General features: G+C 42.0%; 3 protein-coding genes across 4 annotated transcripts; 1 reads left to right on the plus strand and 2 right to left on the minus strand.

The window, feature by feature from the left end:
* Positions 1–2,093: 2,093 nt before the first annotated feature.
* On the minus strand, positions 2,094–40,002 carry SNCG (synuclein gamma). The gene is made up of 5 exons (XM_061634324.1): positions 39,810–40,002; positions 23,129–23,170; positions 21,049–21,176; positions 6,367–6,459; positions 2,094–2,410 (listed from the first exon to the last, which is right to left on the minus strand). The coding sequence occupies exons 1-5, from the start codon at positions 39,928–39,930 to the stop codon at positions 2,390–2,392; spliced, it is 405 nt and encodes a 134-aa protein (XP_061490308.1). The 5' UTR covers positions 39,931–40,002; the 3' UTR covers positions 2,094–2,389.
* Positions 40,003–58,741: 18,739 nt separating this feature from the next.
* On the plus strand, positions 58,742–96,496 carry MMRN2 (multimerin 2). Its single transcript, XM_061635019.1, has 7 exons — positions 58,742–59,097; positions 75,708–75,830; positions 77,703–77,809; positions 80,704–80,778; positions 83,816–83,968; positions 86,599–88,485; positions 94,797–96,496. The coding sequence occupies exons 1-7, from the start codon at positions 58,844–58,846 to the stop codon at positions 95,174–95,176; spliced, it is 2,979 nt and encodes a 992-aa protein (XP_061491003.1). The 5' UTR covers positions 58,742–58,843; the 3' UTR covers positions 95,177–96,496.
* Positions 96,497–98,830: 2,334 nt separating this feature from the next.
* BMPR1A (bone morphogenetic protein receptor type 1A) lies at positions 98,831–200,957 on the minus strand. Of its 2 annotated transcripts, none has more exons than XM_061635020.1 (13): positions 200,094–200,957; positions 157,502–157,622; positions 134,167–134,380; positions 132,427–132,589; positions 125,092–125,194; positions 122,628–122,727; positions 119,857–119,956; positions 118,264–118,423; positions 109,935–110,127; positions 108,941–109,238; positions 107,305–107,480; positions 105,179–105,309; positions 98,831–104,569 (listed from the first exon to the last, which is right to left on the minus strand). In XM_061635020.1, exons 3-13 carry the CDS (start codon positions 134,231–134,233, stop codon positions 104,444–104,446), a joined length of 1,617 nt encoding a protein of 538 aa, XP_061491004.1. In that variant the 5' UTR covers positions 134,234–134,380; positions 157,502–157,622; positions 200,094–200,957; the 3' UTR covers positions 98,831–104,443. The 2 variants fall into 2 exon arrangements, with proteins under 2 accessions (XP_061491004.1, XP_061491005.1); XM_061635021.1 differs by having other exon boundaries at positions 118,264–118,408; positions 200,094–200,956.
* Between the last annotated feature and the right edge of the window lie 13,849 nt (positions 200,958–214,806).

Here is a 214,806-nt window from a genome sequence, read left to right on the forward strand (position 1 = left end):
TGCATAAGAAAAAAAAATGGATGTTAAGGATGGAATGAACAAGGGGATACCGAAAAGTGTAAAACAAACAAAATAGTTAATGCTGCAAGTAAGTGTGGAGCTTAGAATACTCTAACCATTCATATTTCCGGAACCATTCTGGTCAGAAATTATATCCTTCACTGTTCTGCAGGTATGAATGGAGTTTAATCTGTTGAATTATCTCACCCTTTTCTGAGAGATCCCCAGTAACACCAGACTTAAAAGCTTGACTTTGCCTATAGCTACAGCCCTCTTTCACCTGTGGTCTATCCCTGTACTGGTTCTTCATGAAATGAACTACTTTGGTAATGAGAATGAGTTCCTGAGCTTTGCTTTGATGCTGCATTAGGTATCTCAGTTTTAGATTGCACTTGAAAAACAAACTTGTTCATACTACAAATTTAAGGAAGAGAAAAAAATAAATACTTTAGGGTTTGTTTGTTAATTCCTCCTTGAGGGTCCCTCCTTGTAGTTTTGTTCCTGACTTTTAGATTTTCCTTCCTGTTGAAGATCAAGGGGACACTTTTTAACTGGTTGTTATATAAAGGACTAAGTAAGCAATTGGGAACTAATTGTGGAAAACAATTGCTTTTTTTAACTTGTTGCTGGGTTGATTTTTCTGCCCAGAAACCCTGAAAAGACCTCATGCTGACCTCTACATATTGGGAAAATAAAAAGTAGGTCTGAGTTACAGTCTAGGTGGCCAGCCAGCCAGCTAACTATTGTGTGCACATGTGTTTCTATTCATTTAGGGGTGTTTTAATCCTTTGCCATCAAGTACCCAAGAAAAAGAAGAAAAAACAGCCACTTTGATTGTGAATATAGTGAGTGCTTTAAAAGATTAAAGGGGAAATTAAGGAAAATATTTTTCTGATCACTTTAAGTTATCTCTTTATTTCACCCTTCAGCAATAACCACCAATCCTGCTCTACAGAGTAAACAAACACTTCTTACTGCATGCTTCTTTATTGCTGGCTGAGTAGGGAACACAACTGAAAATGAAAATGAAAAGCAGAGCAAAGGAAAGTCCAAGGGATGGAGTCTAACTCTAACCCGTAATACAAAGTTCTAATATTTAACTCTTCAAGGCTCATGTTATTGTACAGGCTGTTTTTTTCAGGATCACTTAAGTAATTGTTGTGCACTCGCCCTGCCTTAATCACTACATTTTTCAGAGGGTCCTCTTCTTAAACTGCTCCTGTTCTTAAAACAAGCTGCCATTCTTTAAATGGAGGCTGTCAATGTTTGTCATGTCATAAATTAAAAAGACTATTTTCCAGAAAAATCGGCGGGGGGGGGAGCACAGCTCGGGAAGGCGATACACCTATTTGCCCCACCCTGGCTGCAGGGCTGGGCCCTCCCCACCCCTCCATTAGGTCACAAGCAGGGCCAGTTGGAGGGGGGAAGGGAGGAGGGCCATTAGGCCTGGGCCTCAAAGGGGCCCTCAAATTTAGTCACAACTTGTTTTTATGTACATCACACCAAAACATGACAATGGTAGAGCAAGGAAAGGTCTCTGCATGAGGTCATGGAGAGCCACTGCCAGTCAGAGTAGACAATACTGGGTTAGATGGAGAAATAGTTCACCTTGGTGTAAGGCAGCTTCCTATGTTCTCTTTCCTCGCAGCTGGGAGAAAAGCTCCTTTGGGGAGGTGCAACCCCACATTTAGGCATGATTGGGCAGACCTGTGTTTGAAGGCACAGGTAGAGGAAGGGCTGTAGCACTGTGGTACAGCATCTGCCATACATGCTGAAGATTCCCATTTCAATCCTCGGCAACCCCAGATAGGGCTGGGAATGTCCCGTCTGACCCTGGAGAGCAGCTGCCAGTCAGTGTAAAGTTACTGGGCTAGATGGGATCAATGGCCTGACTCAGCATGAGACCGCTTCCTGTGTTCCCAAGACACTAACACAAAATGGTTATAACCAATGAAGCATGGGGTCAAAATGATGAAAGGGAAAACAAAGACTTAGTTGAAACAAGTTGTTTTATTCTATCTCTTTAAAAAAAAATACGTCCACCAATCCCAGGGATCTCGAGTGCTGATGGGCAGAAGACATTAAGCAGCAGTTCCAACCACGACTGCGCTAAATCACAGCTACCAAACCACACACTCGGAAGGCCTGAAGGTGGGTAAGGAAGGAAGCCACAAAGGAGATGAGAAGGAACAGGCACATGGTTGCCCTAAAACGGATGCTCAAGAGCCTGCCAGACATCTATGATATGTTGGTGTGAGGCAAGTGAAAGGCTGTAGTACTGCATGAAGTGAGCCTAGGGGATGGGTGTTTTCCCTGCTCTGGTGTCAGCTAACATTTCTGTATTTACTCCTGGAATTCTCATTTTTCATGCTAGAAGACCCGAGGAGGGTTAATTTCCTTCATTTTCACCCTGGGAAGAAGAAAAACAAGAAAACAGGTTAATTTGCCTGACACCAAAATCCAACCTTAAATTAGGGACTCCAAAATGGGTGGTAAGCGACATCTCTATATGCATGCCGGCAATTTTGAAATAGAGCGGTAACATGCCTTTGAAGATTTTTATCTGTCACCTAACATAACAAGCACATAATCAGACCACAGGACGTGTGTATGTGTGGTCTGAGTTACTATTTCTCTCCAAGATGTTGATATTTATGATCAGGCACCTAAGTGGCTATTTTAGTGCCCATCTTAGCAATGCCATAAAATCAATCAATAATACAATTGTAATGAGGAGGCATTCTCTAGCACAAAAGTGCTAACATCAGAAATGAGATCTTCAACTCCTTGCATCAATGAAAAACTACACATTTGTTTTGCAGAAAAACAAAAATTTAGAATGCTCCCAAGAACACTGTGTATTTTCTGATTTTACTGATGTATTTATTTGTAATTTCATTTTATGATACTATTATGTTTTTTGTAAACCACTTAGGGATTTAGCATATTAAGTGGTATATAAATATTAATGATAATGATATGTGTGTGTGTATCTGAAACCTGGTGGATGCTGACACATATGCCAAATGCACGTGCATGTTGTGTATGTCCAAAAACAGGTTATATATTTTCTTAGTGAATGATGGAAATCATATTCAAGCCACATGAAAATGTTTAGCAGAAAGCTAGGATGATGATCATCATCATCATGTGACTTCAACATTCACTGGTGAATCTGAGTTTTGAGACATTCACAAAAATTGTTTCGGATTGTCAGTCTTCAGATGCTGACATGTGAACTGCAAGCATGAAGCAGGTGAGATAAAGTTAGGGCTACAAGTAGCCATATGACAGGAGTGGTAGAGAAGAAGGCTTTACATTTGTGTTGGAAAAGAAAGATATGGCCTGGGACATACCTTAAGGCAGGATGGGGAACCTTTTACCGATTAAGGGCAGGGCTAGTTCTATCATTAGGCAGAGTGAAGCAACTGCCTCAGGCAGCAGATACTGGGGGCCAGCAGAAGCCCCTTGGCCATTCCTCCTGAACTCCTAGGCATTCCCCCTGTTGGATGATAGAGCTGTGTGATGCAGCCTGCCCAAAACTAGCTTGCTGCCCTCAGGTGTGCTGGAGAATGCTATTCTATTGCCAGTATTGAAGGAAGCTTCAAATGCTGTCAGTTTTATAGATAGACTGGGAAGCGGCGAGGGAGCCATCTTGTCCTTTGCTTCAGGCAGCAAAATGTCTTAGGCTTGTTCTAATGAAGGTTTGACTCACTTCATTCAGGAGGGAGAGCTAATGGTGGCTGGAGCCAGAGCCAACAGTGGGCGCTGCTTGCAGCACTGCAGGATTGCCTGCCTAACTTTCCCTGAAAAATTTGGAGCTGAATTTGGAGGTTCCTGCTCAGCTAAAATGTTTAAACGAATGACCAGGGAAGAATCACAGACTGTGAAATCACAAGCCCCTTTAACTACAATTCAGGGCATGCAACACCCTAGTAAACAATTCAAGTTGCAAATTAACCTCAGTTGAGGGTTCTGCACAGCTAGACTGGATTTGCCCCAGCAACAATGGTCCCTACTCCAGTGATTGGTTGTCTAGCGGGGGGCGGGGGGGGCGGCAGCATTGCCATCTTGTGCTCTTCCTCTCACTCACTCTCTTCTATAATAGTGGGAGGGGGGCTGCTGCATGGCTTCTCTGATGATCAGCTGGCTGGCAGGCAAAATACCTGCTTTGTCTCCCCCCTCCCATTTTTGATCTGTGTCCCTTCTTGCCCTAACGCATTTACACACAAAGAGTTGCACCAAAGTGGATTTGCACTTATGGGATTCTCTACTCTTCCTCTCTCTCCTCTTATTGGGGTGTGTGTCAAAGGAACCCCACCTCCTCTCTTCCTAGCCTGGAAGTCACCATGGCACCATCAGTGGTGTCTCCAGCTGCAGTTGGGCTGACGGTTAACCAGAGATGGTGCGAGCTATTGCCAAGCAAGCTCTGAGGAAGAAGGACACACACAGACACAGTAGCCTTAACTGACAGCCCAGGAGAAAAGGAGGCAGTACTGCTGGATCTAGAAATGGGATAGTGCGGCAAGACAATGGGGACTAGGGGCAGTGAGCACTGCAGACACCCGAGCTCACCCACCCTGTTCTCTGGTGAAAGGGGGAGAGCTACCACAGCAGCTGTGGGACAGATGACATTTGGCGGCAGGCAGGGAGTTCAGATGTCCTATCCTCCTTGACCACCAGTGGGAAGGCACCACATTGGCTACCCTGGTACATACCATTCCCCAAAGTGTGCTAAAGGAATGTTCTGAGCCTTACACTAGTGTAAGGTTCCTTTGGGTCATTCTAGGGAGTTTAAGAGCCTGTCATTTCTTCTTGCTTTATAGATTAAATGAAAATTAATGTAAGTCCCCCAAAGTTGACCTAGCAGCCCTAGTTTTTCCTGGACCTGGGAAAAGGTTGAATCTAACTAACTTTGGTCCACCAGAAGGTGAATCAGATCATTTTACAGGCTTTAATGCACCTAAATTGTAAATGTTACTTCCATGTCTTTCTTCTAACACCCTTTTTAGTATAAGCTATTGATTTGCTTTATTTGTGTGTGACCGAGAGATAGAAACTGGGAGATAGTTATGAATTGTAACTTGGGTTTATTGCCTGCTAATGGATGAATGTCTTATGTTCTGTGGTTATTATTTGAAAAAAAATGCAATCAAAACTTACTTAAAATTGTTAAAAATAATGAAATTATAAAAATGACAATAGAAACTGAGATTAAAAATATATGGATACAGAAATTCACCCAATGCTTTATCAAGAGGTTGCTTTATCTGGAAAAATGCTCCATACAAAGTCAGCTCTTGAGCTGCAAACTACTTACTCTAGAATAGTCCAAGTAAGCAGGATAGTAAACAAAGGTTGGAAACAGCCAACAACTCTTTTTTTAACACCCAGAGTTGAAGACAGTTTGTACTGTATACGCGTATCCACTTTTGCCAGTCTGATAAACAAGCTTTGTAGAGTTTTATATCATTTCAGCAACCTGTAAAACTCATTTGCCCATAGGCAAATGTGCACATGCGCAATGGGGAGCAAAACCAATCCACTCTCAACTATGGCCCCATCTGCACTATACATTTAAAGCATGGTATCCCCCAAAGCATCCTGAGAAGTGTAGTCTGTTAAGGCTGCTGAGAGTTGTTATGAAACCCCTATTCCCCTCACAGGGCTACAATTCCCAGAGTGGTTTAACAATCAATCCTTCTACCCAGGGAATTGGGTTATACCAGCCAGTGTGGTGTAATGGTTAGTGTGTTGGACTAGGACCTGGGAGACCAGGGTTCAAATCCCCACTCAGCCCTGAAGCTCACTGGGTGATCTTGGGCCAGTCACTGCCTCTCAGCCTAACCTACTTTACAGGGTTGTTGTGAGGACCTAATGGGGAGGAGAGAACCATGTACGCCACCTTGACCTTCTTGGAGGAAAGGTGGGATATAAATAAATAAAAATGATAATTTCTGGAAATTGTAGCTGTGTGAGGGGAATAGGAGTCTTGTAACAACTCTCAGCATCCTTAACAAACTATAGTTCCCAATATGCTTTGAGGGAAGCCAGGACTGTTTAAAGTGGTATGATACTACTGTAAATGTAGAGTGCAAGTAGGGCCACTGTTAACAAAGTCCGACTGTCTGCTTCTAGCCAAACACAGAACTGCCCAGGAGTGAGCTTGCAGCTGGAAAAAACAAACAAATTGGGAGTATTTTTGGCATTATGATCAGCAGAGAAAAGATCTAAAATCACCTGTATGCAGAAAAGAAATGGAAACCAGCTCAGCACAGAGAAAGTAAGGAAAGAACAATAGATGGCGAGAAATACCCCAGACCAGCCAAGGCTTCTGGGGTTAGCAGGGCTGTGGCTGTGCTTTACCTCTGCACTGATTTCTGTAGCTTCCACTGGGGCCTCTTTTTCAGCAGTGCTAGCAGGTAGCTCTTCAGGCTGCATTGGTTTCTGTACATCCTCCTGCAGAACATATACAACAAGACTCACCATCATTAGGGCAAAGCATATTGAGGAACTATCACTGAGGTGCCCGTTTCTGATTGTGACAAAAGGAAAGCTGGAAGTGAGACTTCACTGGATCCAGATTTCCAAGGTCCAGATCTGTGTCCACTCAGCTCTTGTTGATAGAATTATGATTGAATTCACTTCACAGTTACACAATGTTCTTCTCACAAAAAACAAAAAAAATATGTCTGGCAGCGTTTCAGTCAGCCACTATAGCTCACAACAGTCTGCTGTGCAGACTCATCCACCAGGCAAACAGTGCCTCTCTTTACACACAGTGAAAAGCTTCCCCTGCTGATTTCTGAGTATCAAACTGCTGCTAAATGTTCAAGAGCAGGCCATTCCAGGGGTTTGGGTGAGAGTTGGCAACCTTAAAGGAAAATTGTGCAGGTGATAGAAGGCATTGAATCAGTTCCCCGAGAGCAGACCCTAGATGGGACAGCAGCGGAGCTGGTTGGTTGAACTAATGCACCAATTTCCTTTTCCTAATTGGATGCATATTCATTGTTTTATCATGCACACAGGAACTCTTTGGTCTCTAACAACAACAGATGCTTTATTCAGTTTGGCCAGAAATAGGTCATCATAGCAACAGTGTTCTGAACTGTTCTACAAGGCCTCTGGTGGAGGGAATTCATACCTAAAAAGCAGAAGCTTGCAGTAGTGGATGCCAGAATACAATTCAACACTAAAGATTTCACATAATTAGCTCACAGCCCCTATAGATATTGTTGCTGTCCCCACAAAGCTTCCTCTTCCCTGAGCCAATCAGTCAGTCTATTTATTGTTTTGAGCATCGGTCACCACCAGTGGCTGAGCCACAAGGGAGAAGCTTCTTTGCTGTGCCTGCTTCCTTCTTCCTCCCCTGCTGCTGCTTCCTCCTCATCCTGGTCTGTTCCAGCTCCCATTTCAGGGCAATGTGGACTCAGTTATACATATAAAGACATGGGCAAGGCAGGCTACAAGTCACAGGGAGGGTCAAGGGGACCACTGACAATTGTATTCACATATCTCTTTTGCTTCTGAGATGCACCAGACATTATTGCCCACACACTATCGAGCAAATGAATCAGGAGTGGGGAACCTGTGGCCCTCCAGATGTTGCTAGACTACAACTCCCATCATCCCTGTCTATTGGTCATGATGGCTGGGACTGATGGAAGTTTGAGTCCAACCAACATCTGGAGGGACAGAAGTTCACTGTCCATGCAATAAGGCAGCCTTTCCCAACCAGTGTGCCTCCAGATGTTGTTGGACCACAACTCCCATCAGCCTCAGCCAGCATTGACAATGGTCAGGAAAGATGGGGATTGTGGTCCAACAACATCTGGAGGCACACTGGTTGGGAAAGGCTGCAATAAGGGCTAGAATATTTCTTTTTACAATTAAAACTGGGCTTCTCAGGAAGTTGAATCCCAGTATCCAACTCAATGCTTTTTCCAGTCCTTGTGTACATCCATGTATTATACACATACTTTCCCTTGATGATCTCTCTAGATGAAGACCATAGTGGTGGTACACCACTCTGTCTCTGGGTTTTGATTTTTGCTAAAGGTCATCAACGTCAGCTTTGCTTAGCCTTGAACTCTAAACACCGTATATTTATCATATATTCCACCCCCACCTTACTCCTTAATCAACTGAATTCTTGAAATATATTTTTTTTGGTCAGGTTGTATGCATGTGTGTGGTGGTGGTGGTGGTGATGATGTGCATTTGAGTTAAGAACTCCATATCAAGAAAGAAAACTTAAATATCCAAGTTCAGAAATAAAATATGCACACTGAGAAAAATGTGTCTGGACAATCTGGAACACCGTGAATAGGGCTGAAAATCAGTAAGAAATGTCACTTGCTCTCAGGGATAAACTAGGTATGTGGGCCAATTGTGTGTATCTTAAGCATGTGCTTGATCCATTCATGTACAAAGTGGAGGAGGAAAGTGCCCTCCTCTGTTTTCACCTCTTTTTAAGATGTTTTTCCCCAGCTCAGATAGCACAAATGAGCTAGGAAGAAGGGAAATTCCTTAGAGCTATGCAGTGATGAAACTGAGGTTATCGCACTTTGGACATATCATGAAAAGACATGATTCACTAGAAAAGACAATAATGCTGGGAAAAACAGAAGGGAGTAGAAAAAGAGGAAGGCCAAACAAGAGATGGATTGATTCCATAAAGGAAGCCACAGACCTGAACTTACAAGATCTGAACAGGATGGCTCACAACAGATGCTCTTGGAGGTCACTGATTCATAGGGTCACCATAAGTCATAATTGACTTGAGGGCACATAACAACAACAACATGCAGTGCAGCAACGTAAGGTATGGGAAGGACAGGGTTCACTCTCCCTTCATGCTCCTTTTCGTGTAATATGAGTACAACACACCCACGCACCAATCCCTGCTTTATATGTGAACGGTGCAAGCATGTACTTAAGATGTTCCATTGCTGGGTGAAACCCATCATGCAGTGGCATGAGATTGGGCCTTCTCTGTGATGGCACCCAGTCTATGGAACCCCCTTCCCTTGGATGTATGACTGGCACTGTTGCCATTTGACTTTTGTACCTCTCTTCATACAGGCTTTTGACTCAATAATTAACTGTAATTAACAGATGTCCATCTGCAGTTGTTTTTTTAAAATAGGTTTTACACTGGTTGTAGGCATTTTATTGTTTCAGTACTGTAAACTGCCCTTGGGGTCACAACTGATGGAGGGTGGTTCAAAAAATAAAATTAACAGATAATTAATTATTTAATAAGATGCATGCAATAGCTCTGCATGTTGAACCAATATCTAATTATAAGCGGCAGGCTTGAGAATCTCCTTCTGTTTGTTTCCCATGCGTCTCAGAATGTATTCCTCACACCATGACTTCACTTCTCTGACTCACCAATCTATTTTTAACCAGGCAGGAAACAAGCATCTTGAAATTTTCTCTCTCTGAACCGGAATGGCAGGAGCCAACACAATTACAGGATGAAGAAGAGTCAGCTTGGATAATATATTTTTTAAAAAATTAACTCCCCTCTCCCATAACTGGACAAGTTTGCCTGTCTAGAAAAACAAACTCTGGACAGGGTGGGGCAGTGCTTACATTTGTATCAAACAGTAAACTTTCCATCCTTGCTTGCATCTTCACATTCCCTCCAACATTTTGCACTGGGTGCCCCCCAGACTGCAGTATTGTGCAAGAGGGATTCAAGCGCAAACCAGAAGAATAGGGTATGTACACATGGCACTTTGAAGTGGATCCAAGGCATCTCACATGGGCACGTTTTTCATGTTAGCCACAGGACATTGTCTTCATCCAAGTGGCAGCCCACACTTTCCTCCCATTTAATTCAGATTTTTATGATCTGCAGATAATCCGGTAAGGAAAATAAAACCCAACATAAAACCGAATGTTATCCAACTGGGGATGCCCTGAAGCATATTGTGTGAGTGAGGGTTCTTTGTGTTTGTGATGAAGTTTTGCTGGGTGCCATCTATCACACCACACCTCTCTACTTCTGTTGGCGAGGTACTCCTTGGTGGGCTACTGCTGAAGCTGGGCATGGCACACAGTTTTCTTTTTTAACCCACTGATTGGTGCAAGTCTGGTATATTGGAAAACTTACATCTCAAAAATAATTTTAAAAAATTGGCAGACAATGAACCTTGGGTTTCTGGAGCCCACTATGGACCTCAGGTCTCCAGAACTAAATTGAGGGGAGGGGACAACAACGCACAGTGTGAATACATCCCACCAACCATTGCCTGCTAGTGTTGACAGAAAATATTGAGACAGAGTTCAATTGAAAGTGTTAATGTGTGGATAAATGTGTACAAAAGTATACACGGACAAATCAGATCTGTGTGACCCACATCCACATTAACACTCTGGTGTGTGCACAGTACAGGTTTGCACAGTTAAAGTGAATTAAAGGGTTATGTTGCCCTAGCAGTTAAACAAGAATTTTAACAAATCCACTTTAAAAAAAGAATTAGACTTTTTGCTGTTTGGAAAGTGGCAGGGAAATGCATTAAAAAATGTGGGATAACATTGATTAGCGGGAAGCTCTATAAACACCCTGCAAGCAAATCAGGATGAATGCCAGATGAATGCTCATTGCTGTATAACCACCCCAGAAACAAGTCAGAAGGAACGCTCACTAAAGACTAACTTCTATGTACACTCTGTGCAAGTGAATCAGAATGAATGCTCAACAAAGAGGTCATTTGGAGGGGCCCGCTATCACACACTGCTGAAGAGTTTACTCTCTCAGTTACTCTGCAGTAGCCTGACCTGCACTGGCTTTTGAAGCTGGTGTGTAAGCAAGCTGACCAGGATGGTCTCATTTAAACAACCACCACCATCTTATGAATGTCTCCCACAATGAATCTGGTTGTTGCAGAACACAGGGCTTGCATCAGCAGTCAGCATGGTGAGGCAAATGCTGGAGCCCAGAAACCCCACTTCTGCCAACACCAACCTCCTTAAACAAAAAAAGACATTTTAAAAACTTTTTTGAAAAATGGTCCTGCACCCTGAAGATTAGTGTTGGGTGAAGCAGCTGCAGTCACCACCACCTTCATTTCTCCAAAATGTTCCTGGGCCCCAACATAGGGCCCAGAGGCCTTCTGGGTAAATTAAAATGGCTGTGGCTACTGGAGCCACTTCACTCAGTGCTTTTCATGGCTGTGCCACATTGTCTGTCCCTGCTGTCGCCACTGCCAAGGGTAGTTCCACCTTTTAGGACAACCACCTGAAACTTCACTGCACACATCAAAGCCATGCCTCTTAACAAAGCTACTAGAGGAGCACCAAGGCAGGCATCAGGAATTGGAAGCCCGGAAGCCAAATGCACCTCCCTAGGCCTTTCTATCTGGCCCTCAGAACTCTCTCCAGGCCATACCCCTCACTGGCCCTGTTTCGCACCCCAAGTGTTTTTGCCTGGCTGGAATTTGCCCTTCAACTCCAATAATACCTGTTGCTTATCTAGATGGAAGATAGTGAGGGGTTTATGAATGTGCTGAAACCAGACTACTATACAAATGTAAAACTTACATTAATTGTCCCACCTCCTTTTGCCTCTGGCCCTGCCCACCATTGGCATGTGGCCCTCAGACGGCTGCCCAGAAGGAAAAGCAGCCCTCAGGCTGAAAATGGTTCCCTACCTCTGCATTAAGGTAACATCCCTGCGGAGACTTGGCTCCTTCCAAAACAGTTGGATTTTTGAAACAAAAACAGCATAGGAAAAATACAGAAAAACAACAATTTAATGATGACATCATGTAGATGCCCCAGAAAAAAAGGAATGAACAAAGAATGGCAAATTTGGAGATGGTGAGGATGTACTCCTTTGTCTCTTAAGTTGTTCTCCTTATTCAGGGATTAGAATAAGATGGTTGTCTTCTGTTTTGGACCACATTGGCTCCATGTCTACCATTGCCCACACCAAGTACTTTTTAAATTTACATGAAATGACCTTGGTAATTGCCAGATATTATGTAGCTTTATTTGCTCTGAGTGCATTTTATGATTTATATATAAAGATTATATGATTATATATATAAAAGACCAGAGCATCTCAAAGAGCACTGATGAAAATGTCACATACAAATATATATATATATATATATATATTTGTCGTATGTGACATTTTCATCAGTGCTCTTTGAGATGCTCTGGTCTTTTGTTTGAGTCTTAGCAAATCAGAATGGAACGGAAGCAAGATGACAAAACAAGGCAAAGCATTTTCTGCCTGGAGAATTTGTCCAGCCTCTGTGGCTCATTTACAAATAGAGCAGATATTGACTGGCAATCACATGACCAGTGCCTGCATTGCAGCAAGCAAGCTTTGTGCTGTGTCATCCAGATGGAAGGTGGATCCCTGTTCTGAGACAAGAACATTTAAATGGAAGTAGTTTAGTACTGAAATTCATGCAAGCTGGTGCAGGAAAGAAAAGATGTACATGTTGCCTGATGCAGACTCCTCATCTCTTTTTGTCAAGAAGATGCTAGGCAGAAAATGGACACTCTGAAAAAATGAGTCTGTAAGTACTGTGGAAATGCTGGTTCTGTCATATCACCTTTTGTTTAGGAAGGTGTATGGTACAGTCTTCCTTGGCCTGAGTAGACAAGTGCTCATTTTCTATACGTAGTCTAAATATAGTTCCCAGAGGGCTAACAATCTATACCAGCTTTCCTCACCCTGAGGTTTTTGACAGGATCTCCCATCATCCCTGACCATGGCCATGCTAGCTGGAGCTGATGGGAGCTGTGGTCCAAAATATCTGGAGGGGATGTGGAACATTTGGAGGGGATCCAGGTTGTGGATCTATGTATGGGCAAAGTAGATGTTAACAGAGATTGCCCCCAAAGCAACACCTCTGTCACTCCTTCCCATGCCTCCCTAGTAACATTCAGTAAAACAAGACACCTGACAGGACATCATTGTGCTCAGAGTTTCCCCACCCCTTACAAGTGGCAGCCAATGAAGATGAGTGTGATGATGATGTCACACTATATATCTTCTTTTAATAAACCTTCTGTAAGATATTCAAATGCTTTCCTTTTTAAGAAGGCTTTTGCGCCATAAAACGACGTTAAATTTTTGAAATGACGTTAAATTGTTTTTGATGGTTCCTGTATCTTTTTTTTCCTGCTGTTTTAGTGTTTTATGACTGCTCTCTTGTATTTATTGCTGGTATCAAATTAATTTTTAAATGGTTAAGCCGTGGTTTTAAGCTTCTGTTGTTATCTGGGCCTGCTGACAAATGACGGGATATAAATGCTCTAAATAAGAAACAAACAAATCAATACTTTACTGTGGAAATGCAGGGAAGGGATGCAGATCCACTCCATTGCTCTTAGCAGTAGCTTCATATGCATACCAAAATGATGAGTGACCAAGCATCTCATAATAAGCTGCAGATAGAGTATGTTGCCTAATCTTGCTATTCAAGCAAGGGGGTTCACAAGATGAAGGAGCAGGTTTAATGTCTCTGTTAGAACAGAAACTTACAGATATCAGTGAGTGTAATAGATAAAATGTGACTGAGAGCAATGGAGTGGGTAACCATACTCTTGAACTTATTTTGTGGACATTTTTTAGAATCTGGATTTAATAACGGTGAAAACACTGAAGATTGCTGGAAACACCAAGAACACAACAAAACAGCCAAACAGACTAAAAGGTCAGAACATTATTTCAGCAGTTTTCTTAAGAGCTCTGGGAGTCTCAAAAAGTTTATTGGGAGCTCCTTGGTGGAAAGATCAGAAGTAGAAGGCAAACAACCTGAAAGACAGTTTGCTTGACTTTACTCATCTTCCCATGCAATGGGCAGCTGCAACAAAGCATGACACACTTTCTCAGACAAGGGTGGGCAACTGGTGTCCCTTAACATATTGATGAACTACAACTCCCATCATCCCTCACCATTGACTCTCCAGATGTTGGTGAACTACAACTCCCATCATCCCTGACCTGGCTGGAAGGCCACAGGTTCACCACCACTGGGACATCCTGTCAGTTTGCATGAGACCAAACAGGGAGGCCAGTATCCTGAATGAACAGATAGTATATTTGCCTAGAAACCTGTGCATTGTACAGGGATTTGATGCAAGATAATCAGAGGTTTTTCACCAGACAAATTGGAGAGGAAAGGCATCCCTTGATAGTTGGAAGTTTGAAAACCACTGAGCTACAGGATTCAGTTAATGAAATAAGTTAACAATGATGTCCCCTCCCAAGTTAACAAGTAGGTGAGGTATATGCCGCCTTTAACAAGCAAAATATTAGATTTTTTGAGATGCACATGATAAGAATTGTACATTTTTAAATGAAAATTAATTCCAAGTAAGCTTGCAGAAGACTGCACCATTTCATTTCCTATTTAAAGCCAGAAGGGTGTGTTATTATAAGTAAAGGCAATGCTTCCAAAATCCTATACACCAGGCAATGGTGTTGTTGCGCAGGAACACTTGATGAAACATGATAAAATGTATTTCACCCCATCAGTCACCAGAGAAAATTTTCTTATTGGTGCTTGTAAACTTTAGGTTTACACTCTGTCATGGGTCTGGGACTAGTGTATACAATACTACACTCCTAGGATGCTTCCATACGGACCCGTTTATTGAGCATTCATCCTGATTTCTTTGCGGGGAGGTTAGATGGCATTGCATCAAAACAAATGTTATCCCACGCTTCCCAGTATATTTCCTTATCCCCAAAATTCTGATCGTTTGGGGAAGCGGGTGTCGTTGCACAACACCTCCTAATCAACCATCATTGTGCAACCTGAATTTGCTGGTATATGATTGAATCCCACCTGAAAATAGCGATATGCTAGAAGTGCCCCATGCTGAATTGCATGTTATCTCATCTCAGCCAGGAGTACAGAAAGAAGACTCTTCATATGTAAAGGTCTGGCCATTGTCATTCTTAAGGGCTACCTACTAGAAAACACATACCGTAGTTTCTGCTGTGGATAGAGCCAGAATCCAACATTTGCAACACTGAAGGATTATATAGCTCTCTCTTTCACTGGCCATCTACACTATACATTTAAAGCACTACTATACCACTTTAAATAGTCACAGTTTCCTGCAAAAAATCCTGGGAACTGTAGTTTGTTAAGGGTGCTGGGAGAAGACCCCTATTCTCCTCACAGAGCTGTAATTCCCTGAGTTCCCTGGCAAGAAAGACTGATTATTAAACCACTCTGGGAGATTGACTGTAGCTCTATGAGGGGTACAGGGGTCTTCTAACAACTCTCATCCTTAACAAACTACAGATCCCAAGATTCTTTGGGGGAAGACATGACTATTTAAAATAGTGTGACACTGTTACAAATATATACTGCAGATGGGGCCTCACTCTCTGTGCTACTCTATCTCTCTCTGTGTGCCACCTCATCTCTTCAGGCTGCATTAAATGATGGGCTGCATGAAATGAGGCATATACCGACTTCCGGGAAGGGTGACTTAGCCTGTGCCTGCTTTTGAGACGGGCTCCTGCCTCAAAAGAAGCTTATTCAGATATATCAGTCAGATTTTTTTTTTTTTTGACTGATTAAACTTCTCCCGGGTAGGGAGAAACGAAGAGATTAACCTCAAAGCCTATTTTTGTTGGGACGACCAGATCTCATTAATTTATGGGACGAGGTCCAGCCGACGAAGGTGGGACGGATTTTCAACAACAAGCTCTATCTGATAAAGCGAACGTTCATCTTATCTTCTAAGAGAGAACGCACTAACAGGCAAGCACCCTTCTTTCTATATTTTTCTTTTACTTGACTTAAATTGTTGCTGTTTAAAAGAGATTTGCCAGATTGATCGGTTTTTGACATCTCACTGGGGAGCCATAACTTCTCTCTGCTACTCACTAATTAATAGCTTATCTCTGTTTTTGTTGCAAAAAGCTGTCCTGGATTTGCATTCTAAAGATATACACAGAAGAGGGATTTCTATTCCAGATTTTTATTTTGAAGAATATTATATTGTCTGAGACTACTCTCTTTTTGGTCTATTTTATTTTGACGAATCTGTTTCCTGACGACCGCCATTAATTGTTTCGATCCTGGGAACTGCATTTTGTTTACTTAAGCATGGAGAGATAAGGCTGTCTGCTCTGTTTATACTGTGATGTCACCAAGTTTGGAGTATTAACCCAATTGTTGCTGAAATAAGAAGTGGTTTTCCTATATTTTTCTTTTAAAATGGCAATTAAGAAAGTGGCTGAGAATCTGGAAATAACTATGTTTCAGAAAATAATGGATGAGATTGAGATAACGAAACAAAACCTGCGACAGGGTTGTAAGGAGCTGAAAATTGAATTGAGTAAAATGAAGCAGGAGATTAAAGATATAGGGGTCCCTGTGAGAGAGGTGACCCTGGAAGGGGTCCCTGTGAGAGAGGAGACCCCGGAGATTGGAACAAACGTGGAACAGGAAAAAGATTTGGAGTCTATGGACTTTAGAAACAAAATCTATTGTTTGGAGACACAGGAGATTAAAGACATAGGGGTCCTTGTGAGAGAGGAGACCCTGGAGACTGGAACAGGGGTCCCTGTGAGAGAGGAGACCCTGGAGACTGGAACAGGGGTCCCTGTGAGAGAGGAGATCCCGGAGATTGGAACAAACGTGGAACAGGAACAAGATTTGGAGTCTATGGACTTTAGAAATAAAATCTATTGTTTGGAACTCAATGTTATCTCTGAAGAAATTAATGAAGATTCTAGAGATAAAGTTATCAATGGCATGGATAATCTTCTGGACTGGAATGATGTGATGGAGCCCAATATAGAGAAAATCTATGGAATTAACTGCAGCCATGTGACAATGGAAAAACTTTCAAGAGATGACCCAGTGTATTTTGAAAAAAAGAACAGAGATATGATTTTACAGCAGTATTTCAGCAACCTATTCAGAATGGATGGCAAGAAAATATTTGGGATAGAGGTAATTCCCATCAGACTCTTACTATATGACTATGGCTTTGACAGCAAGATTATTATGGAATACTGATAATGGAAGATTGGATACTGAAATTACTGGACTTAACAAGACTACTGAAGATGGAAGATGGAAAATGGAACTAATAGGGATAATAGAACAATGGCTACTGAAATTACTGAATCTAACAGATTCTGATGTGATGGATTAATTGAAATGTTTATTTTGACTATGGTTATGACAATAAGATTATCATAATTAGTAATGAGATGGATTAATCGATATGCTTATCTGGAAAAAAAAATTGATAGATATATTTCTTAAAGAATTGAAACCTCTCTTTGACTTTTTGTGGAAAGAATAAAGTAATGTTTATGAGATTTGATGATTAAGTAAGATAACTACTGGAGGAAAGTGATTTTATAATATGACTTAAGAGACAGGATTGTTATATATTATAGACTTATAACTGATTTGATCTTTGACAAATGGGAAGTCAATATTTTACTCTTTATTTTTTATTTTTGTTTTTTTTTTCTTTTTTTTTTTTTGTTTAACTATTTTTGATTTTGTTTTTTGTCTTTGAATGTTTTATGATTTCGTCTTGTATGTTTTATGAAAATCTGAATAAAAATTATTGAAAAAAAAAAAAAAAGAAAAAGAAATGAGGCATATACCATGGAAGACTCCTATCCAGAATGTTCCAGGGAAAGAATATGCTAGAATATGAGTCAGAGTCAGAAATGTAGTTGTATAACAAGGAAAAATCCTTTGTTAAGGGGGAAACGCATGGAGAGAAGGAATCAAGGGGACTCCAGAATATATTGAAGGATCTTGGGGGTACTTCTGGATACAGCTCTGTCACTAGAGGCTCAAGTGTCCTCTGTGGCTATGAGTGCCTTTCACCAGCTTTGTCTGATTCTCCAGCAATTCCTGGACAGGAATAGCCTGACCATTGTAGTTCATGTGTTGGCAAACTCAAGGCTGGATTACTGCAATGTGCTCTATATGGGGCTGCCCTTGGGCCTGGTTTGGAAGCTCTTGTTGGTGCAGAATGTGGCGGCCAGACTGCTGATGAGGGTACATGGCATGTGACACCATTGTTAAAACATCTGCACTGGCTGCCCACCTACTACTGAGCCACGTTCAAGGTTCATGCCTTATTTTACAAAGGTCTAAACAACTTAGGTCCAGAGTGCCTTAAGGACCACCTGAACCGTTACATCCCAGCTCAATCATTAAGATCATGTGAAGCAGCATCGTTAGTGTCCCTGGGGCTTGCAAGGCTCATTTGACAACAAGAAGAAATGGAGCCTTTTGTGTCATCAGCCCAGTCCTGTGGAATGCTCTGCCAATAGAGATTCTGCAGGCACCGTGGTATACCCCGGAGCTAAGAGCGATGAAGCAAGAGAGGAGGAGGCTTGAGTGCAGATGGAGACGGACTCCCGAAGGATGCAACCACGCCTTGGTAAGTGCTTCCACTAAACGGTATACAGAAGCGGTTAGGGCAGCAAAAAAGCGATATTTTGCTGCCACTATTAAATCATCTCTCAACCGCCCAGCGGAGTTGTTTAAAGTTGTCCGAGGGCTTCTTCATCCTAGCCCTCCGGATATCTTGGAACCATCTCAAACCCGCTGTAATGAGTTTGCTGGGCACTTCCAAGATAAGATCTCATGCATCCGCCGGGACTTAGATTCCAATATTATGGCAGTTGATCCTAATGGGGTATCTGGAGCACGGTCTTGTCCTCACTTATTGGATGAATTTCAGTTGGTACAGCTTGAGGACGTTGACAAGGTACTTGGACTGGTGCGTGCAACCACTTCCGTACTGGATCCTTGCCCTTCTTGGCTAGTGAAAGCTGCCAGGGTTGGAACTGCCGGCTGGGCCAGGGAAGTGATAAACGCCTCTTTGAGAGAGGGAGTGGTCCCCTACTGTCTGAAAGAGGCGGTGGTGAGACCACTCCTGAAGAAACCTTCCTTGGACCCAGATAATTTGAACAACTATAGACCGGTTGCGAACATCCCATTTTTGGGCAAGGTTCTAGAGCGTGTGGTTGCCAACCAGCTCCAGGTACTCTTGGATGAAACCGATTATCTTGATCCATTTCAATCCGGTTTTAGACCTGGTTTCGGCTCCGAAACAGCCTTGGTCGCCCTGTATGATGACCTATGTCGGGAGAGGGACGGGGGGAGTGTAACCCTGTTGATTCTACTTGACCTCTCAGCTGCTTTTGATACCATTGACCATGGTATCCTTCTGGAGAGACTCATGGAATTGGGAGTTGGGGGTACCGCTTGGCGGTGGCTCCGCTCCTACTTGCTGGATCGTCTCCAGAAGGTAGGGCTTGGGGAACACTACTCGATGCCCTGGACTCTCCATTGTGGAGTCCCACAGGGATCGGTCCTGTCCCCTATGCTCTTTAACATCTATATGAAGCCGCTGGGAGCGGTCATTAGGAGTTTTGGAGTGCGTTGTCATCAGTATGCTGATGACACGCAACTCTATTTCTCCTTTTCATCTTCGTCAGGTGAGGCTGTTAACGTGCTGAACCGTTGCCTGGCCGCGATAATGGATTGGATGAGAGCTAACAAACTGAAGCTCAATCCTGACAAGACTGAGATGCTGTTGGTGGGCGCCTTCTCGACCCAGGTGGTGGATGTTCAACCTGTTCTGGATGGGGTTACACTCCCCCTGAAGGAACAGGTTCATAGCTTGGGGGTCCTTTTCGATCCATTCCTGTCGCTTGAGGCTCAAGTGGCCTCGGTGGCATGGAATGCGTTCTACCATCTTCAGTTGGTAGCCCAGCTACGCCCCTATCTGGATAGTGATGACCTCGCCTCAGTCGTCCATGCTCTGGTAACCTCGAGATTGGACTACTGCAATGCACTCTACGTGGGGCTGCCTTTGAAGACAATTCGGAAACTACAGCTAGTGCAAAACGCAGCAGCCAGATTGCTGACAAGGACCAGACAGTCCGCACACATAACACCTGTTCTGGCGCGTTTGCACTGGCTACCTATTTGTTTCCGGGCTAGATTCAAAGTGCTAGTTTTGACTTATAAAGCCTTACACGGTGCGGGACCAAAATACCTTGCGGAACACCTCTCCCGCTATGAACCTACCCACTCACTACGTTCAACATCTAAGGCCCTCCTCTGAGTTCCGTCCCATAGGGAAGCTCAGAGGGCCGTTACTAGATCCAGGGCCTTTTCAGTGGTGGCCCCCGAATTATGGAACAGTTTCCCCGATGAGGTGCGCCTGGCGCCTACTCTTCTATCTTTTCGGCGCCAGGTGAAAACCTTTTTATTCTCTCAGGCATTTTAATGTTTACTGTTTATTGTTAAGTTATTCTATATTAAGTTGTTAAATGCTCAATGTTGTATGTTTTTAGTAATTTTATCTGATTTTTATTTTACTGTATTGTATTTTATTCCTTGCTGTGAACCGCCCAGAGAGCCATTGGCTAAGGGCGGTATAGAAATGGAATGAAATAAATAAATGAAATAAATAAATAAAACACCTGCTGAAAACTTTTCTATGTCACTAGGCTTATGCATATAATTGAGAAGATATCTTTCTGCAATAGTTAATGTTTTCTGATTTTATGTTTTTATATGGTTTTATCGTATATTTATATGTGTTGTAAACCGTTTTGATTTTTTTAATGAATAACAGAATAAAAATAGTTTAATAAATAAATAATACACACATTCCAGAGATTTTTAAGGTATAAACTTCCCACAAATTATTTGAGCCTACTCTTTCAAAACATATATAAAGGGTATAGATGCAGGGAGAGAAGGAGGCTTCATTATCTATTTTAATTTCTTCGTCTGCTCATGAGATTGTGAAATAGAAATGTTTACTGCTTTTATAATTTTAGAACTATATATATTCAGTAATTTTTTGTCTTTTTTTTAAGGAGGATTGGAGAGGTTGCAGGGAAAAAGTTAATCCTCCATTTCACCTGCTTATTTTCCCCTACAAATCTCCTCGCATTAGCTTTACCTGTCAAACAAAGTTTTGGAAACATGTATTTCTGGAGGTTAAGTGTAGTTCTGCCCTAAACATACAGCAATATTGGAGGGCCACACCTACCTTTTTTACAACTCCAGTGCTGGTAACAATGGTCTCTGCTCCTTCTACAGTTTGCTTTGCCACAGTGTTCACACTGGCCACTACAGATTCACCCACCATGCTGGCCTGTTCTTTGGTCTTCTCAGCAACTAAAAACAAAATAGAAATAAGTAGAGCTTATGAGCAATGATGCAAACCGTGGGGGGCGCTGACATAACTGCAGGTTGCCATAAACAATCTAATATTTCACTTGAGGCAACAGGTTAGTTTATGAAGAATGCAAGGCCTAGTTCTCACTGTAGGAAAAAGTCCACATCTGGGCTGTACCTCTTCAGGTGGAGACTCTCATGATTGAATACTTCTCCATAATATAATACATAACTAAGTTATACTCAGAGTAGGACCACTGCGATCAATGAGCTTAAAACCATTGATTTAATGGCTCTACCCTAGATATCACCTAATATAATATAAATCCTTGCGCTTGAAAAACTAGACGTTGCATAGAAGACTAGGATAGAACATACCCCTTTGACATGCCAGTGTTCAATGTGCAGGGATATAGATATAAATATTATTTAAAGGATGTAACAATCATGTGACCTCCCACCTGTAGGCTTATCACCTCTGTTTGGTCAAACTCTAGTCTTTATTCTCCACTATTCAATGATGAAATGTTCAGCTTCTGATTCTCACTTTTAACATTGCCTTTTTCTGTAGCCCAACCTTATCACCAGAAATACACCACTACAGCAGCCAAAAAAGACCTCAGCAAGCAGCCATTAGCTTGGCTCTACTGGTCCAAAGTGCTAAGGCAACTGTATTGCTGGGTATCAGGGTGAGCTCAAGACATGTTGCTGCCTGAGATGAAGAACAAGAACCACGGACAGAAGGCATCCTGAATGGCAGCTGAATCGTTCTTCAGCGCTGTCAACAGGGCAGTGTCCACCACCACACCAGACAGCAGCAGCCTAGCTTAGGGGATGTGCCACATACAGCTCTGTCTCCTCCCATACCTTGCCTCCATTCCCCACCCCCTGGCACGTGAGAAGGTTGCCTCATTCTGCCTAATGCTAGGGCCAATTCCTCTGAGGATGAGTAAACTGTAGGAGCTCTCTCCTTACCTCACGGTTGGGGCAAAAAAGCAGCTGGAAGGGGAATTGTAGCCTGCGGCTGCTTTGGAAACTAGTGCCCAGTATGGCTGTGGGGAGGCTTCTTCCCATAACCTTTTTGAGAGACAAAATAGGAGCCAAGGCAAAGCTTCACTATTCCTTCAGTGTGTTAAATTCTCCTGGGGCCTCTGGAGCATTTCTGTTACCATTGATACTTCACATTCAAGGCTGCATGCGCTACAAATTGTCCTACCAACTTCCGGAGACACATATTACAAACTGCATTGTAAAGCCTCTGAAGCAAAAGTGAAGCTCTTGTCCATATTGACCAATGTGCACGATGGATCGCTGTTGCTGCCTGTTTTCAGAAAAATGGCTGAAGCTCTCGCTTGGAAACAAATGAAGTCACACGCACACTTTCATGCCCTCACAAATATAACAGGAGTGGGGAAATTTTTGATCTGGGGGGCCCAGATCTTTATCTCCCTCTATCCAGGGGCCAACTTTGACAGGTGGGTGGGGTCACCCACCTATCAATCATCTGATGTAATGATGGTGTCAGGTGACTGATTGGTGGGTGGTCATGCCCACATGTGGAGGTTGACCCACAGGGGAGGGGGAGGGGTCTGCAATGCACTGGCAAAGTAGTACCCGGCAGAACTGAACCTTTTGCTCACCAGCTGATAAGAAGATACTTCAGTCTGCTCTCTGCAGGGGCCTGCTTTGCCAGTGCATTGCCAACAGGAACCCAGTAGGATCAATCCATGCTACCCCACCCATCAGTCGATGTCATCCACTGAATCAACTGATTGATAGGTGGGTGTGGTCTGTGGGAAATGGCCTTGCAGGCCAAATTGGACCCCCTGGCCAAGACTGGCCTACAGGCTAAAGGTTTCCTATTCCTGACTTATAAGATGTCACTCGAGGAAGTGAACCCAAGGCATAAAATGGAACCTGCTAACTTGACATGGGGATTCATGATCTCTTACCTGAAGTGACACCGTGCACTACACCCTCTTTGGTTTTGGTCCCTGTGAAAAGAAAAAGACTTATGAACCTTGTTTTCATAGATCCTTGTTATTGTTGGTTTTTCAAAAGCCATCCATTTCCATCAGCAGCATGACTGCACATTATACAGTATCTACAGCAAAGGCATACTTAAGCAAAGCACAGATGAGTCACACCACACAAAAGAAATGTGAGTTTCCTGCATCCAAAACAGTATGGCAGTTCAGATATATGGCACAGTAAGAGCACATGCAAATATACAAGACAAAAGAAAGCCTTTTAGATTATCTTTCCTGGGGCTGGGGGTAGGAGGAGAAGGACTTAGGGCACTTCTAGACTGTGCTATTTTGTGGGTTTCAGCTGCATACCAGCAAATTCAGGTTCCAGAATTTAAGTGGATTCGGCACTCTTCTTCTTCTTCTTCTTCTTCTTCTTGTTATTATTGTTATTATTGTTATTTCCATTTGTATGCCACTTTTCCACATAAACATGCTGAAAGTGGCTCACAGGACAAGACCAAAAAACACATATCAGTACATCATTACAGTTAAGTCTAACGTCATTCATTTCAAAACAGAATATGACAATCCAAATAAGTTCATTTTAACAATATGGACATTTATTATTTGAAATTCATTGTAAAATAAATTTATCATTAAAACACATCAATTTGTAAGAGTTGGTTAAAATATATAAAACCAGAGTCAGATGTATATGCCATTACAACCATCCAGAAACCTTATCTCGCCATGACAGCTGTGGTTGGGGATGTAAAGTTGTTCATATCTCCTAAGATGGAGGAGACATCTCTCTCTCTCTCACTCTCTCACTCTCTCACTCACTCTCACTCACTCACTCACTCACTCACTCACTCACTCACTCACTCACTCACTCACTCACTCACTCACTCACTCACAGACCTTGTACCCCACGTAGTCATCAGTGAATGTAAATCAAACCCAACACAACTCTTGCACAACACACCCGCCTCACCCCAAGCAGGACTTTTTGTGGTAGGAAAAGTGACAGGAAAAGGCACTGGCAAGTGTGGGATAACAATCGCTTGACATGACATATAGCCACCCTGCAAACAAACAGAACAAATGCTCAGTGAACAGCTGATGCTGTGTAACTTCCCTGCAAACATTGCGCAAACAAATCAGGGTAACTGCTCAACAAACAGGGTGCCTGGAAGCAATCTTACACTATCTCATGATCGACCTTATAGCCAGCCTTAATAACCAAACCCAACAAAAAAAATGTGGTACCTACGGTAGAAAACTCTACAACACTGACAAATTCAATAACTAAGAACTTGCTGCCCTTTCATGACCTTGGGCCAGTCGCTGTCTCTCAGCCTAACATACTTCACAGGATTGTTGGGAGGATAAAATCAGAAGGGGGGAAACCATATTTGTAGTGTACACCACCTTGAGCTCCTTGGAGGAAAGGTGGGATATAAATGTAAAACTTAATAATTAAATGACGCTCAAAACCAGTTTTTCTTTAATTAATTACAGGGGTGTGTGTGTGGGGGGTAATTATCAGGATTGCCTCACCAGATGAGCGGAGGTTTAATGAATCTCTTCCTTCCCCAGTCACAATCAGGTCTAAATCCTCCCCCCGCATCTACAAGAGTTAGAAAAATAACCTTCTAATTGGCAGCAGAAGGAAGTGTGATTTTAGTCCTGATTGCAGCCAAGGAGGGAAAGATAAACCTCTCCTCCCCATATGCTGTGATTCGGATACATGCAATTGTGCATGACCTACCAAAAAGCCAGAGATGGAGCTGCGTGCTGCACATTAAGCACAATGTATAGTTTGGCCGACAAGCAACTGCCTTGCTCTGCCCAATAGCAGGGTCGGCCCTGGATTGGCTTAGGCAGTAGAAGGTGTTGGTCAGTGACGCAGGCTGTGAGACTCACAGACAAGGTTTTTAGCAGAGAGAGAGAAACCTGAAGCAGAAGGGTTAAGCTGTGAGAACAGAGTGCCAGACTATCAAGGTCAGTGGCTGGCTGGGAGTGTGATAAGGTGGGAAACTTGCAGGAACTCAGTGTGGGGGAAGAAATGTCAATGGAGAGAGCTGTGTCTAATGTCTTTGCCTAGTAAAGACTCTTACAAGAAACTTGCCTGGCCTGTCTTATTCCTGTTCTATACGGCACTCGAATTCAAACCACGTTTGACCTATACACGCAATCGCCAACAGGGGTTATGGGCCCAGCTTATCAGACGTGGTAGCGGGTTCAAGAGCCGGTGAAGTGGCGTTGTTGCAGAGAGAAACAAAGCGCAAGTAAGAGGCAAGTAAGAGTGGGCAACATGGCTGTAAATCTGTCTTCCGGGATGCCGATGGAGAGGCTGAGTGCTGTAAATTACTCCAGCTGGAAGTGGAGAATGAGAGCAGTTCTGATTAAAGAGGATTTGAATGATGTCGTGGAAAAAACCCCTCCGGCAGCTCCTTCAGCAGTGTGGCTGAAGAAAGACGAGAAAGCGAAGGCTTTTATTACTCTGGGGCTATCAGATTCACAACTGTTGCTGGTGAGTAATGAGCCGACGGCTAATCAGATGTGGGAAAAGTTAAAAGCCGCTCATGTTCAACAAACTGCGGGGAGCAGGCTGTGTTTAGCACGGAAGCTGTATCAGATGCGTTTTACAGATGATGTGACTATGGAAGAGCATTTGGCTGAATTTCGTAGATTAAATGCTGAGCTGCAACATCGAGGCGTGCATCATAATGACTTGCAGATGGTTTATCTCCTGTTATCTTCATTGGATCAAAAATGGGACGTGCTGGTCTCTAGTCTTGAAACCCAACCTGATGGGAATCTGACTTTGGACTTTGTGGAACAGAAACTTCAACAAGAGTGGAATAGGAGACAAGAGAATAAGAAAACAGAATTAAAAGAGACTGTGACTGTGTCTGTACAACACCAAAATCAAAGAAGCAAGCAAGAGACTAAAATATGTTATTTTTGTGGATCACGTGGGCATATACAGAGACATTGTTTAAAGAAGAGGAAAAACAGGGACTTTGAAAGTCAGAGAGCAAGCGTGAACTTTGTTACTAAGGACAATAAACTCATTAACTCTAAATGGCTTCTTGACAGTGGAGCGTCTAATTGCCTAATCACAGACTCTAGTTTATTTTACACTTCAAAGCCGACGCAGGAGAAGCTTTATCTGGCTGACGGATCGACTCAGGACGCGATTGCGACAGGCACGCTGAAGATGGGTAATTTGGGAATTTTAACAGATGTATTATTGATTTCTGGTTTAAAATATAACATTCTATCAGTGAGAAAATTGGCTCAAATAGGTTGCAAAGTTACATTTGAAGGGGATAGATGTTTTGTGAGAAAAGATGGTGAAATATGCATGCAAGGGAAAATACAGAATCAAATGTTTATGGTTGAGTGCAAGCTTGATAAACACATGTGTGCTTGGATAGCAGTAAATAAAGATAAACATGATAATTGTATCCATGAATGGCACAGAAAACTGGCACACGCACATTTCCAAAAGATACAAAACACCCCAAAGCATAGTCAAGATTTGAAGTTAACACACTGTGAGCATGTGGATGAGTGTGAGGTATGCTATAAAACAAAAATGACAGTAACTCCAGTAAATAAGAGCTGTGAAAGCACGACTACTGAACCCTATCAGCTCATACATGTGGATTTGGTTGGACCTTTTCAGTGCTCAAAAGGTGGAGCAAGGTTTTATTTAGTGATTGTGGATGATTTCTCCAGATTTACACATGTGTTCTTATTGAAAAAGAAAAGTGATGCAGAAGAGAAATTAAAGGCATTCATACAGAGAACAGAAACACAACATGGGGTTGTTATCAAAAATATCAGATCAGATAGAGGTGGTGAATTTACCAGTAATTCATTTAAAACATATTTGGAAAAGAAGGGAGTATTACAAAGTCTCACCACTCCCTTCAGCCCATCCTCCAACGGAACGGCAGAGAGGAGGAACTGGTCATTGCAGGATTCATTGAGAGCAATGCTAGCAGATGCTGATATGAATAACACTTATTGGGGTGAATGTATTCTGTACACTGTTTATATTCAGAACCGCCTTATGCACAGAACAATAGGCATGTCTCCCTATGAGAAACTGACTGGAAGAAAACCCAGGGTGAAACACATAGAACGTTTTGGGGCAAAATGCTGGGTACATGTTGCAAAACAGTCAAAAGCGCAGGCAGGACGCATTTTGGGATTTCAGAATTCATATTATAGAGTTTGGTTGCCTGAGAAACAACAAGTGGTGTTAAGCAGAAACATAAAGGTGATAGATAAACCTTGGAGAGACAGTCAAACAGTTATCCTAGATAGTGCAAACAAACAGGAAGCTGCAGATGTTCCTTTCGGGCAGAAAATTCCATTAAAAACTGCATTAACAGATTTAATACATGGTGGCAAACGTACTGTTAAAAGGCTGAGAAGTGAAGACATGACAACACATGATACAGAAATGCCAAGTACTAGTGGTGCAGGTCCGAGTAAAATTGAGAGTGAAGAAGAAATGGAAATAGATAATGTCAGGAAATCAGAGAGAAAAACGAAAGGTCAACCTCCTCAGAGATTCACATTTAATGTTACACAACAGAATAATGAAACAGATGAATTTCCAGTAGAATGGGAAAAAGAAGGACCAATAGATAAAGAAACAATGGATCTAATGTGGAAGTTTTGTGTTGAGGAATGAAATAAATGTATCATCAAATAAAAGTGAACAAACATGAATCTGTGAAACTTGTGTAAATAAAGAATAAAGAAACTGAACTGAACTGAAAATGTAAATGTAAACTGTAAGAAAACAAAACATGTACTGAAATGTATTGTAATGAAAAGTTAATGTTGTAGAAATGTAATAATTGTAACATGAAGTTTTGTAGTCTGTAAGTCTCAGGTGGGGGCTGTTGGTCAGTGACGCAGGCTGTGAGACTCACAGACAAGGTTTTTAGCAGAGAGAGAGAAACCTGAAGCAGAAGGGTTAAGCTGTGAGAACAGAGTGCCAGACTATCAAGGTCAGTGGCTGGCTGGGAGTGTGATAAGGTGGGAAACTTGCAGGAACTCAGTGTGGGGGAAGAAATGTCAATGGAGAGAGCTGTGTCTAATGTCTTTGCCTAGTAAAGACTCTTACAAGAAACTTGCCTGGCCTGTCTTATTCCTGTTCTATACGGCACTCGAATTCAAACCACGTTTGACCTATACACGCAATCGCCAACAGAAGGTGTGGCATGCATAGAGATGCAGAAGGACCTATGAATGTGGCTATGGCATATAAACAGTGATTTTTAAGTCATGTTCTAGGGAAGCCAACAGGGGATCCTCAGGAGTGGCAGACAAGTTTGCATATTAAATAAAGTTGCCTTGTCTTCCCCTGCAATGTGAAAGGGGAGGGGACTGTGCTGGGTGTGTTCTGGGCTACCCTCTCATTTCATACCGAGGCCCAGCAGGACTGTTCAGTTTCCTGCACAAACTGAGCATGCACCCTAGAATGCCCTTCAGAACACACTGCAACATGCAGGGGTTTCTCAAATAATAACAATAATGGAGAAAAGGTTCCCTTTATTTAGAAAACCTGGACACTATAGCCATAGAGCCAGGCCTATATTCCTGCCCGCCTGCCTCTCTAGTGCTGCCTCTCTAGGGCCTTCTCAATAGGCAGTGAGAAAAGAACCACATCAAAACAGAGGGAGGAGAGGGGAAGGGGGAAGCGGCTCTTTGTGTAATGTAGTGCTCAATCTTGAGTTGAACTTGACATTCCAGTGGTTTAGCCTGCAAGGTTAATTCCTCCTAAATCAGCTCAGTCTGCTACTCTCTGCACTTGAAAGAGGCAGACTAAGGCCGCATTGGGCAGCAAATCATGGGACCAGGTCAAAAGTAAGGGAGCAACATGATGTCACCTTTCATCTATTTCATATGAACAAGGCCCAGGATCCACAGAAATGTACAACTAGATCTAAATACCACAAGGGAGTGTTGGATTTGCTTCTTTCAAAGAGCTGCCCCTCAGTGATACTTGCGGGGGGGGGAGGGTCTTTCAAATGTAGCATGTGATGTGGCATTAACAAGTTTTTTTTTAAAAAAACAAACAAATGCAAGACTACTGGCGACGTGCCTCAAACAGCTCATTTGATCTGGCCCCCAAATCTGTATGTTTTAAGAATGTTCAATTTATTAATTTATTGATTACATTTATATCCCACCCTTCCTCCCAAAGGAGCCCAACATTTATGATTTCCCAAATTCCACATATCTATTGATCTGATAGGTAGAAGCTAATATAGCTTGAAAATACTGTGTGAGCTAGAGCCTCCGCCCCTGCTCACTTTGTTTGCAAATCCTGCCTGCTGTTGCCAGTGCACTCGCTGCCACGGAGCATCAGTGCTCCCCTGCCCTGCCCCCCGTGGGTCACCAGCGCTCCCCTTCCTTACCCTGAAGACAGGCCACCAGTGCTCCCCCACAGAGGTCACCAGCACTTCCCCTCCCTCCACCCATGGGTTGCCAGCACTGCCACTTCCCTACTTGCACAGAGGTCATCAGTACTCCTACTCTGTCACCCACAGGTCGCCAGTGCTCCTTCTCCCCCCCATAGGTCACCAGCACTCCCCTTCCTCCCCTGCATATGTCACCAGTGCTCCCTCCCCCCAGCCACCATCCCTCCTCCCTAGGGGTCACCAGTGCTCCTCCTCCCCCCATGGGTTCCCCTCTGTCCCTTCCTCCCACAGGTCTCCCTCCCCCCATGGCCAACCAAGGGCCAGGGCCAGCCACCACTTTGCGCCTCGCTCACCTCTACTGCCACCCCACTCACCTGCTCACTTGTTTGCTGCAGGCGCCTCCACCACTGGGTGGCTGGCATGAGCAGCAGCACAATCACTGGCCCGCCTCACCTCACAGTGTCATGCTACGTGTGGACACTTACAAAAATATTATATATGTGAATATGTGTGCATGTGGAGGGATGATTTTCCTGGAGGAAGGAGATGGAAGAGTGGACTCTGGGTGTTTATCCATATACTGAATGAAAGGGGTCTTCAGAATGTATGAAGGTGATACAACACCACTTAAAAAAGAAAGTTACAAAGCATTATACTATCCACAGAGTGAAATTTTCCACTACACACATTTACTTGGTTGCCTGTATTAACAAAAGCATAGTGTGATTTTCCCACCACAATCCCACAGTGGTAGCCAACATGGTGCCTTCCAAATGTCATGGACTCCAACTCCCATCAGCCCCAGCCAGCACAGTCAGAGATGATGTCAGTTGCAGTCCACAACGTCTGGAGGGCACCATGTTGGCTACCTCTCATTTTATGAGGATGGGGGCCTTATCAAGAAGTAAGGTTTCCTAACTTAGACCACTTACTAAGTTGGTCAGCCTCATCAGTCACAGCTGAACTCAACCATAAGGTATACACAGTTTAAAAAAAAAAAAGCTGAGGAGGATAGGGGAACGGCCTTGCCGTTTGGCTTGATTCCAATTGACCCCAAAGCCAAAACTCTGGCCAGGCCATTTTTCTGATTAGTTGATAGACTGCAGCTGCAGAGGTGTCCATGTATATTGTAACCTGGCTTAGGATCATTAATTTGACGAAGGATGGGCTAGAAATTGACATAATAAAAATGGCAAGTGGTTGTGTGTGGATAAAGCCGGCTCCATCATCAAGGACAAATGAATCACTCACCACAGCCAGTGCTTTTTGTAAGCCTGGAAGGTAAAGGAAAGTACACTCAGGAATAGCAAAGAAACAAACCAAGCCCTTGCCTGTCTGATGGATTGACTGAAAACTATTGTGAATCTAAACACATGGATTCTCTCTGAATGTTTCAAAGATCATCTGCAAGTTAACACAGAGACACACACCACACCCTCAATTCACTGCCATCGCTTGATTAGTGACATGGCCAGTTAAACAGTATGTTCAGTCTTTTAAAGTGTTCAGGCCCAGGGATTATTTTACTGTACTGAAACAATATACATGTATCAATCACAGAGTTGCAAAATATGTGGAGAGTCATTGCACAAATGGCACAAGTGAAGTTAGAGATCTGGTATGTGAACCCAGCAATTGGCTGCCATGTTCTAATTATTTGACCTGTCTTAAACCATATTTATTCTCAATTTACTGTTTAAAGTGTTTCAAGCTCCTTTTATCCACTCATGATAAAAGAGTTTATTTTTAAACCTAAGTTCTGCTTTTGCATAACACTTTTCCTTTGCTGGAAGTGTTTAAATGACCCTGTCCCTGTGCTTTTAATATCTGGCCACTTTATTTTAAAGGCAACCTGTGGTAACAGTGACATTAAGCATGTGAACATACCTCTCTTTACTAATTTTCATGCCTGAATGCTGCCAAATAATGTTCATGTGTCAGACTGCAATTCATGCCACAGTTGCTGGGCCACTGAAAAAAGGGGGCTGTTATGCTACAGAGAAAACTTAATAAGAATTCCTTATTAATTGCAAACGGATGAGGGGATCAAGGGGAAGGTCTGCAGCTCAGTGGCAGAGCAACTGCTTTGCATGGAGAAGGTTCTAAGTTCGATCCCCAGCATCTTCAGGTAGGGCTGGGAATGTCGCCTGTCCGAAATCCCGGAGAGACAGTATTAAGCTAGATGGACTACTGGGTCTGACTCAGTACAAGGCAACCTCATATGTTCCTATGATGAGTGAGGGTGAACATTATAACAGTCGGGTCTATTCTCTGTTCAACCAAATAGGATTGCCACCTTTTTTCTGCTTGCCCTTCTCCTGTGCCCTCAACAGCAACCTGACATCTAAAAAATTTACCTCAATGGAGATAAGTGGTAGAAAAGCTTTAACTCCTGAACATCTCTGTATCGGGCTGCTGTTGGGGTTGTTAACTGTTTTTCCCTTGTGCCTTTATCAACTTCACGAACTGCTTTGTGACCCAGCTGAGGTGAAAAGTGGGGTATACTTTTTAAATCAATAAAATGAACATGCAACTTTTGTGTTTAAAGGTAAAAAGAACCTCATCAGAAAAAAAAAGTTGGGGACCCTAGCAGCTGCTAAAGACACAGGGGCAAGTGAAACAAAGAAATGCATTGGCAGCCTTACAGACACCATCCCGTACCAATGAACTGAAAGTAGTAATGGTGAATAAACAATCTCAAAATAGGGATGGGGGAGAAATTTGATTCAGTTTGCATTTTAAGCCAAATCAATCAAATTTGCACCTTTTGAAACAGTATGAGAACTGAAATTCAGCCAGCTTTCAAAATTTGCACTTATCTGAATTTTGCAATGCAGTTCTCAAACAAAACAATGTTTACAAAAATGCATATATTAGGGGAAATTGTGCATAAAAATATATTAGTGAAGATAACATTAAAAATGCATTATATTAAGCAAAATTGCTTGGAATACACACACGGAGAAATTGCTTACAAAAATGTGTACTTTTGTCAAAACTGCATACAAATGTGTTTATTAGGCGAAATTTGCACTAAAACACTGAAGAATTTTCATGAGGATTTGTTTTTAAAGCAAATTGCTGCAGAAACGTGGAGGGCTGAATTTACGATCGGAAAAACGAGAAACTGAGAGAACCAAAACTGACAGATCTTTCCATCCCTAAATAGTTTCTGAACTAAAAGACCTTGCAAAAGCCAGAAGTGTTGCTATTCCGAGCTTGTTTGGCCTTTTCTGTGTTCTTCAAGGACCACACCCAGTAACTCTGCCTTCATGCTTGCCTTATGCATGGCATGAAACTTGACCTGCCAGCACAAAGCTTTGCCAGCTAAGGACAGCTGTTGCCAACAAAAAGCAAACAAAATGGGATTGTTACAGCGGGTTAACCTTTGCCTGTAGCTCAGGTGTATAAGGTTACAAGTTCAACCTATCTGTGCCACAGTTGGCTATCGAAAATCATGCTCTCTCTTCTTTTTTGTAAACGGTCTGCATCATTAAATGAAACTGTGGCTGGGAATGTAAGAAATGACACACACAAACCGGGGCTATTCTGTGCAATAGGTCCGGCATCAGCATTCAGGTGCCAAGGCCCTAGTAGGACCCACCACTATGCTGATACCTGCATTAGGTAGCTGGATCTAGGAGCTGCCTGCCATTTAAATTTCTCACAGTGCCCCAGTGTAGCACCACTCTGGAGCATTTGGGAAATTTATATGGCAGCTTGAAGCTACCGCCAGTAGGTAAGCTCACAGCAGGGCCTCACTGATGTAGGAGGGCCTCCATCAGATGGACTTTGCAGATGTCTCCCTCAAACCCAAAAGCGATAACTGATGGAGAAAGGAGGTTGTGTTTGTTTTGAGGTGTAATTTCAGTTGTCTTCTTCAACTGTGTTATTTCTTGATCAGGGATTTCCAATTCCCTGCCAGCCCCTCTCTGTCAGAGATCTGTTCTGTGCATCTTACCTTCTCTGCGTATGTGCCCTGTGGCCAGAAATTCAGCACCTAACTCTGTCCACTGAGCAATCTGTCCATATATGTGTGCTATGCACGCGCATACCTGCCATGAGCCAAGATGGCAGCAGAGACTTCAGCCCCTTAGGGAAACCTTGGCTGCCATCTTGGTTGAGGGCAGTGCTCCGTATGCAACCGCACAACAGCCAAGAAAGGTAGGCTGAAGCAAAGGAATGGAGGGGGCCTCTGGAGCTCTTGGCGTACGATCTGTGGCACCGATCTTGCCACGAATCATGGAAGGGGAGCAGAGGGGCCCCTCAGGAGCCCCTGTAGCCCCAGGGGCCTTCAGCCAGGGCCCCACCTGGCCACCCTTTGGAGCCAGCCCTGGGGGCCAGAATAACTCCATCTCCCTTTCCGATTGTGATATCTCCCTTAGCTATTGTTTTTCAAAGGTGATGAGAGGCATAATTTGGCTAAAACTGGGGAGATTCTGGGGTTGAACCTGTGAATTTCCTTAAGGGACGATTCCACTATTTGAAATCTGCTACTTGTAGTAATTGCTTCACATTCATTCACCGTTTGCCTGAATTGCTATGAAAGATCTATGCAGGGGAACAAAGCTTTCCCCTTAGGTTCAGCTCAGGCTTCTCTCCCTTCTTAAAAGGTCAGGAGTTCCAGCCACTATGGATGAGAAGGGACTGGAGATTACAAGGAGGAGGGAGTTTGGATGGGAATTGAGCGCTACTATTTATTTGTCTCCTTGCTTGCTTGTTTATTATGTAGAGTTCTATCCCACTCTCCAAATACATTATTAAAATGGCTTACAATAAAATATTAAAAACACTATCTAACAATGAATAACATTAAAGCTAAAAACAGTAAGTGATAGCCAATGCTGGTCATCCTCAGAGCATTATGATCCTCAGTGGGCCTGCTCCAAGTACGACTAGTGCTGAATGTCAGCCAGTGAATCCATAAAAGCAGCATAAAAATCAAATCAAAATGTTAACCTGAATGACCCAATGCAATTTTGTCCCTCTCTTGTCGCATGGAAGCTGCCCAGATAGCGTTTGTTGGTTATAAAGCAAATAAATAGAATAATATAAGTGAAAACGGACCAAGAAAAGTTAAAGAATGTAAGTGGGAACCCGCTGATAAAAATATTTTGGTATTCTAAACAACCTGCTTTCCTAAGGTTGTTTTTAACTTTATGCTTTTGCTCTGTTGCAAGGGTGGGAAACCTTTTTCAGGCAGAGGGCCACGTTCCCTTCTGGGCAATCTTCTGGGAGTCACATGACAGTAGTGGGCGGGGCCAGAGTCAAAAGTGGGCAGAGTAACAAATGCGAATTTTATATCACTATAGGCTAGTTTCTGTACATACTCACGCACCCCACTCTATCTTCCACCCAGGAAAGCAAGAAGCATGAGCAGCCAGGCAAAAGAGCCCGAGGCAGCTGCAAAGGAGGGCTGGCGAGGGATGTGGGCTGCGAAGAGGGGAGGGGCTAGGGAGAGTCCTGGGGGCCAGATAGTGAGGCCTGGAGGGCCACCTTCAGCCTCCGGGTCTCCCTTGCTCTCTTGAAATTGCATATAACAACAGGTAGCATTCATACAGTGCTTTGGCGTGTTCATTATCTCACTAACCCATTACTAAGGCTGGTTAGTATTATTCTGTTACTGCAGATGAAGGTCCAGCTTGTGGGCTTCCCAGGGGCATCTGATTGGCCACTGTGAGAACTGCAGGTTAGATAGATGGGCCATTGGCCTGATCCAGCAGGGCTCTTCATATGTTCTTATGTTGAGGCTGGGGGAAGGGGGAAGAGCTTGCCTAGTGAGTGCATGGGTGAGGCATGATTTGAACCAGGGGCATGCCTCTTCATCACTACGCACCAACACATATGATGGTGTTCCCAGTTCTGCTGTTTCATTCTCTGCTTCTTGAACCTTAGTGACCCCTAGAAGGAGCATCTCTTATTTTGTTCTTTGTACTCTGTTTTCCACTCACTAGCTAGGAATACCGTTTGGCTCATTTGTCACTGATGGTTAAGGAACGACGACAAGTCCTGAGTGGAGATATTTATTGGCTGCTTTTTCTGAAAGCTTCCTACTGCAAATTGCAGTGAGCTGTTCCCCTCCTTTCTATCTGGTTATCTGCTTCTCATTGGTGGAAAGGCCCACTTGAATGACTCAGCAAAGGGGACAAGGCCTCCTAAACAGCACCAGACACCAAACCCAAGCTGCAGTGCAGTCAAATTTGCATTAACCAAGTGAAGCAAAAACAGTCCAGCTTAGTGCGTGCCCTAGTGGCAGAGTACGTAAATTAGAAAGAGAGCGGCTGTGTCCCTGCAGCAGCCTTTGCAAGACTAGCCGCTGCTCTCTATCTCTCTGCAGTGACTCATCAGTATTGCTTATTGTGCATAGTCAATAGGAATCCTGAGGGATATTCAAGAAATCCTCACAAATACAGTGAAAAGTTGGCTGCTAATAAACTGCATGATTCAATGCCAAGTCTGAAAATATCTCCAGACAAGGGACTAGTTTGCTAACATCCCAAGGCAAGGAAGAACCCTTCCAGCTGACTGGATCAAAGAGATTCATTAGGTCAGAAAGCAAGACCAGAGATGGACCAGGCCTGGCTGTCTTGTCTCCTCCTTTAGTGGGAGATCTAAAGGGCTATGGCCAGAAAACATGAACTATCTACCTCCACTGTCAGAGGCAGGTCTCTGAATACCAATTGCTGGGAATCACAAGTGGAGAGAGTGCTGTTGTTCTCAGGTCCTGCTTGTGGGCTTCCCATAGGGGCATCTGGTTGGCCACTGTGAGAACAGGATGCTAGTCTAGACGGGCCATTGGCCTGATCCAACAGGGCTCTTCTTGTGTTCTTAACTCTACTGGCCAGTGATATATGTGCTTGTGGTCTGACACTCAGCAGGAGGCTGCCCTGCCTTCCTTAAAAGATGCCCCAGGTGCAGATGTATGGTTTTTGTTGTGGTTGTTAAGAGATACTAGGACAGGGATAGGGAGGCGAGTCTTTGTCACCTCGGTAAGGTCCAGAAGCAGTCAAGGTTCTTCCTGTGCCTTTCAGAGCTGTGTAGAGGGGGGATTTGGGTAGGTCATTCAGGGCTAAGGAGAGCTTTCACACAGTTATGAATGATACAGAAGCCCTTTTGTCAACATAGGTGTGAGAAAGGGTCATGCATCTGGGTTAACCTTCCCAGGCACACAGTTAAGGAGAAAGGCAATACAGACCACAGTCTGGTGACCACTGCAGTTCTAAGAAGGTAGGAGCTATCCCAGGAACTGAATCTTAGTGCTTGTGTCTGGGCCTCCTTACCATTAGGTAGAGAGAGGCGATTATGGGGGTCATGCAAGGGCAACAAATTGTTCAGTTATTTCACTGATTTTTATTGTATTTTTACTCCCTGGAGGAGGTGCTTGTGGGAGTTTCTGCCTCAGGTGCCAAAATAGCTTGGTTGGCATTGCATGCTTGGGGGGGGGGGATTTGCTGCTCCACCTCAGGCCACAAAATGTCTTGGGCTGGTCCTGATTTTAGCCAATCATGGGAAGGACTCACTGCTGATCAAGTGCTATACCTTCCTTCAGAGGGATGCAATTATCCTGGCTGAGCAAGGAGAATCCAGACTGCCTGTAATCAGAAAAAGCAGCCTGCTGTTCGAGGGGGGGGTAGGAAATGCTTGATAATCTGCCATATGATACCAGCACTGCTGATCTTGTTTTAAGCTTCCTGATGTAGTTTCAACATCTCTCACAGCCCTTCAAACCTTCTTGTCCAGTAGCCCTGTTCTGGTACTTTTTGATTCTGAAAATTTTCAGTTATGTATTGTTGCTGCTTGTATGAAGAATGGGCCATGTTTTCTCGACAATGCATTACTCTAAAACAGCTTTTAGAATTTGCTGTAGAGCTCCCTCTCTAAAGGCCATTACAGATCAGAGAGGCAGGGATGCCAAACTTCAGAGGCAAAGAAAGCATTTCCAATCACTCATCATGAATTCTTGAGCCTGAGACTGCACAGCTCAATAGGGAAGGTGCGCTTGGGCGTTGGTTTGCAGCTGGTGCTTCTCGGCCTACACCACAATCATGACTACCACCTCCTGTTCTATGTGACTGTAACCAGTAAAAGTGTTTGCCAAGGTAATGTGTACTTGTACTCTAAGACAACCTTTCCCAACCAGTGTGCCTCCAGATGTTGTTGGACCACAACTCCCATCAGCCTCAGCCAGCATTGCCAATGGTCAGGAAAGATGGGAGTTGTGGTCCAACAACATCTGGAGGCACACCGGTTGGAAAAGGCTGCTCTAAGAGGATAAAGGTGGGGGAGGGGAGAGAGGGGGAGAAGAACAGAGAGAGAAGGATGCATGGGTGTCCACAGGGGGAGAGCCATAATATCCAGAACCCCTGCTTTTGTTTTTTTTTAAAAAGAAAAAGTATAGCATTTGTAGAAGCTGAGACATGAAGCAAAATGTACAAGCACCTTTCTTCTCATTTTGTGTGTGTGAGAAACTAGCCTGCTCTCCCCCTTATTGGGTTGAAGTCAACTGATGTTTATCCACAGTAGACCCATTGAAATCAATGCCGTTAAGTCCATTAACTTCAATGGGTCTTCTCTGAGCCAATGTTAGGCGAATACAACCCTTAGTGTTTTACTTTGCCCACCCCAGAAAAACTCCTGAGGGCACCCATGGACTAATATCTCAAAAATAAAAAAAAGGATCCTATTGCAGCCTGGGGTGAAAGGTAGGCCTGCATATGAAGTGATTGAAGACTACAGTAGCAGTAAAAGGGTAACCCCAAAATTTGAGAGCAGGATTGTGAAGTCTTCAAGGAGGATATTGCTGTCTTAACTTCTGTACTTTTGAGCCAAATGAGCTTGTTTTCTATTCTGCTTTGGCACGAAGGAGCTAGCTCCACTCTCTTATTGACTACGACCCGGGAGACCAGGGTTCGAATCCCCACATAGCCATGAAGCTCACTGGGTGACCTTGGGCCAGTCACTGCCTCTCAGCCTCATGAAAACCCTATTCATAGGGTCGCCATAAGTCGGAATCGACTTGAAGGCAGTACATTTCCCCCCCAGTTTTGGCACTTTATCCTGGTAAATCTGCTGCAAGCAGGATTGCTAGTGGCTCCAGCAGCTGAGTTTCAAAATGCTGGTTCATCTCAGTGGATGATGCAGTCCTAATGACAAGGAAGAGGGTGAACGCTTCTATAAAAAAGAAGTGCAGCTCGCACCCTGACAGACAGCAGAATTATAGCAACAATCCCCCTGCAGAATGGGAAATAATAAAGGACACGGAAGTACCATCTAGTCTACTCAGAAGGAAGTTCCATTGAGGTCAATATGGCTTCCTCCCACAGGTCAACAGGACCGTAGCCTTAAGCAGTTACAAACAAAGAAGTCTCTGCTGTAGCAATGTTAATAAATGCTTCTCCACCCATGCTTGGCTTCAAGGACAATTTGGCCATTTCCCCAGCAGGGCAGATAGAACGCAACTCCACTGTGTTTCTAGAAACAGCAAAAATTGAACCTCCTTTAGTATCTCTTGATTGATAATACAAGCTAATACTTGGTTGTTGGCCAATTACATGTGTTAGAGTAACATTTTTGCAAAACGTAAGACTAAAAAGCACTTTAAAAAAAAAAAAAAAACACCAAACCTTGTGAACTACTTGTTCCCCTGTTCCCTGATTGGTCCTTTCTAAAACTCTTTGGGAAGGTTAATGTGACTGGAAAAAGATGACTTACAGTGATTTAAATGCTCAATGCTGATCAAACTCAGGTTTGCCCCCTGTTTTCTACCACTGTTCCTAAAGACAAAACGTAGCAGGCGAAGCTTTTCCTGGCATGGAGCTTTGCATGCATACCCCTCAATCCTCTGCAGAGTTATCCAGAAACAGGTCCTGTTTAGTTCAACAAGATGCACTGCTAAGGAAATGCACGCAGAACTGCAGCCTTCATTTCCGTGGATTTCAAGGCTGTTACTAAAAAGGCAGGGCCGGAGGGGGTGGGTGGGGTGGAGTTTACCCCACCCTCATCATGCCAAATAGTTCCTATTTCCAAAAACAGTTCATCACAGGTTCTATAGGGGAGACCCTCTCTCTACTTTGTCCTCCTTGCAAATTGTCATTTCTGCCTCTAGAGTAGGGAAAGGCAGCATCATTCCCCAAGGTCACTCAGCAAATGTGGGTCCCCCCCCCTTGTATAGCAGGAGCAATTGCTCATTAAAGGAAGAGATCTCTTACCTACATACATCACCCCTTCTTTGGTCTTCTCTGCAGCTTCAGTCACTCCCTGCTTGGTCTTTTCGGCTGCTGCCACTACACCCTCTTTTGCAATGGAAAACCCTTTCTTAAAGACATCCATGCTGTTGGGTAGCTCTCGTGTGGTACCTGCCTAGAGGTTCTCTGTAGAAAGCTCCTTGAGAGAGAAAGAGATGGTGCTTCTTCTCTTTAGTCCCACCCTTCTGCTCTCTTTCTCTTCCCCAAATCTCTTGCTCTTATTCCTCTGCTAGATGAAAGCAGTGTCTGGTGGACTGTACCGTCCTTGCCAGCTCTTATTGATGAGATATGTTGCAGTGCAGCCAATGCCTGTGAGTGGCTGATGCTGAAATATTCATGATATGGATTTGCCTGGCAAGGTTTTAGAGAAAACAGGAGGGGTGAGAAAGGATGCCAAGGTAAGGGAGAGACTTTCTGGAAAAGATCTGCTGCAATGCTCACTCAAGGACGCTTGGTGGATACTTTCAGCTAGAGAGGGAGATTTCCTTTGCAGCCCTGGTCCAGGGAACTGGGCATTTTAAAAGCAAAGATCTCGGGGGCCATAGCGTGAGTAGCAAACAGGAGATGAAGTGAGTGCCTGGAATTGTAGCAAGTAATCTCCTCTTTTAGTCAGGGTTTTATTTGGGCCAGGACAGGGCAGGACTTTCAGCGGCAGAATCTATCATAATTCCTGAGGCTTGTAAAGTAATATAGTACCACATGTGCGGAGAGCCTTTGCATCACTACTATAAAAAGCCCCATAGTATGCCATCCCCCAGCTGGGATTAGGGGTGAGGATTTCCCAAGCACAGAGCAAGACTTCCAGGCAGGCCTGACCCCTTTCTCATTTTAGAAACTGAATGTTGCTGTTAACACTTATTGGGTCCCTTTGCCTCTCAAGCCTCTTCAGGTGTCATTCCCCCATCCTGGCCCCATGCCCAACATCCCCAGCTCATCCACAACCTTTGCATATTGAACAGATAGGTCAGAAGGGGAGCTCTTCATGCATTTGGCCGAATGCACTTAGAATCTTCCCTGCAGTCAAGAATGCGTTGTGATCAGGGTTCCCAATTGCACGGAGGATTCGAAATGCTTTCAGTTGAACATGCAAAGCACTTCCCTTTGGATCTTCTGCCCAATGTGTGAAGGTCTGAGGTTACAGAGTGGAACATCAGGGGCAGGGCTACCAGGTGAACATCTATCTGAATAGGGTTTCTGACACCATCTAAAACATGAGATGAAATGTAATATTCAAGTGTATTTTAAGCTGCTTAATATATAAAACAAGAAACAATTGAAGCCACATAATCTGGAAGACTTCGTCTTATTTGGAGCTCCTGTTGATCCTAGATGTAAGGGAACGGCAAGCTGTACACATTCAGAGGTAAATGCCAACTTAATGGGCCTCAGGACTTCTGGCTCTTGATGAAGATTCTGACTTCAGTGAGGCCAGTTTTGCTAAGCACCAAAAGAGATAGCATAAACATATTGTGGCCCACAGAACTACCTGGAGGACCATGTAATGCTATGGGTTTCTTTTCAGATTTCAGAAAGTTGGGAAATCTTTCAGAACTATTTCCGAAAGTGTGGCTTGCCCTGAGGGCAATACTTACCCTGGCCAGCCTCTTAGACTTCACAAAAAGACTGTGGATAGCTGCTCTGATGTTCCACTGATGTGTCTCCATGGGACCGAAGATCATCCAAGAAGGCTGGGTGATGGTGGTGAAGATAACTCATCTGGATCTCCGTTTTAGCCAGGGGAAGGGGACAAAGTGTTTGTGTGTGGAAAATAGACAGTTTGAGTCAGACTGAGAGACACAAGCCTGGTTTGCACAGAATGTTAAACCACAGTTTACAATAAACTATGGTTTAACACACACTAGTGCTTTGCTCTTCCCCTGCTTCTGCGCTTTGGGGTGGGGGGAGGAAACAAGCCAGAGTCTGCCTTCTCGGGATGTGTTAACCAGGGTTTCATTTTTCTTTCAAACAACTCCTTGGCAAGCCAAGAAGAAACCTTGGCTTCCACTTGTGGTTTGTTTGGAAAGAAACAAACCACGAACCTAGGTTCACACGTCACAACAAGCCGGACTCTGGCTTTCCTCCCATGCGTACTGAAAAGAGGGCTGAGTTACAACTGCAAACTGAGGCAACCCATTTATTGGCTATCTGGTCATTTGTAGAGCTCAGATGTTTGCCAGAGCAATCATCTCCAAATCAGGACTGCTGTCAGAGGTTGGCATCATTGGGCACTTGCCAATGCCCACTCTCCAAAAGGGGTCCACCTGCCAATATCTTGCTCCTTCTCCTGCCGTTGATGCCTCTTTACGTACCCTGTCTGAGCAAGGAATGAGAGGAGCAAGGAGGAGCGGAAACCTATGCATATCTTGTCCTCTCTCTGGAGGATGGTCCTTGAAATTCTTCAGATGTTATACTTGAAGAGGAACACCCTTCCTTAGGCAACTGCCAGGCCCCAGTGGGGCAGACTGCTGATGCCTGCCCTGTACCTAGGGAGGGTGAATCCCACAATTTAGGTTTCTCAGTTTTTCATTGTTTCAATTAAGTTCAATTGACATATTTCCTCATCAGTTTGTGATCTGTTTTAAAGTTCTCATGAAATTCATCAGAATTTTAGTGCAATTTGCTCTGAATATACACATTTTTGTATGCAGTTTTGCCTAATATTCACATGTTTGCAAAGCAATTTCCCCTAACTGAATGTATTTTTATATGTTATTTTCACTAACATATGCATTTCCAGGCACATTTTATCGAAGTATATGCATTTTTGTACACAGTACTTGGCTGGAGAACTGCATTGCGAATTTTGAAGGATGGCTGTGCTTCAGTTCATGCATTGTTTTGGAAAATGTGAATTAGGTAAGTTTGCCATTAAATGCTGACTGAATTGAATTTCTCCCCCATCCCTGCTGTACCTCCATTTTTTCAAAAAGTGTCTGGTTGCAGGAGCTGCCATTTCCTACAATGCCCTAGGGTGAAGTTACATGGCAGTCATTGTGGGAAATTAGAATGGTGGCTTCCGGGCCCGGTTGTTTGGTGCCACAAAGTAAGCTAGAGGAAGCCCAGCCTGTTCTTGTTTTTGGAGGTGGTCCACCAGAGAGCACTTTGGCCAGGGCCCACCTCTCAAGTGCCTTGCTGTATGAAAAAAACTGAACCTGCCAAAGAGCAGCCTGTTTGCTGGGTCCCAGACCAAGAAAAAGCACGAGGCAATGGGAGGCAATGAGAAGTAATTACTCTCTTTTTAAAAATTATACTTCCTTAGCAGCAAACTAAATAATTGGGTCCTTGAAAATGTGGTTTCCGGCTGGCATCTTTTCAGACATGGACAAATTGGAAGTGTTAACAGAGAGACCTGTTAAGGAAAAGGAAATATGCAGCAGTATCATGAAGAATAATGGCCCATAAATCACTTGCGCAATAAACACACAATACGAGTTTAACTTACTGGATAGTTGTGAATTCAGTCTTTCACTGCATCTTGACAGGAGTCTAAATGACAAATGACATGTATAGAGAGATGATTCTCACTATGCCTACAATGCATTAAGGATATTCCCCTCCCTCATATGAAGAGGTTGAGGAGGGTAACGTATTAATGGACAATGGTGTGTTATAGTGATGGATGGCTCACAGCTCTCTCCTTCTCTTGTGACCTGAAAGAATGTGAAAGCAAAAGTCACGGAAGGGGAATTGTGGGAAGAGGCTCACTTCTAAATTGCTCTTGAAAGGGCCGTAGCTCAGTGATAGAGCAACTGCTTTGCATGCAGAAGGTTCCAGGTTTAGTCCCAGCATCTGCAGGTAGGACTGAGAATGTCCTCTACCTGAAACCCTGGAAAGCTGTGACTAGCCAGTGTAGTCGATCTGAGCTAGATGGACCAGTGGTCTGCAGGAGTGGCTGATGGGTGGGGCTTTGTTGCTCTCCTGCCTTCCCAACACCGTGGGTCACTGCCCTAGACTGAAGGGGGAGGGGCAAGCTGTGAGGAGCTCTGCATGGTGCAGCGCACAGCAACAGAGCCACTCCAGTGCTCCTGCTCCCCACACCTGCCTCCCCTCTGTCGGGAAGCCAGGAGGGTGAGGGAGTCCTATCCGTGCCGCCCCACCACCCATTACTGACTTGGTATAAGGCAGCTTCTTCTGTTCCTAAAGGAAACTTTTTGCATAACTTAGGCTGGTTCATCATGGCCAGCAATGATTTTTGCTTGGTAGACTGAGTAGGCCCTCTCCCATGTAGATAATATAAAGTACAGGGCAGGCTCTCCATGTAGAGGCCTGACTGGTGTGGGGGTTTTCTCCTCAGAAATAATGTGAGAAATCACCCGCATTGGGCCTCTCCCCCCCCCACAGAAGTGTGTGTTCACAATAACGTTTTGTTAACTGTGGAGGGAGGTGGAGTGCGCCATTTCTCCACTGCAAAGAGGATCACTGGCCTAATAAGTATATGAACCAGGCCACAGACTAATGGGACAGTGCAAGTTGGGTGTGGTGCACTGAATTTTTACAGTGCTCAATTTTTATACTGAAAATTGGCCTTTTGAAGGAGATGGATCTCTTTCTTTTCTTTTTGCCAAAATAATAGAGATTTTTTTAAAAAAAACACATGGCATGCATTCTTGCAACACTTGCAACACTGCAAGTCATGCAGGTAGATCCAGACTAATAATGTGATGATGTCTGAGAGCACGTGCTATTTAAAAGAGTGTGTTCAGATACTTTCCTTTGGTTCTTTTCAAAGTTGGTTGCTTCTGGCTCCATTCTAGGTACCGTCTTCTTTCACAAGATGATAATGATGTAGTTCAACATAGCTGATAGGACTGTGCATAAGAATTGGAAAGTTGTTGCATGAGAATGAATGAGGAGCTTACATAAAGAGTGACCCCTGGGTCAGCACCCAGGGCCAGGCTCAGTTTCCAGGGGATATTCTTACTATTATTAAGTGCCGGCTCAAGCCCTGACCCAGGAAACGTGGGACTCCAATGTGAATGTCTGAGTAGTAGTCTTCCCTTAACACAAGCATTCCCAAGATATGTGCAAGCAAATATGTTTATTCATCTAACAACAGTAGTGTAGTGGCAAATTTAGAAGTGCAGGGTCCCTTCATGATAGTCATAGAATAGTAGAGTTGGAAGGGGCCTATAAGGCCATTAAGTCCAACTCCGTGCTCAATGCAGGAATCCAAATTAAAGCATACCCGACAGGTGACTGCCCAGCTGCCTCTCGAATGCCTCCAGTGTTGGAGAGCTCACCACCACCCTAGGTAATTGGTTCCATTGTCGTACAGCTCTAACAATTAGGAAGTTTTGTTCAGTCGAAATCTGGCTTCCTGCAACTTGAGCCCATTATTCCATGTCCTGCACTCTAGGATGATCGAGCAGAGATCACACCACGTCCCCTTCTAAGATTATACAATAAAAATAAACTTTCAGTCTCTGTGATTGATAAGTGAGTTGTTTGGACACCAGTAATCCCTGGGGTCCTATAGAGCTGCTGTTTCCCCCTCCCCTGCACTTGGCTAGTGGCTTCTGTCTCCTTGTAATCTCCATTTGAGATCAGGTACTCCTTGTAATTCATTTTCTGTAGATTCTACTGTATGATAAGTATGGGTGGTTATTAAAACATCCCATGGTATACATGTCTACTCAGAAGTAAGTCTCTTTGTATTTAATGGGGCTTACTTCCAGGTAAGTGGATAAGGATTATAGCCAAGGCTTTATTGTGAGGGAAAGGCAGAGAAGGGTTCATGGTGAGAGGGTTCCTTGTGCACATCAACACAGGAGTAAGCACACTTGAATACAATTGGGACTTATGCATGGAAACACACAGTAATCATTCCAGATTGGTTAAAGCCTGGAGGTATGGCTAAGGGGAGGATGGAGAAAAAAGCATGTCCCTTCCTTTAGAAAGATGCATCACTTTGATGAAAAAATAGGCAAAATTTTATGCCCAATTCCCCCTTTGCTAAATCCCCCTTCCATTTTGCATTGCTATATCTTCACAACACACCTGTGAGGTAGGTTAGATTAAGAGATAGCGACTGGCCCAAGGGCACCAAGTGAGCTTCATGGCTGAGTGGGGATTTCAAATCCTTTTTGCTCAAAATGAAAAAGAACAAGAACAAAATACTGGAATTATGACTAAGTAGCCACAACACATGAATACATTACTTGATTTTAAACTATTTAAATCTTGAATTTATCCCAGCATGAACAACTGGCCAGAACTGCTGTAAATCTTAAATCACTTTTGACCCTCTCCATCCGAAGTACAATGCCTGGTCTTGCACTGAATGTAGCATTTTCAGCCTAAGACCAGCAGGTGAAAGACCTACAATAACATAACTCCAACAGCCCCACAGAAACATCCAGCTACATTGAACTACACATCCACACACACATCCTTCCTTCCCCCCAACATATTTTCTCTATCATTCCCTCCCTAAATCCTGGCTTTGAGCTAGACAAGACACCACATCTCTCCCCCCCTTTTTTTTCTGCTGGGTTGGGATCCTGTTAACAAAGAGAAAGAGTGTGCTCTCTTATTTGCTCACTCTCACACACACATCCTTTGCAAGGTTGTCCTTGCAGGGCAGATCCCATTGGTCTGCTGCACCAAGTCCTGCTGGGAGTGAGTTCCTTTGAACTCAGTGGGACTTATTACTGAGTAGACATGTAAAAGATTGTGCTGCCAGTGATTGTAAGAATGTTTTAAAGGCTGGGAAGATATTAATTCATTTTTAAAAGAATGCTATTGAAAATCAAGAGCTGTGAACTGATGAGTGAATGTTGTACCCCACCATTATAGGAATGATTGCTCCAAGAGAGTAAGGTACCAATCTAAGGTCTCTGGTTATTGCCCCCCCTCCAAAAAAAAGAACAGTTGTATGTGACTTTGCTTGCATGCTCAGAGCTTTCTAATTTTCTTCTGATTGTTATTGAGATATACACTTACCTAGTAGTAAGCCCCACTGGACGCAGTGGGACTTACTTCCAAGCAGGGATGGGGGAGGATTTCAGTTCAGTTCACATTTCAAGCCAAATATATTGAATTCACACTTTCTGAAACGATATGAGAAATGTAACAGAGCCATCCTTCAAAATTCACACTTACTCCAATTTTGTGCTGCAGTTTACCAACCAAACATTGTTTACAAAAATTCATATGTTAGGGGAAAGTGTGCATAAAAATAAACATGAGTGAAAATCACATGCAAAAATGCATTACATGATGAGAAATGGCTTGCAAAAATGTGTACATTAGTCAAAACTGCCTACAAAAATGTGTTCATTAGGAGAAATTTGCACTAAAATGCTGGAGAATTTTCATGAGGATTTTTTTTTTAAAAAAATTGCAAATTGTTTCAGAAGTGTGAATTTAAGATTGGAACGGAGAGAACTGAAACTCTCCTTCCCTATTCCTTCCCTATTTTCACATCAGGATGCATAGTATGCACTGTAAGGCTGAAACCCAAGGCACATTTTCTTAGGAGTAAGCACCATTGAACCCAGTTGTGGAAAATGATTTTAATTTTGTTATAAGTAGTTTGTTAGGATGTTAAAAGAAACAGATGCCCACATCATTTTGAGAGAAATTCCTTGAAGTAGCTCTTGTAGAAAAGCCTGTAGCATCAGGGAAGATGTGTGTCAAGGTCGCTTAACTTCACTGCATTCCTATGTTAGAACAATGGCGCTTATACCCCCCCACCACCACCAATGCCTTAACTTGAAGAAGAAAAACAACATCATATGAGGCAAATGGAATGTAGATAAGGGTCTTCCATGAGGGAAAAACGAAACCACACGTAGGCTATTTCTTGTAAATCACGTGATTTCAGGGAAGGGGCATGTATTAGAATGATGCTTGATGATGCTTGTGTAATTAACATATTAGAGCTAATAAAAATGCTGGCTGCATCCAGACTGGCAGAACTAGCTTGCTGCTTCTCCATGTGCACGTGTTAGCAATAAATATACTCCATCCTCCATCTTGTTTCGTTCGTTCTTGAGCTCTATTGGCTGAGTATCTGGGAGCGGACCCCAGCTACTAGGACCCCGAAAAGGGGCTAGGGCGTTTTGTTTATAACACAGTGGGACTTATTTCGTAATAAGCATGCATAGGAATGGGCTGCAAGGCTACAATTCAAGGCACATTTGCTTAGGTGTAAGTACTTGTTGAACTCAGTGGGACTTGCTTCTGAGTAAGCATGCACAAGAATGGGCTGTAAGGCTGCAATCCAAGACACATTTACTTTGGATACCAGAGGAGAAAAATGCTGTTACGCAGCTTAGTCCTACCTGCCTCCTTTTCCACTTTCCCTCATCTTCCTGCTCTCTCATCTCTCCCACCTTCTCTCACAACAGGAGCCAATCAGCAAAAAAGGGAAGGTGTGCAGTCTTCTTAGTGGCTGCCTCACCCTCTTCCTCTTTGATTGGCTCCAGTAAGCATGAAAGGACAAGGAGCCAAGCGAGAAGACTGTTCTCAGTGGCTCTTGGCTAATATGTTCCCCTTTCATGCTGATTGGTTCATAGGAGATATTGGGCTCCAGCGGCCAAAAAGGTAATGGGACTTTATCCTGGCGCATCCTGGCATGACTACACCACTGGCTAACAAACAACAGTGAATCAAGAAAAGACTAAAAATATAAGGAATGGTACAAAAATATTTTTTCATCCAACATTTCCCACCTTCTCCAGAGGTCCAGCTATGCCATATGAAGCCTATGCCCTTAGGCCTTACTCACAGTCAGTTCAGGGAGGCAGCCAATGAATGGAGTTTTAGATGCAGGCATTGAGAGTATTGTAATATATTGTTCCAGCAGATGGCAGCAGAGATGTTTCAGCAGCAACTGGAGTGCATTGCAGTAAAGAACTCTAGCAGATGGCAGCCCAGAGGTTGCAGTAGGAACTGGGGTACACTGTAATCACAAACTCCAGCAGGTAGCAACAGAGATGTTTCTGTGGCCCTATAACTCTAAACCAATCGGAATTGCTAAACCAGGTCCTAGGGTAGCTCTAAACTTCCTTCCCCTCCTAGATATCATTTCAGCAAGTAGTAATTCAGCCAGTGAAGTTTAATAATTCCCCAATTCAGCTCTTCATCCCTCTTTACAAACATAAAATAGTTTCCCCTCTTTCTCCCCAGATTTGTGACCCCTGCATTTCCAGAGGTCACTTCTGTTCAGGGAGAACCAGCATCCAGCAGCACCATTACTGGAGGGTCGCTAGCTGGCAAGAAGGCACAAGTGACCTAGGCACCTTTCTGTCTGTTAACTTGTTCAACAGTTACAGTAAAACATAAAGTGCAACTCTATCCAATTTGCAAATGAGTGTGGGCATGCTGAGTTTGGATGCTAAGTTTCTTCCTGCAGTTTTTGTTTCCATCACTTGGTGGAGCGTGTTCTTTTCTCTACAGCAGTGGTTCCCACACTTTTCCCCCCATGGACCACTTGAAAACTGCTGATGGTCTTGGCGGACCACTTAACATTTTTTCTGCCTGTTGCAGCAATTGTAATGCACTGTGCTAGATGCTGTATGATTTTTAATTGTATTTTTATTGCTTCATTTATTTCTTATGTTTTATTTTATTGCATTACAATTTTCATTCCATGGAATTTAAATTGTAATACATTAAAATACAATATAGGAAATAAGAGAAGCAATAAAAATGCAATTAAAAATCCATATGGATGTTTACTGTGGTTACACTGTGGACCATGTGAATGAAGCCCATGTTTGGGAACCCCTGCTCTACAGCTTTACAACTGAGTGCCACTAAATAAAGGCACTCAGTAAGATGCCGAGACTAGCATTTCATGACATGAATTTGCAGTTATGTCACTTGAGTTCAGCAAAGGTCTCCATGATTCAGCATTGCAATGAACATGGACAAATATTTGAAGAAAGAAACTGAAAACAGGCTGGAACAGAAAGCCAGTTTCCACAAAGGATGAAATCACCAAACACACATTTGGGAATCCCTAACAGGATGAAAACAGCTGGAGGAGGAATTAAAATATAACTGAGGAGTAGAGAAAAGTTAAGTACCTCCATTCTCCCTCCACCATTTCTCCCCTCCCAGTCATGACTGGTCACACTTGCCTTGCAAATGTTCAGTGGAGAGACTCGGATCTAGCAACTCAGACTTTGCATTGAAGGCCTCTTTTGGCTCTAAGTAGGCAGTGAAGACTGGTGGCTCCGATGGCAGTGACTGATTGCTCAGAATTTTAGTCTGAACTTTCAAGTAGCTGTCCAAGGTGCTGAAATCTATGCCCCAAATAAGTCCAGCACCTTAGACAGGTCCTTGAAAGTTTAGACTAAAACCAGGAGTAGATTTCCTGCCCCACTGATACTGGAGCCACCACTCTCCACTGTAAGTAGGTTATTATCTGTAATGCAAGGTCATGCAAAGCAGTGGGAATGCTATAACGGGGTATTATCATTGGCTTGGATCCAAGTTAAATTAGGTGAACTTACAGTACAATCCTAACGATATATATCAGACATGAAGTCCTATTGAGTTCAGTAAGGCTCAATAAGTGAGATTAGGATTGCAGCCATAGTTCCCATTTTGAAGGCAACAGGATCTAATGTAAAACATGACAAACTTGTCCCTTTGTCCTCAATGGAACATATGCTGAAGTGACTTTGTCTGGCTCTAACTCATTGCCATTTTCAAATGTATGGACAAATTATTCCAAATAGGTCACATTCTGTGGTTTTCACCTTAAAAATATAATTTTGGACTTGAATATACAGTATGCATTTATGCATTTGAAAATCCCTGCTCATTAAGGCGGAAATGTACTGAACAGTATATTCTGGACGTAGAGCAAGGAGTCCTCTGTGATAAGCACGGAGATGAATAAATAAAATATTGATCCATGGTGAGATTAGAGCTGCAATCCAGTAATCGATGCATTGCTATTGACTCAATTAGTGTAAAAGGGTTTTCCTTTCCTTACATTCTCTTCTCCAGCTGACCTTTGCTGGAATCTCAGAAAAGTCATTTGGGTCTTCCAGCATAGTGCACAGTTTTCTCAGGAGCTATTTGAGAACCCAGTTTGAGTGTACAAGCAAAGTGAGGATTTCAGAAATCACTCCTGAAAGCCGTCCTTGAATTCTCACTGTCAATGTTATGCCCAAAGGAGAGACTCACAGGTGACTTCATAGGAATCGCTTCTGCTGCCATGTTGGGTTTGCACTGTAGGCTGCATTCCATGTCCACTGAGCATGCTCAGTTACTGGCCTGTTTTTGATTACATCCCCTCCGCCCGGTTTTCTCCCCCAATAAAAATTCATTGTTTTTCTGCAAACCTTGGGATTCCTCCAAGCCTAGCATTCAAAACAATTCCCATATGATGCTGCCTTATACTGAGTCAGATCACTGATTCCTCTAGCTCAGTATTGTCTACTCTTGTTGGTGGTAGAAGAATCCTGAGGTGTAGAGTGGTCTGCAGGGGGGAAATGGCATTTTGTTCTATGTCTTCCCTACATATTTTATGGCCATTGAAAAAGACACACAAGTCGAAACGCGTCTGGCCATAATATATGCATGTTGCTCCATTGTGATACAGATTTAAAGCCTACAAGCAAGAGTACCAGCAGTCTATATAATAAGCACTATAGCAGCAATGTATGTATTCATTTATGAGTATGGACTTAAGACTTAGGCACTTTTGATTCAGGAGATACTCTTCCTGTCTGTTAAAAAAATTATTTGTACGAATGTTGTGTTTGTTATTGTATGTATTAAAAAACTTTTTTTTAATTTTTTTTTTTAAAATTGTCTTGCATAAATTGGAATTGTAATGACCACATACCCTAACTTTCTGTAAGACACAGTTGCATCTGTTACGGTTGATCTTGAACTTCAGATTCTAACTTATGTGGATTGAACCTGAGATAATCTGCATGCAAAGGATGTGTTCTGTCACTGAGCTACGTATCTACTCCAGATTATACCCTAGACCAGCCTTTCCCAACCAGTGTGCCTCCAGATGTTGTTGGACCACAACTCCCATCAGCCTCAGCCAGCATTGCAAATGGGAGGCTGATGGGAGTTGTGGTCCAACAACATCTGGAGGCACACTGGTTGGGAAAGGCTGGTCTAGACCAATGGTGGTGAAACTGTAGCCCTCCAGATGTTGTTGGACTATAACTCCCATCATTCCTGATCATTGGCTACGCTAGCTGGGGCTGATGGAAGTTGGAGTCCAACAACTTTTTGAGGGCTGCAGGTTCCCCACCACTGCCCTAAACCATTTTGGGTCTGAAATGGATCCAGATCTTCAGGCAACAAAATAATGACATCCTCACAGGCATTACTTCTTCCTTTGCTTACTTTCCTAGAAACTTTGCAGACAACTTTTATTCATGTGCTGATGGCTACTACTAGGGCTCAACCCTTGGATGCTCCTGTGTATGCATGATTGATTTTTTAAGACGAGTGTAGGGGTATTCTTGCTAATGCAACTTACATTGGATGTGCTATAAAACCTAATTGCAGTTCTTTATGCTTGTATTTTTCTGTCATTTGATTGGTACGTAAAACAGCAAGAGCTTTTAAAGAGAACTTACCTTGTGCACTTAATACAGTGGCTCAGTTATTGAACTGAAGTTATAGACACTGCTTGGCTACTTAAATAAACACTCAGGAAATGAAATCATGCTCGTTAAGGAGAGGAAACAAACATGCCCTGCTCTAAAAATATTAAAATTCTGCACTTAGTCAATCCAAATTCTGCATCAAGAAAAGCTGAATTCTGTGAACAGCATACAATAATGGATATTGAGCAATTCTGCATAATGCAGATTTGGTACATCTTCTGGTTTTAGGGCCTCTTAGCTACTAGAAATGTTATATTCCTCCGGCTTTTGAGATTTCTCAACACTCTTTCAAGCACATCTCCACATCAAAAGGACTAGAACTTTTAAAAACAAATTATTATTCAATGGAAGCTCGGATTCTCAGGAAGCTGAATTCTGAACCAAATATTATACCCTGCTATGTGTGGCACTCTACTATGATTCGCAAATCATCCATCCCTTACTTTGATGGATCCCTTTCTAAAGGGCCCAGAATGTACTTTACAGTAGGGCTGTATACCAGATTCAGCCAAAGCTTGAACTGGGCACATTCAGGGGATCTGAGCTTCACCTGAGTTGGGTGGAGACAGCTCCAGATTGTCATGGGTCAGTTTGGGCTGCCTAGAGCACACTGGGGCTGTCAAGCATCAGGATGGCAGGCAGGAAAGAGAAGCAGGCATTGGATGGGAAACAAGAAAGATCAGGCAGGAAGCAGGAGAAGCAGTGAAAGGAAAGGTCTAGGAGATCAGGAGGGGCCTACCAAACTGACTGTGTCTTCCCAGGAGAAGGTTAGGGTGGTGGATGCAGAGTGTGGGTACAACTTTCCCACCAGGTGTCTCCTTTCCCCCACAATGCCTCCTGACTCTCCTTCCTGCCCAATGCCTCACCCCGTGAAGCAGCACCCTGCAGGATTGATGCCTCTGCTCAACAGTTGTTGAGCGAAGGATTCAATCCTGCAGGGTGCTTGTTCAGCACCCCACAGGATCAATAGCTCCACTCGACAGCTATTGTACCCAGGATTTGATCCTGCAGGGTGCCTTTCCCACAGGGAGCCTGCTTGCAAAGGAACATCCCGCAGAATTGAACACCCCCCCTTCCCCTTTCATGATCAGGGAAGGGCACAGAAGATGCAACGTCTCCTTCCCTCACCTCAATCCTGACTGTATAATTAGTGGTGTTAGTTGTTTTTTTTATTTAAAAAAAGCCTAATTAAACATTAGCCCTAACCTTCAAGCTCATTTGGGACTGGATCTAGGCTGGGTGCTCCAGAGATTGACCTGGGGCTGGTTCTCGGAAAATTATAATAGTAATATCTATTATTTATATAGCAGTTTGCTTAAATGCTCAGGGATCATCACATATACTACCTGAATTATCTTTACAATAATTCTGTAAACAGTATAATCATTCCCATATAACAGATGCAGGGCTAAAGCTGAGAGAGAGAATATGCTGCCTAGAGCCATCCAGAAACTTCATGCCAGAAGTGAGATTTGGACCTGGGGACATTAAATCACTACGCTTGGTAAGTGCTGTGCTGTTGGACAAGGTCTCAGCCAGCCGTCTTTCCCAGCCTTGCGACCTGAGATTCTTTTGGTTGGAAAAGCCCAGGATAGAACTTGACACATCTTTTGGATGTGAAGGATCTGCTCTACCACTGAAACTGTATTAGCATCTTTCCTGGTTATCCCGATTTCTTGTCTAGCAAAGCTTTGCACATAGATATACAGCCCAGCCTCAGTATTTGCTTTCCTTGTCCTCCTGCAAGGAACAAGTAGTGTGGCGATTACCAGGAGCCATGATTTCACCAAGAGTGCAAAATGGTGTGTGTGTGTGTGTGTGTGTGTGTGTGAGAGAGAGAGAGAGAGAGAGAGAGAGAGAGAGAGAGAGCGCAGAATGAGTCAGCGCTTTCTAAGTGGGGATGGGTAGGTGAGAAATCCGTACTAGATTCATATTTATTCCCTGAGAATAGAAGAATCATTAGTCCGGTTCTGTGAGGATAAAATCTCTTTAAATTATTCAAGCTATGTGCAGAGAACTTGTGATCCTGAGGCAATTGCCATAAAAACATTTACTAAAATGATTCTGGCTGGGTTTTTTTTAATTTTTTCCTCTCTGACCTGATTATCAACAGCAGTAATACTGTTTAACATTTGTATACAAAGCGCTTCACATGCATTATCTATTTTATTTATTTATTTTTATTTTGTTGCATTTATATACCGCCCATAGCAAGTAGCTCTCAGGGCGGGAAACAGAATAGGATAAAATACATACATCATAATAATAAAATCACAAAACATATAAGACACAATGAAAGCAAAATACAATTAAACAAAATATAAGATGATAAAAGGATTAGTATTACAAGATTAAAAAGATAAAAAGATTAAAATGATTAAAATGCCTGGGAGCATAAGAAGGTCTTTACCTGGCGCCGGAAATTATCTTGTTATAATCCTTACAACAACCCTGCAAGGTAAATAAGTATTATTCACACATACACACATTGCAGTCCAGGGTAGACTGAGGCTGAGAGAGAGACTTGCCTAAGACCATTGAACATTTTTTAAATGGTATTTTTGCATTGTTGGAACCCACCCTGCGACCTTATGTTAAAGGGTAGATAAGAAATCCTGTAAACAAACTGTTGGAAGTGTGGAATGCAACTCAAACTTCGTGGTTAATGTTGCATGGGGTTAAAACAGATATAGAGCAAGATTGCTGCCGCGGATTGCGGAAGGGGAGCGGAGGTACCCCTCAGGGGCCCCTGTAGCCCCAGGGGGCCTTGGGCCAGTGCCCCACCTGGCCACCCTTTAGAACCTGTCCTGATTATGGCATACCTAAAGTCTTCCAGGATCTCCTCCCTCATCCAGATTTTTTCGATGAGGTTATGAAGTTGTTGTGTAAGTTCAGGCCCACCTTCTTTAAAGACATCAGCAGGAATCCCATCAGGTCCACTAGCTTTGTTATTCTTCATTTGATTAATGGCTTTACTGACTTCATCCAAATTAGGGAATACTGCAAGCTTGTCTCTAGTTTGTTATTGTGGAATTTGCAAGAAGACGTCACCAGCCACAATAGAGTTACAATTAAGGAGGTCATGGTAATGCTCTTTCCAAAGCAGTGCAATAGACTCTTTATCCTTAAGAAGTTTGGTACCATCCATTGAACGTAAGGGATTTGTATTGTAATTTGTTGGTCCATAGATGGCCTTTGCGGCATTAAAAAAGCCCTGTGCATCATGAGCATCTGGAAAATGCTGGATTTCTTGAGCTTTCTTTATCCACCAGGCATTCTTGTCCTCTAGTTCTTCTTTGGACCTCAGCCTTTGCACTGGCATAGATTTTTTTCTTAGCAGCACAGTTAATGTCTTTCTGCCATATCTGGAAGGCTTTCCTTTTCTTGTCGATGATATGTTCAATCTCACTATCATTTTCATCAAACCAGTCCTGATGTTTCTTAGTTTGGTATCCAATAGTTTGTTCACATACTGCAATAATGGAAGTCTTCAGTTTAATCCAGTGTTCCTCAACATTTTCAGGGAGTCCCATAGGTAGATGTTTCTTGAGAGTTGTTTGAAAGCAGGCTCGCTTAATAGGATCTTGAAGTGCGTGGATGCTAATTTTACGCCTTGTTTTTCTTCCTTGGAGCCTACATTGAGGAACAGTATGAATGGCCATAGTGGATTGAATTAATTGGTTATTTGTCCAGCAGTCATTGGCACTCGTCATGGCCCTGGTGAGGAGTACATCACGACGATCTCTGGCATGGACAATTACGTAATCCAGGAGATGCCAGTGTTTCAACTGAGGGTGATTCCATGATGCTTTAAATTTATTTTTCTGGCAAAAGAGTGTGTTTGTAATAACAAGATTATGATCTGCACATTTAGTCAGAAGTAGAATTCCATTCAGGTTGCTATAGTCAACTCCTTCTTTCTCAATGGTTTCTGGCCATAAATCAAAATCACGCCCAACTCTTGCATTGAAATCGCCCAGGAGGATAATTTTATCCTCCTTAGGTATCTCTGATAAGATGGTGTCCAGCTGGGTATAAAAAATTTCCTTGATGTCTTCATCAGCATCTAATGTTGGTGCATAAGCACTTAGAATAGTTGCCTGCTGGTTTTTGGTGAGTTTTAACCAGAGAGTTGAGAGTCGTTCATTAATGCTGGTAGGAACGTCTGATAAGAGCTTCACAAGATTATTTTTAATAGCAAAGCCTACTCCATGTATTCGTCCTTGTTCAGGCAGTCCTTTCCAGAAGAAGGTATAACCTCCTTATTCTTCCTTCAGTTGTCCTTCTCCTGCTCTTGGAGTGCTGCTATGTCAATATTCAAACGTCTCAACTCCCTCGTGATGATGGCAGTCCTGCTTTCAGGATGTTCACTATTTGTATTGTCCAGCAATGTCCATATATTCCATGTTCCAAAATTCAATTGTCTTTTGCAACTGCTAAATAGTGACCCCACTGGATGTGGTAATCCAGTCAGGGAGAAAGATGAGGCAGATTATGTTTAGGGCTCCTTTTCTAGCCCCCCTCCCCATACGGGGTGAGCAGAGTAGAGCCTGAATAGGACTGCTCAGTCATGGATATAGTTGCTGAACTACTCAACTGCCTCGGTCCTTGAGCCAGGACGATTGAATTTGTATCCAATGCCCATGTGCCGGTCCATGACTAGGGGCTTCTGGATTTCACAGTCCTGCCCCCGTCGCCATTTGCCGATCACCATGGGACTTTTGTTTTAGTTTGGTTTGGTTGGAAGACGCCTGTGTGTGAATTCATTTTATGTGGGGAGATCGGTGCACAACAATCAACACACAGTCTTGACAGAAAAAGGCTTTGATCCAATGGCATGGATACCACGACAATTGGAAGTCTTCTATCTGTTGTAACCTTCATCTGCCTTCACAGCCGTTGTAACATACACATTGTTATCCTCCGCCTGTTCTGCCGTTGAGGACATTCTTGGATCGTTCTTTGTCTGGTTCCTCTCCCTTGACCTTACCGCCATGGGTGACCCTGCTGGGAGTACATGACTCCCAACGGCATCGCTCATAGGGTTCATTGGAACATGCAAGCCCACTCACCACTACAAGGTGACAATCCAGCGAGTAGTATATTAACAACTTAAAAACCCTAATTTCTCTTTAGCTTTTATATCCATGTGAGCCAGACTTCTTCAGAGTAAACGAATAGTGTAGCAGGCAGAGGAGAGATTTCAGCAGTGTGTGATAGTGTGGATGGAGGGCTCAGATCTTTGATCTTTGATCTTTGATGTGAGAATGCTGTGTTTCAACTACCCAAGATGGCCCCTGGTTCCATCTTTGAATTTTTGAAGGTTATGAGATGGTCCTGTAATAGTCCTTTTGCAATAGCCATCAACGTCTTGAATTAGCAAAAGCTTTTGAGAAGCTTTCTAACCATAATGAGGCCACTGTCTTGCTGGAGCTAAGCAACGCTGAGGCTACTCACTGCCTGGATGGGTGACAGCCTGGGAATTACATGTGTGTTGCCTTGGATTCCATGACAGAAAAAAGGAAGGAGGTAAATATATAGAGTTCAGAAAAGAAGCAGAATGTGGTGCTGACCACAAAATTCAGTTTCCTGAGAATTTCAGCTTTCCTTTGCAAAAAGAAAAACGGCGAGCCCTCATGTCTACAAATACATTGCTGTAAGCATGTAGGCAATGGCAGCCAAATGATTTTCAGTAGTTGGGATGGGATTCTAATGCCCTCCATACTAGCTCCTTGCTCCTCTCTGTGATAAGCAAAACCAGAATGCATTATGTAAGCCAGTATTATTGGCATTATTTGCATAATTCATACAACTTGCAGGATCCAGCTTTTCTTGGTGCAGACTTTGGATTGCATGGGCACAGATTTTTTTTTAATGCGAAGTACACATAGCCCTGCTTTTATGTCACAGTAATTGTCAGCATATTTTGTGGCTGTATCAAGCTGCTTAGTGTGTGGCACATAGCTTGAGAAACTGCTCCATCACTCAATATTTTCTTTTCCTTGCTTCCTCATTAAAACTAACATCCTTTTCCTGTACCCCAGCAAGAAGGCGGCTGATAAAAGATCCAGTTCTGCCTGTGATATGTTCAGAAGCTAGTAAAAAATCAGACATTTTCCCTCTTGAATCAGCCATGAACATCCCTCCCGCCCTCCCCCCCACAAACACACACACACACCATCTCTCCCACTGAGGTCTTTGCGGCCCCACACAGGAACCTGCTGCACATTGTCTGATGACCTTTAACATTTCCACTGTAGCTGGGTGGTTCAATGGCTTAGTTTCCGGTCTTTGTTGTCATTCCTCTTTCCAAAGTTTAGCTTAAGGAATGGTGCAAGGAGCATTATAGGACTAATTTGATGTGAAGTGCACGAAGGTGTAAGCGGTTGAAAGGAGCCCACAATGGTAGCTAAGATTTTACTCCTCTGTGGTACCATAGGGCTGGTGGAGGCAGACCTACATTCAAGATATCCTGGGTATCAGGACCACAAGCAAAGGCCTCAAGATCACAGGACACTGACATACCCACATCCATCTTCTCTGCCTGAGGAATACTGGGGAAGGGGGCTCATCAGAAAAGAAACCTTCAATCCAACTTCTGCCACTGATGATACGAAGGATTATTATGATGCTGAAAACCATCAAACTCGAAATGAGTAAGTTTTAGTGAAAAATGCATTTTACTGTGCATCAGCATCTATTTTGCACACCATTCATACAAGGCAATCTTATACGTGTCTATTCATAAGTCAGCTTCTACTCTTAAGTCAGCTTTGTCCAGGTAACTGTGTATAGAATTGTAACAATAAGGAAGTAATTTTGGATTTACTTTGAGAAAGATAGTTGGAGATTCTAGATGTGCACTCTAGGAAGGGATACAGCTTCCAGAACATTGCTGGACCATGCAGTCATAGAATAAGCACAGCAATACTGAACTATCCCTTAGTTTTTAATTATTCTTTTTATCTTGTAAGCCTATGAATAACCGAAAGCACACAAATGGGTAATGACTTATTTCTGCTCAGTAACTAGAACTAATTTGTGCAAACACATTAAGCCTTTATAGATATTCACATACTTTTTTTTTTAATCTGACGGCTTGAAGAGCTAGCTTTGGCTGTTGTTTGTAATATTTAGTGAGTTTGGAAATGTATTTATTTGCTATTTCTTGCCATAATTTCCATCCCACCTTTTACTCAAGTTGGCTCACCATTTGAAAATAAAAGCACCTAAATCAGAAATTAAGCAAACAATAAATGATTAAAGAGCGTCAGTGTGAAACAGTGAACAAGAGGTAATGTTTCAATTAAAAGTATGGTGAAATGTTGGGCATTATCCAGCCAGAATCAAGTACCATTATGTGCCTTTGATTTCAACGACTGCAATTAAAGTTCATGTTTATTTTTTCATCAAAATCAGTGGGATTTACAGTGTGATCCTCTACATGTCTGCTCAGAAGCAAGCACCATGGTATCCTAGATAAGTGTGTATATGATTGCATCCCTAAACATTTTTAAACTGTGGTTGGATTGTGTCCTTCTGGGTTTGGGAAAATGTTGGCATATACAGTGCTGGCTCCAGGTTTTACTAGGAAGCTGCCTTATATTGACAGAGGAGAAGGGACATTCCCGGCCCTACCTGGAGATGCCATGGATTGAACCTGGGACCTTCTGCATGCAAAGCAGATGCTCTACTACTGAGCTACTGCCCTTCCCTTGATCAGGGTGTCCTCAGTGGGTCTCTTTTCTCCTCTCTGCAGTTGTCCATTTGCATCCTCTCTCTGCCTCTGGGTCCAGTCCCTACCACTGCCCAGAGCAGAAGTGCAGGTGAGTGAGCACTGCAGGCATTGGCTGGCAGCTGATCTTCTGTCTTCTCACTTCCATTGCTTTCTGGCACTTTCTCTTTCCTGGGCCAGAGTGGATGTGCAGGCAGCAATGGCAAGAGTAGCAACAGGCTCAGAGAGCTCTAGTGGTAATGGCCTTGGTAGGTGCCCAGCAATATCAACCCCTGATCCCAGTTCTGCACTGGAGCACCAATGCCTCCAAGAAGTCATTTGATCACCCTGATAACAAAGTTGAGATACTGGATCATTGCTCGTTCCCATATACATTTTTACTTGTGGGACGGTGCCAGATTGATCTAGAATTTGGATGTGGGTTTCCAACTTCTGGGGATGTCATCACAAAAAGAGACAGTGGCTGACAAACTGTGGGAGCAATGAGAGAGAGAAAGAGAGAGAAGCATTGCATGAGAAAATGAAACTATATGCGTGTTTTCAAGGTTTTCAAAGACAATGCACTTCAGAGATGTCCAGGACATGTAAGCGGGTCCTGAACTGATAAAATATAAAGATCATGGTAGAAAGTGTAATAAATTTTGTATTGCAGTACCTCTTAGAGCAGAGCTATGCCTGTGATAGCAACAACTGCAGCAACCCAGTTCTTTATAGTTAGAGCCCTGTGGTCCTCATGTTTGGTTCTTTTCCTTTGAACATCTCAGTTCCCATGACTCAGCAGCACCTACCCACTCCCCAGCTGAGAAGTGTGGAAAGGGGTATGTGTGTCTCTCTTACCGTCTGAGATTGCTGGCCCTCCAAAACAAAACAAAGCAAATAAAAAACTGAGGATCATTGTCTCCCTATTGTGTTTGTTGTGAGGATCCCATTGTGCCTCCTGCCTTCTGAGCTGTGTTGAACATTATGTCCCCTTATGGGCTTGTCTAGGGTTTAAGTGTCCTTGAGGCACAGGATCATGGGAGGGGGCAGATATAAAGGTGTGATACACTGGCATGCAGAGAATAAGAGCATTAAATTCTGATTGCAGAAATACAGTGTGTGTATGCACAATGCGCACACACACAGGCTGTGTTCGCACATCACAATAAGCCATAAACTTTGCATGAGCAAACATGCCCACTTTGCTCCTTTCTGCTCATCCTGGAAGGAAACAAACCATGTTTCCTGGCTTAGCATTATGTTCAAACCAGGAATTGTGGTGTGTTTTGCTCTCAACAAACTACAGTCTGATCATGGTTTACTGGAGCAAAACAAACCATGATTGAAGCACCAGGCATAATGCTAAACCAGGGATCATGGTTTGTTTCCTTCTGGGGCAAGCAAGGAGGATCGAAGCAGGTACAGTTAGCTCATGTATGGTAAGCCATGATTTATCATTTATAGCTTACTGTGATGTGCGAACACAGCCACTCATATGCACACCCTTTCTATTTTTTCATATCTGGTGCGTAGGGAATACCAGCATCCATCCCAGCTAAGTGCGTCTGTGCTTTTTCAAACATGGTTGGTTTTTCAAACATGTTGGTCATTCTCTAGCTCAAAGCTGCAATCTATTTTTTTCCATGTCAACACATGGAGGAGGAAAATTTGGATCTCATCTCCAACAGTCACTTGGCCTTCTTGGGCCACCTTAGCTCTCATAGAAACCCATCAGGATAGCCACAGTCTTTTTTCAAGGTGGTTGGCCAGGTGGTGCCTCAGGACAACCTACACTGATTATCCTACTTAAAGAAATCTGATCAGAAATCCATAACAATATAAAACTGCCTATTGGTCCATCTTGCCAGAGCGCTATGTACTCCAAATGGCAGAACAGCTAAAAGCTTCCAAGACACTAGGTATTTCTAGTCCTGCTACCCTAGATCTCTTTTCTACTAGGGATGCTGGTAATGAAATCTGAAACTGTCTGCATGCAAAGCTCTATCACTGAGCTATAGTCCACTCTTCTGGAGCTGTAGCGTACAGATATACCCAACTCTGAATGTGATTACTCTGGCGATGTGTATGTTACATGCTGTAGTGGCATCAGTGCCTCAAACAGGAATTATTTGGGTAATATTTCACTTGTTCACACATATGATTAGTTGTAAATCATACTGGTTCATGGACCTTGTTTATCTTCACTGCATGATGAATGGGGCAGTTAGCTGTGTTGACATCTAAATTACAGTGACTGAGCATTCGAGCTAATCCCTTCTAAAGTGCATAGTGTCTGACACCTGAGCACTGCATGGCAAGATCACGTGGAGAGATCAGAATCTGTAAACCGCAACCATATGACCTGAGCTTCTTCCCTCAGCCCACACACCTATGCTAAAGAAGCCATATATTTAAAGAGACACCAGTGTCCAGTGTCATGGAACTAATACAGACTCAACCCTGAATGTGCATTGGTGGTCAAGGGCAAACACATGGTGAGATGTAACACGATTCAAAATATAACATTGTTATATTTGTAATGCTGTAATGTTTAGAGCTGTTTTTAATTGTTCTACGTTAAGTTTCATGGTATTATCACCCCCTTGATCAAAATGCCCAGGGTGATCATGAGATGAAGAATGAAATCAAGAAGGCATCCAAAGGAGGAAATGTTGTAGTAAGTAATGGGTGATTTATATTACCCTCACATAGACTGGGTACATGCACGCCCTGGTCACAACAAAGAAGTAATATTTCTCAATACTCTAAAACACTGTTCTTCAACCTTGGGTCTCCAGAAGTTGTTGGAATACAACTCCTATCATCCCTGGCCACTGGCCAGGCTGGCTGGGGGATGATGGAAGTTGTAGTCTAACAACATCTGGGGACCCAAGGTTGAAGAACACTGCTCTAAAAGACTGCCCTAGAACAGTTGATCATAGAAACAACCAAAGAGGAGGCAACCGTGGGTTTAATATTACCTGGTGGAACATGTACATATTGTTGAGCCAGTTGGGAACAGAGCCCACAGTGCTATCAGATTTGACATATATGTGTGTGGGCCATGGACAATTGCAAAAGAAGTCCAACACAGTCACATTTGACTTCAAAAGAGGAAGTTACTCGAAAATGAGGGGACTGGTAAAAAGGAAGTCAAAAGGCAAAGTCTGGAGGGTCAAATCTCTCCAAACTGCCTGGGGGTTATTTAAAGCCACTTTAATAGAAGCTCAGTTAGAATATATGCCACAGATCAGGAAAGGTACCACCAAGGCTAAGAGGATGCCAGTCTGGTTAATAAGCAGAGACAAGGTCATAGTGATTTAAACATGGTTTTCACACCTTTTCTAAGATGAAAGTGCTTTCCATATTGGAAATACGCAATATCTTAAAAGGCTCCAAGTGTGGCCATGAGAGGAAACAATTTCAGTTGCCAGATGGAGACATCAGTCGGCTATATATAAATACCAGCCTTAGGATGTTTTCCCATACACGATCATATACAATATTATGCTGGCTGCTGTTATTTCACAACAGGTGGTTCAATGTATGCCTGAAGGAGGACAGTCCATTATTTCAATATGTTTTCCTGCATTTTATGATGGTTTAGTCTAGTTGTAAGGAAGACTAAAAAAGGAACTTTGGTGATGTGACCGGATACAAGGAAGTTCAAAGAGCAGGAAATTGCAGAGTACTACCGGCCGCCCCCCATCCATTTAATGCTACATTAGAGGCATTTTTGTATATGAGTCTTGAACTGTTTCTTCATTGTTCAGTTGGTTTGTAATGTAAATGGAAGAACTACAATCACCATGTCATTCATTTATTCATACATGTTCATAAATCTTTTTTTTTACCCCTCTGCCACATGAGCCCATTGACATAAATTGTATAAGAGAGAATGGAAACAATTTAAGCCTCACATTTTTTAAAAAAAGCACATTCTGGGGCCATCTAGGGTGATGCATGCCTTGGTTACATCCCACTTAGACTACTGTAATGCGCTCTACGTGGGGCTGCCTTTGAAGACTGTTTGGAAACTTAAATTGGTACAAAGAGCTGCAGCCAGAGTGCTAACCGGGGCTGGTTACAGGGACCATACAAATCCCCTGTTACAACAGCTCCACTGGCTGCCAATTTGTTTCTGGTCACAATTCAAAGTGCTGGTTTTGACCTACAAAGCCCTATACGGCTCAGGTCCAGACTATTTGACAGATCGTATCTCCCTACATGAACATGTCCGGGATTTGAGATCTTCAGGTGAGGCCCTTCTTGTGTTCCCCACACCTTCGCAAGCACATATGACGCGGACATGAGATAGGGCCTTTTCAGTGGCCGCCCCTAGGCTGTGGAACTCCCTTCCGAGTGAGGTGCGATCAGCTCCCTCCTTGCCGTCTTTCCGGCGACAAGTAAAGACTGTTTTATTTCAAAGGGCGTTTGGGATAGAGAACGACCAAGATTAAGTGTCATAGGTTTGGTGATTACATTATATGATTTTATTATTTTAAATTGTCCACTGTTTTTAACCTATATTTTATGGTTTTAATTTTTCTCATAGGTTAATTCTTTTTTAATAATATACTCTGTATGTTTTAATGCTGTTGTTTTTAGTTGTAAGCCGCTCTGAGTCCTATTGGAAAAAAGGGCGGGGTAGAAATAAAGTTTATTATTATTATTATTATTATTATTATTATTATTATTATTATTATTATTATTATTATTATTATTATTATTATTATTATTATTATTATATTTGTATTACAGACCTAAACAGGACTGTGGAGGGTGAAGATAGGGATTTCCAACATAGAATTCTCAATACCTTCACCAGACTACAGTTCTCAGGATTCTCAGGGAAATGCCACGACAGTTAAAATGTATAAAACCAGTAGAAATCTGATTTGTAGAAATGTTCTCAGTTAGCACTCAAAACCATACATTCTCCTCACCAGGTCAGCTATGGTAGTAGCCCTCCTACCTGTCTCTCCTGCAAGTCCTCTAGAGGAGAAGGCTGGGTCTTGTTTCATTTTGCACAGGACTATTACAGAGGACTTGAGCAGAGAAAATGGAGGAAGGATCAGTGGTGATCACAGATCATGGCTGGCTAGTATGCCAAGCCAAAACGTGTAGGCCAGGGATGAAGAACCTGGGGTCCTCCAGATGTTTTTGGACTACATCAGCACCAGTCAGCATGCGCAATGGTCAGGAATTATGGGAGTTGTAGTCCAACAGGCTCTGGAGGACCATGGGTTCGCCATTCGAGATGTAGACTCTTCCTCAAAACAGCCAATGATTGGAATTGTGTTACTGTCTTGCAATGGCGTACTCTGTTAATGAGGCAATCTTATTTGTGTCTTGGGACTTATCATGATGTTCCATTTTTCAATTTTGGAAGCAGCATACGTCCTCAAACACAGTGCACAGTCCAGAATATTTTCTCACTGGACTGTTGCTGTTTCCGGTATGAGCAATTCTGACATAGTTTCACTATGCTACCTTATTTGGCCTAGCTCTTGTCATTAATTGAAACACGTACAAGTAAGCACAGGCTAGACTTGGATGGGGGGGGATATTTAAGCAGCTGAAAATCAGAATATTGACTTGAGAATCAAATCTGGTAGACATTTGGCCTATACCCTAGGGCTGCAGATGGGGAGGGATGGTGACATGGTGGTGTGTGGTGTCAAGAGAGGACCATCACTAAACGTTGGTTTATCATATACCTAAGTGCTTCATCAGTGGGTAATAATGGTTTGTGAAGATGTATTCTCAAAGGCCGAAGGCTACTAGATACCGGCTTACCTCGAATGCCCAGGTGGGGGCGGAAGAGAAACCATTTGGGAGCTGGAATTTAGTCACGGAAGGAGATAGGAGTCTGAATTTTTTGTAGGTGATGAGATATAATACTGCTTTATAAACTAGCATTTAAGGATGGGGGAGAAATTTGATTCAGTTTGTATGTAAAGATAAATTTATCAAATTTGCACTTTATGAAACAATATGAGGACAGAAACACAGCCATAAAAATGAATATATTAGTGGGAAAAAATACAAAATACATTATATAATAGAAAATTGCTTGCAAAATGTGTATATTAGAACTGAATATAAAAATGTGCTTTTAGGAGAAATTCATGCTAAAATGCTGATGAATTTTCTTGAGGATTTTTTTTAAATTGCAGATTGGAAAAACAAGAAACTGAGATAACTGAAATTGACAGATCCTTCCATCCTACTAGCATTGGCTGATTGGATGCCTGCCATCTTCTAAAGTTGTGAAGGCCGGGGGGGGCAGGATCATGTGAACAAATGTTTCGATTCCCCCTTTTTTCCCAGCTGAAAAAAAATCGGGGGGGGGGGAATATTTCAAAATGATAGTTTTTTGGGGTGGTGTTGGATTTTTCTGTTTGTCTGGTGTTGGATTTTTTCTTGGCCTACATGTCCTCACTCTTTCCCTGTTCCCTATTGGAATATTGAAACTTGCAGAGCTATTATAGAAATGCTTCAAGTCTTCAGTAATTTCACCTCATAAGGAAATGAACCTTGGAGTGACAGGCCCTGGAAATTTTTACTACTGAGGGAAGTAAGAAGCCATGAAACAAGATTGATGTCACTTGTGTTGTTATCACACAGTAGCACCCAGACTTCCCTGCTTTCGATAGGACAGCCAGATCAGTAACATAAACAGCCTCTCATTCCTGACTGTCATGCCTGGGTGATAAATGAAGGCTACAGGAACTCTCCTAAGTGTTGGAAGCAGATAAAAGCCATACAAAAATCCCCACTGCTCTTATTCTAGGGAAGTCAGAACAATGCGCAGCCTTAATTGCTTGTTTGCTTTGCTTGATTGCATCAGTAACCACTCACAGCTCTAATCAAGCCCCTTTTCCACACTGTCAAATTTGTGTCAAAAATGGAGGGGGGGTAGGCCATGGGCACTGTGACTGTCAAAAGGCCTCCATGTGCATTACTTGCATTCAATAATCTTTCTGTTTGTTTGTTACTATTTTTTTAAATCTTGCAACACTTATCAAAAGAAAAGCCACTTGGCGATGACTCTCTTGAACTTTAGATGGGAATGACTACAAGTGAGAACAAGGCCCAGCGCTGTGATTGGATGGAAGATTCATAGAGAAGTGGGCCACTTGAAATGGTTCTGGGGCCTGAGCTGGTTTGTAGGCTGTTGGTTTGTGAACCCTGGAATGGGCAAAAATCATGTCCAGCCATTAGGAAGGCTGGAGACAGACCAGGGTTTTTGAAGAGAATCAAATATGACTTGAAAGAAGCATCTCTTCTCATATACACTTTCTTGCGTCCTACTGGTTGTCTCTTGTCAAACTGATTTTTGAAGACCTGCCAGAATGAAAGTGACTCCTCTTTAAGGCAGAACTGGACAAGAAATGCAAGGCTGCTGCTGTCCTTTTCTCCTCTCTTCCTGACAACATATAGTACAGCCTTCTCCATTCTAATGTCTTCCAGATATTTTGGACTCCCAACTCCCATCATCCTGACCATTGGCTGCACTGGCTGGAGCTGATGGGAGTTGGATTCCAACAGCATCTGGGGAGCACCAAGCTGGCTGATGCAGTATAACACCATGCATGTTCATTTTCTCCCCATCCCCCACTTCCCATAGTTAGCTGCTGGTAGCAGAAGTGGGACAAATTCCACCACGTCTTGTTTGTATTTTACACTGCACCAGTCATGTCCAGCCTTTGCAGAACGGAGAGCCACCTTCAGCCCATACCTTTTGCAGCCCACATAGGGGTATTTGTTTTGTTTTTTTACCATGTATTTGCATGGAGGTAGTTTGGGCAGTGCAACCCCCCTTAGGTCAGGCTGTGACCATATACTCCTCCTGACCCGCCAACTGAAGACCAATGTGCTACACTAGGAATGGGAAACCTTTGCAGCCTGTGGTTCACATCCCCTTATGGGGAGGTGGAGTCATAAGCCAAAGTGGGCGGAGCCATGGATGCAACTCTTACTTTCATACAGTTGGCTATATTCCAGCCATGCAAAGGCCAGGGGTTTCTGCACACGCACCTCTCAGTCCCCTATTCCAGGCAAGCAAGAGGCATGGACCCAGTTCAAAGACGCATACAGGGAAGGCGCAGAGCAGGGACGGTGAGGTGTGTGGCCTAGAGATATGGACTGAGAAGAATCCTGAGGGCCTGACAGAGAGACCTGGAGGGCCCATGAGCTCCTCATCCCTGCACTACCCAGTAGCAATAAGTGAGAAGGAAGAAACACGGGGCAGACCCATCACTGATAGACAGTAACTATCAGTTCCACTCTCAAATGATCTTCAGCTCTCTGAAAACAAAACAAAACAAAACACTTGTCTGTCTCTGACCTGGAAACCTTCCCATTTATTTATTTATTGTATTTATATACCGCCCCATAGCCGGAGCTCTCTGGGAGATTTACAATAACTAAAAACATTAAAAACAAATATACAAATTTAAAGACACATCTTTTAAAAACAATTTAAAACACAATTTAGAACAATTCCATCTATTCAAGCTCCTGCCATATCTTGCCATTTACAGTTACTCCATTTTGCTAAATATTATTTTCTACCCACTTCTCTTTTGAAAACTTATCCCAGCTTTTATATTTTACTCCACTTGAAGTATTGTAATGGCCCATATTCTGGTTTATCTCCCCACCTTCTTTCTCTTTTTTTCTTGTGCTTTTAATTATGTAGCTCTTTGGTGTGTGTCCCCCCCATAATCATCCTCACATCTGTCCTCCTTTCTTTCTGCCCTTCCTTGGCTTCTTTCCCCCCCCCATCCATTTCAAATTCTTCCATTTTGCTTTGTTGCGCACACCCTAATCTCCAAGTGGTGAGAGACTTCCAGGGGTTTCAGCACTTACCCAGGCTTCGGTTTCCTTGGAGTGAAGGTGACTGGAGAATGTGGTGTCTTTATGATATATGGTTTTATTACAAATATATACAACCTGAGCATAAGATGGAAGGGGCTCACAGCATGAACAGCAAAATAGATCTTGCTTCCCCATTAGGTTTCTAGTGCAGTCCCCAACACCTTAGCTGGGGATTCAGTGCAGAGAACAAGTCAGGCCTCTCTGTGTCTTTCCAGCTCCAGTTCCACATCAGACTAACAAAAACACATACGGGCTCTAGGATGGGGGGGCAGCTATCCCAGTTGTTTCCTTGGCAACACATTCTGTTTTGACCAAGTCTTTAGACATGTAGATCAGGTACTTGACAGACCCATTAACTTAACAAAGAAACTGCCTTGACCAGTACAGCAGGTTTCTCTACCACAACTCCATCTCTACAGATTCAAAATCACAGGCTGGAAGGGGATCCAGAGACATCATTGAGACCATTCCCAATCCTACAACAGTATAATAGTCATTGAGCCCTTTAAATCTCTTGCCTTCTCTTCTATCTTCTGGTTCTCTCATGCTCTATAAACCATTTCCCCAAAAATCTGTGCTAATCTTTGTTGTTCTCTTTTTGTTCTGAAAAACCATTTCTTTGCAAAGCTCCATTATGCCCCAGATGATTATGATGATGATGATTTTATGAGTTGTCTTCCACATTAGTCTTAAGGCCAATTACCAAAAACCCAATTAAAGAGTGTTAAAAAAATACAGAATAAACATGTAAGGTAGAGACAGATGCTGGATGACTGCAGGAGGGTTAATGCTGCCCCTGTCTTCAAAAAGGAGGAACCTGGGAACTACAGACCAATCAGCTGACATCAATCCCTGGGAAAATTCTGGAGCAGATTATAAAGCAGTCACTCTATAAGCACCTTGAAAACAATGCAGTGATTACTAGAAGCCAACATGCATTTATCAAGAACAAATCCTGCCAGACTAATCTTATCTCATTTTTTGATTGGGTAACCTCCCTGGTAGACTGTGGGAATGCTGTGCACATAATATATCTCAACTTCAGCAAAGCCTTTGACAAAGTGCCGCATGATATTCTGATTAGCAAGTTAGCTGAATGTGAGCTGGATGGAACAACTATCAGCGGGATCCACAGTTGGCTACAGAATGATAGTCAAAGAGTGCTTATCAATGGTTCTTTCTCAAAGTGGGGGGAGGTAATGAGCGGGGTACAACAGGGCTTGATCCTGGGGCCAGTGCTCTTCAATGAGGATGATCAGGGGACTGGAAACAAAGAACTGGGAGTGTTTAGCCCTGAGAAGAGAAGACTGAGGGGAAATATGATAGCACTGTTCAAGTACTTCAAAGGTTGCAACTCAGAGGAGGGCCAGGATCTCTTCTCTACTCTGCCCTACTCTGAGTTGCAATCGAGCCAGCTTCTGATATTTTTGGGGATTTCAAGGAGAAACTCTCCTGTAGAATGCAGTGACCTATTGGTTATGTAAAGGCTGAGGTGGTTTCTCAAGTAACATTGTCCTGAGCTGGATAGGGCTGGATATATCAGTACCAGAACCTTGAACTTGATCCAGTATCATATTGGCAGTCAGTGCAGATCCTGTAGACAAGGTGTTACATGCTGGTAGTAGTTTGCCACCACAAGTAGCCTAGCTGCTGAGTTCTGTGCAGAACATCTTTAAACAGCTCCCGGACACTTTTTTTTTTAATTGTCTTCCAAAATTGTGATTATTTGGCCTCTGTGAGATCTGGGCTGATTTGGCAAAGAAAAAAACATTCACTGGTGTAATTTCTTTAGGGATGACTTCAGCCAAGTCACAGAAAGAACAAGTTCTGATGACTGTCACTTGATTTACAAGGAAACATCGTGTTTAATTAATGTAAACAATGGCTTTGGAGTTTCCTGCACATAGTAAATGTAAGGAAAATCTGAAATCTAAGCTGCAGCTACTCCAGTGGGCCATCCCACTGTGTAAAGATGAAACCAAAATGCAAACCACTTTCCAAATTGGCTGGATCTCTTCTATTGTGGTGGTGATCATGTGAATTAAGTAGGAACAAAAGATGCTTTCAGAAGAGAGAAAACATTTTATCATTGCATTAATCTAGTGCAGGGAAAGTCTTGGACTCATCTCAGAAAATCAAAAATCCAATTTCAGACTGCCATCTTGTGACTTGGCTTCCTGTAATGCTTTTGAATTGGTGCCTTTTGGCTTTAGTCTATTAAGAACGTTTCCCATTTGGAGACTGTTTTACATTAAGGGTGATCTCATCCCAGGCCTAGCCCAGGGCATATTGTTGCCTGAGGCAAGGACAAAATGGACCCCTTTGTCCCACATTCCACATACAATTTAAGGTTCTTACATATAAAGCCCTAAACAACCTGGAGCTCAAGTACTGAAAACAGCACCTTCTCCTGTATCAACCTGCCCATTTCCTTAGATCAGTAAATGAAGCTCTCCTAATGGTCCCTTCATTGGATGAGATATGAGGCGCAGGGAGCCTGGAGAAGGGCCTTTTCAGTGGTGGCTCTGAAGATATGGACTCCCTCCCCACCGAGGTATTTCTTGCCACTTCACTCCATTCTTTTACATAACAAATAAAGAGGCACCTCTTCCAGCAAGCTTTTGGAGGACGGTAGGAGGGTTTAGATGCATTTGATCAGTTTCCCTCTGTTGTAGTGTTGTTTTATTATGTTGCTTTGTATGTTGTTATAATTTTAATTTGGTCTCATTTTCTTTGAGTTTGTATTTGTTTTATTTCTGTACATCTGTAACCATATGGTGAAGGGGAGAATATAAATTTTTATATATAAGAAATAAATAAAGCAGGCGCCAGACAAACCTTCCTGGGGAGTGCATTCCACAAGCAGAGTGCCACCACTGAGAAGGCCCTTTTCTGCATCAGCAGCTGCCTCACTTGAAATGGCAGGGGCACACAAAGTTGGCCCACCAAAGAAGATCTAATGTGAAGGCAGGCTGATATGGCGGTAGGCAATCCGTCATGTACTCCAGTCCTATGTTTTATAGTGCAGAAATAGTCAACCTGGTGCCCTCCAGATGTTTTGGACTACAGCCCTGATGGTTGGCCGTGCTGGCTGGGGCAGATGGGAGTTGGTGCCCAAAACATCTGGGCAGTACTACATGGGTTACCCCTCTTCTACAGCTTTAAAAGTAAGGATTAGCACCTTGAATTAGGGCCAGAAACAGATGGAGAACCTGTGCAACTATTTGAGCCCTAGCAAGATGTGATCCCAACACTCAGTCCCAGTTGGATGCCTCATAGCTGCAACTGCAGTTTCCAGATACTCTTGAAGGACAGCCCCCATATACATTGCATTGAAGTAATCTAATGTTTGCTTGTAAAAAAAATGTTTTAAATGTCTATAGTTTTAACAAAGTGACTCCATTCTGCAATATGCAATGGTACAGTGCACTCCTACCATTGCAAAACTCAACCATATTTGGCTGGCGACTGTTCAAAACAGAACATTAGGCTAGATGGACCTTTGGTTCAACCCACAGGCCTTATTTTACTATATAACCTTTAACGTACAAAGCTATCGTGTTGAGTCAGACCATTAATTGATCTAGACCAGTCCTGTCTACTTTAGTCCCAGGCAGAGTCCTTCCCAGACTCGCTTGCCACCAGAGGCCAAATTCCACATTAAGTTAGCTATGTAGCTGTGTTCAGATTTTTAAAAAGACATTAATTGCTAGCATTGGATAATGGGAGCTTATTTTTTCCTTGGCAAATTGCAAGTGCCGGGTGGGTGGGAGCATCCTGATTGGGACAGCAGAGGGGAAAGTGTTAAAGTCTTTCAACACTAAAGTCCCAGATAGGGGTCCTCATGCTGGCAATTTGTGCAGAAAAACCGACCCTTCTCTTAAAGGCACAGCTGTATAGCTAACATCAAATCGACTTTGGCCCTGAAATCCTTTTAACTGGAACAGGGGTGGGGAACTTGCAGCCCTCCAGATGTTGCTGGTCTACAGCTTCCATCATCCCTGACATTTGGCCCTGCTGGCTGGGGATGATGGAAGCTGTAGTTCAACAACATCTGGAGGGCCACAGGTTGGCACATCCCGCAGTTGGAGTTACCAAGGAATGAGCCAGGGCCATTTTGCAGGCAAAACCTGTTGGGTTGTATTCAGCTAAATCCTACTTAGAGTAGACCCATTGAAATTAATGAACCTAACTTAGTCATGTCAATTAACTTCAGTGGGTCTACTCTGAGTAGGATTAGTGTTGGATAGCACCTGTTATCTGCCCCTGAGCAGCAACCCCTCCATGCTTGGGGCAGTAGCAAGTGCCTGGAGTTAAAGCTTTTTATTCCCCCGGGCATTTTCATTCTCAAGGTGGAGCTTTTCAGAGTGGCATTGTTTCTCTGTTCTGATGCCCGTTCTGTTTTATATTTGTTTTGTGAGTTTCCATTTCTGTATTTGCGTGTGTGTGTAGTGCATTCCTTTGAGTGTTTTATATAGAAATGAGATTACATAAAGCCTATAAAAATAAATATATATTATTTGGGTGGGCAGCAAGCTCACCTCTATAAACAGCAGGATTTAAAATGTGCTTAATTTTGGCTGGATTTTGCCCCTTGTATTTAGTGCTTTCTTTCACTAGTTTCCTGCCTTAGTATGGGTTGCTACGCCCCTCCCAACCTCCTGCAGGGATGACCTCATTCTCCACTCTAGTGTTTTACGCACTTTCCCATTGTTTCTGCTACTCAGTCCCCAAAGCTAAAATTTTCCCATGTATGGTGATTATCAGAGCTCTGTTCCCTCTGGAAGTTATAAAACTGCAACTAAGTCCAGCCATTCTTTAGTGGGTACAAGCTCTCTCCATGCCCAGACAAACACCACCCTATTGCAATGCAAATCTTACTAAAAATGGCAAAGGTCTCCTGACCTTTCTGAATGCCCTGCATGACGCTGGAGACATTGTGTGGAAATGTTATGTTTTGTGTGGCTGTTTACCCACCTGCCACCTTCTTATGAGAGAGGAGTATTTATATCAGCACAGTGTTGTGACTCAAGAGAACTCATTTGCCGTAGTGAGTGACCTGCTGTGTGCCATTGCCAACCGACACAATTCTATGCGGGACTAGATGAAGGGCCCCTTACCACAAAACATTTTGCAACATTGCACGGGCATCGGGGCTGCCTTTCTCATGCTTGCAAAAAACACGAAAGTATGCAGCGTATGGAGTTGCCAACTGTTTGTTTCTAACAGGTTCACTCTGGGACTGGAGCCAGTGCAGGTAGGTCGGAGGTGTTCTCCTAACACAGTCTTCACCAACCTGGTGCCCTCCAGATGATTTAGACTATTACTCCCTTCAGCCCCAGCCAGCACATTTTATTTATTTATTTATTATTGGATTCCATTTATGAAGCACTTCCCATAAAATATCTGGAAGTGATTTCACAGTAAAAATGCCAATAAAAAAAAACCAATTAAAACAATATCATGTGTAAAGAAAAACAATGCCATATATAAAAACAATTTCAAATCCAATACAGATACAGACTGGGATAAAGATCTCTACTTGGAAGACTTGTTGGAAAAGGCAAAATTTTCAACAGGTGCTGAAAAGACATTAGAGATGGTGACTGCCTGATATGTAATGGGAGAGAGTTCCAAAGGGTAGGTGCCACCAGCACTAAAGGCCTGAATCCTATAGCAAATGGAATGGACCTCCTGATGAGATGTTATCTGCAGCAGGCCACCTTCTGCAGAGCACAATGATTGGGTACATGAGGGGTGAGATGATCTGGCTGGGGTTGATGGAAGTTGCTGTCTAAAATATCTGAACGGTGAAGGTTCATGAAGGTTGTCATAACAGAACCTGCTTTATTGGGGCAGAGCCTGGGAGCAGCATGGAATCAGGAGGGTTAAGGGCAGAGTTAGTTAAGGGCAGAGTTAGTGCAGGCCAAGGGCAGAACCTGATCAGGTATGGGTAGCACAAAATCACTCAGATCAGGACAAAAGTTGGAATCAGTTGGCTTTTCGGATCTCAGTGCTGGTGTTATGACAGGAAATGATTTCAAGTGGGACCTGTAAAAATACTGTCTGGTTAATAATACCGATGTTGAGAAGGTGTTTATACATACATCTGGCTCACTGATAGCCTTTCCCAACTTGATGCCCTTCAGATGTTTTGAACTACAGCTCTCATCAGCCCTGACCATTGGGGCTGATAGAGGAGTGGGAGTCTAAATAGTCTGAAGAGCACCAGATGGGGGAAGGCTGGTCTGTGGAGAGATATGTAGGGCGACCAGAGGCAAAACAGGACAGAGTTCTTGTGCCTTTAATTGTGGCCTTGAAGAGGGGCTCTTGCCAAGATACACAGGAGACAGAAATCAACAGGGAAGGTATTTCCTTAGCATGTTGATGCAGTGATTGGAAAAACGTCCCCTGTGGATTTCTGCCTGCTGTGTTCTCATTAGAGGCACAGGGAGTTTGCCTGTAAAAATTATGTTCATCTAATACAGAGGTCAATGATGGCTAGTCTGTGTTTTAGAGTTTGTTTTTATGATGTTTTAAAGTTTTTAGTGCTTTTGTTTGCCGCCCTGGGCTGCTGCCTGGAGGAAGGGCGAGATATAAATCAAATAATAAATAAATAAATAATAGTCTCATATTTCCTTCCTGCATTTCCTTCTTCTTACCTAGGAACTGGTGCTCCTCTACACAGTCCCGGCTGGTCACGTATATCGCTGCTTGCAAGACAGAGAAATATGTAATTAAATCACAGCAACCATGTCCAAATGGGACCCCAGATTGTCAGAAGATCATGTAAGTATGACAGCTCTTCCTCTTTAATAAGGTTTCATGATAGCTTTAAGGCCTTGCCTACACTATGAATATTTTGGTTTAATGTATCGGCTTCAATGTCATGGCTTCGCTAAAAGACTCCCAGGGATTATATCTTGTAGGGTTTCCCCAGGGCAAAGAAATTACCTTTAAATTGGTATAAGCATAATGTAGATGTGCCCCTGCTTTGCAGATCACCACACTGCCCAGTGCATTGCAAATGCAGGGCCCGAAGAAACGTGAACTGCATGTCACAGCTATTAAAGTCAAATTTGGTTAAATTCATTATTCACACCATTGGATTAGCGGTAGCCACAATCAGAAGGTAAGTCTGGCAACACAGCCAGTTTGATTGAGACACTCTCAAATTTTGCTCAAAGCAGAGTTCAGCAGTGGAGTTGAGATTCTCTCTCAACTGAAACATGAAACGACATTTCCCCCCTTAAATTCACCAGGAATTCAGATACAAGGCACGGTGTTGTCCCTCAGCCTCCCTTTATCATTCAGGGAAGTTCCCCAGCCTTGGACAAAAGCAGCCTTATAGTCCTGGACTCTTGCCTCTAAAGCTTAGCTTAGCTTTGGTTCCAAGCAGCTGTACAGTCCACAAGTATAACTATAAATCCCAATCCAACCCAACTAAGCTAGCTTCTCTCTGTTTCACCCTCCTAAACTGCCCACTCCAGTAACTCAGGTGACCGAGCTTGCCATGTGATCAAGTCATGTTTGATTGCTTTGTCATGCAGGTGGATTAGGGCAGGACCTGGAGGCTCAGTTTGCAATCTGCTGCATTTATAGAGCCAGTTCTGTAATAGGCAGAGTGAGGCAGCTGTCTCAGGTGGCAGATGCTGGGGAGGTGGACCGTGATGAGAGGCTGGAGGACAGAGGTGTGTGTGCTCTGTGCCCTGTATGCTATCCTGCTGCCCCATGACCAGTGTTGAAGAAAGATTCTATTGCTACTCCAGCTGGCTTCTGGACGTGGAACTGGGTGGGTGGGGGCACCATCTTATCTTTTGCCAGTGTTTTGGCCAGGCCTGTGTATTGAAGATGTGTGCACTGAGGCCATGACTGAACCAACCCTGCATACGGCAATCTTGCAGCAAAGCAGCAAAGGGCCATAGCTCAATGGTCAAACACATGCTTTACACATAGAGGGTCCCAGGATTAATCCCAGGCATGTCCAATTAACAGGATACGGTAGCAGGTGATGAGAAGGACCATCTGCCTGAACTGCTGGAGAGCCACTGCCAGCCAAAGTAGACCAGGGGTCTCCAACCTTTTGGGGCCCATGGGCACACTTGAAACTTGGAGAAAGTGTTGCGGATGTCACCCTGATGGTCTATTTCAGGGAGGAAGGCACAGGACTTTATTGTGCTCATGCCTGCTTGTAGGCTTCCCAAAGGCACCTGGTTGGCCGCTGTGAGAACCTTTGGCCTGGTCCAGAAGGGCTCTTCTTATGTTCTTGGATAGTTGACATGTAATAGCATTTAATATCTGGCATTAAACGATAAGGTGGCATGCAATGGCATTTTGTATTTGTGACAGATTGTGAATGTTCATATCAAGAGTTGCCAGCAAGGCCACTGATGGTGCTGAACTCAATATTAAAAGTTTGTGTGGTAAAGTTTCACATTCAAAATGTGAATGTTTGTTTCAGCTCTTCAGGAGACTCCTAGAGGGCAGAGAAAGGGTAGGTTACAAGCCTGATTAGGTTCTTAGCCAAAGACTCCTGTACATCCCCTATAGACGAGGTTGGCATATTTCTTTATTAAGAAGTCAGGGTATCAAAATACCCATGTTGACATCTAAGATTTTGTCTGCCTGTTACCCCTCAAGTGTCTTTCCTCCCTTCTCTAGGTACAGAGCAGCTTTGAAGCCTATCTACCAGGTGAAACAAAAAGTCATAAACCCTTTGCAGTGGAAGTGTTGCCCTGGTTATTTTGGGAAGAATTGTGAATATCATGGTAAGAAATGTCATAAGCTAAATAAATGTAAAGGCTGGATACCTCTGTAGGGATATCCCACAGCATATTTTGGGGTACCTTATAGGATGCACACAGCTTGTGCTGGGCATGGACCAGGCTTGTTGGGTCTACCTATTTTTCCAATGCACTTTATGACATTACCTGTGTGGCATGGGAGTCACTGCAGCACAACCTGCCCGCTTACCGAGCTCCAAAGGTAACAGCAGAGAGCCTTGTTCATGTGGAACAGGGAAGGGTAAACCTCTCAATTTCATTATCTCTCCATTTCCCATTTTTTCCATACTGTAAATTCAGTTCTGCACATTTCTGCAGCAATTCGCAAAGTTTTTTAAACATTCTCATGAAAAGTCCTCAGCATTTTAGTGTGAATTTCTCCTGATAAACACATTTTTGTATGCAGATTTGACATGTACATGTTTTGGTGAGCAATGATTCCAAACATTTGTATGTTATTTTCACCAACATGTGCATTTTCATGCAACCTTTCCCCTAATATAAGCATGTTTGTACACATTGATTAGTTGGACAACTGCCAATTTTGATTTGGTTCACATATCATGATCAACATGGCAAGTTCTCTGGAAGATGATGGGACTTGTCTGAGCTACCGTGCATAAAATCATGAACCTGGTGTTTCCAGCTACCCCACTACCTCCGGCCTTTGGAGGGCTTGCGAGAAGTGGCTGCAGGAGTGAGACATCACGGGTGGGGTGTTTCTAGGAGCAAAGCTGAAACTGTCTTAATTTCCTTTTATTTTTGCCATATTGCCAAGAGGTGTAATGTGGCCTGCTAAAGAATGTAATGTTATACTTATAGTATTGAAAAGGTTTTTGTGTTTGCTGTGACATTTGTTATTGTTTTATTACTGCTGTTGTATTATTTTATTATGAAATTGTTTCTGTAATTGTTGTTTGCTTTTGTCATAAGCCACTTTGAGCACAATTTTTTGGGGGGTAATTCGCTTTGAGTTCCATTTTAGAAAAAAGTGACTAATAAATATCATAAATATATAAATAATAAATAAATATTGTTTCCAAAAATGCGGATTAGGTAGCTTTTCATTTAAATGCAAACAAAATTGAATTTCTCGCCATCTCTAGGACAGGGAGAAGTCCACCACAAGCTCCTTTCCATGTGAGACGTTGCCCAAGTTTACAGAAGGGGTGACACTGGCGTGAGAAAGAACAGGGCAGTGCAGTCCCCTCCTGTGCCCTGGGACTCTGATGTTTCATGTGAAGCACAGGAAGTAACCACGCCATGAAGATAAACTCATAGGTCAAAAGGAGCCTGTAGACTGGGGGTAGGAGACCTTTCTCAGACTGAGGGCCGTAATCCCTCATTGGCAGCCTTATGAGGGCCACATGCCAGTGGCGCCAGAGACAAAAGTGGGTGGCAGGGTACGTTCCAGCCATGCAAAAGCCAAACATTCCTACACCCAGCCCTCTCCCTCCTTCTTCCAGGCAAGTAAGACACATTCCAGCCAGCTGAAAGCTCTCAAGGAGGGTGCTAAGTAGGACCAGAGAAGGGTGTGGCCTGGGGAGGCGAGTCCCAAAGGCCAGAGAAGTCTATTGGGCTACATCTGACACCTGGGCCTGAGGTTTCCCGCTCCTGCTCTAGACTAAAGCATGCGTTTAAATATATATATATATGCATTGTTTTTCAGAGATTTTTCTTTAAGCAAGGAAGAGGTGATGTGATGGCGGTACTTTAGTGATTAAAAGGTAAAGGTGTCCCCACACTTACAGTGTGAGTCGTTTCCGACTCTTAGGGTGACGTCTTGCGACGTTTTACTAGGCAGACCGTATATATGGGGTGGGTTTGCCAGTTCCTTCCCTGGCCTTTCTTTACCCCCCAGCATATGCCGGGTACTCATTTTACCGACCACGGATGGATGGAAGGCTGAGTGGACCTCGACCCCTTTTACCGGAGATTCGACTTCCTCCTTCCGTTGGAATCGAACTCCGGCCATGAGCAGAGCTTTGGCTGCATTACCGCCGCTTACCTCTCTGCGCCACGGAGGGTCTTTAGTGATTAAGCAGGGTGTAAATCGTTGAAAGAAAAATGAAAGAAAGAAAGCACACTGAGAGCTAGTGTAGCAGTTGCTAAGATGCTGACCTGTGAAACAGGAAGTCCCCAGTTCAAATCTTGACTTTGCCATGCGCACACTGGATAGCTTTAGGCCACCTGCTACGGCTTGAATCCTGAGGACCATGACAGGAAGGAAGTTAATGGAAAGGAATTTTGCCATCCTCTCTTCCCCATTACAGCTGTGCCCCTAAAGTACTTCTCCAGAGTTTCGGGGCCCTACCAGGCGGCATGGACTGGGCCATGGGGTGCCGCTGAGAAAGGGGTGAATTGGCCCAGACTGAGTGGAGGTACCTTATGCGGTGGGGGGAACTCCACCCCAGTTTTTGGCAATTGCCATTCCCACTACAGCCCCCTCAACACAGTCCCACGCTGTTCAGGAGGGCCCCCCAATCTTCCAAGAGACTTGGGGGGTTCACAAGTGAGGGCAGGAGAAGCTGGCAAAGTCCCTTTCCATGAATTTCCTTCCATTCACAGCTGTCAGGACCCAAGCAGATGTCTCTGTTGCAATATGGGGCTAACATTGGCCAACCTTACAGGGCTGTTGTAAGGATTCGCAAGACAAATGTGAAATGCTTTGAGTGCTCACAAAGCACTATTCAAATGGTAATTATTATTATTTCTATATTAGGTGCTACAGTACTAATAAATCAGCATGTCTAGTAGGAAGTGATTAATATCAGGGATATCTTCCAAATCAAGATTGTACCTAAATGAAAATAATATATATTTTTCCCTCTGTTGAACCACAAAAGAACAATAACTGACTTACCAAACTTCATTTGCAGATCCTAATTTTCTCCTGGTATCCACCACTCAACCAGCAAGCTGGGAAGAAGAACAAGAAGCATTCTCAAGTCAGAGTATGTTTATATTCAATATATGGTCCCACAATTAGTATAATTAATATAATGTGTTCCTGTACTTGTGATTAAATCTGCTGCTTATTCTTCTGTATGGCATTTCTGTATACTGTTACTTGACATAATATTTTTGCAACGTACAATGTAGAAGACCTATTCATGCAAAGCATAGCTACCTTTAATAATAACGATAATAACAATAGTTATTGTTCCTATCATCATCATCATCATTATTTCATTATCTATTTATAAACTGCTTTCCTTATACGGCTCAGAGGAGTCAAAACCACAAAGTAATAACAATCTATTAAATGATACAAAGATCAGTAATACCAACAATATCAGCCTCTGCAAAGCTGTCAGTTACCCATTAAAAACTTTTCCAAAACCAGGGTTTTCACTTTCCTCCTAAATATGGATAAATCTAGACACCTTCAGCCATCTCTAAAATATTGGAAGTAATAGTTGTGTGTGAAATAGTTTAACAGTGCAGTCCTATGCATGTCTTACTTAGACATTAGTCCCATTGAGTTCAGCAGGATATACTCCCAGATAAGTCTAACAGATCTTTGCAAAAGGCTGGGACACATGCCCCAAATCCTGCTTAAGTTACTTTAATAATAAATCCTCATAGACTACTTTAGCATCTACTTCTATGCAATGTGTACTGTAGAGATGGCCACCTGGCAACCTACGGGCTCAATCCAGACCACAGGAGCTTGCCATCAGGCCCCCAAATTGCTCCTGAGCCTAGCCTTCCTCTTTATTCTGCAACTTCATATTATACAGTCTTTCTAGCACAAACCAAGACTCAGCCAAAGGACTGCTTAACCCTATCTTCTCCAGTCACAAATGCTTTGGCAGGGCTTCCTGCACTGCCTGTGCTCATCAGCCACTCATACTGATGGGTGAATGTATCAATTTCAGTTTTCCAATCTTAAATTCAGTTCTGCTCATTTCTCCGTAAATTTGCGGGTTTTTTTTAACTCCTCATCACAATTCATCAGTGAATTTCTCTTAACATTCATACGTTTGAATGCAATTCTGCTTCATATGCATATTTTTGCAAAGCAATTTTCCCTAATATTATGCATTTGTGTATGCTATTTTCACTCATTTGTGCATTTTTATGCACATACTATCTTAGTATATGCATTTTTGTATATATTATTTGGCTGGAGAACTGCATTGCAAAATTTGGATGATGGCTGTGTCAGACCTCTCTTGCGCTGGCCCCGGCACGGATCTCTCACGATCCCACCACTAGGTGTCACTACCTGACATACTGGACAGCAATGCTGCCCTGAGACTTTTCCTTAGTCTCCTCTAACAGATTGCTGCTGAGTGTCTAGGTACACTTTCAGGCCACAACCCCCCCCCTCCGTATCTTTCTGTCTTTAAAGACTATAGCCCTGGGTTGCCTTTGGATACCTGCTGCTGATACACTAACCATTCACCGCTGCCCCCATAGATACTGGTTCCAGCTTTGGTTTTTGCTCTGCCTGTCCTTCTGCTCTGTATGAACCCAGCCAAGAATCAAGCATGTTGTTAAACCAAACAGATTTATTAAATAACACTGGGAATAAACAAGATTACTTTGAATTCAGTTGTCATGCATGTGGTTACATATAAATGATCTTCAACTTATTATAGTTTCTCTTACTTCATATACTTTAGTCCTAAACCTGCCTCACCACCCATCTAAATACACATCCACCCCTTACCCTCTTTAACCCAAAAGCAGAATGAACCCTCTGACCAAGTGTCATTCTCCTATATATACATTCAACCACCCAGACACTCAACCAATCACAACACAGCATTCCTCAACATTGTATCATGTGTACTCCCCCCTCCCAACTCACTCTACTTACCATATTTAACCGACGAAACCAGCACTTACCATAAATATTATACAAACATTACAGGGGCATCACAGGCTGTGCTTTGGTTCATGCATTGTTTTGGAAAGTGTGAATTAAGTAGGTTTGCCTTCCAATGTGAGCTGGATCACCTTTCTCTCCCATCCCTAGCCATTCACACCCTCTGAGACATAGGCAAAGGGCTCTTTAAACCCGTCCTCCAGGGAAGGGGCTCCCTCATCTCTAGCAATGTCAATAATGTAGAAATTGGCCCTCAGTCAACAAAGGTGTGGAGGAAAATGGCTACCCTTATTACGCTGATCTCTTTGGATGCTGGGGGGCTGGGGTGGAGAGAAAGACAAGTTGAAACTCTGGCCTGATATGCTCAAAATCCGGTGGGATACGAGGAGATGCTTGTGACTCCCTAAAAGATGCTACCAAAATAACAAAACACCCATGTCTAAACAAAGTGTTCCTTTTCTGATCTGGACCCTTTCCTTGCTCATTCTGGAAAGTCAGTTCAACTGGTAAAGATGGTGGTGTGGAAATAAAAGGGGAGTGCCTTCTACTGACTCAGGCCCGTGGCATATCTAATCAGACAGATCTTCCCATACCTCAGACAGAGGTCTTCTCTAGCCCTGTTGCAATCTTGGATCCTTTTATTTGGAAGAGGCAGGGATTGTCAGAAGCAGCATGCCTCGGAAAAGCAGTTGCTGGGAATGACAGGTGGAGAGAGTGCTTGGTTTCTGCTGGCAGGCTTCCTGTGGGCTTCTGGTTGGGTGCTATGAACAGAATGTTGGACTCGATGGGCCTTAGTTGTGACCCAGCAGGGCCCTTTTTAGGTTCTCATGAACTTGGGAGCTTCTATGTGCAAAATCTGTGCTCTGCTGCTGCCTTGGTGTTGTGTGCCAAAAGAAATGGGAGAACTTGGCATGGTGCACTAATGGATCTCCCTGCCATCTCTCCTGGGTCTGCTGTACTGGTGTGGAGGGCAGAGTTGGGAGGCAACTGGAGCAGGAAGTGGGTGACCCTCCCTTCATTAGTTGTCTGCAAAGCTGCCCTGCAATGCTCTGTCATGGTTTCCTGATTTAGGGGACTACCTTCCCCACTCAGGAATACTAAAAATGCTTTTATTTGTTATTGTTTCTTTTCATTGCCTTCATTGCTGGAATCAGGAGATATCACAGAGGCCCATCAAAGCCATGAAGCACTCCTGGAAGATCTGCAGAACGATTTCCATCAGGCAACAAACAACTTGGGAGTCTTACAGAAGGTGCTTCATTATAACACCAGCAGCACCCAGGGGGAAATGAACCACAGCCAATCAGGTGAGAGCATAGCCACAAAAGGGTGGAGGCTGGCACAAATCGGTGACATGCAGGACACTGATGCACTGGAGCATAATCAAATAAGTGCGACAAGCATGGTGGGGAATCAGGAAACCAAGTCCTATGAGGAATGGTTGAAAGGGCAGGTGGGTTTAGCCCACAGAAGAGATGTGTACAAGGAGACATGATAGAGGTCTTCAAATATCTGAAGAGCTGCCATGCAGAAGATGGAACAGACTTGTTTGCTGTTGCTCAAGGGCAGAAACAGAGTCAGTGGTTGGAAATTACAGGGAACCACATTTCAGCTAAACATGTCCTGTGGTAGGAGCTGTTTGGCAGTGAAACAGCCTGCCTTGGGAGGTGGTGGGTTCTCCTTCACTGGAGGTTTTAAGCAGAGGCTGGACAGCCATCAGTCAGGGTGAGATGCTGCAGTTGGATCCTGCATCGCAGATCCTGCTTTGAGCAAGGGGGTGGATTAGGTGTCCTCTAAGGTCCCTTCCAACCCTATGATTATTTGAACCCTATGGAAACATCTACGAACCCTATGAAACTTTGATGTGAGTGATCCATGGATGGTCTATCTCATAGACATACCTGTGTTTATAAGTTTTGAAATCCCACGTGCACTCACAAAATTACTGGCCATACTAATCTGCTTCATGATCTCCTTCCCAGCTCAGATCACTGCATGATCTTGAGCCAGTCCCTGTTTTTCATGGGGTTGCTGTGATGATAAAATGTGTGCGTGAGAATATGTTGAGCATGTATGTTGTCACTCTGAGCTCATTGACAGAAGGGTTGGATTAAATTGTAAGAAGTAAATCATTCTATCCTGCTTGCCCTGCCCATGGTGTGCACTGCTGAAGACAGGATGCTGGACTTAGCCCTCTACTTTGATCCAACAGGGCTCTTCTGTTCCTATTTTGTCACAGTATATGTCTTCATTTTTTTGCTTACTTTATATCCCTGGGAAAGAGATGTGGGGAGCATCGGGGCACAAAACCATTACTGATTATTTTGGGGGGGGCATTGATCTTGGCTTTTGGGGGGAGGGAAAGTATTTTGAGAAAATTGTTGTAAGCCCAAGAAACAACTGAATACATACAAATCTGAGATTTTATTACACAGTAGCGGTTAAGGAAACGGGTCAAGTGCCAGGATGAGTCAATCAGGCCGTTAAGTCAAAAGGTGGCATTTGGCAAGCCATTGTCTCTTAACCTTAGCCCGCATCTCCTCATCTGCAATATGAGGGATGATCACCGACCTTCTTTATAGGCTGTTTTGTAGCAAGTAAGGAAATGTTTCATTAACTCTAGCAGATGCTGCAATGTGCTGTACTTGAACCCAATTCAGAAGCTTCAGTTGGTGCAGAATGCCATGTGACCTGCCTCCTCATGGGGATAAACTGCCATGAACAAATACTGTAATAACAATAACATTTCTTACCCACCCTTCACCAGAAGGTCACAGGATGGGTCACAAGAATATAAAAAACATTAAAAATAATTTGAAACAAATTGCTAGTCATCTGAAGTAGTCACCTGGCACTAGTCATTTAAACTTGCACCCTGTACTTTTCCAAGCACAAGTCAAGGTCCTGGTTATCATTTATGGCCCAACATATGTGAGGGACCACCTCTTCCTCTTTGTCCCATCTCATTCTCTGAGATCCACTGAGAGTGCCCCCTGAATGGTGTCATCTGTGCATCGGGTCCAGATAACAAGGGCATGATAAGGGCTGCCAGCATTTCAGCTAGCCCCAGTAGCTGTGCCTCTGAGAAGAACTTGATGTGCAGACGTTAATAGACAGTAATGTTCACTTCTGTGCCGTGAACGTTTCACCTGCTCACATGTGCCCTTCAAACAGCTGCTTTTAAAGGCACAGGCATACACCAGTCCAGCTCGTGCTCTGTGTGAAGAGAGATGTTCTCTGCAGATGCTTGCCCATCCTGGAGCAAGATGCTTGTAAATATCTCGAATGCATTTCGTTTTTAAATGCCCAGTGTGTTTTGGGCCCATACTTGATCTTTCCAAGGGAATGACAGAAATATGCACACCCATTTTACAAACAGTCATTGCTATGAAAATACTCCATGTTACCTAGAAATGGATTATAGATTGTTTTAAAATGATTGTGCATGTTTTGTAGTTTCCAGAAGTAATGTGGTGTGTATGGGTATGTTTTAACTGAAGACATTTTCTAGCACTTTGGGGGGGGGTCCCTTTGGGATTTGTTTGTGTGTGTGGCAGCCTTCTTTGTTTCTGTTGCCTGCTTCCATCTCAGTTTTGGCATTCTTTCTAGGCCTGAAGATGTGGTGTCAGCGTTATGAGACTTGCTGCTTGGGGTGGGCCATGGGAAGATCAAGGTTATGTTGGCAAAGGGTGAGAAAATTTTGGTTATGTTTACAGGCTTCCAATAGGCATCTGGTTGGCCATTGTAAGAGCAGGATGCTGGACTAGATGGGCACTGGCCTGATCCAACAGGCTGTTCTTGTGTTCTTATACTTTAATTTTATTCAGTTTAACTGGGGGAGTGTTTGAGCTGGCCTGAGCATTCAGGAATGGATGGGCTACAATCCTAATTAAGCAAATGCTCATATTATCTGGGATTGTTTTTATTTGCATTTCAGAAGTACATGAGCAGTTTCTCCAGCAAATGCTCTTTCCCCATGTGGAGAGTTTCTTAAGGGAGCATCTGAACCCTGTCTGGGCAAGTTTCAATAAAAGTCTACAGGATCTTTCTGCCACCCTGAAAAATCTTTCACAGAATGTTGAGGCCAATCGGAAACGTATAGAGGGATTCAAAGAAAACATTGTGCCCAAGAAAGATTTTCAAGAGTTGGGAACAAAATTTGAATCCAAGGTTCAAGCTAATGTTTTGAGGGTGGACCAGATGAAGCACGAAATAGATAGTCATTTACACCTCCAGCAGGCTGCCATACACTACAATCTCACCATGATCAAAGCAGATACTGATCTGAAGCTCAAGAGGCACCATAAGATACAACACTTATATTTGTTGGCCTTAAACAATAGCATAGCAGATCTGAGACAACAGCAAAACAAGCTTCAAGATGAGCTAGAGACCCTGAACAGAAACCTAGCACCGTCCCCTATCCAATTTGGCAGCCAAAATGAGGCATTTACTGAAAGGGACATTCAGATTCTCAATCAGAGCCTGGCAAGACATGCCCAGCAGCTTGCAAGACTTTATGATGAGGCTGAGGAGGACTACCAAATACTAACTGATTCTATTAAGAACCTGAAAGCCAACTCAAAGCGTGAAATAGAAGAATTCAGAGTCGAGCTAATGGAAATGAGTCTTACAATAGAGGACTACAGAGAAGACCTGGAAAGGAAGATTCTCGCTCTAAACAATACTCTGTCAAATATTCAAGAAGGCCATCGGGACCTGCAGAAGTCTCTGAAAGGATGTCATTGTGAAAAACTACCACCTTCAGGCACTGATATGGAAGATCAAGCGAACATCACTCAGATCAACAGAGAAGAAATGAAGCAACTTGAGGCACGCTTAAAAGATCTTGCTGCAGCTTTCCCCCTTATATATCAGTCTCTAGATTTCCAGCAAGAACAGAGCCGAAAGCTGGAAGGCGGCATGTCCCTTCTCAAGTCTCATACTGAAAGGTTGTCTGAAAATATTGGCATCCTGAACAAAAATGATGAGAAGATGCATGGACACATCAAATATCTCAACAGCTCTTTTCACTCTCTGCTAGTTGATGCAATGAGACATGAGATAGCACTAGAAGCCTTGCTTGGAGAAGAAATTATGGAAGTCTTATCGGAAGACTTAGAACCTAGTACCTTACTGTCCCCCATACAGCAACTTCAAGTGACTGTTAGAATAATCTCAGACAATCTCACGGAGCAAAATATTACCCTGGAATCTCTTATGAAGAGAATTCACTCTTTGGAGAGGCTGGATCGTGAGAACAACCCCAATGTCCACAAACCTCTTAAGCATCCTGTGGTTGAAAAGCAAATAGAGGACGCCATGCAAGAGGTCACCACCCAACGTAGCAGAGTGGAACACATGGAGCCAAACCATGAAGCTTCCGTGGAGGATGTCCTGGATAATCCGGCATATCATGATATCATGACTCTAAAGAAAGAGATTGGGCACCTCAGCAGGGAGATGAAGAAATATGAGTTGCAGAGGGATTATGCTGCTTTCTGCTGTAATCACACCATAGACAGCCTAGTGGAACCACTCAGTGTATCAGTGAAGAATTTGAGGGAAGACCTTGCATCAGCCCAACAAGGATTTGAAGAGCATCTACAGGTCTTTCAAATGCTGTTTGGAAGTAACAAAGAATTAGCTGCTGTAAATTTAAGTTTGGATGTGTCAAAGATTCAGTCACTGATGGGCAGAAGGATGAGGAAGCAGCTTCAAGTTCAGGAGGGGCAAAAACTGAGAGACAAGAAAGAGGCCAACAACCGTAGAGAAGGCACTTTAAATGGAAGAAACAAGATACATACAGAGATCCTGGAGACAGGTACCTTTCTTCCAACAACTCCCTATAATAATCTCATTGTGATTTTCTAAAGCAGCCTTGTCCAACCTTTGGGCCACAGATGTTGCTGGACTACAGTTCCCATAATTCCTGACCATTGGCCATCCTGGCTGGGGCTGATGGGAGTTGCAGTCCAGCAACATCTGTGGCCCAAAGGTTGGACAAGGCTGCTCTAAACAATCCTTCCCCAACCTCCAGATGCTTTGGACTACAACTCCATCAGCTCCAGCCAGGTTGGAGAAGGCTGTTCTACAGTTTATTTCATTAAAAAAAAATTCTTAACTGCCTTTCATCAAAAGGTTGTAGGGTGATGTACAAAAAGTGTGAATAGAATTAATTCGCACACAACATATAAACGAATAAGTGTAACAAAAGTGCAACATGACAAAAGCAAATTTTAAAAATTGTGAGTATCTCAATCACTCAAGCAGACTGAATTTCTGTTTGCTTAAATGCCTCCAGCAAAGGAGAGTTCACCACCTTTTAAGTTACGGTGGCTGCATCCTCTCACTCTAAACAAGCCAGAGTTCCAGACTGAGAGCTTGCAGCTCTGTGCCCCCATAAATAAAATGCTCTCTTGGCATTGGCCTATTCTGAAATCGCCCTACCATTTTTGTGTGTCAGGTTCTGTGTTTCCGTTGTGGCATTTGTTTTTTACTTATTAAGCCACTGGAAACAAATGTAAGTGTTCTTTACCTTAAGACATAGCACTAGCCTCTGCCACCCTTGCTGTTTGGAGAACTTGTCCTGTTGCCTACACACCGTGAAATGGATTTGCATGTAGGATTGTCAAGTTGTGGTAATCCAGAAAGGAAGTATTTCCATTCAAAAGCTATGGGGCTCAAAGGGGCAAACTGCATGCTGCAAGCCAAAGTGTCCAACAAAGACTCTTTAAAAAAGAAAAGAAAAGCAACTTCTGAAGGCTGAAGTGTTGACCAGAGGAGTAGGGTGGGGTGGGGAGAGAGAAAAGGAGTGCTTAACCCATTTGTTGCTGGGCATTTTTTTGCTAACAATTTTCCCCCATGCAAGCAGTTTCCCTTCCTCTCCCCCCTCCCCATACTCCTGTGCTGCAGGCTTCTGGAGACTTGTTTATCCTCACAGCTGCAGCTTCTTCTGCTCTGTTCCTTCATCTGTTCCCTCATCCACCTTCTTCTCCCACCCTACCTCTCCCACTGTGGAACTGGAAGTGAGGAGGGCAGTCAGGGGAACCAATGGAGGAAGGGGAAGCGCAGTGGTAAGGCACTTGCTTTGGATGCCAAAGGTTTCAGATTCAGCCCTCAGCATCTCTATTTAAAAGGAACAGGTAGCAAGTGATGTTAAAGGCCTCTGCTTGAGTGCAGCTGCCAGTCAGAATAGGCACTACTAGGCTAGACCAGGGATGGGAAACCTGTGGCCCTCTAGATGTTCTTGGGCTACATCTCTCATCAGACCTAGCCAGCATGGCCAGTGGTCAAGGATGATGGGAGTGGTCAGGCCTGCCCTTAGCATGTGTGGGGCCCGGGGCAGAAGCATAGTTGCCCCCCCACACATTCTCTCTCTCTCTCCGTATATATATATATAGAGAGAGAGAGAGAGAGAGAGAGAGAGAGAGAGAGAGAGAGAGAGAGAGAGAGAGAGAGAGATTGATTGATTTTATTTACAAATATATGTAAAGCTTCTCTTGGAAGAAAGGTATAGGTCTCAGCAATCGCCCGGTAGGTCTTCTTCTGCCCAGCATGTTTGGGTGCTTTGCCTGGCTCCACCGAGCTCTCCACATGCATTGAGTAGATGATGTCAAAGAAATCTTCCACCACAGTGATGCGCTTGAGAGTGATGCCCTTGGGCTCCAACAGGCCATCTGCCCCCGTTCCCATTTTCACCGGCACATAGACCACCACTTGGCCCATCTTCACCACCGTGGCTGGTGACTCCCGCGTGCCATTGCCCAGGAGGAAGCCCTTGGAGCGCACCCAGAACTGGAACTTGCCTTTCTCCCCGCCGCTGCCCCCGCCGGCACCACTGGCTCCCCCCTGCAGCACCTCAGCGATGCGCTGGTACTTGCTCTGGGTCACCGTCTTGGTCTTGGCCGAGTTGCCATAGGTGCGCAGGCACCAGTCCCGGGACTGCCGGTCCAGCTCGCTGTCCCCAGGGCGGCTACCACTCGCTGACCGCAGCAGGAGCGGTGGTGGCGGCTTTGGCATGGCGGGCGGGCAGGCGAGCGAGCCCCTGTCCTGGGTGGAGAGAAAGACAGCGAGCAAGAGCTGCGCCCTGCCTGGCGTGGCAAAGCCGAGCAGGCAGGGAGGGAAGAGCCGGCTGGTGAGCAGATTGCCAAGCGCGGGGCCCCCCAAAGCGTGGGGCCGGGGGCAACTGCCCCGCTTCCCTGCTTCCCGGTGCCTAGTGGCGGCTCTGGGAGTGGTAGTCCAGCAACATCTGGAGGCCACAGGTTCCCCATCCCTGGCAGACAGACAAATAGTATGATCTGGTATAAGGCTTATACAGTCCAATTGCATTAATACATATTATAGTGTTATGGCAAGAGAAGGGTTCTTAGGGTTACACATCACCTCTCTGCCTTGCAGTTAGACTAAGGGTGCCACTGTACATGTCCACATTTAATTAGAGATAGGATAGTAAAGCTTAGTCAATTTCAGGTGGACTTAATGCCCACAGAAATGACAGAACTGCAATTTCCCTCTCACATTTCATCTCCATGTACTTGCTCTTAGACTCATTTTGAACTATTGACTAGGGAGTTTCTAGACTCAAGTCAAGCCACATTCTGTCAATAAGTGCAAAAGAGAATACAGAGTTCATTGTGCTCTAAAGTTTTAAGGAACATGTCATTACAAAGGCACAAGGCCATTACAACGCCAGCAGTTTCAAAAGCTGGATCTTATCAACAAATGGGTACTTTCAATTTAAACTAGAATTTACCTGGAGAGTGACAGGTAGAACTGCCAACTCCTGCAGCTCTAACAATCAAGCTAATCCAATGCACAGAAAGAAAGAGAGGAGCCTGTCTTTAATAGTTGATGAAATTCCCTCTTCTGTAGGAGTGGAACAAGCCATGTGCGGAGCTCTGCTGCTGAAATCAATGGGATTTAGAAGTGGCTTACAGTGATGGGTTTGTGTCACCTGTGATGGGTGTAGAACAAAAGGACACAATGTATTCTAAGAAGTTTCACAAATAGCCCTCTATACTAGGTATAGAGGGGGGCAATGCAGAGTATATAAAAACCTTATCAGAAAAAATATCTAAATGAGCCTTAATTTAGTTTCCACTGCAGTGTTTGAACCTTCTTACTGAGAGAGAGGCAGAGGTGAATAGAGATACTCACTTATGTAAATATAGAGTGGCTAAAAACACAACTCACAGATGTTTGTTCTAAAGAGACATGAAGCTCAAAGTTGGTTTCTCTAAACTTGTTTTGCTTTGTTGAATTGCATTGTAGCGCCATCTCCTGGCAGAATAGCAGTTTTCAGTTATTGGTTCCAGAGTCGTAGTCTAGAACAGTGTTTAAAACTTTTCAGAGCTGGGACCGTGTTAGGGATGTGTGAAAACAACAATAGGCAGGCATCCCTCTTGCAACTATGAGGTAGTTGTGCTATAGCTCAGTGGTAGAACATCTGCTTTTGCATGCAGAAGGTCCCAGGTTCAATCCCTGGCATCTCTAGGTAGATACTCCTATCTACCTAGGAGATACTCCTGTCTGAACCCTGGACAGCCACTGCCAGTTAGTGTAGATGATACTGAGCAAGATGGACCTATGGACTGGACTCAGTATATGACAGCTTCCTATGTTTTTATACAATATAGTAGCTTCCAGCATCTCACCCTTCCCCTTGCCTAGCCAGTCACAGTTTAAGGATGGGTGATGAGGGCATGTGATACAGCCACCTTGCTAAAACTAATCAGATCTGGGTCTGTTGTGTGCCTGGATGAGAAACCACCTGACAGCTCTGTATAATCTGGGTTGAGTTTCATTGACAGAAGCTAAATAAATAGATTGGACAGTACCATTTCAGATTGCATGTGGGGAATGTACTTCTGAATGTGTCCTTATGTGGGGAAAAACCTTATAAGTAGAAACTAGCACAGTAAGAAGGGCTAGGCTACATTTCTTCTTGCTACTTGTAGGGAGATTTTATGTAGAGGAGACTTAAAATTGCAACACACACCCCTGTCTAGGTACACTGGTACAGTTTACTCTATCACCTGGGACTTCTACCATCTGATTGTGCCACATGTTCATTCCCTTGGGGCTGAAGAACCTGAGCCAAGGATGCTGAGAGAGGCAGAAAGAAACATAGAGAAGACTTTGAGGAACATGGCAGAGATGTCCCACTCCTTTGCCATGATGGAATATGAGGATCTCAGGGAAAGAGGACAAGGATATCCTTCCAGGTGTGGATAGATAGGGGTTCCTAACAATGGCTGATTCAATCAGGAATACCGGGGGGGGGGTAGGATGGGTGTGCTGAGCACATGGCAACTTCCCATATGGTGTGATGGTTGCAGAAATCACATGTAGTATAGAATGTAGTGTGGATGAGTCAATTATCTTAGTGCACATGACACTAATGACACTGAGAAATAGAGTTATACGGTACTGGAAGTAAAACTCCTAGGTAGGAAGTTTAATCCGGGAGCTTCAGGGTAGCATAGTCAAACTTCCGTTTCCATGTGCAGTGCAGGGCTAGCTGAGAGGTCTCAATGCATAGATGAAATATGTGCTGGGAAGAGAGATTCTGATCCATTTTTCATTTTTTAGCACTGGGAAGTATTTTGGGACATGACAAGCCTGTACAAAAGGCTCTTCTGGAACTCAGATGGAACCAGAATGCTGGCACTTAATTAGGATTAGAACCATACAGCAAGTCATTAACTAAATGTACATAAAGGATGTCCCACACACCAGACATTTGGCATGTAGGTTAGTTAACCCAGCCGGTCAAGAAATGTGAAAAGCCCAGTATATTCTATTTTACACTCTCCATTTTTTGTTATTCCTCTCCCATTGACCCATGCAATAGACTCTGTGCCCCACCTAGTCAAAATCTTTTTGCTCATGATATATAATGGCAGATAGTACACTGGATGGGATTTGTTTTTATCTATAAAAGCATTTCTGTACCACCATAAAAGATCAAGGTGGTGCAACATGTTAAAACATAATATACCATTAGAAAAATAAAAATAGATAGCCATTAAAGTGATTGGCTAATTAAAATGGAAAAACAGCTCCAAAGGCCTGTCTGCATAGAAAGGGATGCAAGAAAACTACAGAAACTGGACTTCTGTGCATTATTACTAGTGCCCTGCTTGTAGAGTGGAGTGTATTTCTTAATAATACATACATATTGAAATCTTCATGTGTATGTTCTAGATTAGCAAGAAGATACTTTTGAGTTTTAGATCTCACAGAGGGAGACTGAATCGAGAGCCCCATGCACAACACTGGGCTTCCAAGAAGCACTTCCCTACAGCACTTGACAAGTCATCCTGAATTCTGGAGGGCACCTCAAAATGGCCACCATATTAGCATGAGCATCTGTTGCTAAGCCTCAGTCTAGGGTATATGCCCACAAGGCCTGCAACTCTGTATCATCCATTTTGTTTGTCTTCCTGTATTTGAGATCCCTGCCTTACAAAGAAGTAGAGATAGGAAGGTCCTCTGAGGCTGTCCTCAGATTGGCGTCGGGTGGGCAGCTTGTTTTCTAGAAAACCCATGCATTTTTTAGTCAACCTGATTTGGTAAGGTGGCTTCACCACCCCACTGTCCCCAAGCAATGCACACACCATCTCTCTCCTCCATCCGATCCAACAGTGTAACACAGGGCCATGGATGACAGAAGATGTCATTCTTCCAGTTCCTGTAGACCTCAGAGCAACTACAGCTCCAATAACCCCTCAAGTACCCAGTCATGGAGGAGGAGGGGGAAAGCCTTCCTTTGCTCTCATGTGCCTCAGCCAGCCAGCCCCCAAAGCTACTTCCCTTTAACCTCATCTCAGTAGCAGGGGGGGATTTTGGGATTCGTGGGGCAGAGATGGTTTTGGAACCTGGGGAAAAGGCAGCAGGAACAGGCTGGGGTGAAGCCAGGAATTCTTCACCTGAAATCAATACCCAAGCAGTGAAGAATTTGGGGGACTGTAACACTCACCTCATTTTCGTGATGGACTTAACAAGCCCCTTAAACTGATTTCGAAGTCTGGCTTGGGAGAACTTTGGAGGCATCTCTACTGATAACTTAGAAACGTGGTAGGGATTTTGTGGAATCCTGTGTTGTATGCAATCTCTTCTTTCTCCATCCAGGTACAACTGTGGCATTTTATGTGAGATATTCAGAAGGAAGGGAAGCACCAAGCCTCAACGAAACATATCTCAATTATGGAGGAGGGTACTTTCCTGAACATGGTTACTTCAAGTCCCCTCACAGTGGTGTTTATATGGTTGCTATCAATGTAGAGCTGGTGCCAGGACCTGCCCTGGGGCAACTGGTTTTTAGCAGCAGGCAAAGAATGACGCTTATCAGCAATAAAAAGAAAAAGGCAACCGGAGGTTCTATGACTACTTTTGCACTCGTGGAGCTTAAGAAAGGGGAGCACATGTGGTTTGAACTGGTGCAGGGTGCTGGCACGAAGCAGAACCCTGCTGGATTGAGCCTGGCTGGATTTCTGATATTCAAAACTTGAAAAGAGACCAATAAATGATGCTTTGTCATACACATAGCTAACCTAACCTGCTAGTCTGATGACTCTGAGAGGTTTGCTGTGTGCACTTTTAAACATCGTCCTATCCTTGATTCATCTCAAGTGCTGCTTTCTAGAAATAGCTCAGTAGTTGCTTAGCAGTGCCACAAACATTAAGGGACAAGAAATTGAATTTTTATGCTGAAAAAGGTTTATGAAAGACTCTAGGACAAGGATGGGTAACTTGTGGCCCTCCACCTGTTCTTGGACTCCCAACTCCTGTCTGCCACAGCCAGTATGGTCAATGGTCAGGGATGATATAGTCCAACAGTATCTGGAGGACCACAGATCCCCCACCCCTGCTTTCATAGTTTATCACTTATTTGATTCTGTTTTCCCTTAGGCTCAAAACTGCTACCCCCTTCTTACATCCAGTGAAAAATGAGCAGCATTCATGTAAATAAGTTTTCAGTGGAAAAACAATCATTTCAAGTTTTTTCCCCACCATTGAGCAAGGGCCAGGGAGCCCTTACATGAGTGGCATGGTTGCCATTTCACCATCCTTTAACATGCTAGCAATATTAGAAATCACATGGGAAGGACTGGTGATGAACACTCCTTCCATTACTGTCTCCCACACTGGATGCAAGTGTTTGTTTTCAGATGAACAAAGCCCATACATTTCTGTTCCTAAAGTATTATGTAATTATGTCTATACTAAAGAGAAATGTATCAGTGTACTTCCATGATGAACACTACTCTTTGTGCACTAGGCTGTAGTTTGCTTTGCAAACTGTAGTATTTCAAGCAGAGGAATCAGAAAAACTTCCACTGATAAGCATTTAGCCCAGTTAAGAACGTAAGAACATAAGAAGAGCCTGCTGGATCAGGCCAGTGGCCCATCTGGTCCAGCATCTGTTTTCACAGTGGCCAACCAGGTGCCTGGGGGAAGCCCGCAAGCAGGACCCGAGTGCAAGAACACTCTCCCCTCCTGAGGGTTCCGGCAACTGGTTTTCAGAAGCATGCTGCCTCTGACTAGGGTGGCAGAGCACAGCCATCATGGCTAGTAGCCATTGATAGCCCTGTCCTCCATGAATTTGTCTAATCTTCTTTTAAAGCCATCCAAGCTGGTGGCCATTACTGCGTCTTGTGGGAGCAAATTCCATAGTTTAACTATGCGCTGAGTAAAGAAGTACTTCCTTTTGTCTGTCCTGAATCTTCCAACATTCAGCTTCTTTTCGGCCAGATTACTGTAATTATTAAAACTTTAAATTCTTTATAGGACAAGATTTCAGCTCATTTCCAGCAATGCATAAATATAAATGTGAATATCCATTTTTAAAATTATCAATATGTACTTTGATAAAAAATTAAACTATTCGTATGTTTTTTATAAATGCTGCTACTGAGCTTTGTATTTCGTCTCTCTGTTCTTGGCACTTGCTTTAGCAATTACCTTCAAATGGACTTTACACGTTGTCTTCAGTAGCCTAAGCAAAATGAACTCAAATTTAGATTATGACTCGTACATGTTATGGATCAAAATACACACACATACCCCACAGCCCTATACTGAAGAGTGGGCACATATATTTAAGGCAGGAAGCCATTCTACTTATACCTCTGGAAATAGAAATGGACAGCCTTCAAGTCGATCCCGACTTATGGCTACTCTATGAATAGGGATTTCATGGTAAGCGGTATTCAGAGGGGGTTTCCAATTGCCTCCCTCTGAGGATAGTCCTCCCCAGCTGGCTAGGGCCTGCTCAGCTTGCCACAGCTGCACAAGCCAGCCCCTTCCTTGTCCGCAACTGCCAGCTGGGGGGCAACTGGGCTCCTTGGGACTATGCAGCTTGCCCACGGCTGCACAGGCGGCAGAGCACGTAACCCCTGAGCCACTCACTGTGGGGGTGATCTTTAGCTGGCTCTTTACACCCAGGAGACACCAGCAGGGATTTGAACTCACAGACTCTGGACTCCCAGCCAGTCTTTCCTCCCCACTGTGCTATAGCAGCTGTACTTATACCTCTACCTGGGCATTAAAAAACCTAGATATTTGGGAAACATATTAAAATGTATATACACACATTCAGACATAAAACTTACATATTTTAGAAAGAGCAAACAGTTTGCATTAGCAGAAAGGTTCTGAACCTGAATTTATTGCGTTTTTGTGACAAAAATAGGAATTGAAAATAATTTTTTAAAAGCAAGGGATGGAATTTAGCATGTTCTTATGTATGCTTACCCAGAAATAAGTTCCATGGAGTTAAATAGGCCTTATTAGGGAAGAGTGACACATTAAAAATAATTCTGAGTGTTTTCACTGCATATTCATATGGTCCAGCAGTTAAAATGAATAAAAACAGCAATTCAAGAAAAGCTCAAAGACAGTGCTTATCAAATTAGGTAAAACTAAAGTTTAAGTCCTATTGCAACTAATGGACCATACCAATTGTTTACTAGTCTACAGGTTTCCTTTAAACTTTATCCAGCCAAGTTGTTAATGAGCATTTTACTTTCTAGAGCAAGGGTGGAGATCCTGTGGTCCTCCAGATGTTGCTGAACTACACCTCCCTTCACTTCTAAGCACTGGCCAGCTGCCTATGGCTGATAGGGAGCTGGATTCGAATAACATATGTAAAACAGGTTTCAGGTCATCTGTAGTGTACTTCTGTCCGTTTATTTAATCTCTGAACTGTAAATATTCTAGGTCTTGAATGCAAAACATTTTCTGTGCACAGAAGCATGGCTGCAGAAAGAGTAGTATGGCCTTTTCAGTTCAAACAGCCACTTACTCTACAAAAGAAAACTCAGGAATAAGCATTGTTCAGCTTTCCAAGGATAGAGCACTTTAGCTACCCTAACATGACACCAAGGTTGTGACACTCTGAGGGCCCACAGTTCATTCTTATTATTTGATTTATATCCCACTCTTCCCCCCAGCAGGAGCCCATTCTTGAGGGGCAATAGTGAGGCAGATGTAAAACTGAGTGCATAGCATAAAACATCCTATATGAAACTGTGGGTTCTTATGTTGCCAAACAAATCTCCATCAGCTCTCACGAGAAAGGTTCAGCAACTGCGGGAATCTTACGGTTTGCAGAAGTTCAAAAAGTGAGGATAAATATAGCATGAGAACACCCCCTTCCCAGCAAGGCATCCAAATGAGGATTAAGCATGCTCAGAAGCCACATAATGTTGACTGATGAGAAGAGGCCCTGAAAACCAATGGTGGGAAAATGGAATGGAGAGAGCATGGCTAGTTGAAACCCTCTCACCTACGGCCTAGAATGCTTTGTAATATTTTGAGTGTCTGTAGCAGATGGTCATGAGCTCTGGGGAAAGATTAATCAATAGGGAAAGTGTTCCTCATTTGAAAACTGCATTACAGCTTCAAGGTGTGATCTTCCATAATCAAAATCCAAAGCTGCAACACTTTGAGGAAAAAGGTATTCACTGTATGTAACACAGGACTGTTACCAAAAACTACATCCCCATGGAGTTCTTCTCTCCTTTATAAATGTAGGCCTACTTCCTCTGTGCCATAAACACGAGTTTCTGCTATTGGGATGTGCATGTGTGTTTGGGGCAAGTGATCCTACATGTAACGGGAGAGGAAACAAGAAGACAGAAAGAGGGACGTCATTTTTAATAGCAGCCACATGTCGTGTATGAAGTACAGTTCTGCACTGAGATTCAACAGATTTCTTTTTCTTGAATGAAATAGGGCAATTTCTCAAAAGATATTTTGGACTCTGTTTTGAACACTTGGGTGTGCATATTGCAGCAATTATAAAATGCATGTTTCAAACACAGCTTTTTACTTTAAAAATACACAGAAGCAGCAAGTGATAAATGACTGCGAGGCCTGCTTTGGTGCATCTGAGAAATCAAAGTCAAAGACTTTGAAACAAGCACGCACGGTATGGATGAAGAATGAATACAATTTTGTACTTGAGTTCAAATAACTTGAGATGAGGCAACTCACACACACTTTGGTGCTGATTTTAAAGCAAAGCATACTACCAAGGGTATAGATGTTTGAACACCAATATGGAATTGTTAACAAACAAATATATTACTAACGTTTTACTAAAATAAGGTTATTTACTTAAAAATGATACAATGACATAAATTTGTGTACAGGACAAAGCAATTCATGGTAAACTTAAGGCACCTTTTAAATCAGATGCTGTACAAAAAGACACTTAGCCTGTTACAATTAAAAAACATTCTAAACGTGTGGCATATATAACAAAAAGAGTATAATCATACTGCTTATTTCACCCTCTCCTTTTTATTTACATCTTCTACAGGTTAGCTACATTATTCTTTCTGTATACAATATAGTACACTTTTATACTGGGCATGGATAAGTCAGAGCACAAAACATGAATACAGTATGTGGGCATCTATATTGAATTCAGGTGTACTATAGCACAAAACAATTGTTCAATGAGATGATTGTTTGAAGAAGCATTGTTAATTCCACATTTGATACTAGAAATAAGCCTTTAATTTGGGGCACAATCCACCAGAAACTTTGATATCAGCTTGGAACGAATGGGAGTTGTGCAGGAACACTCTTGTTTACACAACAACCGCCCATACATTTCACTGAGGCTTGTACAAGTGACCTGTCCCCCGTCTTTTTACACACCTCTGCATTCTATCACAATGAGCTCTGAAGATATGATACGAGCAATAAGGATTCAGTATGAACAACTAGGCTAACATTATATGGAACTACTGTCACAAGCATAGGAAAATGAGCAAATAGATGATGATTTTTCTGAAGACCATGCAAATTAAAGACCTCTCACACTCAACTGGGCAGAAGACTCGCTACTGAAGTTAGTATGTAGTATGAAAATAATAAATTTGATTCTAATGTTTCAGATTACACTCTGAAGTCAGATGACATTACTGCAGAGGAGGGAACCTACATATTTCTAGAATATTAGTTTACTCTCTCTTTTTAATCAAAAAGTTACTAGTGCTCATGAATGTAGGAAAAATTGAACTTTCTTGTGTTCCACACACTACAAGGTGCAAATGCAACCACAGTAGTGTCATGAAGCCAATGACAAATAGCACTTGGACAAAAATATCCAACTGAGAATCATTTAGCAAAACAGACATGGGAAACTGAGCCTAATAGTGACACTAACAGAAGGCATTTTATGGGTTCATAAAGAAGCTAATTCTTGGAATATGAAGGTGTTACACCAAGGAACAGGTAACATCAGCCACCTGTGAAAGGTAGGCATTTATGGAGGTAGGCATTTTTATGGCATATGAAGCTATTATATATTTTTTAATGGCATCAAGTTAGAACTTCACTTCTGTTGGAGGACAGTTTTGCTATTGAAATGATGGCATTTTTTTGGAAGTGTGATACTCAAAATATATATCAGTATTCTTGGATTGATAACTATTCGGTAATTAGTAAGTTCTTTCTTACCATAATGGTTAAAGGGAGAAAAGATTATGCAGAGCAGAAAATGCTCTGATTACAATATTGGCTTTTAGGAAAATTGCCCAGTAAGCAAATAGAATTCCAAATGGAAATTTCCATTCATTCCCATTCTTCTTGTGTTCCTTACTGCAAAACAAATTCAGCATTTCACCATCCTTCCTAATGAAGTTTTCCACCTTTCAAACTCCCAAGGGTGGCACAACTCTGCAAAGTATTGAAGGTTACTTATAAAAGAGTGACTACTGAAAAGTGTATTTCAGAATAAATAAGGTAGCAATCAAACCATTATAAAATTCTCTCAAGGCACAAATCTGCTGTTCATGAAATATTCTGTGTGGTACACAAAGGAAGACATAAGCTAGCATGCATTTTAAATAATTAATACACACATACTACAGGCATTCCAATAAAAGATGACACCATCAGCATGAAAAAATCTCATATGATTTTACAAAGAAAGACTTCAGAAATGTGTTGGCATTAAAATAAGACAATAATATTGAAAAACACGATTCTGTTGACAAATGGTATAATTGAATTTTATCACATTTAAGGTCACTTTTCACTATTTGGCTGCAATGTCATGGCCACTTGAAAATGCCTCTGTGGATGGCCACATTATTCATGCTATGCTGGCTCAATAGGTGAATTGACTCCCAATATATGATTTGTCTCCATGATGCTGCAAAGCTGCCACCACAAATGTTTGATGCTGACATGGAGAAAAACCACACCAGTGGAGCTCACTTTGAGGCTGTTTGGCCATATGTATCAATCCTATCAAGTAACAAGGAAGGAAGGATTCTACCACACATCAGGTGCAAATGTGTGATAAAATGCTTCTCTTCATCTACTCACAACTGCAAATTAATGTACAATTATGAATTAGTTAGGCAACAACAGCTGCACAACTAGTAGTATTGCTTATGGCTGTGAGTACAACAAATGTCATCTGATCACTGCTTTGGTCATATCAATTAAGCAATCTGTAGAGCTGTTAGAAATGCCCTTCAAAAAAAACCCTATTATAGGTGATATAGTTGTATAACTAATGCCTAAGGAACTAGAAGAGACCTAGTGAGACATGATGAACTGCACACAGAATGATTAGTAGCATGGAGAAAACTGAACAAACTATTTTTCTCCAGCTCCTATGTAAAAGAAGCACACCCTAAAATTGGCAAGGGGTGGGGTGGAGAGATCCAAAATGAGATTTACTTTAGCAAAGGATAATTTGAATACTACTCCCAACAGATGTAACTCATAGCAACAATTAAGCAACACTTAAGACCCTTCATAGTTATGAAGTTAACAGTATTAAAGTTTGGAAAGGAAAATATTTCAAAACTCATGTAACAATCTCAAGATTATTCCAGGCAAATTTCACTTCTACAAATTGCATGGCTCTAAAGGATTTGGTGCTTCCAATAAGAAAATCAAATGCCAGAGTTGTGTTGCCTCTAAGACAGAATGCAGTTCATTCTGAAACAACAGGCTAGTCACTGTGATGTACAGTTAAGATGTCTCCTAAGGAAGTACCAGGGGCATGGAGTAGCCCACAGATATGATAAAATTACTGGACTCTAGGAATAATGGACTGAATCCAAACTAAGGTAGTTAGCTTTAAATTCCACTGAATTCAATGTGAAAAGTTAGCCTTTCTAAGCTACATCCCATTTTTTTCAATGATAACTAAGAGCAACTAACTTAGTATGGATCCAACCCAATGGCTCTGATCCAGTATTGGCATTTGTTTTGTTTTATTCTAAAATCTCAAGTCAACATTAAAATTAAATTTCAGCATATTATGCACTACTAATAAAACTACCCAATTTACATGGCACTTAAAACAAGAACACAGATATTCCATTATAGAAGATGGAAAACATACGCTTCACCAAATTTTCTGAAAATCTCAATATAATTGTAAACAGTTTTTGTTAAAATGGTATTTAATCAAAAGGAACTTAGCCTAGACCAGTGGTTTTCAATCTGCATTTCCAGGAATCTTGGGGTTCCTCATGAGTTTGTTATCAGAGGTTTCTCAAGATTATCAGTAAAAGCAGACAGGTTTTCCAAGACTGCTTGTCCACCACTACTGATCTTCCCCTGCTATGGATGGACATAGTGGATAGCTGATAATGTTCTAGGCTACCTATGAGAAGTTAACAGTGAGGCCCAACAGGCCTGGCCAGTGCTCCATGTGGATTGAGTACACCTTAGAACATTCTTGTATCTTCAAAATACTCTGAGAACAAATTGATGGTAGACTTGCAGAAGGCCAGTTTATGGTGAAACCACTGGTCTAGACTAATAATTTGGTGATTCATGGCAAATATTTACTAGCTACCTGTGCAAAATAAAAAGAGAAGTTTTAGAACATCAGCCTGATTACTTTCCTGTTAATGGAAGGAAAAATCATATACCTGTGTTCAAGAACTGTGGCACAATGTTGTCCATGACTTGCTGTGTTCAAAATAAATTAATCCATAGCTTATGTATCCCATGAACTGTTCAGATGAATATGTACTAATACTTAAAGGCATCGCTGAAAAAGCAATGACTTAAGGAAATGTTAAATAAAATTTGTACACCATGATATAAATAAAAAAAATACTGCAAGCCATCGCCTGACCATTTACTGTTTGTAGCCTATAGAACACATCCTCACATTTGTTTGTTATTTGAATTCACTCTAATATTGCATTAAGCATCTTCATGAATGCCTCTAAAGGGAAAATTTAATTATCTTTGTAGTATCCATGCACATACTTTGACAGACTATCCAACATTTCTATATCACATTCAGTATGTGCATTTCTGATCAAACTTGAACAGGATTACTTTTTTCATTCTTTTTAGATCTATGTACGGTATGTTTACACATATACAAAAGAGCACTTATTTAGCAAATAAAAGTACATTAAACACTATATAAATAACTTCCCTTTTTAAAGCTAGCTAGGATACAGTTTACAGTACAAGATTACAGGCACTTAAATTATCAGCGAGGTTTAGCTGTTCCATGTTGTGTGCTCAGTCTTCTGAAAATTCATAGCACTGGGAGTATGAACTGAATTTTGGTTTGTTCTTCACAACACACTTGAAGATGACTTTACTGCATAGGTTTATAGTAGCCATTTTGATTTTTGGTCATGATACGTATATAATTTTTCCATGCAGCACAAAGGAAGGCAGAAACTAATTTTCTTTGAAATCCAAGTAGGTTTCATACTCTTAGCCAAGGCATTGCAGAAGAAAACAGTGCTTTTGCATGAGATTAAATGGCTTCTTATGTACTCCAAATGGCAGCAGAAACATCCTGGTGCGCACACACAAAACCATAAAAGTGATAGGAATTATCAAATTATTTAGTACCCCAGACCCATAACCGCAGGCTAATCCACCAAGACTCGCTAAGATATCATCAGGTGGGCAAAAAGCTAATTTTCTTCCACTGCTGTTGAATTCATTTAATTTAAGGCTTTCACAGAAAGCACTATAATCTGAATATGCAATTCAGAACTCAAGAGTTTTATGGGAGTTTGAAAGTGTGATGAAAATCTCAATGCAGCTCAAAACAAAAAAGTAAAATGAGGCTATCCACATGTGTACCATATATTGTACACGGATACCATATTCTACAAAGTACTGTAAGATTTAACATTAGCAGCTTGTAAAAGTGGTGAGGAACTGGGCTGAGATCTAGCCCAGTCCCACCAGACCTATACTCGCTTGAGTGAAAAAATGTAGGAGTCCAAACTTCATTGCTCAGTGACATTTCTTTGTCAAATCTTAACATCTTGAGATTCCACCATCTTGCCAAGTGTCTTCTTAATCCTCAAAGCTGTAAGTCTAGAGGCAGGACTGTAGGCCCAGCATTCACACATTAATTTCAGTATTGCTCTTAAACACTGAAAATAGAAAAAGGAATTATTGCACAAAGAACTTATTTAACAGCATTTTTATACCACTTAATCATCAAAGCCTTTAAAGAGTTTACAAAAACAAAACATTAAAATGTGTATCAAAATCAGATGTTAAAAACAAGTTGACTTAAAAAGTATATATATATAAAATCAGCAGTTTAAAAAAAAGATACATAATAAAATACAATTATTCCTTAAAATACGAATCAAATTTACATGTCTGAGTAGGTTTGTCTAAACAAACAAGTTTTTAGTAGTGGTGTCAAAGCCAATACAGTGAAGACAGCTGCCTAATATCAAATACAAATGAAGTAACATTTTTGCTGCTCAGAGTTAATGTCTGATAACATGCACAACAGATAAGTAAACTTTTTTAATTAGAGGAAGATAAAACACTAGCTGCGTTCACACACAATTCTAAACCATAGTAAATTGTTTACCGTGAAGGTGCAGATGGGGTGGGGGGAGAAGCATTCCCAACCAGCACCCAAAGGAAACTTTCAAGCTAATTTTTCCCTCAAATCTAAAACTTTTTTTGCTAAGTAGGAAAAAAAGGAATCTTCAATTAGATTTTCCTTCTTTCAGCATTCTTACCTCATCACTATTCCATCGATTAGATACTATGGGGCGCAGGTGCTTAACACATACCACCTCTCTCATATCCTCATACGAAGGATCATTCGGCACCATATCATAATAGGGTAGTTGGTACTCTTCAACAATACCTGCAAGCAAGTGATATAAATGTAAGCATGCTAGTATAGTAAAAAATATTTTTAAATTAAAAACTTATACTGTGAGGTGCAGACATCAGACTATACTGAACCTGTTTCTTATTCAGGCCACTCACAAAACTTGGAGAGGCTCTTATTTCCCCATTTCAAAAGGGAATATTCTATCACATTTGTTTCCCACCATTCTTGCAAGGAGTTTAGTGTGGCATGCATAGGAGTTGACACAACTATACATAACAGCCAACTGGGAACAACGAACAAAGAAGAAACTAAAAGGGAACAGGCACTTAATCAGCAAGGTTTAACTGTTTCATGTCTTCACTGATGTCATGTTTGAAATAACTGGCCACAACAGAGAGTATAACCAAAATGCTGCTTTATCACAAAACCACATTGCCTTCCTTTGTCATCCATGCTGTGCTCCAAGCCCAGACCAAGTTGGGTGGTAGAGAAAGGGAACTCACAGAGAGTAGCAGAACTCTCTGCACAGAGCAGCACCATCTTTCTTCCTAAACGCACCTAGCATTGCTAACAGCAGCATTTCTTTACAAGCAATCTGAAAGCCACTGATTAGCATTTCTGGAAGCCATGTTGCCCGGTAAGAGAGATAGCATATGCAATGGTGCTTGCACTGATCAGGTATCTTCAGGCAAACAAGATACATTGCCTGGAGCATCCCCTAGACTGATTCGAGACCAGGAGGGAAAAATATCAGGGGAATCATGGAGAAAATGAAGAGTCGGGGTTAGAAGGAAGGAGTCAAACTGAAGAGAAAGACAACAGAACCCAGAACTTTCTCTCCCATGCCTCTGAAACTGAGAAGTTTTAATGGTGTCTGTTGTAATACATGGGAAAAACCAAGAAAGGAGATACAGCACTGAAAAAACATCTGCACATTAAATATGTATGGAGAAAAATATCTGACTAAAATTTTGACAAGGAAAAGGTTTAGCCTATTAGATTGCACATGGGTTGGCTTAGGGCATGCACATTATCATATTTGAATACAATTTGAATCCCCTGACCAGATGGATGTTCGACCTGTTCTGGATGAGGTTACACTCCCCCTGAAGGAGCAGGTGCGCAGCTTGGGAGTCCTTTTGGACCCATCCTTGTCACTTGAGGCACAGGTGGCCTCGGTGGCACAGAGTGCTTTTTACCAACTTAGGCTGGTAGCCCAGCTACGCCCGTATCTGGACAGGGAACATCTTGCTTCAGTTGTTCATGCTCTGGTAACCTCGAAATTGGACTACTGCAATGCACTATACGTGGGGCTGCCCTTGAAGACGGTTCGGAAACTGCAGCTTGTGCAGAATGCAGCGGCCAGATTAATAACTGGGACCAAGCGGTCAGAACATGTGACACCGATTCTGGCCCGCTTGCACTGGCTGCCTATATGTTTCCGGGCCCGATTCAAGGTGCTGGTTTTAACCTATAAAGCCTTACACGGCACGGGCCCGCAATACCTGATGGAACGTCTCTCCCGATATGAACCTACCCGTACACTGCGCTCAACATCGAAGGCCCTCCTCTGGGTGCCTACTCAGAAAGACGCCCGGAAGGTGACTACAAGAAAGAGGGCCTTCTCGGTAGCGGCCCCCGAACTATGGAACACCCTTCCTGACGAGGTACGCCTGGCGCCTACATTACTATCCTTTCGGCGCCAGGTGAAAACCTTCCTCTTTACCCAGGCGTTTTAGTATTTTTAATATTTTAATATTTTAGTATTTTGTATTTAATGTTGTAAAGATAGTTATATGTTCATCTTTTTCTAATTACTTTTTGACTTGTATTTAATGGGTTTAATTATGTTAATCTTAGTTTTTGCTGTATGTTTAAATTGTTGATTTGATGACCAGGTGGTTTTAAATTGAATGTAAAGTGTTTTTACTTGATGTACAACGCCCAGAGAGCTTTGCTATGGGCGGTATAAAAATTGAAATAAATAAATAAATAAATAAATAAATAAATAAATGTATGCTTTACCTCCTGTGACACAACGCCGAGCCATTTCCCAAATTATCAGACCAAAACTGTAGATGTCAGCCATGATGTATGGCTGGAAATGATTTTTATTCAGACTTTCATCTAGGACTTCTGGAGCCATGTAACGCTTTGTTCCCACTCTTGTATTCAAAGGAACATCAACTTCATTTGTATCACTACATTAACATAAATGTTGTATTTTTGAAACAATGTAAAAATAGCACGTAGCAAGAAGCAATAACCACAGCAATAACGACACTGATTAAACTGAATTTTTTTACAGTATAACCTAGCCTTGATTCTAAGCCCCCAGAATTTACCAGCTCACAAAGATTTTTTTTTAATGAGTAAAAAGCAGCTAGTAAAAACTTTTACAGGCTAGAAGCACTGCTCCTTATCCTACTTTCTCTTCTTCTGCCACTGCCCTGGCCACACCACTGTTGCCCTCCACCTTCTCAGGAGTAGCAAGGGAAAGAGGTCCTTTCTCTCTCTTTTTCCTTTAAACTGCCCAAGCTGGCTCCAGCCACACAGGCCACATGAGGCAAATGAAGCAGGTGGAGGCTGCACAAAAGCTGATTGGGCTAGCAAAGCAGAGTGTTCTGTCTCTACTTTGCCAACCCAATTGGCTTCCATATGGGACAGGGAGGAAGGGATGCCACTTATTCTGCAGCCAGCATATAAGCCAATTGGACTGGCAAAGAAGAGTGCTTTGTTGCTACTTCACCAGCCCAAACACTCCCTTCAAGGAAATTCCATGCCACCTGTGTGGAATTCCTGGCTGCCAATGGCCAACAGATGACTGGTGAAAGTCGAGACTAGCACACAGAACAGAGCCTTCTTTGTGGTAGTCCCGCAGCTGTGGCATTCCACAAAATCAGCAGACCCCATTCTTCAATACTTTTAAATGGACCCTGAAGATCCAACTTTTTTGACATGGTCTTCTGTAAACTGAGCTATAGAAATGGTGGTGTGGTCTGGGTTTTTTGCATGTTTAAATTTTGCTGGGCTGCTCATTTTTGTGCTGGCTTTTGATGTTTTAAAACATTTTATTAAATTATATTTATTGGTTATGTTTTGATGTGTACTTTGCAAGCTGCTTTGTGAAAAACATCTCTAAAAAAGTGAGTTATACATCTGTTAAATAAGCAAAGACTGGTATAGCCAAACTGTGCTAATGTAAACATCCAAAGAGTAATGACTATTTTAAGACGACTGCATGGAGAAATTTTATGAGGTAAACTATTTGCAGAGTTATGTATATTGGGTACAATTTACAGTTTTCAGTTCATTTTATTTCATACTGAATATTGAAGGTACTGAAATATTTGAAACTGTCAAAGAAGAACAGAATGCTAAATTAAAATATTGGTCGTCTTCTTTGAAGGCAGGAGAATTTATTTTTTTATGTGTGACATTCCTAGATCTCTAATCCAAGAATATTTTGTGGTTATGTCTTGACTCAATTATTCTTTCCCAAGCCCCCTTTGCAAAGAAAATATTTATTCTTTCAGGAACATTACTATTATACACAAAGATTCCACTGTTGTGAACTAGCCAAATGACTCTATCACACTTTTCAAACTATGCAAAAATAACTCTCCCATGAATATACAAAAGAGAGGATTGGATTATCTACCTGTTAGATTTGACAGCTAGGCCCAAATCAGCAATACAGCAAGTCCCATTTCTCTTTATCAATATATTTTTACTCTTCAGGTCTCTGTGTGCAATCGCAGGCTTTCCTTGTGTTCCATATATCTCTGTGTGTAAATGGCAAAGGCCACAAGCAGCAGAGTAAGCCAGTTTGAGCAAAGATCTGTTGTCCAGAGTGGTACACTTCAGGAAGTCGTACAGTGACCCATTTTCATGATAATCAGTAATCAAGTAAAGCTGGGTCCAGGAGCCTGTGCCTTTAATATCTGCTGCTATAAAACCTGTGGAATTTAGGAACATAATTAGTACTGAATGTTCCCCCAAATTATGAAATTAACACTGTCAGGCATGAATACCGAGTAGATGTTTTTGTGACAAGGAGTAGGGCCTTCTCCATCATTCCAACCCATCTGAGCAACTCCCTCCCAACAGAAGGCCAAACCAGTCATTGTGATCTTTTAGGAAGATGATTAACAGCTCTTAATCTATCAGGTTTTTCAGTACAATCTGACTGTGAAGAAGTGATTTGATTCTTTCTGGTTATTTATTTTGGCGGTTTGATTTTTTTAAAGTATTTGTTCTGCTGTTACATGTTTTAATTATTATAGTTCCAGCGCTGCCAGGTAAGTAGGGTATAAGTTTGAAAAATAAATAAATTACACAGACTACAAAACTCAAATTCCTTACACTGGAGTAGTTCTGCTGGGTATAAATGGAAATATTCAATTAAAAGTGGCACTTTCCCCCCTAATACGGTAACTAGGAATACTGCAGTGTTCAGTCTTCTGCCATTTAGATTAATAAACAACCACAACCCTAAAAAAAAACACTATCATCATCCCTTTCAAACTGACAGGGTTTTTTTTTTGCTTTGCAGAGGAACTACAAAATTTAGCTAATAATACATTTTTAAAAGGTTTGTCTTCCTTCTCAGAATGGCAATATATCCTCATTCAAATACAACATTCATTACTTACCAAGTATATTTTCATGGCGCATGAGAACAGTCTGGTAAATCTCAGTTTCTCGAAACCAGCTGGCTTCTTCGGTGGTGAAAAATACTTTCACTGCCACTTTTTCACCCCGCCATTTACCCAACCATACTTCACCATAGCGTCCTTTTCCAACTTGCCGTACCATTTGAATTTGTTTGGCAATTGTACGCTGGACCTGCAGAAGAAATCTGAAATCACTAAGTGATTCTAAGGTTGCTGATCAAGTGTTCAGAAACCCTTATTCTGACATTGTTTTTTTCACAGAAAATAATGGGAACTCTTCATTAAAACAGATCCCAGGTAGCATGCCATCACTTGGGTTATAGCGCCATCTAGCATCTGAAGGCAAGAATGCACAGGAGTCAAGACCTGGGCTGCTACTTCCAGCCCCACTCCAGTTCATTTGTGATAAGGTCAAAGTGAGACATCTGAACAGCAGTCATATACAGAACAGGCAGAACAGCAAAGAAAAGGGCAACTGCACAAACAAAGGAGTAGCAACAGCCAGAGTGCATATACAAAGGTCTTCTCATTAACACATTATAAATTTATTGAAGTAACCTTACCACTAAAAACATGTATGAAAAGATGATACAGTATATACACCCAGGCAGCCACCATCAGTGAGGACCGTGATGGCACAGTACCTGGGAAAACCACCTTTCAGGTGAGACCAACGGTCTGTTTTCCCCAGGCAGCATGCCATCACGTGGGATGTACCAAAGCCGCCCTAGTAGGGAGGGACTACCCGCTGCCTAAACATGAGAAACAACCTGTTGCAGAACATCCACTCCGAAATAAGTGTCAGCAGAGGCACAGCAGTCTATCTTATAGTGCCTGATGAATGAGTCTGGAGTAGATCATACCACCACCCTGCAAATATCTGCAAGAGGTGCATTTGTTACAAATGCAGCTGTGGTAGCTGCAGACCTGGTACAATGTGATGTGATACTGTGAGGCACCAGAAGCTTGAGTGACTCATAGACCAGGGCAATGCAGGTGCACAACCAACAAGATAAGGTGGTTAAGAAAATTGCCATTTTCTTCCCCCAAGTTCTAGGATGAAAAAATACAAATAAGAAATCCGTTAGCCGTATGTCTTGGGTACAGCAAAGGTAGACCTTGAGGGGTCAGTGGACATCTAGAGAGTGCCAGGCTTTCTCGAGTGGGTAAACAGGATTAGGACAAAAGGATGGGAGTACAATATCCTGGTTACAGTGAAGCACAGAGAATCCTTTGGGCTGGAAAGATGAGTCCGGATGTAAAACTACTGAATCCTTATGAAAAGTGTTGAGATGGCGGGCCAATGAGAGAGCTCCCAACTCTGACACCTGTCTAGCCAAAGGGATGGTAATTTGAAAGACAGCACCCGCAAGGACACAGTCCTGAGAGGCTTGAATGGAGGGTGCTGCAGTGCTTGCAGAACCTTCCATAACATTCCATAACCTCCAAGATAGAAAGCAGTGACATACTGCTGGAGCAAGCAAAGCAGCTCCCTTCAAAAAAGGTTTAACTGGAGGGTGAGAACCCACGGGGATACTTGTCAAATTAACAGCCAAGATTGAAGAGATAGTAGAAGCCTGACAACGCAAGGTGTTGGGCTTCAATCCCATCTTCAAACCTTTATGAAGGAACAGTAATACCTGTTGGACCGTGGCTTTAGAAAGTTATAGACCACGGGAGACACACCAGCTGGAGAACACCGGCCACATGCTCTGGTAAATTTGATTAGTCGATGGCCATCTAGAATCCAGGATGGTATCAATGACTTCCTCGATAGGCCAGTGTGGATCAACTGTGTCCGCTCAAATGCCAAGCTGTCAGACTCAGCCAGTTGGGACCCAGATGCCAGATCGTTCCCTGCGAGAGAAGATCCAGCCTCTCTGGCAACCTCCAAGGATCTGCTCATAAGGCAAGGAGATCTGAGAATGATGGGTGGCATGGCCAGTACCGGGCTAGTAAAACAATCAAGCCCATTGGCGCCAAAGTTTCCTCAGTGTTCTGCCTAGCAGGGGAACAGGTAGAAACTTGTATAGGATGTCGTCCGGCCAAGGAGTCCAAAGAATATCTACAGACTCTGCCTTTGTCTCTAGATACCTTGAGAAGAACCAGGGAAACTGAGAGTTGTTGCTTGAGGCAAACGGATCCACAGTCTACTCCCCCGGAATCACTTGCTGTCTGTTTAGGCAATCTGTAATGACATTCAGAACCGTGCTAAAGTGTTCTGCCCTCAAGAACAGTAGGTGTCTCTTGGCCCATTAGAATTATTAGAGTGGTGGACTTCCGGGAAGGGTGACTTAGCCTGTGCCTGCTTTTGAGACGGGCTCCTGCCTCAAAAGAAGCTTATTCAGATATATCAGTCAGTTTTTTCTTTTTTTTTTTGACTGATTAAACTTCTCCCGGGTAGGGAGAAACGAAGAGATTAACCTCAAAGCCTATTTTTGTTGGGACGACCAGATCTCATTAATTTATGGGACGAGGTCCAGCCGACGAAGGTGGGACGGATTTTCAACAGCAAGCTCTATCTGTTAAAGCGAACGTTCATCTTATCTTCTAAGAGAGAACGCACTAACAGGCAAGCACCCTTCTTTCTATATTTTTCTTTTACTTGACTTAAATTGTTGCTGTTTAAAAGAGATTTGCCAGATTGATCGGTTTTTGACATCTCACTGGGGAGCCGTAACTTCTCTCTGCTACGCACTAATTAATAGCTTATCTCTGTTTTTGTTGCAAAAAGCTGTCCTGGATTTGCATTCTAAAGATATACACAGAAGAGGGATTTCTATTCCAGATTTTTATTTTGAAAAATATTATACTGTTTTGAGACTACTCTCTTTTTGGTCTATTTCATTTTGACGAATCTGTTTCTTGACGATTGCCATTAATTGTTTCGATCCTGGGAACTGCATTTTGTTTACTTAACTATTGGAGAGATAAGGCTGTCTGCTCTGTTTATACTGTGATGTCACCAAGTTTGGAGTATTAACCCAATTGTTGCTGAAATAAGAAGTGGTTTTCCTATATTTTTCTTTTAAAATGGCAATTAAGAAAGTGGCTGAGAATCTGGAAATAACTATGTTTCAGAAAATAATGGATGAGATTGAGATAACGAAAATTGAATTGAGTAAAATGAAGCAGGAGATTAAAGATATAAGGGTCCCTGTGAGAGAGGTGACCCTGGAAGGGGTCCCTGTGAGAGAGGAGACCCCGGAGATTGGAACAGGGGTCCCTGTGAGAGAGGAGACCCTGGAGACTGGAATAGGGGTCCCTGTGAGAGAGGAGATCCCGGAGATTGGAACAAACGTGGAACAGGAACAAGATTTGGAGTCTATGGACTTTAGAAATAAAATCTATTGTTTGGAACTCAATGTTATCTCTGAAGAATTTAATGAAGATTCTAGAGATAAAGTTATCAATGGCATGGATTATCTTCTGGTCTGGAATGATGTGATGGAGCCCAATATAGAGAAAATCTATGGAATTAACTGCAGCCATGTGACAATGGAAAAACTTTTAAGAGATGACCCAGTGTATTTTGAAAAAAAGAACAGAGATATGATTTTACAGCAGTATTTCAGCAACCTATTCAGAATGGATGGCAAGAAAATATTTGGGATAGAGGTAATTCCCATCAGACTCTTACTATATGACTATGGCTTTGACAGCAAGATTATTATGGAATACTGATAATGGAAGATTGGATATTGAAATTACTGGACTTAACAAGACTACTGAAGATGGAAGATGGAAAATGGAACTAATAGAGATAATAGAACAATGGCTACTGAAATTACTGAACCTAACAGATTCTGATGTGATGGATTAATTGAAATGTTTATTTTGACTATGGTTATGACAATAAGATTATCATAATTAGTAATGAGATGGATTAATCGATATGCTTATCTGGAAAAAAAAATTGATAGATATATTTCTTAAAGAATTGAAACCTCTCTTTGACTTTTTGTGGAAAGAATAAAGTAATGTTTATGAGATTTGATGATTAAGTAAGATAACTACTGGAGGAAAGTGATTTTATAATATGACTTAAGAGACAGGATTGTTATATATTATAGACTTATAACTGATTTGATCTTTGACAAATGGGAAGTCAATATTTTACTCTTTATTTTTTATTTTTGTTTTTTTTTTTCTTTTTTTCTTTTTGTTTAACTATTTTTGATTTTGTTTTTTGTCTTTGAATGTTTTATGATTTTGTTTTGTATGTTTTATGAAAATCTGAATAAAAATTATTGAAAAAAAAAAAAAAAAAAAAAGAATTATTAGAGTGGTCTCCGCCTGAAGGGTTTGAGCCCTGTTGCTCCCTTCCTAGTTGAAATCCGGTTTCAAGCAGGTATTGTCTTGGCTGGAAGTGACAAAGGGCCTGATGGACTGCCCTCGACTCCAGCCAGTGAGCCTTGACTCCAGTTACACAAATTAAACAGTGAAGTGAGCCTTACCAAAGGCTAAATGTTTTGATAAATGTAATATGGAATTTTAAACAATTATAAGATGCCCAGGGACTTGCCGATGAAGGTCAGGACTTGACTGAACAAGCACCACTTTCCAAGAGAACTGCACCTCAGTGCATTTATGCCCCTGTGAGTAACCCTGAGTCTAGTTACTCAACTTGAAGCAGTGAAATAAGCCTTACCAAAGGCTACATGGAATTTGGAACTGTCTTAAGTCAAGACTTAACTGAGCAACCAGCTTAATTTACATTATCTTGCTAAGCAATGTTTACCCAGGAAAATATTCACGGGACCCTTATTGCTTTCAAGGAAGTCCCTGGATAAATCCAAAAAATTACTCAGACTGTTATGAAGAATTGCAAATGTTCAGAAAAGCGAACTGGAGCTTTGGATGCCCTAGAAGCAGATAGGGTAGAAAACCTCCTGTAATAGCCAAAGCTGTATTTGGCTGAATTTATTTACAGACAGCTATGAAGGGCTGCCAAAAATTTACACAGACAGCTATGAAAGGCTGCAACTGATCAGAGGAACAGACTGGAGCCTTGAACTGAAGCTCATGAGGCAATTCATATACCTTCACTACACTGAGGCCCCCTAGCGTAGTCACGGGATTATGAAGAGCTGCAAGAGTTTGCTCAGGCAGTTATGAAGGACTGCAAAAATTTTATACCAACAGTGTAAGGGCTGCAACTGTTCAGAGGGACAGACTAAAGCTCATGAGACAGTTTATATAACTTCAGTATGGTAGGACCCGGCTTTCCGGCGCTTTGCTTCTTGGCACTTCGCTAATGTGGCGGTTTTGAATTGTATCCATGTTCCATATGTTTGGCGCTTGTTCCATTTTTGAGGCGGAAAATTGCCAGAACACAGAGGGACGGTGAGTGCACAAACTGATGGCACCTGACGCCCTTCTCAGACTCAGCTACTGAGTGTGTTGTCAGAGCTTGGAAACGTTCCTTTTTTAAATTACAGTTGGGCTGATGGGAGTTTTAGCTCAAAAAGGAAACATTTCCAAGCTCTGACAACATGCTCAGCAGCTGAGTCCAAGAAGGGCATCCGGCGCCATTTTATTGTCGACGGAGGCAGCGGAGGGTGAGCGAGCACGTGAGTGAACAGGCAGGGGGGAGAGCGAGCGGGCAAGGGGGGGAATGAGCGAGGGAGGCGGTGGAGAGCGAGCGAGTGGGCAAGGGGGGGAATGAGCGAGGGAGGCGGTGGACAGCGAGTGAGCGAAGAGGCAGGGGGAGGGTGAGAGGGCACGGGGGGACGAGCGAGGGAGGTGGCGGGCAAGCATGCGCGCGAGCAAACAAATAGGGGGAGAGTGAGCGGACAAGTGGGGGACGAGTGAGGTAGTGGAGGGTGAGCGAGCAGGTGCAGGCGGGTAAGCAGCTCCCTCCCTGCGATCTGCAGCAAGGAGCCTGAGGCGCAAGGGGAGCACTACTCCCCCACCATAACAAGGGCGAGTGACTGAGCGAGCGGGGGGCAGAGGGCAATGCACGGAAAAGTGGGACACCGATCAGCTGTTGTGCAGGGAGGTTCAGGGGCTAAGCACTGTCAGCTGGAGTTCCCCACACTACAGCTGATCGATGTTCCGCTTTTCGGTGGTTTTCACTTTTTGGCAGGGTCTGGTTCCTAACCTGCCGTATAAGTGGGGTCCTACTGTATGCTCACACTGAGGCCCGCAAGAGGAGCCACCAGGTTATTCCACCGTTGCCTCTGGAAATGGCCTGCGGCTGTTCAGGCCTTGTGCTGTTTGTGAACTGAGGCTGCTTTCAAAAGGTAGCGCTTCTGTCCTGATTTCTGCTGTTCTGACTTTGGGAGAACTGGAGCTTTGAGCTGAAGCTCATGAGGCAATCATATGCCTGCTGTTCAGGCCTAGGGAAAAAAGGGAATCAGGTCTCTTAGAAATACTGAACTTGTTGCTCTAGTGCCTTCCCTGTGAAGGGGGAAGACTGACAGATCCTCCGGGGCCTCAGCCATGAGCCCAGCAAGGGAAAGCAGCCTGCTCTCTCTCTACTAGCAAGGGCAGCCAGCTCTCTCTGCTAGGAAGGGGGGGGGGTTGTGGGGCTGCAGCTGCAAGCCCCGTAAAGGTGGAAACCAGGGAAACTTCTCTCTGCCCTCTAACAAGGGGGGTCTGCGGGGTTGCAGCTGTAAGCCCAGTGAAGGAGGGAACCAGGAGGGAGGAGGGAAGGTGGAAAGGACTGAGATATCTGCTAGGGCTAAGTAAGACCCAAGGGGAAAGAAATCAGCCCCACATTGCAAAGCATTCTCACACCACTTACTCCCCCCCCCCACACACAAACAAACTCACTACATGAAGGTAAGGAGAACTGCCTTGGACAAAGGCCAGAATGAACTGGCGAGGGGCCAGAAGGAGCAGCCTGGGTCTTGACTCCTGTGCATTCTTGCCTTTGAATGCTAGATAGCACTATAACCCACATGATGGCATACTACCTGTATTTTTTTCTATTTAAATAATAAAAAAAACTAACTGAATTAACAGCCTAAATCACAGCAGGATATTGGATTTATATGAATTTATTCTGATTGTTGTCCATTAAATTAATCCAAATACTTGAAATATATTTGGTCTTGGACCAACACCACATAAAATGAATTTCATTGAAATGATAGCAAGACTTACTGTGTAGAAAAACGCAGTACTGACATGAAAATGTCTTCAACTGCCCAATGTTGATCCTTTAACCTAAGGTTAAATTGCTTTTTTAACCCCATAAAGAACTGGTTTACCCCCTTGGCCACAGCCTATATGCTAATAGTCTAGCTCCAGGAACCCTGCTTAGAATGAGCAGGGAGATACAGAGACACGAAATATTCACACTCGCCTCTGTAGTTTCCGCCTATAATTGTTCCAGTCAAAGTGTCAGGAGTATGCATGTGCTCCCCACATCTTGCTTGCTTTGCTCTATTTATATAAGGACCATCTTAGAGGCAATCCCTAAGACTCTCCACCTGACTGTAAATCTCTTTCACTGATTTCCCACAGTTAAGAGGCCAGAATCTCTGCCCTTCAGAAGCTGACTGGACAAGCCATTTCCACCTTTGCTCCTCTTTCCCCAAGCATCAGAACTGTAAAGTCTTTTTCTATATGGAGAAAGATGTCAGCTGATCCTTCCTGGAAAAAGGAACTGACGCATGCTTGTACTTTATGACTTGCCCAAATTTTCCAAATGTACAGAGATTATTATTCAACTTTATAATCACGCCTTTCTCTAATATTTTCTCCTGTTTTTCTACATATTCTAAATAATTTGAAGATTTGCTCCAACTGGTGGATCCTCTTCCCGGAAACCTTTCCCACTTGCCTCTCCTACACCATGGGGTTAAGCAGAAATTAGAAAAGACAAGTTGAAGTCTTACTTAGTGGGAACTGAGGGGACAGGATAGGCTCCCTGATCTCCCACAGAGTCCATCTTTCACCTAAATGGCTTCAACCTAGGAGACTGCAAGATCTGGGGACATGATGCACCTCTCCCTCACAAGTTCTTCACATTTATTTCCAAACTTGTTTAAAATTAGGTTTGCCCAAGACATGTATTTAAATTTGCTCCACAACTTATAAAAGTGCCTTCCAAACAAGTCCCTAATGTGCATTTTTTTTTTACTAAGAGGCCAAAAGCCTGCAGTGCCAAGCAGGAATGGAAGCAGGGAAGCAACCTCCTCTGCAGCTAGTATAGAAACGTGGCAGAAATGAGCAATCCATCCTGCCATACCAGCTGGCTCACTCAGCTACATAAAATTCCAGGTGAGTTGTTAAATACGTGGTTGCTGCAAAATAAAGAATTTTCACCTGACGAAGTACAGTTCAACTACTGGCTTACCAACAAAGGAAGTCCTGACCCACTGCCAGAGCTCTGCGATTGGTCAATAAGATCCTTTAGTGACTCGCCAGCTGGAATAAAGGCTTCATCCTGCTCCAGATCACGATTGTAACATCGCCTCTTTGCTACCCATTTGCAATAATGCCTGGAAAAAACACATCTTGATATAACATAGCATTATTGTAAGAATTTATGCAAAAATAGTTAGCACTAGTCATTTTATAAATTTGTGCATCACTAAGCAAAGGCTATCTATATAGCTTAATTTTCTAGTTTTCAATTTTGCCTAACAAATGTTACCCACTGCATTCAGACATGAACACCTGAACTGAGGAGTCCTATGTTACTGTAAGCTGTGATCTTCTTTATTATTTTTGGCTGTAGATATTAAGCCCGCATATGCAAATATGGAATTGGTGTTTAGTTGTATGCATGGTATGCATAGTAATAACAGCATAAGTTCAAGGTTCCCTTCTGAACTTACTGCGTACATAGTTAAAATCAAATCAAGCTGAACAATTCAAAACTAAATTAGGACTGTTGCATCCTAATCCTAAATATTTGTGACAATGAAATAGCTCACAATGCTTTTGTAGCATCACTGCAATGCTGGCACTAGGCAGCATTTCAGGACTGGTAGGTGAGTTGCATAGCTATTGCTATAATCCATCCTAAGCTCTTAAACGCTATGCAGCAAGTGACTGAGCCAGACTGCAACTTTACTGTAAAAAACAAAACTAAGATTTGTTATAAATGGCAAGCTTCAGAGAGAAAATACTAAATGTACTACAAAAATAGTTCCTGTTAATTGTAGAAATACTACAAGTTGCTTAATTATTACGTTTTAAAATGTCAAAATCCCATTTTGGTCAGACTGTTATCTTCAGAGTGTTTTAAACCAATAGTGCAATCCTATATATGTCTACTAAGTCCCATTGTTTTCAAAGGGACTTACTCTTAGCTCCGTGTCTATAGGATTGCAGCCGAAGGAGCAAGTCACACAGTTCTCTGGTATATACACATGGTAGGGCACAATTCTGAGTTTCCACTACTTTCTCATTCCCCTTTCCTGTATGTGGACCAACAGATGTGTCATGGTACGTATGCAAACACAACCATAAGTGCAATCTGACCGACATAAAAAAGGGGCAGACCCCAGATCACACGCAATATGTTCTAAATTGGCCTTCCCCATCCTGGTGTCATCCAGATGTTTTGGACCATTAACCGTGCTAGTTGGATCTGATGGGAGTTGTAGTCCAAAACATCTTCAGGGTGCTAGGCTGGAAGTTGTAGTCCAAAACACTTAGAGGGTGTTGGGCTGGGAAGGCAATTCTAGTAGCAGTGTGGGAACAGGGCCATATAAACTTAATACTTACTCCTATGCAGACCATACACAAAAGGGAACCTGTATTAATTGGCCCTGTGTGTCAACTTTCATGCCATATCAGTTTCCATAGCGATGCAAATCAAATTGTGTTATATTCTAGAATTCCTCCAGAGGTTCTTATGGACTTAATGACCCAGCAAGAAATCTGCAATACTTAGGCATCATGCATGAAAAACTGGAAAATATCCCAAACAAGATTTTACCTGTAGCAAAAACAGCTAAATAAGATGATCATAATTATTATACAGACTGCCATAGAAATAAGCACAGCCATCCAACGTATGCTGCCATCAAAGAAGCCATCTAAATAAAACAATACAATATTGATATAATCAAAATTAAAGGTAATTTTAAAAGATAAATGTATCTCTAGGAAATATTTAAAAACTTTCCATCACCACCTAGTTCTGTGCACCCAATGAAGTAGTTATATATACAGTGACTGTGTGGAGGGCTAGCAGATTGCCTCCATTCAATTAGCAGGCATGTGGGATGTCCAAGGTCACAGGGCTCCTGCACTCATGCACCAGAGACATGCGTTGGATTTTGTTAAGTCATGGTGATTTTCCTGTTCTATATTACAAAAATCCCAATTTTTGTAAGAATTCGATCATTCTTTTTAATAAAATTCAGCAAGACTTTGATGTATGATATCAAGGAAATTTCCCACTATTGCTCCTATACTACTCAACTTAGTTTAGCTTCCCCTGATTAAACACAATAACAACAGAAAAACAAGTTGGAGAGGCAAGAAAGAAAAGTTAAGGAACTGTTTGTGTATACTTGTGAAACATCTACTTTTTATTTATGTTCCATGAAATGCTCACTTTTTGGGGTGTGTGAACTAAAACGAAGTTGACACCTGTGAAAAATCACATAACAATTGGAAGACTGCAGAAGAGGGCAACGCTGGTGATGGTAATGATAGTTAACATAAGCACTTTCAAGTGGTCAAAGTATTTCCCATGCATTATCTGGAATCCTTATAACTAACTTGTAAGTCAAGTTAGTACTATTAACTCGCATATTGCAGACGGGAGGACAGATACCAAGAGTGAGTGACTTGCCTATTTAATGAGTTCATGACATAGGTGAAATTTGAACCGGGATTTCCTCATCCATAAATGAGCCCAAACACTTCTGATATCCTGGGGCAGGCCCTCACACAGATCTATAAAGCTGTTCAGCAAACAACATCTAGTAGCATCCCGAAATCTTAAATGACTTCCTCTCAGTATCTACCTGAGCTCTTTAAGAGGGCTGGATTGTTTTTTTGGTAGCCCAATGGGAATAGTGGTAGTGATCGTTTGACTGGCAATATGCCATAATCTGTCCTTTAAGGTGCTGTAGTCACTTTAGACCTTGGCTGGGGTGAGGTGCAAATGTGACATTCAATGCAAAATATCAGCATGGGCAGAACAGCAAAAACAACTAATTTGGTTCTATAGTACCCAAAGGAAAAAATGGCAATTTGTTCAGTACTGAGATCCCCATAGGAAATGGACTTGCATATTTAGTTGTAATATATTACATAAAATATACACCTGGAGGGCTGATTATAGAAGATGATGCAGAGGGACTACTGTTTGACTCTGCGGCATTTATGCTATGGGGTCCCAAAGGGTTCTATCCTGCCTCCACACTTGCCTACATGAAGGGTGGGGAACCCATTTTAGCTTAAGTACCAAATTTAAAAAACTGAGGAAAAAACACTATCCCCCAACAAAAATTAGAATCACAACATCAGGACAAAATACACAAAAAAAATGGCAAAAGACACAACGAAGGAAAAAGGGAGTTAGTTGTTTTATAGGTGTTAAGATTTGATGTAAGGTTTATTTTTAAAAAAAATCTCAGCATTGAAATTATTTGAGGTTGGGGGAAAATATGTGTAGGTTGTCCATAAATTGTGATGAGAAAAGGAAGCCAAAAAATACTCAGAGAATGGGACTGTTCCAATTGCCTGTGGTGTAAGAGCTCATGAAGAAAATTATTGTTAAATGTGAGTGCTAAATTTCTTCAAATCACATTTAGTGTTAAATAGTTAGTGGATAGCGTTCCATGCCCCCTAAAGGATCAGGACTTCCACTTTGGGGGCACTTACTGATTCAGTTCTGTCACTAGAAGCTGAAGTAATATCTGCAGCACAAAGCACCTTCCACCAGCTGAGGCTGGTGCACCATCTGCAGCTTTGTCACAGATATCCAAGCTCTGGTAACCTTCAGACTACACTACTGCAATGTACTGTATATGCACGGCTGCCTTTGAAGATGTCCTGGAAACGGCATTTGTTGCAGAGTACAGCTGTGAGCTAAATAACCGAGACAGGGAACTGGAAACATCTCTTGAGGGAATAAAGAATGCCACTGACTCTGGATCAGTTTCCAAATGCAATTTAAACCACTGAAAGCCTTCCATGGCTATGAACAAGGCACACAAATGAATGTCTACTCTCACATCAAGCAGTCATACATTTGTCACCTACAAAGGCTCTCCTGCAGGTAGCACCACTGTGTGAAGGGAGGCAGGTGACAGTTGAGGAGAGGGACTTATTGGCTGTGGCCGTCTTTGGAATGCCTTCACCAGGGAGATTCACCTGATGCCTACTTCCAACATTCTTTTGTTGACAAGCAAAGACAGTTTTATTTTCCCATGCTTTTTACTTCCTGTTATGTTTTATGCTCCTTGCTGCTAAATAAATATTTTATGGTCAGGATCTTTTATGGTCAGGATTTTTCTCACAATCCCCTCCCACTACAGTCCTTCACTATAGCAACTAAACCCAAAGATTTGTTTTCTTACATTTATATTCCACCTTTCTTCTGCCACAGAACCCAAGGCACTATGACATACATGTGCTTCCCACCTGGTCACCCATCCAGGTGCTGACCAGATTCAGACCTGATTACCTTCAGCAGGAGGTGGCCTCATGTCCCCTCAAACTATACCCTGGGGATATTAGCAAACAACATACCTCTAGCAATAGGAGGGGGTAACGTGGGCTGCAAATCTTGATTGCAGAAATCTGTCCGACAGCATTCAATTGTCCGCCGTGGTTGTGCTTTTGGAGAGTCCTATAGAATAAAAAGAAATTGTATATACACGTTGTTGTTGTTATGTGCCTTCAAGTCAATTACGACTTCTGGCGACCGTATGAATCAGCAACCAGAACTCCTAGGATATGTAAGGGATTATGTAAGGGGACACATAAATGTTCACCTATTGTTTGACAGTGGTTTGGCTGACAATAAGCCAGCACTGGAAAAAGATAAATATTCCAACAAGGGACAACTGGATTATAAAATTATGAGTGAAATTAACCAATATATTCAGGGTGGGAGAGAGATGGCAAATGGATAATAACTTTATTAAGAGAGATGGACCCCTTTTGTTATGTATCAGTGTAACAACATACAGGAGAATGTGGAACCACAGATATTGTTAGGAACACTGTAATAATAATCTATATTATTTCATCCTCTTTTCTTCTGCTTTTGTTTTTAAGATACATTTCCCCCTATTTTTTCTTCTCAAGTCTTTTATATTCTGATTTCTTCATGTTTCATCTTAAATGATATGTATTTAATTTTTACTTTTTTCTGTATAAATAAATTTAATAAATAAAAAACAGGAAATTATATATATTTTTGTCATAGATATTATCTGAAAAACACTCTATTGCTATGGAAGCTAGAACAAAGGGAAAGATTAATTCTGAAAATGAAATCATGCAGCTATTTAGATTTTTGCCATTAAACTAGAAAAAAAACTGACAAGTGGGATCTACAACAAAATGTTATACTGTGGAGTGCTCGTGTTCAGGGTTCCAGCCAGCCATGCCTATTCCCAGGATACTCTATTCTATTCTTAATCCCTGCACCCAGGTTTTCTGTTCCTCTACCCCACATGACAGCCAGTATTGTGTACAAACATGCTCAGTTCTCATTGGGCTGTTGTTAGGGTGCCCCCCATTTAGGGCTTATCCAAACGGAGCGGGATAATCCACCGTTTCCATATCTGGTTTGTCAGCTGATAGTCCTCACTTTTCGCCTTTTTGTTCGCTGTTTCCCAATGAAAAAAAATGTCCCAATGAAATTCCCGATTTCAAACAGCAAATCGCATTTTTGCCGGTATTGGAAGGAGCGGATTTAACCAGCGAAAATGCATGACACCACGTGACGTCATTTGGATGACCGAAAAATAATAAGCACGCATAGCGCGCGTGTCACACATTTTGCAGTCGTCTGGATGAGCCCTTAGTGTGTCCCCCTCCCCAAGTTTTTTGTGCTTCTGCAAATCTTGAGGTTCAGACATGCCTATCAGTACCTTCCTCTTATGCCTGGATGGTGACACTTTTTCGTGCCACTCTGAATTGCCCTCAGCCCCTCACGTACTATACAGGGACAATTACACTGACCTACTTTACAGCTTTGCTGTAAGAATTGCAAGACAAAGTATCCGAAAAACTCTGAATGCTGTGAAATGATAAATATTAGAAACACATCTCCCAATTTTAGCCTTTCTGAGTAAAGTACTTGCATGAATAGCAAACGCTAGAGTTTAAGTGTGGGAAGCTACGTGATGTTAAGACACAGACCTAGTTCATATGCAACACGAAGCCAAACCATGGCTTAGTGTGATATTTATGTTCTCAGAGAGCGGACTGTAGCTGCTGTACTCCTCCTCTCATCCTGCTGCTGCTGTGCTACCCATGGTCAAGCCATGATTTGTCAACATGTCGGCCAAACCTGGGTTTGTGGTTTGTCTCACTCCACACAAACCATGAGCTGTTACCAAGGGGAACAAAGGAACGAGACAAAACATGAGCCTGGATTTGGATGATGGTAGTGCAGCAACTGTGGGACTGGAGCAGGAGCAAAGTGGACATGATCTCTTCTCCAGGAATTTGCAATTTATGCTAAAACATGGTTTGGCTTTGTGTTATGTACCAAATGAGTCACAATCTAGTGTTTACTTGACAATGTCACTTTTGTTTACAGACATTGACTTATAGGTAAGTATATTGCAATTTACAGTCAAAATCTATTGGAATAAACCAGTGAGAACTGTTTGACAGATACTAAACTTGGGGTGGGGAAAAGATAAAGTTCTATACTTTAAAAAAGGCATTTATTTCTCTTTAAGATGCCAGATTTTATCAAAATAGATTTCTACTACTCTATCCTCCACTCTAAAGCAAGTGCTTACTTGGGAAAGCACTTCTGAGAATGTTATAGTCTCAGCAGAATGCAGTTCACAGCCTGTTCATCTTATCTACGTGATCTAGAATTTCAGCTGTGCACTTGTAATGTTGGATTCCTGGCTTGCTACTAGCATGCCATCTACGACTATAGTAACACAGCCAATATACAGATTTAAATTGTCCAAGGATAATAACTATATCCCCCACTGGAAATAACAAAAAACAACTGGTATACCTTGCACTGGAAGTCTGAGCCTTCATACTTCATGCAGCCTGAAGCAAGTGTAATTTCTCCATTTTCTTCTTCTTCAATGATGGCAAAGCAATGTCCATTAGTTCTGGAAAATATGAATTGACTTCAGTTCTCCACATACTGTTCTGCATTCAACCAGCCTATTATTAGAATATCATCTTATATTTATCCTACTAGTAAAATGGACACATGCCACTCTGGTGGGGGAATATGGCACTCTAAGGAAAAGAGGGACTGCGCAAGACATAAAATGTGGTTGCGTTTACTTGATAGTGTGGAAAGTCACAGTAGGTACTCCAGGGAGATGAACTGTTCTTGAGGCCTGCATTCCAAGATTTATGCAACTTATGAAAAATAATTTAAGATTCATTATATATGTTGGGCACACCAATCATATGACACTGAAAATATTGTATCTGCACATGGAAAATCAATCCTCTACTGCATACAAACATCAGCACTTAAACCAATTCTTATTCAAGACCTAATAGTTAAGTAAATGCCTATTCAACGTTTTCAAAATTTGGAAGCTTCTCTCACTGCATCTCATAACTTGAATTGCTTTTAAGAGAAGTCAACTGAAATACCTCTGTTAACTTTTCTCAAGCAGGAATTAAGTAATGGTCTAGAAGATCAATTCCCTCCAATGTGTGTGCTCAGATCCAAAATATATCATATCAATATATCATAAATAAATGCAGACTAAATACAAATATATAATTAAAATTTGGTGCTGAAGAATCTGAACAGATTTTTTGGCAGTCTGATCCTATAAACATAAACAAGCATAACTGATCTATGTCCAATGAGGTGTGGCTAGAATTCCAGCCTTTAAGTTGCTGCAGAGGTACAGCTTTTAGACAGCCAAAGGCAAAAAAGTCCCTCCAGGTCAAGAATTGAAATTACGAACATCCTTCAATTCAGTATAGGACACCAATCAATGCATATGCCTTCAAAATTATTTGGCAGTTTTTCCATACAAAAAATTATTTCTAGTGGAAATAATCTAGTGTAGAACCTATTACACAAGATTAATACTAGGATATAGAAACCATAAAAAAGACAAACACTAGAGGGCAATAAAAAACAAATATTCTAATGTGGCCAAAGATTTATCAAATCCTCTTGTGCCATGCAAAAATAATAGGTTGCTTACCTTACTACTGAGAACCAGTAGTTCTCAGAGTTGTCATCTGTGCAGACACATATGTGGGTTCTATGGCTGTTGTGTAGAGCTGTGTCTGAGAAGCTTCTCAAGCTAGTCTAGCATTCTGGCAAGTGCCCCGCCCCCAGCCTCCATGCACACACATCTGGGGCATAGCTCCTGCCTTCCTGCCCAGTTCAGTTTTTTGCCCAACAATGCTGCCCTATAAAATGACTATGCAGAAGACAATAGGCTTAGTTGTGTCTGCAGTGGCAAGCAGAATGGGTTGTGCCCAGATGACTATGCGAACATCTACAGTTCCACGTAAGCAACCTGTTCTTTTTTGTGGTCTCTGTGCAGTCACACATATGATTAGAATAGCAAGCTAACCTACTGGAGGCAGGGCAGATACTACAGAACCATAGAATAATAGAGTTGGAAGTGGCCTATAAGGCAATCAAGTCCAACCCCTGCTCAATGCAAGAATCCAAATTAAAGCATACATAAGAACATAAGAAGAGCCTGCTGCATCAGGCCAGTGGCCCATCTAGTCCAGCATCCTGTTCTCACAGTGGCCAACCAGGTGCCTGGGGGAAGCCCGCAAGCAGGACCCGAGTGCAAGAACACTCTCCCCTCCTGAGGCTTCCGGCAACTGGTTTTCAGAAGCATGCTGCCTCTGACTAGGGTGGCAGAGCACAGCCATCATGGCTAGTAGCCATTGATAGCCCTGTCCTCCATGAATTTGTCTAATCTCCTTTTAAAGCCATCCAAGCTGGTGGCCATTACTGCGTCTTATGGGAGCAAATTCCATAGTTTAACTATGTGCTGAGTAAAGAAGTACTTCCTTTTGTCTGTCCTGAATCTTCCAACATTCAGCTTCTTTGAATGTCCACGAGTTCTAGTATTATGAGAGAGGAAGAAGAACTTTTCTCTATCCACTTTCTCAATGCCATGCATAATTTTATACACTTCTATTGTGAGTCCTCTGACCCACTTTTTTTCTAAACGAAAAAGCCCCAAATGCTGCAACCTTCCTCAGTGGGAACTGTCTGGGGTGACAGTTAGCACTGGTGCTGGAATGCAAACCCAATTGTCCCATAACAGGTTACAATGGTAAGTCCACCATTAGAGCAAGAAGTAAACCAAAGCAGTTAGTTAAGGTCAGTATTATGAACTATTTGTCTGTGTGCAGAGTAAACACTTGGGCGAACGAAATCTGTAATGGCCTCATATGAAAGTGTGCACAAGGCACGACTACAGCAGCGTTTTTTGCAGCAGGTTTCCCTCCCCAGCAGTGAGTCCCAAAACACTCCTCCCCCACTGCAATGAGGCTTGAAAAAAGCCTTTTATTGCACTTAATAGAAAGCTTCTTTCAAGCCTAACTGTTACAGGACAGGAGGAGGGGGCTATCCTCCTAGGAAGTGTAGCTGAGGAGGAAAGGGTTAACCCCAGTGCCTGCAGGAGGAAGGGGACCATCACCGTCCAGGGAAGGAGAGCTGCTTGCTGCTGCTGCTCGGCTACCACCACCCTCTCCCTGTTGGACTTCTGCTGGGCAGGTGCCACGCCTTGCAGGACCAGGCCCCAGGTACTCAGCCAGCTGTTGCTGATTTCTTCCACCTGTCCCTTCTCTGGAGGGGATACATAAGCTGGCTGGCTGAGGTGGCTTGGGAGCCTCAGTGCCTGCAGGAGGAAGGGGACCATCACCATCCAGGGAAAGAGAGCTGCTTGCTGCTGCCAGCCAGCCGCTCGACTACCACCACCATCACCCTCTCCCTGTTGGACTTCTGCTCGGCAGGTGTCATGCCTTGGAGGACCAGGCCCCAGGTACTCAGCCAGCGGTTGCTGATTTCTTCCACCTGTCCCTTCACTGGAGGGAATACATAAGGTGGCTGGCTGAGGTGGCTCCTGCTTTGTCTGCCTTTTTGTGTGTCTTGAGTCATGTGCCTGGGAGAGAGGACTCAGAGCCAAGTGGGGAGACCTGAGGGGGCCCCAATTAGTGTAGTGACAGGTAGAGGGAGATATGGTGTTGTGAGGAGGACTTGCCAGGTAAGGGGAACGCGCCCCAGGCAGCTAATGACTATGCCTTGTTCCGGTCCTCCCCACACCCGCAGGTTTGTTGGTTGCTCTATCAGCCAGCTCTCAGGTCTCCGGATGCTGCTCCTAAATGCCAGATCGCTGCATAATAAGATGTCCCTCATTCATGATTTAATAGTGGATGAGGCAGCCGATCTGGCATGTATAACCGAGACCTGGGTGGGTGAGCAGGGAGGAGTCAGTCTCTCCCAGTTATGCCCGCCAGGGTACCTGGTTCAGCATCAGGGTAGACTTGAGGGTCGGGGAGGGGGATTGCTGTGATCTATAGGAGCTCCATCTCCCTCTGCAAGCACCCTGTCCATGTGACTACTGGTCTGGAGTGTTTCCACCTTATGTTAGGTCAGTGGGACAGACTGGGGATTCTGCTGGTGTACCGTCCACCCTGCTGCCCAACAGACTCCCTACCTGAGCTGACGGAGGTGGTCTCGGGTGTACTGTTGAGATCCCCCAGACTGTTGGTTCTGGGGGATGTCAACATCCATGCTGAGGCCACCTTATCTGGGGCGGCTCAGGATTTCATGGTTTCTATGACAACCATGGGACTGTCCCCACATGCCATTGGCCCAACACATGTAGCAGGGCATACTCTAGATTTGGTTTTTGCAACTGTTGGTGATCTGAATGTGGGGGGCCTTACATCAGTCCCTCTGTCATGGACAGATCACTGCTTGCTGAAGTTTAGACTTACAGTGGCTTTTCCCCTCTGCAAGGGTGGGGTACCTATTAAGTTGGTCTGTCCCCAGAGACTAATGGATCTGGATGATTTCCAAAGGGCTCTGGGGAGTTTTCTGGCTGATAGGGCTGGTGCTCCTGTCGAAACCCTGGTTGTACTGTGGAATACAGAAATGACCCAGGCATTTGACATGATTGCTCCTGAGCACCCTCTCCTGTGTAGAGCTTGTACAGCTCCATGGTATACCCCAGAGCCTAGAGCGATGAAACAATATACAAGACGGCTTGAGTGCAGATGGAGACGAACTCCTAGTGGATGCAATTATACACTGGTAAGTGCCTGTGGTAAACTGTATTTAGGGGCAGTGAGGGCAGCAAAAAAACATTTTGCTGCCACTATCAAATCATCAATCTGCCGCCCAGCGGAGCTCTTCAGAATTGGCCGGGGGCTATTACACTCTGGTCCCAGAGACATGGTAGAACCATCTGAGGCCTGCTGTAATGAATTTGCTAGGCACTTCCAAGATAAAATCTTGAGCATCCGCCAGGACTTAGACTCCAGTGTTATAGCAGGTGAATCAAGCGAGGTATCCAGAGCACAGCCTTGTCCCGATTTCTTGGATGAGTTTCAGTTGGTGCAGCTTGAGGACGTTGACAAGGTGCTTGGACAGGTTCGTGCAGCCACTTCTGTGCTGGATCCTTGCCCTTCTTGCCTAATGAAAGCTAGCCGGAATGGAACAGCCGGCTGGGCCAGGGAAGTGATTAATGCCTCTCTGCAAGAGGGGATGGTCCCTGGCTGCCTGAAAGAGGCAGTAGTGAGACCACTCCTGAAGAGACCCTCCTCAGACCCAGAAAATCTTAATAACTATAGGCCGGTGGCAAATGTTTCATTCCTGGGCAAGATCCTTGAACAAGTGGTTGCGGGCCAGCTATAGACACTGTAGGATGAGACCGATTATCTGGATCCATTTCAGTCAGGTTTCAGGCCTGGTTTTGGCATGGAAACAGCCTTGGTCGCCCTGTATGATGACCTTTGTTGGGAGAGAGACAGGGGGAGTGTGTCTCTGTTGATTCTCCTTGATCTCTCAGCGGCTTTCGATACCATCAACCATGGTATCCTTCTGAGAAGACTGGCTGAGCTGGGAGTGGGAAGGACTGCATGGCAGTGGTTCTGCTCCTACTTGGCGGGTTGGCTCCAGAAGATGGTGCTTGGGGAACATTGCTCGGCACCCTGGATTCTCCAGTATGGGGTTCCGCAGGGGTCAGTTCTGTCCCCCGTGCTGTTCAACATCTACATGAAACCGTTAGGTGCGGTCATCTGGAGCTTTGGAGTGCGTTGCCATCAGTATGCTGATGACATGCAGCTCTATTTCTCCTTTTCATCTTCTTTAGCTGAGGCTGTCAATGTGCTGAACCGGTGCTTGGCTGCGACAATGGACTGGATGAGGGCTAATAAACTGAGGCTCAATCCAGACAAGACTGAGATGCTGCTAGTGGGTGGTTCTTCTGACCGGATGGTGGATGTCCAACCTGTCCTGGATGGGGTTGCACTCCTCCTGAAGGAACAGGTTCGTAGCTTGGGGGTTCTCCTAGAACCATCTCTGTCACTTGAGGCTCAGGTAGCCTCGGTGGCACGGAGGGCCTTCTACCAACTTCAGTTAGTGACTCAGCTATGCCCTTATCTGGACAGGGATAACCTGGCTTCAATTGTCCATGCTCTGGTAACCTCCAAGTTAGATTACTGCAATGCATTCTACGTGGGGCTGCCTTTGAAGACGATTCGGAAACTGTAGCTTATGCAAAATGCAGCAGCCAGAATGGTAAAAGGGACCAGACGGTCCAAACATATAAAACCGATTCTGGCCCACTTGCATTGGCTGCCTGTACATTTCCGAGCTCGATTCAAGGTGCTAGTTTTAACCTATAAAGCCATACATGGCTTGGGACCACAATACCTGATGGAACGCCTCTCCCGATACAAACCCACCTGTACACTATGCTCAACATCAAAGGCACTCCTCCGGGTGCCTGCTCGGAGGCTGGGAACAAGGGAGAGGGCCTTCTCAGTGGTGGCCCCCAAATTATGGAATGATCTTCCTGATGAGGTGCGCCTGGTGCCAACACTATTATCTTTTCGGTGCCAGGTCAAGACTTTCCTCTTCTCCCAGGCATTTTAGCATGTGTTTTGAAATTGCTTTACATTTTTAAATTGTTTTTAAAAGATGTGTTTTAAATTTGTATATTTGTTTTAATGTTTTTAGTTACTGTAAACCGCCCAGAGAGCTTCGGCTATGGGGTGGTATATAAATACAATAAACAAATAAATAAAACCCTTCCTCCCCAGCTGCAATCTCCAGGAAGATCACAACCATCTGGCAGTCAAACAGGAAAAATATTGCGGGGGGGGGGGAGAGAGAGGAAAAGCATGTGTATGCGTTCAGTATATGTGGGCATGCACTCTCTATCAGCATGTTGTGTGTCAGATAGCCATGGCCACTTTTGTCTTGGCCACAGCCCACTGTTATGTGGCCCTCGGAGGGATGCCCAAAAAGAATGTGGCACTCAGGCCAAAAAGGCCCTCCCCTAGCAATAAGGCCTTTTCCTGTAACACCACCTCGAAAGTGTGAGACACATTTCTTTCTTGCCTGGTGGGTGAAGGCCTGGCAATGCGGAAAACTCCTCCAAACAAGGGGGCGTCCCTAAATGAGGGAGGAAGAGTTTCTCCCCATCAGTTTGAAGGAGCATACTCCTGCAATATGAAAACTTGGAAAAACTGCTTCTCTGTTGAGCCATAGCCCAAACAGGCAGGATCACACTCAAAATAAAACAACGACCAATCAAATTAAAAGGCTGAAGAGAAAAGACAGGGATACTTAAGACAAAAGATGTGATAAAAGTCAAAAACAAAAGAAAGAGAGGTCTGTTTATTCATTTATGCTGTCCTGGGTTCCTACTGGGAGAAAGGGTGGGATATAAATCTAATAAATAAATTAATAAATATTTTTTAAAAACAGAAATGCACTCTAGCCAAGACAGCAGCTCCTTAAAAACTACTGCTGTGGCAGTCTAATGAACAGACCTGAACAGTGAAAGAAGTTTGCTGAATGAAACTCTGTGCAGGTGCAGAACTCACATCGGTGTCTCCTCAGAGGTAAACAAAGAAGGTACAAGCACAGCCAAATTCCAAAATACGTATTAAATGTTCTCACCATTCCTCAAAGTAATCAGAACTTACTTTTACCTGAACTTAAAAAGTATATGAACTAAACCAGAGATGAAGAAGGGAACAGAGAAACAAACAAGGATCATGGAAATATTTTGAAACCTCTAACCTCAGCAATATAACTTTTATCATATTCTTAATTATCTACTGAAAAAGCAGCCTGAACTCTGCCTGCAATACTTACTTGCATGTGTTGTTAATTGCATTTTCTGGACAGTGCCCTGAACAGTAGCATTGCAAAAAAGGCAACGTGTCTTCTGGAGCTAAGGTTACTCCATCTTCCTGCTTCTTCTGATCAGGATCAGTCTCCATCCCTGTTCCATGCAGCACGCTGTCTAGAATCTGCCCTGTATAACATGAACACATACATAGTGGTTTGTTTTGTAATGCTGGCTTGAGCTGAAGGTTTAGAAATTTAAGCTGCGATAGCCCCCATAGAGTCCTTCTGTTTTGTCTCCACAGCGAAGGTGGAGTGTTCATCTGCATACTTGCACCCTAACTTAAAAACCTATTCACCTCATAGTGAGCCACATTAATTTTTAAAAAATTTGACTTGCAAATCAACAAGCACAATTATATATTGACATAAGTAATTGATATATGAACATATAGTATACAATTATTGTACTTTAAAAACAGAAATGCTATTGTTGGATCTGTAGCCACATTAAATTTAATGAAATTTAATTCCAAATATATTTAAGGATCAGTGTGAATGTAAGCTTAATAAAAAATACTGGGTCACAAAACCTATTTTTGTAAAACCTTTTGGGATTATCTCAATAATTAAGATATTTAAGATTGTCATTTTTGTTTAGTTTTTATTCCCACCATCTGTTACAAACTGCTATTTTTCAGGGGATCATAGGTAGGAATACTTCTATAGAACGAATACCTGTGGCCTTCCCAATATTGCTGTACTATAACTGCTATAATTCCTGACCATTGGCCACACTGGCTGGGGCTCATGAGAGCTGTGGTACAAAGCATCTGAACTGGAGAAGGCTATCTCTCTCAGATTTAACTGAGCTTCCCTTAATACTTAAAACATTTACAAAATCAAAGTTTATAATGGGCATGGAATCTAAGGCTGCAATCCAGTACATGTCTACTCAGAAGTAAGCTCCATTAGGTTCAATGGGACTTACTCCCAGGTAAGTGTGTATTGAATTGCAGCCTAAGTCAGTCTTCATCAGCCTGGTGTCCTCCCGTGTTTTGGGTTACAACTCAGTGAGGACCCAGCATGATCAATTGACTCCAGGAACCACAGAAGGTTGCATCAGTTGGAAAAGAAAAATGAAAGTGGCGGGAAGGAATCCTGTGCCTGAACCCCTTACAGCTTATAACATCCTGACAAGGTCATGGCTGACTGGCAGGCAGGCTGGCACTCTGAACAGAACATTCCTTTAGAGGGTGATGTTCTTGCAGTTCCTTGCTTCATTTTAATATCAAGATGTTAATTATGTTTCATCTAGAGACTGGAAATAAGCATCAAATTCTGTACAGGAAGATTTTATAATCGTGTATATCTATACAAGCAATGAGTATCATAATTTTCAAGACCTAATCGAACATCTGCTGTCCTTAATGCCTGTTCTTTCAATTATGTTAACTTCCTTTAAGCTTTTAGAAATAGCAATGTGGTATCAGATAGAAACAGCACTAAAGCAAAATCTGCATTGAGAACGATCTATCACTGAAACATTCGAACTCTGATGAAAGTCATTTTAAGATGTGTACAAAAGTTTTCAATTTCAACAATTCTCATGCTTCGAAACTGCTTTGTAAGCTTCTAGGTTTCAAAAACTACAACAGCTTATCAGTATTTACTGCGGACTGCAGTAAAATGTTGGCTATGCACACAAACATTTCACACATCAAAAACATTTTTTTAAAAATTGAAATTTTAGAAGTGAGAGTTTACCTTGAACTTGAGAAATGACGACTGCATAGAACCCCAACAATCTGATGTAAACTTTCATACAAATCATTGTTCACATTTAAATTCTTCCTGTGCACTGTCAATTTTGGCAAGTTGCCCTGCTGCTTGACAAGTTCTAAGCTTGATTGTTTAGTGAAACCTGTTAGAAGATTTGGTGGCCAGCTGAAGCAATGATTTAATTATTCCAACTTGTTTTCTGAAAAACACAAACAAAATTGAATTTTGAACAGATGGGTAAGATTCGGCCAATTCCAAAATACCTAAAAATGGAAAAACATTTCAAATTGACAAGATATAGTAAAATCTTAAAATGATAAACACATTCATCTAAGTATGTAAACATGACTAAAATATGAACTATTTGTTTTAATCCATTGTATAACTATGCAACATTTCAAAAATTAATAGTTCACAACTAGCTGATCGCGAACATCTATGCAGCTCAAAACTGAAAACTGCTGTAGAAATCAAAACGTTACAAGATTGATAATAATCCCATTCTAATATATCAGTATAGCATATCAACTGAATAGTTTTGTGCAGTGAACAAACTTTTACCAGAAAAAAGTCTCTTTAAATGCAAAATTGTCCAAAAAGTATTTTTATAATGTTTGCTTAACTGCACAAAAAGCAATGCAGTAAAAATTTCTCTACCATTTTAAAGTACTGTTTCAGGAACAAAGTGGGAAAACTTGGTTATACTAAAATGTAGCCGCTCTTAGTAATCTTACAGCAACGTTTTTGCAATGATTAATAGAGTCTAACTAGATCTTGAAGGAATAACCAGCAATTTGGACACCTAGGTAGTGAATATGGACAATACAGTGTGTCAAGATGAACAGAACACTGATTTTGCCTTTCTTTGGCCTCTTGCTTGAGTGGGCTTGACCCCCTGACCCCTGTCGGCCTGGCCCTATTCCTGAATGAAAAAACTTGTATTTGTTCAAGGATGTGCTGCAATTACTGTTAGTGGCTGATTCTACCATAAATAACTCAATCTGTCTGTTGGCAGGACCCAAAAACTTTTCATTTTAATTACCGCTTCATAGGAATTTAACATGGAAGCAAATTACTGGCAGAACGTAGAGGTATCTGTCACCTTCAATTTGGGAATGCAAGGGGCATGCAGCTTCGACTTGTGGCCTACTTTTCACACATCTGTGACTTCTTAGTAATGAAGAAACAAAGCAGCTTCCTCATCACAAGAAACAGAGCTACTGCAATGGAATAATCTATCTGTGGATACAGAAATTGATGTATATATAACACTGGACTATGCCTATAGTGTAACTGTTTTTCACAATATCTCTACATAATCTAAACAAACATTTTAGGTCTTGGGTCTTTAGGTCTTTGCTTGCTGTTAGAATAAGTTTTCTGATTTTATTGCATTGATTTTACATTTGTTTTATGGTGCCATTTTAAGACTATACACTGCCGTATGGAAAAGCACTATAAACATGGCTGATTATTATTGTTACGAATGCAAATCCATTTCAGGATTATTTTACTTTTTCCCATTAAATGAAAACAATGGTGAATTATTTTCACTCCTATCTTCAAAAGGTATGTTAAGCAATATCTGAACAATGTTTTTACTTCTGAAAACAAACAAACAAAACGTTTGTTTCCTAGTTATGACTAACGTAACTTAATGTAACATATATTTAATGGGCTGGATCCATACTGCTTTCTGTGACAGAAAGGCTTCTTCCAGCCAAAGGCTTTTAATCTGGCAGAGACCATTTTTACTGATTCCCCTTTCCTCCGGCAACCCCCTCCCCGTGCCATTTCTCACACTATTCTGGAGTGTCCTGTCTACCTTCTGGAACAGTGTAGAAGGCGGTCCTAGGGTATACTGGGGGAGAGGGCAATCAGCAAAATCCTCTTCCCCTCTGACCAGCAGGATGTTCCCTCAGCTGAATTACACTCATGATGCTGCTGAAATTGATTACTAATTCCCAGTTCCTTATTTGTATGAAAGTTCAAAACACATTGCAATCAGAACACTTTTAAAAAGAATTAAAGTTTGTATGTCCCTGAATCCCAAAGTAAGTGTTAGTATCCCTCATATCATATCTGTATGACTTGGGGATTGTTCCTTTGAGACCCACAATAATTTCTCCCAGAAATTATTCTGTATATGCAATGCTCATGAATGTGTGATGACCTCAGACAACAAAAAATAAGAAAGTGACTGTACACCCCACAGTAATTTTTGAACCAACCCAAATTATACATAAACATTTCTAAGAAAGTGTCCTCTATAAGAGGGCATTGAATTGCATTTGGCCCAACACTTTCCGTGAACACAAGCCAGTGTTAAAAAATAGCACCCCCATGTCAATCATAGTCAAACATATGTAGAAATGAATAAAGAACTGAGGGTGACCCCAAAATATTTTTGGGCCACCACAAATCATACACCCACTGATCCAGGACAGTGGCCTCTACAAGATGGCATTGAATCACATCTAGCACAAAGATTTCCTTGGTGCAAGACACTGTAACATGTATGAACTTGTACCAATCAGTATAAGATACTGTCACACCAATAATAATCAGTATTACTGGACATTCTCCTGGATGTGTGGGTATATGTCTTATTTAGGGATATACACACCCAGTTCCCTATTTATTTCTACATATTTTGATTATTATTGGTGTGGATCCATGCACTTGCCTTGCACCCATGTAAAATTCTGGCCCTTATGCAATTCAATGCCATCCCCTGTACACTGTCCTAGAGGGTGAGTGCATGATTTGTGATGGCCCAAACTTTATTTTGGGGTGTATACCCCCAATTCCTTATTCATTTCCCCACTTTTTGACTATGACTGGCATAGAGATCACACTTGGCAGTGACTTGTGCCTCAGTTCAGATTTGGATTGGACACAATTCAATGCCATCTTATACAGGACACTGTCCTGGATGTGTGGATGCATGATTTATGGTGGTCCAAAGCTTAATTTGGGATGTACACCCCCTAGTTCCTTATTTGTTATTGTCATCTGAGGCAATCATTCATTACAGGTGTTGTATAAACATGACAACTTTGATTGGAGAAAGGTTTTTGCGTCTTGAAGGGGAGAGTCATCTGTTTGTGAAGATATGTAACATGGAGTATTCCAAAGCTTACTTTGTGGTTTAGGGACATACAAAGCTTAGTTCCTTTTAAAATTTGCTGATTGAGCTGTGCTTTAAAAATCTTTGTGCAAATAAGGAACTGGGAACTAGTATCCATCATCAGCACTGTACACTCATGGGATGTTCCCACTTGCAGTGTGAAGTCTATTATCTAACCCATTATGTTTCGCTACTTTTTACATTTTCATTGAACTGTGAGGAAAAGTTTAAAAAGTTCAAAACTACCATTATTAAATTACCATTATGGAGATGATATGGATTTACTGTGTCAAAAGAACCCAAGTAACTAAAACTAAATGGATTATGCATGAAGGATGAGGAGTTTATCTAGGCCCCGTTGTTAAGAATAAGACAATGCCTAAACCTTCAAGATACTGTTTTTTACTTTCCACCCACAATCAGAGATGGCAGTTAGTCAGGAAAGCTAAGCTGCTAATCTTGCTTTCATGACCCATATCCGGAGCCAGGTAGCAATTTTCTCTCAGGATCAACTGGCTGATGCTCTGGTGTTTTTTCACCTTATACAAAGTGTGGCACAACTAACTTACATAAGCCACTGGGATTTAGTTACACTAAACTTGTCCTTCTGGAGTGGCAGTTTTTGCTCATTTGTACTTCCTGCATGTTGCATACTAACTTTCTTGATTTATAGTTCAAGGACTAACACATATGTCTAAAATAAACCCTTGCTTTTCCTAGCCATTAAAGGTTTTCCTAGAATACAAAGTTCTTACATGACTTATGAAAATTGTTCAGACATTTGAGTTTTTTCAGAGCCAGGGGAAATGGAGTGAGAAGTACGTAGGAATACCTATCTATGTGCTCTTAGCACAGACTGCAAGGATGGCTTTTTGGGGATCTTAGGGCTGGTTCACATATGAGCCAAGATCCACATTGAAAATGCTGCTTTTTCCATCACAATTGATTTTGACAGTTCACATACTTCCGCCCTCGCAACAAATAAATTGCCTGTTTTTCTTTTTAGTATTCACAGGCATGTGCGTTTATTGCTATCAGCGTTTCCTTGTTGCCGCGCCCACACATTAGAATGTTAACTGCGGAGGCGGGGAAGGGGTGGTGTTTCCCTAAACGAAGGAGGAATAGGTGCATGAAAGAGGCTTTCTCCCATCCCCCCTGCTCCCAACCGTGGCTGTTAGGCTGTCCCTGCGTGAGATTGGTGTGCCTTTGGCACCCCAGGACAAGCCTCAGCATGCATTCTGGGAAACATAAAAAAAACCCAAACAATTATCTTTAGAGAGACATTAAAAGCAGCTACTAAAGGAAACATTGACCGTTTAAGACGCCAAGGCCCCTGTGCTTTTGGGAGCTTATAAATTACCCCAGCGGCACCTTTGCCAGCCTCCTCTCGCCATGGTGTAGCTCCAGCGAGCAGCGTGTAGCGGCTTGCAGACCCCTCCCCCCCCCCCGCAGCTCAAGCGAGAGAGGCGGCCAAGGCTGAAGTCTCCCTCTCGGGCAGCCAGGAAGGAATTTCCCGAGCTCTCCCCTGCTACCCTCAGGGAGTTGTTGGTGTCGCTGCAGAAGAGAGAGAATGAAGGGGTGAGGAATGTGATTTTGTTTAAAGGAGTGGGAGAGGAAATGTATTGGGGGAGAAGCGGGAGAAAGGAAGGCAACAGCAACCGGAAGTTGCTTCGTCAACGGCAGGAAACAAAATGACGCCCAGAGACAGTTAAAGGGACAGAGAAAAGGGAGGATCTAATGGCGAAGAAACTGCGCAGCCAAAAAAAGGTGCTTAAAAGGTAATACTCATTAGAAGCGCACCAAAGCAGGTGCGGATTTTAAAAGCAATTTGGGGTTTTTGTCGCATCCATTTAATCCGGAGTTAAAGGCAAAAGCAGCTGAATGTACTCGCGTTGGCAAAAACTTCATGCAAACGGTCCAAATTAAAAGGATCTGCAAAAAGCCTCAGATCCAGATTATACCGGCATCTGAACAGGCTTTTAAAGATCATGATAGTACACAAAGGAGGGAATTTCTTAGGAATGCAGAGCTAAAGCTATGGATCAGTGCAAGGTGCTTGATTTAATTTCTTTTTGCACCCAAAGGATATGCCAATCCATACATAATTTCCTGTGTAGAATTTAAAATTATCTGTTGGTTTTAAGGTAAATTACTACAAAAGATACCCAGAACTCTGCTGAGTATAATAGAAGTAAGGACCAGTAATATTTAGCTTAGATTTATTTGCATCAACCAAAAATACAACAGAAAAATGGTTCCCAGTGTTTCACTAATCCCTGTAACACTCAGGATTCCTGGAATATTGTCAACTTTCCATAGGCTCCCTATGCATATGAGCCCTAAAATTAATTTAGTAATTAGCAACAAGCTCTTAACCTGAGCCAAGATAAATGCCAGAGATTCATTCTATGTAGAACTACTAAGCTCTGCCCAAAAAAGAACCTTTGAGGAGAATGGCAAGGAAGCCTCTTCATAAGCAAAAGTTCCAAGCTTCCATAGAAACTTCCAGGTCAGGCTTGTCCAACATCTCAATAGGGCAGGGGTGGGCAAAAGGTAGATCTGGGTCTACTGGAGGACCTGCAAGGATTTTCTCACTCCCAACTATTTAAGAATAGCAGCAACAAAATGACTCCCCACTACCCTAAGTTATACTGCTGAAATGAAGAAGGCTTGGGGTAACGATTTCTGTGTGGAAGGAGGACTGTCAGCTCACTTCAATTCTGATATTTAAAACCAATTTCTGGGCTCGGAATTCTTTCATTCTACGTATGTCTTTTGCAAAAGGCTCAATCTGATAGATCTCAGGGTGGTAGTAAAATACAAGGTAAATATCACAAGCCTGCATCTACCCATCCCTGTATTAAGGGAAGCTGCATTCTCCCTCCCCTGTTTTACAATACCAGGTCTGATGTGCATGCTCCTTGCCTATCATAATTTAAATAAGCTTTTGTGAAAACGTTGAAGCAAATCAAGCATTCAGTTTCACCAACTTTGTGTATTCCGCTATGAGGTTATCTTCAACATGAAACACCCAGTGTCCCTCTTGGAACATCCCAAAACGTGTACCCCCAGATATCTTCCTATTTGGATCAGTTTACGTAACTTTTAAATCTGTGCAGTGAATTTTTGAAATGTCCTATGACTTTATCATATCCTAATCAAAATTATCTCAAAGTCCTTTTAGATGAAACCCTACTTCTTTTTTGCAGGTGCTTTTTGTAAATTAAAGATGTTGCGAGTTCCAATCATGGAATTTCCACATATGTATTTTGACCCAAGGAAAAGGCTAGCTTTTCTCTGCAAAAGTAAAAAAAGAACTGGGCCTCATCATCTCTAGACTCCAAAATGCATAGTCAAGGAGAAAGGTCAACTGCTCCCTCAGAGATTTCTAGATGGCTGTTGCAGCCCCTGCATAAGCAAACTGACTGAACAGAGGCAATGAAAAAGTACACGTGTGAACCACATTTGCCATCATCCCGATAGGTAAATGTAGTTAAAAGTAACTACCATTTTAGAACTATTTGGAGCAGATATATTTCATTTATTTGCTTATGTTATTTTGGAAGTTAGGTAAAGGCTTTGAAATTAATAAAAATAAATTTAACACAGATTTCTAGGATGAATAATGGAGAAATATAATTTTCTAAATTAGATTCTCTGTAGAAACAGTAGTAACACAGAAAAGAAGCAAAGTAAGAAGAACACCAACAATCATACAAAAATGTACTTCTCCATCTTTGGAGATGGCAGGTGTTGCCACCATTCACCATATGCTCAGAGGCATGTGTTACCAAATTCTTCCAAGCTACACAGGAAGTGGATTGGACTGTAAAAGTCCAACCCAAATGGTGTTTGCATTTTGACAAATTTGTAGGGCAGTACAATATCTCAGAGAGGAGGTCAGGTTTCCTGCTACTCTGGTGCATTCACTATAGCTGCCTAATTTCCCTGCTTTTTAAAGTTTGATAGAAATATCTGTTGGCTACAGGTACATTCTTAAACTGCAGAGTTTTTTTGTCTATTAGTGAATATTTTAATTCAAGTGTGGGGAACCTATGGCTGTCTAGATGTTGCTGAACTACAACTCCCATCATTCCTGGATTATCGGCCATGCTTGCTGGGGATGATGGAAGCTGTCATTCAGAAACATCAGGAGGGCCAAATGTTCCCCACACCTGTTTTAATTTGTAGAGGCAGTATCAGCAAACCCTTATGAAATATACCCATGCCATGTCATGGTAGTAATAATAATGAAAATACAGCAGCAACTGAAAGTGCCAAAAAAAAGAGGTTACGTTCAACAAAGAAATTCCTTGAGTAAGAGTGTTTCTGGGTGTAACTTAAAGAGCAATGTGAATTGACTTGATGTTTTAGGCTCAACTATATAAAACTGACAATCATTTGTCTGATATTAATAAAATATTTTCCAACTATTTTTTCCCATCTAATAGAGGACACTATGTTGCAAAATACTTTGAAGATTTTTAATCACCAAGTCTAATATTTATATGTGCCATTTGGGTTTATTTATAGGTGGAGTGGTCAATGTAGCACAGGACTTTTCCTGGTGTTCACGAAACCTCTGAACCCTGCCCCCCAGCTCACTATCCGGTTGGTGATGTTACCCCACTCCTGAAAGTAGGAGCCCAGGGCGGAAAACAAAAACACAAACACACTCTAATCAGACATTAAAACATATTAAAACAAAACACCTTTAAAAACATATTAAAACAAAACATCTTTACAAACATCTTTTCAAAAGCTTTAAAAACATCTTAACAAGCAATTCCATCACAGACGCAGACTGGGATAAGGTCTCTACTTAAAAGGCTTGTTGAAAGAGGAAGGTCTTTTTCACTTCCTCTTTCAGCTCTATGTGCTTTTTAAGGCTCAAATTCAGCAACTGGAAAGCAGAATAACTGAACAAGTAGGAGAGGAGAGCGAAAAGTGAGTGGGCAGGAGAGAGATAATGTGGTGCCACAGGAATCTGGAGAAAGAAAGAAAGTGCCAGAAAGAGAGAGTAGGAAACACACCACATCCATTAAAATATTCTTGAAATTGCATAATTTTTTCATGGGATCTCACCCCCTGCAAACATAAGCAAATCACAGGACACATTTGTTGCCATCAACTAATAAAAAAAATGGATTCAGTGCTTTTCCGGGTTACCATAGCACATGGATCAGAAGCACAGATCCTTTGGCAGGCTTCACTCCCTCAGAAGGGACTACCATCCCTGGAAAAAATGCATCCACTAAAAAACAAAAAATCAACAGGCACATTTAAATCAATGGGCAATGCCAAGAAACCTTTTGAAATGAGTCTACAAGGCAGTAATGAAACAAAGCAATATATGCCCATAAGGCCACAAAATTTAGCAACAAATAAAAGTCCGAACTGAAGGTTTTCCCCCCACATTCCTAACCCTGGCAACATACATATCATGCAAAAGATCCATGTTTGTATTTTAGATAGCTGAGTGTATGCAGAATTATGTGGCACTTTGTTCTGACTATCACTGTAGGCTTCAGTGACTAATTATTTTAGGTATGATTAATTGTTGATTGCCATTAATAAATGTTACTATGACACTGTGGAATAATGTGCCCACTTTATTGTCCCTTCTACTGTGCAGAGTAATTATTTAGCATTCAAAAAGGATATTAATTTGCTACACAATTAGTAGTTCTCTGAATTCATCATCTTGCTTCTACTATACTAGCTTGTTTAAAGATAATGTTATCATTTTGTAGCAAGAAATGCAAACTGATAACCTTATATCACAACATTCAATACTTCAGGAACAGATAAACAACTTCAGTAGAAATCCAGCTGGATGGTATTCCTCATTTGTAATTTGCAGTATGTGCAGATGATGACTGGCCTCTTCAAAGGTTGAGTATGAATAACTTAAACAAAACACTGCTAAAAGTTTAATATAAATGTAATTAACACATATTGGCATTTTGCCAGTCGGTAATTCCTCTGATCAAACATATTAACCATGCAAATCTTGCAAAGTCAAAAGACTCTGAACAAGTCGGCACCTTCATTTCAAAATAAGCGTTGTGTGATATTTATAGTTTTACATCAAAATCTTTTCAAGCTGAATTTGAAGTTTAATTGTAACCATACAATAAATAAAGCTAAAGGTAGGATTTTATTGTGTGAGAACGGGAAAGCAGACCTCAGAAACTCCTCTCCCTTCTCCTACTCTCACCCCAATCTTAACTCTCTCTGTCTACGTAGCAAGGTTCCTTTCTTTGGTCATCTGCCAGTTCCATAAAATAACTTGGAGTAAAGCGCTCCCCTTTTCTTGGGCCCCTCCCCTTAAGCAGCCCTAGGCGCCCTGTCTCATATGCTTTTCAAGGAGTGCTAGACTACACAGCAGACTTTCTGGCTCCACTTCCATTGTTTGCATGGCTGCATTGCTCCTTATCCACAGACTGGATTAGCATAAGAATACTGTCTTCCCTTTCAATAAGCAATCTCCCCCCTCCTGCCATCCCCAACAGACAAAATACTGAAGAACTTTATTTAAGGATAACATATTAAAAGCAATTGTTTTGCTGTTCAGTGTCACTAAGTAAAATATTAAGAAATTCAGACGAATGAAGCACAGGAATTCCTGTTTATACACAATGAGAGAAAACTTGGTGTTACAACAGTCTTCTTGGTATGGCAGTGTTATTTCAGACAATTAAACAAAGAACTGTCAGAATATTTAACGGAAACAAATATTTTGAATTAGATTAGCTTGGGTTCTGGAAGGAGGGGTGCAGGAGGGGGAGGAGGAGAGAAATCAAGAGATTACCAACACATCTTTAAGGGTGCAAGATAATAGACAATGCAGGGTATGATCTCATTTGCTCTGCAGTTTTTAGTCTGTGGAACAAGCTATTAAGTTTCTAAGGTTTTGTACAGGGTAGACATTACAGATATCTATTGTTTAAAAGAATATTTCCAGCTATGGCTATAAAAATGCTTGAACAGTTGTATGAATTATGAAATGAGAACATACATTTTGTTTAATTGAGGGATAATAAGTCTCAGGACATTATGCAGCTCAATTTGGGGTGAGCACAACATTGCCCAATTCATTAGTACAATTCATTATTATTTGTGAACCTAACGCTAAGAATTCAGAATGGCAACACCAACATTTCAGATGCAATGCTCCTGGCTGCTTAAACATGGTTAAACAATCATAATTAGGCTGTGGAATTCTGTGCTCCCTTCCACCCTATTGTTTTGTGAATCTCTACTACTATTCTTAATAGAAGCTATGCATTTTGTTGGGTAAAGGTTTGAAACCAGAATTCCAAGACAATTTCAAAACCCAGTTAAGCAGGAACCCTAGTCAGCCTTAACTGAGACTAACACTGCAGCCAACATATTGGCCACATTCAGATAAACAAATCTTTATTAAATCAAGCTGAGATATACCTGAGTTTCAGGTAGCCATATGCAACTGCTCTGCTTGTACCTTTGCATGAGCAAGAGAACAAGCCAGGAAACCACAGCTAACCACATCGTCCCATTTTGTCCAAATGGAGAACTTTGATTAATGGCTTCCAAACAAGCCAGAATGTGAAGCAATGGATTAAATTTGGCTTTCATATAGTTTGGAAGCCATTAACCAAAGTTTCCTTTCGGGACATAATGGAAAACTATGGTTAACTGTGGTGTCCTATCTTGTTTCTGGCATGAAGGAAGGAGCAAAGCAGCTGCATGTGGGTATCTGATGCTTGCATATATCTTAGCTTATTAAGCAGAGATTTGATCAGTCAAACACAGCTATTGCTTGAGCACATTAGTCTAGGCCTGGAGGAGAAATATCGGGGGGGGGGGACGGTGTGTGAGAGAAATGCATAATGCTGCAGCTCACTCCAATAGTATATTACTCCTGAAGTGCCAATAGTCAAACAGCAGTGTCACACAGGGCCCAAGCATGTATGGCTCTAACACACCACTTCTTTACAATTGTCATTTAATTCACATCAACCCTTTCTGACTAATGTACAAAGTAATTAATGCACTCATTTTATAAAGTGAAAACTGAGGGACCGATGATACTAAAATCTTCAGTGTGGTTAAAACAAAAAGGGTTACGAATAGCTCCAAAATGACATCTCCAAGCTAAGTGAATCAGCAATAAAATGGCAAATACAATTCAATGTAAACTACTATAAAGCTGGGACAAAAAAATCTAAATTTCATATATATGCTCATGGGGTCTGAACTGGTGGTAACCGACCAGAAACAAGACCTTGGGGTCATCATGGATAGCTTGATGTCAGCTCAGTGTGCAGCAGCTGTAAAAAAGGCAAATTCCAAGGTAGGGTTCATTAGGAAAGGAACGGGGGGGGGGGAACCCTGTCAACATACAAATCTATGGTGTGCCCACACTTGGAATACTGTGTACAGTTCTGGTCACCTCATCTTAAAAAGGATATTGTAGAGCTGGAAAAGGTTCAGAAAATGATCAAGCAGATTGCGGAGCTCCCCTATTAGGAAACATTTTGGGGCTTTTCAGTTTAGAAAAAAGTCGAGTAAGAGATGACACGGCGGAAGTGTACAAATTATGCATGGCATGGAGAAAGTAGATAAACATTTTTTTCTCTCTCATAATACTCGGACTCAGGGATATCCAGTGAAGCTGAATGTTGGAAGATTTAGGGCAGACAAAAAGAAAACACTTCTTCACACAGCATAAACTATGGAATTTGCTCCCCAAGAAGAGGCAGCGATGGCAACCAAGGTAGATGGCTTTAAAAGAGGGTTACACCAATTAATTGGAGGATAAGGCTATCAGTGGCTAACTGATGGCTATGTTCTACCTCCTCTGTTGGAGGCAGAATGCTTCTGAATACCAGTCACTGGAAACTGCAGGAAGGGTGAATGCTGTTGTGCTCAGGTCCTGCTTATGGGCTTCCCATTGCCATCTGCTTGGCCACAGTGAAAACAGGATGCTGGACTAGATGGGCCACGGCCCTGACCTAGCAGGTCTTCTTATGAGAGGCACTTATGAAATGTTTTTATGTTTTAAGCTGCTATTTGTATCACATAAGTCTGTTTCCAGGAAAGACAAAGGAGAAAAATTTGCCCCTGCTTGGTGGGAAGATGGCTGTCCATTTATCTGCACACTCATAGTTGGAGTGAGCACATTGCTGCTACTGAAGAAGAGTAGATTCACATAGAGTGTGAGATGACAACAGTAGTATCCATGGATCTCTCCTTGCTGGAGACTGGAGTACAATGACGGCAAAAGGATTGAGGGAAACTACTTCTTCTGCCACATATGGACTTGTGGAGTGAATGCATCTGCTTTCACTTTTAATATTAATTATTTCTTTTAATAATTAATTAAATTGGTGAAAATGGCTTTGACACACATTCCAGAATGTGTGCTCAAATCACCTCTAGACTGTTATAGCTTTCTTCACCCTAAGAGAAGCTGATGGAGGGGTTGATTGTGTGTGTTTCCACATCAAGAGGATAACTCTGAACTGGCCCACTAAGATGCAAAAATATTTCTTACTATCACCATGTAAACTGGCTAGCTCCAAAGTCAATCCAACAATTTCCAACATCAGGTTCATGTATTGCGTTTTATTATTGGAGTGTTGGCAATATCAAGTTTCTCATTTTCAGAGGTATGGGAAAAAATAGAACAGGGTTGTATGCAACAGGGTGTACTCTGAGAACTTAGTAGGATGCAACCGAAAGATTTTGAAGGCTTTTGGGAAACTCTGGGTATTCAGTGCTGCAGCAAACTACAGCAGTTGATTGAAGATGGCACAAGAAGAAACGCCTCAGTGTCACAAAATTGTTGCTTTTACTGTTCTAGGTATACTGATTTAGTCTGATAGGGACTGTGTAGAGGCCACTTAAACTGTTAAGTGAACCGCCATGGCTAGTAATTTTAGTTAGATGGGCTCTGACGAAAGCTTTCTCCTGTCCTCAGACAGAACTCAGCCTGAAAACTGCAATTCTCTTGAATATCAAAGCCAGCCAGGCTTTTCCTATCATAGTATTTATTTTATTTAAATATTTATGAATCACACTTTCATGTAAAGTATCACAAGGTGTTATACAGAATAAAAATGCTATTACAAAAAATATATATCAAGCACATCAGTAAGAGCTGGTTGGCAAAGAATCTCAGATTTGAAATGCCTGTCTGAATAACACAGTTTTTAAAAGATGTCAAAAACAAGCAGGAATGACTTCTGCTGAATCTTTATTGGCAAGGAATTCCCAGGGCAGAACCGGCCACGCTAAAGGCCTGGTCCCTGGTAAAACCCACCCAAACCTCAGGGACATGTGGGACTACAAACAGTAGCCCAATCAGAAGATCTCAGCAATTGTGGATGAGCATAAAGAATCAGGAAGTACTGTGGGACATTATTTAGGGCTTTGTGAATTAATACAAGAACCTTGAGCCTGGCCTGGTAGCAGACTGGTAACCAGTGCAGCCCTATCAGAGTGGATTAACATGTTGTCAGTAGCCTACTCCTGTGAGCAATCTGGCTGCTGCATTCTACACTAGCTGAAGCTTCTGGACCAAATACAAGGGCAGCCGCACATAAAGTGTGTTACAATAATAGAGTCCTGAGATTACCAATGCATAGACCACTGTGGTCAGGTTATCCCAGTCCAGTTTACAGCATAGCACTTTCTAAATTAGCCTGCTCAAACCTTGGGCTCAGGCAGCACTCCCTCCACCCCGGCATATGCCAGGAGGAGACTGAAAGCATTCACTTCCTGATTTAAACTAACTGCAGTTTGCCATTACAGGTGAACCAGGAACTGGGGTTAGTTTAAAGTGTGGTTTATTCAAGCCAGGATGAAAAACCATTTATTTCTTCTGGCTTGTTCCAATAAGCCAAACTTTAAACAAGCTGCAACATACTCTTGTTGAATACAATGACAATTCTTTTTTTTTTAATCATTAATTTTTATTCAAATTTTCAAAGATAAAAAACAAAACAAAACAAAAATAATTAAACAATAAAATAAAATGTTGACTTCCGATTTGTCGCAGATCAGTTATAGGTCTACAATATATAACAATCCTGTCTCTTAAATTATATTATAAAATCACTTTCCTCCAGTAGTTATCTTAATTAATCATCAAATCTCATAAACATTACTTTATTCTTTCCACAAAAAGTCAAAGAGAGGTTTCAATTCCTTGAGAGATATATCTTTCAATTTTTCTCCAAATAAACATGTCGATTAATCCATCTCGTTCAAATCTGTTAGGTCCAATAATTTCAATAGCCATTCTTCCATTATCAATGTTAATTCCATCTTCCATCTTCAATAATCCTGTTAAGTCCAGTAATTTCAGTAGCCATTCTTCCATTATCAATAATCCTGTTAAGTCCAGTAATTTCAGTAGCCATTCTTCCATTATCAGTATCCCATAATAATCTTGTTATAGCCATAGTCCAAATAAACATATAGATTAATCCATCTCATCAAACCTGTTAGATCCAATAATTTCAATAGCCATTCTTCCATTATCAATATTAATTCCATCTTCCATCTTCAATAGTCCTGTTCAGTCCAATAATTTCAGTATCCATTCTTCCATTATCAGTATCCCATATTAATCTTGCTGTCATAGCCATAGTCATATAATAAGAGTCCGATGGGAATTTCCTTTATCACAAATATTTCCTTGCCATCAATTCTGAATATGTTGCTGAAATATTGTTGTAAAGTCATATCTCTGTTCTTCTTTTTTACAAAATGCACTGGCTCATCTCTTGAGAATTTTTCCATTGTCACATATCTATAGTTAATTCCATAGATTTTTTTCTATGTCAAGCTCCATCACATCATTCCAGTCCAGAAAATTATCCAAGACATTGATAACTTTATCTCTAATATCTTCATTAATTTCTTCAGAGACAACGTTGAATTCCAAACAGTAAACTTTGTTTCTAATATCCATAAACTCCAGATCTTTTTCCAATTCCACATTTGTTCCAATCTCCAGGGCTTGTATCTTCCCTTTAATTTTTCTTTTCTCATCTCTAATCTCATCAATCTCCTCTCTCGCAAGATCCCCTATTTCTTTAAGCTCCTGCGTCATTTTGCCTAATTCAATTTTCATCTCCTGTCTACCCTGTCTCAGGGTTTGTTTCATTATCTCAATCTCATCCATTATTTTCTGAAACATAATTTCTTCCATGGTCTCAGCCACTTTCCTGATTGCCATTCTTAAAACCAAGAAAACAAAAATTATTTCAGCCACAATTGGGTTAATATTCCAGGCTTGATGACATCACAGTGTAGACAGTACAGCCTGCCTTATCTCTTATTTATTCAGGAATACAAAACAAATTTAGTTCCCAGCTTCAAAACAGTTAGTGGCGTCGTGAACAAGTAGATTCGTCAAAATGAAATAGACCAAAAAGAAAATAGTCCCGGACATATAATACTCCAAAGTTCATAAATCAAATTTATTTATTTTTTTCCCCTCCTCGAAATAGAAATCCCTCTTCCGTTTGTATCTTTAGAATGCACTTCCAGGCCAGCTTTTTGCAATAAAAACAAAGATAAGCTTTTTCAATTTCTTTCCTCCTTAATTTCGTGAATAAAAGAGAAGAGTTATAACTCACCCAGAAATTCTTTATAGCTGATTCATTGACAAATCTCTTTTTGCTGCAACGATTTAAACCAAGTGAAAAAAAAAATAGAAAGAAGGATGCTTGCCTGTTAAAGTCCGTTTTTCTTTGAAGAAAAGATAAACGTGTCGCTTAATCAGTTAGAGCTTGTTGGAAGTCCGTCTGGCATTTGCTGGCTGAACCTTCTCTCATAAATTAATGAAATCCAGTCCTCCCAACAAAAACAGGCTTTTGTGGTTAATCTCTACGTTTCTCCCTGCCCGGGAGAAAATCTTTACCAGTCAAAAAGAACGTTCTGACTGATTTTAAAACTGAAAAAGCTTCTTCTGAGACGAGAGCTCGTCTCAAAAAGCAGGCACAAGCGAAGTCACCCTTCCCGGAAGTCTTGAATACAATGACAATTCATGGTTAATCTAAACTTAGAAGCAGATGCTTCCATCCTCTTCTTCGTACATGCACCACAGGAGCACACACAAATCTTATGTCCAGACTTGTTTATGTCGTGCTAAATCATAGTTTAGTATTATGTCCAAACTGGGCCAATGTGTTAATGCACTATTTTATGTATTAAATACATCTCGGTTAAAAACAGCACATATTCATTTAGCATAAGGAATATTCAGAAGGTTCTATCAAAGGGATCCCTGATTATATATCTTTATTCTCTCCTTGCTCCCAATTAAAAATGGCTGCCATTCACTTTGGGGTGGTGGGTGATTGCCATTAACTGTGCAAAATCTTCCCACCACTCTGCCCCCCCTCCTGTTTTGCATGCCAGAAGGAGGAGACTGAAAGCTTTCACTTTTGATTAAAATCTAACCAGAGTACGCAGTTATTTCCAAACTTAGGGAATTCTGGTTAGTTTAAAATGTAAAACAGAAGTTTCCCATTTTCTCCTCTGGTGTGTACCAGACAAGGGGAAGGTAGAGGGTGTGTGCAAGATTTGCCACAGCTTATGCACGTAACGCTAAGCCATGGTGCAGTCAGTGCTTTATCCAAACCGGCCCATTATGATATATTTGAAGTACACTTTCACTTCACCATCTTCCACTCACTATGTTGATGGTAGGATCTTATAACTGGATCTAATACAGGAAGTATATGTTATTTTGGAATTCTCTGCAATATATCAAAGACTGGCAGTCCTAACAGAGAGAATGAGCTCAGCTGTGTACAATCAGATGCCACATGATTTTAAACCTTGACACAAAAGCTTGTGCATTCTTATGACCTCCTATTTTGCACTGATTAGGATGAAATGGATGCATCGTGAACAACTGTCCATGCAAGAATCCTTCTAATTAAGAACCAGTGGCAAAAGTGTTTCAGTATCAGAATGACAGCAGCTTTCAATTTTAGCTACGAAGGGCATAACAAATATTTTCAAAGAGGAACAAAACAGTTGAAATCTCTGCCTGCCTGCCTGCCTGCCTGCTCAATATGACTTCTATTTTAACAAAAATAGCTGATTTCAATTTAGAGCAAGATAAACAGGCAACTATATATGTTACACTTTCATAAATATGCTAAGATTACAAAACTATGGACACATTCTTTTACAAAAATGTATGCCCTACATCTGAAAATAATGTAGTTTCCAGAAAGCGTTTCAACCCAGACTCTAAAATCAATCTTAATCATTCAGTACATGGACAAAAGCAAGAGTGCAAAGTTAACGTTTACCCTTCAACAGTAATAGGCTCTTATCTAGCTTTAGTTTTTTAAAAAGTGTTAAAGCAAGGCTGATGTGGATTTCCAGGCTACCACCACATTAGTGTCCAGCTGTCTCTCTTAACACATTATATAAAAACTTTGTTCATCCTGGGACATTGCCCCTATATTTAGCTTTCACCTGCCCATACACCCTTAAGGGGTTTTTAATTAAATGCAGGCTAAACACCCTACAGTTGATGGAGGTTAAGGGCCATCTTAGTATGAACAGATGTTGGTTGTGGGAAGATGGAGAATTTGATTCATTTTTTTCCTAGAATGCTCATTATTTAAGACAACAATATCTCAATCCCCTTCCTGTTAGTGATGATACCTTGAAGCACAAAATTGTATTTTTATTAACAGGAACTGACTATTATGTGTCATATCAGGCAACTAAGTATATTAAATTAGCTTTAGTGAGGAGAAAAACTTTTATTCCTTTGGCTAATAATACCTAGATTTAGAGCTATTTTAATAATTATTAATTATCGATTTCTGCAGTATTGTTATATATTTATATCCCTGAATTATTTATTTCTTTTTTGTAATTATTGTGTTAATGTTGATCCTGTGTCTCTTTCTTTTGGTGTGTATGCAAAAAACCTGGTTGGCTGTTGTGCAGTAAACTTAACTGAACTGAGGTTGTTTCAAGTACTCCCAATACATGAATATCACACCCAAGTAGTCTTGATACCTGGAAAAGTAAGACTTTCCATCAGAAATCCCAAACTTTGTTAACTTAAAAGTAGAATGAGCTTTAAGCTTTAAAAGGAAAGAGTGCATCATTTTTGTGGAAAACAGTTGCAAATTTAAAATGGACATATTTTACAGAAAACTTGCTTGAGATTGTTATTTGTAAAAAATATGATCATATGCATATCTTCATCTAAACTCCCCCATCATGATTTTCTTTTACTAATGGTTTGTTATGTTTATTCCCAATTGTTGTATTTGCAACATAAATACACAAAAATTAAAACTGCGTGTGACACAAGACTAGATACTGAATCAACATTTTCTCCACAAAAGAGCAATGAAAACTTATCTGAACTTAAGCAGAATCATGACTGAATATTATATTCTCTCATTTTAATAGCAAAAGAAAATTACATTAATACCTAGCTAAACATTTTACTATAATTGGTTTATCCTACTTGGTATTTACTAATGTGTCCCAAAATTCCAGATCATATATGATATTTCCATATTTTCCCTTTATATTTTCATGACTTTCTCCTGTTATTTGTTCTCTTGGACTTTGGTTACTTGTTGTTATGTGCCGTCAAGTCGATTACAACTTATGGCGACCCTATGAATCAGCAACCTCCAATAGCATCTGTTACAAACCACCCTGTTCAGATCTTGTAAATTCAGGTCTGTGGGTTCATTAGTACCTTCAGCAGAGACTCCTCGCACCCCATGTCCTATCCAATGACAGCACTGTCAAGGGGATAAATGTATCCAAGCTTGCCTTTCTGACTCAAGAGTTAATAGGACCTACTTTTTTAAAAAAGGTAATAGGACCTACTTTTTTAAAAAACAACAACTCAAGTGTTTAATAATAAGCTTGCCAATAAGCTTTCATCATCATTCTTTAAAAATCATGGCATACTAGTGTCCATCTATCTGGACCAGTTTCTTCACAGACTCATTATTATGGGTCCAAACACTAACAAACCTCTGCATGAAACATAAGACTAGATATTGAACTATTGCCTTCTCCACAAAGGCAAAAGCAACGAAAAACATGTCAACAGAAGCAGAATATTTTTAAACACTAGTATTTGAAAAATTTAGATTTCTTTTCATTCTTCTACCAAGGGTTAAGCACCATTGCTTTTGGTCTTCTCAACAACTCTGTGGTAGGAACAGCTAAGAGATTGCAAACTTCACAGCAAACTAGAAGGGACGAGGAGAACCAACATATATTTATATGATGCTTTTAAAAATGAAATATAATGGGCACTGGTGGTCAATTATGTTCCAAGTGCTTGAAATGCAAGTCATGTCCTTCCTGCTCAGGTCAGGACTAAAAAACCAGAATGGTAAAGAAGGTTGGAATAGCCTTTTGCAGTTTTGAATCTGGCCAGGAGGCATTTCCTATTACATCCCAACGGGAAAACTATGATAAATGATTTCCAAACAAGCCAAGATATAAAACCATTGTCTCAATATTCTGGCTTGTTTGGAAGTTGTTAACCATAGTTTCTCAGTTGAGATGTAATAAGAAGCCATAGTTAGCTGCAACTTCTTGGCTTGCTTCCTGACTCATGCAAAGTGAAAAGTGAATCACGTACAGATGCAGAAGGCTAATTCATATCTCAGTTTTTTAAGCCAAGATCTGATTGTCAAAATATGGCCAGACATATGGGTGCACATTTGTATGCAAGCCACCACCTAAAGCTGGTGAAGACTGCTTTTATGGTTGAGCTATAAGGGACAGCAGGACTGCATTCACCATTCCCTCTTAGAAACACAGAATAGTAAAGGGGCCTGTAAGGCCATCGAGTCCAACTCCTGCTCATGCAGGAATTCAGGTTAAAGCATACCCAACAGGTGGCTGTCCAGCTGCCTCTTGAATACCTCTAGTATTAGAGAGCCTTCCACCTCCCTAGGTAACTGGTTCCATACATGCAAATTTCCTCTGCTCACTACACCTCAATCATGGTCCAGCATTACTTCTATTGAATCACTAGCTAGTGCTAACCATGGTGAGCTTATAACATTGGAACTGAAATTAGGTTCAAACTGTGAATTATGAGCTAACTGGTTAGCATTAGTAAAAGCACTAAGCCATTGTTAAGGTCACTGGGAAGCGCGTGTGAGAATTTGTATGTGTAAGGGGGGGCGCTGAAAAAGGCAGTTATTGATCCAAAAATCTTTGACAAGGAAAAGAAGCATTACATCTGAACCAGCCTTTATTTCTTGATCTCTGCAAAAATGTGTATAAAAGCAATTTTGCAGAGATGAAAATTTTGAAGTGTATTCTTAGGGCATATTTGAAGTGTCAATAAGCCATTATGCTGGAAAAGTGACAGGCATGGGAAAGTAATCCAATGAAACCTACTATGCATTCTTCCTGGATACTTTTCTTGGCCTGTTCTTCTGCCCTAAAAATATTTATTTATGACAGAAGAAACTCCTTCCTTATTTAGCTAGGAGCAGCTCCCCCAGCAGGGCAGAGCATAGCCTCCTGGCAGTGAGGTCACTGCAACTTACTGACAGGGGGAGTGGTGTGATGAGATCAGGAGTGTGTGGGTGTACCAGGGCAACCAATCTATTGCTTCTGCCTGCAAAACCCCAATCTCAATTTGTTCCTCCCCCTACTGGGGAGTGGCAATAATGCTGCTGCTGAGAGGCGACTGCTGTGGCTCCACCGCACTGGGTAAGCTGCCTCTGTATTTAGCTTCCTGGCTAGCTCTCCAAGGCAAAGTGTAAATCCATCATCATCATTATTTATTACATTTATATGCCTCCTTACTTCCATGGAACTCAAAGTGGTGTACATGGCTCTCCCCTCTCAATTTTATTCTCACAACAATGCTGTGAGGTAGGTTGGGCTGAGAGAAAGTGACTGCCCAAAATCAGCCAGTGAGCTTCATGGCTGAGTGGGAATTCGAATCCTGGTATTCCCGTGTGCTAGTCCATCACTCTAACCATTACACCACAATGGGTCTCTTTTGAGGCCAAACTTGCTGCTATGCAATGGCTTGGTGCAGATGTAATGACAAAACCATGATATCGTTGTTGGGGTTATGAATCCCTTTTTCTTATCTCCTCCTGTATTCAGATTTCCTCTATCACTTACTGGTTCATAAGCACAACAGTTTCTCATTATGTGCAGTTTGGGCATTGGGCATGCCATGGTTATACCACAAACAATAGTCTGCCTTCAGATTAGAAGTTGAAACTACAATCTTAACCAGGAACAAGGGAGAGCATAGGACCACATAAGCCAGAGGCAAAGCCAGGGCTGGCTCTAGGCATGCCGGGGCCCTTGGGCACCAGCCTGCCCTGGGCCCCTCCACTCCCCTTCCGCGATCCGCAGAAGCAGCCGCAGGAGGGATCACAGGACAGCAGCTTCTGAGCCACCTGCCACCCCCCGCTTCACCTACCTTTCTCTCCGCTGTTTTTTGCGGCTGCGTGCACTGCACACGCAGGTTTGCCATCAATCAAGATGGTGGCCGAGGTTTCCCTAAGGGGCTGAAGCCTCTGCTGCCATCTTGGTTGATGGCAGCAATGCGCACGTGTAGCACACATGCTTGCCATCATCCAAGATGGCGACAGAGGCTTCAGCCCTTTAGGAAAACCTCGGCCGCCATCTTGATTGATGGCAAACCGCAAAAAACAACAGAGAGAAAGGTAGGTGAAGCGGGGGGATGGCGGGCGGTTCGGAAGGTCTTGTCCCACGATCCGCGGCTCCTGTCCTCCTTCCAGGGCCAGTTCTAAAGGGTGGCCAGGTCAGAGCTTGGAAAAGTTACTTTTTTGAACTACAACTCCCATCAGCCCCAGCCAGCATGGCCACTGGATTGGGCTGATGGGAGTTGTAGTTCAAAAAAGTAACTTTTCCAAGCTCTGGGCCAGGTGGGGCACTGGTCCGAGGGCCCCTGGAGCTACAGAGGCCCATCTGCTCCCCTTCCACAAATCCACAGGGCCCGAGGGCCACTGCCCCACCTGGCCACACTTTAGAACCTGCCCTGGGCACAGCCTGGACATACAAGTCATGCACTGTTTGTCTCTGATGTCTGAACCAGTCTTATTACCAGGCCAAGTTCAAGGTTCTGGTTTTGGTGTACAAAGTCCTATACAGCTTGGGACCAGGATATTTGAAAGATCATCTTACCCCTTTTATACCCAGTCTGCTCTGCAAGTGAGGGACTCCTGCAGATACCATCTTATCAGGAGTTCCATTCCACACAACATAGGAAGCAGATCTTTAGGGTTGTGGCACCTACCCTTTGGAATTCCCTCCCCTTAAATATTAGATAGGCAACATCTCTGTTATCTTTTCGGCAGCTACTGAAGACCTTTCAACAAGCCTTTTAAGTAGAGACCTGATCCCAGTCTGTTGGAATTGCTTTTTAAGATGTTTTTTAAACTTCTTTTAAAAAATATTTTGTTTTAATATGTTTTTAAAGATGTTTTGTTTTAATATATTTTAAAGTCTTTTAAGATATTTTAGAATGTTTTTAGCGCTTTGTTTGCCACTAGTTTTGATATTAGTTTTGATCAACCTCTCCTGAAGAAGTAATGACTTCTCACCCTGCACATTTTTAGTCGTCCTGATCATCATCTTGAGTGGAAGGAAGAAAAGTGTTTTCTCCCCAATATATAGTTCTACACACAAAACCAAATGAATGGATAGTATTATATTTGAAAACTTATAATCAACTGAATAAAGGCAGGATCTTTAACAAAAATGTTTGTACACATTTTATTTAAACGGAATTATAGTTTAGTAAAGATTAATGAATATCCAATCATATCCATCTCTGGTATCTGGAATTCCCTACTCAAAGAGGTCTGTCTGCCTTGACCCTTTCCTGATAGTCTTCTGTTGCAGCATGAACAATTCTCATTTCAAAAAAGTCTTCAGTTTTTAGTGGTTTTGTTAAATCCACTTGGTTTTATTGCTGTTCTTATGGTTTTAACTTCCAGTCTTCTGTTATCTTTAGTGTTCTCATTATTTTTGAAATGCTTAATATTTTATTATATTAACATCCCCCACCCTCCACTTTTGCTAGCCAACTTAACCTTTTAGGAAAGGTGGAATATAGAGTTTTTAAATAAAACATTTCTGATCCAACTGCCCACTGAAATGCTGTGTCTGTGTTACCTTTTACTGGAGAGGGGGATGAAATGATGCTGTAGAGTCAATATTCTGCAAACTGATTTCATCTGTATTTCCACTTCATCAATTCCAAAATAAGATTGTAACAATGCATATTTCTTTAAATCTGGAAGACAAGAAAACAGTTTGAATTTAAAGCAAACTTCCTAACAACTAAGAAGAAGATGTGACTGTGTGTGTTTCATCCTACCAGCCACAGAGTATTTTTGTGCATACTGGCCAGGTGCAAATAACTCCACAATTCGTACTGTACAGTCCCTTATGCTGTGTAGCAAAGTACTTCTACGGAATTTCAAAAGCAGTGTGTGATAACAGCACGAGGGGATCTGCTGTGCAAAGTAAAAAAAACCACACTAGGCATGCCTGAGCTGTTGGGCATGCCTAAAGTAGCTCTTTGAATGCTGGCCATCCTCTCTAACGATGCACTCACACAATTCTTCAAAGCGTAACATTTATACAGGGTCAATTTTCATTTTCAAATTAACTGTATATAATTGGGGATGAAAACCAATAGACTCCTAAAATCATAGTTAGCAACAAAAACAATTAAAGTTGCGAATATAAATCTTTTTGGAGTAGCTTCGTTAACTTAGAAAAGGACTGGAAGAATCTTAGGCATCTGGTTGCTGAGGCTCCTAAAATTGTTGTCACTTAGGAATTTTAAAATTCTCTTAGTTTCCTGTGTGACCTAGTGTCTAAAAAGAAAAAAATGTTATTTTTTGCTTGATCTTCAGTTTTAAATAAAATATTTCTATAAATAAGAACTGTTTTGACATCTCACTCTCCAAAACTGCATTCCCACCCACTAAAAACCATAGAAAAAGGAATTCTATGAGAAAAGGCAAGCACTCAAAATAGGCTTTAAGTTAAAAAGGGAAAATCTTGCATTATGGGTACATATTTTGCAAGGGGGGGCTCGTTCCTAGAATCTGTAGCAGCGATATGTGTGCTTTCAAGGGGTGGATAAAGAGAGGAATGGGTGGAGAAGTAGTTTTTGTGAAATGACAGCAAAGTAGGACAATTATGTCAGAATGAATGCTAGCAGGAACACAATTCTCTGCACAGACTAAACCTACTGTGAACTCCCTCGCCATCTGTGCAAGTGAGAGCTATATAGTCTGAAATACACAGGGGTAGAATGGTAGGATACTCCTTTGTCTTTCCAACCCTTGTTGTTTGGTTCAGACCTCAAATAAATATCTTAAGACTGTTCATGTACATGCTTTAATATGTTTGTGAAAGGGTATGTAACTCTTACGACATATTTCCATTAAGAGTGGCTAAGTCTTCACAAGATTGAGACAACTGTACAACAACCAACATGACACTCAATGTTCAGCAGAGTGAATACGTTTATTTCAGGATTAACAATCCATTAAGATCTAGAGGTCAGTATAAAAACAGGTTCCTTTTGCTTGAAGAAGAAGAAAACATACTCAATGCTAGAGAAGGCAGAAGAGGGTTGAGAAAACATCCATATACAGAGACAAAGGCTAACACAGAATCTGGGGATCAAAGTCTTGCTAAGGTTAAAAACGCTAAAGATGCCCACCCCACCTTCTGTTATGCCATCAAGTGAAACGCCTGTTAGAACACATTGTTTCTGACAAGGGTTGCTCTTAGCCCTCCAGTGGGTATGTAATGTGGCTTGCTGCATGCCCCATCAGCTGCCAGAAAGGTTGGATGATTACGCTTCATATGCATGATCATGCTACCAAAACACTATGAACATAAAAAATGATACTGTTGCATATGTACGTTGATATGAAGTAGCTGAGCAAACCTAAAGAGTTCAATTTATGCACAAGGCAGCTCACAACATGAACAGAAAAAGTTGCACAATTCACTGTAAGAAATAAATTCAAATGGTCAATAAGTTAATAAAAACATCTTAAAAAACATACAATAAATTGATACATAATTCCTAATAAAATCCAACAATAAAATACAGAAGCATATTCTAATCCCAGTCCCAAAATCCTAAAACAAGGATTGGTATCTGCTCTCCTCCTCATGCTATTGGACTACAACTCTCTCCATCCCTGATCATTGGCCATGCTTGCTGTAGCTGACACAAGTTGGGGTACAACAATATCTGGAAGGTCACAGATACCCCATCTCTATTTTGGGATTTTTAATTCTGATTTTTGCCCAGCTACTTAGTATCAACATGCAGAGTTTAAAAGCCTAAAGTGAGGGTGAGGCACCGGTGGTTTTTCAGACGCTGTTAAGACTCCAACTCTCGACAGCCCTAGCTAGCACGGCCAATGGTCAGTGGTGATGGAAGCTGTAGTTCATACAGATCTGGAAGGCCACAGATCCCAGAGCTTTATCCTAAAGAGCAGGGCTGGCGCCAAACATGACTGGGCCCTTGGGCACCAGCCTGCCCACTGAGCATGGCTCCTGCCTGTTCCACCTACCTCTCTCCTGTCTTTGCTGCTGCGCATGCAGGACTGCCATCAACCAAGATGGCAGTGGTGGCTTCTCTAAGGGGCTAATGACCCACCACCATCTTGATTGATGGAACGCATGCATGGTACGCTACATGCGCACACATGCCTGCCATCAACCAAGATGGTGGTAGGGGCATCAGCCCCTTGAAGAAGCCTCCGCTGCCCTGGGCTCCTGATGGGGGGAAAGGCGGGGTATAAATCAGATAATAAATAACAAGGCTGTGGAGTCAGAGTCGTGGAGTTGGAAGCAATTTTGTGTGGAGTCGGAAGAAATGTACCAACTCTGACTTCAAAATAAATTTTGATTGACAAATTTTTTAAAATATAAATTCACAATGTCAAAGAAGCTTCCCATGAAGTCAGCTGTATTTGAGCATTTCACCATAACTCAGGATGGAAAACATCTTGTGTGTCAGTGTATGACACAGGACCCAGAAGACGACAAATGCTGTGGGTGGAGTTGGAGTCGGACAGTAGAAAAATAGAGGAGTCGGAGTCGAAGGTTTGGCGTACCGACTCCACAGCCCTGACAAATAAAGACAGAAGAGAGGTAGGTGGAGTGAGAAAATGGGCAGGTTGGTTGGAAGCTCCCTCCCTGCGATCCATGGCAGGGACCCTGCCGTGTATTGTGGAAGGGGAGCACTACTTTCCCACTCCAATCAGGGGCCCTTGGCCAGGGCCCAACCTGGCCGCCCTTTGGTGCCAGCCCTGCTAAAGAGACACTCCACATGGTCCATAACATTCTGGTTAAGCTGAGTGTAGCAACATAACGACTCAATCAAGTTTTATAGGTTAAGATGTGCAATTCTGCTCTGTCTTTGGCATGAGCAGACAATCAAGCACTTACCCATCAAAAAAAAAATGTGTAAAACAGAGCAACCTGAATCTAACACAAATATCAGATAACATCCGTTCTTAAAGACAGCAGTCTTCACTTAATAGCTATGCTAATACTAAATCTCACTGTCAAAAACAGAAAAGTTACTCTAGGTTAGATTTCAAAAATCTTTATTTTTTCCAGACACTATACAATATAGTTGTAAAGCCAAAACACAAACAGGTTCTCCTGCTCCCTTCTCTGAAATCTCATTAATCTTGTTAATTTCTATTGGAACTCCAACAAACCACTGAAAATAGAGACATGCTTCTTGCTGGTCTGATGCCAACACAATAAATATATCACTTTTCTGACAAATCTACATGTCCTATGCACCTTATTAAACTTCCAACAGCTACAATGTGTCCTAAAGTAACACCGACAAAATAGCCCAAGGTTTGGTACCAGTGGAATCTTGAGAAGTTTTATGGTGAAATGTGTGGGTATGCCCTCCCCAAACAACAGAGATCTACACACATCAAAGAGACCCATCTTTTACCAAATGCACTCTATCATACCTTATACAGGCGTGCCCCGCTTATACAGCAGGTTCCATTCCGGACCCCCGCCGTAAAGCGGAACCCCATTGAGTATAATGGGGTGCATTGCATGAAAATGCCGCAAAATGCCACAAAAGCGCAAAATCGGCTTTAAAACGGGGAGTGAAAGCAGCCGCATTAGCGGAACGCCGGGAAGAGAAGTGCCGGGAAGTGGGGCCCTACTGTATGTAAAATTTCTGGCCTGGATCATCATCTGCAAGAAGAATATACAGGCTTGTCGGCAGAGCTGTTTCAAAAGTGCTTCTCTATGGATTTTTAGGAAGGGAGATAGAGACAACTGCATATGATTTGCATGAGCAGTAAGGGTGACTCTTTTAAAGGTCTCCTTATTAGTTCAGAAGGCATATAAAGCACACACTTCCTTCAGTAAACTGAAGTTGCTTCCACTTGATGCGTAACAGCATTCAAGATGTGGAAGTGTCTCCCATAACACTATGGCACTCAGTTTATTAATGAACAAGTTTAGTTCATCAATTCCTTCCTCCAAAATACAAAAATATTTTAACATCAATCCAAAATATTAGTATCTTCTTTAAAAAATCCATGCTGAGACTGCTTTATCTGGGGCGGCTCAGGACTTCATGGCCTCCATGACAACCATGGGGCTGTCTCAGGTTGTTACTGGCCCAACGCATGTGTCGGGACATACTCTTGATTTGATCTTCGCCACTGGACATGGAGATGGTGATCTGGTGGTTGGGGTTTTTTCATCTACCCCATTGTCATGGACAGATCACCGCTTGCTGAAGTTTAGGCTCACAGCGACCCTTTCCCTCTGAAAGGGTGGGGGACCTATTAAATTGGTCCGCCCCCGGAGACTAATGGATCCTGAGGGTTTCCAAAGGGCTCTGGGGGATTTTCCGACTGAGAAGACTGGCGCTCCTGTCGAAGCCCTGGTTGGATTGTGGAATACGGAGATGACCAGGGCGGTTGACACGATCGCTCCCATGCGCCCACTCCTATGTAGAGCTCATATAGCTCCATGGTATACCGTGGAGCTGAGAGTGATGAAGCAAGAGAGGAGGAGGCTTGAGTGCAGATGGAGGCGAACTCCTGACGAATGCAATTATGCCTTGGTGAGTGCCTCGTCTAAGCAGTATATAGTAGCGGTGAGGGCAGCAAAAAAGAGATATTTTGCTGCCACAATTAAGGCATCTCTCTCCCGCCCGGCGGAGCTTTTTAAAATCGTACGAGGGCTTTTACATTCTGGCCCTCAGGACATCATAGATTCTTCTGTAGCCCGCTGTGATGAGTTCGCGAGGCACTTCCAGGATAAGATCGCATGCATTCGCCGGGACTTAGACTCCAATATTATGGCAGTGGGATCTAATGAAGCATCCAGAACACGGTCCTGTCCTTGTTTATTGGATGAGTTTCAGTCTGTACAGCTTGAGGATGTTGACAAGATCCTTGGACTGGTGCGGGCGACCACATCTGTGCTGGACCCTTGCCCCTCTTGGCTGGTCAAAGCTGGCAGGACCGGAACCGCTGGCTGGGCCAAGGAGATAATAAACGCCTCTTTGAGAGAGGGAGTGGTCCCTGACTGCCTAAAAGAGGCAGTTGTGAGACCGCTCCTGAAGAAACCCTCTTTGGACCCAAATAACCTGAACAATTATAGACCCTGTGGCAAATGTTCCGTTCCTGGGCAAGGTGCTGGAACAGGTGGTTGCCGGCCAGCTCCAGGGGCTCTTGGATGACACTGATTATCTTGATCCATTTCAATCCGGTTTTAGGCCCGGTTTTGGCACCGACACAGCCTTGGTCGCCCTGTATGATGACCTTTGTCGGGAGAGGGACAGGGGGAGTGTGACTCTGTTGATTCTCCTTGATCTCTCAGCTGCTTTTGATACCATCGACCATGGTATCCTTCTGGGAAGACTCACGGAGTTGGGGGTTGGGGTACTGCTTGGCAGTGGCTCTGCTCCTACTTGGTGGGTCGCCACCAGAAGGTAGTGCTTGGGGAACATTGCTCGATGCCCTGGAGTCCCGCAGGGATCGGTACTGTCCCCCATGCTTTTCAACATCTACATGAAGCCGCTGGGTGCGGTCATCAGGAGTTTTGGGGTGCGTTGTCATCAGTACGCTGATGACACGCAGCTCTATTTCTCCTTTTCATCCTCTTCAGGTGAGGCTGTTAACGTGCTAAACCATTGCCTGGCCGCGATAATGGACTGGATAGGAGCTAACAGACTGAAGCTCAATCCAGACAAGACCGAGACGCTGTTGGTGAGTGCCTTCTCTGCCCAGATGGAGGATGTTCATCCTGTTCTTGATGGGGTTACACTCCCCTTGAAGGAACAGGTTCGTAGCTTGGGAGTTCTTTTTGATCCTTCCTTGTCACTTGAGGCCCAGGTGGCCTCGGTGGCACGGAATGCTTTTTACCATCTTCGCTTGGTAGCCCAGCTACGTCCCTATCTGGACAGTGACGACCTCGCCTCAGTTGTTCATGCTCTGGTAACTTCTAGACTGGACTAGTGCAATGCGCTCTACGTTGGGCTGCCCTTGAAGACTGTTCGGAAACTACAGCTAGTCCAGAATGCAGCGGCCAGACTGCTGACGCGGACCAGAAGGTCCGCTCATATAACACCTGTTCTGGCCCGTCTGCACTGGCTTCCTATTTCCTATTTCCTATCCGGGCTAGATTCAAAGTGCTGGTTTTGACCTATAAAGCCCTACACGGCATGGGACCGCAATACCTGGTGGAACGCCTCTCCCAATATGAACCTACCCGGACACTGCGCTCAACATCTAAGGCCCTCCTCCGGGTGCCATCCCATCGAGAAGCTCGGAGGGTGGTGACTAGAACCAGGGCCTTTTCTGTGGTGGCCCCCGAACTGTGGAACAGCTTTCCGATGAGGTGCACCTGGCGCCGACGCTACTATCTTTTCGGCGCCAGGTGAAAACCTTTTTATACTCCCAGGCATTTTAAAGGGTGTTTTAATAGCATTTTCATTATTATTTTGTATTCTGGATGTTGTTTGGTTTCTTTATTATTTCTTTGTTTTGTTTTTTGATTTATTGTATTTATTGTATTTATACATTGCTTGTTTTTATCTTTTTGTACACCGCCCAGAGAGCCTTCGGGCTTCGGGCGGTATATAAATTAAATAAAATATATAAATAAATAAATAAATAAACGTCCCAGGTTTTTAAAATCTACTAAAAATGATCGATCTGTTTTACATGCCTGAATCACACAACCCCTAGCTCTCCCTCCCCCACATAAAGAGTGAGGCAAAGATAAATATGTTTGGCTAGGAATTCCAATGACTTAAAACTGATCCTAGCAAGAGACACAACTGCTAGAGTTAGCTTCATATAAGAAGCAGGTGCCAATAGAGTATGATTAGGAAAATACAAGTTAGGGAAAGGAAGTTTATCAAATGTGAAGCAGTTGTGGGATAAAAACTGGAGGCTGGACTACTACACACTGAACAAAGCTGCCTGCAATCATCTTCTCCCAAATTAAGGCAAGACACTTCCCACCCCCACCATTTTTTCTTGTGTAATTCAATGAATTAAATGTTCTGAGGGTAGTTTCAGAGGTTATTTTTTAAACTTAAGTGCAATTTTCGGCACTTCTGTAATTTTTCCACACAGTCTCTGAATTTTCAAACATAATGTCTGTATTGAGTGGCGTATATACAGTGCCTTGCAAAAGTAATCAGACCCCTTGACCAATGCTCTCATATTACTAAATTACAAATGGTACATTGTTATTTCGTTCTGTGATATTTTATTTTGAATCACTGAAACTCAAAATCAATTATTGTAAGGTGAGATTAGTTTTATGTTCAGAAATGTTTGTAAGAAACATAAAAAACAAACATGTTGCTTGCATATGTCTTCAACCCCAAACATTAATATTTGTAGAGCCACCTTTCGCTGCAATAACAGCGTTAAGTCTTTGGGGGTAGGTATGTACCACCTTTGCACAATGTTGGAGGGATTTGGGCCCATTCTTCTTGGCAAATTTGCTCCCGGTCGTTCAGGTTGGTTGGACATTGCTTGTGGACCATGATTTTCAAAGAGGGCAATAGATTCTCAATGGGATTGAGATCAGGACTTTGACTGGCCACTGTAGGACATTTACCTTTTTGTTCTTGAGCCACTCTAATGTTGCTTTGGCCTTGTGCTTGGAATCATCGTCCTGCTGAAAAATGAATTTCCTTCCAAGCCTCAGCTTCTTAGTGGACTGATTCTCTGGCAGTATTCCCCTGTATTTTGCTCCATCCATTCTTCCTTCAATTTTAACAAGATGCCCAGTCCCTGCTGATGAGAACCAGCCCCACAGCATGATGCTGCCACCACCACACTTCACTGTAGGGATGGTGTGTCTTGAGGAATGGGCAGTGCTAGGTTTGTGCCGCACATAGCGCTTTGAGGTTTGGCCAAAAAACTCTATCTTGGTCTCATCTGACCACAAAACCTTTTCCCACATTGCAGCTGGGCCACTCTCATGCTTTCTCACAAACTCCAGACGTGCTTTCAGAGGGTACGTTTTTAATAACGGCTTCTTTCTTGCCACCCTTCCATACAGGCCGGTATTATCCAGAGCTCTTGATATGGTTGACTGGTGCACCATTACTCCACTCCCAGCCACTGAAATCTGTAGCTCCTTCAAAGTGATTGTTGGCCTCTCAATGGCTTCTCTCACAAGTCTCTTTGTTCAAGTGCTAAATTTTGAGGGATGGCCTTTCCTTGGCAGTGCCTAGGTGATGTGATGCAGCTTCCACTTCCTGATTATTGATCCAACTGTGCTCACTGGGATATCCAAACACTTGGATATTATTTTGTACCCTTTTCCTAATCTAAGCATTTGTATTACATTATCTGTGGAATGCTCTTTAGTCTTCATTTTCTTTCAGATCCACAGCCTGACCAATGACCCTTCAACAGTGGGGGTTTTATCCTGACAATGTGACAGCAACTTTAATGGTTCACAGGTGGAGGCCAATGGCAAGGTAATTCTGTCCTCGATAGGGCAATTTCTTTCATCTGTGTAAACTGGGAGCTTCCACAGCACAGGGACTGAAGAGTTACGCAAGAACATGTTTCAGTTTTCTATGTTTCTTACAAACATTTCTTAACATAAAACCAATGTCACCTTACAATAATTGATTCTGAGTTTTAGTGTTTCAAAATAAAATATCATACAGAACGAAATTACAATGTACCATTTGTAATTCAGTAATATGACAGCATTGGTCAGGGGTCTGATCACTTTTGCAAAGCACTGTAGATACACTCTCCCACAAATGGGGATGAGAGAGGTCACATCCTGGAGACCTATCATAAGGCTACTTCACAAAAATACTGCAGATGACGGCTTAAAAAGACTAAAATTACTGTATGAACAGAAGTGGTTACAGCAGCCTGTGACAATCCCTTGCTAAAACCTAACAGCCTTCTTCATTCCTCTGTTCATGCACACTACTAAACTAATTGTGCAAGCTGAAAACAGAAAGTCCTTATTTTGTAGTGAAGTACACTAAAGATGCCCATGCATGTCTGCATAGTTAATTAAAATAATATGTAGGCATGTCAACAAACTAAGACTACATCAAGATGTGCATGTATCTTTGTGGAATGCAATATATTACAAAGCAATGCAAAACATTTTATTTATTTTAAAGGCAAGTGAACATGAGAACATAAGAAGAGCCAGGTGGATCAGTGTTAACGACACAAGAATTATCAACCTAGTATAAATGGAAAAAGTGAAGAAAAATTATTAGAGGTGTTCCCTTAAGCTGGACATATTTCCTACTAACACAGACAACCTCTGATTTTTATGTAACTAATTGTATAGATAAAAGTATGTATCAACTTAAGTGTTCCCAGGACTGAAGGCAACTAGAGCATTGTACAAGTAATTCAAACAGGATTTTTCCTCACCCCAATAAAACTGGTTTAAATTTATTTAACCAAAATCTGTGGCCTATGTTTGCTTCCATATTTCATGTGTATGACTGACACCTTTCCCATCATTAGCTTGTACCAACTGAGAAGACTCATCCACCTTGCCTACCCTTGCTTTTTCAATTCGCCCCATACAGATTAATCCTCAATCTCATACTCATGTCTGGAAAAAAAGAAAAAGAAACCAGCCGTGACAATTATTGGCATAATGGGAAACTTTGGTCGTTCAGAGTGGATTCAGACAACCAAGAGCCATATGGCAGCAGCATAAAAGCTTACCTGGATATATAATTAAATCCAACATTGCCAACTTTTTCCTTACCAACATTTCTGAGCAGCTGTGGGAAAGTAGCAACAATAAATCTTAATCTGGTCACCATGCCTGTTTCCCCACTCAGTAAGCTTTTAAGTTATCTGAATATACTTCAAAAACTGTGTGACCCTTGTAAATGTCAACATGACATCCACACAGCATTTGGCAATGTGGTTATATTTTATAACACTAACAGACACCCACACACCATCTATTAAAAATTTAAATTTGATTCCATTTTTTAAACTCTCCAGTTTGGTCCTACTTCAGACACTAACCTGAAAAACTAATTCAGTAATTAGTTCAGTTTCTATGTTGTGCAGAACAGACCTCCTGATAAGATGGTATCTGGAAGAGTCCCTCACCTGCGGACCACAGTGACAGACAGGGTATATATGGAGTAAGATAGTCTTTCAGTCTTTCATATATCCTGGTCCAAAGTTGTATAAGGCTTTATACACCGAAACCAGCAGTTGCTAATGTGTAGGTAATTAGTACCGGTAGCTAATGGACAACAAGTACGATATTTTCAGTAGTGGGGTAACACGCTGGCAATATCCTGCCCCAGTGTACAGTCACACCACTGCATTTTGCACCAACTGCAAATTCCAGACCAACCTCAAGGGCAGCCCCACCTAAAGTGCACTACAGTAATCTAACCTGGAGTTTACCAGTGCACAGACACCAGTGGTCACACTATTCTGGTCCAGAAACGGCCACAGCTGTCTTACCAGCTAAAGCTGGTAAAAGGCACTCCAAGCCACCGAGGTTACCTGGACTTCTAGTGACAAAGAAGAATCCAAGAGCTCCCCCAGACTATGAACCTGCTCTTTCAGAGTCCATCCAAAGCATAAACTATCCAAAGAAGGCAATTGACCAATTATCTGGAGTCAGGACCCACCTACCCACAGTGCCTCCGTCTTGCTAGGATTCAGACTCAGTTTATCAGCCCTCATCCAGCCCACCACCAAGTCCAGGCACCGGTCCAGGGCTTGCATGGCCTCTTCCGATTCAGATGTTACAGAGAATAAAGCTGGGTATATCATCAGTGTACTGTTGACACCTCACCTCAAAATTCCTGATGACCTCTCCCAAGGGCGTCATATAGATGTTAAACAGCATGGGGGACAAGATGATACCCTGCGGCACTCCAGAGCACAACTGCCAGGGGGGTGAAAGACAATCACCCAATGGTATTCTCTGAAACCAACCCTGAAGACAGGATCAGAACCACGGTAAACCAGTGCCTCAGATACCAATCTCATCAAGTCGGCTTAGAAAGATACCTTGGTCAATGATTTCGAAAGCTGCTAAGAGAACAAGAAAGAATAACAGGATTGCACTCCCCCTATCCTTGTCCTGATAAAGGTCATCCATCAGGGTGACCAAGGCCGATTCAGTCCCATAACCAGGCCTGAACCCAGACTGGAATGTGTCAAGATAATCTGTTTCATCCAAGCGTACTTGCAATTGCTGCACCACAACCCTCTAGTGCACCTTCCATAAAAAGGGGGAATTTGCAACCAGACGGTAGTTGTCACAAACCAATGGGTCCAGGGTGGGCTTTTTCAGGAGTGGTTGGATCATCACCTCTTTCAGAGTGGTGGACCACTCCATCCTGCAAAGACACATTAACCACACTCTGGATCCACTCAGTCATACCCCCTAGGCAAGCTTTAATAAGCCAAGAAGAGTGAGGGTCAAGAGGATACGTTGCTGGCTGCATTATCACATGCACCTTGTCCATGTCATCATGCCACATCAATTGAAGATGATCCCCAAAAGTTGCAGCAGACATTGCACTGGATACCTCACTGGAAACTATAGTAGATGTGGATGGGGCATCAAGATTGCTATAGAGATGAGCAACTTTATCCTTGAAGTGCCTTGCAAACAATTCACAGTGAGCTTCCGAATGGTCTAAAACTCAATTTCTAGAAAATATTCCAATGCAAATTAAGGTAATTTGCATTGGAAAAAAATCTGATTCCCTAGAGCAGGGATGAGGAACTTATAAACTCTCTACTTGCTGTTGAAATCCAACTTCCATCAACCCAAACTAGTATGACCAATGGTACAGGATGATGGGAACTGTAGCCGTTGGAATTTCCCTCCATTACATTAGAGAGGCATTATCTCTGTTGTCTTTTCAACATCTGAAGACCTACTGTAAGTGGGAGTCTTTATCCCAGTCTGTACCTGTATTGGAACTATTTTTGTTTTTAAATGTTTGTATCATTTTTATATATGGAACTCTTTTAAATTGTTTTTACACTTGTTTTATGGTTGTAACTTTTTATTTTGTTTTATAATTGTGTATTTTATTGTTGTAAGCCACCCTGAGACTGTGTGGTGAAGTGTTGGCAAGAAATCTAATAAAAGAATTATAATAATAAAATAGTTCAGTAGCATCTGAAGGGCCACAGGTTCCCCAGCCCTGCCCTAGAGAGTGATCTTATTTAATATGTTTAATTTACATGTATTTATTAAACAAACCTACACACTTTGAAGCTGGCCAGCTTGCCTAATTTAGAATTTGCAATTGGCATCCCTTCATTGATATTTATGAACTCAAATTCTGCTACAAAAGAAAAATGGGTCACCTGACGTCATGATGTCAGGGGATTGGCAGAAGGGTGGCTCACCTTTCAAAGTGGTCTGTTGGGGGAGGGGGAACACAAGATCCTCCCGTTTCTCCTGAGGTGGCAAACATATCAATAAAAAACAACCCTCAATAAAAAGCAATCATCTCTAACCCTAAGAGCATTCTCTCAACCAGTGATTTCAGGGTAGCCACAAACAGTATCTTTCAGCCACCAAATGTCTGGGTAAACAGGAGTATTTTTAACTTCCTAAAAGTCAATAATAAGGGAGACAGACAGACATCACTGGGAAGAGCAGTCCACAAACAGGAAACTGCCACTGAAAAGGCCCTGTCATGGATCAGTGCCAACCAGACAGTCCCCAGTGGCAGCACCACCAAGTCCTCACCTACCAATCCTAGGGTCCAAGATGGCTGACTGGGAAAGGGGCTCTTTTAGGTTCACCACCCCTGCTTTAGACATTCCAAAATAGACCACATTTAGTTAGATGGGGGTAAGTTAAAGCAAGGCTTTATACTTGGGATTGCAAGTAAGTGCAGGAAATTGCAACTGGTAGTTCTCCTGATACTGCCCCCATCGGGACAACTAATCTCTTTTGCCTATCTCCAGGGTTGGAAAGAGAGGTCCTCTCACCACCCTCAAAGGATCCTCTTGAGTTCCTGATTAAAGGACCGTTTTGAACCAGTTACAGCTTTGTGCGTTTAGGAGTCCACTTCTGGTTCAAATTTAAGATAGGTTTTAGGCCAAAGTTAAGTTCCAGTTCAGTGAAACAACCAGTTTTTACACTTGAGTTCAATGAGGCACTTCCTCCTTTCTCTAGATTTTATATATATTCTATAAACACATACACAGAGGCAAGAGTTTTACTTTAAAAATTATTTCAAACTTTAATTGAAAAGCCTACGAAGTGAATAATAAATCAAGACTGAAAAGAAGGGGAAAGTAATATCATGCACGTAGACCACATTAAGCTGCCATCTTGCACACCCCTATTAACTGGGCATCCTACAGCTTCATTTCCACAATTCAGAGGTATGTTTTTACAGGACACAGCCAAGACAGGAGTACTGGCCTGAGTGGAATGAAAAGGAGCCAATGGAGAGAAAGAGGGAGCACAAGCTTTCTCGGCTTTGTTTAATCACAACCATGATGAAGTGCTTTTTGCATGTAAAGATAAAATACATGTCAGTGTGAACAAGATAAAGTGTACCTATTTCTAGTGGTGCATTTCTTTATGTAAGAGTACATGCATCCTTGTGAAAGCGAACAGACAAGCAATTTCCTCTATTCCTGCTATAACACAGAAATAACAGAATAAATTATCACCTCTCACCTGCAGTTTTCAGCCCAATAATTGTAGGTTAGTTTGTGTTCACCCAGTATATAAAAGCCAAAACTTTCAGGCATGTACAAAACTAAAATCCAAGGAAGGAATAACTAGAAAATGTGACAACAGTGATTATATGACTGGCACAGTAGATGATATGGCGACTGCTCTTAACAATTCCTGGAGAGAAGAAAAACTTTTTTCCCTTTCCAGGCCCCCTTTAAAGAAAATCTCTTTTGGTCTTTCCTGAGTGGGGGCAGGGCTGGGCTAAAGAGGATTGGCAACTGTGTATTCTAGCCAGCGTGTCTCCAGCCTTACAGTGTAGTGGTAGCCTCTGGAATGAAGAATGAGTAACTTGATCTTTTCCCTTCCCTTCTCCTTCACAGCAACATCTAGAAAGTAATTTAACCTCTTAAAATGGCATATCAGCACTGGCTCATAGAGTTATTCTGCTGAAAGTGGGAAATATCAGTAATTTCTAAGTTTTTTTTAAAAATCACAGAAGTCAACTTTTAGAAAGTTATTTATCTATATCTATATAAAACATATACTTGCTTTCACGACCAAAGCATTTTAATTTCAGAATAATCTTACAGCACGAAGCTAAATATATTTACTCAGAAGTACTAATGGAACTTGCTTAGGACTGATCCGCTACAATCTACAACATGTGATAGTTCAATTCATATACTGCATTATCTGCAATACTCCCTACACCATGTTACTTTTCTGCTTAAGCTGAACAATGGCAACTGAAGTCACAGATATTCAACAGTTTTCCTCTGCTTTGCTTTCTGGAGAGGAAGCTGTCTTCTTTGTTACACATCCTACCAATTACTGGGGAATAACTAATATGCATACAAGAAAAAAGACTTATTAGTTATACTTTATCTATAAAAATTATACACAGCCAATGCAAATAAGCAAAAGTGAAAATGATAACTGGATACCCAGAATTGTGCTGCAATTACACAATCATTTCCACTTCCATAGTGCTGTTTATAGTCCATCAGTCTGTTAAGCATTATCAGAGCCACAGCAAACTCCATTGTTAAGCTCTGCACAGATATCTGGTTCAGATGTCAAATGGTTTGGCTATCGGGGTTGTGCCTCAGGTTTGGGCACTTGTACTTTCTCCCTTCCAGGTTCAAGTCAACTACAGCATGATGCTATATCTGAACACTTTGCCTCCAAACCAGAATTGAAACCTCAGTTCAACGGATCCCAATTTTGGTTTGGAGGCCTTACAGTGACCATAGTTTGGCTCATTTAGACATAACAGTAAATTATAGTTACCATGAATATAGGAGAGGGGGAACTGATAGTACAAGAGAGGGGAAGAGAGCATGGACTCTTATGGCATGGTCAGCGTGTCTCAAAACAAAGTGTAGTGGGGAGCCATTTAGGTTTGCTGCACACTGACTGGGTTCACATGTAACATTAAACCATGATTTAGTGCTGCATGCATGAGCAGGAATGAACCTAAGGAAAGCTTTGTCTTCCACACCGCTGGGAGTTCTTCTCCAGTGTTTACTTTCAGTTTCCCCTAATCTTGGTTTGTCACTGTGTGTGAACTAGGGACCATGGTTGATCACAAACTAGCTTAACAAGTCAAGTTCATAACACATGGTTTGAAGTCAGCTTGTTTTGAAACTGAACATTTTGTAATAAACAGCGGTTCTCAATTTGCTTGTAAGGACAAACTGAGTAGGGGAAGCCTTAAAGTAAACACTGGCAAAGACCTTCTCATTCCAGCTCTTGAATCTTAAGTTAGCACATCATGCTAAAATATGGTTACAGCCAGTGTCTCCCTCCATAGTAATATTGAGGCAAATACAAAGTTTCTTTCAATGCTGCAGAACTGTATCTTACAAGTATAATTTACTATTCCATGCATGACTTCCTCCGTCTAGAGTGATTCATACTGTGATAAGTAAGAGAAAAGACCCTGCTCTGGTAACACTCTGATGAGCAAGCATCTTTATAGGGTAAATGAGCTATACACTATACACTTATTACCTCCCAGTAAATATCCTAGGAGTAAGCAATGAATACCGAGGATCTATTAAACTGATACTCATGAAAAAAAAGCTTCTTTTTGTCAAGGGATAAATTATAGCAAGATATTCACCAAAATACTATCAATAGGGATTCACGCTCAAAAACACTTCAAAGCTGACGGGCACTTAGGTTGCAGATAGACACCAGTTAGAAGGGAGGGCTAAATGATGATCATTTATCTCAGTTTATGCTTAGAAAAGCAGCCTATTGTTTTAAAAGGAACATATTCAATGGCCAACTTAGAGATGGTGCCTGCAGTACTGAATCCAATATGAAGAATTCATTATCAGAAGACTAACATCAAAATTATTTGACATCCTAATCCACTTTTGGATTTTACCAAAGCATAAAGTAATATATAACCTCAACTACAGTGTTGTCTCAGTGTACTTCACCACTACAAGAAAGCAACAGTGCAGCATACTTTTAAGTATTTTCATGTCTCCTCTTTATTAGGCAAAGTAGTCTCTATGCACTCATTCTGGCATCTTTGCAAATAAATTAAGAGAAAACAGATGCATTGGCAGAGATGCATGGAAAGCACTCAGACTTCAACCATGTCAGGGATCTATTGTGCTATAAATATAACAATATGCAACCTAAGGAGGCTTCTCTGCTGATACACTTGTCTTCTCCATAGCAGCAGTAAGCAAATATGGATTAAACGCTTCATGAAAAAATGAGAATGCCTTTTGTTACTTCTGTAACACAGGTCAATGCCAACATATTTAGCTATTTGAACCACACTGCTTTACAGAACAGCACAAGAGCTCTTCAGCATAGTAATAAAGTGTATTAAACAAGCAGTAAGCTTCTCTAGTACAACCACTAATAAAACAGGATACAATCTGCCCAAAGTCAAGCTTCTTTCGTTCTGCTAATTTCAGCACGACTTAGGCTGCAATCCTATACTCTCTTACCTAGGAGTACTCCTGGATCTAACTACTACCATCTGGAAACACAGGAGGCCTCCAGAGCATGGATTATTTTTAGCCGCTTAGGTTGGTAGTTCCACCCTGGCCCTATCTGCATGTGGATAATCTAACACCAGTGATTATGCCCTTGAATTTCTGCAATGCATAACATGTGGAGCTGGAAACTCTAGCTGCTACAGAATTTGGCAGCAAGGTTGCTAATAGGGACCAGGTATTCAGAACATATTAAGCCAGTCCTTCCTTGCATTGGTTGCCAACAAGTTTTCAGGCCCAATTCAAGGTACTGGTTTTATCTAAGAAACCTTACATAGCTTGGGACTTCAGTGCCCACAGGAACACCTCTTCCCATAGAAGCCTACCTCGACCTTAAGGTCATCTATGGAGGCCCTTCTCAGCGTGCCCCCCTGGTCTTTCCTCCTCTCGCCAAATATTTTTTTAGTATTTTAATTAGTTCTAGCTGGAGTAGTAACAGTTTTTGAAAATTACCTTTCTCAGCCAATGGCTTTAATATTCTGAATAACAATTTTGTATTTATTCAGTTGCTGTTCCAAAATGGAATTTTGTTACTGACATTGATTAATATATTTTAAACATTTGTACCTTAAAATTAAAACAGAGCATTCAACATTACAAGTCTCCTAGACCTAACGGCATCTTGTGCTTGGAGACAAATAACCAAAACCAACAACAAATAAAACGTATTTAGATTAATGTTTTAAAATGTTTTAAATATGTTTATTATATTTAATTGAGTTGTTGCAGTACTTTGTTGGTTGCTGCTACGAGCTTCTCTGGGAGAAAGGATGGGGAGGAAATTTAATAAATATATCTGAAAGTAAGCCCTATTTAACCTATTTACTTACTTCTGTGTAGACAGGTATAGGATTGTACTGTTCAAAGTGCTAGACTGTGCCCAACAAAGGGCCCATGTGTTTGCCATTTCAAGCAGGGGAGGCTGATTTAAATCACCGAGATTTGATTTAATTTAAGATTTAATTTAATTTAATTCAATCTCTAATTTAAATACTATGGGTTGTATCCAACACTACCATTCTACTTGTGCAATATCTCCCTCCTCTCCCTTGCACCCCACACACACCCTAAAATCTGCTCCTGAGGGTTGGAGGACCCTCTGAAGCAATTTTGGGGCTCATGGACAGAGTAGAGGAGGGAGAGGCTGCACTGTGAGTCGAATTCTGCTTGCGCAGTGCTGAATACAACAACCCTACATTTCTATTTTGAAAACCCATTTTGCATAAAAAGTGTGTTTTACTGCCTTTTGTTTCCTTTATGTCTTTATTTCTGTCTGATCTGAGAAGGGAGTGAGGGTGGTTACTTGAGTTTGAACACAGGGTACAACCTGAGACAGCTGTATCATGGGGGGAAATGAATATACACCTGAAAATGTCCTTCATTCCTCCTATGGGATGCATACTTGGAAATGTTTGAGAACAGTGATATAAGACTGATGAAAACTACTCCCAGGCCACAGGATAATATGGTCTATTAAAATATACTACTACTACTACTAATAATAATAATAATAAATTTTATTTTTCAGCCGCCTATCTGTCCGGGTTAGGGACACTCTAGGCGACGAACAACAAGAATAAAAACAATACATATAGAACAACATAATCAAATTATAAGCTAAAAAACCATTCATTAATTCAGTTGTAACATAAATTAATCTGTCCCAATCTTGTAGGCCTGCCTGAACAGCCAGGTCTTCAAGGCTCGGCGATAGCTGGACAGGGAGGGAGCATGTCTGAGATCGAAAGGGAGAGAGTTCCAAAGGATGGGGGCCACAACAGAGAATGCCCTCTCTCTGGTCCGTACCAGCCTAGCTGTTCTCACCGGTGGGACCGAGAGAAGGTCTTGCGAGGCTGATCTCGTCAGGAGGCACAATCGGTGATTCTGGAGGCGTTCCTTCAGATATACTGGGCCGAAACCGTATAGGGTTTTAAAGGTCAACACCAACACCTTGAATTGGGCTCGGTAGACAACTGGTAACCAGTGAAGATCTAATAACACTGGGGTGATATGATCCCAGCGACGGCTATGTGTAATCAAGCGTGTCGCCGCGTTCTGTACCAGCTGTAATTTCCGGACCGTTTTCAAGGGTAACCCCACGTAGAGCGCATTGCAGTAGTCTAAGCGAGAGGAGACCAGGGCATGTATCACCTGAGGGAGCAGGTGAACAGGAAGATAGGGACGCAGTCTCCGTATCAGAAGTAATTGATACCAAGCTGCCCGGCTCACTGCTGTAATCTGAGCCTTCATGGACAGCTGGGAATCAAGTATGACCCCAAGACTGCGGACCTGGTCCTTCAGGGGTAAACTTACCCCATCAAGCATCAGGTCAGTAATTCCTAACTTCCTTTTATCTCCCACAAGTAACACCTCAGTCTTGTCGGGGTTCAGCTTCAGCCTATTCTCTCCCATCCATCCACTTACGGATTCTAGGCACTTGGACATGGTATTCACAGCCAACTCCGGTGAGGACTTAAAGGAGAGATAGAGCTGAGTGTCATCTGTGTACTGATGGCACTGCAACCCAAAACTCCTGATGATTGCTCCCAGCGGTTTCACATAGATGTTGAATAGCATGGGAGAGAGGATAGAACCCTGTGGCACTCCACAATGAAGAGGCCAAGGGTCTGAAACCTCATCTCCCAATGCCACCCATTGCTGCCTATCCGAGAGATAGGAACGGAACCACTGCAAGACAGTGCCTCCTATTCCTAATCCCTCTAGGCGGTTTAAAAGGATACCATGGTCAACGGTATCGAAAGCCGCTGAGAGGTCCAGGAGGACAAGGAAGGTGTATTCACCCCTATCCAATGCCCTCCGCACATCATCTACCAGAGCAACCAAGGCTGTTTCCGTACCATGACCAGTCCTAAAACCCGATTGGTATGGATCTAAATAATCCGTTTCCTCCAAGTGTGTCTGTAATTGCGCAGCCACCACCCTCTCAATCACCTTGCCCAAGAATGGTAAATTAGAGACTTGGCGAAAGTTGTTTAACTCTTGGGGATCCAAGGAGGTTTTTTTAAGATGGGCTTTATTACCGCTTCCTTGAGGGCTGATGGCATTGCACCCTCTTGCAAGGATGCATTCACCACCGCCTTGATCCCTTCGCCCAGTCTCTCTTTACAGCTCATGATGAGCCATGATGGGCAAGGATCAACCAGACAGGTGGTCGGCTTCACAGTACAGAGCACCTTGTCCACTTCCTCAGAGAGAAGAGGCTGAAACCGATCCCAACAGACCGGAATGCAACTGGCCAACTCTGGCCCACTTCCTGTCTCCACGGCGAGCGGAAGCGTGCTCTTCAGACGTTCGATTTTATCGGCAAAGTGTTTAGCAAAACTATCACAGGAGATTTTAGAATGTTCCATGGGTTCCTGAGCAACTGGACCGACCAGGCTTCGGACCACTTGGACAACACTCTGCCGACGCAATAGAGGCAGCAAAGAAATTTTTCTTTGCTGCCTTTGTTGCCACCTGGTAGGCAGCTATTGCTGCTCTAACCCGTGTCCGATCGTCTTCAGTGCAAGAATTCCGCCACCGGCGCTCAAGTCGTCTCTGCTAAAATGAATCAATTTAAACCAAGGTTTTCATATGTATTTCAGATTTCTCTTAAACAAAAATGCCTATTAATTTTATAACCATGGATGAGAGCCAACATAGCATGAGCAGGTGTCTATTCACACAAGATAGCTTCTCTTTCCTTTCCTCCCCTCTGCAGCTCCCTACATGACCCCCAAACCTGCTCTAAAACCTTGGGAGACCCTTCAGAGTGTGGGGAGCTGAAGGAAGAAGAAAAACCAGAAATGCAGTTGAGCTAGTGGATTTCCATTGTGCGAGTGGGTGGACATCATTGGATATCACTCCATTAAAATATAGTGTCCATGAACCATTTGATACCACAGTATGGCCTCCCATATCCCAATCTAGCACCCGCTCTCTGTGCCTTCCACATTACTCATGCTCTAAGCAAGAGTAACTTGCATCCGATAGAGAGGTAGATATGGGATGCTTGCACAAATTTCATTTCTCTAAATATCCCGTCATTTCCCAAAATATCCCATCATACTGCCTGCACACATATGTGGACTTGGGCATGTACAGGAGGGAAGTAAACAGCAACTGAGCCCTATTAGGATTCTCCATGCACAGGTACTGCACCTGCAATGCAAGCAGATCATTCTCACTTATTTACTTTTTTATACAGCTGTACCTGTCTAAGTATACTTCGTACACTTACAGGAGCAAGGGCACTCAAAATCCTTAACTTGAAGGCTCAGTCTCCAGGATTTTTCTAAAGCAAGAGCTGATAGTGAGCAGAGCAGACCTCACTCACCCCCCCTCCTGGATGGATTATAGATGTTCATGTCCAGGTTTCAGTCTGAAAACTGAATTAGAGGGTATAAAATTAGAGTATAATCACCACCCAGATAGGAACAGGAGATGATCCAATGAAATACAAGATGGCAATTTTACAAATTGCTTTTTGTTAAACATAATTCTTCTCATCCCCTTTTGCTAATTCATGCATAATATTTCAGCACTGTATTTTTAGATTATCCCTACCTCAACTGCACCTTTCCAACTGCACTGCAGGCTTCATGTGCGCCAAAGGCCAATCTAATATCTACTGAGCTATGATAAAAAGTGCAATCCTGTGTATAACTCAGAAGCAAGTCCCACTGAACTGAATAGGGCTTACACCCCAGTAAGTGGGTATAGGATTATAGCCTTAATGTAAAGAAGTGAAAACACTTTATTATGAGTATCACCATCTCTACCCAATTCCATCCTTATATAGTGTAAACAACAAGTAGATTTCACCCTTTACAAAACATTTTTCAGAAACATTTCATCCAGAAGCACGTTTCAATTTGGGAACAAAAGATCAGATTGCAAATCAAATCACACGAAGAATCGAGCTTTTTTAGTACATCCTGGCACATCTGGCTACAGATATCAAATTCTCAAACGAAGAAGACAAAGTAATGTAACAAAATAATTTTAATCTGTGTATGCAGTCTGATATGCTAGAAACTCCTCTACCACAAACCCAGTTGATGAGCCCCTGGCCAGTATAGCAGCACAAAGGATGACTGTTGTGCTGTGTAATCAAAGGCTGAAAACTGATTAATCAGTTAGGTTGATTAAAAAAAACAACCAAAAATATGTCTCTAATTAAATTGGACAGCAGATTTAACTGTTTCATTTCAAGTGCTTATGAAAATCTGCAGATGGCAACCAACATATTAAGCATTCTTCCTTCTCTCACACAGGAGGAATACATTTTCCAAGATGATGCCTGAAATGACACATGTGCACCTTTAAAAATTAAGACAATATGCTTCTTGTTTCAGAAATACTGCAAATGTAATTGATTCATCAATTAGTTAACTAAAACCAATATGAGAAATCTATTAAAACCATTTCAGGGCTGCAACCCTAAAAATATCTGAAATTCTGAGGAGACATCCAATTACAGGACTAATAAAATACTGACATTTTGGCATGCCAGCATCAAAGTATCCAGACAGTAAGGATTTGTCTATCCCTGCTCTAATCTGTGGTCACTGCACTGGCAACAAGAGCCAACCCCAGTCTAAGGCTGCAATCCAACACCTGTCTAATAAGAAGTAAGCTCCACTTGAATCAATGGAATTTACTCCCAGGTAAGTGTTTATTAGGATTGCAGCCTAAGACACTACTGCCATTGGTGCTGCTTAAGTACACTGCAGCTTTAGCGCACAAGTGCCTTGTAAAAGCACATTCATCATACCTGTGAGATTCAGACAAGCTATGGTTCAATTTTATAGCTGCATCTCAACAGGGAGCAAAGGGTTTAACCTATTGCTTCCCCTTGCCACCAGTTACCCCACCTCTCCTCTCTCCTCTTAAATATCTTGGGATTGAACAGAAAAAAGGAATGTAACAAGGGGATCCCCTTTTCGTTTTCTCACATATTGTCTCTACATACTTTCCTCTTGAGCAACACAGGGAGACGGGCAGATGCAGGTGAGTGGGTGAGGGAGGGAAACCTGTCTCTCAGCTCTCATTTGTCTCTTTGCCTCTGGCTCAACCCCCTTCCCTAGACGCATCCTGATTGTTAGTTTCTCTCACTTTACATTTACCTTCACCTTGCAGAAGTTCACATAGCCAAAAAAAAAAAATTAGCTGCTAGCTGACTTTGCCAACTTAAACTCACTGTCTTTTTTGGTACAGATTCCCGTTGCTACACATAAACATATTTGAAATCCTAGGAGTAGGGCAGTGATTTGGGGTTTCCAAAAAAATTTCAAAAGCCATAGATCGGGGTTCTGAAACTGTGGTCCATGGACTACCACTGGTCCACAAGCTTCATTCAGGTGGTCTGCAGCACATCCATTTTAAATATTCAAAGTAATTTTTAATTATATTTGTATTACTTCTTATATTGTATTTTATTGTGTTACAAATAAAAGAACCAATAAAAATATAATAAAAATCATACAGCACATTACATTACAATTGCTACAACAGGCAGAAAAATGATTAAGTAGTCAGCCAAGACCCTCAGCAATTTTCAAGGGATCCATGGGGGGAAAAGTTTGGGAACCACTGCTATAGGTCAACTGGAATCCAATTTTGCACTCTTACTTCCATTTAGAAAGCAAACTTCAATAAAAAGTATTTCTTGCTAATTATACATGCTGCATAGATACTAATCATTTTCCTAACAGCCAAAAGCATGTAAATTGAAATATATATGTGGGGGGGATCAATAAAGTACACTTATCTGGGAGTAAGCTCCACTGAACATAGTAGGACCTACTGAGAATCATAGAATAGCAGAGTTGGAAAGGACCTATGAGGCCCTGCTCAATGCAGGAATCCAACTTTTTAGTAAACATGCATATGATTGCTTTCTTAGTATGGTTTAAATGCAATATTCAAACAGTTTCAAGCCCAGCTTGGAAATTGTTTTTATTAAAATAGGTTATTTAAATTTTAAGAAAAAAATGAAGGTACTGAAATTGCATGTAAGCATGCCACTATGTACTTCCTAGGGACAATCATCGGAAAAAAGTTAATTACAACTTTACAAGTAACAGTTATTTGATTCATTTGTTTTATTAATGATGAACATTATAGAAAAAAGTATTTTTAGAAAGGGAAGATTTCCACAGAAAAAATAAACCAGTGGAACTTTTTCCACTGCACATCACTGTGGTTAGTTGGAAAATAGGATGGCAAAGAGCCCAGGCTCTTTACAGAAAGAATTGAAGAGTTGGAAGTGACACTGGAGATCATCTAGTCCAATCCCCTGCTCAATGCAACTGCAATATCCTCATAGATGGGCATCCAGTAAGTCTGTTCCACTGTTGAACACCTCATACTGTTAGGAAGTTTCTCCTGTTTAGTCAAAACCTCCTTTCCTACAATTTCCACCCATTGGTTTTACCCCTGCCATCTGAAGTACGAGGACAAGTCTGCTTATGTACTACTGCAAGATGGCCCTTCAGATATTTGAGACACATACTTTATTTCCATTAAAGTATATTTGTGTGACATAGATTGATTAAAGAATAAATGTGAGGACGTGATTCAGCTGGAACCTGATAAAAAGAGGTTAACTGCATTCCTCTATGCATTAGAGGAAGGCAATGGTAAACCACCTCTGAATTTTGCTTACCATGAAAACCTTATTCATAGGGTCACCATAAGTTGGAATCAATTTAAAGGCTGTCCCAGTACATCCCCATTTGGCAGCTGCATACCTATGGATATTTAGATAGCTACTTTCTGGCGAATGGCCTTTATGAAAGTGAGCAAGGGCTGCACAATCAGAGTCAAGCAAGTGCTGGGGTTGGTAGATACGAGTTTGTTGGGAGTTGGGTTTCTTCTCTTGAGTAACATGGAAGCTTTGGAGTGAGAATAGAGAAGGACATTTTTATAAATACTTGGAGACTGGTAGAGTTCAGAATGGATAGGTTGGCTGCACTGCATAAGGGGAAAGGAGAAAATGTGGGGGAATGATATATGGGGATTTATATAGTTTAGATTGTCAACTTTCAAATAGGGTGGAATATAAATCTAAAGAAATAGAAGCCACAGTGTCCCACATCTTAAATATTAAGACAGAAATATATTCACAGCTGCTAAGCAGATGTTTAATCCCACATTTCAATTCCCTTTCTTTTAGTTTATTTTTATTGGACAATCTCATAACTTAAAGTTGACATCTGTTGTTTGACCTTCTACAATTTAGTTTACACACTCTGTTTTTATTTATTATGCCAGAATTTTTTTAACATTATAAATATTTTCACATTAAAAGGGTGTGAATTGGAAAAGTACAATTGTAGCATGGAGATCTAGCAAGTCAATGAGTAGCCTGAATAAAACTGGTTTAAATCTCATCAATACAGCATTTTAAAAGCCACATTCGAACCCATACAGTTTCTGTAGAATACAGTTCTAGGCTTAACATATCCACCCCAGCTTACAAAATTTAAATTAAGGGTGTCCATTTGGAGTAACAAGGCTATGTATGTTGTTAAACAATTTGCATTTAATAGCAACAGACTTACAATTTAACTAGTAAAATTTATCAAATCTTAATGCATATGAAGAAAATAAAGAGCCAAACTATATTGGTGTATACAGAAATGCATCAACAACGTTAATATAAAATTCACTCAAGCTTTTGACCCAATGGTATATGACACATTTGAGGTTATCAAAAATTATGAAAATTGTAAGGACAGCTGTTGAAGGTGTGGACAGGGTATAATGGATTTTATACACTGTTAGTGGTAGCAGATATTTTTGAAAGTTATTCTTTCAACAGTAAAATCTTGCAACATTCTATTCCCTTTGATGCCAAAATATATCTACCAATTTTTGAAAATACAGTATCAAGGAATAAAGAAAAATACTTTTTTTATGATACTGGCAGCATGTATTCATACCAAATATTGGAAAATAAAGGAAAAGTTTGATTAAGAGTGGTTTTTCAAATTATGCAATTTGTCAAGTAAAAATTTAATTGATTCTTTGGATGAAACAAGGAACATATAACGTAAACCAATCTGAGCAAGAACTGGCACAGTTTAGGAAGCACTGGAATGATAAGCATGGTATGATGGATAAAAAATCATTTTCTGTATTGCAATGAGGAGACAATTATGCTAGTGCAAGTATTAATATACTAGGAGCTGTCACCCCTGCTCGCTTTGCTTGCTCACTCACTTTGCACCTAACCCCCTTGCCGAAGCCACCGCTCCCCTTACAACTCACCCAAACCACCACCCTTCCCCTTAGCCTTTTACAATGCTAGCCCCACTTCTCCTCCCTCCACCAATGCCAGAAGTGCAAAGGAACACCAAGCCCACCTACCCATCATCCTCTAGCCAAACCTCCCACTGCTCTCAGAGCTTGCAAACTTCTCCCCTGAAACCTGGCCAAGCCTCCTTCCATCCCCCCACTGGTCACAAAGCCACCTGTCCACCCCCCTCTACAGGCACCAAGCCTCCTTCGCATGCCCCCCTCTACAAGTCAAGCCTCCTTCCCCTCTCTCCCTACAGGTTGCCAAGCCTTCCTTCCCTCCTCAAGATCTTTTCCCATGAGGAGGTGGCAAGCAGAGGAGGGAAGCAGGCAGTTGAAGCAAGCCATACAGGAATAATCACAACAGGCCAGGGCAGCTCCTCAGCAACCGCCCCGCTTTCCCACCGCTTCCCTCCTTCTCATCCTCCGCCATTGAGGCTAAAATAGTGTCATTCGTAAGGTGGGTGGCGGTGGCAGAGTGGGACTGCTGCTGAGGAGCTGCCCCAGCCTGTCACAACTGTTCTTCCACTGCTCACCTGGGCTGCCTACTTCCCTCCTCCTTGTGGGAGGTCTCCAGCAGGGGGAAAGGGAGCTTAGTGACCTGTAGAACAAAAAGGCGAATTGCAGCACAATGACAGCCTTAGAAAAATATTATATGTAAGAAATTTTAGCATATGTATGTTTTGTACTTGTTAGTTTTCCCTTGCTTGCTTGCAGGCGATCCCCCCCCCAGCAATCTATTTAAAAATGCAACTTGAAAAAACTGAAAGGAAGCTTATTGTAAAAGCTTTTTTCCCATTTCTCAAATAAAATAAAATGTATTTCAAAGAGTAGGGGACAAAAGTTTGGCTGGAAACCATCTGAATGCAATTCTAAAGTCTGATGGGGGACCTAAGGCACTTGATCTGTCTCATCCAACACCTGGTTGGGCTCCCTCCAATATGAAGGTCAAAGCAGTGCCTGTGTGCTCCTACATCCTTTTCCAGTATTTGTTTTAAAAAATGATTTCTCTTCCATTGGAAACAAACCATTGATAGAAAATTTGAGTTTCCTTTTTGATAAGCTCTTGACTAGAATCCCACCGTTAAATTTTGGTTCAACAATGAATGGGAGAAGCAAACTGTCTTTAATAAAAACAGCTAGTTCTTTAAGGTCAAATAAATCAGATAAACAAATTACGGAAGTTTTTTGGCCTAGTGAAGCAAGTACAAGAACCTTTTTAAGAATGAAAAAGAAGAATTGTGCCAATAAATTTTGGAAATATCTTGCACAAACTGTAATTAATAAAAATGAAAATGCTTTTGGGGCTTTGTAGCACACTGACTTAGGCAAATGAAGCGAGTTATAGACGGTCAAATTCCAATGTCAAAATGGGTCTCACATTTCAAAAATTTATTTAATGGCACTCTTCAAGAGGCCCAAACCACACCTGAACTAGTAACTAGGACTACTGCTGAGATGTTACCAAACTGGACACCCGTTAACAAAACAGAAATAAAAGGCCTCATTAAGAGACTTATGCCAGGCAAAGAATGTTACTGCTTGTAATTTTTCATATTGACCCAGTCTGATGGGCTTGAAGTTTAGCCACTTTGCTTACTACAATTCATTCAACTGGAAAACTGCCAGCTGACTGGGCATCTGGTATCTTAGTTCCACTCTTCAAAGAAAGGCGACTGGAATTACTCCCAAACGTATCACCTATTGAGTCTTCTTGATCTTCCTACAAAAATATATTAATAACATCTCCGATAAAAGTTACCACAGTGGATCAAAGAGAACCAAGTCCTGTCCCCAGTACAGAATGGCTTTTCCAGGGGATATCCTGTGACTCCATTGTCTGAAGCATCTATGGAAAAAACTAGCTGCTACTTCATTGGACCCCCCTCTAGGATGCACACCTTAATGTGGTGAGGGGGTTTGAGAGTGTTGAAGAAGCTAAGAGCAATGCCATCAGGAGTCTAGACCAAGAGGCTAGACTCCTAGCAGGGGCACCCAAGGCGGAATGGTCAAAGCTGAAACACCAGACTAAGATGCATCCAAACTCAGAGGAAGGCAATGGTAAACCACCTCTGAATATCTCTTACCACAAAAACCCTATGAACGGAGTATCCAAAATGCAACACAAGATAGTGCTGGAAGATGAGACCCCCAGGTCAGAAGGCACTCACCGAGCTACTGGGGAAGAACAAAGGACAAGTACGAGTAGCACTGTGACTAATGATGCAGCTGGGTCAAAGCTGAAAGGAAGCCCAGAGGCTGATGCACACAGATGCGAAAGGAGAGTCCGTAGTTGTACGACACACACAATAGGAACATGGAATGTGAGAATCATGACCCAGGGAAAGTTAGAAATTGTCAAGCAAGAAATGGAATGCATCAATATTACAATACTTGGTGTGAGCGAACTAAAATGGACAGGAATGGGACATTTTCAATCAGGCAACTACAAAATATTTTATGCAGGAAATGAGAAATTAAGAAGAAATGGGGTTGCTTTAATAGTGAGAAGTGATGTAGCAAGAGTAATTAGGAGCTACAACGCAAGGTCTGAGCGAGTTATATCAACGAGATTAAACGGGAAACCTATCAACATAACCATCATCCAAGTATATGCTCCAACGGCAACGCAGAAGAAGAGGAACTGGAGAGATTTCACGCAGAAGTACAGAAAGAAATTGATCCCACACCAAAATAAGATGTGCTGATAATCATGGGGGATTGGAATGCAAAAGTAGGGAACAGAGAAGAATTAGGAATTGTGGGGAAATGGGGCCTAGGAGACAGAAATGAAGCAGGAGAAAGACTTACTGAATTCTGTGAAGCCAATAATTTGTTTCTTGCAAATACATTTTTTGAGCAACCAAAAAGATGACTGTACACGTGGACATCACCAGATGGTCAATATAGGAATCAAATTGATTATATAATTGGTAGCAGAAGATGGAGAAGTGCCATACTTTCTGCAAAAACAAGACCAGGAGCAGACTGCAGTACAGATCACGAATTGGTCGTATCAAAAATCAGACTAAAGCTAAAGAAGAAGAACAAAGGAATCATAATGCCAAAATACAGTTTAAATAACATCCCAGAAGCATATAAAGATCAAATAAGGAACAGGTTTGAGACTTTAAATGTAGTTGACAGAGAACCAGAAGAACTATGGAATGAAGTCAGAGACATTATCAGGGAAGAATGCAAAAAAAAATACCTCTAGTTAAAAAAAGAGAAAGACCTCAATGGATGACTGAACAAACTCTTAAAATGGTTAAAGAGAGAAGGAAAACAAAAGCAAAAGGAGATAGAAACACAGTCAGAACCCTAAATGCAACAATGCAGCGACTAGTACGTAGGGACAAAGAGAACTATTACAATAGTTACTGTATAGAAATGAAGAGGAAAACAAAAAGGGTAGAACAAGAGGCCTTTTCCCAAAAGATTAGAAAAATGAAAGTGAAATTTAAAACAACAGTAGGGATGTTGAATAATCAACAGGGGAACACGCTGACTGACCGAGATGAAATAAAAGGAAGATGGAAGCAATACACTGAAGAACGCTATAAAAGAGATGCAAGCATGACAATTCACGGAGGAACCGTATGATGAAAAACCAGAAATTTTAGAATGCAAGGTGAAAGCTGCTCTTAAAATACTTGGAAGAAACAAATCACCAGGAATAGATGGCACACTAATAGAGTTGCTACAAGCTACTGAGACTGAACCTGTCCAAATTTTGACTAAAATCTGTCAACAAATATGGAAAAGTAAACAATGGCCCACAGACTGGAAGCGTTCCATATACATCCCAATTCCAAAGAAAGGGGATCCCAGGGAATGCAGTAATTATCAAACTATTGCCTTAATATCCCATACAAGTAAAGTAATGCTCAAGATTCTACAACAAAGGCTCTTACCATATATGGAGCGAGAAATGCCAGACGTCCAAGCTGGATTTAGAAAGGGAAGAGGCACCAGAGATCATATTGCAAACATACATTGGATATGGAACGGACCAAGGAATTTCAGAAGAAAATCACCCTGTGCTTTAGATTACAGCAAAGCCTTTGACTGTGTAGCTCATGAAAAACTATGGAATGCTTTAAAAGACATGGGGGTGCCACAGCATCTCATTGTCCTAATGAGCAACCTATACTCTGCACAAGAGGCTACTAAGGACAGAATGTGGAGAAACTGATTGGTTCCCCATTGGAAAGAGTGTGAGACAAGGGTGTATTTTATCACCCTATTTATTTAATCTATATGCAGAACATATCATACGGAAAGCAGGATTGAACCAAGATGTAGGTGTGAAAATTGAAGGGAGAAATATCAATAATTTAAGATATGCAGACGATACCATACTACTAGCAGAAACCAGTAATGATTTGAAACGAATGCTGATGAAAGTTAAAGAGGAAAGCATAAAAGCAGGACTACAGATGAACGTCAAGAAGACTGAAATAATGACAACAGAAGATTTATGTAACTTTACAGTTGACAATGAGGACATGGAACTTGTCAAGGATTATCAATACCTTGGCACAGTCATTAACCAAAATGGAGACAATAGTCAAGTTATCAGAAGAAGGCTAGGACTGGGAAGGGCAGCTGTGAGAGAACTAGAAAAGGTCCTCAAATGTAAAGATGTATCACTGAACACTAAAGTCAGGATCATTCAGACCATGGTATTTCCGATCTCTATGTATAGATGTGAAAGTTGGACAGTGAAAAAAGCTGGTAAGAGAAAAATCAACTCGTTTGAAATGTGGTGTTGGAGAAGAGCTTTGCACATACCATGGACTGCAAAAAAGACCAATAATTGGGTGTTAGAACAAATTAAACCAGAACTGTCACTAGAAGCTAAAATGATGAAACTGAGGTTATCATACTTTGGACACATAATGAGAAGACATAATTCATTAGAAAAGATAATAATGCTTGGAAAAACAGAAGGAAGTAGAAAAAGAGGAAGGCCAAACAAGAGATGGATTGATTCCATAAAGGAAGCCACAGACCTGAACTTACAAGATCTGAACAGGGTGGTTCATGACAGATGCTCTTGGAGGTCGCTGATTCATAGGGTCACCATAAGTCGTAGGAGGCACATAACAACAACAAAATTCATTGGACAAATGACCTTTGTGTCTCATACAGTAGCTCCTGTTAAAATTTGAACTGGACTTGCAGGTTGTCTTTCAGATTCAATATTTACCTCAACAGCATAAAAAAGGTTGCAGTTTGGCCCCACTATTGCTTAATCTCTAAAAAATGGTAGAGTTTAGGAGCTCTCTCCTCCTTCCCCCCCCCTTAACTGGTAATCAAAAAATTTCAGTGCTGCTTTATGCAGGCAATAGGGTTCTCATTCTGTTATCCCAAGAAGGTATGAGAAAATTACTTTCCAAATTTGGAATTTATTTTAAGCAGGAAGGTTCATCTATTAATTACAGTAAGACCAAAGTGGTGATGTTTGCCAAAAAGCATAAGTGGCATAAATGGGTCCTGGTTAATCATATCGCTGAATAGTGTCACTCATTTAAGTACTTAAAGTTTGATTTGTTTCAAAACATTCTATGGTATACCCATTTTGAAACAATTAATTGAAATAGGCCTCCTTTCTTTAAAAGCATGTATTTATAAATCAATGATTCTATACTGGAAGAAACTCTCACAAATGTCAGGGCAACATTTAACAAAACAGATTTTGAGTCCTGCAGATTAAGAAAGGCGGGACACAATGCTGTATTTTTAAAAAAGAAAATGTCCATATTTTTTATTTGTGGGTGGAATTGGATTAAATTTACAGACAAAATCACCCCTTCCAAGAACATTAATCCTGTCAAATTTTAGGACAGCTGCAGTGGTCTTCCTGAAAAGGCAGCCTTTACAGTTGGGATAGGAAGGCATCACTTCAACTGCTCCAGTGTTTTGTGGTTCAAAAACTGTGGACATGAGAGAGGTGCTCCTCGGTAAGAAACCTACCAAATTTCAGACAGGTGCTACGCACCTTTAAAGTTGATTTTGAGTTGGGGAGAATCGAAAGGGATCACCTTTCTGGGTAAAATCATTCTCTCTGATGACAAGCTTGAACTGTCAATCACAATGGAGTTCTCTCTCCATCTTCTCCCCACTCTGATAGAAACATAGGAAGCTGCCTTATACCGATTCAGACCATTGTTTCTTCTAGCTTAGTACTGTCTAACAACTACCAGCAGTTCTCCAGGGTTTCACACATGGTATGTTCCTAGCCCTACATGGAGATGTCAAGGATTGAACCTGGGGCCTTCTGTATGCAAAAGTATTGCACTACAACCTTTCTTGCTTGCTGTCCCTTTCCCCCATAATCCCACCCTAGTACTACAGGAAGCTTAGAGACAGACATTACTTTAGCTTTCATGCAGATGCTTGTCTGGATTTTTAATGCTGGGATTTCCAAGGGACCATAAAGCACTTCTGGAGTTGTTGCTTCAACTTGTGCCACCTTGTAGAGATCCCGCTTCGCCTCTGACAAACACAAAGTTCCTTTGAGGCACCCCACTTCATATCAGGATTTATTCAAATCTGATGCACACCCCTATTAGTTACAGGGTAATCTTATACATGTCCACTTAGAAATAAATTCCATTGAGTTCAGTGGGGCTTACACCCAAGTGGGCAAGGGATTACAGCTTTATAATGTCAATCAAACACTATTCGAACCAGTTAACTACCAGCCCTTGCTTCTGAATAGTTTGGGGCTTGCAGTCTTCAAGTAAACGTTCTTGCTTACAGTCCTTACGCATATAGACAGTGAAAACAAAACAGAAATCCTTAGCTTCACAATTGGTAATTGCTCTGTCTTTAAACATGTATGAATTCAGGAGTGCAACAGGCATGTGGGCTGTATGAACCTTAGTATAACTACCTTAGCATAACTATGGTACTTTATTTCACTGCTAAGTAACATATTTTGTTGTAGCAGCCAATTCGTATGTATGCTTGTTCAATATAGATACAAATTAACATGGAAAGCTTTATTTATATCAGGTTTTTTTCAGTGATTTAAATCAATCTAGCCTCAGTGAAGTACACTAAAAATCTTTGTTGGACTGACACTTTTTGCAGAAAACATTTCATAGTTCTATTCAGTCAATTATAGTTTGGCTACAAGACTCAGCTGGCATGTTGAGAGAGATTACAAATCACAGTCTAGACTTCAGAGGAGACATGCTGCCGTTTTTATTATATGCCACATTAATGATCCAATGCATATTGCTATAAGTTATGCAATACTAAAGCACTTTGCTGATAAAATCGAGCGCCTGAAGAGCACGATTCCGTACGCCGTGGACACAGGTAGTGGGCCAGAGCTGGCCAATTGCATTCCAGTCCGGTGGGATCGGTTTCAGCCCCTTCCCTCTGAGGAAGTGGACAAGGTGCTCTCTAATGTGAGGCCAACCACGTGCTTGCTTGACCCTTGCCCTACATGGCTCATTGTGAGCTGTAAAGAGAAATTGAGCGAAGGGATCAAGGCAGTGGTGAATGCTTCCTTGGAAGAGGGTGCAATGCCATTAGCCCTCAAGGAGGCAATAATAAAGCCCATTCTGAAAAAGTCCTCCTTGGATCCCCAAGAGTTGAACAACTTTCACCCAATTTCCAATTTACCATTCTTGGGCAAGGTGACTGAGCGAGTGGTGGCTATTCAGTTACAGACACACTTGGATGAAGCGGATTATTTGGATCCATTCCAGTCGGGCTTCAGGACTGGACATGGAACTGAAACAGCCTTGGTCGCTCTGGTGGATGATTTGAGGAGGGCGTTGGACAGAGGTGAACACACATTCCTCGTCCTCCTGGACCTCTCAGCGGCTTTTGATACCGTTGACCACGGTATCCTCCTGGATCACCTGAGGGGAATGGGAATAGGAGGCACTGTTTTACAGTGGTTCCATTCCTATCTCTCTGATAGGCACCAGCGGGTGGCATTGGGAGATGAGGCTTCAGACCCTTGGCCTCTCAATTGTGGTGTGCCACAGGGTTCTATCCTCTCTCCCATGCTATTCAACATCTATATAAAGCCGCTGGGGGGCATCATCAGGAGATTTGGGCTGCAGTGCCACCAATATGCGGATGACACTCAGCTCTATCATTTAAGTCCTCACCAGAGATGGCTGTGGTTACCATTTCCAAGTGCCTGGAGGCCGTAAGTGAATGGATGGGAGGAAACAGGCTGAAGCTGAACCCCGACAAGACCGAGGTACTGCTTGTGGGAGATAGGAGGAAGTTGGGTGATTTTGACCTGGTGTTGAATGGGGTAAGATTGCCCCTGAAGGACCAGGTTTGCAACCTCTGTGTTGTTCTTGATTCCCAGCTGTCCATGGAGGCTCAGGTCGTGGCGGTGAGCCGGGCAGCTTGGTATCAATTACATTTGATACAAAGGCTGCGACCCTACCTCCCTGTCCATCTGCTCCCACGGGTGGTACATGCCCTGGTCTCCTCTCACTTAGACTATTGTAATGCGCTCTACGTGGGGTTACCCTTGAAGACGGTCCAGAAATTACAGCTGGTACAGAACGCGGTGGCACGTCTGATCAAGAACAGCCACCGCCGAGACCATATCACTCCAGTACTTAAAGATCTGCACTGGCTACCAGTTGTTTACCGGGCCCAATTCAAGGTGTTGGTTTTAACCTTTAAAGCCCTACACGGTTTTGGTCCAGTTTATATAAAGGAACGCCTTCAGCATCACCAGACAGGCCGCCAAACGAGATCAGCCTCCCAAGACCTTCTCTCGGTCCCACCAGTCAAAACAGCTAAGCTGGTGCGGACCAGAGAGAGGGCATTTTCAATTGTGGCCCCCGCCCTCTGGAACTCTCTGCCTTATGATCTCTGCCATGCCCCCTCCCTGACAGGCTTCTGCCGAGAACTGAAAACATGGTTTTTTAGGCAGGCATTCAAGACCTCTGTCTAATTTAGTTTAAATTTTTGTATGATGGGGGTAGGTTTGGATTGAGTATACTTATTGTTGTTTTGTATATGTTATATTTTACTCTATGTTATATTTTAGTCTATGTACGCCGCCTAGAGTGGCCGTTAATTCGGCCAGATAGGCGGCCTAGAAATAAAATTTTATTATTATTATTATTATTTATTATTACTTGAAGCTCAATACAATTTCTTCTGAATAAACACATTTACTAACAGGTCTATTAGTAAAAGTGTGTGGTCATACAACTACCTACAGCTGAGGAAACAAATTTTTCCTCATTTAATAAATCCTTCATAGCAATACTTTTTACAATAGCAGTAAGTTCTCCTTAACTGTGAGTTGTACGAATAGTTGTGGAAATGATCACTTGATGGTCAAGTAGTGTTATACAAGCAAATATTACTTTTGGAGCTACGATTCTAGAACAATGCAATACATCACTGTATACACCAGAATATCTTCCTATTTCTGGAACACACGTATAATCCTAGACTATCACAATACACGCTATCATGACCATGCAAAAACAACAATCTGATACTGTAATTCTCAACGAGTGGAAGAAAAAGCAACAACCCCCTACACAGGCTTATACATAGCTATTGGCCTTGTTGCATGTGGCAAGGAAGAATTGTCTCTAAGTAACTAGGTTGGGAAGCTTTACAAAATTACTTCTTTTTATTTCCGTTAGGCCACAAGTGAATACAGGTATATGTAAGCAGGTGAGTTAGTAATTTGTTTGTGAGCTAGTAACTTTTTTTGGCTTATTTGTCCAGTGAAACATAAGTGTCTCACACAAGATTCAAGATTGTCTAGAATTATCAGGTCTCCACATTTTGTACCTGCTAAGCTCTTTTTATCAAGAATTCAATCTTGCTGTTGGCCTGTTTGCCACTCACTATTAATACTTAAGTTTCTTTTCTTGGTCACTGCTAATTTTCAAACTGGTGTGTGCTCATCCTAGTTTCACAGGGTCTAGATTATCTAATTCCACTGCTATGGACTACAGGAAATGTTAAGTGCAAACAAATATGTATAACAAATATGTATAACAAATATGTATTTCCCAATGTGTATCTCAAAATCCCTAATGCACACTGCAGATATCATTTTGGAATTTTTCCAGGCCATCTGTTTATAATGCAACAACTGTCTAGTTGTTCATGTGTTGCAAGGGACCCAGATGTTTTCACCTGAGGGAAGCTCTTCTTTCTCAGGTACACTGCATTTTCCTCCCAGCTGTCTACATGTTATATATTTTGACAGGTAAAAATGTTGTTCTTCAGCTCCCTTGCAGAACCCTTCCAATGTAGAGCTCTGTCAGGAGCATACTCTCTAAGTGTCAAGGACATCTACACAACAGCACCCATGGCACATTGATGGCAAAAATCACCCCCTTCCCCATGCCTGTACCATGTTGTCACCCACACACCAGTGGTCAACCTGCAAAAAACAAAAAAGGCACATCTGGGAGTTGAAAAGGAGCAATCACAAGGAAAAGTGGCCCAATATCCAATACCTGGGAACAAATCTTCAGATTTTAGCGCAGAGGCACACAATCCAGATAGCTCCGTGAGCCACTTTTTGCTTTAATTCAGCGTTTTATTTTTATTCTATTCTATTAGCCCCATTTTCTCTTTGCATTGCTACTTCTCTGATCACTTCTCCAATAGCTTTCCCTTCTTTTCTTCTTCTGCTCCACACCACTCACATTCTCTTCTCTCTGCAACACAAAAATCCCTCTCCCAACCACATCTCATTTGTTGCCCCTACCCATGCATGTCTCCACAGCTGTTTTTCTCAACTGCCCATTATTTTTCTTCCTGCACCCCACATCAGCAGGGGTAGGCAACCTTTTCAGGATCAAGAGCCACATTCAATTGGAGAAAATGGTCATCAGCCAAATGGTGCGGTGGGTGGACACTCCTCTTTTCATTTTCCTCCTTACCTTGCTTTCTTCTCTTCATCCATCCATATTCTTTCTCTCTCAAACACATATAGAGGCTTTCCTCCTCCTCATCCTGTCTCCCACAAAGAGAAAAAACTTTCCAGGAGCCACCTATTGGCAAATAAATCCTTAAACATGCAGTCCCCCTGCCTGCTCTACTCATACTTTGAAGAACTGACTGCTTTGCAGGCTTCCATCCCCCTCCTCCTCCAAAGCTGATTGCTCGAGTTGTCATAGATGACTGATGGTGAAATGGAAGGATCTTTGCTCTGCCCATCCTATTTTAAGGAAATGGGATAGGGACCTTCAGGTCACATTTGCATGTCTTCAGGAAAAGCTGTTCTTCCTGAAGATCTCCTCTTCTCTATCTTAGCCATCATGTTCTGTTGCCTTTGCTGAGCAACTGGTCAAATGGAGGGGGATGCCAGTTCTTCCCATGGGATTCCTTTCACTGTGGTATCCTCTGGGCTTTTAGCAGAAGCAGGAATGAAAAGTAGGATGGAGGCAATCTTCTTCCAAGCTACAAATATGGAGAGTGTAGAATCTGATATATTTAAAAAAGAGGAATGCCAAGTCCCTCCTCCAAACCTCTCCCATTTGTATGGGAACTACAAGGCAAGGACCAGGGGAAAACAGATGAGGTGAAAGAACCTGGCTTGGAATGTGGCTCTGGAGTGTAAACACAGGCTACAGAAACTCTGACAAAACTCCTCCCACAAATAGTGCAGCTGCTCAGCCAAGGACTTTCAAGGAAGCACAATACCGATGGATAGGCCAGGGTATATACAAATCAGATTCACCTCAATGATTGTGAGTCAAAAAAATGCAGTGGTGGGGAATTTTGGTGGCATCATGAGCACATATGGGGGCTGTACAGAAGGAATGAGAGGGGCTGCTTCCCACATGGAGATCCCTCAAGGGCAGCTTGCTCACCTGACACTTGCTATCTCCCCAAGAGAATAAAAAGTGGCAAATTATTATTTTTATTATTAAACATTTTACCCGCCCTTCATCATCAAATATATTACCTGCCCTTCACCAGTAGGTCCCAGAGTGAACAATATAAATTACATTACAACAGAAAATACATTAAAATATATTAAATACTTTACAACATTGTCATACATTTTAATGATTCAAGTTTATTTTTTTACTTTCAAATTTAAGAACATCATTAGGCAAGTATTTATATATGTACAACTTCTTTTCATTATAGATTTATATATATATAAAAACCACAATTCTACACATGTCTACTTCGAAATTAAGTCCTCAGAGTTCAGTTACAGTTACTCTCTAGTAAGTGTGTTTAGCTAGACACACTTACTAGGGAGGAGCTCCACTGCACACTGGAACTTTCTTCTGAGTAAACATTTATAAACAATAAAGCACAACAAAGTATAATCAAAGGCTCCAACATTTCTTATTCATGTACTACAGTATCCAGAGAAGTCACACTGAAATCATGAAGCATTTCAAAGATGAAGACACAATCATGGAATATGTTTATATGTTAAAGACGTTCCAGCCAAATAACTTTATTCTAATCTAGTGTGCACAGATAATGTTAACGTCTGCGTGGGAAGAACCACTGCCAGTCAGTGTGAACAGTACTGATCTAAACAGACCAATATTAAGGCAGCTTCCTATGTTGTATGAACCCTTGTGAAGAAGATTCAAAAATTCAGCAGCCAACTTGTTATAACCCTTATGAAGTTATACCAGTTACATATTGACTAAAATCTATCTTCATTCTACTTAAAACACATTGTCCTGCAAGCTATATAGTGTTGACGATGGCCTTCAGAAACATACCCCTTTAATCAATTAAGATACTTTTAATCTTCCCCTTCCCCATTAGCCTCTCTCTCTCACACACACACACATTGTGTTTTAGCCCAATTTTTATCCTTCTTAAAGAGTCTTATCAGAGTTGCAACTTCAGAATTTACAACTTAAGCCCAAAACAATACTATTCAGAATGTCCTTCAAAAAAACTTTAGCCTTTACAGCCTTCTTCAATTCTTTCTTCAAAACTCTCAATAACTATACTTGAAAAACTACTTTCTGTACTTGAAAGGATGAAAGTTATTGTCAAGAAACTAACATTCTTCTGGAGTAAGAGCTTCATTTTCTATAATGTAGTTTTAATTTAAGAACACTCAATTCATTATCATAAGCTGACAGAAAGAATGGAACTTGGGACCTGCAACAAAAAGTTTCAGGATGGAGTGGTCCTGTTCAGGATTCGAGCTACCAATCATTCTTTCAGGATACTCCATTCTGTTCCCTTCACCACCACCATCCTTTTCTCCCCCCACAATTAGCTAACAGTGAATACCCACTGGACATGCTCAGTCACCATAAGGCTATTTGGTGGGTTTCTTCCTTCTTAGGATCCAGCCGCTGGTTCATTATGACAATTGGGGCACTGCCACACTAATCTCTGTCTGCCCTCTGCTATTCCCCATCTGCATGTCTTCTGACTTATAACCACTGCAGGGGGTGACACTGTCTGTCAACTCCCTCCTTTGTCTCACTGTTGTCCTTGCAGAGCTCAGCAGGGAGGAGTTTGGGGACAAAAACAGACTAAGTTGGCTCTGCCTGTCATTGACTCTGGCTCCACCTACTGTTGTGGTCTCCTTGCCTTCCACTCTATCAGTCTCAGTGAGCACCAACCATCACTCTTAGGATCTTTGTCTTTTCAAGTTTTTTGTACGTCTACAAACCATGGAGTTTCCCCAAACCTGATACTTTCCTCTTGCTGACAGATGGTGCTGTTTCGGCTACATAAAGACTCACACTTAAGAGAAATTAGTTTACTATTAGAATTTAGGATTCACAGGGTAGTGGCTCTCAGGAATTGATTCACAAAATTGTTGTTCAAAAACTACTCATATGCACTGGCTATCTACACAGCATGCTTTCACATACAAGAAACAACATTTTTGGGAACCAAGTCTAAGGCAAAGGCAAGATGCAGCTTTGTATGGATCAGAAGAATGCAAAGACTCTCACTTCTCACTTAGAACCAAGGAAAAGATACATGATTGTGATGCAGTATTTCCATAGTTCAAATAACTGAACACAGTTCCTATTTAAGTGAAAGGTAGAAAACACCTTATTTAATTTCAGAGAGCCAAGCTGCAGTCTTCAAACAATCAGGCCTATGATCCCAATTCACTTACTTACTTGGAGGCAAACTACATTTAAATCAACTGGGCATTTCCAAGTCAAGTATGAAGGATTGTGATGGATATGAATGCTTTAAGAGATTTGTGCATTATAGTTTAAATATTAATACAATACACAAATATATAGATCTTTCATCCAGAAAAATTGAATCTACTGTGTGAATTTGTTTTTTGCACCAATTTGTTCTAAGTTTGAAATATTGTATTTTGAGAAGTGCGGGGCCTGAACTTAATAAATACAATTCTCTTTTCTGTTAACTTCAAATAGGCTCCTAAATGCTACATAATAGAAAGCAAGGATCAGGATGTCTGGTGTAGTGCCAGTTCAAGGCTTCAAGACTCCAATGTAATCATTTACAAGTCAAGTCATGTATTTGAAATAGAAAATACACCTGTTAAACATCTCATAAACTTTACTAAGAAACTAGAAGAATGTTGTCGTCATAAAGTGTTAAGATAGAATTGTAAAAAGGAAATGCTAAATGGATTGAAGACAGTGATGCCCAACCAATACTGGCAAGCAAGCTCACTCTACTGCATACTACAGGATCCCTTCGTCCTGGGGTGACTTTCTAGTCTACTGAGCCAAGGAGTAGGCAAAAGCACAGTGCTGGACAGGGAAGCAAAAGTACATAGAAATGCCATAGCTGGGCAAAAGGGCTCTGTTGCAGTTATCCCTCCCACAATCTTCCACTTTCTAGACCACTTTTGGAACTCATGTTGCAGGCTGGCTCACCCATGATCTAGAACATGGCTGTAAAACACACCAGAACACATAACACTGCCATACAATATAAGCCACAACAGCAGCCTCTCATAGATTTCCTTTTATAGAAATGTGTTAAAACACAATTTGTTTTACACAACTAATGGGTACAACAATATACTGCTTTTATCAAAACAGGCTTATCAATTTTCATAATACAAAAAATTGCTAGGTGCTCCACCACAACAATCAAACAACTGAATCTGAAATGTCCAAAGACGTTAACCCTGCAATCCTTACTCCACTTATGTGGGAGCAGAGTCCCACTGAATTCAACAAGACTTACTTCTGAGTAGCCATGGATAGGACTGTGATGTTAGACTCATTTTAGTATGACATTTAGACTTTACATTTTAGTAAACTTCATTTTTCAAAGACTAGCAGTCAATTACTTGGAAGCAAGATCCACTGAGTCAAATGTGCTTATGGTCAACTGCAACTGGTTTACCTAATCATTTTAATATTGAATACAATGCAGAAAAGTAGCACACCTCCGAAGCTTGACTAACACATCTAATTATGAAAACTTCCTTTAATATTAATTGCTTATTTCAGGGGGTGCAGTAGAAAATATATTAAATAGTTCTGTTAATTAAGAAGTAGCACTACAAATGAAGAACCCCCACCCTCCGCATAAATAGCACCACCAACCATTCCAGGAAGACAACCAAGCACAAAGCTAACCTGGGGATTGAAAACGGAAAGGTGAGAAATGTAAATTTAACAAGTGTCAAGGTTCCTAGTAGTGACCAATCCCAGGCCCCATTTTTTTAAAAGACACCCCTCTCCAAAGATAGCAAGAAGAGACGCAGAGCACTGTAAATGAAGGATTGTTAAGTGATATTTCAACTGCTAGTAAATACTTTTGGCCGTGTTACTCAATTAGTTAAACTTGGGACAGGGGGAAAAAGTGTATGCAGCGAGCGGAGGCGAATAACCATGGAGGAGGTGTCGATTCTCACACAACACCAAGAACTCTGGGTCTGGCAGACTTCGCTTCTTTCTCCCTTTGGTAAGGATAGGGACTATAACCTGCCGATCCTATGCACGCTTACTCGAAAGGAAATTCCACCGAGTTGAATGGGGCTTATTCCCAAACGAAGTTGCATGTAACTCCCTCCCCCCTTTTATTCCAAGGGAGTGGGGTGCTTTTCCTCAGTGCCATCAGCCAGGCCCGGCACGAGGGGGGGGGAACGCCTCCCCCTTTAAGACAAGAAAGCAGGAGAGCGAAATTCAAGGGAGGCCATAAACATAGGCGGGTGTGGATTCCATACTTTCCTGCCGCCATTTACTCGCTTTCGCTACCTCATTACTTACCCGTGTTGGGGGCCCTTCATTCTCCTTTGTGTGCGCGGTGAGGAATATATGAGATATTTGTTTTCCCGGAGCGACTGAGTTTCGGAGAAGCGTTACGAAGAAGGAAGAAACTCCTCACTTCGGCCTTGCCAGCGACGTTTCTTGGCTTCTACACGACGCGGCTCAAGCTAGACAAGGGCCCGGGGGGGAGTCAGGCTGAGGGAGTGGGAAGACCGGGCTGCCCAGACAGCGCAGGCCTCTGCGCCCTTGCTGCTTCTCTCGCCTTCTCTCACTCGACGCCTGGGCCACCCGTCCCCTCACAGTCCGCGCGCGCGCGCGAAAAAGAAAGAGGGGAAGGGGCAGCTCGGGAGCGAGCGTTCGGATTATTCCAATCACTGCTGACACTTAAGTAGTGAGTAGCAGCAACAGCAGCCGCCACGGAACGGGAGGAGGGAAGAATGGAGGTGGGAGGGTGTCCAATAGGAGGTGGAGGAGGAGGCTGCTGCTGCTCACGCGCAATAAGGGGAAAAAATCTAGACGCCAGGACTCTCTCCTTTCTCACGCACACGCAAGCTCCGCCAACTTCCAACGCTGTCGAAGTCTCTCTTTTCTTCTTTCCTCACTCCCCTTGGGTTTCCTCTACGAAAATTGCCGAATAAGTTCGGGAACATATTCGTCTAAAAGTCCCCCCGGCCGCTCCACCCCCCGCGTTACTTTTTTTCTTAGTACGTACGGGCAACCTGGACGCGTACAGCTGCACTCGGCCACCTTTTACCGAAGACGCGGCCGAACGCACGGCGGAGATTGCCGAAGGGCATGAGGCGCTGTTGGGAAAAGTGCTGAAACGTTACTCCGCCATCTCCTTGTGAATCGCGAGTCCTACCCTTGCGTCTCACGGCTGGGGGAGAGACCGTGAGCCTCGCTGAGGTGGTTTTGAGGGCTACTTAAATAGCCAGTACAACCTTTTTTCAGTTCAAAATCCTTTTTTTGTATAACAAGAGGTAGAAAGTGTTGACGAAGTGTTAAGTGTCATTTATTGATGTAGCGATTTCCATGTGCATTACGTCTACGAATATCCCCCTCCGCGTTTTTTTAAAGACGCTCTAAGACACTCCGAATGTTTGTTTTTAGCTATTGGGCGCTCCCTAATATGTCTTACTCCATGCACGTATGTGTAGAATCTCCACTGCCAAAAAATACTGCGTACAAGTCAGGTCATCGCACTTCAAAAAGGATATTGCAAATGGGGGGGAGTGCAGATAGGAGCAAAGGGGTGGAGCAAGTCCTTTATGACGAAAGACCACAACTTTGGGGGCTTTTTAGCTGAAAGAAACGGCGAATGGGGGGATATGACAGAGATGTGTAAAAATGCTGCACGATGTGTGGAGAAAGTGAATAGTGAGTACTTACAATGCTGGAACCAAGGATCATCCAATGGACTTGAATGATGGGCGATTCAGGGCAGACAAAGGGAAGTACTTTCGCACAACACGTAGTTAAAATTAGAATTTTCTATCACGGGATTTAGTGATGGCTACCAACTTGGAGGCTAAGGCTATTGCCTCCAGGATCAGAGGCGCTATGCCTCTGCACGCCAATTGCATGGGATCATAAGCAAGAGAGGGCTTGTGCTCATGTTCTGCATAGGGACTTCCATCTGGTTAGCTGCGGTGCGAGCAAAATGCTAGACGATATGGGCTCGTCCCATAGGGCTCTTATAACTACTTGACTGATCAGCACGGTGAAGGAGTCTCAAGTTAACACGAACTAGCGAAGGGCAGGGCTTTACTAACAACTTTACCCCACCAATTCCTGTCTACAAGCATTTTAGAATTCAATTTACATCTTGCCTCATTTCAAGGGCCCTGGATGGGTAACAGCTGTTTAAAAATAAAATATACACAACGTAAACAAAGTAAACTAATGAATGTCAGCTTAAAAAGACAATGTTTTACAGCTGGAGGGGTGCAAGTATTTTGATGCATCTCTAGGAAACGTTGGAGGTCCATAACTGTGAAGCAGACACTAAAAATGTCTGTTTAAGCATGCAGAAATAGATGGAACAGATGTTCTGTCTGTTTCAGCAGGGATAGGACAGTAGAAATCAAAACTGATCAGTCAGAATGATGCAAAAAGCTGAGGTATGTAAGATCCACATTATTAAGGGCTTTTTGGGTCAAAAAACAGTGCTTTGAACTGTAGTTTGAACCCAAGGATCTTTAAAATATGTAGTGGGTTTCTGGGCCATGGAGTGTTAATGATGCCAAGGAAAATGCTTGCTCTTATTTCCCACCCCTCCTTTGTTATTCTTATGGAGGTTCAAATAATGTTATCTTATTATAGGGAGACTCTTTTGTTACACCAAAGTTTGGAAATTCTGTATTATTGGACTGACTTCGGTAGAAGTAACATTAACTTCACCCTTTTTAACCCTTTCAGATGATAGGGTGCCTTTTCCAATTTGCAATGAGACTCATTTTCAGTTTTGTTTTATCATATATTATAATTTTAATGTGTATTTTACTGCTAAGAGGTTTTGATGATTAAGTGGCATATAAAAACTGTTTTAAAATTATAAAAATGTCCTTTCCTTTTTCTCGCCCTCTTTTTCCTTCTCTTTAAACATTTAAATATAGTCACCCTGCAGGGGGAAGGGGAGGACATTGGCAAGGTAGACTTGGTGTGCACACACACATATGTGTGCAGCGTTGGTGTCAACACTTGCCATCCTTGAGTGGCCACCAGGACCCCAGCATTGTGGTGGGACCCCATTCCTTTTCTGACCCAGTGCTCAAGAGTGGCTGGGTCTAGCTGCCAGTAAAGTATTGCTGTGGGGATTGTGGGAAATGAGATGAAATATTGCACTTCACCCCTACAAATGCTGCTCCTGGTGCTGCCACTTAGCAGCAGAGAAGCAGTGGTATGTTTTCAGCTTAATCTTTGCTGCCAAACTAGTTCCATTCCTTGCAACTTTACTTATTAACACCGGTATCTTTAATCATTTCAGTGGGTGTGGGGGCTCACACAATGCTCTCATGTCAGGGAAGCCATATTTGATCATCCTATTTAGCAGCTGTGGTTTCTAGAATGCATTCAACTTTGTTCTGGGTTCCAGGCAGCTTACAGGCACAGGCTATTTGTCCTTAGTGTGGGTGGGGATAGAAGACCATGAAGGGTTGTTTAGATTAACCTGAGCTGAAATAGTAAACTGAAGGGATTTTCTGTATCTTCAAAGAAAATAAGGAGTGGGGCATAATCTAGTCAGAGAAGTTTGTAGTGCTAAGGTGGCAGATAAAAGACAAACAATTCTTGTCAATGGATGGGGTTGAGGTTTTCTGAAAGGGGGGCAAAAAGGAGCAGACTGAATTTGGGTTAGCAAATAACCTTTATGTTTAGGAATGCTCTCTTATGAAAGAGTTATTTCAGGACATGGCAGTTCTATAAAGTACATTAATCTTTTGTTTTTCTAAAAATAAATACATTAAATCTCCCCAGCTTGATAATGCCCTATGAAACACTAATTTCACATGGTTTCTTTCCCCCCCACCCCTGCCACATTTTAAAAAAATAGTTTTGGCAGTCCTTGTATGGATAGACTGCTGTCAGCATTAGGAAAGTGAAGTAGAGGTTTTGGCAGAAAAAGTTCTGGAAATGAATGGCAATGTCTGAAAAAAATCTACTGTAAAAGAACTGGGGTTGTTCTATAGGACTTTCTCTTCTTCGCAACTGGGTAGCATACTGTTTAGGACATGGCAGCAGTTTCTCATGGCAGAGTGCCCTCGTAGTCAAGCTGTTTCTAAAGGGTGCCTGATTGAGAATAATGCTGTAGGCACTTAACATTGGCAGCTGGCCTTCTAAGAGGATTCTGTGGGAAATGCTAGTGTGTATTGTCAATGGTCCAGTCTAATATTGTAAGATAGCATCTAGAAAGAAGAGCTGCTGTTTTAGATTGGGAGATGAAAGCTGCCGCTTTGAAACCGGTACTAATACCTAGTGTTCGAAACACTTCAAGTACATGATTCCCAGTAATAATTACAGTTCTACTAGTTTTATTGTTTGCTATTATTTTACTGTTTTTATGACATTTTAAATACTGTAACCAGTTTTGAGGATAAATGATAAAAATATAATAAATTAATGAATAACACACTGCAAGTAAGTCCACATTGCAGATTGGGGAGGGTGGTTGCTCTGAGTTCATGGCTGAGGTGACATTTGAATTATTATTTATTATTATTATTTCCATTTATAGACCACTTACTATCCAAAAGATGTCAAAGCAGTTTACAATAGAATACACAATGTACAATAAAAAGCGTATCAAATTAATTTACAAAGCAAATAATCTGGTCCTTCCTGGCTCACAGCTCATACTTTTAACCACTACATGACACCATTTCTGCTGAATGGATTGTGTGCATTTCCATTTCACACAACACAGTACTAATAAACAAAGGAGTGCTTCATTACTATTTCAGTGCCAGGCTTTTTCATAGGGAATGATGGAGCTTTATGCCTGGCCATTTTTTTCCTTCCTTCATTACTTATGTCGCTGAGGGATTGCTTTCTTATATGGAGGAAAAATTTGGGACCAAAAATAAGTTTGCTTTAGTATACAAATCATGGTGCATGTTTGTTTGTTTTTAAGCACACAGATCAAGCTGCTGCATTCATGAGCTCTTGACAAAAAAACATCAGCTTCATACCATGTTTTTTTAAACAGAAATAGTCTTCATATAGGAAAATTGTAATGTGCGAACCTGAAATCCAAGTACAGGAAAGTAAAATCAAGTCTGCAGTACAGCAAATACAATGATTGTTTTATTTCCATTTTGTTTATGTAGGGGTAGGGGTGGGGGTGACTGAAAGAGACTTGTCCAAACTTAAGTCATCTAGTGAAGCATGATAGAGGTTAACGTTGGATCCAGATATCCCTGTTCCAAGTCTGGTATTTTTGGTAGTGGGAAATAACAACTTGGTTTGGATCTTTTATATTCCATTTTAACATGCAACACATTCAAACAATAGAATAGGAAGTCTGTGTTATTTCTCAGTATTGTGAAAAGTTTTTTCCTAAGTAGTACCTAAATAGTGGAATATGTGATTGACAAAAGAGATGAAAGGGTGGGGGGACATTTATAAACAGTGTTGTGGAGTGGTTTGTCATTCTGTTAACTGATGGTTGCCACAATTTGCCTGATCCCACAAGTCTCTTATTTCTACATTAATAAATGCTTTTGCTTAGCATAGAAATACTTTCCATTTTACAATAGAAATACTTTCTGTTTTACAATGTGCTGTTTTAACAAACATGCCATTTTTAACAAATGAAGAAAGCTGTTGCGTTCCATATGTAGCTTATTGCTAAGCATGTTTCACTATACAAACTAAATCTCATGCACACACACACAAAAAAAGCTGAGAATCTTAGCTAATAAAGAATCAAGCCTGGGTGGTTTTATTTTACAGAAAATGTTATTCATTGGCAATTGTGCAAATTCCTCGATGCCTAACAGGGAAACCCTACTGCAGTTCCACAATGTTGATGGCTGGGTGGGGATAGGATGGTGTGTGATGGTCTCTTTCCACTGGCCTTTGTAGGAGGAGAAGAGCACAGCTGGTGGGGGTGGTTGTGGTGAAGGGGAGGCTCTATGTCCACCCAAGTGTGTTGTAAGCTACTGCTGGTGGAGATCCCCAAAACAGGATGATTCAGGGCTAGGGTAGAATCATAGAATAATAAAGTTGGAAGGGGCCATAAGGCCATCGAACCCAACCCCCTACTCAATGCAGGAATCCACTTTACAGCATACCTGACAGGTGGCTCTCCAGCTGCCCCTTGAATGCCTCCAGTGTTGGAGAGCCAACCACCTAGAATAGTGGCAGCTTTGGATCAGCTGTGTCTAAAGTTCCATGGATAGTCCAAGGGCTCAACCAGAGAGGCCCTGGAGCTCGCATGGCAAAAATAGGAAGAAGGAAAATAAAAACCTTCCACTTTGCTCAGCGCAAGCCAGTAGGCCTTCAGATGTGGTGAAGGATCCGCTGCTCCATCTGTCTCCATTTCCTCATTAGGATTGCTCCATAAATTCATGTACTCACAATTTTAATTTTAAGCACAGCATACAATGAGTTTTACAGCTACATTTGTGTGTACACCATTCTTTCATTTTACCTATTTGAAATAACAGTATGCACCATGGTTTGTATTCAGCTAAATCCTACTCAAAGTAAACCCACTGAAATTAATTAATCTAAGTTATATATATTAACTTCAATGGGTTTACTCTGAGTAGGAGTAGCACTGAATACCACCTTCGGTGTGGGATCTAAAAAGCAACTTTGGGCACATACCGGGCCTTGGGCCCAGATGGTTTTTTATTTTTACTTTTTCTCTTTTAACAGTAGACGTTCCCCCCCCCCATGCCATATCATAAATTGCTTTGAAAAGTTACATTTCAAAAACATCTTGCCATTGAGTGTGTGTGGGGGGAGTGGGTTCAATAAATACAAACTCAATCTTGCATTTGTGGAACATGTTTGTTGAATCCCAGTGAAAATCTCTTTTTTTGTTTGTTTGAAAATATATTAGCGAGCAAGAAGCACAATTTTAAGTGAAAACATTATCTTCCCTACTCCACCAGTTGCTCAAACTGATTTTGTGACAACATAGGTATGTCCCCTTGATTAGCCATGGGAAGAATTTTGATTTGTTTCCCATTTAAAGTCGAATCTATCAAATTTACACTTTCTGAAACAGTATGAGAACCAAAACAAAGCCACCCTTCAAAATTCACACTTGTCTTAATTTTGCAGTGCATTTGTCCAAACAATGTTTACAAAAAATCATATTTTAGGGGAAAGTATACATAAAAATAAATATATTAGTAAAAATAATATACAAAAAATGTGTTATATTAGGAGAACCAAAATTGACTGATCCTTCCATCCCTACCGATGCTCTTATCATGAATATTTTCCTTTCCCTCAGAAGTTAATCTACAGTTATATGCTCAAGTACATCTAAGTAATTAAGGCTGCAGTTCTGAACCCACTTATCTGGGGGGTAAGCCTTGTTGAATTCAGTTGGTCTTACTTCTGAGTAAACATGTATGGCATTGTGCTGTTAGGTTCAATCCTAAACTTACTTACGAGTAAGACCCGCTGAAGGCAGTAATGGTACTTGCATCCAAATAAACATGCTTAGGATTGCACTGTTAACTGCTGCTCATTTTATTCCTAATTCTAAATGCAATTGACTGAAACCTCAAATAATTATCTGATGCACTGAAACTATTTTCAGTCTCTTTAGCCCTATAGTTCTTGGTTTTTAAAAGTGCTCTACTTGTACGTTCTCTAGCATGTATGTTAGATAGGTTATGATCAGTTATATGAACAGTGATATAATTGATTAATAACTAGAAAAAAAGTAACACAACCGTTTTTCATTCCAGTTAATTCGGTTTTATGACAAATGAAGTAGTGTGGTATTTGCTATATTGACCACTACCCTCAAACTTGAAAGCAAAGATTCCAGCTTCTTTAATCCTTTTACTTTAGCGCATGCATGCTTGCACTTTTTTCTATTTACAAACCAGGAACAAATGGCAATAAAGTATTATAAATGAAATGTTCAACTTTAAAAAGCACAGAACAGTTAAAGAAGTTTATTGCATGACCCAAAGCCTTAAATAACAGTTCCTGTTGCATGTGCAGCTACAGGAAGCTCAGCTGTGCTTCTCTTACAATTAATTGCTTCCGCTGTATATAAAATTGAAAGTATTGGGCACTCTGGTGCGGAAAAAGGATATCCTCATACACTACTCCTATTTCCTTACCAAGGACTATTACTGAGCCTTTCACCATTAATTCATTTATAATAAATTATCCTGTGATGACAAAAGAGAGGATGAAAGAGAAAGCTATTACCAGGGAAGTTTTGCACTTTTGTGCTCTTTTCCATTTGGATTATAGCTACAAAGTGCACCTCTGGTAGAAGATGTTTAATTTTAAGATCTCAGAACATTAAAAAGAACAAGAGCTTAGGTCTGTTTGATCCTAGGGTTGCATTCACAAACATGAGGATGGAATCCTGGAGATGGGGTGGAGGGTTAAGCAGCAATGGTGTGGGAATTGGAGGGGAAACATGGCTAGTAGGGAAAGGATTAAGCACTCCTTTTCCTTCTCACTCCTCCACTCAAAATGGTCCCTAAAAGCTACTTTTCTTTACCGAAAGGGCTACAATATATACATTTGCACTACAATAATGCACCACTGATTTAAATCACCAAGAGAAACCCTTGCTTTAAATCAAATGTGACACTTATAGTTCTTCATGTATTTCTTAACCAATGGTTCAAATCTTATTACCAAAACATATTAATTTACAACTCAATATAGCATTTTACAAGGAAGGTAGACTTTGTGTAATTGGTTAGAAAACTTGATTTTTATCTACTTAGTACATAGTATATAATATTGACTGTGTCAAACTGCAGATGCTTGTTTTCTGAGAAAACAAGTTTGAATGGAGCTCCCCAGGAAAGCTGTTATGCTGAAGTAAAACAGAATAGACTCCAGGCATCACCATTATGGTCTGCCATGATGTTCCAAAATAAGGGGCATGTTATGTAATATAACCTTAACCACTACACCATGAAGCTCATTGGGTGACCTTGGGCCAGTCACTGCCTCTCAGCCTCAGAGGGAGGCAATGGTAAACCCCCTCTGAATACTGCTTACCATGAAAACCCTATTCGTAGGGTCGCCATAAGTCGGAATTGACTTGAAGGCAGTCCATTTTATGTAATATAAAATAAGAAAATGACACCCAGTGGCAACTCTTAGCTGTATTTTTCTGTATTATAAACTTGGGTTGTAGATCTAAACCTAGTTAACTGATTAAACAAGCCATAAGGAGCTAAGCTTTTTCCCCCCCTATGAAAAGGAAGGAAGCCTGAGATAATACTAAAGAGTTAAGCCCCAGCTGATAGTTGAGCCATCAGCCTCAAGTAACACATCATTGGCTGGCAGCAGTAGCTGGGAGGAACCAGCCACACATATAAAGTCAGAGCACCCTAGCGACGGAGCCTGCTCCACGAGCTAGAGGGAGCCCCAGCTGATGAAGCGTCAAGGCGAGTTAAGCAGCAGAGTGAGTTCAGCAGCAGGGCGAGGAGGCCAGGGCCCCCCACTCTGCCCATCTGTTCCCTGACCTCAACTAAACCGCAGTCTCCAACCCATTGACGTAATAAACCTTAAACAAAACTATGCAGGTAAGAAGCCAGCAGGGGTGTGGGGGCTTTCCAGTGTTTTGCACCGCCTGCAGCATGTACGACTATCTGCCTGTTGGACAGAAGTCGTGGGTGTGCTGTCGGTGCAATGAGCTCCTGGCTGTCCGGGAACGACTTCATTTCCTTGAGGCCAAGGTGGCGGACCTGGAAAAGCTGAGAGAGGCAGAGAGGTGTGTGGAGGAGGCCTTCAGGGACGTTATAGCTGTGTCCCACTCCAAGGATGATAGCTCTCCTGCTATCATGGAGAACGATGGTCTCGGGGAAGGAGAGCATCCAGCTGAGGAAGATGGAAACGATCCCTTAGAAGGGACCCATTCCTTGGGGGATGAGCAGCTATCCTCTCGTGCCGAGGATATATCTCCAGGGGGTGGAGGGATCCTTGTAGTGGGTGATTCGATCATTAGGAACATAGACAGTGGGGTGTGTGATGGGCGTGTAGACCGCAAGGTGTTTTGCCTGCCTGGTGCACAGGTTGCAGATATTGCCCGTCGTTTAGATAGTTTGGTAGACAGTGCTGGGGAGGAGTCAGTGGTCATGGTGCACGTTGGCACCAACGACATGGGGAAATGCAGCCGTGAGGTCCTGGAAGCAAAATTTAGGTTGCTAGGTAGGATGCTGAAAGCCAGGACCTCCAAGGTGGCTTTCTCTGAAATGCTACCAGTTCCACGCGCAGGACCAGCCAGACAGGCCCAGCTTTGCAGTCTCAATGCGTGGATGAGACGATGGTGTTGGGTGGAAGGGTTTGGATTTGTTAGGCACTGGGGAACATTTTGGGACAAGCCGGGCCTGTACAAAAGGGACGGGCTCCACTTGAACCAGAATGGAACCAGACTGCTGGCACTTAAAATTAAAAAGGTAGCAGAGCAGCTTTTAAACTGACTGAGGGGGGAAACCCGACAGGAGCTGAGAAAGGTCCGGTTCGGAATAAACCTCCCCCCTGGGATAAAAACCAAAGAAATGATGAAATTTTAAAAGGGGTAGGCCTAGAAGTAGGCATTGTGAGAGCAGGGGCACAGGATATAAATTCAGAAGAGCAAAATTACCACAGGCCAAACCACAAGTGCCAAAGACACTTGAAGAGAGACATTGCTTACAAGTGCCTGTACGCTAATGCTAGGAGCCTGCGAACCAAGATGGGAGAACTGGAGTGCTTGGTCTTAGAGGAGAGCATTGATATAGTGAGCATAACCGAGACCTGGTGGAATGGAGAAAACCAGTGGGATACGGTTATCCCTGGATATAAACTATATCGGAAGGACAGGGAAGGACGTATTGGTGGCAGAGTCGCTCTATACGTGAAAGAAGGCAAGCTCGAAACCCCAAAAGAGGCAGACTCCTCCACAGAATCGTTGTGGGTGGTGATACCATGCCCCAGGAGGGACTTAATACTGGGAACGATCTATCATCCCCCTGATCAAAATGCTCAGGGAGACCTTGAGATGAGATATGAAATTGAGGAAGCATCCAAATTAGGAAAAGTGGTAGTAATGGGTGACTTCAACTACCCGGACATAGACTGGCTGCATATGTGTTCCAGTCATGACAAAGAAGCAAAGTTTCTAGATATTCTAAATGACTATTCCCTAGACCAGTTGGCCATGGAACCGACCAGAGGGACGGCAACCCTGGACTTAATCCTCAGTGGGGACCGGGACCTGGTGCGAGATGTAAGTGTTGTTGAACCGATTGGGAGCAGTGACCACAGTGCTATTAAATTAAACATACATGTAAATGGCCAATTGCCAAGAAAATCCAACACGGTCACATTTGACTTCAAAAGAGGAAACTTCACAAAAATGAGGGGATTGGTAAAAAGAAAGCTGAAAAACAAAGTCCAGAGGGTCACATCACTCGAAAATGCTTGGAAGTTGTTTAAAAACACTATATTAGAAGCTCAACTGGAGTGCATACCGCAGATCAGAAAAGGTACCGCCAGGGCCAAGAAGATGCCAGCATGGTTAACGAGCAAAGTCAAGGAAGCTCTTAGAGGCAAAAAGTCTTCCTTCAGAAAATGGAAGTCTTGTCCGAATGAAGAAAATAAAAAAGAACACAAACTCTGGCAAAAGAAATGCAAGAAGACAATAAGGGATGCTAAAAAAGAATTTGAGGAGCACATTGCTAAGAACATAAAAACCAACAACAAAAAATTCTATAAATACATTCAAAGCAGGAGACCATCTAGGGAGGCGATTGGACCCTTGGATGATAAGGGAGTCAAAGGTGTCCTAAAGAACGATAAGGAGATTGCAGAGAAGCTAAATGGATTCTTTGCATCTGTCTTCACAGTGGAAGATATAGGGCAGATCCCTGAACCTGAACTAACATTTGCAGGAAGGGATTCTGAGGAACTGAGACAAACAGTGGTAACGAGAGAGGAAGTTCTAAGCTTAATGGACAATATAAAAACTGACAATTCACCGGGCCCAGATGGCATCCACCCGAGAGTTCTCAAAGAACTCAAAGGTGAAATTGCTGATCTGCTAACTAAAATATGTAACTTGTCCCTTGGGTCCTCCTCCATGCCTGAGGACTGGAAAGTGGCAAATGTAACGCAAATATTCAAAAAGGGATCCAGAGGGGATCTCGGAAATTACAGGCCAGTTAGCTTAACTTCTGTCCCTGGAAAACTGGTAGAAAGTATGATTAAAGCTAGATTAACTAAGCACATAGAAGAACAAGCCTTGCTGAAGCAGAGCCAGCATGGCTTCTGCAAGGGAAAGTCCTGTCTCAGTAACCTATTAGAATTCTTTGAGAGTGTCAACAAGCATATAGATAGAGGTGATCCAGTGGACATAGTGTACTTAGACTTTCAAAAAGCGTTTGACAAGGTACCTCACCAAAGACTTCTGAGGAAGCTTAGCAGTCATGGAGTAAGAGGAGAGGTCCTCTTGTGGATAAGGAATTGGTTAAGAAGCAGAAAGCAGAGAGTAGGAATAAACGAACAGTTCTCCCAATGGAGGGCTGTAGAAAGTGGAGTCCCTCAAGGATCGGTATTGGGACCTGTACTTTTCAACTTGTTCATTAATGACCTAGAATTAGGAGTGAGCAGTGAAGTGGCCAAGTTTGCTGACGATACTAAATTGTTCAGGGTTGTTAAAACAAAGAAGGATTGTGAAGAGCTCCAAAAAGACCTCTCCAAACTGAGTGAATGGGCGGAAAAATGGCAAATGCAATTCAATATAAACAAGTGTAAAATTATGCATATTGGAGCAAAAAATCTGAATTTCACATATACGCTCATGGGGTCTGAACTGGCGGTGAGCGACCAGGAGAGAGACCTCGGGTTGTAGTGGACAGCACGATGAAAATGTCGACTCAGTGTGCGGCAGCTGTGAAAAAGGCAAATTCCATGCTAGCGATAATTAGGAAAGGTATTGAAAATAAAACAGCCGATATCATAATGCCGTTGTATAAATCTATGGTGCGGCCGCATTTGGAATACTGTGTACAGTTCTGGTTGCCTCATCTCAAAAAGGATATTATAGAGTTGGAAAAGGTTCAGAAGAGGGCAACCAGAATGATCAAGGGGATGGAGCGACTCCCTTACGAGGAAAGGTTGCAGCATTTGGGGCTTTTTGTTTAGAGAAAAGGCGGGTCAGAGGAGACATGATAGAAGTGTATAAAATTATGCATGGCATTGAGAAAGTGGATAGAGAAAAGTTCTTCTCCCTCTCTCATAATACTAGAACTCGTGGACGTTCAAAGAAGCTGAATGTTGGAAGATTCAGGACAGACAAAAGGAAGTACTTCTTTACTCAGCGCATAGTTAAACTATGGAATTTGCTCCCACAAGATGCAGTAATGGCCGCCAGCTTGGATGGCTTTAAAAGAAGATTAGACAAATTCATGGAGGACAGGGCTATCAATGGCTACTAGCCTTGGTGGCTGTACTCTACCACCCTAGTCAGAGGCAGCATGCTTCTGAAAACCAGTTGCCGGAAGCCTCAGGAGGGGAGAGTGTTCTTGCACTCGGGTCCTGCTTGCGGGCTTCCCCCAGGCACCTGGTTGGCCACTGTGAGAACAGGATGCTGGACTAGATGGGCCACTGGCTTGACCAGCAGGCTCTTCTTATGTTCTTATGTTCTTATCCAACACAGCAAACAGCTTGTTGAATAATGAGACTGTAAGTGTAGGTTTAGCATGTTTGTAATAAGATAGAATTGAATGAGAGAAAATTACTCTGATTTTTTTTTAGAAAAATCCAATTTAAATTAAAAAAAACTGATTTAAAGTTTAAACATCCGATATTTTAAAAATCACTTTTTCATCCACCTTGGTAATTTGTGGTTTGCCCCTTACCATAGCCTAGTTTTTGAATCCTGACTGGAAATTCATTTTATTTGTTTTTATATACTTTTATACTGCTGTTCTATTGGTTTTCGGTTTTACTTCTATTTTAATTATATTATTTGTTTTTATCTTTTACACTACTTTGATATTTTAAAAATATTACACAGGTTAGAAATGCTTTAAAATAAACAAAATGGCTTGAAGTAAGAGTGTGAGAGTTGCCTGTATCATTTCCTGTACTCCCCCCCCCCTCCAATATTCTATGTCTGGAATATAATATTCCCAGTGTTCTATAGGGCAGGATATAAATCTAATAATAAAATAACAGTAAATAAATAAATAAAATAATTTATACACATCAACCAAATCTGTGTCTTTTTAATATACATAATTTATTTAGCCTGTGCTATCCAGGATTCTGAAGAATTTGGAATTATTTATATTTGCAAGGATTACAAAATGAGAGATACTAGATACAAAATACAAGAGCAATGGATGGAGTGCCTGAAGTTTGCATATGGCAGGACAGTAGGGTGGGTGTGGGTGTTGAAATAGCAGGGAACCGTGCAACTCACTGAAACCCATTTCAAACCAGTTTCAGATCCTGGGAAACAAATGGTGTGCTGCTTAATCTAGGTGAGGTGAATGACACCCAGGTAACACTGAAAGTGTGAGGCAGCAATATGCTCCATGGAAAGAACATGCATGCCTAAGACTGGCTCCCAATTAATTAACTGGTTAATGAAACCAGCATTACATAGACACTGGCCTATTTTGAATTTAGGATTCTTATTTAAACGTTGCAGCTTCCTCATGATCCTAAATACTTTACCCTAGCCTATTTGCATGTGTGTGACACTTACAATGCCATAGTATTTGATATAGTCCCATCTGAAATGCATAGGACAATTTCACACATAAGGCATACATATTATTTGAGCTCTGCTGCATACTGTTTTATGTAAACATCGGATCATTGTTCATGTGGAGGAGAGGTGTTTGGAATGCCAGTGAGCATTCTAGTCAATGTATTTGCATTACAGATGCAAGAGGTGTCAGTTGCTTTAAGCTTAATGTAATGCAAATACCCTTCAGAGAACAGCATTGCTGAATCAAACGTAGGTCCAGAAGTTCATTTCCAGCAACCATCAGGCAGATGC

Source organism: Rhineura floridana, chromosome 7 (genome assembly GCF_030035675.1).
Source record: "Rhineura floridana isolate rRhiFlo1 chromosome 7, rRhiFlo1.hap2, whole genome shotgun sequence".
NCBI classification, from domain to species: Eukaryota; Metazoa; Chordata; class Lepidosauria; order Squamata; family Rhineuridae; genus Rhineura; species Rhineura floridana.

What these genes read in the sequence shown, in the direction of transcription:
- MMRN2 (XM_061635019.1), top strand. Translation starts at nt 58,844, where the DNA reads ATGGTAGCTAAGATTTTACTCCTCTGTGGTACCATAGGGCTGGTGGAG. An exon ending in GAAGAATTGTGAATATCATG is followed by an intron (nt 77,810 to 80,703) that starts GTAAGAAATGTC and finishes CTTCATTTGCAG; the next exon opens with ATCCTAATTTTCTCCTGGTA. An exon ending in AGAAGCATTCTCAAGTCAGA is followed by an intron (nt 80,779 to 83,815) that starts GTATGTTTATAT and finishes TGCTGGAATCAG; the next exon opens with GAGATATCACAGAGGCCCAT.
- SNCG (XM_061634324.1), bottom strand. Translation starts at nt 39,930, where the DNA reads ATGGATGTCTTTAAGAAAGGGTTTTCCATTGCAAAAGAGGGTGTAGTG. An exon ending in AGAAGGGGTGATGTATGTAG is followed by an intron (nt 23,171 to 39,809) that starts GTAAGAGATCTC and finishes TTCTTTTCACAG; the next exon opens with GGACCAAAACCAAAGAGGGT. An exon ending in GCACTGGAGTTGTAAAAAAG is followed by an intron (nt 6,460 to 21,048) that starts GTAGGTGTGGCC and finishes TATGTTCTGCAG; the next exon opens with GAGGATGTACAGAAACCAAT.
- BMPR1A (XM_061635020.1), bottom strand. Translation starts at nt 134,233, where the DNA reads ATGATTTGTATGAAAGTTTACATCAGATTGTTGGGGTTCTATGCAGTC. An exon ending in GCTCAGACTTCCAGTGCAAG is followed by an intron (nt 122,728 to 125,091) that starts GTATACCAGTTG and finishes TTTATTCTATAG; the next exon opens with GACTCTCCAAAAGCACAACC. An exon ending in ATCGATGGAATAGTGATGAG is followed by an intron (nt 104,570 to 105,178) that starts GTAAGAATGCTG and finishes TTCTATTTTCAG; the next exon opens with TGTTTAAGAGCAATACTGAA.